Genomic DNA, 287024 nt, shown 5'->3' on the forward strand with positions numbered 1-287024 from the left:
TTTTACTTTTGTTTGAACAAGAAGCATCCCTTTTAAATGACAGAAATAATTTTCACAGATTCAAAAGCCCCAGGCAGAAGAGAACCGTGAATTTGACTTGACACGACCACATGGAAGCTGGATTTTGACGTCATCTGTAATCTGCCTGAGAGCTGGGTGGTGGAGCTTTTTCTTCACAAGAGAGAAGCTTATGCATTTGCTGTTAAAGACCCAAATGACCTTGTTCTCGCATGGGAATGCATTGGTTCTGACCACTCAGCAGTTCTGTGTCATTTTCCTCAAGACCGAGATGTGGCGTCATCAGAAAATATAGATGTACTGATGGAGAAAAACATGAGGGATTTGGAGAAGGCAGGAGAAAAGTCAATTGGATTTGCTCTTGAAATAGCCCTGCCGGTGTTTTCAGTGGAGGGGCGATAACCATGGATACATGGCTGCAGAATTGTCGTGAATGTGCTTGACCATTTCTGATCAGGTTTTATTGTTTAATTTATCAGCTCGTTTTTGTGTAGAAACATGGGTCAAGAACAAAGCGGTGCAGACAAGGAGGTAACCCTACAAAACATCCAGGAACTTTACCGCAAGTTTGCCAGTGAATGTCCAAGTGGAAATCTTCACTTACACGAATTCAAGAAAATCTTCGGAATCACTAGCAATTCCTCCGAGGCAGAATCCGCTTACATGGAAAATCTGTTTCGATCCTTTGATACTAATAAGGTAAGGTGTCTTGTGTTTGTGGCTGTTGTGAAATATAAATAATAATACTTTTTTATGCATTTTGTAAGCGCAAAATGTAACCATTTATATGTCTATATCGGCACATTGCGGTGTATGTGTGTGCTTGAGTCTGTTATTAATGGGCAAATACCAAAATTAACTTACCTACCACCAAACTCTCTGGTTTGTGACTTTATTTACCAACAATAAGCCAACAACATTATTTGGTATTTACTAACAATAAGCCCACAACATGATTTAACCACTGGTAAAAAACATTTTGATACTGGTTATACATATATATATATATGTATATATACATATATATATATAAAACGTAAAATGCAAAATGTTTGTGTTGTGGGAAAGTTCACTATCGTAAAGTTGCAGTCCAACAGGTGCCAACTGTCAGGGAGCAGAAAGGATCAGATCCATGAAAGCAGATTATTCTCTCTGAAAGAGCTGGGTCCTTAGTCTCCTCTTAGAGATTGAGAAAATCTCTGCAGATCAGAAGGTAACAAGTTTACTAGGAGAGTCTCAAAAAGATCTCTTCCACTGGCAGTGTCAGGAATGGGGCAGAGGCTAGATCTTACTGAGAAAGTCCAGGTGGCTAGAAAATGTGCAAGCAAGCATCAGTGGTTCAAACTAGTATTGTGCAACGTGGGAAAAATGCATATCACAAGTCCTCCTTCGATTTCAACCCATAGGACTATTCAATATGCAAAACATGTAAATATATATGCCTACACAAATACATAATATTTTGATCATTTTCTCATATTTTTTAAGACTTCAATTTCTTTGTTAGTGTAAAATGATTAATTTCTGCATTTTTTTTTTTCAATTAAGATCATTTACCTATTATTTTTCCCCTCCATGAGCTACCACCTTACTGTGGTGGAGGGGTTGGGAGTTGTCCCCGGTGAGAGGCGCCGGGCAGGGGCGGGCATAATGATTCCCCCCCAACTCGGCGCCTGTACGTTGGGGTTCAACCAGGTGGATAAGAGGGTAGCCTCCCTCTGCCTTCAGGTGGGGAGACGGGTTCTGACTGTTGTATGTGGCTATGTACCCAACAACAGTTCAGTTTACCCATCCATCTTGGGGTCCCTGGAGGGGCTGCTAGAGAGCACTCCTACCGCGGACTCCCTCATTCTACTGGGAGACTTCAACACTCATGTGGGCAACGACAGTGTGCCTTGGAAGGGCGTGATTGGGAGGAATGGCCCCCCAGATCTGAACCTGAGCGGTGTTTTGTTATTGGACTTCGATGCTTGTCACGGATTGTCCATAACAAACACCATGTTTAAGCATAAAGGTGGCCATTTGTGCATTTGGCAGCAACCCACCTTGAGCCACGTTCTTTGATCAGCCTTGTGGTCGTGTCGTCGACTTGCGACCACATGTCCTGGACTCTCGGGTAAAGAGAATGGTCAACTGATCACCACCTGGTGTTGAGCTGGTTCCGATAGCGGGGGAGGATACCGGTCAGATCTGGTAGACCCAAATGTAGCGTGCAGGGAACGTCTGGCAGAGTCCCCTGCCAGACAGAGTTTCAACTCCCAGCTCCAGCAGAGCTACAAACACATCCCTGGGGAGGCGGGGGACATTGAGTCCAAATGGGCCATGAGTTCAAACTCCTCAGCCTACCTGGTAAGGTCCATTCAGCAGTGCTGGAGAAGAGGAGTGCGAAACACAGTGTCGGGAAAGGGATGTTTTAGGAGCATCCTTCACTTTTATTGAAATGAGCAGTTCAACTTCTTGGCAGCTTCCTCAGGAATGTGCGGTGAAAAGTGCACTTATATCCAAACCACTGGAACAACCACTGGAAAAAATCCTCCTTTTTTTATCAGGGTAATAATCATTTTATTATGTGCCGCTACCCAAATCTTTAACTACATGCTTTCGACATGAATTCCAAGATATGTTTACCGCAATAGGTAATATGTCGTTATCGGCCTTTTCCAAGTCAATCATTAAGAGTGATGAAAACAGAATCAAAGTAATTATATCATTTGATGCACACTGGTCTCTGAGAATGACACTGTGGAAGAACCAGCCTCAATATGGCGGATGCATACATGGAAATCATTTCCATTATGTCTGGTTGACTTCTATCTTCATCTTCCTGTCACACACGAAAAACACCGCCATGTTCATTTGACACTTTGAGCAGACTCTAGGTTTGATGGTCAATGTGAATGTTGGCGATATGACAGGCTGGTGAAACATAATGGGTTAATCTGGCATCGGGTTGTTCCTCATTCCACATTTTGACCTAAGCCTATTTAACACAACCGCACAAGTTGATTATCCTACATTTGCCAGCTTCATTTGCCAACAAAGAGAATTATGAACACTTGCGTCTTTGCTTTCCCCAAACTTTCATATCACCACTACATTTTCATCGTCACCCGCAATCATACACTTAAACATCCTGAAGATCGAGCCAAAAAATTTTCATCCTAATCCTAATCACCTGCACTGTTAATCTACACTGCCAGCAGCGTAAACAATGTGCAAACTGCCAAGTACTGAGTGAGAATCAAGTCATTCAACTGGACTGTCGCCCAGTAACTTTCCCCAACAAGAAGGGGATGCTCTTTTCTGAAAATACGCCATCCAATCCATTAGTACAAAATTTATTGAAATGGCTTTGTTGGCATGATGTTACACTATTTATTGCCAAATCAAGGTTTATAACATCCCAGAGTTAAATAGTCATGTGAGAAGCTTGGTCGCAAATGGATTTTGGAGGGGGTTGAACTTGAGCCAAACTCAATGTCCTTCAAACGTGTTTAAAAACGAGGAAACCTAACTTATTTGAGCTTTTGCTTTTTTCATAAAACTTTTGCTTGGAAACAGTTGGCTGTTAAAACAGATGATTATTTAAAGAGATAATTTAACAACAGCAAACCAGACCCTCTGTGGAAAATGACAAAACATCAGAATAATTGCTAAAATAAATCAAAATGACCACCCGGAATTTTCTTTATATCTTTTATTTTTATTTTATAATGCAATCAAGATTACTGAAAAATTTGGATTAGGCACAATTTCCATTTCCGAAATATTTGAACAATGAGATGGATTTGTTATTTCTTTACATTTATTTCTCTTTGTATTTTGAGAGTTAAATTCTATTATACTTTTTTAATCCTTTTCTCTCTAGGGGAGCAGTTAGAATTTCAGTGTCTTGCTCAACAACACTTCGACACACTAGAACAAACATGCTAAACGCAACATCCACAGGCCATGAACAGCCTGCTGTGTGATTATCTTTGGCCCGCAGGATAATATTTAATAATTAGAGCTGGCCTGCCGATATGCTGCGAGCACCATTAATACTACAAATCACATAATGCACTACAAGTGCTGTGGCCATCAATCGAGTGCCCTCAAGCGCTAACCCAGGGGTGGGCAAACTACGGCCTGCGGGCCACTACCGGCCCATTGGTCTTTTTAATCCGGCCCGTCAAAAATTGGAACAGAATTCATACTTGATGTGAATGATTGGATCAATGAATGTGGGAGCTCAAACAGAAGATTATTTCATTTTTTGAGCTACTTGAGAACATTTGAGAATTTTCCTGAGTTGAATGACACAGATTGGCTTTGTGATTTAGTGGATATACTGTGGATATACAGTGGATATACTGACACACATGAATGAGCTGGATGTGAAGCTACAAGGGAAAAACTGGTTTGTTCATGAAATGCAAGCAAAGTTCAGAGCCTTCAAAACTAAGGTGATTTCATTTTTAAAGCAAATGTCAGACAACTTTGATACTGTTAACAAATGCGTTTTTGTTTTTTTATATGTATGTTTCATATCTTGTGGTGATCCGGCCCGTCTTTCAAATTCTAAAATTTGTCTCTCTGCATTCCTATGCTGTATACCAAATCTTCTTCACCTACTTCTTCATCCCTTCTATTGCTTGCACCATAATGCCCATTGAAGTCTGCATTAAGTACCACTCTCTAATCTCTGGGGACATTCGGCAACCCTTCATCTAGCTCATTCCAGGACTCCTCCTTTTCCTCAAACTTATATCCCACCTGCAGAGCATAGTGACTAACAACATTGAGCATCACACCTTCAATTTCCAGTTTCAGACTCATAAGTCTATCTGACATTCTTTTTCACCCCTAGAACATTCCTAACAAACTCCTCCTTCAATATAACTCCTTCTCCATTTCTCTTCTTGTCAGCACCATGATAGTACAACTTAAAGGTTAAGCTTCTACCCTTACCACCTTTCTACCTGGTCTCCTGGACACACAGTATATCCACTTTTCTTCTCGGCATCATGTCAACCAACTCTCTACCTTTTCCTGTCATAGTCCCAATATTCAAAGTCCCTACTCTTGGCCCCAGACTCTTGCCTTTCCTCTTCTCTCTCTGCTTCCAAACACACCTTCCGCCTCTCCTTCTTTGACTTATAGTGGCCCAGTTTCCGTTGGTACCCTGTATGTCATCAGTACCAATGACGGTCGTTGTTAGCCCGGGACTTGACTGATCCGGTATGATCTGGTTATTATGTTTGATTCCTGATCTTTGGTTTTGGCAAAAGTTTTACGGCGGATGTCCTTCCTGACACAACCCTTTGCATTTACTCGGCCTTGGGACTCCGGGCTTCATTTGACATTCATCCATAACACTTGTTATCAAGAAGATTTCCAATTGCCTGTTGCTAAATAGGTAGTATTCCTTTGGAATTAGCGTTTTTGTTAATACAAATTTTTTAAATATTCTAGCGTGATAGTAAATTTGAAATTCTAACGGTATTTTTCTACAGGATGGTAAAATAGACTTCCTGGAATATGTGGCAGCAGTTCACCTGGTTCTTCGAGGAAAACTCGAGGATAAATTAAGGTGGTCTTTCAAAGTTTATGACAGGGATGGAAATGGTTGCTTGGACCGACAAGAAGTGAAACACATCATCAAAGTAAGTATCATTTACATTGGCTTTATTAAGAAAGTTCATTTAGTCATTTAAATCTCTAAGGGGGATGGATTGGATACTTCTTTATGAACACATTATGCCAATTTAAAAACCTTAAAATAAGGCATCTTTAGGAAAAGGACTTCAGGACAAATGTGTTCAAATAATTTTTGATCAGTTGAGTAGCTGTGATTTCTCTCATACTTTGTCAATGTGAAATTACTGCTCAAAACCGGATCATCAAAATATGACATCAGGTGTTCGGGGACCTGTCCTGAGAGCCCCCAGAATGATTAAGACAAGATATAATAATAATAATAAAAATGTGAAGAAGAAGACAAATTTAGAGTTAAAACATTCCCTTTATTCAAACGCTGGGATCTGACAGGTATACATTCAACAAAAACAATGAAAGATACTAAGTATTTCTCTGTGTCAGGGGATCAACTCAGAATGACAACTTCAACTCACCATGGTTGTTTACAGAGCACAAAACGCCTCCAATCGGCCAAGTAGAAAATAATGTCCCCCAAGTTGCAATTAAAGAAAAAAAATCAAATTCCACTTAGGCGAATCGGTGCTTTTAAGACACTCACTGGACTCTCGTTCCCTTGATCGTGGGACTTCTTCTTCCAGCCAAATGGCTAATTTGGTAGATCCCAATTAAAAGGTCAACACAACTAACATCCTGTTGTCGGTCTACGAAAATCTTGGATCAAAAACAATTAATTGGAAGGTATATGTAACCCTCAAACCAAGGAATAACCCTTCAGGAAACTAAACAGTGGCGCCAGCCTGGGGCATTCAAAAAATAAATTTGGCAAGTAGTCAGGGCGTGAACAAAACAGCGTCCAGTCACCCCAAGCCCAAACTGCACCCCCCACGTGTCCGTGGCTATGGCGCCATGCAAAATCCTCCACTGGACGTCACCTGCCTTGTCTTTCCATTGGTGGCTTGCACAGGGCTCGCCAGCTCCTCTTCAAAAAAGGGGTTCGGTCGACAAAAATTGTCTGTAGTCTGAAACGCTTTCAAGCTTGGGGTTCCAAAGGTCAGCAGCAGGATGTCTGTCTGCTCCTACTCCCCAAGGATGGCAGGATGGTCAGCGATGGGAACAGCAGCACCATCATTTCGCTATCATTATCTAAGCGCTCTCTGATTCCTGCTTCTTGTGGGGACACGCAACGCATTTGTGGCCCACATCTCCACATTCAAAAACTCATCTGCCCTGAACTGGCATACACCACTTATGTGGGATCTCCATCATTCACCCAGAATGAGACCTCTGGGGTTTGTGGCGGTGCCTCCAAAAACATGAAGACCTGCCTCCTCAGGGACTGAAATAAACTACGAAAATTAAATTTGAAGTGCATATACGGAAAAAGGCGAGTGGAAAAATGGGCCAAATGGGCCAAAAAGACGCTTCCAATCTCCGCTCCCCTCTCGCACATCCGCACCGGAAAAAGACTTTAAAAGACCTAACAGTAATACATTTTCTAAAATAATTGTACCCCCTCAAAAAAAAGATGTAAAATGTGTGTGATGTACCGATACTGATCCTATTGTCAGCCAAAAATAGTTTATGATACATAAGATTATATAGTTTTAGCAACTGATCATGGCAACTGATTTCTAATAGGTTCATTGACAAATATGGAATAACACTTTGTATGATTCTATTTCTTTCTTAGATTATCTACAAGATCAAGAAACACAATGATCCAAGCACCTCTGCAAATGTTGATGATATCTGTGACCGAATATTTGACCTTGTTGACAAAAATAAAGACAGTAAGTTACAGCATGCAGAACACAACTGAAAAACGCCAATGTCTAAAGTTTAGCAATTTCTGGAAATTGAAACTATTAGATCTTGCTTGGTGAATCACTGTTTCTCTTGTTGCTTTTCCAGGTCAGATATCTCTTGAAGAATTTATTGAAGGAGCTGAAAAAGATCCCTGGTTGATGGATCAGCTCAAACTGGACATTGGACCTTGTGATTGGTTTATTGAGCAGCAGGAGAAACAATCGTAACCTACAGTATTAAAAAATAACATTGGGTGCTAAGTGAAGAGTTATTGAACTGTCATTCACAGAAACCCTTTTTTTTAAAAGGTGTGAGACTTTGTAATGTTTTGGGATCTGAGAGAATCGGAGATGAGAGACTTGTCAACACCAGACTGTTGGGATATCGCTCATTTTGGTGGGCTCTCCTTTTTTTGACAATCATCATCTACTACATGCGTGGACACAGGAGTGCAACGTGACAGAGAACCTGACAGCTTTTTGAAGAAAAGTTCTTCAAAAGTGCCAACGACTGACTCTTAATCCTCTTTTTTCTATGAAGATTCATGTTCCATCTATTATTGGACACTTGTTAATAAGTATGCGTATGCAGAACCTACTACTCCTATCATGTGATCCAATTTTGTTTGGTCTGTTTACAACACCAATTTGTACACTTTTTGTGTGTTACATTATAGCATGCATAGTAAATTCTCCTAGTTTTGATGTATTTCATGAATCCTATGACAATCTCTGAAGAAAATCTTTGAAAATAAAAAAAAATGTTTCCCAGACTCGGAGTTGGCAGCTGCCCCTGGAGGAGCTTGGAAAGTGGACCTGTCAATAATGATGGCGCTTGAATTGTAAATTAATTATTCTTTTTTGTAATCTAAGAAATTATGATTTCACACTTTCACACTAAAAATCTTCTGCGGCACAAAGCATCTGGGGCTGCAATCACAAGCCCCACTGTTGTGCTGTTCTTTGAACCAGCCCCCTTGCCCGTGTGCAGGCTAGTCATGAGAACATGTGTTTTCCCACATTTAACCTAAACTCCCAGGGTACAAATTACAGAGGAATAAAGTTCAATAATTAATAAATATTTGACAGTTTTGCTCACGCTATTTATTTATCACCACATTATATTGTTCAGAATATATATCATTTGTTTATGTATTATGTTAAAGGAGTAACACGGTGAATTGCTGCAGGGTGAATGCACTTGATGTGGTCCCTCCAACCACTTTACATTGATAAGAAGAAACATCTGTCAAAGCATTGCTGTACCTACCTTCAAATTTATCACATACCTTTTGTGAAATAAAGGGTTTTCCAGTCATCACCTGTAACCTTCCTGATTAGCCATTACTTTTGTATTTTGTTCTATCATTGTCTGAACAACAACCCCATGGGCAGGTGCTGGGAAGGTCATCAATACCATACTCTTAGGTAAAGAGCCTTAAAGGCCTAAGATTAGAAGGGATGCCTAAATCCATGCGGTGAGAGGTCTGTTGGGGTCTGTGTTAGGTTTATTAGTGGTCAACAGCAGGCTTTGAAGGCTGGCACTGTCTTAAATACTCTTAAGGGTATGGAATGTGAATTTAAGAGTTTTGATATTTCAATTTATTTGTCAATGTTACAAAAAACTGGTGCACCTGAAGGAGTAAGAAGAAAGTGTGGAGGTACAGTTCAATGGTAAGATGAAGCTCTTCATGGAAAATCATTTCATGGTTTGACTGAACATAGAAAAGATGAATCAAAGGTGTATTCAATTTCTAATTCATGTTATTGTTAAAGTCCATCATCTATCATCCCCAGTGCTGGCACAGGCTCCCTGTACAATCCAGAGTAGAATCTTAAATCTTTTGCATTACCTATAAAGCCCTAAATGGTGAAGTGCCCCAAATCCTAAAGAACTAACTAATTTTTCATATACTCTGTATATGTACATATATATATATATATGGAAAAACAGTACTGTTACTGTATTACTTTCCCTATGTTCTTTAGTTGCAAAATTATTTTAACAATTTTGACAATCAAAGCTAAATCTAAGTCACATGCAGTTTGGTGAGCACTTATTTCACAGCTTCATGACCTCCAACCTACTGGAAGGATTCAACAGGAAAATGCTCCTCATTATGGTTCAAGGTCTCCAGAAGCAGTCCCCAGAACTAATGAGCTTCTATTTCATTATCCAGATTCTAAGAGCTGCCGATATGGGCTTTTCATTTGTCTAAAATCCATAATCCTAGTGCTGTGCACAAAACAGACTGTCTTCACGCCGATATCCTAAATTATCCTATTTTTTAAAATGTTTTACTTTTCTTTACCGTGTAGCTCAGTGTCACTCATTGTAGATTTAAGGTATGCTGATATTTGGGAATACGGATATGACCCAATGTCAATTAATTCACTCTATAAGAAAAAAGAAAATTGGAAAATGAATACTTAGCATTTTACTTTCAAGCATTATCCACTCTTTCCTTAAACATCAACAGTCCTATGATTCATCTGTCACAACAAAGACAGAGGAATTGGAATAATTGGCAGTCAATCTCCTCATGCGCATTTCTGTTTTCTTACTAAGAGAAACAGAAGTGTTGAGCAAAATCTTCCAAAGATTCATTTTATTTCTGGGCCATTTATTTTCACACTAATTATAGTTGAATTCAACCTCTGAAACTACAAAGGCCTTTTAAAGACTGCAAAATTTAGCATTTTCAAATGTTCCACTTAAAGATTCCAGTCCCAGATTTTGTCCAGCCATCTTGAAATTAATGGCTGGAACATGAACCAGTGTGTAATCATCATTTTCCACTATTACCTAACAATGCATTATGAGGAGGGAGGATGTGTATACAAAACATATAACTTTCATGGAACAGCAGCTATTAGTGCAATTTAGTGGCCACTTCATTTTTCTTTTATTAATAAATTAGATCTTTATTATGTGTTATGAATTTCCCTGAGGATGAGAACCATCATCACACAAGCGTCAAACTTGGAGTCTGAACTCCAAATGATATAAGCTCAGTCTTGCGTCTGTGTACGCACACACATATATTAATAACAAAACAAAGAACTCAGATAATTTTTCATGAGAACCAAACTCAACAGCTACCAATACACTTTGAAGCAGTAAAACTTTTTGACACTTTTATTTGATGGAAAAACAATGTCAAAAGTACATGACTGAACATTTAGATGAGTGCTGGTTTGGCTATAACTGTCTTGTAAATAAAATCACAACATTTTTTCAAAGAATATTGCTCGGGTTCTTCAGTACTTATACATACTGAATCGATCCTTGGGTACTCTGTGCCTGCGGTACTGTTGGGGGATTATATGCGCCGTATTAGAAGGGAAAGGGGGTCAAAAGAAAGGCACACATGCCCTCTAGTGATCATATTTTATACACGCATGTTCACCAAAAATATGGTTGAAGGTAACTTCGTTTGGAAATGGAGTCTTTAAAGTAATAATGATACAAGCAGAGGGAAACAGACATCTTGCATCCTAAATCTCATATATCGATGACTGGAATGCAAAACCTCCTATCTGAAAAAAAAACAAACACTTTTTCCAGGAAATGAAAAAAGAGTTTCATTTAATTATAGTATGATCTCTGTTAAAGATATTCAAGAATATTCTATTGATCACAGACTATATTTCTATGTTATAATTTAAAAATACATAGCATGTGTTTTTTACCACTGTCAATGCAGATAAGTGTTTTTTTCCTATTTTTTCTGCTTCATTGTGTACATAGGAGTTTTGTCATGTGACATTTATGTCAAACGAAAGGGCGGGATTATCTTGCAGATAGACTGAAAATGTGGAGCCATCCCATTTTTCACCATTCAATGCAAAAACCCCAAATCGAAAAATTTGCAGATGGGAGGTTTTGCATTCCAGCCATCGATATGACAGAAATCAAACTCATAAATAGTGCCAAAATGATTGCAGATATATAAATATGGCTATTACTCAGGTCATACCCCATATAAAAGAACCCATCAGGTTATTGATTCTTCATTCTAAATCAACAAGGTTCCAAAATATCGAGACTTCGGTGCCATCAGGTTGTATCCATTTCGTTATTAGGACAAATGAAAAGAAGTTAGGTGACTGTATCAAGACTGTATTTTATTTATTGAGTTTTGTTAAGAGATAAGATGACAAAGGGCTATTGGTTGCTGGTGCATCAAGATGGGCATTTGCTGGAAATAACTAAGTTTACTCATACTGAGAACATGATATAATTTGTGAGCATTTATGACAAATACTGACACTTGTCAACAACCATGACACACTTCCCGACGCATAAATTACATGACTGTATGAAAGGTTTTTTTTTGTTGTTTTTTAAATTAAAATTAGCACAATTAATTATAAGTTTGATGACAATATCTGCAGGATATTGTCAGGAAAGGAACTAAACGCGAAATACCTGAAATAATGCAAGAAATTATTTAGAGTTACTGGAAAATGTCAAGGGAGATTTATTATAGAATTATAAATCAATTCAAATATTTAGATAATAATGTAAAAATAAACGTAAAAAGTCAATGAGTGTTTCCTGCACTGTAAATGGGAGTCTTTCAGCACCTGGTCAATACTAGGGCTTCAACCCACGCATCCGCCCACTTGTGACGTCACCACCGGCGAAGCTCGGGATACTGGGAGAGCCCGGATGAATCCAGCAGCGCCAGTGTCGCTCCATCAGTGCTAGAAGTGAGACACGGTAACCCGCGGGGTCTCTAAAATACGACTGGAATCTGAACGGAGCTCCGTAAGGCCGTCGACGGTGAGTTTATAACGCCATGTCGGCGACGTTGAAATCTCTGGAAATGTCGCAGCGCTCGTTCCTCGCCAGCGAATTATTCCAGAAGGAACTGCTAGCTTCGCCTGCTAGCTCAGGGGGGGAAACTGGAACAGAAAATGCCGCAGCCCGGCAGTCACAGTCGCATATTTTTCTCAATTCGTGGCCAATTCAAACAAACCCGACCGCCGGCGGGCACTTTTTGGTGGACCTCCATGCGTCGACGGAACTGTGAACAGGGTGTTTCTCCTTTTCCAAGGACCTGTCTGGCCGTAACGACCAAACCACACCACTACAGCTGTGTCACCATTGAGCCGCCGTGCCTTTTTCAACCTTTCCGGTATAAAATGGACCGCGTATCACTAATTGTACTTATACATTGATTTATTTACTTGGATTGCAAAAAATCCGTCGATCTTAGATGACAGGGTGCAGAACGTGCTACCTTGAGTCGAAGTCGCTACACGGAAATTGGGCCAGGATCACTCAGTTGTGTCAGCTGTACCCTTTTTAGCCAGAGATTTATCTATTTAATTTTTGATACTCTTCCACTTCAACGCCCCTCATTGTTGCTATTCACATCAACATCTGATCTGTAATATTACGCATTTCGAGGTATGTGTAGGAACCGCAAAATGGGTGTGGTTTTGAAATAGTCTTGTCAAAGAAACATGCACAGACACACACACACACACACACACACAAAGTTTGGATTAACTTCCTGGTCTCCTTCCTCGGAGGTGAACGGAGCCACGTCTCCCGCACGCTCGGATTGAACACAGATGCAAGTTGCCCACATTGTGCTGAGTCAGCAGTAAGAATTATAACAGGAAACTTTTGTTTTAAATTGCTGGGATCATAACCGGGAAATCCCTCGGTTAGTCGCAGCGTCCTTGTTACAATATAGAATAGTGATTGACCGCTATTCGCAGAATTTGGAAAATTTGGAATTTGAAAATCTTCAAATAGCGTTTGTGACGGTTGGGCATTTAACCACAAATGCAATGAATTATCTGTCGTGTGTAACAATGTTCCCGTTTGTGTAGAGCAGTGGCGATTATCCGTGTTATCAATTTGGCGTTTGGAAGAACAGTTATCCAGATGGATCTATTCATATATCCACCTGCTAGATCAGCCATGTTCTTCAATTCAAATTGAACTAAATGCCTTACTGTCAGAACAAGATATCTGTTATAATCAGAGTGTAATTTGTTAGCAGTGTAGATAAAATTATAAAAACTCTGTGTCACATCTCCATAATAGCCATGACCTCAAAGAAAATAAAAAACTAAACTCACTAACACATTTTTTTAAAAGGAATTATATAATTTAGTGCTTATTAGTCCAGAGTTTGGTTTTGAAGGACAGTTCCTGGGATCAAAACAAAAGCTATAGTTTCTGCTTTTGCAAAACAGGTCATTCTTTACAGTTTCTTATAGGTGTTTACATTTATTGAATTTATTTATAGAATTATTGATTTATTTATGTTATTTTTGTTGAATTGTCATTACTGTCACCAAAAAATCTAAAGGACTTAAAAGAATAACTGCGCTTATTTTACCTAAGTGCCTGAACTATGTCTCTCTTTGGTTCTTTGCCTTTTGAAAGGTGAGAAATTAATTACCTACTAGAATATCTGCAGATAGATATTCGCCTTCAAGCTGTTTATGTTTTTCTTAATATCTTTTAGTAGCACCAGTTAAGACAGGCTTTGATAATGGTTATTTTGCATAAGATTAGCCTGAAACTTAAACAGTTCTTAATGAACCTGATCCCTCCACCCCTGTGGATATCTGTGCTTTACGCTCATGGCTTTAATCCCCAGTGTGAAAGTATTTTTCTCTTTAAAACACAATCATCAGTCATAAAGATTCACTGCACAATTATGGACTTCCTCCTAAGAGAACATCTACAATCTTGCAGAGTGGTGCACAGAGGATGACTTCCTGCTCAACATTATCAAACTTCCCAGAAAATGGATGTTTACCCGGTCTAGATCAGTAGAGCAGGAGGGAGCATGTGAATAGTTTAACTGGAAGATAAGCTGCCATGATCATCGCAAATCTCCACCACAAGGAAAGTAATTGCAGTTGAGAAGTTAAGGTAAAATATTTTATAGGTACAGGGGTGAGATAGAAGGAACCCTCACTGGAAAACTTCCAGATTGGCAAGTGATGTTCAAGAGGACAGGAAAGCCCTGGAACAAGTGAAATAAATGCAATTGGTATCCACACAGCGAGGGGTAGTAGTAGCACTGAAGTGCCAACCCAGAGCCCAGACGCCCAGTACCTAATCGCTGAAATGATACTACCAAACTAGAGGAGCTATATTAAGTATAGAATAAAATGTGCCTTTAATTGTTCCACAATGATGAAATTCAGTTTTAATGACAAGAGGCTATAAAAACCTGCTAAAGCTAAACATTTGAATAAATATTGAAGTACATAAACCAGTTTTCATCAGAGACCACTTTTTCAGCTGCATAGATTGCAATAATGAGGAAAAAAAATACAGTTAAAATAAATAGGAATCGTGAGCAGAAATAGTATTTTCTTGATGATTTTCGACTCACCCATAGCTGATTGTGTCTCCAAGTGTTCAACTGTGAAAAATGTTAGAATGAGTCCTTCAGGGAATCAGGGCTTTAATCGTCTCACATTTACATTGTATTTCTGTTTATGATATCTATTTCAATGAAACAAAGCCTCCTGTCTTCAGTGTGTGAGGCTTTGGCACCCTAAACATGTGGAAGGCAGCAGCAGGACAGTCTGTCAATGTGGCTGTAAATGACGGAGGGGATGACTGGGAGACTGACCCTGACTTTGAGGTACATGCACACTGCAGGACTCTTTGTTTGAATCACTTTAAGTAAAATGAAGTGGCTCCACCATTGTCTTACCCTCAGTGCAAATGTCAAATGGCTTTCTAGAATGACGTGTCTGAGAAGGAGCAGCGCTGGGGTGCCAAGACGGTGGCTGGTTCCGGACATCAGGAACACATAAAGTGAGGATGGCGAGTATATGCTCCAGATTTAAAATGTAATGGAAACTGAAATGTGCCTGAAGGTTTTTTCTCCCTGGAATAGTATCCACCAGTTGCGCCAAACAGTGTCAACAGAGCACACCAGCTTAAAGGAGAAGGAGTTGGAGTCAATGCCAAAGGCCTCTCATGGATATGGAGGCAAATTCGGGGTGCAGCAGGACCGCATGGACAAGGTAAGGGAAGTACTGTTCGGTAACAATGACAAGACTTTGGAAAAATCAGTTTATAGTAGCTAATGTATCAGAATTGACTCAATGTAATTTGTTGAAGTGAGAAAGAGGGAAGCAGTTCATTGAGCATATCTTCATTGGAAGATGTTCTGGACCTTTGACCAGCAGATTGCTTTTCATCTGCGACTAAATACATGTTAAGCTGAGTCTGTTGGCCCTCTTCAACCTCTTAGATGTGATGACATCGACATTTGAGTTCTCCATTCTGACTTTACCGTTACTTGCTCTGCTCATCTTTATTTTATGTTCTTGTAAATGTTCAGATAGGAGATATTAAAATACATATGTGAGATAAAACCTCAGGTCGGAGGAAATTAAGTCCAGAGGAGCTGACTTTTCCGCAGGAACTGATATCAGCATATTTGCTTTAATCAAACAATGATTATTCAATAGTTGCGTAATAGCGTATTTTCTTCTCCCATAGGCCTTTTAAGTGACTAACAGATTCAAGTTCAGGGGTAAACAACCCAAGGTGCCGTAAAGGGACACTGATGTTTAAAAAGCCAAAAAATTGATATTGTGTCTTCTAAATTACGAATAACATCCTACAGTGTTTACAGACTCCCACTTTGAAGTCCTGCCTGCAGAGAGATAACCCTGAGCTTTTAACCCCCTTTCCGCCAACCCTACAGAAAATGATAATCATAGAAGAACAATGTTTAATTTTTGCATGTGCAAATGTATTTACTTTCATAACTGATTATTTTTGCTTACCTACATTTTTGATTTATTGTTAGAATTACCACAAATGGCACAGTATTGGGGAAACCTACCCATTCCTAGTAAACCTGTGGCTGAAACATTGAAAGCCATGAATTATAATATTGATAATGTACTACTACTATTATTATTGTTACATGAAGAAGGATGCATTCTTAATCCTGTCCAACAAAAGTTTTCCCCAGGTATAAAATGAAAAAATATATAAATATCACTTAGGCCTCAAACGTCAGTCTGCATTCTTATGTGAATGTTAAAACCTGTCTTGCGTCTCTGAATTAGAAGTCCATTCATTATGTTGTCTTAGAGGTTATTAGGGATTGTCCCTTATTTATGTACTAGTGATTCAACTCAACTGTAGTTCATGTGGGAAACAAGTATAGTAGCATATGCGGTATGGTATGTTGGGACTCTAGATTGAGAAAGTGCTCTCTGTGTTAGTGTGTATTGTTGTCTGTGATTTTTGGTGTTTCAGACCTCAATTTTTAGGAGAAAAGGTAGGTATACCAAAACCTAAGTTTGTTGCCTACCAATAATGGAAAAAAGAAGTACAAGTAGTTTCTACAGTGAGGTATTCTAAATTGCTGTTTTGCTATATCATATTAAGACTATTAAAACATTAATCACATAAAGACTACTGGGGTAGGTTAGGCAGTGTCTCGACTTGCAGTATTTTCGACTTGTGTGAATCATGCTTGTTTTAGATTTAGGACATATCTCACTGTCAACTGGCAGTTTAGTAGTATATCATATCCACAAATCACTCCGTTTCACAACCAAAATATTGAATCACCTACAGAAATCCATCAATTTTATCAGGGTCTATTCTTAGTATTGGTGAGCGGTCATGCACTTCTTTGATTTTCTCAGGACTACATTAATCTTACTTGATCTCTGAATCAATGAAGTGCGAAGCAGTTCCTCAACCACATACTCAAGTGCAAACCACAAAATTCATCTGCACAGTTTCCTCTTTCTTCTTCTTCTTCTTTCGGCTTTTCCCTTCAGGGGTCGCCACAGCGAGTCAACTTTCTCCATCCAACCCTATTCTCTGTATCCTCCTCTCTCACACCTACTACCTTCATATCTTCTCTCACTACGTCCATAAATCTTCTCTTTGGTCTTCCTCGAGACCTCTTGCCTGGCAGCTCCAATTCCAGCATCCATCTACCAATATATTCTCTATCCCTCCTCTGTACATGACCAAACCATCTCAGTCTGAACACAGTTTCCTCTTTAGAATTTAGAATTCAGTTTCCACATTTTAGAATAGTAGTTGCACACGTGATTTGACACAAATTGTTGACCATTTCAAGTTTATTGTGGATTTCTTCAACAGTTTGCTTATAGGGGTAAGGTAGGGTTGTAGTACTTTCCTGAACCTGCTGGGGCAGTTTTGCTCATATCAGCCTTCCTTGCAAAGCAGCTTTATATCCAAAACCATTTGTGTCTGAGCCATGTGGTCAGTGCAGCATGAATGTGATGATCAGGCAATGTTTACACCACACGGTGTATTTGTGTGAATCTGTGATGAGTCAGATGTCACCACTTCCAACCAGTGGCAGTCATTTTCAGCGTCATTGTTCTCCCTGTCCTCGTGACTGTTTTCCCTTCACTATCTATGGAATGTGTGCTGAGTCCTTGTTTTGTTTTTTAAAACTTCTCAGTGTTGTACTCAGGTGTTTGTCTTTGTCTGTCTGACAGTCTGCTGTGGGCCATGACTATCAGAGCAAGTTGTCCAAGCACTGCTCTCAGACGGACACTTCCAAGGGCTTTGGGGGGAAGTTCGGCGTGCAAGCCGACCGCGTTGACCAGGTATTTCCTTTGGCTTACGTCTTAATGTGATAACAACATTAACCATATTTTAAGGACAGCTCACAACTTGGTGACCGCAGTGTATATAACCTTTATATTGCACCATTCTTGTATCCAAATATCCATTTGAATTAACAGAAAGCAGGAATTAAATTCACAATATAGTCTAAGATACCTGAGAGCATCATCCACACATGGATTCATGGTTGGCTGTTGTTACATTGGCTATTTCAAACTTAACTTGGAAAAAATGTTCTCCCATCCCTCTTCATTCCAGTCTGCAGTTGGGTTTGAGTATGCTGGCAAAACAGAGAAACACGCTTCGCAGAAAGGTGAGGTTGTTTAGTTTCCAAACCCAGTCATTAGTACATTAGTAGATTCTTTACCATCTAGCTTTATTTTTCCTTCAGTCACCCCAGATAAATTGTTTATAGTCATTACTATTTTTTTTCAGGATACTTTTTCCTGCAACTGGTATATAACACTATATTCTTAGGCATGGAAATATCTCATTACTAATGGAAAGCAATTTTTTTATTATGATTATAATTACTGGTGTGTCTGTGTGTGTCTGTGTGTGTCTGTGTGTGTGCGCGCGCGCTCGCGTTTTTAATGCTGGTAGATCATTTTCACTTGGTAATTTTGAGAGCAGCGTGCAAGCCAAAAAAGTGTGGGCCCCAATGTGATAGGCTATTCGACCCAAGCAACAACCAGACAAAACACGGTCGAAAGGTCTGTGGCTGCAATGTGTGTTAAACAGTAGATCAGCAGTATGGGCGCACCAGCACTTTCAGGCTGCATCCCATGACTTCATTCTGTCACTGCCCATTGGTTGCATTCATGTGCACCACAGTCACCTGTGCATGAGCCCTGAGCCTTATCTCAGTTCCAATATTGCCTACCACCTTATCGCTAAACAACAGGAAAGGTTGCTTTTGTTCTTTGTGCTGTGCAGCGAGTTCACTGCATTTTAAGGAAATCTGTTTAAAACAGCATGAAGTGAAAATGTATAAGCAAATACTCTGAAATTAGGCTGCCTTATGACCAGTGCTGCTACGCTGCATCACTCTAACCTCCGACACTTGGCCCCCCCTCTGCTGTGTAGACTACTCCACCGGGTTCGGGGGGAGATATGGAGTGCAGGCAGATCGTGTCGACCAGAGCGCAGTGGGCTTCGATTACCAAGGCAAAACTGAGAAACACGAGTCTCAGAAAGGTATGTTTAGTTTCCCATTAACAAAGAGGGATGTGGGGAAAACATGGAGGGAAGATACAAACTAACAAACACACACCTCACCTTCATGACTGAGCACAGCTTCATATTTCATTCATTGAAGGTCATGCTCTCCTTCTGCCTGCTTTATAAAATGTTCAAAGACTTTTATACATTGTTAGTTTTTATATCCACTGTTACTCACCTTTATCAAATAATACTTACTTTTGTGTGTGTGTGTGTGTTGCTCTTTGTCTCAACTTTCTTTTTTAAAAGTGATTTGTGAATTTAATCTGTCTTGTCCCCATTTTGCTGCAACAATTCACAGATTATACCAAAGGCTTTGGAGGGAAATTTGGTGTTGAAAGTGACAAGGTGGACAAGAGTGCTGTGGGCTTTGAGTACCAGGGCAAGACAGAGAAGCACGAGTCTCAGAAAGGTTTGTATCATGACTCATTCATTCGCTACACTCGGATTGGGATTTAACACATTATTGACATTAGTCTAGTTTTAATGAATAAAATGATGAAAAGTGAGGTAGCAGCCCCCCTGCAGTCAATTATTTTAGCCCTGACTTTTTCTTATCACAATGGGGTTTTGAACCTTCAATGTATTCGCTTCACCTTGATTCTTTTCCATCTTGTAACTGGAGTTTGTGTATTTGCACAAAGGATTAATGTTTCCTCTCCTTGAGGATAGTAGCTGTGAACCTAAGAACAACTTTTGCAAGATATTGAAAATAAGTTAAACAAGGAAGTCTACTCTTGCAGTGTAGTTCTTTCCTTTTTTTCTTTAATGGTGTTGCTATACAAATCAAAATGTAATACTTCTCTTTAATGGGTGTCTATTTTAATATCTCATTGATTGCTGTCGGCTGTTATAGAGAAAAGACATAATTATCATATTTAATGAACTTTTGTTGCTCAGGTCTAGATTTAGTTGTTACGTTTGGCTGTATAGCAGTTTAAAAAAAAAAAAGAGAAATGGGCCAGGTGTTTTGTTTTCATTCTTGACAGGGAAAAGGCTGTTGTTTGTAATGCTCATGTCTTAAGAGCCTACTGTTTGTGCCCAGCCAAAGTTAATTCTTGAGATCTTTGACAAATAGTACTGTTAGTCAGTTTGGCCAGTGGAGCAATAGGACATTATCTATGGGATACTGGATTCTATATTTGTTTCCCGGCTTTTACTAACAGTTTTTAATTGTTAGAAATTGGTCTTGTTTGTGGTATTTGAAGCAAAAAACTAAGATTTCATAAGGGTATGTAATTAAAATTACATTATTTTACATTATTCTACAATGTTAAAATAATGTGCTTCTTTTCAGTTGAAAAAAATCATGTATAAAAATCAATGAAAATGTGGATGACTTGATCTGCTAATTAAATCTAAATTACTTCTATAATTATTGACCAGAGATTTAGCAAGAATTACCTTCATAATCTGATAGGTAGCACTAGATAGTAATTTGAAAATGACATTGCAGATAAAAAGTAAATGACTAAGAAATCATCTGAAAAAAGAAAGAAAAAGTCACATGAAAAGTAAAAGAAAACATTGCATCATTGACTACATATTTTGTTAATTACCTTTTTTTTTATGCCCTGAGGTCATGGGTTAGTCAGACTCACATAATAGTGCTGACATGTTTTGACTCTGCTCTGCCTGACATGTCTGACATGCCAGCAGAAGCTCTGTGTTTGGTTTAGCAGCTTCATCTCATGACCTAATCTTCATGTAAAGCGTGCAAGTGACCCTGCTGCCTCTGTAAGACCTAGTCTGATATCTGTCACATTCACCCATTAATGACTCTGAGATTTGCCTGTTGTCTGCAGTGTAACCCTTTGATCACAAAGTACTCCAGTATCTTTAATGTGACGGCATTGCCATTAATTTTGCCTCATCTCAAACAGAATGTTCAGTTTTGACCAACACTGTTAAGGAGAAATCCATTTATCTTGGACAGACCCCTTTCCAATATTTCCTCCACGAATACAGGAAAGTATTTTAAATCTATAAATATTAATATTAGGTACTTGTGTCGGTTAAAATAAAATTATCCTGTCTGACGGATATTACTTACCGGTAAAATGATAATTGTTAAATTCATGATAGAGCTTTATACTTGGATTGCATTGCATAATTAGGAATTATGCACAAACTTTAAAGAAAGGAAGAAAGTAATAGTCATTCATCCAGAGGATGCTGACTCACTGTGCTGTGTGTTTTCGCAGACTATGTAAAGGGTTTTGGAGGCAAGTTTGGTGTGCAGACAGATAGGCAGGATAAATCTGCCCTGGGATGGGACCACCAGGAGAAGCTGCAGCTCCACGAATCCCAAAAAGGTAATGATGATAATCTGGCTAGAGTTTTTATTTTTTGGGGGGAAATGTCAGTTTTACGTGGCACCACGGTCACATCATTGACAAATGATGAGGGGGAAACAAAGGTAACTTGCATCATCAAGGATTATTCAAAGCAGAACATTTTCTACATCTTGTATTACAACTAGAATGAAGAAACAGTCTGTCACTATCCCACTGCCCCACACCACCACCACCACCATCCTGTAAATTCTTATAGCACTTTTCATATTAGAAAAATATTAGTTAAACACATTTCATTTTCATAATTGATGAATGAACCGTAAAAACCCATTGGAGTGAAGCGTCCTCACTTGTACATTGCAGCTCTTATGTGGTCACATTGAAGTCCTCAAGAAGTCAATAGCTTCCTCTGTGTGGGGAAAATGAGGCTGTCACAGAGGAAGTGAAACCATAGCTTGGGATTCTGGCCAAATGACAGGCCTTTGGTTCACCTTTCATCACGATTATACAAACAGTCTGCACTTGAACTGGTCTAAGGGTGCAGTTTAGAGATTATTGAGGTTTAAAATGTATTTTCATTGTTCTCTCTGATGGAGGTTGGCCAGGACCAGAAATGAGGAGTTCCAAGAATCTTCTTTGCATTGCATCTCTTATTAACCTGCCATTTAAACATGCTCAAAGTTGTTTCTGTCTGTTACCCCCAGGAAAGCAGCTGCTCTGTCAATGTTAACAATAAAAATCTGGGGCCCCATTCTGAAATGATGCATTAAATCTATACTGGGAGTTCCTGTGAGCACAGAGGTGTATCTGCAATATTTATACTGAGGCGATTGATTGGAGGGGGTCTTCGAGTACCAGTGTCTTGAAGGGGCGCGCGCACGCGTGTGTGTGTGTGTCATCTTTGTCTCTGTGATCCACAGTCTGTATCTGTCCACGTGTGTGTTGTGTTGCAGACTATAAGCGTGGGTTTGGAGGGCAGTATGGGGTAGAGGTGGAGAGGCAGGACCAGTGTGCCCTGGGCTATGAGCACAAGGAGAACCTGGCCAAGCACGAGTCCCAGAAAGGCACAGATACTTCCTGAACACCACCTCCCATTTCAATCCTACCCTGCTCCCTCTCCCAACAAGACCTCTGCGCTTAGCTCAACGCTCTTGTCCTTGGCACCGCTGTCATCCTCCCCCTGTTCTTCAGCAGCAACTATCTTCTGTTTTGATAGACAAACATTGGGTTAGTTTATTGAATAATGTCAGAGTGTGACATTATATCGATAAATACATGGATTTTTTTTTTTTTCTTTTCCCAATTGTTGCCAAAATGTAACTCAATTATTTTCTAAAAAGTAATGGATATGCTGTAAAAGCTAACTGATAATATATCGAACAATTCACATATGTCCAACACACGTACAATTTCCTTGTCAAGTAAATCTTTAATATTGTTTAGGTTTATAATAACCCTTAAAGAAAATGTCCAGTAAGTATTTGTTTAACTATTTCTCATCATTAAAGCAAGTGCAATTAAATTGAACTTATTGCACAAAAGGCAGTTAATTGGTGTCAGACATGCACAGGTAATTTCAGGCCACTAAAAGTTGTGATTTATTTATTTATGTCCCAGATTCGCATTCCTTTCAAAAAAAGGCCCATTCCACCTGGCTTCCAAAGCGGAGCAGTGAGAGAAGACAAAAAAAAGATTTTCTTTTTGCATTCTATCTAAACATCTACAGTAAAAACTAAAAGTAAGAGTATAATCACAAAATCTGCCTCAGAAGCTCTTGCGCAATCCTTCCTGTTATAACGCACAATAGCCAGCTACAAACAGGCCTCAGTAAAACTAAGCAACCTCCAACAGTCAATTTATACCATATTTAGGCCTATCAAATATTCCCAATAATGAATGAGATTGATCTTAAACAGTTTTTATACCCCTCCCCATCCCTGGCAGAGTATGTCTTTGCCCCTTTGCCATGATGCTGTGTCCTAGCTTTTGCCTTCATCATCTGCATGATCGCAACACAGTCGTACAGCCGCACTGCATTTCCCCGCAGTACAACTGCCACCGCTCAAAACAGTGGCTGATTTTTTTTTTTTTTTTTTTTTTTAAGCTCCGACGCTGAGTGAAGATGGCTGCCTGACCCCTGCCAAGTGTTTGGCTTATGTTCACATTATTGGCTGTCACTGTCTTGGCAGTCTTTCTATTTCTCCTCCTTACAGGTTTGCATGAGTCCACCCGCTCATTATGTGACTCCAGCAGGTTTTTGTCTGCGAACAACCGCAGTCTGCTTGGTCTGAACTGTTAAGCACTGAGCCCTTCCTCCCCAAACTCCTGTGAGGGTTTGGGGAAGGGGCTAAATCAGTTCTATAGCCATATGTAGAATAAGTTCAGCTGTTGCTGACTGTGGTTGACCTAATCAGCTGAAAATAAAACACCAAAACACTATTTCCTTATTTTTGTTACCAGATTATTCCAAAGGATTCGGTGGGAAGTTTGGGGTTCAGAATGACCGGATGGATAAGGTAAGACTGGTACTCTTGCAAAATTGTTTAATATTTCATTAAGTTTTGAATTTAGACCTCAAGCCAATCTGAAAAGACTAATCTTTAACCTACTGTGCTAGATGGCAGTTTAACATTGAGATGTGAAACTGGTTTCAGAATAGTCTCAGCAAGAATAAAAAGGGGTTCAAATTATGGAAAATTTTGCATGTTTGTTAGGAAAACAACTGTGGTTCTTACAACCAGCTCTGAATGCTACCAAATGTGACTTTTTCAAATTTCAATTTACAATTTTCAATTTCAACATTACAACTTATTTGCTACGTGTTGGTATATTTCCCATTATAACATCAATTTAAAAAAAGAAAAACTACTATGAATCAATATAAATAAAATTACGTAAGTTAATCAATCAATTACATAGGTCTCTGGATGTAAGCCGATAACATGTCTTGATGTGCACACTAGTTTGGCTATAATGCCTTTGTTTACTCACATCCAACTCCTTGTTGACAGAGTGCAGGGACATTTGAGGAGGTGGAGAAACCAACCTCATCATACCAGAAAACCCGACCTGTGGAGGCTGGTGAGTGTCCATCACAGTGACATGTCCTGGAGCACTAACCTGAAGCCTGGGACATTACCTCATCTACATGCCGTTTCTCCTCCATCAGCTGGCAGCAGCACAGGCAGCATAAAGGCCCGCTTCGAAAACATCGCCAAGGAGAAGGAGGAGGAGAACCGGAAGAAAGCCGAAGAAGAGCGAGCACGTCGTCAGGCCAAGGAGAAGCGGGAACAAGAGGAGGCTCGGCGTAAAAATGAAGAGATGGCTAGGGAACCATATCCTGTGGCCACTGCCCCCAGCCCCACTCCACCAGTCCAGCCCTCTGCTGCCCCAACACACCGGGTGAGTGACTATCTCTGCTGGAAGAACCATTAGGCCACAGCTTCTGCTCTAATAACAGTTAAAAGGAAAGATGGACGCAGAATGAATCTTGAAGGTGAATTTTGCAAATGTGGATAGTGTTTTGTGTGTGTTTTTTTTTTTTTTTTTTTTTTTTTTTTTGACTGTCACAATACTGGGATACATTGGCTGTAATTCCTCCAACAAAACACTTCAATATACTGTACCTGCTGATTATAAATAATGAAGTTTTTAAAATTATATTTTTATATTTATAGAAATGTACTTTGTCCAATTCAAAATAATAAATTAATGAATGACTGAATTAGCAGCAGCAACAAATTTTAAACTGCTTAATAATATAATATACTGTTAAAAAAATACACAATAGAGTTTCCTGGGATGAATTAAAAGCTGTAAAATAAATCAAATATTTGTAGTAGTTTACTAATTGTCTGTCTACAAAACAGTGGTGAGACCAATGATTGCTCTATGATCTAGAAACATTGACGAAAAGACAAGAGGCAGAGCTGGAGGTTGCAGAGATTAAGATGTTGAGGTTTTGTTTGTGAGTGAAGAGGATGGTTAGGATCAGTAATGAGTCCATCAGAGGGACAGCACATGTAAGATGTTTTTGAGAGAAGGTCAGAGAAGCCAGACTGAGATGGTTCGGTCATGTACAGAGGAGGGTAGTGAATATATTGTTAGACGGATGGTGGAATTGAATCTGCCAGGCAGGAGGTCTCAAGGAAGACCAAAGAGAAGATTTATGGACCTAGTGAGAGAGGATATGAAGGTAGTCGGTGTGAGGATACAGAGAATAGGGTTAGATGGAGAGGGGTAATTCGCTGTGGTGACCCCTGAAGGGAAAAGCCGAAAGGAAAAGAAGCAGACTAATTGTTCTGATGTACTTTTAAAAGAATATTTTACTGTAGCTTGTCATATCGAATGTCTACATGCAGGCCTACCTCCTCCCCCACAGTCTTCGCAGCCTTACATGTATTTGCGTTTGCCTTGTTAGGAACCAGAGGAAGCTGCTGCCGAGGAGAATGGAGAGCAGCTGTACGAAGTGGAGCCACAGAACCAGGAAACACAAGAGCAGGAGGAGGATCTGTACCAGACCCCTGCTGAGACTGCAGAATGTAAAGGACTTTACTTTCTACACATATACTGACTATATTTTATTTTTTGCCTTGGAGTGAAAAAGCACACGTGTGGGTTTGTGGTGCTGGAAAATATTCATGGTAGCCATCTGTCATCTGATCCCCCCCCTCCTATTAAGAAAAAAAAGTATCAAACAAGTCGACCATCAAAATAACATACCTTGCTCTCTTACAGACGATCAGGAGTTCGACAAGGACTTCGGGGTGACAGCAGTGGCTCTGTATGATTACCAAGCAGGTGAGACTGACAGAACTGAACGCAGCAGGTGGATGTAGTCAGCTGACCAATTATCAATGCAGAAAACACCTGGAAAATTCTTATCTTGTTGAGGAAAACTGATTGAATTGATTGATTTATCTTGACAGACACCCGAAATGGTCTTTTTTGTTAATTTACTGTTCAGATTTTCATATTAGAGTTATTCCAACATGGCATCGCAACATGCAAAATCATATGATATAAATCAAAATTTAGTTGAATTTTGGAAAGGAATGTCTTTATTAGTCAAGAATTACTTTTAAAAGTGTCTCCAAATCACAATGACAAACAAATTCAAAGTAAACAAAAGAAATTCCACACTGTCAACTCCATCCATCCATCTTTTGACGCTTCTCCAAAGAAAGGTCGGGGGGGGCAACAGCCGAAGGAGGAAGGCCCTGACTTTCCTCTCCCCAACCACATGGTTCAGCTCCTCTGGGGGATGTTCCCAGACCGGCCTAGAAACGGTCTCTCCAGCGTGGCTTCCTCGTGTCCTCCTCCCAGATGGACATGCCCAGAATGCCTCCCCTGGGAGGAGTCCAGGAGACTTCCTAACCGTATGCCTGAGCCACCTCATCTGACTCCTCTCCATACGGAGGAGCAGCAACTCTCTGAGCTCCTCCCAGATGGCTGAACTTCTCACCCTATCTTGAAGGGATAGTCTGGCCACCCTGTGGAGAAAACTCATTTCGACTGCATTTCGGAGAGGAAGATCTGCATTTCGACTTGTATCCGCGATCTTGTTCATTCGGTCACTACCCGCAGCTTGTTACCATAGGTGAAGGTAGGAACGTAGACGCTTCATCGATCTCGTCGCTCTCCCGCTCCATCCGTCCCTCACTTGTGAGCAAGACCCTGAGATACTTGAACTCCTCCACATGGGGCAGAGACTGGGCACCACCTGTTTCTTTTTGAGCACCATGGTCCTAGCAGCCCTGACAGAGTCCAACTGTCACTGGAAATGAGTGTGATGTACAACCGGCAATGCGAACCATGCTCCGACTCCGATCATACAGGGACTGAACAGCCCGTATAATTGGGTTCAGTACCCCATATTCCCGGAGAACCCACAACAGGATTGCCCAAGGGACACGGTGGAATGCCCTCTCCTGATCCACAGGACACATAGATGGGTTGGGCAAACTCTCAGTCCTCCTCGATGACCCTTGTGAAGTTATTGAGCTGGTCCACTTTTCCATGACCAGGATGAAAACTACACTACACCCCCTGGTTCTGAGGTTGAATGACCCAGCAGATCTTCCTCTCCAGCACTGCTGAATAGACCTTACCTTACCAGGGAGGCTGAAGGGTGTGATGCCCCTGTAATTGGCGTACACCCTCCGATCCCCCTTTTTAACAAGGGGGATCACCACCCAACTCCTCCAGTCCAGAGGCAATGTTCCTGATGTCCACATAATGCTGCAGAGGCATGTCAACCAGGACAGCCCTACAACATCCAGAGCCTTGAGGAACCCAGGGCGGACCTAATCTACCCCCACTACTGAAGAGCTTTTTTGACTACTTCAGCAATTTCAGCCCCAGAAAGTGTTTGTCCACACCGGAGTCCCCTCGCTCAGCTTCCTCACTGGATGGCGTTTCAACAGAATTGAGGAGGTCTTGGAAATACTCCCTCCACTGATCTATATTATCCTGAGTTGAGCAGCACCCAGCTTCCACTGTACACAGTGTTGATGGAGTAATGGTTCCCCCTCCTGAGCTGGACCAGAATCTCCTCGATGCCCACCGGAAGTCGTTCTCCCCCAACTCCTCCAAGCTCGAGTTTTTGTCTCGGCAACCATCGAAGCCGTGTACCACTAGGCCTGTCTGTACCCTTCAGCTGCCTCTGCAACCCAGAAAGGCCCAATAGGACTCCTTCAGTTTGGTGACATCCCTCACAGCTGGGGTCCACCAGCGGGTACGAGGGTTGCCACCCCAACAGGCCCCGACTACCTTACAACCGCAAGTCCAGTCTGCCACTTCAACAATAGAATTATGGAACATGGCTCATTTGGACTCAATGTTCCCCAACCTCCCTCACAACGTGGTTGTAGTTCTACCGGTTCTTCTGGCAGGGGACTCCGCTCAATGTTCCCAACAGACCCTCATGTTACATTTGGGTCTGCCGGGTCTGACCCAGATCCTGCCCCACCATTGGAGCCAGCTCACCACCAGGTGGTGATCAGTTAACAGCTCTGCCCCTCTCTTCACGAAAGTGTCCAGGACATGCGCCGCAAGCCCAACGACACAAGGTCAATCTAAGATCTGTGGCCTAAAGTGCGTTGGTGCCAAGTGCACATATGGACACCTTTATGCCTATGGTGTTTGTTATGGACAATTCTGTTTATGAGCACAGAAGTCCAATCACAAAGCACAGCTCTGGTTCAGATCTGGGGCCCATTCCTCCCAATCAACCCCTCCTGAGTTTCACTGTCATATCCCACAAGAGCTTTAAAGTCTCCCAGTAGAACAGGAGAGTCCCCAGTAGGAGCGCTCTCTAGCAGTTTCTCAAGGGACTCCAAGAAGGTCGGGTAAACGGAATTGCTGTTTGGTGCATAGCCACAAAAAAACAGTCAGAACCCGTCCCCACACCTGAAGGCGGAGGGAGGCTACCCTCTTATCCACCGGCTTCAACCCCAACTGCAAGCACCAAGTTGGGGGGTAATCAATATGCCTACTCCTGCCCAGTGCCTCTAACCAGGGGCAACTCCAGAGTTTAAAAAAAAAAAAAAAAAAAAAGTCTGGCCCCTTTCAAGAGACCTGGTTCCATAACCCACTTTGTGTGTCGAGGCGAGTCACCATTGAGCCCCACCACTGGGCATCTGAGCAGGGGAAAACTGGGTCCAAATTCTTTCATCATCATGGGTGGTCTTCTGAGTCACGCTTTGTCTGGTCCCTCACCTGGAACTTGTTTGCCTTGGGTGACCATTTGATGGTAAATTGACAAAATCATTACCTGGGCATAACTTTGAAAATTAAGAACAATATTTGAAAGTTAGAGCTATCTGCTTATGCTTTGCAACCAAAATAAAAATCTATCTGCTTCCACATAGGAAGGTCTTCATGCGACTTACTCCCCTCTGGTCTGGACCCTGATTGATGCTCAAATGTGACATCTTTATGTTGTTCAGCAATGTGATAACCCCCTGCTGTCTATTACAAAGAATGCAGGTTCAGTGCACTTTTCCAGTCAGAGGCTTCAATCACTCATTCACTATCCTGTGGAATATCAGTCAGAAAGCAGTTGATTACAACAGATTCAGTGGATTCACTCACAAGAACAGGAAGGGTAACTTGAATCAACATGGTGCAACAAATAAAGATTTGTAGCAGAAAATGTTTGCAATTGTGAACATCATAGAAGTCACATTAAAGATTTTACATTAGGTTGGATGGATGGCTCAGACTTAATTGGGACATTTTAACAAATGGCCTTCACCCCCAATCTTTTTCTCCTTTCCAGCTGGAGACGACGAGATCTCCTTTGACCCTGATGAAATCATTACCAACATTGAGATGATCGACGAGGGCTGGTGGCGAGGTCGTTGCCGAGACACCTATGGGCTTTTCCCAGCCAATTATGTGGAGGTTCGACAACAGTGCAACCTGGATGATATTTGAATTGTATTCTACTAAATCTCTTCATATCATAGTGCTTCAACACTGTGGCAGACACGCTCAGGTCTTCTAACTGGCTTTCTGTTGCTCCTCCTTCCTACCCACCTCCTGCTCCGCCCCATTTTATTTTCCTTTTCCATGTGGAGAACAGACTCCACACCAAGGACATTTAGAGAAGACATTATACAGGCTTTGTTGGGCTCCTCTGCTACACCGCTTAAAACTGCAAGATGCAACTGAGGCCTCAGCAAATGGGTGAAGGTTCACCCTTTCAGCCCACCGCCACAAGTTGCATTTTGCAGTTTTTACATTAGTTTTCCAGACTTTGTCAAGAGTTCGGGTGCTGATAGACAGACATATTCACCAAAGACCAGTGACAGACACGTCCCAGGAAGCCAAGTGTCTGAAGCTCAGATTCCTATCTGTCCCTCCTCTGTGTAATTGATGGACAATTTACCGAAATGTATTGCCATCTCATTATTAATGACTTCTGGTAATTATCTTAATTGAAAGAAATGGTGTCTGAAAAAAAAAAAATCATCTATCTCTGAATTTTGACACATTCTTCACAAAAATGGCACTCCTTTTTTTGAATGATGCAGATAATTCTCCAGTCTCACCTCTTTATTGTTAAGACATCCAAATGCAGTAGGAATGTGTGTTGACATGATGGAAAATCATTTTGTTTTGCTTAAAAATGACACTTGAATTCTTCACACATTAAAGGGGCCAATAATGCCAGAAATGTCATACACATTTGAAATAACGGCTACTGAAAACACGACTGCTCATTCCTGGTGCATTGAATCCTGTAAGGAGAGATCATGAGAACCTGTTGACCTGAAAGCATTTTTATTTGTCACTGTTTGTTTTCCCCTCCTGCTGTGATCAGGACTTGTCGAACAGAGCAGCAGAAATCTATCAACTATTAAAAGAAATCATGGAACTAGATCGCACATTTGGCAGGCTGCTGCAGGTGGATAACAGTAGTGTAGCCTAAAAAGGTGTGTATGTGTGTGTGGCTGTTTGTGTGCAAGGGCTTCATTAATTTCATCTTTGGGGTTTTATAATAAGTGACCTTTTCAAATGCATTATTTTTATCTGTACTTCTGTTTGCTCAAGTCACATCGTTACCTGTTCCTTCTTTTTTTAGTTTCAATAAATAAACTATAAATTATTTATCGTTTGGCGCTTTATTTGAATTAAAAATGAAGTAAAGCTTTACATTTTTTCCAAAAAGCCCCCCCCCCGCATGTACAACATTGTGTGTGTGTGTAGACCCAAAGATGCACTTATTCAGACACAAATATACTGTACATACATACATACAGTGAATATATTTGTAGTGTTTCTGTCACTTGTTTTTTTTTAGTCTTTGCTTTACAGATATACATACTCATATGTTCACACATTTGCATTCTCAAGGAGATCTATATATATACATGTATATACACACATTCATTCTGTCTGCCTGCAAAGCCGCCTCCTGCTAAACACAGGAAAAACCAAGGAGCTTGTGGTGGATTTCCACAGGAACAGACACACCCTCACCACGGTGAACATATAGGTGACGGACATTGAGAGAGTCGTCTCTTTTAAGTACCTGGGTGTTCACCTGAGCAATAAATTGGACTGATCTCAACATTAATGCTCTATACAGGAAAGGTCAGACTATGTCTGCTGAGGAGACTAAGGTCCTTTGGAGTGCAGGGGGCTCTCCTGAAGACCTTTTTTGACACTGTAGTACCATCAGCTGTTTTCCTTGGAGTAGTCTGCTGGAGCAGCAGCCTATCAAGCCTATCAATGCCTGACAGGAAGAAGATTGAGTTCTGAGTGACACGGCATATATTGTGCACTGGGCAACCTTAGAGGTGTCTTTGTTTCCCTTTATTGCCCTATTTTAAGAAATGAAGATGGGCCTTTCCCCTAAACTAATTAGCACTTAGAGCAGATGGCAGCAATGCGGCTTCTGGGTCTATAAATAGCATTTTGTCTTACTGTTAGACATTTACCTGCTTTTCTGTTGGCCCCAACACCCTCATGCCCAAGATTTTGTTGTCAAAAAATAGAACAGTGGGCATCAAGTGTAGGGTTTTCCCAAGAAAAATGACCACTTCTTATTTGTTCGTTGAGGTTGATAAGAAACCTGTATGCTTGGTGTACAAGTTTTGGTGCTCAAGAAATGTAATCTTCGGTGCCACTATGAGACTCGCCATGGTGAGAAATACAACAAAATGCATGGAGAACTGAGAAAACAGAGGATAAATGAATCATATGTGGGTTGGGGAAACAGCAATCTGTTTTCACCCAGAGCTGACAGGTCAGTGATGCTGCCATGAAAGTCAACTACCTAATTGCTAGCAAAATAGCATTAGCATCAAAGCCATACACTAATGGGGAGTTCTTTGCATCTAAAGTTGCATGCTAAAGGCTGCAGAAATCGTGTGTCCTGAGAAATAACAAGCTTTTGCTAACATTAGCCTGATGAGGAATACCATGGCATACAGAAGTTCAGAACTATCGACAGATTTGGACAACCAATTCAAACGCAAAGTGCAGTCATTTGTAGCATTGTCTGTTGCAATTGATGAGAGCACAGATATCACAGATGTCGCACAACTGGCTATGTTCATTCGTGGAGTTGATGAGATTTTGAATGTCACAGAGGAGTTGCTTGAGGTGCTGCCTATGTTAGACACCACAACAGCCGAAGACATTTACCATGCTGTCGTTGGTGCGCTGGACAGGGGGACTGTCCCCTCGCTATCAGCCTGGCTCCAGCTGTCTACAGGTGCACCTTTAATGATCAGGTAGAAGACGGGCGTTGTGGCAAAATTCAAAGAGAAAGTACAAAGTCACAAATGGAGGCGGGTGGACATTTCAATGTATTTTGCATTGCGAGACATTGTGCAGTAAGTTGTTAAAAATGGATTGTGTCATGGAAGTGGTTGTCCGAACTGTTAGTTTCATATGATCCAGAAGCTTGAATCATTGTCAGTTTGATCATCTTCTCATGGTCTTCCATATGGCACTGATGTAAGGTGGTTAAGCCAAGGTGCTGTGCTAAAGTGCTTCTTCGATCTTCATAAGGACAGTAACGGTTCATGAAGAAAAAAGGTAAAGCTGTAATGGAATTACAATGCACACAATGGCTTCAGGACCTTGCATTTATGGTTGATATTACAGAGCATTTGAATGATCTGAACAGAATATTACAAGGGCGCAAAAAAATTGTCACACAGTATTATGAGAGCATACGAGTATTCAAATGAAAGCTCACATTATGGAAGAAACAGCTTGCAAGTGGTGACACTGTTCATTTTTCCTCATTTTTTTGTCTGAGAGGTGTATATGTATCTAGGCGTTAATGCTGAAATTAGACCATACAAAGACTGATTGAAGATTGCAGGATTGCTGTGGGAGTCTGAGAGATGATTTCAGGTCTTTCATGAACTCGAGACAGAATTTGTGTTTTTTCAATCACCATTCACAGTCGAAGTTTCTGATGTGCCCTCAGACATGAAACTTGAAATAATTAATTTGCAGTGCAATGTAGAATAGAAGAATAAATTTGCCGATGGGGGCTTGGAAACAAAGTTTTGTCAGTAATGAACAATAATGTAAAGCTGCGCACAAAGCTCACACATTAGCATTTAATTGACATTCTGAAATTGTCTGCCACTCAGGACACGATGCCTGATATTGATGCACTTGTAGAGGCTAAAAGATGCCAAGTTTCAATAGCAAATACTTAGCAGGGGTGAATCCTTTAAACTGCTACTTTAAACATTGTCTGCACTATGAAAAAAAAAAACAGCTGCAGCTAAATGAAAATTTCCTGTGGTAAATACTGTATAATTTGGTGTTTGGTTGAAAGGAATACATTTTCTAATGCATGCCATGCATGTAGTGTTTTATGTTTATATTTTACACATAAACAAGGCGAGTAACAAGTTTTCTTTCTTAATTGTAGGGCCAAAATAGCTGCTACTTAAGATTTAAATATGTGCAGAGTTCATTTAGGTTTTCAGCATTGGTTTCCAGATGTTTTTTCTTAGGAGTTTGATTTTTTTCCAAAACTATGACTGATGGCCTACAGGGAACCAATGGAGATTGAACTATTGCAGGTCAAAGAAGGAGAGGAGAAAGGCGTGTTTGGAAGCAGAGCGAGAAGAGGAAAGGCAAGAGCCCGGGACTGAGAGAAGGGAGTTTGAATATTGGGTCTATGACAGGAAAAGGTAAAGAGTTGGTTGACATGATGCCGAGAAGAAAAGTGGATATACTGCGTGTCCAGGAGACCAGGTAGAAAGGTAGTAAGGCTAGAAGCTTAGGAGCAGGCTTTAAGTTTTACTATCATAGTACTGACAAGAAGAGAAATGGAGTAGGAGTTATTTTAAAGGAGAAGTTTGTTAGGAATGTTCTGGAGCTGAAAAGAATGTCAGATAGACTTATGAGTCTCAAACAAATCAACGACTTCCAATCCAAACGGGAAATTGAAGGTGTGATGCTCAACGTTGTGAGTGGCTATGCCCCACAGATGGGATATGAGTTTTAGGAGAAGTTCTTGAATGAGCTGGATGAAGTGATGCAGAACATCCCCAGAGATGAAGGTGGTAATTGGAGACTCCAATGGGCATGATGGTGAAGGCAATAGAGGAGATGAAATGATGGGCAGATTTGATATACAGGATAGGAATGCAGAGGGACAGATGGTGGTAGATTTTGCAAAGAGGATGGAAATAGTTGTAGTGAACACTTTTTCCAGAAAAGACAGGAACATAGGGTAACTTATAAGAGCGGAGGTAGGAGCACACAGGGAGACTACATCTTTTATAGATGAGGTAATCTGAAAGTGACTGCAGTCACTGATCTCTTGTAGTGCAGGTGTTATAGGTGTAGTTGTAGGTGAGAGTGTAGCCAGACAACATAGGATGGTGGTTTGTAGGATGACTCTGGTGACAAGGAAGATCAAGACGACAAAAGCAGAGCAGAGGACAAAGTGGTGGAAGCTGAAAAGGGAGGAAGGTTGTATGGTTTTCAGGGAGGAGTTGAGAAAGGGTCTGGGTGGTCAGGGAGAGCATCCAGATGATTGGACAACTAGTGCCATCAAGGGGACAGGTAGCAGGGTACTTGGTGTGTCATCTGGAAGGAAAGAAGATAAGGAGACTTGGTGGTGGAATGAGGAAGTTCAGGAGTGTATACACAGAGAAAACGGTCAGCAAAGAAGAAGTGTGACACTGAGAGGACTGAAGAGAACAGACAGGAGTACAGAGAGATACAACGCAAGGTAAAGATTGAGGTAGCAAAAGCAAAACAAGGGGCGTACGATGACCTCTATGCTCGGTTGGACAGTAAGGAAGGAGAGAACAACTTATACAGGTTGGTGAAACAGAGAAAAAGATGGTAAGGAACAGGTCTGGGTGATTAAGGATAGAGGGAAATGTATTGACAGATGCTAGAAGAGTGCTGGGAAGATGGAAAGAGTACTTTGAAGAGCTGATGAATGTTGAAAATTAAAGTGAGGCAAGGGTTGAAGAGGTTACTATTCGAGACCACAAAGTAGCAGAGATTAGTAAAAATGAAGTGAGGAAGGCATTGAAGAGGATGAAGAACAGAAAGGCAGTTGGTCCTGATGATATACCTGTGGAGGTGTGGAAATGTTTAGGATAGCAGCGGTAGACTTTCTGACTACATTATTCAACAGGATCTTAGAAAGTGAGAAGATGCCTAAAGAATGGAGACAAAGTGTGATGGTGCCCATTTTTAATGATAAGGAGGATGTGCAGAATTGCGGCAACTATAGGGGGATAAAGTTGATGAGCCACACAATGAAGTTATGGGAAAGAATAGTGGAAACTAGACTGAGAGAAGAAGTCAGCATTTGTGAACAGGAGTTTGGCTTCATGCCTAAAAAGAGTATTACGGATGCAGTATACAGTATTCTTTGAGAACCCTAAGAGAGAAGGCCAGAGGGAGCTGCAATGTGTTTTTGTAGACCTAGAAAAAGCAAATGACAGGGTACCAAGAGAGGAACTCAGGTGGGGTGTGCTGTAGGGGTAACAGCAGCTGACAAGGCCACTGTGGAGGTAGAGCGCATTAAGGGGTTTATTTGACAATGAAGGTTAATGGGGAGCTGTGCTGGGGCAGGGTTGTCTCTTGGGAAAAGTCACAGGGGTCTCCAGAACTAGGAGCTGGACAGGGGTGACAGGAACCAGGCTGGCAAGGAGAGGTGTCAGGGGTCACAAGAACTGGTGAGAAAACACAAGACAAAGCGTGTCGGGGATAATGAACTAGCAAGGAATCAACCGACGATCTGACACCAAATGTGCTGGTAGCAGGTTTCCCTTATCCTTTGGTTGATGAAGCCTGATCAGCCACAGGAGTGCCATACACACTCCTGTGGCTCCATAGTAGTCCATACACACACACTACCTGAAACGTAAGGACTAGCAGGGATTCCACAGTAGTGCAATATTATATTTATTTCTTACAGTGAATTTTGGTTGCCATACAAGAAGTCTTGAGGATTTGAGGGGACGGGGGGAGAAAGAGTGCAGTTACAGGAAATTTCTCTCTTTTCATTTCAGTAATTAGTTGACTCTATGATGATTCAGCAGCACAAAATTACAGCAACATAGAAAACATGAACACAAGTCTTTTTTGCACAAATTACCGAAAACATCTTAGTCTCTATAAAGACTTAATTAAAGAATAAAATCTATTTATGAGAAAAAAAAATAGACAGAAAAAGAAATGCTGGACGATGATAAAGGTGAGAGGAGTGTTGAAAAGGGGAGTGGAGGTGGGTCAGTTAGCCATGCCTGTCCTGAACATGGCCTGGTGATGTGTCACTCCACGGTGAAGATTTTTAAAGATTCCTACATCTACTCAGCTCTACATTTCCACACAGAAAACTGTTGATCCATGTCCAGGAAACAACAGCCACCGCTAATATTTTTGGTGGATTTATGCATTTACACACACACACACACACACACACACACACACACACACACACACATATATGTGTATACACATATATGTGTGTGTTTCATTTAGTTTCCTACCAAGATGGCCTGCAGATATATTCTTTAAAATGTACAAGTTTTTTTTTTTTATATACTTTTTTTGTATTTTTTTTTACTGTTTTAACACAAATGCTGAACACTCTAGACTCTAGGGTTTTAGAAGATGAGAAGTCTAGTCAGGCAAATGGTGCTCAGAAGATACCTGGGTTTGTGGTCACTCGATTGGCCAAAATATCTGAAATCTACTGCAGTAGACTGTATCTAGGCAATACTTTATTAACCGAAACACAGACAAGTGATCGCATCATGATATGTAACTTTAAAATGGGAAAAGAAAACACAACCAAGGAGATTCATTCAGAATAAATATTGCTTCTTACATAAACCATAAGTCTAATAATATCCATTTTTATCTATATAATATTTCTGTATTTGGCAATCCACACGTCAGTGTTAAACAGCTTTTGTTCAGATAATACTCTATAAAACTTCATAGAACTCTATACAAATCTTTAAAAATACTGTGCTTTTCTACTCCTCCGACACGCTGCAGTTTGCTTGAAAACAAGTGACACGTTGGAGCAGGAACAGGGTTCTAGCAGCATGGTCCCGTGCCAGCCTCTGTACGGCTAATGTTCACAGAACACAGAGTGTTTGAATGTTTCATTTTCCTCCTTAGACGCTGCAACTACATGATGCCGGGGAGTGTGACATGAAACCAAAGAACTTCCAATAAAAACTGGATGTGGGTTTAGTGTCAAGCACATATCAGAGCACACTCTGAAAGAGCAAAACAAAAGTTCCACCTATATCAGAGCAAAGTGCAGCGGGGGAGCAGGAGCAGGGGGGGATCTCAGTTGTTTAAGGCATCCTCTGCAGGATGGTGGGGCAAGTGAAACCGCTGCTTTGGTCATCAGGTCAGCTCTGGCAAATATAAAGATACCTTCAAAGAATGTGTAATTTTTTTTTTTTTTACTCCTAACCTTTTTATAGATATACATATACTCAAATAAACATCTGTACTCATGTTAAACACTCTTATTTACACATTTCAGTGCAGGCTGGACATCTCCTTCTGAAGGGTCCCAACCATTGCTGACTAACACCTATTGTTCCTGCTTTATAAATGGTGATTTAATGTTATCTAGGGTGCTTATAACAAAGTGTAAAACACTGAGAAAATGGGACTTGGAGAAGCTTATAGTCCAGGTCACTCACCATTGGCTCATTTGCAAAACACATCATGTATATGCTCTGACTGAGATGTTGGTCAGCTGATTTTAGTGGTCGATATCGGCCTATATATGTCTGTATCATATATATATATATATATATATATATATATATATATGTTAGCTAATATGAAGCTTTGCAGATCGATATAGCAAAAATATCTAATCAGCTTTTTGTATCTGGGTCCACAGGTGGATTGAAATGATGTGTTCTTTTAATTTGTCTGACTAATTTATTACTTATTACTTATACTAATTTATTATTTATTACTAATTTATAATTGAATTTGTTATAAAAACGAAGTCTTTCAAATCTGAAGTGTTTTTCGGTCTTCGGGTGGATTTTGAGTCGACTTCATATGCAATTAAAATGTAATAAATGGAAATAAAATCTATTTTACTCTGAATATATCTTTTCGATTTTAAATGATCGTCTTGTGACATTAAATTCACACATTTTTGAAATCACGTCAGAGAGCAGGGAGGCATGTAGAGTAATGTAAATGCACTCTTCTGGTTCTGCTCTGAGCACTGCTTCACCCTGCCAGTTACTTATACAGGAAAAGGAGTCAGTCTGCCATGCGTTTTTCCCCCATGAAGAAGGACCACATTCTTCAAATACTATCGAAGGCTCACTGGAAGATATCATCTTCTCATAGACTTTCATGCTCAGAATCACTAGCCACAGCCGTCTGACCAGCTAGGATCTGATTCTGACTTCTGGTTCGGTTGTATCTAAAAAAATAAATAAAATAAAAAGAATAATTAGGAACTTGTGGTTAAAAATGTCCCCACTTAGGTTTAAATATGTCCTAACACTGCCAGTCATCTAATTTCTACTAACTTGTTGTTATGGAAAACCATCTAATAAGACTGTACCATAAGGGCACATGTATCCAAACAAGTTAATATGCTGATTTTGAGTAATAGGTAATAACAGTTGATGTGACTGATAGTCATTCACTAGCGATGTTTGTGTTTACAATTAATCAGTTATGAAGATGGAACTAATTCATCATGATCTGATAAACAAACATTTCATGCTCCTTGTATCAAATGCCTTCTATTAACAGTCAGTTGGGGTTAATATGTTAATAAAGGTCACAGAATCATAAATGTGTTTTTATTTGGAGCCCTGATAAATGTATGAAGTGTTACATAGGTCATGTGTCTATTAAGTTTACAGTACAAGTCACTGAGCGCATTGTTAACTGTTTAATTTTGCTGGTGAATAAGTCATTGGTTAGATTTGAAATTAGTAAATCTCTCCTTGGATAGAAAATGAATGATCCTGTGTTTTTCAGGGCAAATATACATTATTGAAGTATAAAAACATCCCATCAACCATCAATAAAGATCAACCCAATGTTTTCAAATGTTTAGTGAGAAGCTTTGTGTTCAGTGACTTCAGATATCAACTTCTGTATTAAGTTTAAGCACACTGCAAAATATGATACATTTAAATTTGTAAGCTAACATCACTGTTTTGGAATGAATATAAGTCACAGCAGTAAAATGTTAAATACCTGTAAAAATTCTTATTACTGCTAAATTGGATGTTAAATAGTGTTTGCTTGCTGTAAAGATATATGAGTATCACAATGTATTTACTGCCCGTTTCGCTTGGGCTCTTCAGTTACAACTCATCCATCACTGAGTTTGATAATGTTGAGTTGGGGGGTAAAATTTTCTTTTCTTGCTCTACAAATGTCACCGCTTTCACCTCGACTCTCTCCACTAACTTGCGGTATCAAACTGAAAAAAAAAAAATGACTATGCTGTTTAACATAGCAAAAAAAAACAAAAAAAAAAATCAAATCTCAGCTTCATGCATCCACCTTGGGGCTGTGGCTTTGCTTCAGTGGTGACCTGCTGATGGTGGAGAGGAGGGAGATTTGGCAGAATGAAGACAGCAAAGTGCACATGTAGAGAGGCGCTCTAGTTTCCTCTATATTGTGGATATGTGATGGATATATGGACACACACACACACGCAAACTCACACACACGCACACACACAGGGCTGGGCCTTATGGATATATCACATAAACATCATACACATTGAGAGGATTCCCCCTTGTATGAGGAGACAGTCAATACCACGACTTCATTTTTGGATTTTTTGGTCTTTAAAATATTTGAAATCTGAACCTATAAACATAAAACTTCTTCTTTTTCCATTTTGAAATGTTCATTTTCAGGAAGTTTGCTGATTTCCAGGCAAATTGTAATTTTGTGATTTTTCAGAGCTATCGTCTTGAATTGAACAGTCCTGATTCAAATTTCCAGAAGGGGATAAATAGAGGATAAATTATTTCAAAATTGTCAGCTTCTTGTGACTCTTTAGATGATTCCTTAGTTTGTTTGTAGTTTACCACACTTTTTTAAAGCAATAATTACTTTGTAATTAATACTTATGGCATTTTCCTAATATTTAAAAACAAATAATAAGGATTCATAAGGTGACCCTTGGTACAATAGAATTATAAAGTATTGATCTATATGTATATATGCGTTTATATTACCCAGCTCTCTCTCACTCACCCATACTCCAATGCATCCACACGCACACATGCACACACTGATGGTACCTTTTGGAGCATAAACTGATGCTATTTCTGGGTGAACATTTGTTCTGCTCCAAAACTTCAAGCTCAGATCTTGGTGTTGGTTTTCCCTGGATCATGAAGTGATGCCGATGGGATAAAGTTAGGTGGACAACCTTTGCTACACAGGTGCTGCTCCTGTTGTGACCGCCTCCTAACACTCTGGGGAGAAGAGGGCCATCACAGTAACAGTATGTGTATCCGCACTTTGGGTGCTTGTCTCGTATGGACGGTGTGTGTACGTGTGTGTGCGTGTGTGTGTGCCTGTGTGTGAGGTATGTGGACATATGATACGATTTTATATTCATTCAAACATGTCAGCTAATGTTCTTATTCGGACACAAACAAGTGGAAAACCATTAAATTAAATAGAACGAAATAGGAGTTTCTCTACAACCTTAGATGCACCCAGAAATATAACTCCAATAGGACTCTAGTGAAGAAATACTATTCTCTGAACAAACTCTAGCAAAGATAGAAAAGGAGCAACAACCAGCTCAGCTGGTTTCATGCACCCGCACTGGGGTGTATGGAAAAAGTCTTTAGTATTCCAAAGCAGTGGGTGAGCTTCAGTCTTTTAGTCAAATAAACTTCCAGACAAGTACTTTTCTCCAGTGTTTGAGGAAATAGTATTCCAGCATCTGTAGTTTCTGGACCGTTCTTCGTACTGGCCTCGCACAGATGTGACATAGCAGCTTTCCAGGAAGAGGTCAGACATGACCGGAGCGCTGAGATGAGGGCGGCGGTGGAGAATGAGAGAGGACAAAAACAGCAGGAGGCAGCATCAACTTGGACAAAACTTTCACCCTGTTGCACGGCTTGAGGTTATGTCAGATGAAGGTTGGTAAAACTGACGCGACCTCTCTCTCTCTCTCTCGCTTTCTCTCTCTCTCTCTCCCTCTCCTTGGCCCAAGCTCCATGCATCGCCACCCCGGCCTCTCTGGGCTTATCTGTCCTGCAGCAGCTTGAGGGCCCTTTCGATGTTCATGCGGTGGCCCACCCTTGTCACGCCAAGGTCTATCAGGTCCTCTTTCTGCAGCGAGGGCAGGTGGGCGCCCTCGATTTCATTGTCCAGGAAGGCGTCCCTGTGCTCCCCGAGGTTGAGGCTCTCCAGCCAATCGGCCACGTCGTGTTTGCTCCACAGCTCCATGGGCTTGGAGGCGAAAGGTTTCCCGGACGCTGCCACCGCCTGCATTAGCGTGAGGGGTGACGGCGAGCGCGAGCTCCCGCTGCCGCCACATGAGGAACTCAGGCTGTAGCCCCCGCCGCTGCCCATGGGTGGGGTGGGAAGGCCAAAGACGTCCGTGAGGGTGGGCGACACGGAGGGCGGCAGTGAGGAGCAGGGAGTGAGCGAGGATCCGGAGTCTGGGGGGCTGCAGGGGTGCGTCTGGGAAGGCAGACTACTTGGGGGCGTGGAGGCAAGGGCAGCAGCAGCCGCAGCATTGCTACGGATTCCTGAGTCTTCAATGGGGGGCCTGAGAGGGAAGAGAAGGTGACAGTTCAAATAAACCCGTCTGGGATCCTTCTTACAATTAAGTATCAGTTTGAGCTTTTAATATTTTGAACATAAACCATGAACCCCGCTCAGTGTTCTGATCCTGCCTAAGACTGAATATCCAATGAATGTCAATATATGTTAGTAAAGAAATAGCTCAGAATCAAAAGCAGTCCATAAATACAACACAGCGATGTGAGCAGAGTGTGGGGAAAAAAAAGAAAAAAAATGGAAAAGTTCCCTTAAGAATTTTGAAATGGCACATAAGATATGACCTCAGTTTATGTCTGAAGCTGTGACAAAAGATATTATTTTGTCTCACATGGAACGGACTGGTGTGATGCTGCTTCAACAACAGTAGATGGCGTTCAAGGCAGCAGCTGAAGGAGGAGAGGAGCGTGAAGGCAACTTCAATCTCCTCTGTCTTCCACTTTGAGATGAGTTATTGAACATTGGATGAATGGATGGAAACCCGCTGTTCTTTTCAGTGGATGGCTCAATAAGTGAGCAATTATCCAGTACATGTGACTGGTGTCTCAGCATTTAGCCATTAAAGGAAATGTGTTAATGTCTTTCCTCCCACAGAAGATGCTATAACCCATATTATGTTTGGGTCCTAATATTTAGGTCACTTGGAAAGAAAATAAAGTACACTATTTGCATAAGATTTTACTTTGATAGACATCACCGTGATTGCTCAGCAACTGAAACAGACTTGTCTTATATACAATAGGTGTATGTTATAAGGATTGTATTTGCCTCCCTGAGTGAAACAGGGTCACTGATTTGGTTATGGTGTTATTCTCTGAATACCGAGTCAATCATGGCTACCATTTCAACTAAAAGATGCAAAAATCCGCTAAGGGATTATGATACATTATTATTCGTGAAGTTTTAAATGACGCATCTCGCAGGGTCCCTGCGGTCGTACCTTGATCTGGTGACGTGGTCCTGTCAGGTGTCCATCATTGTTATTTCTTTTATGAATATGAAAGCTATTTTTTGTATCATATCATTTAGTACCACGTTAGTTTACTGTTACGTGAGCTACCGTTATTCCTGGAAGAGATCATTTGTGCTGAGCTCTTCCAACCCTAATATGCCTCACTGTCTGTCACTCTCTTGCTTTTTATCTCCCTGTTCTTCTCTCGCTCTCTCTTTCTACCCCGACCAGACCGAAGACTGCCTACAGTGTCTCCTCACCAAGGTCACCTAGTGCTTGCTCATGTTTATTGTACCTTGACTGAATATTACATTAATTGTAAGCTATATTTTTATATTTTATATTTTCAGAACAAAAGTATGGTTTGGTGACTGATGTGACACCCCAGGAAAATGATAAATCTCTTAGCTTACGTTGTGTTTACGGCCTCTGATCAGTCAAAATGTAGATGCACACCTTTCCCAGCAGCTCTAACATAGGCCGGGGCCTTCAGGTGCAGCATCAGCACACGGTGGTTCAGTCCACCCACTGATGTCTGACGGCAGGCTGCAGCGGGGGGGAGGTTGGCTTCTACATTTTTATAGGCTTTGCAACACAAGGGGAAGCTCAAACAATACAAGGGCGACTTTAATGTATCAAACTACTTCATCAGCAAAAACACAATTTTTTTTTTTATTTCATCTATCATAATTGAGATCAGCAAGATCAGCCTCCTGAGAACCAAGCTGTGCTTCTTTTATACACAAGCTGGAATCTACAGAATATAAAGCATTAAAGTAATCATCTTTGAACATAAAAAAACTTTTGTACACAACAGCGTCATCACAAAGGAACTATTTAACTATATAGTCCTATGGTCTTCTAATTGCAACTTTGTAACTAGCAGACATAAGTTATCCATATGGCTTCCAAACTCGCATTCACACCAAGAATAAATCCAAAGCATAAAACTAGATGAGTTTACCCCATCCTCACTGACTTTACTGTCTGGACCTGCTGCAGCAGTTTCACATCATTCAACAAGTTTCAAAGGGATGGTTGTTCTTTGTGTCATCTAGTGATATGTACTGTATGTACAATAAAAACAATAAATAACAGATCAGATGAAGTACAAAGTTTATAAATCCCAAAAAAGTATCACATAACATTGGGATAACTTTTATTAATTTTCAGTTTAAGGCATCATGATATTAAGATTTTTTTTTGCACTTGATTCCAAGCTAAAAATATCAAAGTATGTAATAATTTGCACCAAATGCAATATTTTCTTTTTAAGGAATTTATCATGCCATCCAGACAGCAGGGAAGCCATAAATTATCAAGAGATGGACCACCATTGTTACATCTGGAATTTTCATCCGCTTTGTAGCCAGAAAAAATGGAGAGTGCCATCAGTTTCCTTAAGGAGCCAGGAGCCAAATAGCTATTGTGAAATGTATTTTCTATTATAACTCACCTCTTCCCTGACAATTGACTGAATTTGAAAATGTTTATTCAGAGGAGTTTTCACCTTAAATTGCCAGATGAAACCAGATGATTCAATGTGAGCAAAATTAACTGGGAAATATATCTTTGAAATAAGATGGTCTTACAAAATGTCCTGAAAGGAAAACTACAGAATCCTGAGTGTTTGTGTAAAGGTGTTTTTATTCATTTATCTTTTTTTTTACCTGCAGCCCCAGACAGGAAGGATGTGATGGATGTGCTGAAATTTGCAGGAGTGACACACACATGCATACTGGCACTCACACACTGCACACTGCACACACAGAGATAGCCCGCGGCCACGTCACACACACATCACACACACAAAAAACACCACATGCACAATGATCACATCTTTCTTAGACTCCCGCCGAGGATTTTGTTCCATGTGGAGCTTCTGCCTAACAAATGGACCGAATAGTCAACATTGTGCTAATGCTGAATGACTGTAATGAGAATCCAGGCTAGACCAGACCTCCTAACTGTCAAACAGACTTTTCCCCAACATTTGGAAGATACTCTGTGTAGCCCAGATCTTTCGCTCCTTTACTTGTAACATATGGAACAGCCTCAGGGAAGTGAAGGGGACTAAGGGGGTCAAACTGCCAAAATGGAACTGGGCCATTCAAAGTGCCGCTTGCACCAAACTTGGCAACTTACTGGAAAATGCAAACGTTTCAGCAGCAGCTTTTCCACGGGGAGTCGTGTCGGGTGAATGGGATGGGATGGAATGGAGATGTTAGACATCGTGTGATTAAACAACATTTAAGGACACGCACATGTAAAAACACAGGTGGAGTACAGAAGCTGTGAAGAAGGGGAAGCACTGAAGAACATGACACATTTATGAACTGATGATTCTGTGCCATCTGTCTGCCTTCAGCTTTTACAGCAACTAACCATTTTTTAATCCTGTCTCCAGCTCCTTTCTGTTTTTTTTTTTTTTTTTTCAATGTAACAAGATGAACGGAACACCTGCAATCAGTGCAATCAGCCATGCCAAAACATACCGATCGGTATCTGTGTTCTGCCATCAATAAAACATTTTTGGGTACGGGAGCTAAAGTGATGTAAAGAGTGTGTAATTGCCTGTTCAACTAATTAGCATAGACTCGTTTAGCTCCTATGACCTTGTTACCATTTCTTGAAGTCATGAAAAGTCGCACGTCGCAAATGAGGAAGCTGATTTTCTCTTTAAGAGTGTAGCAGAATATTTAGGGTAATAGGAAAAAATACATACATTAAAAAAAAAATATTTCTTATTGGCACAAATACCGACAGGCAAGCCTCGCCTGTGTCGGCTGGAGACCAGGACCAATCCAAACAAAATTTATCACTGTGTTTGTCAACAGGATTGGGCAAAAAGGAAGAAAAAAAAAGGAAAGAAAGGGGTGATTTATCCAGAAAATTTGATAGGGGGGTTGAAGAAGAGGAATTCAGACTACCTTGAGGCAGATCTATCAGCAGGACCACGCATCAATGGACTGACTCATTTCACTTTGCTCTCGTAAAATATACTTTGCGATCCGATGAACAGCCGGATATGGGGAATATCATACCGACCACTACAAAACAACGAAGCATGCATGTCGTTTCCCCGACTAGGCTCCTGCATTAGGTTTTGATTATGTTCTCTATGAACAGACGTCTCCATTAGGTGTTTGGGCCGGAATACAAGTCGTGCCGATGCATACAGTTCTTAATTTGCCGTAGGTGATGGTGGTGGTGGGGGGCGGGGTGGGGGGTGAGGAAAGAGCTGCAGGTCTTGGACAGCAATGTTTTCTCCCTCTATTTTAATGTTCGGCATCGCCTCAGAGTGCATTAGTAGAGGTGAATCAGAGGTGAACTGCAAAGGGTGGTGCCAAGATACGGCCCCAACCTTCGTCCAGTGATTCAATAAATGGATGAATCATGCAGCAATGAGTGTATAAATTCACTACAGGGAACCTCCAGTGAATCTGCGTGCAGGATAACTTAACTCCCTGAGTACTGAGCCTTTTTAATGTGTTTCAGATAATTTGGATCTCCAAAAAATAAAAGCTTTAAGCCTAGCGCCTGTTTTTGAACCTAAACTAGTTTCTTTTTGTAACATTGATCTTCTTAGTTGGGAAAGATTTGTTGATTTTACAATATAACATCTACAAATAACTATTACCATATATTGCCCTTAATTATTGAACAAAACAGTAGTTGCAAAGGTACTTCATAATCAGCAGCTTTGTAAGTACATGAAAATGCTAACCCTCTTTCAACACAGCTTTAATGTAAGTATCAATCTAATTAAATAATGACTGTAAAACAACTAAAAAGCCACGTTTCATTGAGTGACATTTGCTTCTACCATGGCGAGGAGGCCCCCAAAGTATAAAAACGACAAATGAAGTAGAATGAAACAAAAAGAGAATCAAGATCAGAAGATGTTATATTCCCTGGCATGTACTTGCTGTCTCACAGCTTAAAAATATATTGTCAGTTCTACAGGACACTATCTTCTGCAACAACATCATTTTCTGAAAAACAGGAAATAGTAGCAATGTCCGTGCACAATTGGACACCTGAACAAGTTAAGGCCCCAGTGATTCGAATTGATCTGAGCAGACCAACAAGCATCAGTTTTGTTTGTAAAAGAGACAACTTCATACAGATAATTCGACTCCAATGCTGCTTTTGAGACTTTTCCCTCATGATGAGACTATACAGTCAAACCTAGGAATTTTGTCCGAGTCAAATCCTATATGTATCTCACTGATGCAAGGGGAGCCAATAAAGGAGGCATTTGCACTGCAATTAGTTAATATGCTGATTTGAAATTATATTCTTTGCTGTAATTCTTTTTTAGTAGCAGGTTATTTGTGTATTGTAGTGCTACAAAAACGCTAAATATTCCATACTGAGCACTGCATTTGGACATGACTTGATGGTAATGGTTTTTGCTTTTATGTGCACAGTTCATTTGGTGTTGTCTTAAATGAAAGAAATATAGGTAGCCCAGTGGTTAGTGCTTCCAAATTAGAGCGCGAAGGTCCCTGGTTTGATTCCCACTGGGGGGCCCCTTGTCTGGGTGGGTCTTATGTGTCTTCCCACCAGTCTAAAAACATGTGGTAGACCCTGGAGACCCCCAAAGTGAATGGTTGCATGTGATTGACTGGCCCCGATCATGAAGTTCCCAAGATTTAGTGTAATTTCTTTACCTTTTGAAACAAGAGCATCACCGAGACCTGGCCTCTTGACTTTCATTCATATTTCTTGTAGTTCCTCTCAAGGTTTAAGTCATGCCTACGTGGCTTTTACCTTTCAGTGACAGCCTCCAGTATTTATACAGCAATAACAAGTATAAAATACACATATCACACAATATTCGAAGATAATGAGGGCTAAGCAGGTACACCTTTGTATAGTTATGATGGGCTATTAAAGTAATGGGATTACTGGTCTTGAATCAATTTCGGTGCAGTTTAACAGAAATCCTCATTCACTTGAGATTCATGTGCGTAAATATATGTGAAAACCTGCAAAAAAACAAAGCAAACATCTGCAGGCTGATCTTCAAGCAACAACGGTGAGGATTAAGCATTCAGTATTAATGATCCTCCAGCACGCCTTGGCTTTTCTCGTAGTGAATATACAATAATTCTACTCTTTTGTGGCAGCTACAAATAGTTTAATTCAGCACGTCCATTATTGTTTCTTAACCATAAAGAGTGTAAAATAGTCAGACAGAATCTGGTAATTGATCTGCTGTCAGCAGTATGAGGGGGAAACATAAGTAGCTTGAAAGAACAAAAACATATTTTCATATTTGCAAAACTGTTTTCATTTACTTGAGTTCTACTATAAGCTATTTTTCATTTCCTATCATCGCTTATCACCTTCAACACGCACCAATCAAACGCACCAAGTTCCTGAGCATGTAAGAGGGAGGGGATTGTGTTATAAATGGTTGGGGATCCTCCCCTTGTCCAATCCACGTGTCACATGACTCCATTCTACTTTCAAGCACACACCAGCTCACACATGAAGGGTCACACTCATTGCCATGCTTGCCTTTATTTATAGAGAACTGGATGCACACACACACACACACACACACACACACATACTCACACACTGATGCAGTCTGACTCGGCTGTGCTGGGTTACATAACGGTGGCCCACTAAAGCAGTGGCACGTGACCTGCATGAGCTGATGTTGAACTCTGCTGAGGGTTACGCCCGCCAGCCTCCTGCTCCATCTCTCTTACACACAAACGCATGGATGTACCAACACGCACCCCTCCCCCGACTTGGGCTGACATCACCATGGGCCTCAAGGCCGCTTTCATGGGCTGGTTGCTTGGCAACCACTCCGTCCACAGGCACAACCGATGTACATTTAATCTGAGAGGCTAAGAGACAGGGATGAAAAAAAGAACACTGAGGAAAGACATAAATGTCCAATGGAGGAAAACTGATGTTACTGGTGCTGAAGACGATTGTGAGAGGGAGAGGAAGGGAGGGAAACAAATGAGATGGAGTGAGAAGAGAAAGAGCGAGGAAGGGCATGTGTGAATCTAGGTCATCCTCTGTGTGTCTATATTGCCATCTGTCTGACGCTCATGGAGGCAGGACCGCATCTACCCACTTCATACACCCAGTTCCTCAGTGGCTGTGTCCACACCCGACCCCAAGACCCTCTTGAGCACCGGGTTGATAGTCAGAGACCCCAGTGGTGTAACGGGGGATCAGTTCAAACTCCATCCAACACGCAAACGCCCCTGAGTGACAAACCAAAACGCTCCTGCTGAAGGATGCCGGTTCACCTGCGTCAGCAATCACAACGGTCAACATTTCACCGGACCCATTGGACCCTTTCTTTCTCTCTTCATCCCGCGGAAGGACTACTGTACTCGTGCGTCTAAGTTTGTGTGACACTGAAGCTCTTCAAATGAACAGTCATCTAGTGATTAGTGAGCAACAATCATACTTTCTTAAAATACACAATCAATATATTCTGCAAATATAGAGGGATCTCTTTGTACCTCTGTCTGTCTGCTTGGTGAGAATCTTAGCAGTAGTTTCGGTGATCTACCGTTTTGCTTTGCTGATCTAATAAACAGACCTCCGGCTGACTAAACCAAACTAAACGTAACAGATATCTGCCAACTGCCAAGGAAGTCGCAGATAAAAGTGTCACTTTAACAAGTGAAGTTACTGCCCCCTCCTCTCTGAACAGTGTTAGTCTTCACGTCTCCTTTTTCCCGTGGACATATTTCTCAGTTATTTGGTGTATTACTCCTCCTTATTGATATTTCTGCTCTTCTTACTGTTCTCTTTTTACTGTTGCAGAGGCAGCATTTATCATATTGTCCTGTCAGTTTTATGCAAAAGCGTCCTGTCTATCTTTCTCTCATCATCTTCAAGCGGCCTAACATTATTCTGAGTTTTGAGCTTCAGTGTTGTCCTTTCAGTTTCTGGTGTGTTCTTCCAAATAAACCTCAGTTCTTTTGGTTCTTGCTGCCTACTTGCCTCTCCCACACGTGCTGGAAGGACGTGTGCTGATGAGACTGCAGACCCACAAGCAGAGCTTTTTCTTCAGATACAAAAATGTAGTCATCAATAGATGTGTTATTGCAGTGGACTCACAATGCCATTGTTAAGGGTTCAAACAAATAAAGCTGGGTTTTCATTATTCCTTTCATATTAAAGCTTAGGCATCATTTCGTAAACTATCTCAGTTAAACTACCCTTTCAACGTAAACAATGAATCCTAAGATCCCAGATTTATCGGTTACGTTTGAGATAAATTCTGGTTCATTTGCAGGCATGGTCCTTGCCAAAATTACTTCATATTTTTCATATTCTCAGGTAAAAAAAATACCTCAGAGATTTTTACAGGCTTTTAAAGAAAACCAGTGAATATTATGGGTCAAGCAAAAAAAGTGAAACACACTGTGTCCACTTGTGGTCTGGGGGTCACAATACTTATCTGATGTAAAAAGATGAAATAAAATTAAAATTTAGCAGTCCTCATTGCAACTCGGCAGCGTGACTCATGCGGCTGAGACCAACAATTACAAGACAAAAATCCTGACAACACTCAGCTGATGTTACAGCACAAGGCTAAGGGAACCTCTTGAAAGTTTACGTAGCATCCAGTTTGAAGAGGTTACAGATTTTTGTAAATCTGTCAATCATAATTTTCATTTTAATTATTTGCTATAAAATGTGGCCAGTTGAAAAGAGTTGAAAAGACTTTTAGGTTGGTATGTATCTGACTGAGATTTTGGGCTTCATTAAGCGGTTCAAACAGAGTCCACAGTCAGTGAAAAGGGGGTCAAGAAAAATATATATTATATATAAAGATATATAATAAAAATATATGCCCGTGATCAAAAGAAAGAGAAAAGAAAAAACTGTCACTTTATTGGATTTACAGTAATTGTTTGTGATGTGAAATTAGATTTGGTACAATCTCCTCTTTAGATCAATTCCCGATTTGTAGACTTCAGAATGAAAACAGTGTGATAAAAAGCACTTGGTTCAATCTCTCAGCTCTGCTGTGATTACTGTGTTTTGTTTTAATTTGAATTTGATTTTTAAAAGCAGTGCTATGGTTTTGCTTTGAAAAAGTGCTCAATATTCATTGAGTTTACTTTGGTTTTGTACTTCGCTCGTACTGTGTAAAATCAGGTTGCTGCATAAACATATAGTGTTTTCATGATGTTTGTGTTGGAACTTCTTTGGGGACTTTGGGACTCAGGATGATACGTCTGCAGATGACTTGACCCTGTGCTCACTTTATATATATATATATATATATATATATATATATATGCATATATTATTTTCCAATATTTCAATTAATAGAAGATGTGTATGAGTATCTTTATTTTATTTATGTATTTATTCATATAGTGAATTAATATATACATATATAGTAAATATATATAGTATGTAGTTTGTAAATATATATATACTGATTTTTTTTTTTTCAATATATTTACTGATTTCTATATTTATATATTTACTGATTTCAAGAACCTATGATACACAGCAATTGTAGACAACTCTAAAAATCATGGTGTCTGCACATTCCGACAACTGGATCCCATATTTTCACTTCCTATATACAAGACCAATGGTGTAATTTAAATGAAATACAGATATTAACATTCTGAGAGTCAGACTTTCGTTGTTAAGCATCTTTAGAGCCCTTGTGTGTTGAAACCAGAGGGACTTTTTAAAGGTTAGAGACTAAAACTGCCAGAGTAGACGAAGTACTTCTCTTTATTTGCAAAAAACATTTACTAATTTGGGGACAAAGTGTTTACTTTTAAATAAAAAGCAACAGCCACATCAAGCAATGAATGTGTATTTTGGACTCCAGTACTCCAGTAAGCACTCCAGTAAGGCCATCTGAAGGGGGTGGACGGTCATGTGATTCATAATCAACAACTTGGTTATTAAAGCAATAACAATTATTATTTTGTTTTTATTTCCATTGTAGTTCAAATTTACATTCATACCCAATTATAAAGGTTAAGAATCTTAATAAAACTTACAAAGCTGCATAGTTGCATAGAATTATTGGACATAAATGGGATTAAAAACTAACATTTATTAGTGACCACAAAAAAAGACTACCATACTACATTTTTACCATCTACAAGTTTATTTTTTATAATCCAGAGAGCAGAGGTTCTGTGATTAAGACTTGTTTTCTGCATACGGGTACTTCTAAGTTAGCAGTTCTAAATTAATTTAAATTCTATTAATTTCATTTTTGCATTTGCAGTTCTTATGCTGATGACCATAAAAAACATAAATGCTGATGAGTTTACGTATGTTTTCCATTTTACCAATTTCATGCGTTGAATGGATTTTATTTTGCACGTGATTTATGACTTGACTTAGATATGACGGCATGAACAGATATATTATAAATCTATATATTTTTCCTGATCCCCAATTAATTCTTAATTCCTAATCTCCCTGGACATATGGTGACTTTGTTTACAAATGTTAAAAGGCTCCAAAAAGATTACCTTTAATTGATTAACTTGAAAAGCTAATTGACTCATCACCGGCACATTCAATCTCCATTTGGTCATTCAGTTTTTCTGCAAACTTTGTGTGCTGAACCTAAGAGCACACTAGAAAAGAAATTTAATATGTGGCCATCTGATCAACTGGCGACTGGTACAGGGTGAACCCTTCCTCATGCCCAATGACAGCTGGGATAGGCTCCATCCCCACAACCCTGAGTGCAGGAGAGCTGGTGCAGACAGCAAATGAATTAATGAGTGACAACCATTTAAATAAGTTATATAAACATAAATAACTAGCCTTTTCATATCTGCAAGTATACCAGCAAGTAGTCACTGATCAGGCATATCGTATCTTAGCAGAAATTCTGGAAAATCAGTGAAAATTTGTATTCCTGATACAGTTAAATACCGCCATGCCTTGCGGTAGCTACAGCTTCTGGTTGTGATGCCGTGTTTTCAGTGTAAAATCTCTCTGTATGGTTTTGTTTGGGAACTTTTAGCTCTATATTCATGTTACAAATATCTGGCATACTAAATAACTTCATAAATACATTCCCTGACTGAGTATAAGTTTTGCCTAGTTTAGAAGTTTAGACCATGGCAGGTTCACAGTTTCATTTCTTTCATCTGATGGCAGAGCCTAAGCCACATTTAAGAGGAGGAACTTTAAAAAAACAAAAATTTCCCAAGTATCTGCAGCTAGATGGCCGCTGTTTGTCCTGACTGGAACCTCATATTTCAAATCTGTTATGAGTAACACATTTTTTCTTGAAATCATAGCACCATCTTTGGTGAAAAAAAACTATTGCTTCAGGAAACGAAAGCTCAAGCATTGGTTCTAGGAAAACAGTTTACTTTGAGAGGCTGCCAGATGCGTCCACCTGAATTCTGAAGCGTAAGAAAACAATACTACAACCTCCTAACTCTTCAATGAACAAGTACAATAGCTAATAAAGCAATGTATTTTTTTAATCGTAATAGCACAAGGACAGACACTTAAGCTGTAAAACGTCACTGCTTAATCATTGTAAGATTAAACATAAGGCAATGGCAACAAAGCCACAAACCAGGCTGATTCACTATGCATTATTAATCATTTATTCTGTGCCAGCACATCTATATTAACATGAGGCCGTATTGAAATGAGCTCACACATCTAAAGAAACATTGAATAATGAAAGGATATGGTGGTAGCATTGGGCTCGTTCGGCAGTGACTGAAAATCAAGAATAAAGGAGTTACTGGTGATACCACTATATTATAGTTGATGTCACACCACAGGATTTTGGATCAAATTCCATTTATTTATTTCTATTTCACCGCACCATAAAACACTCCGATTAGTTTTGGTCAGCATGTTTCAAACGGTAGTGGTGTAGGCAAATGCAGTATGAATAATATGTAATGAGCAGTGAAAGCAGCAGTAGGTTTAAGCCAATGAGAAGATGATGGGGGTTGGTGAAAACTTAACTGTTGTCATATGCATGTGCTGAGGATAGACGGACAATGATGGAAGTATGAGTGCATGCTCTGATTTAATATTAGCAATAGTTTTAACAGACTGACTTTGCTTCCAGACAGGACCTCTTCGAAATACAAGGTTAATGTTGGAAAATATCCCATTTGAAGCCAAACCCTAACATTTTACCACATCTACAAGAACGATATTGCGAATGCATGACAGATTAATCTTCTGGGGACGACAAGTTAAGCATTTTGTTTTCCAGCTATTTATCCACCTCACTTCCTGTGATATTTCAGTAGATCTTCTTGAAACATTTGAAGGGAAGAATTAGTGTCCATAAACAAACAGACCAGAATCAAAAGACAGCTTCACAATTGGAATAAAAAAAATATATGTCCCAGGTGAGTTTGACCCCCTGGATGATCTGCAAATGAGTGTAAACCTGTTAGGTTCTCATTCTTTTTTAGAGTTTGTACATATCTCTCTATCTCTCTATCTCTCTATCTATCTATCTATCTATCTATCTATCTATCTATCTATCTATCTATCTATCTATCTATCTATCTATCTATCTATCTATCTATCTATCTATCTATCTAATAAAAGCAGTTTCCAGAATACACATGATGTTAATAAATATTAAGATGAGTGTGCAGGATCGATAATCTTTTCCCCTTGATTTGCCAACATCTTCAATGGCAGCACCCACAAGTATCATACTCTTCATGTTAACTCAGAAATGCTCACCATACCCCATTACTGACACTCTGAACCTTTATTTCAGAAATTTCTCAATGAATACAATTAAAATTGCAATTCCAAGTTAATAATCTCCCATGGATGATATATGCATGAATAAAGGCATGTAGCCAGTGAAAAATAAACTAAAGAATATTTTTCCATCTGTGATTAATATATTGTAAACATTCACCCAGGCCAATGACTCCAAAGCTAATACTATTAAACATAAAACCCAAGCTGATGAGGCTAAATACTGAAAAAAAAATGCATAGAGTGCTCTCTATTGAGATATAAATACTAAGAAAGCAGGTGATGAGACCTACCTGAGGATGGAGGACACAGAGGGGCATGAAGAAAGAGGAGATGAAGGAAGTACAGTAGACTGGAGAAAATGGAGATGAAAATGAAAATGTGTGAGTTAAAAATGAAAGTACAAGGTGTAAAGGTCAACAGACATGACTTTGAGCTGTAGATGATAGACGTGAGGACAATATGACAGTATGTGCTGCCAAGCCTGACATGACATGCGCAGTATCTGGGTGTCACAAAGTAAGCAACCAAGATAGACGTCATCTTGTTTATCTAGTAGACGGAAAAAGGAAAAAAAAAACAAAAACAAAACAAACAAAAAAACTATAAACTGAGCACCCCGTAGGATTAGACTCTTTCCATCTACTTTATGCACCTCTGATGAGCGATGGGAGTGCCCATACAAAATGCATGGAAGTAGTTAATTATTTATTGAGCTTTTTATTTCCCTCTTGTACGGGGAAGATGTGAGTTAAAAAAACCATGAGCTGAGCTGGTTCAGGTGCAGGGTCCATTAAAATGTCCCACTTACTGCAAATTTGAGTCTTGCATGTCCTGGATGACTGAAAACATCTTGGGGGTCTTGGGGAAGTCAAGCAATACTCACTGTTCCCCTCCATTCCTAGATAAACAATGTTCATTTTTCTTTTTAAAGCCAATAGGGACAATTTTGTTTTTGTCCTTTTGGCATTTTTCACCAAAAAAATAAAAATACAGAAAAAAATTATTTTTTGAAAAAAATAGATAAATGCTATATAGTGAGTTTATTACTGCACAACAGCACATTATATTATCCCTTCTATTCATAAAGTAACAGAGTATTCTGCCTAGTTAGAGGAGACGCAAATATAAGGCAGGCCATATCCAGCTCAAGGCCTGCTATGCTTTATGTTTTCTGAATATTGGAATTCTTCCTGGTTTACGAAACACCTTTGGACTTTTTGGAGGGGCAAAGCTTTAGACTTAAACAAAACCAAACTTTAAGGCTGTCTTCTGTTACTGGAGCTGGTGTTTTTCAACGATGGGCTATTGATCCCTTCTGCTTAAGTTAATATCCATAATATGTATGGCGGTAGGACACCTTTGTTAAAATACAGTTTCATTGAACAATTAAAATAGAAAAAATTTTAGAGACAGGAGAAAAAATAAGTCGATAGAAAAGGAAAGAGAGCAAAATGTGATACATGAGAATGGGTTAAATATATGTTGAGAACTACATCCAACACTGATGCAGCTCGTGACTGTTGGTTTACAGAATTTATAATCAATAAGCCTAGCATTCAAGATCAGAAAATAAAATCACAGGAGAGAGATATTTTGATGTGGGTCAATACTACAACATTCCTCTACAATGACAAAGTGACCTGCAGCCATTTGTCAGATTTATCCTTCTAAACCAAAACTTGGTGTAAGAGATGCAAATTGCTAGATATTTCCTCAAGTGCACATCAGACTCAAACAGAAAAAAATTGCCAGATTTCAAGATTTCATTTGAAATTGGTCTATAATATACAATAACTAATCGTTTTCACAATCACAAGTACAGAGTGTCACATCAACATCCAACATTTGTTTGATGCAGGACAATCTACCCAACCCCATCTGAATATGTGTCTGTATTCTTTGCCACACAAAGGTCAGCTATCACTCAGCCAATGGAGAAAGAATGTCTTGCACCAACACCAACCACAAGATTCTGTCTCATTCTTTAAGAACGATCCCTCCTGAGGAGAACATTTTAAAGCTGAGTATATCTGCCAGGAACTTTCAGGGATTTTAGGATATGTCCTACCAAACAGGCAAATTTCTTCATACTAAGCTTTATCTGTTCATATGTGCTGAGCTCATCACTATGAGGGAAGCAAATGTTTGCATTCCAAAATCTACTAATGATAAATGTTTATTTTATTATTCCTCATTGCCAAATATTGTTGCCTGAACACAACAAAGAACATAATTTTTGGTTTTAATGACTGGAACTATTTCTAGATGAATAAGAGCACGGTGTGGAGATTGAGTGCAGCTTCCTAAAGTCCAGTGTGACTAGAAGGTTGGGGAATCGCAAACCTATGCTGTGAAATTTGTGGCATGCAAGAAAGTTAGTATAAATAGATTGCCAGTGACTCCAAAAAAACAAATGCTATGAAGGCTTTTGTTTAAATCATTCTGCTCACAAAAGAAGTTGCTTTTCTGTTGACCCCCTGACCTTAAAGTGCAGAGGCCATACTCTAATAACACACCTTGTTATTTTAAGCCTTTAAGACAAGAATAACCACCGATCTATAAGACAGAAAGAAAAATAACTCTAAGACAAACAGAACAAGGATTGTATCAAGACATATTTACTGGTGAAAGCTGTTCAACCCAAACAAGCGCTTTGCTAGACGTCATGAGGAATAAGTGAGAAATATTTTCCTTGACTAAATGGCCACTACAACTAAGACATTCCTGACTTTGTAGGAGACACAAGACAATATGAAACCCCACAGAACCAAAAAACAAACCACAAACAAACCACAATCACAGGTTCACGCAAAGAATGAACTATTTCCCACCCACATGTCAGTGGTCCATGCTGTAGCATAACACAATACAATGCATGAATCACATTGAATTTAGCACCCGCAAACAAAAATCAGAGAAGAGAATAAGAAACAAAAAAAAAGTGGCAAGATCCAAGATTACTGTTGGTGAGATTAAGTTGGCAACGGGAATAAAAGTAGTAGACCTGTATGAATGTTTTTAGACAAAAAAAACATTTAGAAAAAGAAAACAGCTCTTTGCATACCTTGTTCCGAAGGACCCCCTGTTTCCTGTAGGGGAGTCTAGACTTTCTCCTGGCTTAGGTGGCCTATCACGATTCATGTGCTGCAGAATAGAGCTCAGCTCAGTGATAACGGTGTTCTTGGTGTCTGGAGTGGATGGTGGGCTGCTCAGCTCAGGTGGCTGATCACCCCACAACTTGGATGTCCGTTGTGTAGGAGTCCTAGGTGGTTCAGAGGATGAAGAGGGAGGAGGAGGAGCCTGAGCTGGTGGCCCAAAGGACTCCAGTGGCTCTTCAATGAGCGCATCATGATAAAGTGATGTTCTGTTGATGACGGCCTTGCCTTTGGGTTTGGGTGGCACAGGTGGCCGGTCCACGAGGAAAGCGTGTCCGTCCGCGGTGGCATAGAGGCTCTCCAGAGCGCTGTCACAGAAGCCTCCCTCCGAGGAGAGGGTGGAGATGCTGGACACGGTGCTGGTGGTTTCCATGTGCTGAGGGTCTCCACTGCTGCGGCTGTCTACCTCCTCAATGCCCGAGTCACCCACCCCTGACTCCGGGTCTGGGGGAGGAGGTGGATATGAGGGCGGCATGCTGTTGGTCACATGTTTATGTTGATTAGTGACAGGTGGCGGGGCATGGGCATGGTAAGGTGGTAGAGGATGTCCTCCGTTCCGTCTTTGCTGTTGAAGCATCTCTGCAATGGCGCTAGCCTGGTCATCAGGGATGTCAATGCTGTTTGCAAACTCAAGAGGTGGGGGGAGGGGCTCTGTGAAGTCAAAGTCCTCATCGATGTCTACTGAAGCCAAAGGAGGAGGGGGAATGCGGAAAGGTAGCTTTACTGGTTCGTCCATCGATTCACCTAAAGGAATGCTACGTCTTCGGGATGAGGCTGGCTGGGGAGCTGACAATATTGGAGCATTTCGAGGATCGGGTTGGTTTGGGTCCTTCAACTCCGAGGGTCTGTTGCTGTCCTGACCCTCTAAATCTGAGTTGTTCCCCTTGCTGCTAGCCTCTGTGCTAGTGTGGACCATCAAAAGCCCAGCTGACTTGGGTGTGTCTGATACATCCACTGTTGCACTTTTTCTCTCCTCTACTGCCTGATGCTGTTGTTCTTCCCGTGTCCCATCGGACTCATACTTCTGCTCAGTCATCTGCCTCCGCAGGCCACCTCGGCCGGGTCGTCCCATTGTGGCTGTTGAGATTGCAGCAAAACTCGTCTCTATCCCAGAACGTAGTTTGGTGTCAATGAACAGTGGCTGATTGAGGTCTGGTTTGTGGCTTGGCTGGATGGGGAGGGACTGAGCTTCGTGTTTAGGAGTTTGTTGAACCTGAGGAGGATTTTGTGGCTGATTCTGAGGATGATTTTGTTGCTCCTTCATGGCCCTGTCACGAGCTGCCAGGGCCAGGGCAAGTGGTGAATTAGGGTCCAAGGGTTTGCCAGTGACAGGATGAAGATAGGTGCCATTGGCCCTGTAGTGGCTCTTAGGGGGGGTGGCTGGCAGACTAACTGGACTGTCCAGGTTGGGGCACTGGCCTGTTCTGGTATTTAGAGGCTCACGAACAACTGTTGGCTCAGGAGTATTAAAATCAGTCATGTTGCCGCTACCTCCCCCAACAGGAGGTCCAAGCTGCACTGGGGGAGCCATGATCCTTCTGAGGCGTTCATCACAACTGAACATACCCTCATCGATTGACTTCGAGTGGCGAAGGCGAGGTGTCGGCGTCGGACCGCCTAGGTCATCATCACCTATATCTATTGACTGGAAAGCAATAGAGTTCTTTTTTGCTTCTAACCTCTTTTCTCTGTCCCGCACGGCCCCAGCAATAGCTGCTGCAAATGGGTTGCTTAGAGAAAGAGGGTCTTCTGGGCGTAAACCTCCACTGCCACCAACAGTAGGGGTGAGAGGTGGGTGTTCAGGTGTAGTGGGCTCAATCTCCATACTGCTACCCTGGCTGCTCTTGCCACTGCTGCTGGTGGAGGGCTCCTTGACAATGATGGTGGGTATTGGAATGGAAGAGCATGTGCGCTCCACAGGCGTAGTAGGCATGGAAACTGGACCAGAGGGGCTTGCTGGCATGTGACATGTTTTTTCTGGACTGTCCTCAACATTTGACTGCTTCACTAGCATTCCCTTTCTCCGAGCTGGTTTGGCAGGCACATACAATGTCTTATTGCCCACTTCGGAGTAAGGGTTCTCCGGCACGGGCGTGCGACCTCTAGTTCGCGTGCTCTCAAACTGCTCTGAACTCTGCCGGAAATAGCCACGCCTCAACGTACTAACATCCGTGGTTCGGCTAATGGTTGTTACTGCATTGGGTGAGTTTTGGATGAAGCTGGGTCGTGTGGTACTGTAATTCTTGGTTGTTGGACCCCCGGCTGAGTTGTAGGCAGGCGGTGAAGGGGGTGAAATGGCTGGGGGTGGAGGAATGTCCTCTGAGGTGTCAGGCATGGAGAGGCTCCTGGAGAACTTGAGCAGAGGAGGTGTGAGGAATCCCTGTTTGTCATCCTCTGATGAACCTTTGAGAAAATTAAATAATTAGTTTTTTGAGAATCTTATAGAAAAATACCTCCTTTTCATCTAATATTTGCTCTTATATAGCTTAAGATTTCAATTAATCGATGAAAGTGACTGCTATCTCACACTTCATGAATGACTGAAATGCAAAATAGGCCACATTGTGGATAAAAATGGTCAATTTAAAAAAATAAAAAATGTATGTCCTAAAAATTGAAAAATTACAGAGATTAAACGTGTGACTTAGAATTCAAATCTTAAGCTACCAAATAAGGCTTTTTTTTAAATAAAAATAATTATAGTCATATGTTAACTTTCATTTTCAGTTAATGTTTTTAAATCTTGTATAAAAGTAAAAGCACACCCATGATCCATTTCTTTACATGTCACACAGGTAAGAGCCATTCTAATAACCAAATTAACCAAAATGCATGCATTATTTTTATGAGAAAATAATAGTATTAGACACATACTGAAGGTCTTATAAGACAGAATTAGACATAGAGAACATAAATGTTTACTACTGGAGGTAATGAGATCTTTTTTTCTTTTCTATGTCTTTCAAATATTTTCTTGATCAAAACCCTAGCATGAACACAATCAACTTTTTGATCCTAATTCAAAGTCATTTATTTTACTTTGAGGGACGATTTTGTAATCAGGATGCACTTAGCTCAAATGTCAAGGGAGTCTGCTGGACAGAGTAACTTAGTTTAGAGTGTCCTTTCATTTTATGATTTTTTTCATCTATCCAACTTCTTGCACAGCCTCTTGGCTGCATTTATTTTGCTGGCATTTATCGAAAGAATGAGGCAAAAATTCCCATTCAAAATTTGTATCATCCAGTGCATCATAAATCCAAACCCATCTTTTTTGCATTTTTTTTGCAGCAACTGCATTCTTTTCTTCATGGCATTGACAGATGCGAAAATCAAAACTGTTATGACTCTGAGCCTACATGACATCCCTCAAGTTCAGCCTCGGGAATGAGGTTTCAGCACATGCTTAATGGCCTTGTATATTATCGCCTGGAAGCACACTTTGCTGACTTGATCACTCTAATTTATCTATAATTAGTTTTAATATTGTGAGAGCACACAGGGCAAGCCTTCTGAGCATTAATAGAATACAACAGTGAGCTAAATGCACAATTTACTTGACATGCAGTTCAGAAGCCAAGATGGCAACCATGCATCCTCTGAAAAGCACATATAATTTCCAACTTTCCATCATACCTATAGACTTTTGCTTCTTCATTGTGCCCTTCTCAGGTAATCCCAGGAAGGCCCCTGGCACAGTGGGTGGCACCACTGCAACTCCTTGGCGGTCATGATACATGGACTGCAAACCAGACATTTGTAAATAATTTGTTAATGACATGCCCATGAAAGAATATTGTTTTGCAGTAATCCACAGGGAGAAAAATGACAGCATAAAGGACATTGCCAAAGGAAGCCGAATAAATAGTAAATAATTTACGGTAAGACTTTTCCTTTTTTCAAGATATTAGTCAGATCTTAAATGTTTGCATCCTTGAGATTGTCAGTCAGGAGTTAAGATAGTTCTTTAATGATCTGTTGTTTAATGTTTGATGCCTCCAATATCAGTGTGTCTGACAATGTTTGCATGTCTGTGACTTTGTCAACAGTCTAAATGTGTGAATGTGATGACGTTTTAAGTGGTTATTTTACCAGCACATCCTCTGTGCTCCTAAATCAACCCCAACCTTGCACACGTACAGGTAATATCACATAGTGTTGGCATTACTGCTTGTGAGATACACATTTTAATTTGATTTGCAGAGTGAGGAAATAAAAACAAATCCCTTTAAATATTTAATATGTCAGTTTATCCAAATGTAATTTTCTGTCTTGTGTTGTGAACACCCTCTGTCTGGGGAAGACTGTCCAAGTATTTTGGTGAGCAGCATGGGTATTTTTCTAGTGAATACAGTCTGTTGACAAGCCCTCTAATCATTCCCAGCAAATGTATCTGGAAAACCTAGGGTAAAATAAATGACTCTTTGATAATTGATTTCAATAAAAGAACCATAAACCAAAAAGAACCAAAAAGAATTATAGATTTGCTGATGAAGTTCATGCTTGTCTGAGGAATGCTCAATAAAACAATGCTGCATTAATACACAAATAAAAAACAACTTCTGAAAATTTGTGACAACTTGGCATGGGAGCAGTAGTGAATAAAATATTCAGAGGATCAGGAAAAGCACTGAACTGCCATTATGGAACTGAGTCAATTACACCTATAATTGTATTTATTTCCAAAACTTACATTTTGCTAATTACCATATGAGAGGATGATCAACCTTAAGTGATTTATGATATATTAGCTCATCATTAAAATAGAGGGGTGTTGAGGAAAGTATAGTTCAGTAGAATCAAATAGATATAAAATGTTAACCAAAACAACATAGAATATTTCAAGAGAGCAACAGCGGTTCACCAGCTATTTCCACTCTCGGTGGAGAAATCTTTATCAGGTGCCTGAACCACCTCAACTCCTTTTGGCACCGAGGCGCAATGGCTTCTCCATCCCTTGGTTGTCTGTTCTCCAAAGTTCATCTCCAAGGTTGAGTGCTGCCCCCCCGCACTGATGAAACGCATTTTAGCTGCTGGTATCCAAGAACTTGTTTTTCCGGTCATGACCCAGAGTTAATGAGAGTTAGGGCATAAATGGCCACAAAATTGAGCGCTTTGCTTCCTGGCTCAGCACTTTCATCACCACAATAGACTGCTATGCATCACTGCGGATACTGTACTGATCCCTCTATCCATTTCACAGTCCATTCTATCCTCAGCCGGGGACAAAACTTTGAGATACATGAGATCCTCCACGCATTGCCTGTATTAATGGCACCTGATTGAACTGGTTATCAGAATAAAAGACACCTGTCCACAACCTTGAACAGTCACACTCCAAACCCCACTATGGCCAAGACCAAAGAGCTGTCAAAGGACACCAGAAACAAAATTGTAGACCTCCACCAGGCTGGGAAGACTGAATCTGCAATAGGTTAGCAACTTGGTGTGAAGAAATCAACTGTGGGAGCAATTATTAGAAAATGGAAGACATACAAGACCACTGATAATATCCCTGGGGCTCCATGCAAGATCTCACCCCTGTAGGGTCAAAATGATCACAAGAATGGTGAGCAAAAATCCCAGACCCGCAGAGAACTGGGACCAAAATAACAAAGGCTACCATCAGTAACACTACAATGCCAGGCATTCAAATCCTGCAGTGACAGATGTATCCCCCCTGCTTAAGCCAGTAAATGTCCAGGCCCATCTGAAGTTTGCTAGAGAGCATTTGGATGATCCAGAAGACGATTGGGAGAATGATGAAACCAAAATAGAACTTTTTGGTACAAACCCAACTTGTCGTGTTTGGAGGAGAAAGAATGCTGAGTTCCTTAACACCATACCTACTATGAAACATGGGGCTGGAAACATCATGCTTTGTGTCTGTTTTCCTGCGAAGGGACCAGGACGACTGATTCATGTAAAGGAAAGAATGAGCAGGGCCATGTATCATGAGATTTTGATTTAAAACCTCCTTCCATAAGGAAGGGTATTGAAGATGAATTGTGGCTGGATCTTTTAGCATGACAATGATCCCAAACACACCACCCAGGCAATGAAGGGGTGGCTTCGTAAGAAGCATTTCAAGGTCCTGTAATGGCCTTGCAGGTCTCCAGAACTTAACCCCATAGAAAATCTTTGGAGGGAGTTGAAAAATCTGTGTTGCCCAGCAACAGCCCCAAAACACCACTGCTCTAGAAGAGATCTGCATGGAGGAATGGGCCAAAATACCAGCAACAGTGTGAGAAAACCTTGTGGAGACTTACAGAAAACATTTGGCCTCTGTCATTGCCAACAAAGGGTATATAACAAAGTATTGAGATGAACGTTTGTTATTGACCAAATACTTATTTTCCACCATAATTTGCAAATAAATTCTTTAAAAATCAGACAATGTGAGTTTCTGAATTTTTTTTTCACATTCTGTCTGATAGTTAAAGTGTACCTATGTTGAAAATTACAGGCCTCTCTCATCTTGTTAAGTGGGAGAACTTGCAAAATTGGTAGCTGACTACTGCTTTTTTTTACCCCATTGACTATGAAACATGAATTGATGTTATGAGACTTACATTCATATCAGTAGGGGTAGCCAGGCAGCGACTGGATGGCCGTGGTTTAATTGTTGCGATCTTCATGTCAATGGGCGATGCTTTCTGGGCATGCGTCATCTCTTCAACCTTATCTGCAAGACACAGTCATCCATAATACATGATCAATATGGAAGTGGTGGAGCAGGGCTACAATTGCAAAGCCTAAACAAGTTTTTCATGGGCCAAACACAAGCCAGTCATTCACATTTCCCTCTGATCCCAGTTTGAGTTGCGGATGAAACTGCAACAGAAAACATAGAAACCCATTTGAGTGGGCTCAAGACATGGAATGTGTCGGCTGTGTCAAGCCTAAAAAGCCGTGCAAGCGCTTCCCAAGCAGCGGACTCAGTAGCGTCACCCAGCTCTCAAAGTTGGACCCTCAGTCTATGTCAAATGAGCATGATGGGAAGTCTGTCAAGTAAGCCGTGTTCTTTCTGCTTGACTTTTGAAGCTAGCAACATGGGAAAGGAATCAACGGCTAATTTGGCAGAGTTCAACTTCCCTCTTCCGCTACGATGCCATCAGATTCACCGATACTGCTCAGATTGGAGGCTACATGCTAGCCCTTTCTAGCTTCTGACTGGATCCCCTCCCTGGCTCCCTCTGCTGAGGATGGAGAAAGCTGTCATGCATTACGGGGTGTGATTACTTAGAGTGACTTGGAAAACAATCCTCTTCTTCTGCGCATCTACACACAGAGGAGAGGAGTGGAGAGGGGAGAGGGGGGAGGACAGTGGAGGAAACGAGCATCAGTGACCTTAAGTTCTTAACTACAGTTAGAATGAACGCTCTCACACACACTGAAAACAAAAATACAAAAAATAAAAAAAGATAAACATTCCCCAATTCTCCGATCTGGTTCCCTAGTTGGATTGCTGCTACAGCATATCACACAACGTACTACGCTGTTGCCCTGGAAACCCGTCTTCGACAGTGCATTTCTTGGAATGAACCTCCCTTTCCTCACAAATACACGCACGCACGCATGGAAGACATCCACACACCTGCAATGATACAGAAGGGGAGAAAAAAAAAGAAGGCACGGAGGAGGAAACATGACAGTGGACTTTTTTAGGTCACGTAAGATGAACAGACACTGATTTATTGAAACAGCACTGCAGTTTTGCTCCCATGCATAAATGTAATCATGTGCACTTTGCTTTGTGTGAAGTATTTTATAAATCCTCCAAAAGGGTTGAGCTGCTGTATCTCTCTTCATTTGATGCTTGAGATTCTTACAGAAAATAATAAAATGTGGTTGCTGTTGTCATAAATGAAGGTCCTGGCTGTTAGGAAGCATCCCATTTTCAAGATCTCATATTAGTGTTGTTCATGGACATATCCAACCAAGGCAATATCAAAAACTGAGTCAAGAAGAAGAAAATCTTTGCCCGTGACACAGGGAGTTTCTAAGCGACACCACTACATTAGATCATGCACACGCACACGCACACACACACACACACACACAAACACACACACACACACACACACACACACACACACACACACACACACACACACACACACACACACACATATATATATATATATACACAGACCATTTGATCACAGCTGTAATCAAAACACTTTTCCAGTCATGCAAATAGGCAACAGACATAATCACGCTCATTTTGACTGGAAGTCAGAGCTGGTCAGATGGGAAGTATTAAAAAAAAACAAAAAACAAAAACAAAAACAAAACAAACAAAATCCAACTGTTTCAGTCGGTGAGGTGGGAGTGGAGGGTGGGGGTTGGGCAGATTTCACATGCCTACTGGAACTTACCACCTTTCTTTTTCCTTAGCGTGGCTTGGAAGGAGGGGAGAGAAACACATTTTGTTTTGTCTTTAGAACACAAAAACATGATTTACCACCTCTCCCATAGAGGTTTTGCTTGGGTCGTTATTCAAAACACAACAAAAATAATAAATAGAGAAGTCAACAAAGTAAAACAGTTTCAATTTTGTGAATCTATGCACTTCAGCAAACCAAAGCAGGCAAAAATTGGTATTTCTGGCTATTTTCAAGTATTTGCTACATTTGGCTTTTTGCCGGTACAAATTAAATACTATACTAGATTATTTGCAACAAATTATATAATACAATTGCTCATTTAATGCTATGGCTGCACATATTAGAATGGAAATGCTTGTGTCAAATAAGCAAATCTAGAGAGAGAAATACGCTGACCATTGCTACTTTTCTGTCAGCATTTTTTTTTTTTTTTGACATGCAAGTGCGTTTGCTGGTTTCCTGCCCTGTCATTTATTCATTCACCCTTCACCTCCCCAAACGCACTCCGCAACCCTTTGACATGAAGCATACTGCTGTTATTACTGGTGATTAATCACCACCAGTGTGTTTGGCAAATTATACAATGTTCTTTACGACTCACTGATCGATTCTCTGGGCCGCAAATAATTGATGGAAAAATCAATTGCTGTGTTCTTGGATGATACATTTGGCCTGTTAAGCACTACATAAAGACATAACGCTCATCTAAATGTCCTGCCAACACAGAGTTGCAGGAGGAATCCAAAGACATTCAAATAGAACACGCTTATTATAGTGCTGACTGGAACCATTGACAAATCATCACAACATTTGTCTTTCGGAGACTCACTGAAGCCTGACTGAAACAGATTCTTTGCACAAAAACAAAGTTTATGACTATTTGTCATACCTTAGGTTAAAGTTCACATGTATGTCCTGCAACTAAGAGTATTAAAATAAGCCATTAGGCAAAATGGCTCAATCAGTGTTCTATTGATCATGCATTCAGTTATGTTTGAGCAGCATTCGAAATGCTGTCAAATGTAATTTCAAGTAGATGTCAATTTTTTACAGGAACAGCATTATAGGAAATATTGTATATGGATAATCAAATTTGAACCGAATGGAAGCCAGTTCAGCTCAGTATATTTTTTAGTTAATACTTGAAATAGTAATACTGGAAATTAGGTTTCATGTCAAACACCAATCGTGAACTGAAAACCAACATCAAAAACTCAAGACTTGAAAATATCACAGTATTTTGGATGTTATAATGTAAAAGCTAGGAATGTTGATTACTCAGTTACAATTTTGTGACGCGACAGAGCAAGTGAAACAGCATAAGGTCAACATCAATTACTGTTATACCCATAGACATCTTGACATTAATGCCAAAACCTAAAGTCAACAACATCTGCATCTAGCTCAGTGCCTGCTGATGATGCATTGATATCAAGAATTTAAAAATGATTGATTTGTGAGGTTCCTGATGGTGATGTATCTGTGAAAGGACAATATCCACTGATATTATTGACAGAGAAATATGTGAGTAGGGGTCCAGACTTTACACATCTATATGTTGGATTCAATGTCTTGGTGTGTTTTAGTAAAGATGAACACTGCTGTAAAAAAAGACCCTTCTGGTGGCATAATGATGAGCTGGGTTTCCTTTTCATGGAATAAAACTGTAGCCTTCGACAGGACACAATACCATGAAGAAATATGTTATTTTGAGTAAGATAATATAGTGCTGGTTCTTCTTCTACAATCGGGGTCATGCTATCACCACTCTCGCCTCCCATGCTCCTCTTGCATCTCCATCCTTTTCCTCCTTTTCTTCTGTTTCCCCTTCTTCTCCCTTTCACTTGAATCTGTTTGTTGCCTTTTTCTGAATCACTGGTGACACTGCACTTTCAACACAAAAACCCAGGCTCCTCTCAGCTTGGGCTCGCTCCGCGCACACACACACACACACACGCACGCACACACACACACACACACACACGCATACACACACGCAAATACACACACACACACACACACAAATAAAAGCAACAAATAAAGGGCAGTAACAGCAAATTCGTGTGACATTTCGGCTTTTTGCTGCTTATGGTTGCAGGCGTCCTTCATGCATAATAGCAAAGCGGGATAGGAGATGGCGGGATGGGGGGTAGTTTGAAGCGATCTAAATAAAAATATGATCAAACCATGGAAACTTTTTATTGCACAAGCTTCATTCGGCCACTACAAGCTGGCAGAGATTGCATTTGAGGCAAAACAGAGGGCAAAAGGTTTTGCAGCATTAACTGCTTACCTTTATCCACTATTGAGAGATTAATCAATGAATTTGAGCAGGAGAGAGGACAAATAGAGAGAGGTGGTTAAATATTGATTCTATGAGATCATCCTCAGGGGGTAAACAAGCATACAAGCCAGCTCTTACCTAGTTCCTCAAGTTCAGAGGTCATGGATTTGGAGCGCATGGACAGGGCTGTGGTGGGTGCTCTCTTTGGTGGAGGAGGAGCTGACCAAGTCAAAGAGAAAATATCATGTTCAAGTCATTGGAGAAATATTTTCATGTTATCCTGGGTTGGCCAGCCCATTAGAAAGTTGTAAACCGAATGAAACTACATTGAAGGGAAATATGCAGTTTACTGAATGCACCATCAGAACTGAGTGGAAGAGAGCACTACTTCAGCACCATGGACAGCTCACATCAAATGACCAATGGCCAGTCTGAGATTAAATTCAAGTTAAGTATAACTGCATTCACATCCTATGTAAAACCCTTGCATTTTTTAAACAGCAAAAAGAGGGGGTCTACTGTTGCAATTTTCTATTCCCACCCATCAGAGCCTTTGGTCGATTGTGGCTGTTATAAGTTGTAATGACGTGGTCTCATAAATTCATCGAACAGTTTCCGTCAAAGCTCTCTCTCCAAACATCTTTATCTGTTGTTTTAGTGGCTTCATATTGAACGAGTGACGAAATAATAACAAAAAAAAAAAAACATTTGCAGTAGGGCTGCTACTCATATTCCTAATTCCCATTGTTGTATATCCAAACTTTAGACTCATTTAATGGTTTAAGTCATGTCAGAAACATTCAAGACTGCTTAATTTTAGTCAGATAGACTTCAGAAAGCAGGAAAAACTAGCTATAGGGTGCATCTTTGCATTTCTGGGCAAAAAAAACAAAGCTGTTTGCTGTTAAATGCAACATCACCGCAGTAAAGGTAGAGGAAGAGGACAACACATCACTTCCAAGAATCATGGAATTGATGTGTAATAAATAAAATCAGGTTTCTCAATGTTGCATGAGGAAGGAGGGTGCTTTCTGCATATTCATGAAGCCTCATGGACACACAATGTGTTAGTCAACAAGGGAACGCCATAGGGAAATACTAAATAAAATACATAGTAGATCAAACATTTATATGGACAGTAATGTTAAAATATGTCACTTAGGTCACTATTAAGCTTTAAAGAACGTAAATGTAGTCTCTGAAAGATGACACACAGTCTGCCTATTCAAAATGAAAAATTGAGTTTTCTGAGAAATAATTCAGTCTGTGGCATTTATTCATTTTGCACACAGTGGCATCCAAATAGGAACTCCACCCAGTGTTTTATTCTTCTGTTTTATCTTGATTATAAGCTGATTTCAAACTTTAGATATATGTTGGCAATTTAATATGACTTACAATGACAATCCTCTGCAACATCTTTGCTATTTGATTTTGCTTCAAAATATCACAGTGCGGGATGGTAACAAGTCAGATTAATGTCCGATGAAAATGTAGTGTCCATATGTGAGACCCCATGGGACCAAGAGAATAAATTTCTGATACAGAAAAATTATTCTATAGTTAAGGATAGTTTAGGATAAAGAGCTCAGGTCTTCTGAGCGGTGAAAATATAATTTCATGGTTGCAGCCCTACCTTTTTTTCGGGCAGTGTCCTCCGGGTCCAGATTCCGACTCACGGTCACAACCTTGATTAGGAGCCGGTTTCCTCCCTGGCGGATCATGTTGACCACCTGTCTGTGGCCTACTTTCACCACATTCTCCTGGTTCACCTGCCAAACACATAGAAGGAAAAAAAGAATTGTTCAGTGAAATAATATGAACTATTTGCATGCTTTTCCATGAGAGCCACCATTGTTAAAAATCCCATTTGAATCAAATAGTCACAAATTACAACATTAGTCACATTTTTCACAATTTTAGTCACAATTTTAGTAAAATTACAACATTTTAATGTATCTTTTAAGAAAAAAGTATAAAGTAAACAAATAAAAATGCTGTGAGGCTCCAAGGTCAAAAGGATAAAAACGGCATAATAAACAGATGAATACAATAAATAGAAGACAAACATTGAAAGTGGGGAAATGTTAACCCCCTACTCCATAAAAAAGGGGGATGGGCTGGGTTGACAAAACAAAATATAGCATCATATCTTAGACATTACATGAAACACAAAAGTAGAATTTAATTACGACAATATCTTGGTACCTTCCAGTCCCTGAATATCAGAGGATTTTCCCAAATGTTTCTCAATCCGGATTTTCTCTGACATTTTTAACAGTGATTTTTAAGTGACTCATTCATGTTTAAGGGAGGAAATGCAGTTTGTTTTCAATGACAACCAGCGTCTTTGCGGTCAGAAAAACTCTTCAGCCACCAGTTAATAGTTTTAATGAAAGGTGACGTGGGTTCAGACAGCAGCGGATCACAGACAGCTCTTTTATGAAGACTGAACCCAGAGTGCAGCTGGAACTCCATACTCAATATTAGATTTTTGGTCTCATAAATAAACGCACACATTTCCCCATTCAAACACACATATCCGAGCCCACGTGGCTGGTTCTTAATCTCATTACTGCTTTACTGTCTAATTTAATAGAGGTCCTGTCGGACCGCTCCTGGTATCTGCTCCCTGCTGCGGTCCGCCCTCCTCTCCTCACCAAGACAAATAATGGGGGGGGTCAGATCAAGGCATGACAGGGAGAGAGAGAGAGAGAGAGAGACGCCTGGAGGGACAGCAAGGAATTATGGATGGAATGGGTTGAGAAAGGGAAAGTGGTGGATGATGTGGAGGACAAGGGAGGCAGGGAGAAGAGGGGGAAAAAAAAAAAACGAGTTGAGATGAAAAAAAAATTCTGCTGTCCGCAGGTTTAATCTCTGAAAGGCGGGTCAGATATTTTGGTAATTAGAGGGAAATGCGCCAACAGCTGTTTAGCTGTGACCTCGTGTTCCCTTAGTCTCACTCCAGCAGACACACTGAGGTTTGTTCAAACACTCCAGTTTACATGCAGGGGGAGCCTTACATAATCTACTCTGTCTTTCCATCAGATTATGTAACAACGATGGACACACTGTAAAACACGAACACGCACAGACTGACAAGAATATTTACTTCTGCCAAAAATGAATTCCTGTGGAGACTTAAGAGGGATCAGGATATCGTGATGGATATTCTGAAGCCATATCCAATACACAGAAAAGTTCTATCAAATTGCTGTTTATTTTTGAATTCAAAAATTCAAATGGTTTTGGTTAATGTATTAAGGTACTCATTTGAAGCAAGTTGACATTATTCTTTATACATTTTGGGAATAATTATTTTGAAAGATCCCAGCCAGCAAGTATGTATATATACTCCTTGTCTATCCTCCCATCAAATAAATACATAAAAGGTCTCCTTGTCCCAATCACTTGTGTTGATTCTAAAATAAATAAATTAATAATTGGATCCATCAAATTTCATCCTGTAATTTTAAAATAGCAGTTTTCCAGGGCAGAAGACAGGTGGCTGATGAGAGGAACACGTCTTTATATACACATCACTAATCTGTTACAAGACACTAAAGGGCTAGACATCCAGAATGAACAGGGGAAATATAAGGAACAAAGACGGGGGGTAAATTTCCCAACCAGCATAGCAGCAGAACCTTCAACATAAAGCAGGAAATTATGGATAGCAGGTTAAGAGGATCGGATCCTTAGCTTTGGGTGAGCAACCAGAGATGGTGTAGCACAGTGTGCCGCAGTGTTGTTGAGCATGACATTGAACCCATATTGGCTTCCCTGGCACAGATGGCATTAATAAAGAAGCACAGAAGCATTAATAAAGTATAAAATTATTATTATACAAAATTATTATTATACAAAATTATTAAGGTAGGAATTAAACCTTTTAGAAATAGGTCATATTTTCTGTATTCATTGGACGGAAGAATACAGTCATGCACGACATTGGCACTTGATTATTGAAGACATATTGTAGAAAACTCAAGCAAAGGGCCACATTAAGATCAAATCAGAGAAATCTGTAAGAGTATTAAATGAGCTAAACAACTGAAATAAACGGCTAAATGATCAGCACGCTGGACACTTTTCATTAGTGTGGCTTTTTCACAGATAAAGTGGGAGGAAGGAACGCTTCCTCTCCAACATTGATCCTCCGGTGGATCAAATTTAGCTACAACACAACCCGTTCAGCGTAGGAAGTAACAACAGGCATCTAGTTCACATCTCTGCAAACAAGGCCAAAGTGCCCCACTGACCCGAAATCTTACCATATATAACATCATCTGTCTATGTCGTTATTTAGTTTTGGTTATCTAACTTCACACTTACAGTCTCTTTTTTTCATTCTGTTCATTCTTATTCTTGATGTTGTTCCTGTTGTTCTCTCTGTTGGCCATTTATTAGTGGATATCTTTTGCTTTTTCCAATTGCCTTCTAATTGTCTGTCAATAATATTTATATTCATATTTATTGAGACTTATAAATGTTAAGCTGCTGTAATGGGATCAATAAGGTTTAATCTTATCTTATCTTATCTTATCTTATCTTATCTTATCTTATATATGCGTCTATGACAAACTCAGACTACATCGATGTCACTGTGGTAATAAATATCTAGAACAGCAGTCTGATACTCTTACATTGATATATTTCAATATGTGATGATAAATAGAAATCAAAAGATAAAAAAAAAAATACATGTACAAATATATCTATTTAGAGTCTGTCCCAGGCTTTTTGAGCCTCCTGAGTACAGCTTTCAACTCACGCAATTATTGTCACGACTGACATAAATCATGGTTAAATTTAATATTCTCAAAACTGTCATATAGTCTTACGATAATACTGATCATAGTATTGTGTATCACTCAGCATGTCACTCTTGGGTATCTGACGTTCTGCATTTCAGAACATAAGAATATCAATGTATCTTGGTAATGTGATATACACTTGTACAAAATTAATAACATACATTATATTGATAGTGAATTAATATTTCAAATATTGTGAATTAATCATCATAAATGTTATTATGTTTATTATTATTATTGTTGCAAGTCAAATAGTTTCCTGTGCAAAGAAAGTTGATTGGACAAATCGATGTGATGGCTGTCTGGTTCATGCAGACAATTAATGATGCTGATTAGTTCTACTTGTTGACTTGAATGGGAATGCCAGCGTTTAGGTGTTATGCATGAAGAATTACACAGCATGGCATGGTGGTTGAGTCCGGTGCAGGAGTCAGCAGTATTTTAGAAAAACAGTTGAAAAAGGCCATAAAGAGCTAAATTGCTGGGAGTTTTATGGTCTGTCATTAATAGTTTAATCAATAGTGCACACACGCGCACCCCTCCCAAAAAAAATTATAAATAAAGAAATAAAATATACAAACGCAAACACACAGTTTCAAAAACTCCCAGGAGGAAAGCAGACATCCAATAGCAAATGAATTTAAAATCCAGCCTTATGTCAGATGGAGCAGAAGGGCCAATTCAAAACCCATTATCGTTTTCATAATCATTGCGATGCTTCCACAACATTAAGCATCATCCAGCCCATTTAGCTAAACACAGGCCGCCCCAAGTCCATCCCATCATTCGGACTAACTCCTCCTACCATGTTCAGCCAATAATCTGATTAATCAATTCTAATCTGACCAATAAAAATGTTGGCTATGATGACACGCTGCTAATCCCCCAAGCCTGGTCAGGGGGGGCTTAAGCAGGCCTGCAGCCATATGAAGTACTAGGATTAAAACCACCGCCTCCTCAACATAGACACACGCTCACGCACACACAGATGAGTGAGTGTACCTGTTCATTTTCATATATACACTAAAGGAATGGCATTCAACTACTTGTGAAAAATAGAGCTGATCTACATCCTGGAATCTGTGTGTGTGTGTGGTAGTGTGTGCGCACGCATGCAGGCACGTGTCCTCCTTGTAGAAATCTAGAGTACATCAAAGCAGGCTCATTAAATACGAAAAATTACGGACTGAAAAATTAAAGTGTGTGTGAGTGTGTGTGCGTGTGTGAGTGTGTGTGTGTGTGTGTGTGTGTGTGTGTGTGTATCCCATGAAAAACATGGGAGAGAAATAGAAAGAGTTTTTTTTTATTACTGATTACTCAGTCCTACTTAAGAGTATCTTGACTCCGATCAATCAGACTGTAGTTGAGAGCCCATATAAGGTCACCCACCACACACACACACACACACACACACACACACACACACACACACACACATGCACACACACACTCACACACACACATACATACACATACACATTCACACACACACACACTGGAATCTAAATCTAACACAATCATATGGAAAGGTATTTGTAACAAAAGCACACCTTTTCATTCTTGAGTCTCTTTATAAAATAAACCCACACATGCACACGCACATACACACACGTCGGCTCACATATCATGTTCATGCTGCAGACAATCAGAAGTTTGAGTACTTCCTCCTGCAGATTACAATTTGTCTAGATTTGAGGTGAGAGTGATTATATTTAGTTTGACAAGGTGTAGGAATCCCAATGTTACAATTACTTTTACAATACAATTACAATACAATTACTTTGGATGCTAACCAAACTAAAAGTTTGATCTTTTGAAGTTTTATTTTCATTCATTTACCCCTTGCAATTTTTGGCACAACTGCTTTTGGACAGGGTTTCAACTTATTTCTAGATTTTATTTTTTTTTTCTTGGAACTCTAGAGCATTTTCATTGACAGTCGGGCTGGTCGGACAAGACAGGGACAAAGCTCTAAGTCTAATATTTCTTCTCTGCGGACGAGAAGAATCGTCATGATCAGAAAATGAACTTGATTGCCTTTTTTTTTGATGACACAAAGAGGAAAAGACTTTTCAGAACTTCAAAGACTGAAATATATATATGTATTACAATTAATAACTGAAGCACTATTCAATTACAATGTTTACTGCTCACTGAAAAAGACAGATGATTGACTCGGCATAGAGAAAATGCATTTTTATTTAAATCAATACAAAAATCTGACATCCGTAAGTAAAGCTTTAAGTTATCATAGGAAACTGCTCAATTATTTGGTTGTTTTTTTTAATCAATTGGAAGTTATAATAACTTATTTGTAATAAAGACCAGGGGACGCAGTTATAATGATCTACTTCATTTATCAAGACAAGTGGTCAATTAAGAAAAGGGGGCAAAAACAAACGGCAAGACAATTACTATCACATTATTAAGAAATACGAGAGGACATTTCTCAGCTAAATGCAGCACATTAATTACATGAATTTATGGCTTATCTGTTATAAATAGATATCCTGATAAAATAGATGCGTTGCCTACTACTTCCTGACATCACCATGACAGGCCAATCAGAACACTGTAACATTTCAAAGGTGTTTTTGAGTCCACTGGAACCTGTGATGAAAGTCTCCTCTCAAAATAACAAACACTGGTGCCTTTCAGACATCTGTGCTGCTGTGACATGCTGCCTCAGGAGAGACCCCCGCCCCATTATCCTGCTTAATGTTCGCTGACGCTCGAGAAAAAACACAGCTATTTGATCACATTTGTTGTTCTAATTGCCTCGTTCCTACAACAATAGCTTGACAAAATCTCCTGTATTGATGAACAACAGCATCGAACGTCATCTGCTGTCCTGGACTATTTGCAGAATCTCATTTTTCCTCACATTACCTTTCAGTCACAGTCACAAACCCTCAAGATCTAAAATCCCAGATTTAAAAACGGCTAAATCTAAATTACAGTGAATTATCCATGTTTTTGGATGTGTGTTTCAGCCTTCTGTAGGGGTTAAGTGGTTGTCACAAGCCTCTGGCATCTTTCTGGGGTAATTTAAACATTACAACACACCCAACAAATCACAGTTGTGGTCCCCTTAGAAAATGTTACTGCATTTATAACCTTAAGAATCCAGTTTAATTGGCCACTCTTTATCTAATCCCACAAAAACCTCAAATTTCTTATCTGGGTTGATGTGATTGCCTCTTTTAAATTGGTACATGCTTTTATTCAGAACAGCATAGTGTTGAAAGCAGCAAAAAGCCTACAAAGAAATAAAACAAACATCAATCAGTGGGCACAGTTCGAAATATAATTTCCCATTGTTTGAGTTTCTGTTGAAAAGTCTCCCTGCATCTCAACTGTTTGGTGGTGTATTCTCTTTTTTTAATTTATGAATTAAGTTAAAAAAAAGTACTGATGCTAGTCAACTCAATCAAAAAGAGAAATCTAAAAGGACATGATTTGATGGTAAAGTGTCCTTGACATGAGCAGTTAAACTGCAGGTTCAAATATATATATATATATATATATATATATATATAGTCTATATAGTTTATATCTGTGCAGAAAAGGAGGTGGACTAAAACCCCAGGTGACATGGAGTATATCAATGATAGATAAGAAATTGCACACCCTGAGGCGTTCACTTGTCACACAAGGTGCATCCTTATAACACAATTGAACAGGCCTTTTGAAGATGGACAATGGTGGTGCTGCTGTTGTCCGCTGCAGGTCTTTATATCTGCTGTTGATTCTCCCTTCTCGAGACAACAGGAAGAAAAAAAATCTCTTCTGCTTTAAAGAATCAGCTATGATTCTGTTCTGCGCCTTTGTGCTTGACTGATAGCTGATACAGACAGTCATAGATCTGTGGGAACATGGACTGGACTGAGGATCTTGATGGAAGCTGTCTGAGGGGTCCAGGAGCTGGCAGTGGATATGCACTGCACGGAGCCAGATTCACCGAAAATAGCCCATGAAGTGCGTGAGGTACAGATCATATGACCAGCGAAACCACGTTGGTACACACCCCCTTCACTGCCTTGTCCCTTCACTTCCCTCACCTGCATACTCCACTTCCACTACACTGTATCTCCAGCGCTCTGAAAGCTGCTTTAGCACTATGTACACACTGAGGCACAACATGTTCCCAGTTGCTAGGCAACCGTTGCTGTGTGATACCACTGGAGGTGGGACTGGTGCTGGGATTGTTATCAGTGTTTGGGTGGGTGGGTGGTGGATCATACCATTCATCATTAAATAAGGACTTTATTTGATGGCTTTATTTGGCCTTTTATCAATGGGCTACTTTGCCAAAATTTAAGGGTCGTTCGCATCTCCGTTCAGTGCGGCCATCTTAAAAGGTATCAGTAATTTCCGACAGCGTGCTGTGTTTAGGTTGCTATAAAAATAAACTCCCTGAGCATCGTGGGGTCCAGCATGCTGCTTTTTATGCGCTGTACCTATAAATGAATTATTTATAGAAAATGATGCTTCCACTCTGTTATTTTAAGCCTAAATGTCATGTGCTGTGGTGTGTGGTCTTTTGGGGGTTGGTATGTGCACAGCTGCATGTGATAAAATCCTGTTTGCTGAGACCCATGGTGTTAATGGGAATGGTGAGAAAATTTGATGACGATAATGATGACAGAGAGCTTTGTGCCCTCTTTTCACCTTTGCTGTGTAGAATCACCCACCTTCCTCTGCTACCCAAACATAAACCGGCTTTCTAATATTAGACAAACAGATGAGGAATTAACTCCAGCAGATTTGAAACTTCCAGTGAAGTCACTTCCTCACAAAGACGGTGGAGTTCTAACACTGTCAATAAGGAAATTTGGCAGGGAGAGAAATTATGCAACCTATATTTTTTTACAATATGTCAAAATTGCTGTCCATGTTGGCAGTCATGTGACTGGAATATCTCCATGCTCTGAGAAAAAGGAGATTGTTGCTGGGGTCTGAGGCAGGCAGGCACACAGAGTGACCATGACCACTATGTAATCTCATTTAACCCCAACAAATAGATGTAATCTCATAATGTTGATTTCACCAACAATTGGAACAAAAAACTAAATAAAATGTTAAGATGATATTGCACAAAGCAATGGTTAACTGTCAACATTGACTGATGATTGATATTGATGGTTGAGGCCTTTTTTCTATTTATTTTTTATTATGTTTCATTTTTTCCCAAACATCATGACATAGTTGAAATATTGTTAATTGCAATAAAAAAGAGTGCATAATAAGCTAGAATTTATCCAAAAATTTACTAAGAATTCACTGTATCCAAAAAGGCACAAATAGTAGCAAACTACAAAATATAATATAGTATACTTTAATGACATAGTACAACTGCAATTGCATAAGGCTGTTGGAATAATCATGAACATCTTTATGAAGAAAAATCATAGAAGACAAGGGGAAAATAGGCAATGAAATAAACCAAACATTCATGTGAGTTTGAGCTTGCAACAAGTGAATAGTTGCAGGTGTCTATGCACAATCAATAAACCAATCACTGAGAGGACAGCACACACACACAAATGCACACAAACATGCGCACACACATACACACATGGCCTGAACACCACTTCTTTCCATAATTCTGTGATTTAATGTACTTTATCAAAGTATGGTCTCATATCACCATAGATTCCACCTCTTTTTGGCTTTTCCTTGAAATTGTGTACTAGTTGCAATTTTCCTCTTTATCACACAAAGAATGACCAGCTTATGATGCAACAACTTTGTCTAGAAAAATAAAGGCAGGTGAGGGTCATGTTTAGGGGGCCCACTTGTCCAAACAGCAATTTTGATTTGATTTAACTGTGAATACAAACACTATACAAGTTCTAATCAATAAATCACCTCAGATCCACAAACAACCCCAATTTTCAGAGCAAATAATATCTCGCTATTCAATTTTCCTCGCAGATATGAAGATCCACCCCTCTCCTTTTTGGTGGAGAATCATTATATATAATAATGGACGGTCTGAAATAATTAGAGTGACTTTTGTGCTTTAGCACCCAATCAATACTGTTCCTAAACTAATATATTTATCACCACAAAACAATCATTAATCACAATCAGGACTATTTTTCTCAGCCCTAGTCTGTGAGTTTACTGATTTTAACCTGCTGCCCTTGGATCAAGAAGAACAACATCAGGAAAAATAAATAAATTAAAAGAAAGCACAATACTCTTTGTCAGTATCTCATGTTAGACACAGAAGTACATTCAGAATATTCTGGGGCCTTGATATTGCTGATACTGATTTACTGATACAACATGTGACATCTTCATCTTTTTGATGAATCAGACTACAATGTGTCTGTGTAGTTTATTATATCGGCCAATCACCTTTCCCACAAGCTAGGTAGTCAATCTTGTCGAATAAGCTCATTTTCACACAGCTGTAGGTTAGTTACAGAACCACTGTGGAGTATGATCAATGAACGTTGAGCGTTCTCCCCTGGAATAACTCGGTGAAACACAATTTCTAAATCACCCAAACAATATTCCTACGTCATTATCTGGCAGGCGCGTACACAGATATGCATTAGCAAAACTTTCAGTCCATCTCGGTCTATAATATCTGTCAAGCAATATATCAGGCCTTGTACAATTCACAATTCAATTGAGAACCTCCTCTGATGAAAATGTTAATTCATGTTAATAAAGACTGAGTCATTTGGTGATTTTATAGTTATATTTCACATGTATAGAAATATTGTTCAGTTGTAGTCTGAGGATGCAATGACTGATAAATCGGTAGGAAATGTAGGTTTAGTGTGACATGCTCTTTCTGAAAAAGACATGCAGCATCATGAAAAACATCATGAAAAGTATTTTACAACATCTATAGATATTGTATATTTTTACAGACTTTTAAATTATGAATATATTTTGAATTGGCAGTAATAAAAAAAACAATCTGAGCCTAGGGTGTGTGCATTCATCAGTTTAAAGCAAGGACAAACTTTACACAAAATGTCTTTGTAAATCGGAGACAGAAAATCATCTTGATCGGCAATGGAGCTGTGGCTAATCATTACACAGTTGGGGTGTTTGAACTTTTAAATTCCTGTCCCAATGCCAAGCGAGACCAGGGCTACCGGTTAGTTAGAAGATGAGAAAAGAGGCTAAGAAAAGGGGATATTAATATTTATACATGCAAGCAGGATTGGGTTTGATGATTAGTTCATTGAAGAAGGTAATGGCTACTTTTAAATGGCTCTGCTTTAAATTCTGCCAGATTTGTAGAAAGTTCTAGAAAATGGTTCAGGTTAGTTTATTAGATATGTGTTAATAATTTCCAATAGGCCACAATGCTGGGCCAAAGACTGGCTGTTTTTAGGAGCAATTGAAGACGGTAACAAACATCTGTTAAAAATACATATACACAGTATACTGCATGTATAAACATTTTTTAAGTTCATTTTATCATATCTTATACACCTATACAGTATCTAGTGATATATTATCAAACATGAAGCAAGGAAAAATATAAAGTAGTAGTAGTAGGGAAAAACAGAATTATACAAATATTGTAATTAGAGTGTTGGGTAGGTACTGCTTTATAAATATTTACATATTTGGCACAGAGTGTAAATCATATCTTTTATTTACTGAAGCCGCTGCACTCCATTCACATAAAGTGCTTTGGAGAAAGAAATTTTGACAACTAGCTGCGGTTCCTCACTGCACAATTCACAGTGGTGTATAGCTACAATCCCCGAAGAGACACAGAGTCTGGAATCTGACAGAAGGACATGGCCACAATCACACACATGCATGCACACACACACACACACACACACACACCTGGAGGCAACGGGAGGCAGATGTATTTGCATGTAACACTGGTCGTGCATGCATCTCTTGGCCAAAGGAAGTGTTATATAAAAGAGTAAGTGCTTTACTCCATCTGTGTTGACCTCCACAGCATTGTACACACACACACACACACACACACACACACACACACACACACACACACACACACACACACACACACACACACACATACATACACAAACACACACGGAAAGTCTTGTATTCATACACAGTCGAGGGAACTCATACAGAATGTTTACTCTTTATTCATTCAACTTTACACACAGATACATCTCATCGCATCTAATGGTTCCCAAAGTGTATTTCTGGCTGACTGTTGCTGATCCCACTGTGAACACTGTGTATAGTCCACTGAGTATGTTTGAGGATATAGCTGTTTTTTGTTGCTTTACCGAGCATGGAGGTGAAAAAGCGCACACAACAGCTGAACAACAACATCTGTTTCCTAAGTTGAACTCGAGCTCTTCAATGAGCTTGAAACTCAACCTCTTGAAATGTTCTGTTATAGCTACAGTTTTAAAGACAGCGAATAATAGCACAGTAGTGATATACCAAAGAGGAAAAATAAAGTGAAATAAGATAAGATAAAATAAAGCTGACAAATTACATTAACTGAAGTAAGCATGGTATTTTTAAAGGGTTTTGGGGGTGCTTCAAAAAGTGATCAGATAATAAAAGCTAAAATTCATTTACTGCAGTTTTGACAATGCATAAAACAACCCTACTCATTTGTTCCATTTGCAGATGGAAAAATTCCAGGTTAATGTGATTTAAATAAAATATCGCATAGATCCCACTGGGCTGAGGATTACAGCTAGTCCGATTAATCTTAAACAGCACTTAACTTTTTATTACTTTAAAAACTGAGATACATTAAATAGACTCTCACTGTAATTACAAGTACATCCTTCAGGGCATAAATTTAGAATGACTGATTTTTAGACTGATGTTTTGTCACATAATGAAGGAGAAAGTAGTCCTACTCTCCCTATCAGTACGATAACTTTGAAAGACAGAAATCTGGGATGAATTTCTAATTTGGTCGAGGAGCAATATCTGCTAGAACAAACACAGCAGTGATGCTTTTGACAATGCTTTTATCTAAAAAAGTTTACATTTGGCCAAGAAGATTGTTTCAATTTAATGTAGACTCAAACGATAATTATGATGGTGGTGGTGGTGGGGGGGGTCCCTTGAGTACTCCCTTCAATGTCATGAGGACTTCAATTCCAATTGAATTTTAGAATAAAGGTAATTCTGTTTTCTTAAACTTAATTCAAAGTCACAGACTTGATGTCAGGCAAATGCAATGGTTTCCATCTCAGCACGGGAATGTGGATGTGGATTTCTCATTGGATGTGATTGATTTCCTGCTCATAAAAATACCTGCAGAGCTGATGGCTTTCTTTTTTTCATCGGGGAAAAAGGGGTTCTAGCTGTTTTTGGTTTGAAAATTAAAATCTCTCATGTTTTCAAATCATAGTAATGTGGCAAATTGCGCTGCTAACACATGAACATAGGAGGGTTAGTGTGTGTTTAAATTCTTGTTTGATGATTTTTCACAGACAGGTAGGCTACTGTTTCCATAGTCTAGCATGTATTGAAAAAAAAGAAAAGGTAAAATCCCCAAATAGTGACATGATACTGGGAGCAATCACGTATGTTAAACTTAATCTTTAGCTTCATCAGGGAGGCTGCAAAGGACACCACATTAATATTACATGCCACGCATACAGGCTATGGATGGCTTCAGAGGTAGAGTGGCTCTAAAACCAGTCACCTATGATCTTGCTGCTGCCTGACCTTTAGCCTGTAAAGCAGCGCAAATGGGCGATTAAAACATCAATAATCTCCTTCATCACACAACATATGAGGTGGATCCCCTCATTGACTCCTCTTACTTACTCAAAGTCAACAAGCTGCATTGATATGAAACAGAGCAGTTATTGATGGGAATGATGACAAACACCCACTTAAACACAGTTTGGCAAATGACTGAAGTGCCTGCGTGCCCGTGCAAGAAGTGTATTCAGTATCTTTCTGCCATACTGCACGAGGCCATGAAAGATTGATGCTCATCCAGCCTTAAATGATGCATGCAAATGGGTAGGTTGTGCTAATGTACAGCAGAAGAGAGAAAGACATCTGCATGCATTGACACACATTCAAACAGAGGCTAACACACACACACACACACACACACACACACACTAACACAGATAGTCAGTTGCAAACATAACTATGGCAGCATGTAAATAAGATTTTATAATCATTTTTAATCTTCTTTTTAATTCTAACTTCCATGTCTTGTGTCTCTCATGAACCCCATGATCTGAACATCAATTCAGAATTCACCATCTTAAATCCTCCAAGATTAAACATGGATGAAGTGCATATCAGAAAAAAAAAAAGACGAAAAAACAGAAGGGAATAGGAGGAATGACACACACACACACGCACACACACAACATACACGCCACAAGGCCAGCTAACCACATTATATATAATTCTCTGAGAGACTGGCACACAAAGAGTAAAATTTCACCTGAATAGTTCAGGTTCATCTGCCAGAACTATAACGGCATTATGTACAGGAGCTAACTGGCTGCCATGGTAACTGCAATACTAGCACACAATGATGATACTTAAAGGGGGAAAAAGCTTATTAACAGACACGAACAGCACTGATGCCTGCTTAGGTCATCAAGAAAAGGAAACATATTTTTACTGTGATTATATGAATCACGAAAGTCTGCATCTCATGTCTGCATTGCTAGATCCTCCCACCAGCAGGGGACACCATTGGAGGGCAGGGAGATGGAAAACAGCCAGCAAGTGAAATGTCAGCACAGAGACATCAGTTATTACTGTACAATGATCGTGCAATGAAGAATGAACAGCTCTATTTGTAATGCTGTCAGCACATCAGGATATCTGGAATTCTGACACACACACACAAACGCACGCACACACACACACACAAACATATGCTGTGTTTACTATTTTTTATTTAATAGTCATCATGGACACATTGTCAACCTCATTACAGGGCTGAACAAAATCTAATTAACTTATAGACAAAGATTTTCATACTGTTTACAAAAACAAAATCAAAAACTGAAAACAAACAGTAACTGACAATATCTCCCAACTCCATTTAGCAATAGTCTGGTTGCTAAAATGGCACACCGGGGAAAAGTAAGTATTTACTTATTGACATCCAATCAGGTAATGTTTACATATAGCTTCCTGTTTAGTAAATCATGTATGGGGATACAGGACAAGGATAAAAGACGTGTGTGGGAAAAGATCCGCACTCATATTTATACTCAATAATAAATATTACAAAAAGCTAAAGCTTGGTAATTTATTGAATTTAATTTGGACTTGTTGTATCATGAAAAAAACCCAATATGAAATGTATGTTATTTAAAGAATATTACATCATCAGTGGAGGTTGCTAAGGATTTATATCTTTTATTAGCAGATTCCCATTGAAGCGTGCCGATGGATAATGATGTTTCACTTCCACAAAGGAATTATGACAGCAACTCGAACGCAGCTACAGCACTAATCCTCCACGCAAACATAAAGAGCAGAGTGATTGTAATCAATGATGATATTTTGCTCATTAAAGAATACGACCTGCAGCACAGACAGAAGAAGGCTAACTGGCTAGAGGCTGTGCAGCTGTTCCAGACATGCATTTCACAGGTTCGATGTCATGAAGAGGGAAGCCGGCGATTATTAAAGGGGTCAACGAGAATGTAAGATATAAGAGATGAGCAGCAAGCGAGCCGCAACTCAAGCAACACTGCAGATGAGGATAAAAGTTTGTTCTCCTCATTTGATGCTCCATTTAACAGAAAGACAAAATAAAGCCATTCCCAGAGCAATGCAGCTTACAGCCACACAGTTGTCATGGAGTCATAAGAACAGGGGGAAAAAAAGTACAAGCTCAAAATAGACAATGCGCTTTTCCTCTGACTGTTTTTTCTCTCCCTCTCCCTCTCCCTCTCCCTCTCCCTCTGTCTCTGTCTCTGTCTCTGTCTCTGTCTCTGTCTCCAGCAGCTGTGACATCATTATGCATGGTTACAGCAGTTACTAAGACTCCTGCAATAGTATTCAGCACCTGACATTTCCCACAGTAATCGCACTGTGTATAATTAATCTGAAACACTGCAGTCAGGGGCTTGCCTTACATTAACATCATATACTAAAGACATTTAATGATTTCAAGGCCTCGGATAAATGTACAATGTCACATCTGTGGACGTGAAGAGTAAGACGAATAAAGCATCAGTAATATCGTATCCACTGAGAAGTGTTTTCTAGGGATGTGCACTGACTTATTTTTCCATGTATTCTCCATGCTCAAGCAGCTCAATGGTAAATGTTCGGTAATGCTTACTACAGAATGATATTTGCGTATTGTTTTACACGGGAAGGGTAAATTAGCATTAATTTAGCATAAAATGGAAATTACCTCTGTTCTCATAAAAAAATAGAAATCCTATGGGCCCACAACAGTATTTGTGAGATTGCAAATGTGTTTTAAGGCAATTTTTTCTAATATCCTGCATCACAAGTGTGAAATACACACTTGGAGCTAAACAGAGGCGAGATACATCCTAATGGGAAAATATACAAATGAATTTGCAAACCAGTCCATCTGAATTATAGTCTTAAACAAAACAAAAATGCAACAAATATCTGATACCTTTCATACCCAGGAACCATTAAGTTCAACAAAAAGCTGCAAAGAAAGCAGCCCCCCATCCCAAAAAACCCTGTTTGTTCATTATTTGGGGGTGAAGTTCCCCTTTATGCTGGGCTTACTTCTGAAGACTAAAGACAAAAGATTAAAGATTTTAAAAAGACTTGAGTAAAACTATCAACTCTCAGCAGGTCATGTCTTTAGACTACTTTTAGTCTTAAACCTTAGTACAGTTTTGATATGCAGAGTCTTTGCTGAGACTACGATTTTGCAAAGTCTTTGGATCTAACATCTAAAGACCAACATGGAAACTCATGGAAAACTACAACTAGATTCTTTCAGCAATTTTTTGCCACCATGCAATGCTTTAACCAGGTATTTGAAGAGCCTCTGCTGTGTCAGTCCAACAATCAGAATTATTTTCTTAATAATATTGTGTTCCAAAGGGGCAATCAGAGGGCACAAGTGGTCGCAAAGCAACTTAGAGCAGATGAATCTATAAATATATTAAGCACAAATAATTATGTGAAAAAAAATAAAAATAAAATAAATAAATAAATAGATAATTTTAAAAAAAAAAAAATATATATATATATATATAAAATGAAGGTAAAATAAAAATTAGCTTAAAGTTATTTGAAGTAACTCCAACATAAAGAGGGCACCTTCAATTAAATATATTATCATTCTTCTTCTTATTATCATTATTACCACTTTTCTTTCTCCCCTTGGTCATGATGCGGTGGAGAGTTCTGCCCACCGCTCCACCATTTGCTCCGCTTTCTGGATGCTCAATAATTATCGGGATGTCCTTCTCCGTTTATCGTTCATTTATACCACAAGTAAATACAATCTCTGCCACCAATAGTCCTCTCGCGATTATTTACCATGTTTCCTTTTTTCTGGTTTTGTCAGCGCTCCTCTCTTGGTTTTTTATTTCAGTTTTACGGTGACGAAACATGTTTGATATTGTCGTAAGCCCTAAGACTAGAAAAATACAGAGCTACGACTGTGCTAAGACATAAGATTACCAGTTCACACTCAATGACCGAAATGATATAACACTGTGACTCTACTAAGGCTCTGCTATGACTCTTTAGATTTCCTTCTGACTTCCAGTTTTAAGACAGAAACAGGAAAATCGTAAGGTGTAAGCCTGGCATTAAGGATGAATCATCTCTATTCTCACCAGACACTTTGAGTAAGGCAACTGTAAAAAGCAAATTTGTCAATCTCTTGTATTTTTAATCATAAGCCAAAGATATCTATTGGAGAGTGTTAACACACAAACTTCTGCATCAAAATCCCTGAGCAGAGAAGATAAGAGGCAAAACTCCAACAACATCAATAACATCCAGCAAATTTTGTTACCAGGCAATGAATAAATATAGTTGTATTTTAGTGTAAATAAGTACAAAATTATGACTCTAAACAGAAGTGGCTTCTGAATCTTGAATTAGGTAGGTTAAAATACACCAATTTATTTGCATGAGGTCTCCCTCTGACATATTTCTCCAGCGAAATGTGAACATGGATAAATTTACTGAAGACAATCCTCTCAGCTTAGCAAACACATCAGTTTACCCATGATGCACTCAGTGCTCTGACATTAATAAACAGCCAAATCTTTCTGATGCAATATTTTCAAGCAGTACAACACAAGAATGAGCTTAGCATCATAAATGACAAACATTACCATTTGGGTTTAACATCAGGGTTGAATTAATCAAATACAACCGTAATTACAACCAAATGTCAAAGGCTACTTTTCTCCGTTTACACCCATTTACTACAATTTATGAAAAAGCATTAGCACTTGTCATCTTCCTAGAATCATACATGTTCTCTGGAAACGAAAAGTATCTCACCTCGATGAGGAAGTCCCCCGTCCTGAGCCCCGCCTGCCATGCCACCCCGCCCTCATCCACAGACTCCAGGTACTGCAGCGCAGGGAAGGCCGGGGTGGGAGTGAACTCCTCGATGGGTGTATCCGCTACACGGTGATAGGAACAAAGATGACAAAGGAAGACAATGAGACACTTGGCATGTCTAGGATGAGTGAACATTAAGCAAGCACTATATCTTCCCTTGTACATTTTAACTTGAAAGAATTGTAACTACAGCTAATTATGCAGCTTCACACATGAAATGTCTTACAACTGCGTGATAACATTCTCACTTTGTCTAATATTGATAATTGATTACCACCTGGAAGTGAGCTGGCACCGATGGTGGGGGAAGATGCCGGTCAGACCTGGCAGACCAAAACATAATGTGAGGTTCTGCTGGGAACATCTGGCAGAGTCCCCTGTCATGGGGAGTTTCAACTCCCATCCCCGGGCAGAACTACAACCACTTGCCAAGGGAAGCAGGGGCCATTGACAGAGCAACAACCCTTGAATCCGAACAGGTACCGGCAAGCGAAGTGACACGTGGCTTTGGTGGATTTATGTTGTAGATCAGTGGCAGGAAAACTTTCGAGACCTCCTCAATCCCTACATGTGGATCCTCTTTTAAAAAGGGGGATCGGAGGGTGTACTCCAACGATAAGGGGAGGATCACACTCCTCAGCCTCCTTGGTAAGGTCCATTCAGGAGTGCTGGAGAAGAGAGTCTGCCGGGTCATTGAACCTTGGATCCAGGAGGAGCAGTGTGGTTTTTGTCTTGGTCGTGGAACAGTGGACCAGCTCTATACCCTCAGCAGGGTCCTAAAAGGGGCATGGGAGTTTGCCCAACCAGTCTACATGTGTTTTGTGGATCTGGAGAAGGCATTCGACCAAAAGACGGGCAAGGTTTTCCAGGCATGTCCACCTGGGAGGTGGCCATGGGGAAGACCCAAGACATACTGGAAAGACTATGTCTCTAGGCTAGTCTGGGAATGCCCTGGGGTCTCCCTAGAGGAGCTGGACCATTCGGTGGGGTAGAGAGGTCTTAGCCTCGCTGCTTTGGCTGCTGCCCCTCGACCCAACTCTGAATAAGTGGATGGATGGATGGATGGATTAATATTAAGAACATTTAGTTATAGTTTCACTGATTTGTTCAGGTGTACAGCACTGTGTACCAGCTCATTTGAAAGTACTATTTAAATAAAGGTGGTGATGATGATGATGATGACGATGATGATGACGATGATGATGATGATGATGATGATGATGAGTATGGGTTAAAAATATCAAACTTGCAGGTTTTTTGTGCTATCATGGCAAAGTAAATTTTTTTCCCTTGTAAATTTGGTAGGGGAAATGGGGAAATTTCTATTGAAACAGTAGAAAGTGGACAGTCTAGTAGAGGTAGTTAAGTAATAAATATTTTAAGTTGAAACAATAGCATACAATAATACCAGACATTACAAAAAAAAAAAAGAAAAACATAAGCACTTTTGCAAAAAATATAAACTAGCAGCAGACAACAGCTGCTTACCAGCAAGCGTATGGATGAGTGGATATGTGAATCCATTATATATAGATAAAGACAATAATATCTTGACTGAACAATCATCCGTTTTTACCATGGAATATCAGCTAAATTTGGAAATACATAAGGTACAGCTTAGGAAAACAGGTTTTGGGTTGAAGCTATGAAAACCAGTATTGCAAACTTAATCCCCATGCCCCCCTGCAACAATGATTCAAGGGAGAATCCTTGCGTCTATCTGTGGTTACGGATGGATGAGACATAATCAGGAAGGAGTATTTTTCTTATCCCAGCAATGTTTTTGCCCTCTGACAGAGTGTCATGATGCTGGGGACCTTCTAAATTTGAATAGTAAAACATTGGGAAGGGGGGGATGCTTCCAAATCCATGTTTTGTTTTTTTTCGCAAACATTGATTTGGTTCGATTTTGTAGCAAATATTAACTTTTTAGTATGGTCATTCTCCTAAAACTGTAACAACACTATTTTCCAATAGTGTACAATTCTTTTGTGAACAATTTAATAAATAACTACATTTATAAGCTTTATTTATGCAGAAATGCATGTATTTGCGCATTTATTACACAATGGCCATGTATGAATAGATGTCATGTGATGTTCAGAACGACAAAAAAAAGTCTGTATAAAAAACAAAAACATAAAAAGTTATTTCAATGAACATTTCAAAAAAAAAAAAAAAAAAAGTTATGAAATTAACGAGATATCAAATTTAAGGGTGAATCTGCAGATTTCAACCTCTGTGAAAGGTCATAGCAGAAGAGGACATATCAAACGTCACTCACAGGAGTACTCACAGTACGGCAATCACACTGCCATTAACCCTCTCAGGCTCAAATTAAGTTGTAGTTGCAGGAAAAATCTGATATTTGGCTGTCGCAAATCTGCAACATCTGCCTGGAGAAGGTTGAATGTGCCCTATTGGTATTTTATTGTCAAATATTAAGTTTATGAATTTAATTTACAGCTGAGTTAATGTGTATCTGGATTTTCATTGCTGTAGCTGTTTGAGGTTCAGCTCAATTTAACAGCTTTATTCACTGGTGGTTGGTTTCGTGTCGAGTATGTAGTAAACATATTTTAAGAGCATCATATGTGAGATATTGGTATCTCAACCTTTCGTATTGCCGGAAAACAAGTAGCCTCCTGCCAGCTTTGTGACCATCCATTTTCCCGCTGATTAAAAAGAAGTCTTCAGTTGAAATAGCAACATTTTCTAACCCCATAATGGAACGATTTACCATTCAGTGTATCAGATATATCTGTAGCTGCACGGCTTTCGCCGGATAGAAATAAAATGAGATACTGTTATGTGAATAGTTTCTGTTATCTGTCAGACAAATTTACTCAAATTGAAATACCCAAGAAAACCTATAAGTCCCTCAGGTTTTGAGCATCAAAAACTGGCAGGAGGTTGGACTAAGACACAAATTTTCTCAAACAGTTGGTTTATTATAATTCTTTTTTCAATTGAAATACCCAAGAAAACCTATAAGTCCCTCAGGTTTTGAGCATCAAAAACTGGCAGGAGGTTGGACTAAGACACAAATTTTCTCAAACAGTTGGTTTATTATAATTCTTTTTTCAATTGGTTTCAGCCCAACATAAATGTTGCTTAATTCAGTCACACAACCAAGGAGCTACAGAGGGGATACTTCTGCCAAGGCAAGCCACAACTCATTTGTTATGTATACTACGCTGACTTGGAGCACATTACTTCAAACTTGAATAATCATGACATGGCTGGCTGTCACACATTGTACGTTAGCTTTGTCTCCCTAAAAGGTAAAGAAACACTAATGCGTTAAACCCTAAAACAGCATCAGGCATCCTGTAGTTTTTAGCCTCATTAACAGTGAGTTCATTCTTCATAGTTTGCCTCCTGGTATTCCTGGTCTCCCATAACACTCATTGGCAAAATCCAGCTGAGGAATCACGAGCAAATTGGGTCGTTTTGTCTGGACCTTTAAAATACTGCCTGCTTGTACGTGCACTTGGAATCCTGCTGTGAAGTTACTGGTCCACAGCATCCAAGCTGATTTTATGATCTTTGCAATGAAAATGCTTCACAGAAACCGTTAGCATACAGATAAAAACTTGACAAACACACAGTCAACTTCTTCTTAATAGGAACTGTACAAGGTGAGTGAAGATCACACTCACCGTGATGTCAGCTGCTGTGGTATATCAGTCAAGTTAGTTTGTCAACAACTGTGAAACCTCAGCTGTTGACATCCTCAGAGTGACATCACATTTACATGAAAAGACAAGATTCTGTAATGTCCTGCCGCCTGTTATCTGCGACTATTCTAGAATTTAGAAGTCTGTAAATTAACACTGACAAGGGCTATCTCCATGACAGAAAGGGGGAAACACGAGATGGACATGAGAGGAAAGAAAGGGAGGAACAAGGGCTGTGACACTATTCCCCTGCATATGTTTTTGAACCCTCAGGGTTCACAGAAACAGAGGAGGAAACAACGGGCCGCCAGGACAAATGAAACACCAGCTAAGCTTACGAAGAAGGAGGGCTACAGTGTATTAAGCCAGGAACAATATGAGGCTGAGTATCCTTCCCTCCAAAATGTGAGGCAGCAGAGCAGCAAAGAGGAGAGTCAACCTGCCACAGGACACAAGTGGCAGCAAAGTTCTGCCTCCGGTGGCCGTGATCCTGACCCAAAACCCGGTCAAAGGGTGCAAGCAAATGTTGACATTAATAAATGGGCCCAAAATTCTGAGCTTCATCCACATCAAATCAGACAGGAGAATCAAGAGCGGGTGTCTGAACTTTCTGAAGAGAACAAGTTCTTGCTCTGTGAAGGAGAACATTTTAAAGAACTGCCCACGGATAAAAAAGATGCAGACATCGAGCCCACCCAGGAGACGGAGGAAACTTCAAAACTAAAAAGTTTAATGTGGCAGAATCAAATGCCAACGCCTTTATTGGTCGAGGTAGTGGCAGATACAAAGGCGGACAATCAGGCACATGGTGTTAATCAGTGTGAGGATGAGTATCCATTACCACATGATGTCAAGGACCAGAGTAGCAAAAAAGAACCCCACCCATCCGCATCCACTGTGGGTATGGGAGCTGCCACAGATGCAACCAAACAGGTATCACATCTGGATCAGCAGCTGAGGGAGGTTGAGACAAGAACAAAGTGGCAGAAGAACAGCCACAACATTCCTCTGAAAGTACTTTTAAAAAATGAAGTCTATCACCAAAGTTGGAGAAGGAAACCCGGCTCTATTTCGACAGATGAGACACTAGTTAAAGTAATGAAGAAGGAGAACAATAAGGCACTCATTCTGGATGAGTATCCTTCCCTCCAAGATCTCAGGAAACAAAGTAGAGAAGAAGAAGCACAACTTCCCACAGCACAAATACTAAATTTAAAGATAGATGAGCGTATTTCTGCCACAGGTAACCATAGTACTGTTCCGAAACTGAACGATTGGATGCAGGTAGATACAGACCCGAGTAAACTGGTTCAGATTTCTGACCCACAGGCTCAAAAACCCACGGGGGAGATTCTGTCTGAAAAGAACGCCTGGTCTAATCATGAAGCACAGTTAAAACATCCACCTAAAGATAAACCAGAGACAGACATCCGGCTGTACCAGGACTTGGAAGACACCTCCACAATGAAGAAATCCCTGCTGTTAAATGAGATAGAGGATCCTCATCCTTTATCTGTTAAAACAGAAGAAAAACATGTAACCCCGATTGACAAGGGATATCAGGTAAGGGGCGATGAAAAGGATGAAGCTAAGGATTCTTCTCTCCACCATCTGGGGGATCAAAATAGGAAAGACGAGTCGCAGCCTGAGATGTTAGCAGTAGAGATAGGGGATGAAAAAACAGCACCAAAACATCTGTTTAAGTTAGATCAGCAATTGTCTGCCACAAGTACGTTTAGTCCAGGGTCAAAGCCCGATGATGGGATGCAGGTGAGCGGAAACCAAAACACATCACTCCAGACTTCTGAGCTTCAGCCACATCCCCTCATGGATATAATGGAGAAACAATTTCAACGACTCGCTAAAGATGGCAATGACATGAAGTTGGGACAGAAGAATTTGCTGGTCCATCTTGCCGGGGGGGACGGGGAGCTTACAAATGACAGTCAGGAGAGGCTTTTGGAAGAGTTTAGTCTATTTGAATTTATAGAAAGCATCAAGAGTAGCTCAGAGGAGATGGGAAAAAAGAACCAGCAGCAGATCCAAAAACTTGCTAAAGAAAGAGAGGTGCTGCTCTGTGAACTAGAACTGATTAAAAAGCAGCTTGACAAAACAGAGGCAGACATTAACAAACAAAAAGGTATCGCAGAGAGAGCTTTTCAAAAGACCGTTGAACTCGAAAACGCTCTGGAGGCCGAAAAGCTCAAATGTCAACTTATGGACACGAGCCTGACCCAGCAAATAGGGGAAACGATGAAAATCACAGCAGTGCTGGCCCAGGCAGAGAAGGAGCTGGAAGGCCAACGGGAGGAGAGGTCTTCTCTCTTGACCAAGCAGCAGGAGGAAACTGCCAGGCTGCTGACAGTGCTGGGCCAGGTCCACAACAAACTCTTACACGAGCGGCAGGAGCGGCTGAATCAAAGGACCCATCTCATGGAGAGTGTCAACAAAATCAGGAACAGTCTCATAGAAAGCCCACGGAAGAAAACCAAGTCCAGTATCGTCAGGTTTTTTTCATCTCTTTGTAGAGTTTTTTCCAAGCTCCAGGACAGCATCTAGCAGTAAATCTTGGATGAAGCTACTTTACTAAACTTTCTCAAAGCAGGCATTTTGACATGTGTTAGTCCACCCCTCCACGTTAGAATGAATATTCTGATAACCAGACACTGCTGTGACACTGATCACTGAGACTGCAGCGTTTGATTTTTATTTCAATGTAATGTGTAATGTTTTCCTTCACGCCAGAGCCCTAAATGGGATTTTACCTGTTGTCTTAAAATCACTCCACCTTAAAAGAGAGAGCTGGGGATAAATCGTCTCTTGGCCAAAAAGACTCCTTTCCATCTAAAGAGCAGAAGACTTTTGACCTTGGGAATATTCCGTTTGTCTTTCACAATGTATTTTCTTTTTAGAACAATGACTTCCCGGGAGTGCACACTGACCCTTATTCTGATTATTCTAGGATCTCTAAACACTGGAAATAAAACAGCATTGCCTTCTTAGAGCATTTTCACATGACAAAGCCCAGGAAACCCAGGAGTTGATTGTAACTATAGCAATTGCTCTTTTCCCTTAAATGTCCAAGCAAGCCGTGTCTGAGGGGAAAGTGGAAAACAGCACTGGTTGACAACTGAATGCAGCCATGCTTGGAATGAATACGACAGCCATAGAAGAACCTACTTAACATTTATGAAAGCAAAACTTGTAACAGAAGACCAACTAAAATCTAATGCATATTTTCATTATTTCATCAATGGAATATTTGATCACGAGTTGTCTGCTTTTTCTTTTTTATTACCAAACAACTGCAGCTAATTCAAGGAAAAGAAGAGGGCGCCAGCAAATCCACCGCAGGATGACTTTAAATTATCTTTTCAGGCTTTGCAGTCGTTTTTGGTGTTTGGTGTAAGATGAGCATATAAAGGTGTCATTACGTTGGCATGTACTCTTTTAATTCTTTCAGCACCACAGGCATAGTGCCAAGAGAGAGTCGATAAGGATTGCTGAAATGTTAAGTATTATTCCAGTTTTAATACAGTTATAATCTCATAACTTTAGAAACAAATGGCCCAATTATGCAACTCCAGAGCTTTCTTTCTCTTAACAAAAATTTGGGCAAACCATAACTCTGTGTAGAAAGTAATATAAATTATTTTGTTGTAACATGGCCAATTGCAGTATCCAACTCTCCAGAGCTGTGATTTTATTTTGATGAAAGTTTGTGTCAAAACATGCTATTAAAAGTGAAGCACTGTGGTGCTTTTACAGAGATGCAAGAAACACGCTTTTCAGGGAGAAAAAAATGTCATTATAAGTTTTGTTGCTTGTTTTTTCCATCGAAAATAAACAGAATTATCAGTTTGTTCATATACAGTCAAATTGCCATCATTACTAACATTATTATTATTATTGTTAGCTGTGTTATTTTTATTATTACCAATATATATCTATCTATATATAAAAGTTCCGGTTCTTTGGGCAGAACAACAAATACTGCTACACTGCAAGAGAAGACATGACTACCTGAGGACCAACACTGCACTGTCATTTAAATTTAAGCGAGATCCTTTATTTAAGACACTTAATTCAGCCATCCGAAAATCAAATGAACGACTAATGAACAAACGCAATTTGTTGTTAATGTCTCAGCTGTAAATGAACAACTAAATGAACAATACAATTGCTAATTAAGCTTAATCAAATAGTGTGACACTTTTAGTACGTCCTCTGTTAGCACAAAGGTTAGCACTGGGGATAATCATTCTGTGATGATGTGTGTGTAAAAGCTCAAAATCAGCATTTCTCCTGTCAGCACTGCGACTAATTTCCTGACCACTGTAGTTATGATCAGATAATCATCTCAGTGGTGTTGACCTCAAAGTAGAGTGTTCAGCCGCACCTGGATAGGAGGCGACCTTTGAAAATGTTAGTCACTGGTGCAAGTGTTTAGAATTAACTTCTCTCTCAGGTGGGTGGTCGGGTGTGCGGGGGTGATAAGAACAACAAATCTCTACCCGATTCAATTTTGACTGATAGATGGACGCTGACACTAAATAATAAAAAAAAGACAATGGAGTTAATATGCTTGAATTAGGTCGGGATATAATGAGTCCGGCTGCGTATTTTAATTTTTCAATGAGGTAAGGCACAATGGGGGAAAGCGTATGAATGTTATGTTTTTACAAAAACATTGCTGTTCTTTTTGATGCTGCTTGTTAGGACAGTTTATAGCAGAGTCAGAGAGACCACACTGTTACAAGAAAAGTTATAGTGACCCATTTGGGAGCCATGCTTTCGATTCAACTTGTCAGCAACCGCTTTCGAAGACAAGGCTCGTCACCAACAGAGCAGCTTGTTCTAACATCACCTCCCCATCAAAATCTCCTCATTTTATCAATGAAAGGAGGAAAGCATCAGGTTATCACTGTTAGTGGGATGGGCTGAACTTGAAACAAACAAGGTTTTTTATTGGCTGGGTGTCTGATGTGAGTTTTTGTTTATAACTTTGGTATGGTAGAGGTGATTTCATTTGAACAGCTCAAAAGTGACCATGCCCTAGGATAGGGAAATACAGCCATTTTTTTTTTATTTGTACGGCCAGGGGAGAGGGTTGTTTGCTATTTTAATTGCTTGCCTCCTCAAAAATTCAATTGTCTTCAAAGAGTGAAACAGCATAGGGTAGCTTGGTAATAGAGCTACAAGCTGAACTCTGAGCCAGTATTTCTGCATTTTACATATCTGACAGTGAAATTCAAATGTGCTGTAGCATATTTCAACACAACAAATACAACAAAAACATAAATAAATAGATTCATTATGCCTCATCTAACAGGCATCTTATGGTGTATTGAAACTAAATCATTTCCAATAAATATCCCAAATGTGCATGTCACATGCGCATATATCCCCCCCCCAAAACATGTATTTCCAAATACTTCCCTTATAATCCTCTGATTTGTTTTTCAGCTTCAGTTTACCATCTAGCCAGTGTTGTCCTATTCTGCCCGGCAGATGCTCATAGCCCTCCCTCATTCCTCTCACTCTCGGCGAGGTTAGGAAATATTGTGGAGGGGAAAAAAAAACAGCAGTGATAAGTGACACTTCCTATAACTCGTCGTCCTAGTGGAAGACGGAGTCTGAGGGCATGAACGTGCAGTTCAACAGGGCACCAATGTGTGGCTGAGATGAATGTGTTTCTTTAGGTATCTGCTTGTGAGAGTGACACAGAGAGGAAGAGGAGCAAAAAAAAAAAAAAATCAGGCAAACAAAAGAGAATGTAAGCTTATGTGACAGCTCTTGCATCACTGTGTGCGTGTGTGTGTTTGGTGTGTGCGTTCACCCCTGTGCAAGATAAGCTCGGCAGGGTCAGTCCCCTGGGGTGATAGCACTGTGTGTCAGAATGACTGGAACATTCCTCTTGTTTTTCAAGCAAAATTTCCCATTCCTCTCCTTTCACATCATTCCCTCACTCCATCTCTGCCTCCCCCCTTGTCTCTGTCAGCGAGGGGGGCGGGGGTCTCAAAAAATGGAAACATGAATATACTAAATTTACCTCTCAACAATATCCACGGTACAGACCAATCGAATGGCCCCGCATGGTTGTGGAATGCAACGTGGATTGTGACATGGCTAGAATCGTCATAGAAACCGATGCAGCAGCTCCAACTCACTATTTTTAGAGCCAAGCTCACAGCTTGATGAACTATCGTGCAGTCTGGAAAGGCCGGTTGCATCCAAACATTTCATGATGAGGAGGGGGGAAAGGTGAAGCTATTACACCCCCTGACCCATTTTTGAAATAATATTTGGGGTTGGGGGGGGATTCTGTTGGTGTCAACACTGACAGTCGAGAGAGCATCACCTGCATCTCTGATAAAATCACATGCTTTCACAGCATTCTTAGACACTTGGAAGTGTGTGTGTGCAGGTGTTTATTCATGCATATGAGCGGGGCTTGAAGGGAGGTCATAATAAAGTTACTTGTAATTGTTTGTGTGAGTCAGCTGAGGGGAGAGGTGAGGGGTCGTCCGAAAACGTTTGCACAGATCAAGACAATGTGCCAAGTTTTCTCTAAAACCAACCTGAATGACTAAAGGCGTTGCACAAAGAATGACTGAGGGCTTAAGGCAAAGACAAAATAGTAAAAAAAAAATAATAATAAAGCAGGAACTCTGCGATTCTTACCTTTTGCTCCCCGAAGAACGAAGCCAAATCCTTCATTTTCCTTCTTCTGAAGCACCACCGTCTTCTCCTCCACCACGCAGTCACTGTGGAGAAGATGCCGAGCAGAGCGCCCGTTAGCACAGCCCATCATCCGCAGCATGGCCACGGACGCCCTGCCCGAGTGGAGGTTCATGGTGTTGGAGGAGAGCTAGTCCGGCCAGGGCAGGGCAACCCCGACCCCACCCCACCACCACCACCACCACCACCGTTGCTGCTGCCGCCCCCTCCTCTTCCTCCTCCTCCTCCTCCTCCTCCTCCTGTGTCTGTCAAACGGTATGACAGCGGCCCCGGCAGCTCGGCGAAAGCATCTCCAGCAAAGTGACAACCGAAAGAGGTGGAGAAAAGGAATAATGGTTAAAAAAAAAAATGGAGGGTAGGGGGGCGACGATGAGAGATCCGCGCCTGCCTCCGTTCGTCCAGCGGCGGCTGCAGCCCCCTTCAAGCCGACCTCCGCCGTGGAGACGCGGGCTCTGGGGGCGCCGTTATCCCCGCTGCCGCCGCTGCCTCTGCTACCGCGCGGGAGGCTCCGGCCGGCGGTGTTGCCACTGCTGCCACCCGGTAGGGGAGAAGCCACATGAGGCTGCCGGTGTGAACGCCTAACGGTTCATGATGAAAACGCGGAGGAAGGCGGACACTCGCCGGTTCAGGGGGGGGAAAGGGGGGGCCGTCTCAGATCGGATTGACGTCTAGGTGCGATCTGCTCCGCAATGTGCTGTCACACAACTGGCAAGGAGAGTGTGTGTGTGGGGGGGGTATCTGCGTGTGTGTGCATGGCTGGGTGCGTGTTTGTGTGCGTGCATAAGAATTGCTCGATGCCGTCTCTGCTGACACCTCACTCAGCGGGCATGTCTGCGTCCTTGTGCTTTTCTCAAGTCCATCCAACCGTCCTTTCTTTCCAAAATAACAGTGTCCTTAAAATAAAACTTTCCCAGCCAACTGCGAGAAGGGGGATGGCCGTGAAAAAAACAATGTCACCTGGTGAATGAGGGGAGTCTTACTCCAGCATAGCATTATTCATTTCAAATGTGGCAAGTTAGAAATGAATGAACTGCCAATTTTCATGAGATGAATTTGCTGGCAGGCCCCTGAGCAGAAATAATCCCCCACTCAGCCTCTGCGTGTTTCATTTAGTTTATTTATAATCATAAGGAGCACCTCATTATTGCCCCGGCCATGTCCTACGCTGGAATTTAGGTTAAAGGACGGATTTGTTTTTGTGAACTTTTTTCAAGGAAAAGCATGATTAAGTATGTATAAAGGACACCATGCTTGGTTGGGAGTCCAAGACGCGCAATGAAAAATACACAGCACTGTTCAAATATATAGCTCAGAGTATAGATTTTGCCATATGTCCACTGCGTTTGTTATTACCATGTATCATCATCACCACTATTACATCCAGCAGTGTTGACAACTTGAAGTCTTTTCTTGCTTGCCATGTTTCATTTTCTGAGATTTCCGGCAGAGAAACAAGTTGGACATCAATATGTCCCGGTGGCCAACTGTCAGAGCCACACGCTGACACTAATAACAGGAATCCTTCAAAGTGAAGAAGCCAGGGTATTCAGATGGTTGCAACACGCTGGAATCAGAAATTTGGGAGACTGTTGGGAAGTAACTGCATTTATGGCTGTTTCCAATCACTTATAGCGTATTTTTTTTCGAGTAAGCGTTGAAAGCATAACTTAATGGGGCAATTAAATAGATCATGTGAAAGAGATATGAATATGTTATTGTAGTTTCTATAAACGCCTATCCATTGCTTGTTAACACATTTTGTGTTAATAATCAGAAATAGTAATATCATTTTTTGTTAGTTACAATACAGCCCTAAGCATTTGTGCTGAACAGATGAGAAGCACTCCAGAACAGTGTGCTATTCTTTTCTGTCCATTATCGCATTGCATTTTTTCATTGCAAACTAATTCAATTGAATAAATTTAAACCGCCTTAATTTCTTCACCTGACAGAAAACATGCCCTAAAGTGAAAACATTGCTGCCCCAAATATTTCAAAATACTTAAGTATCAGATTTCCTTAGTGTAACTAAAAATAAATAGAACAGCTGTTGCTGAATCCATTGTACCACTGGTGCTGGAGTTGTGTTTCGATGGAATCCTCCATATGGTGATGAAACCCCTCCACTACCCGTGAGGGTTGCCTGCTGATGTCTAACTTGTTGGACTCTGACATACTACTCCAACTATTCTACTTCTCTTCCTTTGTGATAATTTTTGAGATTATAACAAGCCTGAAATTGGGCATGGCCCATCCTTGTTTGTGCAGATTTAAGTTGTGATGCAGGGCTGCTGCTCAGAGACCTGGAGGTACAAGTTCAAGGCCAAGTTTGCTCCTCCGATTTTAATTGTTTTCAGTGAAGGTGCATCTTTCAGCTTATATCGGGGAAAGGAATTACACCGAATAGACATCGAGGAGGAGCAAGAGAAAAAGACAGAGATAGAAAGAGGGAGAGAGAGAGAGAGAGAGAGAGAGAGAGAGAGAGAGAGAGAGAGAGAGAGAGAGAGAGAGAGAGGTGCCATCCTAGCAACAGTTCCCTTAGCAACGTAATCTCTCAAGAGAGGAAGGAGGCCCGCACTGCTGACACACTGAAGGTTATCTGAGCATTCCTGCACACAACTCACTCTCTCACACACAAACACACACATACACACCACAACCTCTGGCCTAGAGTGCATGACCAATGGTAATCACACCTTGATCCCCTGAATCTGACATGGTGGCAGCTTCACTGGGTCAGTGCAGCGTAGCATGCAGAAACATGGCTGGCAGTTTATCAAAGGTGCCATCTTGTTCAACAAGTGATGACAGGGGGTCGACAGAATGAGACAGCTTTATCAAAACAAAGCGGAGGGAATGTGGGACCTGCTACTCTGCCAGCTCAGCACTGTGTGCATGCTGCCTCAATCTGGACTTCACTGTGGGAGGCTGAGGTGTATTTATAGTTAATAGATGATCTGGATGTCTAGGTGTGAAAACCTTTATCAGTTAGGATATGTGGCTTTAGGCCACATGGATCGAGCCCTGTAGTGCACAGGTGACGGATGATGACGCAGTACCATCAGTCAGTGTGAACAAGGGCTTGTATCCTCTGCATGCATCAGATCCTGCAGAAGCTCGCTCCTATGCATGCATTCATTTCTGCCATGTGACTCCCACAATGAATCCTCAGGCACCTGCATCATCAGCGTTTTCTCCAAGACCGCAGAGAGCTGAGGTATCATGTGCAAAAAAAAAAAAAAAGAAGCAACGAAAGAACATCTGGCTCTCCTCCCTCTGCACCTCACAGCTGCCTTGGTCAGCAAAGAAGACCTGTCTATCCAGCACGCAGAGTTCCAGAGCCATTGAAAAGCGCTATCGCGGTGCGAGGCATTATTTATTTATTGTTTAAAGTGATAGCTGTAAACACTTGGTTCTAACCAAGGCCTGGTTTATTTGGATACAAATCTTGTCAGAGAGTTGTAGTTAAGGATACTCGGAGGGGTTGTCTTGAAATTGGAGGGTTAATTGTTGTATTGCAGGTCGCTGCGGAGACTGTGTTGAACTTCTTGATGTCCTTGAGAATCTGAAACTGCTCCTTATGAGCAGGTTGGCATCTTGCATGGCAGCCATCTGGCCACGAATGAGGCAATATTTTAAAGCACTTGGAGCAATGATAAGTATGCATCTGGAAAAGAAAAGTGCTCTCACCCTAGCATTTCCCAGGTCTTGATATCAGAACATTAATGAGAAAAGGAAAAAGTTTCCTGGCTTAGTTGTCTAGGCTCAGATGGAGTTCTGTTAGAGCAGCAAACACCACTGACATCAGCATTGGCCAAGCGACTGTTAACAAAACCTTTAACGTTAACACATGTAAAATGGGAAAACAAACAAAACAAATGAGTATATATATTTTTTAGGAAGTTACTTATATTAACTGTTATGCAAATTGTGTTTGTTAAATGCATCCATGGCAACATGATTTAAAAATATTACATTGTCAGGTCAGTTAGGTGAGCTCCATGCTGTAAACGAAAGGGGGATGTCAGTGCTTGTCAAAGCAGATAAAGGTGTTGCTGCAAATGTCCTGGAATGTTCTGGAACATGGGCTTTACCTTGGTTAATCCAGAAGGTGATTATTCTCCAAGTGTGAGTCTAGCTGTGGCATTTTGGAGAGGAAACATCAAGTATCCAATCAGATGCATGAGATGCCCATATAGTAACAGATTTATACTATAATGCAACTGCTGTCATAATTGGGATCCTGCACCTTATCAGTGATGTTTGACTACTTCTTTACACAAAACTGGGTAACATTTCTATGGTGAAATTAAACAGTAGGTGTTTCCTGGTTAAAAAGAAAAAACAACAAATGTTTGGGATTGGAAAGGAGGCTGCTGGATGCTGATCATTAGATAACTTCTTGTCATAGTGAAGGTAACATTTTCCTGGGAAAATATTATCTGATTTCCAAAAAGGAGCACAAAATTAATGGTGTCATTGTTCAGTCTTTCTCGAGGTTAAAGTTTAATTTGGAGATTTCCCTTGGAGCTTCAGTGTCACATGGGTACACAATTCGCTTTCGCTCAGGAAGCCTCAGACACTGGCCCAGAGGTGGTTGACCTTGACCTATATTGGATAATTGATGGACAAAAAGAAACCTTCCAGCCTACTCATGAATCAATGAAGCCTGTGTGAAGGGCAGCCAGCAGGGTCATGATAGGGATGACATATTGCCACTTATTTAGCTATAAAATAATATACAGCTTATTGGATTTTTCCCTGTTAATATGACGATGAAACTATCATTATAATACAGATTTGATACTGTATATAATCTTTTGTTACTTACTCAATACATTATAAGGTGCAAAATATTAGCAAAAAGATAATGAATATTCTTTCTTTTTATGAATTGAAAAGGCATGAGCTAATATGGTAGAAAAAACAGCTAAGAGACACAGTGATCAAAATATAGATATACTGGATGTCAGATATGCAGTATCACCTTGCGCAGGAGGCTGTAAAAGCCATTAGTTGATGAAAGCTTTTGTTGTTCTGACAGGAAAATAAACATCAGTGACAATAACGAATGCTTTGAAGCACCTCCTAGGAACAAAAATAAGTTTGATTAACTAGGTAATTTATCTTCCTCACATATGATGACATCAGAATATCAGGATTAGAACAATTAAAGTAATCAAACTGTAGCAATGAAATGTTTAGGTGAGGCTCCTTAATCTCATAATCAAATACAGTTTGTATGTAAGGGGATATCCTATCTTATTTTTTTTACAATTTATGAATGAATCGTCAGCTGAGTCACACAGAGTGGGAGTTACTTGACTCACATAGAACCAGTCGTGTGACTTACAGAGGAGCATCATGTTAATCAAAGTGCAACCACCACTGGGGTCACGTGGGGAAAGTATCATGTGACGCAGGAAGTAGGCATCAAGGGCTGTGTCGGGACCAATTGTACACACTTTATAGTGCATGATATTTTGAGATGATCATCTTGGAGAGCTGTCAGAATGTATGGCAAGTATTATATGGTAAGTATAGTCGCTCACAGTATCCCATGAGTCATCACGAGAAGTAATGCTCATGGGTTGGTCTCACCAACGTACAAACCATCATTACACACCAGGGAAAGCTAATTTCGGTACATGAAAATAATGCAATGATCATCTGAGGTTATGGCAATAACTCTATAGGTCTGTAGTAAGGATTTTACAGCGTGCTGATGTGTGATGTCACATATGCAGAAATATGATAAAGCACATGACCAAACTTCTTATGCTCTCAATTGTAGCATAAATGTTCAGAGGATTAATGTCATGCACTCAGGAAGTGTCAAGTGACTCGCAGAAAACCTGATGCGGCTCAAACTAGTTGTATGACTATTACTTAAGGTGACCCCTCATATAATTTCTGAAAGTGGAACCTCACAAATTCCGAAGTTAACCTGAGCGAATTAAGCAAGTGAGGTGATTCAGTGTCCTGTTGCAACAATTGTCCCTTGCGAATGAAGAAGAACATATGCTGACTCCGCGTGGGGCAATATCAGTTTACCTCCATATGTAACGGGAAACACTGGCCCTTTAGTTTTTAGGTAGCCTTATGGTTATGTGACATGATGTGACACCAGTAGCTAACAGCACAGGATTCCTCGTTGTTCTTTTAAACTGCATTCACGCGGTAAACGCCGACAGGTAATCTTCTGTACAACTTAGCTGTGGCAGCGCTGGTGTGTTGTTGGTGTGTGGTGAACAGCCCTTTTGAGTTGGTTCCTGTTGCTGTGTAGTAAATAACACTTGCCATTGTTATCTGGCAACGTTTTGTGTCGAGTGAATTCCCAAAAAGGTTGCTTGTTTATGGTTGGGGTGAAGGTGTAATACTTAGTATTTCCTCTGGGGTGTTGCAGCCACAGCTGACCGGTTACACTTATTTTGCTTTCTTGTTAGGTTGTCCATCCTTGTCATCTCAATTTTTTTTTTGTTTGTTTTTTTGTTTTTTTTATAAAACCGACTTATTTCTGCACATAAGCCTTTTACTTCCTTCATTCATTTGACTGAATAGCTCAACCTGTGTAGTAGTCCTAGTGGCCTTTAAGTGGGTTACATATAATAATGACAATTATAAACCATGTATGGGTTGAAACAGAAGTACACGTCTACACAACCTGCTGCATGCCTGATGATACTGTGCTGACGACCTAGTGTGATCAAACACACGCTGAGCTAATTTATATTCATGTGCCTACAAGGACACTTGGCTCACCTGCATGACTGATTCATCTAAATAGGATTTGTTGGAGAATATATTCAGGGCTCCATGTACATCACAATATGTGAGCACACATACACAGACAGACAGACAGACAGATACACACACACACACACACACATACACACACACACACACACACACACACAGGCATGCATATATACATGCATTTCTGCATGCATGCATGCACACATCTATCTATCCCTCTAATGAAACTTGTCTCCAAGTGAATGTGACAGCAGAGAAGGAAGAGGGGAGTGAAGCAAAGCGACGTGGGATTCAACGTCAGATACCATTAGATAGGACTTTTCACTTAGCAAAAAGGAAAAGGTTGTATTCTATGCCCCCCCCCCACAGGTTTTTCCTCATTTCCCACTGCATACCCTGAATTCTATCCAAAGGCTGACAAATGATTGTAAACACAACATTAACATACTTAGAGATATGAGGAAATTTTAAAAAATAACTTGAATAAAACGTTTTGGAATAAAATCAACACAATAAATGAGTGAATGACGTGAGAAGACAAACTCACCTGGACGCGTCAAAGCTGTCATAGGAGCCCACAGTGTAGTGTCTGAACAGTTTGCGTCTATCTGCACGGTCTGCTCGGGAATCTAGAAGAATAAAAACAGCAGAGAGGCATCAATATTTACATCCCATTTGAGACCATTAACAGCAGCTCACAGCTCAATCACGGCGGTGTGTCGACCTGTGCTGCAGAACCTGAGCTGACCAGGATCCAGTACAACATCATGACAGCTTGTCAGACAAGCAGAAGTTACAGCTCTTCTCACAAGACAGGCGTAATAATTATATTTTGTAAAAGAAAAACGGGAAAAAGGTTTAATTCATTCATTGTCTATACCACTTATCCTACCCTTAGGGTGCCTTTGGGGTTCGCAGCTGTCTTTGGCTGAGAGGCAGGTCAAACCCTGGACCAGTTGGCAGTCAATTACAGGGCTTCCTCTCTCTAATGGTTAACTCAATCTAAACTACTTTGTTGGATTCTGATTTTCAAACAATTATGATTCTACCATCTAATTACAGTGTCATATGGAAGATGTGCAATTAAGATTATAAAGATGGTTCCCCAAGAAATTCTCAAAACCACTATGGATTCATATATAGAAGTGTATTTTACTGCGGAGCATCTTAGTCCGTCTCATCTATGTGGCCCATTCAGCAGTGTCCTTTCCTCCTCCCTTCACTCATTTCTTCGCATACTCTCTCACACCAGCTGTCACACTTTCACAGAAACTCCATCTCCTCTGATCCGGGCTTAAATCTTGTCATCTTTGCAGAAACATTCTTTTTTCTCCCTTCATTCTATGTCCACGGTGTCATGTTGGGGAAGGCAGGGTGATCAACCCACAATCAGAAATGAATTTGCATCAGAGAATCCAGCCCATATGTTGAAAAGACATAGGAGATAGAGAAATGTAGCCACACCACAGTCACGCTTCATGACATCTGCCTTGGCTCGGTGGTTTCTATGGTCACAGACCAGTAGTGATGGCACGCACTTTGTGAGTGCTTGTGTGCGCAGAACATGTAAGTGTATTGTGTAGAACAAAAAAAAATTGCATCTCTCTGTGCCTTTAGCTTGTCAGCTGCTGATACTGTAAGCGTGCGTGTGTGTGTGTGTGTGTGTGTGTGTGTGTGTATGGAGCGGCGCACGCTCTTGGGCATCTGACTCTTTCTGGGTTTCTTCCAAGTCCTTTTTTATCCGTCCTCACTTCCGCCACTCCTGTGTCACCTTACAGCGGGGGGGTGGGAGGAGCGAGAAAGAGACGGAGGAATTGACGCAACATGTTTCGCCAAATGGGAAGTCAATTCATTCTCTTCATCAGTGACCCAGCGGTGACTGATTGCTGGAATCCTCTACTTCTTATCCAGATGATTCAAACAAATAATATCAAAAATGCATTGCCAAAAGAGTTATTTCCTTCAAACATAAATCTAAGGTGAAAGTTTGTGAAAAAGCACATAAAGATGTCTTCAGTCTATTTAGCTGAATTCCAAAAACTCGATTGAGATGGTGAACACATAAAAATCAAGTGAGATCAATGAATGGGAAATGTCCTTTGAATTTGAACAAGCAAATGTATCATGGGAGTCAAGTGGCATAAGGTAGTGACATGTATACTCAAAAAATAAATTTAAAAGTATATGAAAAGTTAAGAATCAGTCACATTGGAGATGTTTATATCCTTTGGAACCTTTCCGAAGGACAGAGTTGATTCATTTTTCTGGCTATTTGTTTAAAATGTCCTTATAAAAAGGGATTCTTGCCAGCCTGCTGCATTTTGGCACACCTGCCTCAGTACACTGTGTCATATTCTTCCAAGAGTTTGAATGAAAGAAGTAAAGGCACTTCCTCCGATGCTGTGTTGAATGAAATAACTGACAAGGAGACTTACCGAGAGGGTGTAGAGAGCTTGAAAGACTTTGAATGTCTAAACCACGGAGCGATGGTAAAGCAAAGCCTCTCAGGGAACTTGACCTTATATCATCCAGCCTTTTTCCTAGTAAATCTCTGGGTACCACATTCCAACAGCTGCTGGAAGCAAATGCATTTGTTGTTGAATTAAAGGAGAGGATCACAGCAGTCTGTTTTTCTTTTCTTTATGTGGTACTGGTGCAGCATCAAAAATGCTTGTCTGCATCGGTGGATCGTTTTGCTTGGGCTGTGGGCTGTTACAATTTGACTCCCTTCAATGGAAAAAAAATATTACTCCTGCACTTGGATGTTACTAACTTTATTTAGCGGCGCATCATCTGGTATCATCCCGTCAGATCAGCTGCAGTATGTAATTACAAAACAATATTTTCTGAGCTTGTGAACAGCTGCTGCTGTCTGATAAGTAATTACAGCACAAGTTCCAGAAAATGCTGCTCTCCTACATCACTTTTGACATTTCATAATGTGTTTGTCCTGCCAGGGTTCTCCAGGAATCAGATGCTAAAGGAGACATGTTATTATGTCATTTAGAAATAAAACAAATAGATAAGAATAAAATGTATTATCAAATATCAAATATCTATTTCATTTGCTCATCATCTTAGCATGTGAACCATAGTGACCAGAGGATGAAAAGAAAGCTATAATTATTGATAAACCCACAGCACTGTTTGGTTAAATCTATTTTTGTTGCAATACCTTTAAAATGCACATTCTTGAAAAGCTAGAAAAAAACAGAAAAAATAACTTGAGCTTTAAAAACACTTAATTTTTCTTTTCCCGGTATAAAGATAAACTAAGATTAACCAGTATTCAAAATTAATAAATATAATATTATATTCATTTTATGTTCAAACAGATTTAATTCATTTCTGTTGAAAGGAACTTTAATCTTTCATCTTTCATTTGTGCCCCAACTAAAGCCTTATATTTATGACCTGTAAAGTTAGAGCTGACATTGTAAAATGGTCAAACAGTTGTCGGCTCAATTGCGTTGCAGTTTCATCGGTATAAATCTGCTGTGCTTGCTCTCTGGTCTTAGAGGCTGATGCCCCATGACATTATTTTATTTGAAAAACCTGCATGTGCACATGTGTGCGTGTGTGTGTGTGTGTGTGTGCGTGTGTGTGTGTGTGTGTGTGTGTGTACGTATGTGTATCCCTGTACGTGCAGGTTACTCACTACGGTTTTTCTTATGTAGCTGGTAGCTTCTGACAGACCCTCCAGGGTCCAATACTGAACCCTAACAAAGCATGTCTAAGCATGGCTTAATCCTGCTTCATCACATCTATTGAATTAGAGGGATGAGGAGGAAAAATTAGGAATGTCTCTGCATTTGTGTGAGTGTGTGTGAGTGTGTGATAATTTGCGCACTTCAAATTATTATTACACATTCATAATATCCGCATATTAATGTAGATCTTGCAGAGAACTGTTCACTCCCCCCTAATATTTACCTTGATTTCATCAGGAACTGCTGTGAGATTAAAGCTCACTGTAAAAAGAAACTGTTGTAGAGTCAACAAGACTCCAGCTTTAATCATCCAGCGAAGCTGGGTCAGTATTCTACTTGATTATCCCTCTTTCTGTGAGGAGGATTTCAGCGGATTTATATCTGTTAAAAAACATATAAAGGCTCACTGCTTAAGAGGCCTGCACTCTCAGTTATTCACAGAAACACAGAGCCATCGCATATTTGGAAATAGTGTCTGTCGCTTTTTGGCCCAGCTGCATTCTCGAAAGTTACTTTAATGCTACTGTCAAAACTCATTTGTCTAGCAATTTAAAAAAAAAAGAAAACAACATCCGGACATGAGCAACCAAGAGGCATGATTTACGAATGAATGGTTTCGGCTCAATACTCCGTCCATAAATTTCTTCTTCAGTCTTCCTCTAAGCCTCCTAAGTGGCAGTTCCAACTTCAACATCATTCTAACCTGATAATCACCTGATCATCCCTCCTTTGTACGTGTCCAAACCATCTAGGTCTGGCCTTTCTTATTTTATCTACAAAACATCTTGCGTGCCTTCCCTCTGATGAACTAATTCCTAATTCTATCCCCCCTCACTCCCAAAGAATACCTCAACATCATCTCTTCTACTTCCAGCTCTGCCTCCTGTCTTTTCCTTCGTGCAACTGTCTCTAAACCATAAAATGTCACCGGTCTCAGCACCCTCTTACAAACCTTTTCTTTCTTTAATTCTGGCTGATTATCCCTGACACTTTTCTCCCACCTGCCTGCACATGTTTCTCCAGTTTTTTTCTACACTCTCCGTTGCCCTAGATTATTGACCCTAAGTTCATAAAATCCTCCCTCTTTTTTATTTCTGCTCCCTGTAACCTCATCTTTCCTCCTGAGTCCCTCTCATTCATACAAATACGTTCTGTCTTGCTGCACCAAACCTCATCTCCTTTCCAGGACATAACTCCACCTCTAGATTTTTCGCCATCTGTTCCCTGCTCTCACTGCAGATGTCATCCGCAAACCTGAAAGTCCAGGGTGATTCCTGTCTAATCTTATCAGTCAGCCTGTCCATCACCATTGCAAACAAGAAGGGACACAGACATGATCCCCGATGCAGTCCCACCTCCACCTTGAACTTCTCTGTCACACCATAGACCAGGGGTGGGCAAACTACGGCCCGCGGGCCACATCCGTCTCGTTGGACTTTTTAATCTGGCCCGTCGAAGATTGGTACAGAATTCATACTTGATTGATTGATTGAATGAATGAATGATTGGATCAATGAATGCGGGAGCTCAAACATGAGATTATTTCGTTTTTAGAGCTACTTGAGAACACTTGAGAATTTTCCTGAGCTGAATGACACTGATTGGCACATGAATGAGCTGGACATGAAGCTATGAGAGAAAAACTGGTTTGTGCATGAAATGCAAGCAAACGTCAGAGCCTTCAAAAGCAAATTGGTTTTATTTTGAAAGCAAATGTCAGACGAGCCTGATATGGGCTGTTAATAAATGTTTTTTTTTATACGTATCGAATCTTGTGCTGACCCGGCCCATCTGTCAAATTTTAAAAGCCAAAAAGTTTGCCCACCCCTACCATAGACAGACCTCACCACTGTCTTACAAACAGAAATGGTGTAACCACACTGTCGTATTGGTGATAAAACCGTAAAGGTATATGAGGATTTCTCTTCTGTGGTGTGTGACAATAATGAACTGCACAATAATTGGAAAAAAAAAATAAAACCCCAACTTAATAAATGCGAATTACTTAAACTCAAGGGTTCTTTGGTGCGATAAATAGCATTGGCAATGACCAATAGAGTCTTTATAATTACATCTTCACTCTGAAGATTCAGGAGGCGACTGTAAAGCAAAGTATATAGTATGGAGTTTTCAATGGAGTCATCTTATGTTTCTGTAAAAGTGATAAGGCTCTTTCTTGCCGATTTAATAATAAACTATTTCGATAGCTTCATTGTACAAGTAGTGCAGATTTTCAGCCGAGCTGCCCTGCCCATTAAGTGGTTGCTCGCTGACTGCTGCCTTGTGCATGTCTTGCTATTTTCAATGGGACAATCTGGTTTCAGTTGCTAAGCACATTTAATCATGGTTAAATGTTCCAAGGATCTGAGGTCTGGGACCCTGAAGGCCTGCAGTCAGCTTCAACTTACTCTACGCTGCCTAAGTGGTAGCCATGAATGCATGGTAGCATTTAAAACTGTCCTTGATGTAATGAATGAGTGTGACCCAAGAGTTTTCTGACTCCACTCTTGAATGAGACTAAGCAAGACCAATGACCAATCAGTGCAAAGAAACACTCAGTGCAATAGTAAGTCAGTGTAACAAAAAGAATAACAGCGTGCTAAGACTCAGGTAAATGTAAAAAGATATCACACTGCTTTCAATTACAATCTGAATCTAATCAACACTGATTTTTAAAAGATTTTGCTATCGCCTTCACTCCACTTGGGATGCAGCAGCTATCTTGTTGTTATAAAATATCTTAGATGCTTTTAAGTTCATCAGTTGCTATTGGCCGTTCCTTTTATCAAAACCTGCCCCTTATGATGAAATAACTTGTGACTATCTGGAGGGTAAAATTCAGACTAAGTGAACATCTGGTGGTGGTGTTGGTGGTGTGTGTGTGTGCAATTTTTTTTTTTTTTTTTGTGTGTGTGTTTGTGTGAGATGCAGAAGGATCTGGGGATTGTATTTAAACTGAGATGGGTTTTTTAAACTTTTTGTTGCTATGGGATGTTAGAAAGAGTGTGAGAATTCAAGACCTGTTCTTAGCAATAGTATCAGGAGAATATTTGTAAAGCACGAGGTTTTTGGTATAGAAGAATTATTCCCACATATCAAAAAAGGTGTGACACATTGTAAAAAATACAACAGTTTTTTTCTAATTAGGGAAAAAGGTAAAAATGTATTGTCTATAATTTAAAATACACCCTTGCACATGTTAGACAGATAAAACTAGTATTTAGTTTGTTGATGTAGGGAACATGCTAAAAAAAACAAATAAAAGAATAACAAAATCCTAACGTAACGTTAATGACTATCCCAGAAAAAAACAATGATAATGAGCAAGGTTCTAGAGTGAACAGTGTCGAAGAAATGAGCAAACTTTGTGTCTCCACAATATCTGCAGTCAGTTCAATGGATTCTTTAAAAAGGAGACGGACAGGATCAGTTTACTGGTCTACGTCTCTCAACCAAATTCCATTAAATTTTCAACTTTTTTCTGCTCCTTTTCAACTGCTCTACCAGTTAGGTTTGTGATATGACAACCTAATCCCTCGTAATCATTTCTCATTTTATTTCTGTCAAACTAAAGAAAAGCCTTTGCAGTTCAGGTTCTCGACTGAAGATGTACTTCAGATAATCAAGAATACTGAGACACTATTGTTTTTAACTGTCTGTAAAAATGCATGGCTCAAGATGAGCGTCATGCAGCGTGGCATGTGGCTCACTCACTGCCTTTTAATGGGTCTCTGCAAGCATCCATTCTTTACTCCCATCCTCTGACAGGCCTTTGCAGGCTAACATGGGGGCTGTTTTGGTATGGCGTAGCGTGAGAGCTCCCTGTGCCAATGGCCTTGGGTAAGGCTTTTAAATAAGCCTCCCAAAAGGGGAGAGAGAAAAATTATCTGCCATATAATTGCTGACATACTCCTCAAGCAGGAAAGTCTGAGGGACTGGTTGGGTATGTAAAGTTTCATCAGGCATTGCTCTGCTTTATGATGTCAATAATTTATAACCGACAGAGAGAAGAATACAAGTGCGTGAAAAAGACCATAGAAAAGGGGTGTCAAACTCATTTTGGTCTAGGGGCCAGCTTAATTTATTGTCCAGGGGGGCCGACCAGTAAAATCATAGCGTAATTACCTAGAAGTAACACATTTTTCCTAAAGGAAAGGATAACGGGTAAATTATAAAAATCTTTGCATGTAATGAACTATACCTTTAAAAAATACATGACAAACAACTTGAGTTTAATGAAGAAAAGTATGTGCAATTTCAACAACACCATGCCTCAGTTCTGTCTTCTCAGTTCTCTATGCATTTTGTTGTATTTTTTTGCAATGGTGAGTCTCATAGTGTCATCGAAACTTTCTAAATCCTCACCAAGCATACAGGTCTCTTATTAACCTAAACATACAAATAAGAAGAGGTCAATTTTTCTTGGAAAACCCTACACTCAATGTCCACTTTTCTCTTTTTTGACAACGACATCTTGCTGATGAGGGTGTCGGACCAAAGGAAAAGCAAGTAAATTTTTGACAATAAGACAAAATGCTTTTTACAGACCTGGAAGACGCATTGATGCCATCTGCTGTAAGTTCACATAGCGTTGTGCCATGTTGCTAACCCTGACTAAAACATTGCGCCCCTAGCAGACAATATAGGAACAGCATTTTTAATTTAAAAAAGTGGTTCAAGATTTTTATGTATTTTTTTTCAAATTATAGATTTATTCCACGGGCTGGACTAGACCCCCTGGTGAACCGGTACCGGCCCGCGGGCCACACGTTTGACAGCCCAACCGTAGAGACAGAGTGTGGTAAGACTGGTCTTAACTAAAGCCTTTACAGAGATGCTGTGCTCACAGCCAGGACTCCGAAGGAACAAGGAGGAATAGGATGTTTATTGGGGATGCATCATGGCGTAATATGTTCATTAGCCTGCACCCAGAGGAAATCAGAGCACAGCTGAGTTAGCAGGACAATGCGGTGCTTAGCTCTGTGCACCCCACCCTGGGGAAATGGAAAGAGACAGCAAGACAGGCAGACAAGAGGGGCAGGGACACATGCAGCTCATGCAATGGAAAAATAGGGGCCACATGGCATTAGGCAGCCTTCGCATGCTAAAACATCTAGCTTTAGCCTTGGTTCTTTGTAAGCTACACCCCTCAATAATACACAGGCACAAAAATGCATTTTCCCGGAAGCAGGTGATGGCAGACTGTAGTGTCCTACATAAATCAATTTCCCACCTCCAACAGGCACCCAGCCCCAAGTGATTAAACTTACAGCTCCTCTCCTCGTTGGCCTTGGCTGGGATCTCCTCAACACAGTCGGCTGGAAACCAGCCCACCTGGCCGCGGGCGCTGCCCTCCCAGAAACCCCCTTCTCCGATGCTCAAAACTGGGCCATGGGAAGAGAGAAAAGGCGCATTCAATGCGACACTTGAATGAATACAGTGACCCTACAATACTGAGCAGACCGGAATGAGAAAGGATTTATTAATATGAATATCAGTAACCTTTAGACATTTAACCTTTAACCTGAATCTTTAGAGCCATTGCATATAAAGGATTTGCAATTCTAAATTATAATTGTGAGACACATACAGGCTATAATTCTATGTACTGATATTACTACCACAGTCCCTCAACACAAGGACATGGCGATGCAGTACAATTTCACTGAGTAATTCTGTTGTTTGGCCCTGATAAGCTTGAACCTCTCTGAGAAAGTGGTGAAAATGATCCACAGTTTTATTTTTTCCAATAAATCTTCAGGTTTTAGTGATTGCATTATATCATTATAAAATACACTTGGTAAATTGTGCTACTTTTAGGACACTGATTAATCTTGGCTTGTGCCTTTGAATTGGAAGTCGAGAGTGAAACTATTGTATTTGAACCATGTAGATGTTCATGTGCTTCAAAGGAAATCATAGTAATGTTGATTTTTTTATATGAACAAGTTTCAATGGTAGAGCATTTGCCACCCAGTGGATTTAAAGATGAATATACAGTTGTGTTCAAAATAATAGTAATGTTTTTTAAAATGTGAGTAAAGCTCAAAATCCTTATTTTTTATTTTCATTCATTGGGAACTCTGCATATTATATTTTACATTAAAACATGAAGAAAAAATTTTCAATATTTTAATTATTTTACAGAAAATTAAGGAAAAAATATATACTGGGCTGTTCAAAAAAATACCAGCGTCTGCATTTTTCATTACAAACTCAAATGTTTACTCAATGAACTGAAAAAAAAAAAAAACATTAAGATTTAGCATTCCTGTGAATCACTAAACTAATATTTTGTTGTATAACCACTGTTTTTGAGACCTGCTTCACATCTGTACTGGATGGAGTCAACCAACCTGTGAACAGGTATTCCTGGATGATTTGACAACCTTCCACAATTCCTCTGCATTTCTTGGTTTTACCTCAGAAACAGCATTTTTGATGTCACTCTACAAGTTTTCTATTGGATTAAGGTCCAGGAATTGGGCTGGCCACTCCATAACCTTTATTTTGTTGGTCTGGAACCAAGATGCTGCTCGCTTACTGGTGTGTTTGGGGTCGTCTTGTTGAAACACCCATTTCTAGGGCATTTCCTCTTCAGCACAAGGCAGCATGACCTCCTCAAGTATTTTGATATAAGCAAATTGATCCATGATCCCATGTATGCGATTAATAGGCCTGACACAATAGTAAGAGAAACTGACCTATATCGTAATGCTTGCTACAACATGCTTCACGGTCTTGCACTATTGCTTAAATTCAGTGTTTGGGGGTCGTCTGACAAATTGTCTGCAGCCCTTGGACCCAAAAAGAACAATCTTACTTTCATCAGTCCACAAAATGTTTCTCCATTTCTCTTAAGACAAGTTGATATGTTCTTTGGCAAATTGTATCCCCTTAGCACATCTTTTTTTTTTTTTTTTTTTTTTTTTTTTTTTAATAGTGGGACTTTGCGAGGGGTTCTTGCCAATAAATTAGTCTCACACAAGTGTCTTTTCCAAGGCAGTCTTCCGTTTTCTTCCACGTCTCTGTTTTGGCTTTCCATTTTAAAGCATTGGAGATCATTTTAGCTGAGCAGCCTATCATTTTCTGCACTTCCTTATATGTTTTCCCCTCTCCAATCAAAGCTTTTATTAAAGCATGTTGTTCTTTTGAACAATGTCTGGCATCTTTCTTAGGTTTTCAGAGAGAATTGCATGTACAATGTGTGCTGGTTTCTTCACATAATGAATTACCTCACTGATTGAACTCCACACTGCTATTATTTTGACCATGCCCTTTTCACTTAATTATTCAATTACGCAGACTCAGGAGCATTCATATCATGAATGTTGGGTCTGTTTCTCTGACTACTACACCTACTGGTAAATTATCTGCCATGTAATACTATGATTTATACAAAAACACAATGATCGATCTGATTAGTCATGTTGCACTGCTATTATTTTGAACACAACTGTATCTCAGTAACAACTTGACAGCACTTTTTATGCAATGTGCCTTCACTTTCAATGTAATGTTTTGACACAAATTTCTATTTCTGCACGCTTTACCTTTCAAAACAGTACATTTACCTAAAGCCTGTATGTAATCACACTCAACACAGATGCACTGGAACGAGATGTTCATTCAGAGCCGAGGGAGACATTTTCATCAGATGTCTTCATTTGCTTCCACTCTAGTTTTCAGACACCATTATGAAATGAAGGCAATGGATGAATCTGTGCCTTTTTTTGGTCTGTTTGTTTGTTTTTCTTGTCAGGAATTGTAGCACATCTTACGGACTGCGTCAAAAATACAGTTTGCTAATTGTAACTTGAATATTTGACCTTCAGTGAACAAAAAGGGTCCATGTTCTAATTACAGCTCAAGCAATAAATTGTCAGCAGACTTTACTGATCGATTCCGAGCCTTTAAAGACATGCAGCATATCAGATCAGTTTATTTTATCTACATTCCCAGCTGGAGCCCAACTGGATACCAGCACTGTTTAAATGGTGCTACTTTGTTGAGTGTGATTTTTAATGATGACAGCTGGTGTAATTGCCTCTTTTGAAGTTTTGTTGTTAACTAGCCAAAATAGTCTCTTTGAAAATGACCTGATACTAACACACAAAGAACCTGACAGTTTTGAAGCAGCAGCTAGTTGTTGTCAGTATCATGTAGCACATGTTAATGAAGCTAATAATAAAAATTGATCAGTAAAGCACCAATTGGAACACTGAATAATGAGTACTTGTGCTTCTGATACTTTAACAGACATTTCTATGCAGTTAATACTTGAAGTGACCCAATACTGAAGTAGATGGCATCAGATTTTGAATTAATATTTTCAGGTTTGTACAGTTTCAACAAGGGGAAGCCTTATAACAGTGTAACTGATCCTTTTTTGGAGAGAAAAGGTAATTATTATGTCTGTATTTTTGTATGCCTTACCTTTGACCCTGTCATTTTTATAGAGGTTGATCTCTCCCTCAGCCTGGGGGGTGTAAGGTCGAACAACCACAAAATGTCTCCCAGGGACGGCGCTGTACAGCTTCCTCCTGGTGCCTCCTGACTCGCCATGACTGCTGGGACTGACAAAGATGGAAACACCAAAATGAATAATCTAGTTTATATAATCTAAAGTAAAGTTCCAAAAAATAATCCTGAGGGCTATGGTAGAGGGGTAAAAGATGCTGGAGAGAATGTGTATAGCCACACACTCTCGAATGTAAATACAGTACAGGTTTTGCAACTTCTTGTGAATCAAAGTTGTCACATACTACCGAAGTTTGGAGTTAGTAATTTTGTACCTGCTTGTGCAGTGAGAATGATTATTTAAACCAACAATGTGGGGTCCAGCAGCAGACCCCTCACACTAAAGTTGACAAGATCCTTGCTTTCATGGTTTAAATCTGTATTAACACTTTTCAAGTTTACTATTGTAATTCAGTGTAAATAACAAGGTATGATGCCGTTCATAAGGAAAGAATAGGACAGAAGCACGCTGATGAATTCTGTGACTCCAGAAGACCAGACCTCGGCAGTACGCAGGTTCTCATGTAGACCTCCTCCTTTTCACAGGCTAATTAATTTTTAAAGAGAATGCTTACTTTCTAAGTAAATACTTATTTGGGTTCCACTGATCCCAAATAGCAAAGAGACATTAAAATGCATAACAAAAAACAGCTCAGGTCTCTGGATGTTCATCACAGACCCATAAAGGATTGCATCATATAAACATCTGTGTATTGTGATACTGATTCTTGGGACTTGATTCTTTTTCAGGTTACTAATTTGAAAATGAATGAGCAGGTTCAGAAAAAATAAAAATAAGAAAATACTTGGTTATAGTTTGGAAACATAGCAGTGCAGGCTCAAAGTAATGTTGTAGAAGTAAAAGAATTAAATAGGGACTTGACTGGACTTGACTTTGTTACTGCAGCATAATATTTAACACATATGTGTGGCAAGTCAATATTAAAATAGGGCAGAGTTATACACCTAATTTTAACTTGAACTCTAGTCCCCCATTGGTATTTTCACCCAGTGTTCATATTCATTTTGTACCTGAATTTTTGATAAGTTGGGATAACTGACAAAATGATAAGATGAGGTATACGTCCTACATGAATTAAAATCAGAGCAGTCAATTATTGTCAAGATTTTACTTCAAAATAAACAAACAGGATAAAGTCCATCTTGTCAACAAGTGCAGAGGTGCGGTGTATTTGTTAACGTATACGTTTTGCCTCATGTACTAGGTCTGACACCATTAACACCAGATGATCAATAAAAGGCGGTATTCTGGGACTGATGCTATGTAAAGTATACATGTGTGTATATGCACTCATTATGGATGAATAGTGTCATTATCTATGTTTTGGTATGAAAAGCCTATACATTTTTTTTGTATTAAGTGAGACATAACCTCAGACTGGCTGCTGTTTAAAGCATGATAATATAGTGCCACTTAGTGGACAACATTTACAACAACACTCGCAAACAAAGATGCAACGCAAACAGATGGGAAAATACAGAACTTATAAAGCCGTAGGATAAGTTCAAGCTCTCTAAGCCGAAGGAATGCTAATGCATAAAATATGTTCTATAAGACTAACGGAAAGCTGCAGGCCAAATGAACTCTGCCACACCTAGAAAATAATTGTGATCTCATATTTCATGTCTGACAAAATGTCATGAGAGCTAAGTAGCGTGTTCGAAAAAAAAAGTAATTGCCTATTTATCTACATGTCATTGTCCTGCATTTTAATTCATGAGCAACATCTATGAACGATTTGGGAAATTATGTCTAGTTTTGAGTCAATTAGGGGTCCATGCAATATAGAGATCCATTTACAGGCTCAGATTAAGCCTACGCCTGAAATGTCAATGAGGATATTCTTTTTAAAAACACTAAACTGCTCTCGATACAGTTTTAATATCTAAAAAAAGGAGGTGGTCCAAAAAAGTCAAACCACAATAAGTAATAAACATCTGCTATTAAATGAGGGAAAATGCTTTCGACAGTGTTGCAGTGCGTATAGGATAAACTTATAAACATGGAAGGCACTTGGCAAGTTTTCCTCCATTGGAGACACATGGAAAAAAAAATCACAGAAAACCAAAAATGTATATATTTGACTGATAGCCATACGTAATACAAGAAAAAATAGTACAAGTTATAAAACAAAAAACTGAGAGTCCATTTCAAGGAAGTCAGTAATTGCACAAACATTAGATTTGAACTTACCAAAGATTAGTAAGTAAAACATCAAAACTAGCTAGTAACTGCTGGAAAATCTAAGAGTAAATATGTTAGTTGCAGTAAAAAAAAGTTAAGATTTGAATACGTCTCTTGAACAAATATCTTTGGAAAAGTCCTGATTTTTTTTTTCTAAAAAACATGGGTTACTAGGTTAAAGTAAAACCATGCGTTTTGCACATTTAAGTAAAACAAAGCGGAGTAATTTAATGACGAATAAAGCAATGGGAAAACCAGAAGATAAGTGAGGAAATGGAGAGCAGGAGTGATAGAAGGAGAGAGAGTAAGTGGGTCACCTTGTCCTGTAAACTGCACTCCTCAAACCTTCGTGGGCCTTTGGGGAGCTAACCCCATTCAACAGCATGGCTGCTTGCACACTTTCCAAGGCTCAGCAATGGACTAAACTGCAAACCTGTGGCCGAGCGGTGAGAGCTGACATTGACTTTTGTCTTGCCGAATAATTTTAAAAAGCAAACGTTTGATTTATTGTGACAACCAAACTTAAATGACAGAACAATCGGGCTTTGACTTTGCATCACACCATGTCTTGGCCTCATTCATGCAGGAATAATTTTAGATATGAGCCCAGTATATTTTTGGCACTTGATAAGAATCTAAACTGTTCAGTTCAACCCTTTACTATCACGATACTTCTATTCCTCACTTTACAGATGCTTATCAAAATACTTATAATTTTGTCATTGACCCACGGTAATTAAGTCTAAAAACACAGTAATTTTAACCCGTTTTAAAACAACAAAACTCTTGAAAGAGTTGAACTTCTTCATACAGATGGCTGACATGCTACAAAAACACAAAGCCGTTTATGCGTGATCCCACCTCATTGACCCTTGGCAGAGATTTCCAATTCACATAATGGTGACATTCCCTGAGTTTCAACATTTGTTTCTACTCTTTTTTTTATTTATTTGTTCTCCTAAATTAAAATATGTCCCTGTCTTTATTTGTGGCTGCTAATTTATTCTCCACACATTGTGGTAAAAGCATTCTGTGAGCATGTCAAGCTGAAGACGTGGTGCAAAGCAGTACATGACAACACGCCATGCAAGCAACGAATAGCAAAGTACTCCTCTATTTTTGCAGCATTATGTAACTCATCTGCAGAGCCCCTAATTTTTTCTGGACCTATAGAGCAATAAATGTTGCTGTTAGCATGGTGATTTTACTTTTAATTTAATTAGTTTGTTCTATTGATGGCAACGCCGCAGTTTATTATAACAAATTAATGAAAGATTAGCCTTATTGGAGTTTTAACCGACACTCTTTCTGTAGCGCTTGTTGCAAACTCACCAGATCAGATTCCTCCAAAAGTAAAATTATTGAACTAGACAATTACATGTACCTGCACGTTTCATACTATTTCAAAGTAGGAGTAACATTATAGATTTATCGCTGTACATTTGAACTCCACTGGATTGCTATGCTAATGAGGTAGGTCATTATATTGGGTTGTCATGACAACCAGTTGGTATAATATGCAAATAGGCTTGTTTGTGGTCCGGCAGTCATGAGTACGAGACGTTGAAGATCAGAAATGATACAGTACAAAATGTAAATATATAAAAGGTAGCAAAGGTGTTTATTGAGGCTCCTACTACAGTCATGAATGTGTGAAGAGAATTGGATACAGAGTCAGTGGAATCTACCCAGTGATATGTAAAAATAAACTGAATTTACTTCTAGATGTAGTCCTATTGAAAAAGCAAGAAATTTATTTGTGGCCAACTTTAGGCTTAGCATTTCTGCTTATTTAAACTGCGGTAAACTGCTATGTCTCAGTTCACTTTTATTTTCTCCAACTCATATAGGACCAACTAGTTTAACCATCAAGACGAATCAGTGTTCTCTGTGTGAGACCGGATGACAGGAACACAAAGAAAGCAGGATAGGAAGTAATATTAAATAGTCAGCCAACTCCAGACTTATTCAAAAATCATCTATGAAGCCAGGCAGGGGTGTAGAAGATGTAGCGGGACATTGTTTTTGCTTCGTCATTTTTCCGAACTAAATGATGACAATCATTTGGAGCTTAAAATGAAACAACGCTGCGGATTGCTACTCTGAGGGGAAAAAAAAAAAAAAAAAAATTGTGCTGAGCAACTTGAGATTATTCAGGCTGATCCCAGCCTTCTACATCAGCAGGTACAGACTGAGATGGAAAAGATGGCATCCATGTTTCTTTGCGATTACTCAGGTGACTCTAAGGTGCTAATTAGACAGCGTTGATTAATGCCAGCTATGCATAATTTGCACTATTATTGGATGATCACTAGAGACAAGAGAGATTGAGCGATAGAGAGAAATGCTGAGGAGAGAAGATGTGAGGAGAAAAGACGGCAGCCAGTCACACGCATTTCCCGACTTTTCACCCACAAACACTATTCCGTATGAAAGAGAGGAAGAAAGGAAAAAAAAAAAAAAAACGTGACCCCATTTCCACATGTCCTCAGCCCAGAATTTGGATCCGGACCAGGATGTTCACGCAGGTAAAAAAAAACAGTACCCATAATCTGGATCTTTCCCAGCCATGTTGCCCACATTTGGAGGCGGTTTAGATCAGATAAAGATAGATGTTTGTCATCTGCCTGTGATTCCACATGAGGAGCAACTATTGGGAAATGTTTTTGATCCCAGAAAGAAATGGCATACATGCTATTTAATAGTTTGGCTTCCTTAAAGATTGGCCTGTATCTTTGTAGTGGGTCAATTCTTAGAAGCATATCTGTACTGTTATAAATATTATGAAAGGAATCAAATCTTGACAGAAATATATTTGGTTGCTATATTTAACCCCGGCTGTTGCTAATGCTCTACATGTCCTCTGTTGTTGCACATTTTCATAAAGACATTCATTTATGTTGTATCCTGTGACTCTATCTGATAGAATTTTCATGCTTTATTGACTTTGATGGTTTGTTCCTGGTTATCTGTGTTTTTTCGCACTGTAGAGGCCTGTTGTTTTTTTTTCCTTTATCGACAAAAACAAATCAAATAAACCCAGGCAATGTTGAGCTCATAGAGGACATTTTCTCTGCACAGTAATGTTATTTAATGTTGTTTTTTTTTCCCATATATTTTTGTTTTTCTTTCCTCTCTGTCCATGAGGAATTACAGTCTTCTCGCTCATGACTTTGTGATGGGATGAGATTCCATCGCTTCTGTCGTTGAAACTTAATGGCAGTATATAATTGGGCTGCTTAGCTGAGCTATTGAAAATCACATATGAGATGATGGGAAAAAGTTCCACTCCACTGCACCAATTACCCTTCCTACTTTTCTGTTGTTTTCTGGGTCATTTTATTATAACTGCATATCAACTGCTAGTAAAATATGCAATGACATGCATTTGCTTCTTTTTTTTATGTAATTTGTAAATTATTTCTAACAACTATTGCGATGACAACAATACAGTGGGCTTACTAAAGACAGGAATAGCTTTACGCTTTACTGTTAATGATTTTGACTTCAGGATTTTTATGGCAATGATGTTTGGACTGGTCTTGTGTGGTCTGACTCCGGACACATCTCATTTCTCACCTCAGCTAGCAGAGAATCTGTTGCCATGACACCCTGGGGCTGACTGACACCTGTCACTGTGCACTTGTTTGTCTGTGTGTGTATGCACACAATGTGGATGTGGGCTCACATGTGCCTGATTGTTGCATTCTAACAAATGACATGTCAAGTGGGAGCAAGGGATGCCACAGAGATTCTGTCGTGTGTGTGTGTGGGTGGACTCTGAATGGGGGAGGTTGGGTTTGGGAGAAAGAGTGAGTAAACACAGCTGAGACAAAGAAATGAGTTTGGGGGCTTTAAAGAGCAGCTGGAAGAGGAAGCCTGGAAGATCTTGTTCTAATAAGCAACATCATCTCACATTTGATTCGAGGCAAGTTGATTTCCAGTAAAATAGATTTTGAGCATGTGTTTAACATAAAATATAAATAAACATACAAAAAAAAAATCTAAATCTTATAAAAAATAACCTAAATTTAAAAATTCCCCGGGTTTCAAAAATGAGGATGCTTTTCCATCCATTGTCCCTTGAGAGCTACAAAATAGGTCTCGCTAAAAGTTTTATATGTCCTCCACAAAGGCATTGCGTCATTATACTCCAATTACTCGTTGAAGCAGTTAAAAAAAAGAACAATATTGAAGCAAATTTCATATAACATACAGCTGGACTTCATTGAAAGTTACGTCACTTACTCTATTAAAACAGGTTTTAACCTCTTTTGTTCTGACCAAACATGCAAAGTAAAGGTACAGTGATATTGAAACACTTATTTTCACTGAAGCAATGAGGGCTCTTACAGTGGAAACCACAAGTTTATTTATAATTTGTTTTTCTGATCAATACAGCATGACTACAGGATCAAAGCAGTTGTAATCAAGTCCTGGACACATCATGAGTGGTTCAGCTGTATATGCAGTAGGTTCACCCAGGGCGTATTGTATGTTGTAATTAATCTCAGCCTTCTTGGTGTTTGCAGTGGTTGAGCAATAGTCTGAACTTGCCTACTCAGCAGTTTTTAGAAAACTGTTTATTGTACTAAAAAATTGACTTGATTGTTGCTTTTTTTGTCAAGCTCATCACCCATCTAGATCATTTTGGTGTGAGTTGCAAAATGTTGTCAATGCTGCCAACCATCTTTCAAATACTATGGAGCTTGATAGCTGTTCTTTTCCCAAGCCAAAATAAATGAATAAACACCTTCAGACTGACACAAAGAGGAGACAGAGTGGAGAGGTGCATGCATTGAGTTATTTTTTCTTTAATTTCTTAGAAAAAGGATGCCCCAAGGACCATTGAAGCATTTAGTTCTTTTTTATTGACTGTCTTAACAAGCGTAACTTAAATTGTGTCACAAATTCCAAAATGGACCACTATAAATGCATTTGTCTGGCTGTGAAGGTTGTTTTTTTTTTTTTATTTTGTTTTTTTTTCATTACAGTAATTTTTTTCTCTCTTATTTGTTAAGGAAATTTTTAATCAATGGCTTGCATCTCTGAGATGCGGTGGAGGCTAAACTGCAATAAAGATACATGAGGGACAGCAAAGATCAAACTATATATGGCACCTCTCAATTCTATGCTGCATTAAAAAAATACACAAACACACACACTTTCTCTGTCTCCCCCCGTTTTTTTCTAAACCCTCCGTTTTTCTTCACGATGAAGTTTGTCGGAAGGCATGATAGCGATGTTCATGTCACTGCTGAAGCAAAGGCAACTGTCCTCCCCCGTTTTCTCGGCCCCTTCTTTCATCTCCTCTGTCACTTGTCTTCCTTTAGCTCCTTCCCCTCCACAGTTCTGCAAAACCCCTCATTCTGCTTTTATTCTCCCTTCTTGAGCAGCTCCCACCCTCTGACTACACTCCAGCTTATCCCAACATCTTCTATGTAATGTACAGTTTTTAACCTCCCTCTTAAACTCCGACTGCGTACAGAAGCCAAGCTACAGAGGGTAGTGTTGGAGAGTGCAGAGTGCTACCAAATGTGTCCATCTTCCAAGGAGGAGGAGGAGGAAGAGGTGGAGGGGGAGGAAGAGGAAGCAGAGGTAAAGGCCAGAGAGCAAGTGTCTTAATAGGGATTGACAGTAACATCTCTCCAAGATAAACACCTGTAACACCATAATCCTGTGCCTGGTTACATGCTCCCGCTCATGCCTCAGACAAGGCACTGAAACACATAGTTGGTGGCAGAAGTCCAGAGTCACGTAGGGGTGATGGCTACACACACATGCACAGTGTTAAAATGGGTTGTTTTAAAACACTCTGTGGGGCACATATAATACGTATACAAAAGTGCATGGATTTGCAAACATCTGTTGGCAGTCATAGCAATGGTTTCCTTAGCGACTATGGGAAGCCAGTCTTTGATGGCATGTTTTTCAAAGGACAGTGAGACAGCATGCATACTGTAAGCATTTCAGATTTGCAGAAACAGACCTGGAGCTTGAATTGAGGAGGTCAAAAAAGGAGAAAATTGTGTGTTCGGAAGTCACAAGACTTAGAGTAGGGACTTTGAATGTTTGGACGATGACAGGAAAAGCTAGGGAGCTGGTTTACATGATGTAGAGAAGGAAGGTGGATAAATGTGGATAAATAAGTGCAGGATTAAATACAGAGAAAGACGCTGGTAAAGAAGTGGGACATTGATAGGACTGAAGAGAGCGGACAGGAGTACAGGGAGATGCAGTGCACAGTAAAGGTAGGGGTACCTACCAGAAAAAGGGAGCATGATTACTTATATGCTAGGCTGGAAAGTAATGATGGACATAAGGATTTATACAGGTTGGCAAAACAGAGAGATAGAGATAGGAATGGTGTGCAGCAGGATTGAGCACGTGAGGACAAAAATGTATTGACAGATGCTAGAAGAGTGATGGAAAGATGGGAAGAATACTTTGGAGAGTTGATGAATGAGGAAACGAAACAAAGTGAAGGGTAGAGGAGGTGACTATTGTGGACCACGAAGTAACAGAGATTATTAAAGGTGAAATGAGGAGGGCGTTGAAGAGGATGAAGAGTGGAAAGGCAGTAGCTTTCATGATATACCCCTCTCGGAGAGGTAGCAGTAGAGTTTCTGGTTAGATTATTAACAGGAGATTAGATTTATTTTTATTTATTTATTTGGTTGGGACAGTGCATGTTAATGAACACACATGAGACATGCACGTAAACACACTACTCCGGATTGTAGCCATGGGCTAATTTGCATCCGTTGTCCCACAGTTGCGCTCACAAACACACTCTCATTCATCCGTACCTATTGTACATGTTTTAAAGGTAGGGCAATCGAGAGTAACCAGAGTACTACGCAGACACGGGTAGAACATGGAAACTCCACACAAAAGGGCCCCGTCAGGCCTGGGAATCGAACCCAGGACCTTCTAGCTGTGAAGCACAACACTAACCGGGCAAGGAACAGGTCGAAGAAAATCTCAAGGGAAAGAGGTATGCTTTTAAAAGGAGAGGAATGAAGGTTAGTCGCAGCAAGAACGTATACGTGGGTAAGTGAGAGGAACCCAAATGGAGCAGTGAGGCTACAGGGAGTAGAGATAAAGAAGTTTGAGGATTTTCAGTACTTAGGGTCAGTCAATGGAGAGTGTGGAAAAGTAGTGAGGAAATGAGTTCAGGCAGGTTGGAGCGGCTAGAGAAAAGTATCAGGGGTAATGTGTGATAAAACAGTAACAGCCAGATTGAAAGGACAAGCATACAAGACAGTTGTGAGGCCAGCAGTGTTGTATGATCTAGAGGCAGTGGCATTGAGGAAAGACAGAAGACCGAAGATAGTGAGGTTTTCTTTGGGGTTGAGGGATGAATAGGATCAGAATGAGTCTATTAGAGAGACATCACATGTTAGATGTTTTGAAGATAAGGTCAGAGATGCCAGGCTGTGATGGTTTGGTCACATACAGAGGAGGGATAGTGAATAAATTGGTAGAAGGATCTCCTGCCAGGCAGGAGGCATAGAGGAAGACCAAAGAGAAGATTTATTGATGTAGTAAAGGAAAAGAATAGGATGAGATGAAGAACATTTGATTCGCTGTGATGACCCCCACAGGGAAAAGCCAGAAGAAAGAGGACTGGGTTAACCTTAAGAATATCCTGTTTGGTCCAAGTAAACAAGAGCAGGAGTGAAAGGTGTTTTGGAATACTGTCCATATCACAATTTCTGTCTCTATAATGGGTCTAGATTAACCAGTGGCATTGTCAGGTGCAATACTATATGCAGTTTGAATATTAAATGTGCAAAAGTAGAAGCAGGTTGACATTAGATGAACACAAGAAAATGTGAAACATAAAGTTTCTACATTGACAACTCTGTCATCGGGCATAGCTTGTAATTTCACAGATATGGCCACTGATTTGCAACGAATGCATTCTCATTTACTTTAATGAATATCAAGAACCGTATTAGCTCAGGAAGTATAGCCAAAACTAATGAAATGATCCCTTTAAGAATAAGAATAAGAATAAGAATAAGAATAAGAATAAGAATAAGAATAAGAATAAGAATAAGAATAAGAATAAGAATAAGAATAAGAATAAGAATAAGAATAAGAATAAGAACAACTTTATTTCTCCCGAAGGAAACTGTTGTGCCAGAGTTTCAAGTAAAACATAACAATAATAAATAATAGTAGGAAATTGTAAAAAAACAGTAAAGAAAGGGGGAGAATAAGAAATACAAGGGTTTTAAGGCCTTAAGTACAAAGATTTATAGATTCCCTGCGGCTGAAGGAAGAGGAATTAAAAAGTCTGATAACCTCAGGTAGTGGGAAATTGAATATGTTGGATATATATAGGTCTACTACCTATTTGGAAACACCCACAAATTCAAAGTTATTAAATCAAGTTGGTTTTGAAAATATACAAAAGTGGGTTTTTAGTGTATAATGGTTTTGCAAAATTATTATTTCTGTTTGTTCTGATCACCGTCCAAGTACAATTGGAAAGCATCAAATGTGATCCAAAGTGGCCCAAGATTATTTGATCAAGTCCCAGTCTCCTTTATGAGGTACATGCGGAGGTAGCAGGGTACTATTCGATTTGTATGTGTGTTGCTTTGGAAACACAAATAGATATAAGAAACGATACATCTACATGCTAAAAATAGGTGACTTTTTGGATCCCATCCATCTTCATATAACATTTCTGGTGTTATTTACATCAGCTCTCTACCTTGTACAACATAATCTCTAAATATGCAGAAATGGTCAACAAGAATGAAGTGTAAGGGAAAGCTCACCTGGGCTGATGCTGGGAAGGCAGAGCTCGCCGTGCCTCCTCCCCCAGCCGGCTGAGGGAGGGTGACCGGCTCCGAGCCCCCCTTCCCATCGTCCGGACCACCACGTTGCCATTGGGGCTGCCACTGGGCATCTGCTGAAGCAGCTGGGGTGACAGGCTGCGATGTAATGCTGAGGAGCCAGGCTGCGAGTGACCCTGCGGGGGGGCCCTGTGGGAATGTGACTGGGCGTGTTGCTGCAAATGAGGGGCCCGGTTGCCAGGGGAAACGTGCTGCTGGTACTGACTGCCAGTTAAGTTGTTGTCACTGTTTGAGCGCAAGAGGACCCGTGGGGCTGATAACGAGGAGGGGGACTGGCCGTTTCCGCTACCAGATGATGGACCCCGGCGTCGTTTGGAGTAGGCTGGAGCCTCGCGGAAAGGCACTTCAGAAGAATGAGATGGAGAAGACATGTTAGTTCAAATGCATCCTTGCTTAAAGGACCTTAGTAACAAAACATCCCTCAAATTCAATTCTCCCTCAGAAACCTGTCACACTTGAGTCTCTAGAGTTGTGACAGAAAGTCTTATACCTGAAGAGCCGGCTGCACCGAGTGTAAAGGACGGAGTTGAATTTGAATTGTCCTTTTTAAAAATTAGTTGCTTAATTCAACTTTTAGTAAAAGTTGAAAAGTAATTTTCTTGATTTTTCTTCAATCAAGGGGGTTACTTCATACTTTGTCGGTGATTCTGTGGTAACTTTGTTTGGCTTTTCTTAAACTTGATTTATTTAGCAAGTTATTTTAATGCTGTTTAGGTTACCTGGAAAAATAAATTAAATTTACTGCTTTGTGGCCCATTTACTAGAACATTCACACACGACATTTAGCACAATCAAATGTCACTCATCCATTCAGATGGAAATTCTTCATCTGATATTCTTTTTCAGTGTTAGAGTATTTCTTTGCCCCCACCGAGAATCCTTCTCTCTCTTCACACTCACACAATTCGGTCTAACTATAAGCTGGGGGGACCTTAATAAATCTCGATCCTCCCCCGATAATATTTACTCAAATATAAGCTCTGAAGATCTGGATGCTGATGAGAGGCCCTGCAGGGGTAGCTGGCTATAGCAGGTGCTCAGCAGAGTAAAGACTTTTATTTAATCATTTAGAAAATGATATTGCTGAGCACTTCTGAACAGCAGGGCTCTGGCCAAGACCCATGAGGACCCAAGAGCTCAGGGGCCTGCCCTGACCTCGCAGTTTTTCACTGCTCTCATTTTTCACTGCTCCTTAGTCAATAGAAAGCAACCATTACTTGTATTACTTGTACATTACTTGTACAAGCCACAATATATAACGGGAACCCTGGAAGGACATTGCATTCGGCCGGACAGTTCAACCAGGAAATATTAGAAAAAAAAAAGATGATCAGACATAGGAATGTCTGGGTCATTTCCAGTTATCACAGATGTGAAAGGTTCCTCTCTAATGGTAGTCAAATGAGCCAAAAATGACAAACTGATTGCATTGACTCGTTCCAAGATTCCAAGTCCTGTTAAGCAATATGATCAATGAAAGAATCATTTTCTCTTGGCACACTACGCACTACACACTGCAACTATCCCACAAAAAACAGCTGGGAAAAAAGCTTTTCAAAGTTGAGAATTCTTGCAAGACACACTTCTGTAGGCACTTAATACAAACATGTCTTGCTGTCACTTTGAGCCCCACTGGAAAAGACTTCATTCAGTCTCATGGCATAGATCATGTATGCCGATAACTTGAAAATTCGCCTACTCACAGATATGATATAAAGACATATTCCAGGTACACTCTTTTTCATTTGCTAATATTCCATTATTCTCCCAATGTCAGGATGTTCCTTTCCATCCAGGTTTTTTTTAGGTTCGACACTTTAGAAGCTACCTTATTTCTGATCTTCTACCAAAATGCAATGCCACTATGTGCATTTTATAACTAGCATTTTAATCATAACGTTAACTAGTAAATTTATTTTTTTATTTGGTTTTTCTTTATCTCCTCCACAAACTACTTCAGTAAGCTTTGTTGTGTGTAAGTCAATGCAAAAATAAAGCTCATTTAAAATGACGCCATATGTTTGTATTATCTACAGCCGCCTCTTTGGAGCTTTAGATCATCCCAGGATGAAGCATCTGCAGCAACATGTGTCTTGACGTGATCACACACACACACACACACACACACACAAACACACACACACACAAACACACGCACACACTGACACTCCGTGCGCAGGGGACACAGTTCCGTTATTGACTATATTGAAATTTACAATAGTGTTTGCAGTTATTGTGAATATTCATTATCTCACCACAGCCTTGAATTTGAAGTCTTGCAAATATTTTGCCATTTTGCTATTCTTTAGATATAACCTTGTTATTTTTTGATGAACGTGTGACAATCTTGCATTTTCAGCAGAAATATAAAGCCTCTGTACAATAGCCTGATCCCTACCCATCATGTCTCTGCAACCCTAAAATGATTAAGGGCAAGACTTTCTAAAATAATGAGCTGCCTTTTCCTGATGCAGCTGTGAAACGGCTCCATGGGAGATACCGGCCTGTTTTAAATGATGATGACAGCAGGCCATCCCCTTTAATCACGTTTCCATCCACGTCAAATCTGATTTGTGACTGATGGCATGTTTTCAGAGAGGGCATTGTATTACACAGCTCGTGGCAGGGAACCCGTACTGAACCACAATGGCCACAGTGACATGTCTTGGCATTGTGCTGTATGTACAGCTCGAATGTATTATCGGTCAGCCATATTTATTTGGCATGTGCTTCAAAGACAAATGGGTATTCGTGGATATATATATATATTAAAACTTCAAATGATTATATTCTATATGCAATCTGTTCAGTTTGTTTTCTACACAATCTTTCATAAGACAGCATTCTAAATATTAAAAGTCTATTTGTAAAGGACAACACTTATCAAAATTCTGCAGACACTACACTAAGATAGCTTATAGTTACTGGGAAACATGGTATAATGCATTAAAACCAGCCTAACTGAAAAAATATTGGATTTCTGAGCAAATATCTATGCGGAGGGTCACAGATGTCATTCAAAATTTGCTAACAGTAGATGTGTACTTACAGCACACAGTATAGCGAAAAAGCTGTGAGTCAAATTTTAAATAGCACATTTGCAGGGGGCCGGTTAAAAGTCTGAGAAAAACATGAGGAGTGACTGAAAAACACGTTTTTCCATATATATAAATGTGTCATCCCCCATGCATTGAGGAAGATTCTGCTACCTTGATTTGACTCAGCATGTCTTCCACCGACACCACAAGGAGCAGAGGTGAGCGCACTGCTATTATTTGCAAATATACAAGGAGACTTTCCCAAAACTATGTGCTCTTTTTACATAAATGTCAGTGTAAGAGTATAAAGGAATTATTGAAATTGATCAGAAACAGAAAAATAGAAAATGGAAATAAAGCAAAAAAAAAATTCTCTTTCTTGTCCACATTTTTTTTCCTGTTAGGATTTATCATCACATTGATTTGTTTAAAATTGCAAGCAACAGCATTAAAATCTGTCAAACAATAATAATAAAAAGAAGAAAAAATAGATAACCTTACTTTAACTTTCATTATATATTGAGGTCTGATGATGACCACAACCTGAAAAATTGTTTTGATACAAGGTTACTGAACTGACTTACCTGTTGTAAACCCAGATTTTAACATTCTCAGAACACTCTACAGTGCAGTTTTTTTTCTGTCTTTGTTTTTTTTGGGAGGGGGGAAGGATGGGTTTAAGCCTTGAGGTCATGGGTCTTTTTACGTTACCAAGGAGTCAAACTTAATAATGCATTATTCGGTCGCAGAATAGAATAGAAGATTCCCTTAATCATCCCACAGTGGGGAGATTTCCAGCAGAGAGCCAAACTCAAAATTTCCTTCCGTCAATTAAGAGAAACACAGGAAGTGACTAATGCTGTAACCTCCATTTGATCGTTATTTAACATAAAATAGAAACGACAGTAAAAAAGCAAGCTATATGGATAAGAAGTAATAAATAGTGTTTCCGAGATATCCATAAATGCATCATGAGCACATCGTACCTTGATCCTTGCTTCATTTATTGAAACGCTCTATTCACCTTAACTACTGGACATTTTGGTCTGTGAAGATCTGGTCCAAAGCCACAGAGGAGGCATTGCAGGAGTGTTTCGATGTCCCCGACAGGAGCCTTTTTGAAAAGGACTTCGGTGATGACATCGAGGGCCTCTCCCATTGTATAACAGAGTACATCAAATTCTTTGAGGACAACACAGTCCCATCAAAAAAGGTCTGTTTTTTTCAATAACAACAAGCCATGGATCAACAAGGACCTCAAAGGCCTTCTTAACAAGAAGAGAGCCTTCCAGGCTAAAGACCACCAGACCATCAGGTGCCCAGAAGGAGCTGAGGAGGAAACTGAAGGAGGCAAAACTCAACTATAAAGAGAATGTTGAGTCCAAGATGGAGCAGAGTAAACCGGGAGGGGTTTGGAGGGAGGTGAGGAATGAGATGAGATGAGATAAGATGAGATGAGATGAGAACAACTTTATTTATCCCGAAGGAAATTGTTGTGCCAGAGTTTCAAGTAAAAATCATAACAGCAATAGATAATAGTAGAAAGGAGGAAGAATAAGAATACAATGAAATATGAATTGTCTTAACTGTTTACTGGAACTACAAAGATTGAAGATTCCCTGTGGCTGAGGGAAGAAATTGACTGAAGATGACAGGCGATGGGAATACCCCGCCTGGAGCCGAAGGTGGCCCTGATTTTGCTGAAAAGCTAAACCTTTTCTTCAATAGGTTTGAAACCCCAGTGAGCTCTGGGTTTCCATCACCCTACTCCTCACCCCCTCACACCTCTGCTGTTTGCTCTGCTCCCCCATCAACACCTTGCCTCACCCCACATCCCTATCTCCTGAAACCCGGACACAAACACAACCATGGAAACCATCCAGGGTGAAGAGGTGGAGATAATGTACCCCTACAAGTACCTTGAGGTCCACATTAATAACAAATTGGACTGGTCACACAACACAGATACACTCTACAGGAAGGGTCAGAGTAGGATGTTCTTCCTGATGAGACTGAGGTGGTTTGGTGTCTGTAGCAGGCTCCTCAAGACCTTCTACCACTGTATGGTAGCCAGTGCAGTGTTCTTCAGTATAGTGCATTGGTGAGGCGGTGTCAGGACTGGTGAGGTCAATAGGCTCAACAAGATAGTGAGGAAAGTCCGCTCAGTGGCGGGACTGAACCTGGACCATCTTCAATCGGTGGCGGTGTAGAGTGTGAAGGACAAACTAGGAGCTATCCTGGACAATCTTTCCCACCCCCTGCACGACAAGTTGTGGCTGATGGCCAGTAACTTCAGCCAACGGTTCATCCCACCCCGGTGCAGAACTAAACGCTTTACACGCTCCATTCTGCCCACGACCATCAGGCTATACGACCATAGTCTGGATGGTGCACAACTCTGACCGGCCTGAGGTGCACCTGTGCTGCTTCCACAATCTCACTACCTTACCACATTCACCTCACCAATTCACATACCACGCCCTAACTGTGGTCTTTCTTATCCTTGTTGGTCCCAGCCCGCGCACATCCTGCCTTTTTTCGCTTATTTATTTTATTCTTGTCATTGCTATTGTCACGTTATTTATATTGTCGTTTAGTTCTCGTTGTGTATTTTTCACCCTTATTGTTCATTTATGTTGTCCATTATTATCCCTGATGTTGTTGTTGTTGTTGTTACTGCTGCTGCTGTCTATTATTTGTGGATGTCTTGCTATCTTCTGTTTTATATATTCATATTCATTTTATTTTATTTTTTTTGAAATTGTAACTGTTACATTGCTATGACAAAGGAATTTCTCCTATAGAAATAAAGTTTATCTTATCTTATCTTATCTTACCTTACCTTACCTTACCTTACCTTACCTTGCCTTGCCTTGCCTTGCCTTGCCTTGCCTTGCCTTGCCTTGCCTTGCCTTGCCTTGCCTTGCCTTGCCTTGCCTTGCCTTGCCTTGCCTTGCCTTGCCTTGCCTTGCCTTGCCTTGCCTTGCCTTGCCTTGCCTTGCCTTGCCTTGCCTTGCCTTGCCTTGCCTTGCCTTGCCTTGCCTTGCCTTGCCTTGCCTTGCCTTGCCTTGCCTTACCGTATTTTACCTTATCTTATCTCATCCTACCAGGAAGACCATTTAAGATTTGTATCCATGCACCCTTGGTAGGATATAAAAATGTATGGAAATAGACCCCTGATGTCAGCTTGGAGAGGGAAAGTCAAACTCAATGCATTTGTGACCCTCTTTGGAGCTGGTGGCTCTAAAGATAGATTTATAGTTGACCCTTTGAGCTTCACCAAGTGTTATAGTGTGTCTTTGGAAACTAACTTGGAAAAAAGTTTGTGTTTCTTATGACAAGTTCCCAATGCCGGTAAATGCTAAAAAATGCAATACTGTACTTTACTGAGAAAAAAGGATTAAGGTTCCTTTTCAATACAAACAAATTCAAAAAGAACAGACTAAAATAAAAAAGGTCATTTTGTATATATAGTCAGCTTGATAGTGTCAGTCACATCCACAAGTGTTCTCAAGGCTGCACATCTCCTGCTACTCCCAGGGAAAGGAGAGAACTAGTACACTGTCTCAGCTTTGTAGTAAGGTAACAATTTTACAAGCTTGATCCATCCAAGCAGCCTGGCATTCAGCTGCCTCCCTAAAATATACAAGCGAATGTTAAAGGTGTCTGTGTGTTGACATGCTGCAGTGTATCTACTGTAAATTTCCAAGTGAGTGAAATACTGTAAATGTGACCTCCACAGAGTTTTATGTTTTTTGTTGTTTGGTTTTTTTTTTTCATTCAAATCTGTGACTTCTGATCTGATCATAAAGGTCCTTGTTGCTCTACTCTTATAACCTGAAACTGACCATGAGTGTGTTGAAAAAATGCGACTTTTGCCACAAGAATGGATGATATGCTAGAAAAAAAGGAATCTTCTAGCATGCTACAAAGCGGTATGCTATAGAACATGTTGGCATTTGGATTTGGCTGTTCCTTTCTTTTTCTTTCGAATTATATTCTAGATTATGATCTATATGTTTACTGGAATCCCAGCCATGCGGTTTGATATTAGGAAATAAGGTAGAGGGCCATATTATAAAGGCAGACATCTCTGAATCAAAAACCTGCACTCATAATATATATCCTAACAGCCATTACTCTTTATGCTGCACCTAGATTTTAGTTAAGAGAAGAGGAGGGTGTACTATCTAGCAATCTTCTTTGTTTCGTTGCGTTTTCCCCCCTCAGTGACGTCACCTATGTGAGTCACTATGTGTGCCCATCCCTCCCATTCTCTGGTGTTATTACACGTCTTGTCATTTTTTTTTTCTTGATCAGTCCATCACAGTCTAATCTCTTTTCCTAGTTGTGCAGGCCCCGACTCAAATAGAAAATCAATATAGGATATTAATGTTTCCTATACACAGCAACCAAGACAGCACACCAGGATTGATGTAAGATTGGTGGTCAGCCATGAGGCTCGCTCTCATTTTCTGCCCATCATTAGAATGACGATCAGGACAAGTTAACACCTCCGCTAGCCCTGCGCTACAATATCGGCCTCAACCAGTTACCGAGTTTGGCCTTGATTTCTCGGCGGACACATTCATCCATTACACTGCAAGATGACACGTCCTACAGCTGCCTTGGCCAGTGCTCCTTGCAACTCAAGCAGAAGCAGAAAATGGCCCGTAGCCATTTCAATAAGCAGACCCCTGATTATGAGCTGATTAATACACTGTGCTGAAATTGTGAGTTGCTCACTTCTGCCTCTCTCTTCTTTGCTGTCTACATCTGAAGGGGGGCTCCACTGAGTCATTATCATGTTCCCAAGCTAAAGTCTCAGACCTCTAGCTCTCTGCCTACAACTGACGTGTTGATGAGGGAAGGAGGTGATAACAGCTAATGAGGTGGCACATTAAGATGAGTGTGTGGCTACACAGTTAGAAACAGTGGTGCAGGAGTCCATTTTTGCCCCTCTAGGAAAGATATATATATACGATACAGCTTATGCCCCGCTGGGGTTAATTATTGGACCTGAAGGTCACTGTCTGTATTAGCAATATTGGACTGATAACATTGAAACCAGTGATGTCTTAGAATATTTAGCTTAAAGATCCTTCTGAAGGTCCTCAACTAGTTTAATGATCTCGTGCACCCATAGAAGCTGAAACATTCATATCTCTTCATATGATTCTCTGAGACAGTTTTCTTCTTTAGTCATATACTCATGTACCCCTTAGCACACTGGAGAATCCTGTTTTGATCATGATGTAAATTGAGAAAATTGAGTTACTGTCAGTCATTACTAACTCTTAATAAACACATTTTGAGCTAATGTCAGATTTTTTTTTCTCAAAATATTGACTAAAAAATAAGCAGGTTTTTGTGAAGTGCTAGCATGTTAATCCAAGTTCATTGAATAATTCAGTCAATAATGTAGCTGCTAAGACGACGTATTATAAAAGTAATGCCTTTTTGGAATAAAAATGTATATATATACTTTTTTTTTTCTCAAACAGCGATTGATATTACATTTGCAAATACTTTTTGTGTCTTTTTTTGCTTGTTCCTCCAATTTGTTTGCTCTACAGACTGACTCCACTGTCTATAAAAGCTTGATGAAAATAGCATATAATTGAACCAATATTTTTCTTTTATTTCTTTTTCAATCAAAAAACAATGCTATATAGATAACCTAAAAATTAGAGAATGAATGCGGGCAAATAAAAAAAAAAAATCATTCCAGATATGACATTTTGATCATTTATTGAAAGTATCCATTTTTTGTGGGCTCTGCAGCTTAGGCAGTTAACTTTATTTCAAAGTTTCATTTCTTGACCCCTGAAGGGACATTGTCCAAGTTAATAGTAGCAGACTGACCCCTTTTATGGCCATTACAAAAAGAAATCCTAATTTTTTTGTTTTCTTACCAAAATAGGGCTAAATAGACTTAATCCTAGATCATTGAAAAGTTCCCTTACAATCACAAACTGTTATAACTACAATGATAAAATGACAGCATTGCAGGTTTTATTTTGCCTAAAGTTGAAAATAATCATAGCTTCCTGCTCTCTTTTTCTCTGTGTCTTCATTCCACACAATCAGTCACACATATTAATTATTCGACAAGATGGTGGCAGGGCACTAATTTAAAACCACTGTCTTATGTAACACTGAAGCCATCAGTAGTATCTACATATGTAAAAGCTCCTGCCACACAGATGCTTTAGCAGTCAGTGAGCCTGAAAAAACACCAGACCAGGTTCTCCACATAGATATCAAATTTGTTTTACAACAATGCAGGTCAATAGAGATATAGCTAGCTAAAAGGCATCAGCGTCTGTGACTGGTCATTATTTGGGGCAGTGCTCTTTAGGGATAGCAGACTATATATATGATAAAATGAGATCTTGAGTCTAATATGACATAACGTTATCAATGTATTGCCGTATAAGCGGATTTGTTTTCCATTTCAGATCTTAAGGCGACCATTCACCAAGTAAAATTTGTCAGCATCTCGCAGTTTCTGGATACAGACAATAAGATAATGCACTATGATTTTAAATCATTAAAAAGATAAGTAAATAAAAACATATTGATGATATTTGACAACAATGTAATCAATTTACTGCAATGCTACATACACAAAGTGACCAGAAAGTGCAGGGATCAGTTCTGTCCCATGTATGATAAATCAATAAACAATTATTGTTCACTGAATAAACCAGTAACATTCCAAGTGAAACACAAAGCAAGCTTTTTTTTTTCTCTCTCTCACATGTGATTGTTTTTAAGGGAGCTGCAGAGACCGAGGCCAAAATGACGACACAGTGGTTCATAGACATACATCATAATGTTTACATTTAAGCATTTAAGCTGTATCAATTCACATGTATTTGGGGAGGCCATTTAAATGCCCATAACATGCATTAGCAGTCAACATGTTCTTAACAATACACACCCAGAAGACTATTTCGTAAGGGGCTCTTAAGATGTAAAATTTGTTGAATCCCAGCCATTGGAAAGGTGGTGTTAAATGAAATTGTTTTCATTCATTTACTCATACATTTATTGATTCATTATATATACACCGCTTATCCTGCATTCAGGGTCACATGCAGTGCTTGAGACTATTCCAGCAGTCATTGGGTGAAAGACGGGGTACATCCTGGACCAATGTACTCGATATTCTTTAAAAAAGATGGTTGGCAAAATGCATTTCTGTTTTTGAATTAACCTACTGGATTACCGTCTTGAACGTCTCTAAAATATCTTCCAATACTCAAACTAAAATGATCTGCAGGGTGGCTAGCTTCTTTGACCAGACATGCTTTTACTTGAAACTTTGCCAAAAAGTGCACTTTAAAGTGCTTTTGCAATTGAATTAAAAAGTCATCAGTATATATTTCTATGTTAGGACACTCTCCTACAATGCAACGTTTCACCTGGTGGCTGCAATGGCAGATGGATGAAATAGAGTGTGCTGCTGGTGGTGACGCAAAATGAAAATGATTCATACGTTACAGGAATCTTGCTTTACTCCTCACTATTTAGAGCTGATGTCCTTCATACTCACTCTCTCTCTCTCTCTCTCTTTCTATTTCGCTGTCTCAACGACACAAACGCACGCACATATTAATCACACACGCACACACACACACAAAGAGATAGCGACAGAGAGGAGAGCGTAAAAACAGGAAAAATAGAGAAATCATTTCATGTTTAGTTTCACGTTTTTAAGCTGCTGTGATGGAATTTGTCTTTTTTCTCCTCAGATATTCCAGCATTCAGAGTTGATTTGAGACAATAAGTTGTCCGAGTGCACAAAGTAAACATTCTAATGCAAGTGATTTTCACTGACTTCAAAAACACAATTTATAGTTGCATCAAAGCTGCAGAGGGAACCTTTTTGGGGTTGTTTTTCAAGGTATGTCATGAGACAGGTGATTTCATCCATCAAACATACAAGATGGAAAATGTCATCCTCAGACTTATTGTAAACATGTACGTTTTTAAATCTGAATATGAGGTTTTGCACCGGTGACATTAATCAAAATGCAATCAAACAATCTGGATCTCTCCCCACTTTGAAACGGGTGGGGGCTGAGGTGGCATCGTTCCTGCGCCTAAACGCTTCTGGGATCTTACTCCGAGCCTCCAACGGGGCTTCGTTGAGAAAACCGTCAGAGGATGATTCAGAGCCCGACCACAGAACCGGCTTCACACCCAGCAGATGGAAGAACTCTTTGGGTTCTGTATTAACCAGTGAGGAAGACGGCACGTAGTCACGTCCGTGGGTGTTCTCTCCTCCCCCCCCCGTGACCTGGAAACGGGTCCAAGGATGTTTTTTTTTTTTTTCTTGTGGTCCAACTATGGATAACCGGGCGGATTATTCTTATAACCCAAAAATTCTGACCGACCTGCACCCCGTCGGAAGCGGCACAAATCGCGGAAAACCTTGACGATTGACGAGGACGGTTGAGGAACGGTTCACTTTTCGAGATAAAGTGACCGGAAATTAGACCAACTTCGCCCCGTAAGTTGACAGCGACGACACCGAGAACTCCAAACGAAAAAAAAAGTATCGAAAAAGTCTTACCTTCCTTTTTTAAGGCATTAATAATCGACTTCATTTTCCACCGTCTGACGCTCCAGCTGCGGCCGCATCACACGACTTTCTGCGCCCGGGCTTTTTCCTTCTTTCAGGACCACGGACAGCGACTCCGCGGAGGAACAACACAGCCTTCCCGCGACCCCCTCCACACACACACACACACACACACACACACACACACACACACACACACACACACACACACACACGCGCACGCACGCACAAGAATTACCCCGCCCCTCACACACCTCCCTCTCTCCGTGTGCTCTCCTCTCATGAGGAACAGCCTAAGATGCAAAATTGGTTCTTTACTCCTTGTGGTATTCTTTACCCCATATAGTAATCCCTGCACTCCAAATAGTAATCCTCTCTCACAAGGAGAAGGTGTTACTCAAAAAAAACAAAACAAAGCAAAAACAAACAAACAAAAACTACACTGAGTAATCGTCTCTATGCCAAATAGGACTGTATTCCACGTAGTTATCTATTATTCTCAGGTCAAACCAATTGAAAGAAAATAGTTCTGACTGCTTCAAACAGTACATTCTTCTTTAAGTAGTATTCCATATTCAAGTAGGAAAAACGAACAAACAAAAACTACATTAATTAGTCCTCTCTATGCCAAATAGTACTGTATTCCAGGTAGTACTCTATTATTCTCAGGTCAAACCGATTGAAAGAAAATAGTACTGACTGCTTTAAGCGGTATATTCTTCTTTAAGTAGTACTCAATATTCAAGTAGGATTGTGTATCGAATTAGTACTCAATACTTCAGGCTGTATCTCTAAGTATCTCTAATGGAGTGCTTCCTATGAGGAGTAGCCTCCTAATAGCAACACTCCAATCAAAGTGGTGCAGTCTTCTACAAGCAGTACTAAATGTGATCTAAACAAAATAGCATTTTCTATGCAACACAGCACTCTCTTCTTGTGAATATATACTCTATTCTATATACCAGACAATGTCCCAAATACTGCCCTGTATAGGTAACAACATTGCTTTCACTTGGAGTAAGAGAAAATAAATTCTTGATAACGCTATTCACTCAAAATAGTATTCACGAACTGAAGTAGAAAGGGCACTTGCTACTGATAATGGAACTCTGTAACTATTCTATTCACCACTCATAAATTGAAAAAAATGCCCACATATGAGAATGCGAGAGTGAACAACTGCCTATCTATATGTGGCCCTAGAAATCAACCGCCGCCCGGTCCAGAGTGTACCCCGCCTCTTGGCCAATGACAGCTGGGATGGGCTCCAGCACCCTTGCGATTCTGCAGGAAACTGTAGATAACGGATGGATGGGTGGATATTCAGCACACCAGCTACTGATCTCATGACCCAAAAATATGCTCTCAATGTTAAGCAGTACCCCCTACTCAGATTCTACTTCCTACTCCATGTAGTACTCTTTGCAATAGGTAGTGCCCTATTCTCTTAGAACTACTCTACTCAAAGCAGTGTGGTAGACCCCCCACCAAGTAGTAGTTTCTATACCAAATACTTCTTTCCAGACACTAAAGTACTACACAAGTACCACTTGAATAGTATGATAGTTCTCCGAAATGGTTTCTTAAATTTAGCGAGTACTTTCGACTCCAGAGAAGGCAGTGCTTTTAAAGCAAGTTGTGCTCTTTACTTCATGTTTCACTGTTTTCTCCAAGTAACACACTGTACATCAAGAAGTGTTGTGTTTGCTTCTCACATCGCTAGTTTATACGCTCATCTCCAAATACCATTACCTCCCGTCATTAGCCTCAAAATGCAGTCACCGGTAACAATATTTTTAGTGCACGGAAGTACAATTTTCCTTTAGTATGTTGAGTCAGCTGATAAAGTGTATGTGGTACACATTCTGTCAGGTTGTATAACATGTCACTATATTTTGTAACATAATTGAACTGTGTTACAGTAATTTTACTCCAGTTTGGTGTCTCAGATTGTGTTACACTGTATTGGAAATTGATTTGGATGTTTATTACCGTGCAATACAATAGTTTTCTGATGCTAGATTTATTTATATATATATGTTTATGTATATTTTTTTCTAGAGTGTTCATGTTATACTTTGATACAGTGGATTAAATTAATATTAATATTTATAATATATATATATATATATATTATGATATATATATTAATAATATTAACTGATTGCTACAATTTTTTTTACATTGCTTGTATTATATCATGGACTTCTATAGTGTTGCAATTTCAGAACGTGATTTTTTTTTTTCCTATTAGTATAATTACATAGGAGAATTACGTATTCTCCCACTCCAGTGAATCACAAATTGTAAATATGCAGTTCCAGTGGAATTTGGAGTTTGCAGCATCAGAGGGACTCACCCTGGATAATCTTTCTTTCAAAGCAAGAGAGGGTACCAACCACAGGTTCTAAGACCTCAGATCACAAAGGGAGAATTTACTGGCCTTTAATTACCTTGGCCATGAAAGTTGCTCTCACAGCAGCTATAACAACAAAGCAAACTATATTTTGTCGAATCGATCTGGACATGAATCCAGGTGTGTATGAAGATTTGAATTAAAGATCTAATATAGCAGAAGCGATCAGAAGACTCTCCGAATTATGCCATCATTTCAGTCCACATTTCCTATACAATGTCATATATTCTCCAAGCTATTCTGCAAACCATAAGACAAGTAATTAAGTTGTTAGATTTAGCTGGTTTGTGTTTTTTTGCTGGTTTTTTTTTTTTCTACAAGAGAGTTACAAAGCTCTGTGTGGTGTAAAAAATGAAAGAAAAAAGAATAAATGGAAGATTAGTAAATGATCTTGGGGTCATGTGTTTCATCAGTATTAGGTGATAACTGCATTGGGTTTTTCATTAAAGTAGATGATTACTATAGATGATCAAGATACGGATCTGGTCAACCATGTACAATTTTCAATATTAGTTGTTAGGTTTGGAAATGTACAAACAATTTATGACAGTAAAATATATTTGTAGAATGAGAGTGAGCTTCGAACTGCCTGGCAGGACACGGAGAGAAAGACAAAAGAGGAGAGTTATGGATGAAGGACATGAAGTTGGTTGGTGTGAGAAAGGAGGAAGCAGAAAATAGGGTTAGATGGAGGCAGATTAATCACTGTGGTGACCGCTGAAGGGAACAGCCAGAAGGAAAAATAGAGATTCTGAGAATGAAGCTGATTTATTGTGGTTTGCTCTCAGAAAGTTACTCCACCTCCAGGCTTTGATACCTTTGACAGCAGGAGGGATGAGGGGGGACATGTTCGGGACAAATGACGGACCGGCAAGCAGCTTCTTCTCGAAACAAATCCTTGTTGTTGCTAAGCAACTCAGAAGGGGGAGGGGGACAGCGCCATACATCATTAAAGCTACACTTACACACCAGCGTTCACACCTGCTAGTTGTATGATGTTATGTTCCTCTCGCTCTCTCCCTCTGTGTACTTTCACGCTTCCACTTTGTGGGTTTCATGGTGCGCTGCTTGATTTCACAAGTGTCCTGCCTAATGACAGCTTAATAAAACAGCAATTTCTTTCTGCTCTCCCTCTTGTGACACGCTGATACTCATTCGTCCAAGATCTGACCCCACTAAGGAGCAAACACACCAGATGGCAACATGCAAAAAGCATATGTTGTCATAAACAATGCAATAATTCAGCAATGAGAGTGGCTCTGTTTCACATGCATCTCCATTGTGCATCTAACTTTTCATTTCAATAATATATATACATATATACACACATACACACGAACACACACGCACATATATATGTAAGAAAAAACAAACAAACTCCAATGTCTGTCATACTTTAGACATGTTTGCTCCTTTTTGTACATTTTTCAGCAGTATAACACTTCCATTGAAGTCAATTCTCAATTCTGTCAGTTATCAATATCATTTAGTTTCACTATTTTCCTCTTGCAATAATAGACTTTGACAGACAATAAGATATGCTGGTACAATGAAATCTGGTGACTTGATTCTAAAATTTGTGACTGAAAAACTGATTAAAAAGGGGGTATGTTCATTCACATATAGGTGCAGTTTCTGTTTAACTTTTAAACCCTGGCTTTTAAATTTAAAGGGAATACAGAACATTGTTTAGTTTTTTTTTCCAAAAATGAATAATAGTTTTGTGGATATTGACATTTTTGGGGTTATTTCTTATTTTTGACTTGGGAATTAATAACTGCAACACAATATATAGCACCACTGTACATTGATACACCCCTAATTAAACCACCAATTGCTCATCGCTTATAAGTCTTATCTTGTAGCAAATGAGCTCTTCCTGCAATTTCTTCGCATTCATTGGCTCATTTGGTCGAGGCTGTACATATTGTAAATTATGTATTTATCTATTTATCTATTTATTTGATTAGAAATCTGGCCTTGCCGTGGTGCCCCTCTAATTGAGTCTGTTGTGTGATCGACATGTTTGCATCTGATGATATGGTGCAATTTTTTTCAAACAACGATACTTTAAAACTTTTATTTCCTGACTGTGCTATTTGCAAAACATCGTGTGAGCACAAGACAGAGAGCTGGTAGCCACATGCTTTGAGGACCATGAAAAAAAAAAAAATCAGAAAATAAATTTAGATATGTAATAACTTGCACGTAAAAATGTTTATTTTTAGTATTTTTTAACTCATCTGAATTTATTTGAATTGCTGTAGACCCCGAGATTACAGTGGAATTTACATGAATTATTTGCAAAATTTAACTTATCTTAATATTACAGATGAATTCTAATGGAATCAAAAGACAGCCAGAAAGAATTAAAACCAGATCAATGGTGAGGAGTGAACATTTCACTATAATGGGATTCAAAGTACAATTTAAGTTGAATACCTGATGTGGTATCCCACACCTGACATCATTTTACATAAGAATAACTGAAAAAGGATTTGCCTAATGCTATAAGAATATCATTAAAAAATAAAATAAAAAGCAAAATTATAGAATGCGTAAATCATGGTTTGCCTGCAATTTTGCATTTTAAAATGCTTCTCTTTCCTGCTGGTCTTGTTTGCAAATAAAAATAAACCCTGGTGCATAAACATGTCTTCTGTCTACCCTGCATGACACTTCCTTAGCAAACAGGCAGATACCCTGCTGTGTGTCATCCAGCTCCCTATCCTCACTAGGCCATTTTATAGTAGTGCATTGTCTTTCAAAACAGTTTTAGGAAGGAAGAAAAAAACTACAGCATCTTTTAAAATGTAGATTCTGAGGCTAACTTGAAGTAGCTGGGTTTGTGAGGCTGCATGTATGCACCTGTGCTTTGGCATAAAGTGTGGGATTATCGCACTCTGTTTGATGTGCCCTTCTGTCTCTCATTCTTATTCAAGCTTAGTGCTGTATGAAAGGCTGAAAGAAAACTGATATTTCCTGTTCACAATCATCCATCATCCGTAATTCATGTGTGTCTTTTGGACTGACAGGGAGCTCTGATGAGCTAAAATAACATTATTCAGCTTGGTCTATCTGCGACACATTCTGGAGTTAACCACACTGCTGTTTTAACCTTGTAAAAGTTGAAGAATGTGAAGAAATACACAAAACATGATCAAATATCAAAATCCAGAAAGGATTCAACTGCTAGTGTTTTGAAATTGAATACACAAAACACTACTGAGAATTTGCTCCCCACAAGTGATGTAAAATACAGAAAATCACTATTTGCTATTTTTCTTCCCTTCCCTTTCATTGTCCCTGCAAACTTTCCATCAAAGCATTTTGATTGTGTTGTACAATATCTGGATGCAAAAGCTGTCACATTACAACCTAATTAGCATGTAACTGACCAGTTCAACCTTAAACAAATATGTGACAATAGGCTGTGATGCTACAACTTTGCTAATTGGTAAACAAAGTTTTATCATTGAGGGGAAAAAGGAAAAACCCTCCATCTTAGTTCATGTTCTAAACAACTTTAGAAACACAGTTTGGGACCTTCATTGGCTTATGTTGTGTTTTCTAATGACCCACCATTCTGGCTCCAATTAGAGATCCATGTGTAGATCCAGTATGGGAGAGCCTAAAAATATGTTTGTATGGCTGTAGTGACTCCATGCTCATTGAACATGTGATTCCGAGACATAACGCTATCTCTTGTGACAAAAACACCTGAGTGGACATCATCCATGTAGTCTTTTCACATGGGGGGTTAGACCCGAGAAATGTGAACCAGATACAGCATAAAATGATCCCACATTTTTAATCATTATCATATTGATAACTAGCTACTGATCCAGGGTGTATTCTGCCTCCCGCCCAGTGACAGTTGGTATCAGCTCCAGCATTCCCTGCGAATTTTAGAAAATGAATGAATGAATGACTGAATGAATGAATGAATGAATGAACACCAGGCATGACCTGTAGCAGCCGCTGGTGTTGTCTGTCTTTATCATTGTGTGTGCAATCACCACTAAACAGATCCAGGATACCTGTCTTGGAATTCATCAGAGTTGACATTAGAATTAAACACTTCATCCAGGATATCTCAACGTTTTTACTGAATTTTGGAAGATTTATTACTGAAGTGGACGCTCAAGCTACATAACACTGCCACCATCAGACTATAAAGTATGACCAAAGTGAAACACAAATCCCATCATAATGCAAACACTGACCCCGTTCATCACCGCAAAAATTTGACAACCCTTATACAGATGTGGACTACTATTAAATAGGGGGACTAAATGTGTATCTTTTTGGAAAGCTTTTAAAAATTAAACAAATATTCCAGCGGGTATTTAGTTGTAATGGCGCAATGGCAGAGAGAACAGTCTCACTTATTTAGTTCATTGGAGACATAATCAAAAACCGTCAAATGTTGACTTACGTTTTTTTGAGATCCCCATGTCTAACAATATGTAATTTGGGTAATAAAAGATTGATGTCTGACTTATAGTGGGATTTAAACAACAACTTTAATCCAGAAACCCCTAGCTGCCTATAATGCTGGAATTTCATATTCATTTGGTGGCTTGTCACATTTGTAGTCTGGTTTAGCTGCATTTTCATGGATTCAGTCGAAAAGCGAGGGTGGATTAGCACCTTGTCAGCATACGAAGGAATCACAGATATGTACTTGTGGTGATGTTGTACTGTGCAAGAATAATATCACTTTGCTTCTCCTTATTGATCTAGTCATTTGTAGAGCACGAAAATGCTGCTTTTTCTGAATATGCTATTAGAAAATTGTAAATATTGTTAAACACTTTTTGAGACATTCATTTATTTCCCAAGACGCTCTTGTCATGTACGTTTGGATTCTATTAATCCAAAAAGATTCCTCTCTGTGCAAGCTGTAAAAAAATCTAAATGATTTAAGCTCTGGATGATGGTGCTGTCTGTCACTGTAAGTCCCATCTCATTTTACCGTTCACCTCCTTGTCCACTAAAATCAAGTCTACCACCTGCCTAAATCCAAGCGAACAAAACTTCAGACCACACAGTGGTATTTTCACTGAAACAATTAATAGTGACTGTGTTGTTTTTCAGCACCAATAATAATTTTATGACAGAATTGAATATCTCTGGAGTATATCACACATATTCACTGCCTCTGTGTCTTTCAGGCAAAACCTATGTATCTCCCTCACTACATTGAGCGTATACCCATCTAAAAATGAAAGGGACCGTGAAGTGTGTTAAGATGATAATTAACTGGGTTCAAACACTTGAAAACAATGTACAATTGTTAGTCTCCTTTCTAAAAAGGAAAACCACCGAACAAATTAATTAAAAAAGGGAAATAGCTGATTGACTAAGTGTCCTGATTAAGTCTAATCACTGCCGACAGAACATGCCGATGATTGTAATGATATTACATTACATCACTTCTCATGAGTTTGATCTGCATTTTGTCTGGTTAGACTTTTACAGGGCTTCTGTTGACTGAGAAGTAAATCTGAGGGATTTGATTTAAATAATTCCTTCAGCAGTCACACCTTAAACATCTGCATATGCAAATTCATCCAACACCTACTGCGCTGTCTCTGCACATTAATGATTATGGCTGAGGCTCAGTTCCAACATTTTAATGTCTAAAGTCTGCAAGGCAAGTTTATTCTCATATTTCTTGGAAAGATATCTGGTATTTATTACTTCCTGACATACTGAGTAAGACCGCTCTGGGTGACTGTCTAGATTCCCATTCACTTTATCTCATTACCATTTTTATTAATACATGGAAACAGGAGGGGAAACACAACAAACTGATGTGAAAGCTTGATTAAAATTGTGCATTTCCAATGAGGTCTCGGTCAGAGCTGTGTTGTGCGACTATATGTGCCTGAATCAAAACTAGATTAATGAATAAAGTAGAATGGGAGAAAATATTGAGGCAGTTCTGCATGTCAATGCATCATGGCAAGAATAAAAATGTATTTTCACCAAAGTCAGATGTTTTAGTTTTTGTGCAAGCAGAAAAATAATAGTAGTAGAAAATACTACGAATAGGATACTACTTCTAAAAATAAAAATTCCTCTGGTTACTTTTTAATAGTTTTCAAAAACTTGGAATCCCAGAATTAAACATACAAATGGTTCATTAATTTCAGGATACAATCATAGAGGAATTACCAGCAAAGTCAGCAAAAGATGACCTTAAAGTGAAAAATAAATACAAGAAAACGATGAGATAATACAAAAAAAGGGACAAAAAAAGGAACTAAAAATTAGTTTGGAACAGGAGCAGAGCTGTGACATGTGGTGTGATTTTTGTGTGGTAAGATGTGGCAAGATGTGGTAAAATTTTTCAATTTTTCACAAGGATGAAAATTCTTGAGATTATATATATATATATATATATATATATATATGTGTGTGTGTGTGTGTGTGTGTGTGTGTGAATACACTTACATATGTACATACATACATACATATACAATAAGGAAATTACTTTCAACCACTCTGTAATAACATGACAGAAAAATTACCCTAAATTACCCTAATAATACACATCTTTCTCCTTTCTAAGTTATTAGTTTTTGTAAACACATATATATATATATACATATATGTGTGTATATATATGTGTATATATACACACACACACACACACACACACACACACACACACACACTACACACATTATATATATACATATATATATATACTGAGTGTGAGTGTGTGTGTGTGTGTGTGTGTGTGTGTGTGTGTGTGTGTGTGTGTGTGTGTGTGTGTGTGTCTGGACTGCAGCAGTTTCAAAGTTATGAAATTATAACCGTGTAAAAAGCAGGTCGGACAATGAAAGAATAAATTTATAAACCAAGTGGTGGTGATATAGTGGTGGTATTCTTCTTCAATACTTAGAATATACAAATCATATAAAAGTATCCAGATACTGTCAGCTACATCTAAGTCATTTGCCAGTATTGCTTTGAAAATCGCCTTCAACATAATGAAAAATACATGCAATGATGCAACAACAGCAGATTTTGTGCAGCTGAACTGTTACATCATTTGCACACGATGAGAGAGAGAAACTACGAGAGTCACTTACGAGCGCACACACACATACGCACGCATGCATGCAGACACGCATGCACGAGTAGACTTTATGTCACCACAGTTGGTCCATGATTAAGATGCCAAGCTGAGCAGTGTGTGTGTTAGTGAGATTAGATAGGAAGGGTGGGTCTAAGAGGTCAGCAGATGAGTTTATAACGGGAGAGGCTTGATGAGGGCACCCACCTCTGCAGAAGGCTGAACCCATGCTAAATAGTTGAAATTCCAGATGTAAAAATGTCTCATCCTAGAATCCACAGTATCATTGACCCAGAGGAGGTCCATTTCCTGGACCACCATTACCAAATCGCAACACTGGTGTTTCAGGGTATGACTGATATGAGCAGAAGGGGGAAAGTGGGAGTGTTTGGGCTGTGCCCATGTTGACAAGGCTGTTGATTTTTGGGAAGGGTGTTTCATTGGGCCATTGGAGGTGGCCTTCTGGTGGATGGCATCCATTATAGAGTGCAGCAATTGCAGGATTACATCCAAAGATTAGATTAGATTTTTCTCCCTCTCATCATCTCACCCAAACCCTCATCTTTTTCCTGGCCTCTTTTATATATTTATTTGTTTGTTCATCTTTTCTCATTTTCTCTCAGACCTTTAATCCTTGAGCTATATCTGCACTCCACAACCTGCTCTACAAGGCCATGTCAAGTAAGACTTTCTGTTCATTTCAATGGGCTGAAAATAATGGGTGTCTCTATATGCCAGGGCAGGTCTGGCTATTGATGTGCTAAATGGCAACAAACTGTATAATCAAACCATGTAATATCATAATATGGTGATATAAAAAAAAGTTGTCCTCATGTTTGGACAGCTAAAAGATTTTACTTTGTTCCATTTTCCCCCAGTCTGGTGTCATAAAGGTGCACTGTGGAGGTTGCATGAATAACTCCCAGAATACTGAAAAGAGTACTTCATAATTAGCATGCAATGGGAAATTGTTTTTCAATTTTTAATGCATATACTATTACATACTCAATACCAAAAAAGGCTTAGGACTGCACATGATTTAGACTAATCTCAAACTGTGCAAACTTAATACTTTAAAATTTTGATTATTTTCAGTTTTAATCCAAAAAATACAGCCAAAACTAAAAAGGTATTCCTGGGACGTCTTCGATTGCAAAACAGTGTTATAGCTGGTAGTCTGATTTCAGCAGGTTAAAAATCCCACATAAACATAAATATAAAAACACAGAGCTTAATCACAAAGTTTGCATGGTGTGCACGAAACTAAGCATCATGTGACACAAAAGAATCAGAATCAATTGCGAAATCAGTAAAAAAAAACACAAGATGATTCTTCATTTGGTCAAACCAAACAATCAGCCTCCAGCAGCTAAAGCATTGATTATTTCTTACTCTAATCAGTCCATTCTTATCCTGGTGTAAACATAAACTTCTATCCTTTAGGCAATGCTCTTTTAATCCCACGATAGGGATTTAGATGGATCAGACCATTGAGGATTTGTAATGTATCCCAGAGGACATTTTGAAATACACAATGGTTTGCCAGGGGGATGGAGGTGATGGAGAGATGGGACAATAAGTCTTTGCCACTCACCTATATCTGTCTCTTTGTGGTTCTTGATGAGTTCAGCAAGCTCGAAGTTTCCAGCTATAATAGCAACCTAGAGGAGAAAAAAAAACATAAAAAAATTAAGCCTTCTACACGCATGCACGGAAGCTCGCAAGCAAGCACAAATGCATGTGATCTCACATGGGCACCCACACAAACACACATGCACACACATACATACACACATACACGTGCACGCAAGTGCGAGCGCACGCGCACACACACAGACACACACGCGCACACAGGGGTGCACAGATACATTATGACAGCACAATAAAATGTCATAAGCAAACTTTCCTCTAAAAATGTTAACAAATCCAATAAAAACATTCTTTAATCACAATCAATACTTTTCATATCATTTAATGTATAGATGGTGAAAAACAAATTCTACTGGTATTATGAGTCAGGGAACCTTTTAAGTTTCAATTTCAATGGCTTTTATCATCTGTTGTCAAGAATCTGGTAATCTATGACACACACACACACACACACACACACACACACATACACACACACACACACACACACACACACACACACACACACACACACCACGTGTGCAAATCAAGATTCACTCAACACAGCTGACAACATCATGAACATGGAAGTCACATGTTCACGTGACAGGGAGAGATTAACACACTGATTAATGATGGGGTCTTAGACTTAAGAGAAGGTTAAAAGAAGACTCTGAAAGGAACAAAGGAGTTTGAGAGTCGCAAACGTATGAACCGAAGTAGAGGGATTTAATCACTTCTGGAAAAATCTATCATCCAGATGTAAAAGCCCTAATGCTTTAGTGTCAAGTCTTCTGATAAATTTGTATGTATTAATAGATGGATGGGTGGATGGCTACCTGTATGAGGCATTTCAGTCAATTTAAAGCAACAGATACAATCAAAGGCTTGTCTTGCACTGTGTTCCAATTGCACTGGTAAAAAATACAGCATATACAATTTTGTTCCAATGACATGTAAACGGTAAGGAAATAAGATGCACAAATAATTCCCTGCCACGTCTTAGAGGCATACAGCCCTCCCCCTCAAATAAAACTGACAGGATTCCACAGCTTATAACTGCCTGAGGGACTTACAGTACGCGCATGTTCACTCGACCTGCACAACTCTGAAAGGAATTAAATACCACCTTTTATTTCATTACACTGTGGTTTCCCCTTCATTTTTACAGCTTGTGAAGGAGTGACAACACACACTGAAGTTGGCAAGCCTGTGGAATGATATCTGATGCTATTAACTCAATAAATGATGGCTAATGTGACAAAGTACTAATACAACCGTTTATTCAGACAGGTGGTTTTTGACTGTTTATGAGGATAATTTGCAAGGAAACGTACAAGGGCATGCCTATACCTTTTCTCCAACACTCCTAAATTATAGTTTGGTCTCTACCCCATAATTCATTCTATGTATCATTGACACATTGTCTCCCAATGTATGCCATTTTTTCATTGCCCAGATGTGATGGCAAAATAACAGCAGTCAGGACAAGACAAAGAAGACATTGTTTCTTAAAAAGCTTGGTCTCTGCCAGTTTAATTAATTTATCCTTCATTAATCCTTTGTGAGGAAATTCATTGTCTGCAATTAACCCATCATGGATGAACCATGAGCAGTAGGCTGCCGTCCACCAGCACCAGGGGAGCAGTTAGTGGTTCAGTGTCTTGCTCAACAACACTTTGGCACACTAGGAGGAGCCGGAAATTGAAACAGGAACACGTGGTTTCGAAGGCAATTGGTCTACCTCTCGCGCCGCGCCACGCCACCCTCTAATAGTTGAAGGTAATGGTAGGAAAGCATGAGAGGATGTGGCCTCTATGTAACTGGTTGTATGCTAAATTTCTTCTTTACATAGAGGAATCGTTAATTGTTTCCCAACACCAAAAACAAAAAAAAGGATCGCCAAGTCCTATGCACATTGCACCCATCCGCATAATTGCACTTGCACTTTGATAAATTAGAACAGGGCCAAACAATCTGTGAGATTTGTTAACTTGAAAATCAAGGATAACTTATTTAAGCTATAATATATGTGAGCTTAATTTTCAGTGAGGCTAGTCTTCTGTCTTGCATACAATAGACCCATCTAAATTAAATCGGACACTGTCCCATAGATCCATGAGAAACTCTGACTCTTCTGTTATTCATGTTTTAGCAGAAATCCTGTTCTCATCCTCAGAGCTATCCTCAGTTCAAGTGTAGTCCATTCAAGAATAGAAGTGCCAGTAAAATACTCCATCATATGTAATGTATGTATATGATGTATATGTAAAAATACATATTAAGGTGTCATGTAGTCAATAGAGATTTTCTCTCTGCATTGAACAGGACAACAGCCATTGCACATGAAGTGGAGGTCTGCATTGGCTGAGCGAAATCTAGGCATTGCATGAGAGAAGTACTGATTATCTGTATAAACAAGGAGGGATTTAGCCTATTAACTGTATATAAATGAATTGTGGTGGAAAATAGTTTGAGTTCTGATCGATGATGATGTGTTACTTTTGTAAAATCGTTTTGTCTTTGTGTGTGTAAATTAGAACATGTAATTGTTTTATTTTTAATGTTGTCATGAACTCTGGCGGTTCTGACCATCAAAACATCTGCTTAAGGATGTTCTGAGGATGATCTTTTCATTAATACAAAACTGTTTGTCCTCTTTACAGCCACTAGGGAGCAGCAGAGGGATTTGCTTCCATGGGGGTGGAGAGGTTTTCTTCTCCATCAGTGACCCAGATCAAGCCGCTGTTACACTGCTGCTTCCAGTCACCTGTGCAGACGCAGGGCTTGTGGGGTGTAAAAGAGTTTGCATAGAGTGCACTGCAGGATCATTCAAGTAGAAATTGGGCTCATTATCCCTTATGTGTTCCTTACAAGTGTAAATATACACACAAACATGTATAAAATATTCAAGAGGAGAAAGAGAGGGATAGGAAATGGAGTGATAGAGAGCAGGCGTATTATCAAAGCTGCACTGACTTGAGTAGTAACAGTCAGCTACTTCCCTCGGCAGCTGACCTATTCTTCAACACTGCACTTCAAGAAAAGCACTTATGACTCTCTGATGATGTTGTTCTCTACTAGTAGAGAAGTTAAATTTTTCAGAGGGTTGCATTAATATACAATACAGTGACTCCAATATTCTCTAAGTTGAAAATAAATAAATAGAAAAATGAAATAAATAAGTAAGCAAATAAATAAGTAAGCAAATAAACAAATGATAGATAGATAGATAGATAGATAGATAGATAGATAGATAGATAGATAGATAGATAGATAGATAGATAGATAGATAGATAGATAGATAGATAGATAGATAGATAGATAGATAGATAGATAGATAGATAGATAGATAGATAGATAGATAGATAGATAGATAAAATCATTCAACTAAAATGCGAGTCAATAAATGGAAGCACAGGGATAGAAGATGATGTGATGCGTCTTGTGTGGGCGATGGAGGAGGGGATGCTGGCTGGATCGCCTACTCACACTGAGGATCTCCCAAAGCACACACTGCAATGTGTGACAAATCTCTGACAGGCTATTCTCTTAAGGAGGCCGCGGCTCCGGCACAGGCTTAGTTAGGATGAGGTCGAGAAAAACAGCAAAGCAAAGTGACGGATGAACTTGTCATCATCACTCAAACCTAAAACCAAAAGATGATAACCTCTGAAGGCTCGGAGGAGTCTAAATGTTTCACACCATTATATAGTATAAAATTAGTGGGAACATTTATTAGTGCCATTAGAATATAATTTGTGTGATGTAAAGCAATATCAACAAAATATGTGATCTGTTTATAACTTGAATAATCTCAGTAGGATTTCCACAAACATCATTTGGTGATATTCCTGGGTGTCCTTTTCTAAATCGGCTTTGCAGAAAATTCCTTTTACTATTCAAAAAAACGCCATTTACAACAGATTTAATCCAACAATCTTAAACAACTTTAGTTCTTTTAGAACCTTTCAATCTTCTTTCAATATGGTTGTTTTGAATCTTTTCTTTTGCACATTACATTGTATGAATTTTTCCACAGTCACATGGTCTCAAACTGCGTCATCTGTCTTTTCATCAGACTGAACTGTGCCAACCTCCACTGAAAGCGCAACGCAAATTAAATGTGATAGGTGGATTAATTTGATTTTCGAGTTTTCAGCCGAAATAGTGAAATGTCTTCTTTAGTGAGTGTTTGTTTAAACATTATACACTAATTATCTCTATAACTGCTCATTCGCATCTTAGGAAGTGGGTCCGTTCTCCACGGCATTCTCATTATGAGCGCCTCGGGTTATTTTGACAAACCGTTTTAACATAATCGCACTGGTCACTCAAGCATTTCTTTCAAGGCTCTAGGCAGAAGCTCATGATCATTTGCCCTGCTTTTCACAAAGACTGATTTGAATTTACTCCTTAAAAAGTAATAAAATAAAAGATAGCAATCAAACCAAAAAGGAAAATTGCACATTTACAAATACCACCAGAGGGCACTTCACAGATGTTTCAAAGTTGACTTGATTTAGAAAGAAATGACAAAATACCAGGGACCAATTAGGAACAGGAAACACAGTTACTATTTAAGATTCATTATAGTTCCACCACCCACCGTTACCACCACTGCCATCACCATCACCGCCCCCACAACCAGCTCTTCCTGTTCTCTTCTGGTTGTCATGGAGACAAATGGTTGTGTATGATACAGAAGATGTAAGGTTGTAGGGGTGTGTGAATGTGAGGCGTGGGGGTGGGGGGGAGATGAGGAGAACATTCAGCCAAAATACAAATCAAAACCAAGAAGGTGGATAAAGGCTGAGGAATAAGAGGACCAAAATCAATCATTAATAAAAGGCCAACAAAACACCAGCAGTTTCTTCTAATGCCAAAGAGGTTGATTTTTTGAAACTAGAATGTAACATAAGCTCAAAACCCTACATATTGAAGAGGCTGCTCACAGGGACAATCTGAGGATCTGTTCACTTATAATACTTAGACAAAGATTTTTTATATATTTTTTATATATTTTTTATATCCTGATGCTGCACTGTGCCATCAGTGTTTATGTTTGAATGTGATTACAGGTTGACACCTTGCATAACAGCCTCCTACTGTTGACCTTAATGGCAGAATGTTTTATTGAGCACGTTTAAAGGCTAATTAACCATGAATACTAACTAACAGCCAAATATACATTAAAAATATGCATTTTTCATGTAGTACAAATGTCTACGCTACTACTGAACCAAACATTGCAGGATAATTTGCTCCTGTACCTCAGTTCTACATTTAGTTACAGGTGTCTCAGTGTTGACAGCTTATCCAAACTTAAAAATACAAGGAGGGGGGCGACCCCTGGAGTAGAGAGATGCTCGTTTGGAAGACTATTGGAGAGAAAGGAAAAGCTGTCATTGTTTATTTAATATCTTGATAGTGTATGGTTTACAAATATCATTGTTTTTTCATATCATTTATTTGCAAAGTTGATCTTGACTTTTGTTGGTGCTTGCTGTGTAAACACAGAAAAGTGGCAACGCTGGAGGGGGTTCCCGCCAGCAGGCATGGTGAACAGTTGCTTACTCTGCAAGTGTGGCCTAGCCATTTGTATGTATGTACACACACACACACACACACACACACACACACACACACACAAACACACACAAACACACACACACACACACACACACACACACACATATATATATATAAAAATATAGAGAGATATGATGTACACATATATATAAACAAAGTATATATACACTTTGATGTCATCTTATGCTTTGACATCACTGGTGCTATGATGGGGGCTTGTTTTTTGTAGTGAGACAAATTGACACTCCTGTGGCACACTGGATGCCACGACATGTTGGTGGTAGTTGTAATTCATTGTTCTCAACGGAATAATGAGGCAGAAAGTGTAGCAGAGTGCAAAATATAATGCCTGACTTATGGTGTGTGCCAAGAGCGATGGCAAGAGGAAGTTAATGTGTGAGGGGCAAAGAGGACAGCATATAAAGGGGAAAGAGGGAAGCTGAAAATAGACAATGATTATAATGGACACAGGATAGAGAAATAATATTAGAAGAATGAGCAGAAGCGATATGAAGAACTTGATGGTGAAACTGCACCGGGGGAGAGGAAAGGTAAATTAAATCAGGTTTTGTTGAGAGGATGAAAAGTTTGAAGGTGCACAGAGGTCGGACCGGAGAGATGCAAATAAAAGTGGTACAGGAAAAGGACAGGATGTGAACAACTGTTAAATAAAGAAAATCAACTGTTATCTCTTTGAAAGCCCTCTTCACAGAGAAATGGCCACTTAGAGACAATGAAGGGAGTTTTATTGGCCCCATCTGAGCTGAAAGTCCCGTCTTTTTGTTAAATGTAACAATAGTCAACAACTAAAGCTGTGCACACGCACAGCCCCAGTTACACATGTGCACACACACACATAGCACAGCTGCAGAATTACATGTGCACACACACACACTTAGCACAGCTGACATATAATATTATCAAATGGCATATTCACACACCCACACAGTTTTCTCATTATGTTCATATTCAGCAGTACAATGTAAACTTGTCTCATTCAATCAATGCCTGTTAGCACTGCCCATCTGTGTCTCACAGGCATGTGATCGGTCTTAAATATGGATAAACTCTTCCAATCCTAAAATGTCCTAATAAGCAAAAGCCCAATATATGTGGATGACATGACAGCAGAGCCCTTAGTGCTCAGACATGAGGCTAAATTGCAATTCTGGTGAAAAGAATGCCAAAACGATTAACCATCTAGTCAGAAGAGAAACACATCTAGTCAAAAAAGGGAAAACAATCACCACATATTTTTTTCTTCTGCTTTATAAATTTACAACTAAATAATATACAACCAACTTATAAATATGCCCACATATTTTGTCTATTTTGGATGTCCTTGTCTATTGTGTATTGATGTCAGAAGAACTGATGCTTCAGTAGAGGGAATATGACAAAGACCGCCACCGCAACAGCGCAACTTCATCTTCTTTGAAAGAAAAACACTGAAAGCTATGGTGCAGATGTACTTCAGGGCAAACCATTGGGGATTCATGACTAATTCAGAAAACTAACCAGGGAAACTTTGCCATCAAATATTCCACAAGGAGAGGGGAAACACCTCTCTGCTCATCACAGATCTGAACAAGAAATTCAACGGTAATGACCTCATATTCTTTTAACAATTAGATTCCCTGTACACAAGCAGCTAGAAACATTAGTCAACAGAGGTTTCTACAGTCTTATGACAAGGAGCTTGAACCAAAATAACATCTGGGAATTGAACCAGAACCACACAGGGACCTATATAGCCCCAGGTCCACTTTCAATATTATTTTATACAATGATTATATTAACATTATGTATATTCAGAATTTTACTTTTAGTAAAAGATTGGGTCAAATAGGATTCCCCTACTAAATATAATTAAATCACTACAGTCACTGATTATAGTTTGGTGTGGGGCCCTAAGTTCCAATAAATAGCACTCCACTCTGTCATGCACATCTATGTAAAATTTTAGTGTGCAATCAATCTATTGCATGTATTTTGGTCAATGGGAGGAAACCAGAGAACCCAGAGAAAAAATCCCACACAAGGGAAACATGTGTACTCCAAACAGAAAGGCCTCAAGTGGAACAGAACCATCTCAAACATGAATGCCGCAGTAAATTATGATTGTTTCACACCAAAGCTTTTTCAAAGTTAACTCCTTTACCCCACAATACCAGTTATTAAGGAAAAGGTTGACAGTCTTGACCTCACTGGTGTTGAAAGGATTTGGGTTGATCTCAGAATCAACCAAGAACCAATACTAACAGGCAAATTTTGAATATCTGCAAATGGTATTCCACAATGGCAGAGACTGCTATACAAAATTATTATGTGTCTTTAAATATTCATTTAAATATGAATAATGCAAACATTCTTTTTGATGCACTAATCCATCTGTCTTCTATCAAACACATGATTTCCAGCACCTCCCTGAATGCGGGCCACTCAGAAAACAGGCATAAACTTGTTGGATTCAGCTCTTGGCTACATGTGTAGGTGGAGAGTGCAACAGTGATAAAGATAGTAAGAGCAAGAGAGCGAGTTTTTCCTCTCGAAAACAAGTGAGAGTCCACAGCATGTCTAGTGGATGCTTGTTGTTCAGCTCTGCTGTAGCTCCTGTCGGCAGAAGAACAGCTGCAATATTTCATCTTACAACAAATTTATGCTGCATATTTCTGCTGGGATGTGATGTCAAGAGAGATCCCTTGCTCTGGAAGTGAAACAACTTCCTGTGTCACTGGCATGAAATATCCTGTAATGCTTCAAATTTGTTCTTCTCGAAACGAGCCATCTAATGTTAAATAATCAATATGCTATTTTTCTATACTCATTCAAGAAATCAGCACATTATTTCTAACTTTGCAAGTGTTCCATTAGATGTTGAAGTTACACACCTGGGGGGGGGGGGGGATTTGAAAATTGTCATTAAAAATTGGAAGCTCTGTCATTCATTGAAATTCACTCAGATCAATTTATTTAATTTTATTAATTGATTGTCATGTCATCAGAGACATATACACACAAAAGAAAAAGCACCTTGAATAATGTGGTGCTGTTGTTGCACATGTTTCATTGGAATGTCTGTTGAAGTCAGCCAAATGACAGAATTGGAAAATATAGTCTTTCTCAATAATATCGTCTTTTTGGTGTTTGGACGCTATGGTTTGAAAAGTACCATCTATATCTTGAATACATACCTCAAGTGCATTAGTCACATCCACCTTCCTTAAGTGTTTTCTGGCCTTGAGATCTTGTGTGTGTGTGTGTGTGTGTGTGTGTGTGTGTGTGTGTGTGTGTGTGTGTGTGTGTGTGTGTGTGTGTGTGTGTGTCAAAGCTGTCACATCCTGTTCTATATGGATATGTGGAAAAGTGAAATCGTTCTATTACTCCATTCAGTTTTTTTTTTTTTTCATTCGGTTTAAATATAGCACAGCACAGTGCTGGATGAAGTATAAATGAACTATTTGTGGTGGGATATCTGGCTATACTTTTAAGTCGCAACGAGCTGTCGATGTGGTTAAAGAGACTTTTTGAATTCATTTCTTCTATGTGTTGTAGCTTTGAGCAGTTTGCTCTGCAAAGCAGGATGAGGATAGCCTTCAGGATAAAATCACAAAAAGCAATTATGAAAAAACACCAACAATTTACATTTCATCACAGGATGAAACACAACATCAGCTTCCAAAAGAAGGTCGGCAATCAAAAGCAAGGCCTTGTCTGAGTCCAGATTAAAAGTGACCTCTGCTAGAGTCCCTTTAAATGTGATCTTCCTTCTGTGTCTGTCGGCGTGCTCCAGCCCCAGACACGTGCCAGATCACAAACTAATTCCAGCCTGAAGTCAAATTGCGGAAATGTGTTCACTCTGTGATGACCTAGCTCAAAGAACCTGTCCAAGTGGAGTGTGTTGGAACTGTAGTAATGAAAACTTGTCCTTCTTCTCAACTGAACCCGTTCTGTCAATTCAACTGCAAGTTAGGACTGATAAAAAGGAGTTGATGCCATCCAATATGATACCATTTATAAGAGTTTCAGGGAGGTCAAAATCTGGAGCATGTCAACAAGAAAACAAAAATACATCCAAAAACAATTCTCCCTTGCCATAAACTTGTCAAAACTTGTCGAAAACCTGGAAACATTCACCAATATGAATTATGTAACTGAATATCATACATCAGAAATGAACTTTACGTCCATATGAAAATCCGTGTGTTAAAAACTGAAGATTAAAAACATTCAGTCAAACTGTTTACATGCCATTCAACCTATGGTGCAAACAACAGCATGCCCTCTTCTTGAAGTAGGAACTGTGAGGTCATGGTGGCTCCTTTGTTGCAATTAGATTTTATTCAAAGGATCATGCAGAGAGAAATTAAGTGGCACTTAACCTCAACAAGGAAGTGTGGGGGCGAATCTAGGCCACAGCTGATAACCTCCCAACACAGTTAGATGCCCCAGGTCTCACTAACACCCTGATGTGATCAGCTCTCAGCCTGCGCTCACTCTCTTTGTGACGTGATGCTACTAATGAAGCGCTCCGCTGGAGTGGCTGTGGAGGACAGTGGAGCACCCCGTGGGACTGCCTTTCATAGATGCCTGCCTGAATAAGGTTCTTTTGTAACTCAGGCGTAGGTTATGAGTCAATCATGCTGGCTAGGCAGCTCTTGCCGATGCTGGGTTATTTTCCTTCCCGGCATGGATGTGCTATTAATGCATACGGTCTTTAGCCATTTCAAACACTAACATGTGTATGTGTTCATGTGAAGCCAGCTTAAATAATTCATCATCTCCTTTCTATTTGTGTATCAGTCTGCTTTTCTTACCTTATCGACTCCAAAAGCACCATCGGCTTGTTTTAACTGTCTCTAAAACTCTGCTGTCACATACAAGGCAAATGAAAACATGGAGATGAAGTTTTCTTAAACTGATGTCACGACAAAAGTTGTATAAATAAATTAAAAGAAGAAAGTATGATCATTTTCAATGACGAGCCAGTTTTAACAGAACAGGCACAAAGTGTCAGCAATGTTCTTCTCCGGACATTGCTAAAATTAAACCAATCTAATGCTGCCCAGAAAGATACCAGAAACAATCCCTGACTGCAACTGACCTTGACCATTTTGCACTGTTGCTATGGTAACAAATGAAACCAAGAAAATGATCCACTACAGGGCATGTTTCCCTTACACTAATAGCTGAAACCCATTTTCTCAACAATCAATAAAATGCAAATAGTAGTGAGAATAGGTCTTTACTTTTCTTATTTTTTCATATACCTGAAATGGACTCTGGCTGTTGTAGTTCTTCACTTCTTTGTCAGCTCCACGGACCAGCAGCACTCTGGCACAGTTATCCTGCAGGAGGAAAAGAGAAGGAAAATAACAAAAAAAAAAAAAATACAGATGTATAGATAAAAAAAATCAGGTTGAAGTAAACCTCAGGATGTATATAAGACAATCACTGAGAGGTTTCTTTGACTCTCCTACTTTGGTCAGGAAAAAGGATGATAGGCTTCCGGTGACATTAAAGGAATTTCCAAAAACAAGTGGAGTGAGTGGAGCAAAAGCTGATCAAGAACATCCCAGCAAAGACAACTGAACATCTAGCACCTATATATCAGGAATGGTGCCTCACTCGCTGTTAAGTGTGCATCTATTGCTCCACTCAAAAGAAAGAGGGAGTGTGAGCGAGAGGAATAGAGAGACACAGAGAAAAGAACAGAGAGATGGTGAGTGCTGAGGGGTTTGAATCTGCTGCACAATTCGCCCACAAACTGCTCAACCACGCGTGTACTGCGCACACACATGAATATGAATACTTTTTTTAGATCCACAATAAGGTATTGAGAGTTAGAGAATTGCTTACAGCGACTGATGCACAGCCACAATGTGTATGATATGGTTGCCTTTGGAAAAAAAAAAAAACACATTTAAAATGGAATTTCAAGGAAAGTTGGGTTTCTGCACAGAGACCATATTTATAATTAAAAACATGTGACACATCTCATTATTGTGAATTAGGAAGTGTATTTAGGGTATTGGAGCATGGTATTTAGAGAGTCTTGGTTTAAATGGATTTTCCATTATGTTGAATTACTGTGTGGAAATATGTTATGTTTCTACACAGTGTAATGCAATGGTCTTATGCAACATTCAGCACAAGAATGTGTTCTGTTGAAGAGAAGTGGCAATTCAGGCATATGCATGACAGTATAATTTTCTAATAATAATATAAACCAGGTTGCAATTCCAATCCCTGAATGTGTCTCATTTGCTAAACTTTATTATTAAAGTGGCTGTTGATATTTCGTCACTTTTAGACACCGATGGAAGCAGCTGGAAATTGATCAACTATCTAATTACCTTAGTGTTTACGCTCCATCCTGGCATTAAAACCTCTACTCTATTGAAGACACGCTTCAGTTCATTTCAATCTCGATCATAGATTCCAGCCTGCAGCTAAAAATATACACCAGAGCACCAAATGTGGATTAATCTGGTGGCTGAAAACAGTTCCTGAACCAATCTACTATTTCTAAACAACGTTTGCACTAAAATTTGGGGGCTGGGCCACAGTTTCAGGAAAATAATTGCGGTTCCCCAATACATTTTTGAGAAAATAAAATATGTGTGGGGATCTGTTTTTCAAACTTTTGTCTGCAGAAAAAACTAATAGCCTTTGGTTGTTCCGTCTTTTTAAAATACTCTTTCAGCATTTCTCTACGAAACCAAGGGACAATGTTTCAAAAGTCACAAAATAAGTTTTTCTGTGGTACTGCTGCCCTTCCCTCCATCCTCCTTTTGGCGGTGCCCATGTATGATTGATTGCCTATGTGGATCAAGTTCTGCTCAGTTTTTTAGCTATTTAAGGTATTTTGTTGACAACAGGAATATGGATGAGGCCTCTTATTGTTGGTTGTCGCACTAATAGCCTGTAATCAATTTTTAGTGTGTAATGTAAATGTAAAGCAGCTATTAAAAGTGGCTTTGCCAGTTTTATAACATGATCTTCATCATGATTATGATCATGCAATAATAGTGAGCCCCTGTGGGAGAAAAGCTAATATCACAGTGTGCAGGCTCTGACACTGCCCTTTTGTTCCTGCTCCAGTTTACTGAAAGCGGAGTGTGGATCTACTATTTTGATAAAATGTCAGGGAAGGGTCGCAAAGATTTATAATACTTTGTGCAATTAGAGGGATGCTGTGACTCGACAACACAGTTACACCCGTGGGAATTCTCCAAGTCGCAATACCCCAGCAATGGCACGTCAAATATATGAACAAGATAAATAAGCTTTCCATGTAATATTCCCCATGAGAGTATAAAAAGCAGGGCCCTGAAGGGTGTATACAGAAAGAAAAAGCAACAGCATACAGAGTAGTTCGCCTGTAAAAAGCCTGCTAAAATGAATTGTGTTCAGGTATAATGGCTACACTCACACAAAACATGGCAGGAGGCAAGTCAGGTTTTGAAATATACGAACACTTTGGGTGTGTTTTACCTCAAGAAGTTGTACCTCTATTTTAAGTCACACAAATGACATGAAACCAAGCTAGTTTCTCTCTCTCAAAAAAAAAAACGATCATGTTACAGGTGAGTTCTAGCTGTTAAACTGTAAACGTTAAAACGTGCATCAAGATTATACTTCCAGTACATTGTAAATAAGAGTTGGACATGCACTAGATTATCAAAGTCGACACTAAGAACAATTATTTAATACTTTAGTCAGTGTTTGAGCCACATGAGAGTGCAGAGACACTCAAGAAACCAGCTTCACCACATGTTAATTTCTGCTCAGGTGTCATTTAAAAATGTTAAAAATATAATTTCAGTGTCAACAAAACAGTGTGACATCACACAGATGCTAGTTTGATGTCAAATACACAAATCTAATGAAATTAAAACTGTTGACAACAAACTTTTGACCAATATGAGTCATTACAGATTTGGCACCGCTAACTCTTGGTTCCATTTGTTACGTATGTATGTAATTTGAAAAAGAAAATAATTCAACCCATTTTTTATGTTTAAGAATGAGTCAGAAAATTGATCAATTATGCTGATCTAACCAACCCATTGTTTATTAAATAATGTCTTTTATCCATTCATGATTCTAGAATCATTTCTGCAAGCAAACAAACAAACAAACAAAAAAATCAGTTCCTGCTGTATCCAAGACAGTTTTTAATGAGGTGGAGCAGGAATCCTCATGTAAATGAGGGTAAAGGCTAATGTGAAGAAAAGCTATGTGAGAGTAAAAGGGGTCAAATCATAGTATTGTTGTTACAATCACGTAAGAGAATAGGGTTCATTCAGTAATTCAGTCATTACTTATGCCAACCTTCCTACACTCAGGGTCACAGGGGACTGCAGCCTCTCCCCGCTGTTATAAGGAAAGACGGGCGGGGTTTACCCTCAAACAGTTGCAGTCGATCGCAGGGCCGTATATCGAGACATACAACCATTTACTCTCCGATCCACACATTATATACAGGACTGTCTCAGAAAATTAGAATATTGTGATAAAGTTCTTTATCTTCTGTAATCCAATTACAAAAACAAAAATGTCATACATTCTGGATTCATTACAAATCAACTGAAATATTGCAAGCCTTTTATTATTTTAATATTGCTGATTATGGCTTACATCTTAAGAAAACTCAAAAATCCTATCTCAAAATATTGGAATATCATGAAAAAGTAATTTTTGTTTTTTTAATTGCATTACAGAAGATAAAGAACTTTATCACAATATTCTAATTTTCTGAGACAGTCCTGTAGACATATAACCATTAACACCCTCAATCACACATAATTTTGAAATGCAACCGTTTACTCTCTCATTCTTGTGCCATGTGGACATACATCTACTCACCCTCACATGCACACTTCACTGACACAGGCCATACACAGACCATATACAGATTATTACATTATACGTTAGTATACAGGATGTTTATTTAATTTAAAATTACTTTTTCATATTTAAGGCAATGTCTTCAAAGAAATTGGAACGTGTATCCGTCAGGAATCTGATGGATACAGATGGTAAGACGTTGACTTTGCAGTGAATATCTTACTGCAGAAATTATAGTCTAAATGCTATTTTCTTAGATGCACTCCCAACTAAAATGTGCAAACATCTTGCATCAATTTATATCCAGGCTCAAAAATGTTGCGATTTCCATCATGTTGTTAGGTTCATTCAATAATTATTCATTATTTTTTCCACTTTAATGTATGCAGTATATCGTATTAATTAATCCATCCATCCATCCATTGTCTACCGCTTATCCCACTCAGTGTCACGGGGGATGCTGGAGCTTATCCCAGCTGCCATCAGGCAGGAAGGTGGGTATACCCTGGACTGGTTGCCAGTCACTCGCATGGCCACATAGACAGAAATAGACAGCCATTTACTATCTCATCCGCACATCTGGGGATTTTTCCAATTTTTTTCAATTAACCTGCAGCATGTTTTTGGACTGTGGGAGGAACCAGAAGAACCTGGAGTAAACACAGGAGGAGAGCATACAAACTCCATAAAGAAAGATCTGCTTGCAACTGCGCCACTGTGCTGCCTCGTTTCAAATATTATTACCATTTTGTTATTATTTACCTATGTGCCTGTGTATGTGTATGTTTATATTGATCTGTATTTGACAAGAAGAATTTTGGCATATTATATTGCAAGAGATGCATGTTTTTTCATTTATGATACACAATTAAACATACACATGAGCACCACCCCGGCTGGAAACACACTCACCTGGTTGTACAGGGCACAGATGTGAAGCGCTGAGTTTCCTGAGGCATTCTGAGCGCTCATGTCCGCTCCGTAGAACAGCAGATGCTCCAGGTGCTGCACATGTCCATGGCGACAAGCCTGCTCACATATGAAAACAAACAAACGCGCACAAAGGCAAACAAACAATGATTTGTCGTTAAAGCAAACATTTTACTCTTCCTATAACGGTGGAAAAAGTTATTGCAGCAGCAGACTATTACCACTAGATGTCAGTGTGATGCAGGTGAGATTGCAAGTTTAGCAGACACAATACCCTCAATTTGAACCCATCCTACTGAAGATTGAAAAGCGTACCTGTGTGTGAGTGTGTGTGTGTGTGTGTGTGTGTACATGCACAGGTGGAACTTCAAAATATAATATAAAGCAGAGGTTGCAAACAAAATAGCTAAATAATTAGAGAAAATTGCTGCTGTTCTGCGGTTATTCTCCAATGCATTATGTTGCTGTCTGGGTTTGTTTGATAGATGCAAGTCAGCTGTTATTTTACAGATCTAGAGTTTTCTAAATGGAACACAAAAAGGAGTTTATAAATTACGGAAAAAATAAGCATAATCATGGCCAAATGAGAAACAGAATAATGAAAAAAAGTGTATTAGTGTGTTTGTGTATTATTGATTTCACAAAAAATTGTCATTTGTGTGGAAGCTTAAATAAAATTATGCTGTAGAGTGATGCCCAAAGTATTGGATATGTCACGTTGTTATACGGTTAAACATTTCATTAATGTTAATAGAGAGAAGTCAACCTGTTGACAGAGCATTGTGATGGAAATTATCCAGAATCATGTGGAGGTGATATTTAGTGAATTCCACAGAAACAAGGGTATAGCGTTGTCAAATTTTATTTGGGTCACCTATTTTTCTATCCCTCCGCTTCAATAATATTATAATGGAAAGAATCTTTTCAGGTAATAAAGATGAAGACCTGCCAAGACACAGTCAGTTGAATACTAGCTACTCTGATGACTTGTAGATAAACTACTATGACCTTTACACTCATTCAAGATATAAGTTTCAAAGCATTTATTGTCACATGTACAGTGTAGAAACATGTTTCCCTGTACAGTGAAAATCCTAGTTTGCTGTTTGCAGAGAATTGGAATATGTGCCGGTAGAAGAGTGTTTACATTATTGTAAATATGATTATAGATATGAACGTGAACATTGCAATAACACAGTGACAGTGCAATAAGACGTTGGAGTGCAGCTTGGTGTGCAACTCACAAAGTGCAGGTGGAAGGGTGAGGGCAATTTGAGGGGCAGTAGACTATACATGTTCAAGGAGAAGAATGAGTGTCAGCCGTTTCAGTGTTTGATGGCAGTCGGGTAGAATGATTTCTTCCTAATCATGTCGTTCTACATTTCACACTCCTGTACCTCCGGACGGAGGGTAGGAGTCCGTGAATCGTCCGTGTTGGGGGTGGGTGAGCCCCTTGGCGATGGGCGCCGCTCTCCTCTGGACTCTGTGGTTGTAGATGCTCTGGAGAGAAGCCAGTGGGGTCCTGGTGATCCTCTCTGCAGTTTTTACTACTCGCCGCCGGCGTTTGTGGTCCAGAGCAGTGGTGCTGCAGTACCACACAGAGATGCAACTCGTAAGGATGCTCTCAATAATGCAGCTGTAGAAGTTGCTGAGGATCATGCCAAACCTCCTTAGCCTCCTCAGGAAATACAGCCGCTGTTGAGCCCTCCTGACCGCCTGCGTGGCGTTAGGGGACCTTTAAGGGTATCTGAAGCTGCTCACCCTCTCAACCTCAAGACCTTGGAGGAACAGTAGCTGATGAGGTCTTCTCTCCTTCCTCATGTCCACTATCATCTCCTTGGTCTTATCCGTGTTGAGGGTTAGGTTGTTGTCATCACAACACTTCACCAGACTGGCTACCTCCATCCTGTAGGCCATTTCATCTCCGCTGATGATGCGTCCAATCACTGCAGTGTCGTTTGCAGACTTCAGAATAACGTTGTCCTCATGGGAGGCGACACAGTCCTGGGCGAACAGGGAGTAGAGGATGGGGCTGAGGACACATCCCTGAGGATTGCCCATATTCATGATGATGCTGGCTGAGGTCCTGTTACCTATCCTGACAGACTGGGGTCTGCCAGTCAGGAAGTAGGAGCCAGTCGCGTCACAAAGAATGGGGTGCAAGTCAAGAGTCAAGAATGTCAAGAGTGGACATTTTGTGTGTGATTTTGTGGGGTATGACCATGTTAAATGCGGAGCTGTAGTCCCCAAAGAGCATCCTGATGTAGGAATCTTTGTTTTCTAGGTGGGAGAGGGAGTAGTAGAGGGTGGTGGCTATAGCATATGAGGTGGACCCTTTCTGGCTGGTGTGCGACTTGCAGGGGATCTAGGGTCTCAGGGATGTCGTTCCGATTGTGGGCCAGCACCACTCTTTCAAAGCACTTCATGATGATCAGAGTGAGTGCTAATGCCCTGTGGTCATTCAGGCAGGTGGACTTCTCTTGGGGAGGGAGGCGGTGGTTGTGTTCTTGAAGCAGCTCTGGCTGAGGTAGAGGTTGAAGATGGCTCATCACTGACTTAAATACATACATATCATTTGATCTCCAGGAGTTTGGGGTACTGAGCCCTGTAATACAGGCTATTCGGTCCTTGTATTAGTGGGGCATGGTCCGTATTGTCGGTTTTAAGACAAATTTGTTTCCGTTGAGGGTTGGACTCAGCAAGGGCTGTCCTTTGTCACAAATTCTGTTCATAATTTCTAGGTGCAGCCAGGGCATTGAGGGGATCCAGTTTGATGACCTCAGGATTGGGTCTCTTGTGAATGTGAAGAAGTCCGGAAGGGGATTAGCACCTCCAAATTCGAGATGGGTGGAGTGCCCGTCTCCAGGTCGGGGAGGAGGTGGATGGATGGATGGATGGATGGATGGATGGATGGATGGATGGATGGATGGATGGATGGATGGATGGATGGATGGATGGATGGATGGATCCTTTGATCTTAAAAACACCATTCAGGTCCATATGTAAACTCCCAGTATCCTCTGCTGTCTTAAGAGATAAGGAAATGTCTGTAATGTATGTTAAATAGACTGTGAACATGGTGATTATGCCACACATCAGCAATTAAGCATGCTGACTGTATATTTAGCTCCAAGCACCACTGGTCCCACCTTTATTGCACTAGACCTGTGAGCAGGACAGTAAAGTCTTACAAATTAATTAACTAGACCACTGCAATTGACTCAGTCTTTTATCATTTTATCACTAAGTGACACAATTACAAATTTGCAGCTGAAATCCAGTGCTATCCTTAGGTTCACTGGGGAGAGATATTCGAATGAGCTGGCATAAACAATGCAGATTGAAGCTTTTTTTTTTTTCTGAGATAATTTCAAAAATTTTGACACACTAAGAAGAGCCGAGAATCGACTCTTCTTAGTGTGTCAGAGCGATGTTGAGCAAGTCACTGAACCCGTAACTGCTCCCCTGGCACTGGTAGACGGCAGCCTACTGCTCATGGTTCATCGATGACGGGTTAACTGCAGAGAACAAATTTCCCCATGGAGATTAATAAAGGGTGAATTATTATTGTTATTTTCAGACAATCATATAATGTTTAAAACCTGAACAATTATTTCAGGCATTCATTCTTGTGTTCACTCAGCAGCTTGACAGCTGATTGTTATCAGCAGTCTATTAGTCTGAAATGGGGCAGATGGGGGACAGCACAGATTTTGCAACTCAACAGTGAGAGATCTGAGCAATCTGATAAAGCTGATGGTCTGAATAAACACGCATACATGCACGGCTGTGCGGAGAAGCTCATTGTCTTTTTAGTGCTGCTGGGTGCTTTTCCTCAAATTGGCTATATTTTCTTCATTGGGCGACAGCTGTTCACACAGACCTTTCCAACCAGGGGAGGCTGCATCTCTGTGTGTATTTCACAAAGTGCCCCAATTTACCAGACACATGAAAGTCCTTGTGTAAACATGTGCACCTGGTAAACCTGGTGGTGTGTTTGTACATACCTGGTGAACTTCATGCCAGCCATTCTCATCCTGGCAGCAGACGGTGGTGTGGTGGTTCAAAAGAAGCTCACAGCAACCAGGGTCTCCGCCCACTACCACACTGTGATAGAGAGGAGTCAGACCACGGCTATCCTTGTAGTCTGGAGACGCTCCCAACTCCAGCAAGACCTACAGTAAAAGGTGTGTGTGAAAAAGAAAATTTGCATGTGATAACAAGTACTGGCAAAATGAACAGATATAATGCTACTTTTCAACATTTACTTTTACTTTGGCTCTTTTTAGGCTAAACCTTAGAACCTCAAAAGTATGACATAAATGGCATGTTAAAACTTATCAAAGTGCCTAAAGATGATAGATGTAGACATTGATGATACCTTGTTGAACATTTTGAAGCATTGTCCCCATTTCAACAGCGGAAGGTGTGTAACTCCTGTGATTCTTTAGCAGGGGTTAAAAAATGAGATAAAGAGTATTCAGAGTGCGGCTTTACCATGAGGGCGACCTGGTTCTTGGACCGGGCAGCTTTGTGGAGGGCTGTCATCCCGTCTTTGGCCCTGAAGTCCAGGTGAGCTCCTCCGTTCCTCAGCACCTTGATCAACTCTACCACATTATCCAGATGAGCTGCAAATGTCAGCGGGCTCTCTGGAAAAGTGAGATGTAAAAGGGAGGATTAATAGTTTTATAATATCTTTGGAACAAATGGCAGCTGAGGGTCAACATTATAAAAGGATTTTAACATTGTGGAAATGTCCTGCTAGTTGACGACTGATTCAGGAAAATGGTATCTTAGCAAAATTCTGTTTGTTTTTGAGACGGAGTCAACAGGAGGCTATTGATTCCAGGGGCCGACACTAAGTATGTGATGAAACAGTTTATTCGATTTGCTTCAATATCCTGGGCCTGCTTTATTTTATCATATCCATATTCAATTACATTTTATATCTTGTGCTCATTTAGACAATTGATGAAGAGTTTAGATAACCATCTGTAACAAATGCTCAAATCATCTCCTGAAAAAAACATAAATACATACATCACTGTCTTTCTACAAGGTCTAAATATCCACTTAGTCTTTCTCTCATTTCCCTTTTTTCTACAGGCACTCACATAAGGTAAATAAGTACATCTATACAGGACTGTCTCAGATAATTTGAATATTGTGATAAAGATCTTTATCTTCTGTAACGCAATTAAAAAAACTAAAATTACTTTTTCATTTTATTTGGATATTTTGAGATGGGATTTTTGAGTTTTCCTAAGATGTTAGCCCTAACCAGCAATATTGAAATAATGAAAGGCTTGCAATATTTCAGTTGATTTGTAATGAATCCAGAATGTATGATATTTTTGTTTTTGTAATTGGATTAAAGAAGATAAAGAACTTTATCACAATATTCTAATTTTCTGAGACAGTCCTGTATTACAATTGAGGTAGTTTCAATAATACTTTTCTAAAGTCAAAGGTACCTAAAGGAGGTATATTTTATAACCCTATTAATAGAAGTATGTTGTTTATAATTGACTGTCAAAAAAATATAAAAATAAAAATGAAGGGGCGGCACAGTGGCGCAGCGGTTAGCGCTTCGGCCTCGCAAAGGAAGACTCCGACATGGCGACCTTTCTGTTTGGAGTTTGCATGTTCTTCCTGTGTCTGCATGGGTTTCCTAGAACATGAAGCAGGCTAATCAGAAAAAAATGGGAAAATTGCCCCCGAATGAGCGAGTGACTGAGTGAATGGCATTTTCTGTCTTTGTATGTGGCCCTGCGATTGAGTGGTGACCAGGCCAGGCTGTACTCCGCCTCTCGCCTGATGATAGCCGCGATAGGCGTCAGCATCCCCCACGATGCTGAGTGCAGGATAAATGGCAGAAGATGGATGGATGAAATGAAAATAAATTAGATGAAAAAAACAGATATTTGTAGCCTTGTTATTCTATCTTATTCCCACTTCCCCTGAATAGAATTTTTACACTATATGAACATTGATTTAACAGTGATGTAAAAGAATGGCATCTGTCATTTCTTTCCTCAAACTTATTCATAGGTCCATGCTCACCTGAGACATGTCCTGATTTAATGCAAAGGTTCGGATGACTCAACAGATGGTATAGCATACTGTATTTAAACACCGTATCCTGAGAGGACAAACTCGAAGGGTAAGAAGAAAATATTTAGGTCAAAGTAGTATCTTCCCTCAATACAAAACAAAAAGATAAGTTAGTGAATTGACAGTGTGGTCTTGATCATACTGCAATAGCCCCATTCTTGAACATGTACACCCTGGCAGTAAAATTCTTAATCAGGGTGATTTCACCAGAAAGAAACACTGAATGAGCTGCATCCTGAATGGTCAGAGTAGTTAGAAAGCTCTATTCCACTCCTTAAAACAGCACCAAATAGTGCTGCCACCCCCACAGAGGGAGGGAATACACCAAACTACAGGTTGAACATTTAAAATGACCGATTTCTCCTTTTTTATTAAACAGGTCTCTTTTGTTCAATTGTAGAACCACTTAAAACAACCTTGTGCAATGGGCAGATTTTTTTTCTGCCAGTACAAATGTTCTCCTCTTCTGCTGTCTCTCCGTGCCTCTTTTCTACCTTGCCTCGGTGAGCTGTCAAATAGCTTATTGGCCATTGGTTTGAGCGTGGTAGTTACAAAATCACATTCAGTTATGCATGGAGCACATCGGTGAAATTCGACAACTGCATTCAACCCATCATGGGTGAACCATGAGAAGAAGGTAGCTGCTGAGCAGCGCCAGGGAAACTGTTGGTTTGTTAATCAACAACACTTTGACAAGCAAACACTGCGGGAATGGAACCAGGAATATTTGGTACTAAGGACGACTGCTGTATCCCCCGAGCCACGCTGCCCCCATAGAGTTACTACTGGCCCTAAAATGATGCACTGCACCATTTGCTTTTTGGAATTGTACACGTCTGATCCAAGAGATGGCTAAGAATATGCTGTTATTGCATGTTTTGCAAATCTGTCCTCTTATTGATTCTTCACAGAATAAATATCGAGAAAATTGAATCATTCAGGCATGACAGTGAATATTTTCAAGCTTATTGATATAAATGCTCAATTTGCTTGAGATATTTCATTTTTATCTATACTTTTGGAAGCACAGGAGGTATGCAGGGACCTCCTCGTTTGGACTTTCAAGAACGACAAAGTAGAGCTCCTCAAGGTGAGGCTGGTCATAATTGTTAATAACAAATTTTCAGTGACGCAGCAAATATTATGTTAATATATATTATAAAGTAGAATCGAAAAGTCTTTAAGGTTGTTCGATGGCACCATCATTGTATTGTATGATCTACTGTATATAACCAGCATTAATAATATCAGCATTAAACTCCAATGACCAAAAGACAGGAGGCAGAGCTAGAGGTCGCAGAGATGAAAATGCTAAGGTTCTCTTTGGGAGTGACCAGGATGGATAGGATCAGGAATGAGTCTATCAGGACGTCTCATGTTAAATGTTTTGGAGAGAAGGTCAGAGAAGCCGGACTAAGATGGTTCAGTCATATACAGAGGAGGGAGAGTGAATATATTTGTAGACGAATGCTGGAATTGGAGCTGCCAGGCAGGAGGTCTCGAGGAAGAACAAGGAGAAGCTATATGAACGTAGTGAGAGAGGAGGATACAGAGAATAGGGTTAGATGGAGCAGGTTGATTTGCTGCTGTGACACCGGAAGGGAAAAGCAAAAAGGAGGAGGAGGAGAGGAAGAAGAAGAAGAAGAAGAAGAAGAAGAAGAAGAAGAAGAAGAAGAAGAAGAAGAAGAAGAAGAAGAAGAAGAAGAAGAAGAAGAAGAAGAAGAAGAAGAAGAAGAAGAGTATCAGCAGTAATTGTCCTTGCAGTTTCCAAAAAGTAGGTGACCATCAGATGGTTTAGATATTCATTGTCTTTACACATCCCAGTGATGTTCCCCAGGGCTTGACTCTTGGTTAGAGAAAGCACATATTTCAATAAGCACAAAAGGAAAACATTTTTTTCTAATGATGCACATTTTTATGTCTGTCTTAATTTGTTTAGTTATTTTAATGATCAAGTAGAGGCTAATGATAATTGGGATTTGACAAAATCTCGATATGAAATCACTCCTGTGTTCATGCAGTCTGTCTGACGTGTATTACACATGTATTACATACCTTGGATGTTCTAGACAGACACAGTCTCCCTATATTCATACACTGGCTTCTGATTATCTTCATATCCAATTTTTCCATCCAGCCGCCAGCCCTACACTTTTACGAAAATATCTTAGGGTCCCTCCATCAAATATCAAACATTCAGATGGAAACTTGAGGATGTATTTGAAAGTGACCCTTCATTTAATAAACAAATAAGAGCTATCTGGTTATGTTTTTATAAGTTAACTCAAAATGAAGGAAAAAAAAGCCAAAAAACTTTTTTTGCAACCTGACAGGGCTGAAATCATCAATATCATTTTGGTCCCCTAATATTGTCTCTTGGTGTTCAGAGCTGGGCCAGCAATTTGACTTTGTGAAGTCATCTTTATTAAATCAGTCTGATGTGGATTTTTAAAATTTCAGCCGTGAAATTGTCTGCATCCACTTTTATGTGTGTGTATAAGTGATTACAGTCTATGCCAGTGAGAAAATAGAGAAAGCGGGAAATCGGTCAGATATGAATTAAATGAACCAAAACACTGAACATTCTTTCCAGTCTACCATTCTGATTGATTACACAAAATGTGATCTTGCAGCGCTTTGTAGTAACCTCACTTTGTCATAAGTTTCAAGCATGACTGAGAGATGCTTCTGTATAATATCTCCATACAACAGTTGCATGGGATAATCACAAAAACATAAAAGAAAAAAACAGATCTTGACCATCACAAATTATATAAACATCAAATAAACGGTCGGTGATTTTGCTCACAAGTGAAAGCATTCAGGAGTTGCACCTTGCCAATCAGTCAGCATTAATAATGGGCTCAGCATCGACTGTTTTATAACACACTCCTCGTCGATCTGACTGAAATTGCTCTCTAAAAAAATGACTATTCGGTCATTATCCACTCTCACCGACACTGCAAAACAATCCATCAATCCATATATGATTTCCAAAAAACTCATTCTACTAACTGGGCTTGACGAAGTGCTATGCTAGCCGTTTATGTAACATCTCTGATGCAAAGATATTTTCTGTATTAAGAATTGGCATATCGAAACACTTTCAGGCTGAACCTCATGAAAAGAGAGTGCTCCATCTCTTACATTGGAAAAGCAGAAGAGGAAAGGAATAATGTTTCACTATAGTGCTTTTACTGGCTTGGTTCTGCCGAGTGACTTATTCTTTGATGGAGCGAATAATGAGCCGTGAATTAGTAAACCACAAAGAAAGTATTTTTATTACATGTTGTTGATCACACGTAGAGCTGCTGCTGGACAGCTGGAATCAATAGTAGGAAGTAACTGGCCAAAGAGAGGTTTAATCAGCAGGCGGCCCTCTTCCCTCCTGGTAAGAGGCGTTCATTTAACAATAGCTTTCAGAGCCTTTTATGATAACCTCAATTCTCTGGTTAGTAATAATTTCTCCTCTCAGCCGGCACCTTTGTTTGCCTGAATAGACCTATTTTGCTGATCTCTGCGTCCACTCAATTCTCGCTGTGTTAAGGGCCCCTGCACCTCTGAGAAACCCTTGACAAAGCCATGAAATAGTCCAAAAAACAAACACAATTATCAGCCTTAATACTCAGGTGAAGATAATTGCACTTAACGGATTGTGGCCACCACATGACTGCAGTAAGCTTCTAATAAAAAAGAAAACACCCAATCATTTTTCAGATTTGGCTAATCCCATCTCAATGGGCTACAAAGTGGCAATAGTCATGGAGTGAGAGGAATTTCTTAGGGAACAATTGATTTGTAAGGTCTGTTTGTAGACAGATCATCCCCCCCATTCATCATCGCCTACATCCAGTACTGAGACGAAGCCTTGGAGGCTGGCAGTCAGTCCTATAGATCATTGTTTTATTTCTGCTAATGGTGTCTCTCTCGGGGTTGATATATTAGCCACTCGTGCTATTGATCCTATTATATCACCTGATTTTCATCAAACTACAGTGCAGAGCTGTACAGTGTTCACTCCAACCAAATTCAGATGCCCCAAAACGATTGATCCCAATCTCAAAGTGAATAATAGGTGCATGACTTAGATAGGGTCAAAATGTCTGTTGGCAAAAGAGGTCTATTAGAAATATCAAATATGATGAAGCAAGGGCTTAAAGCGAAAGTGCCAATACATGTTTTTGAGGACGATGTCAAAATGGAATGGAAATTCCATCACCATCCTTAGTTGGTTGAGGCATGGATGCACATCTGAGACAAATTTGGTACAGCAACGTGTGGTTCATCCCTGATTTTTGGTTCCTGATTTCATACCTCCACAATATTTTAATTCATGCCACATCTGGCTTGTTACTAAGGCTGAGTTTTTCCAAAAAGATCCACTGGTGCAGTTCTGTCATGGAGTCTGAGCTACTGAATCACTGCTGTTTCTGACTAGGTTGAAATGACTCGGACGCTCTGCTACTTTTTCAGAGACGTTTTAAGGGCTCACTTGAGGTTGATCAAGATTGTAGATGCACGGAAGGATGTCCTGGAAACCACCTCATCCCTTTCATTTATCAAAACTCAATGAACGCAACATTCTAAATGAGTTAAGGTTAATTATAAGTTAAATGTAACAAATAAGTTACTTCCTGCAGTTTTTGTTCACCTGCTCTATTTAATACCAGCTGTCAAAGTTATTAAAGTAAGTGTCAACTATGACACGAAAGCCAACAGCAAGGTAACTACTGTAAAATGAAAAGAGTAAATGAAAAAAGAAGCACAACTATACTGTGAAAAAAGTAAAGACTGCCCTTGTCAGTCAGAACAAAGGGCCATATTATCGCCGTTATGAGAGTGTGAACCCGATTACTACAAGATAATAATTTCCATATTTTTTGAATATTGTTTGAACTTCATGAATTTGTGATAAAGTATGCATTACTCCAGGAATGTGTATGGTCATATTCAGGAAAACAGGATCTCTATAGCCCTAAAGTTAAGCTTTTGTAGATCATCTCCTCCATGTACGTGATATGCTAGCTAACTAATCCAATTCAATTGTCTTTTCCTTGCATGTTGGGACAAAATGTTTGTTTGGTATTGATGCTCTGGAGGTATATGCAGCCTTACCCCCTGTCTCACTGTCATGGTAATTCGGATCGAAGCCTCTGTCCAACAGCTTTGACACTTTGTCCACCTGACTATGCTGGATGAGGTCCATGAACTTCCTCAGGTTAGCCTGCACAGCCAGAGAGGAAAGAGAGAGTTAATACAGTGAGAGGAAATAACAAATGGCGGTGGGTGTTAAAGAGAAAACCACAGGATAGCTGCTCAGAGCTGAACAAAGACTGAAATAGAACATGAGATAGATAAAGGTGTAGCAGGTCAAGCATTACTGACGATAAATTGTGAATGTGTTAAAGAAAGGGAAAAAGGCTTTTGGTACAAATGGAGGAATACCAGGCAGTATAAAAGGTGACTAAAAATCGGGAAGTCCAGGAATCAAGATGACAGGATCCACAGTGTGGTGTTTGTGGATGTGAATGGATGCTCTTTTCTCTTCGGTTTCCGTCTTCCTACTTTCCAGGCCGCATGATAAAAATAGATAAGAGAGCAGGTCCCCGAAGGAGAGGAGGAAATGAGGAAAGAAGAGATGGAGCAAGACGGTGAGGAAAATGGTTAGCAATAAAATAATAAATTGGAAAAACGAAGAGGAAATGGAGAAAAAGAGACTAGAAGGAAAGTAACTGTTCTATACAATATTTATTTCAAATAAACACTTCTTGAGCTGACCAGAGTAAACCTGAACTCATTAAACAAACACAAAAGCAAGAAAACAGTCAGGAAAAAAAAAAGAGTAGAAATCTATCTTTTAAAAAAAGTGATGTTGCAGATCATCTAATATTCAACAGCAACTGCTTCCAGTCATGTTGCCACAGCTTTGTAAGAGGTTTTTCTACTGGAGACATGGGAACTTGGAAACAGAGGAGGACCTCTTTACTTTGTTTGAAAACAGGCAATAACTTAAGGTACCATCTAAAACGAAGGGGAGGATGCTGAGATTCCTAAGATTTCAATACAAGTGAATTGTTGCAACTTCAACCAGCAACTGGCTAAGTGAAAAATGATATGATGCGATGAGGTGGGTGATTGCTGAAAGTCATTTAGCTCAATCTTAGAGGAAAAGCAGTATTTGCAATTTATTGATGAAATGGGAAACATATCATGATACAATCATGGCCAAAAGTTTTGAGAATGACACAACCATAGAAACATTTGGCAAAATACCTAAAAACCCTGAAGGAACTGACTTTGTGAAAGTGTCATTCTCAAAACTTTTGGCCATGACTGTACATTTGTGGCATCACAGAAGAACATGTGATTGGTGGGCTGCAGCACCAGTGTTTACCCTACAGACTCACACATTTAACCTTACTTTCAAAAATAAAAATGCAAATTGTGTAATTTGGATGTTGCATGCAAGAGTTGGTGTGCCCTGACGAGCATCTCCTTTGCCCAACGGCAGTTCAATTACCACAGTCTTGTTGGCAGAAGTCAGTCAAATCAAAACTCCTATCTGAAGGTACTCATTTGCAGAGCATTACTGCATGACAGCTTTAGTTCTGATACCAGCTTGTTCCTCATTGATGATCTAAAGATAGTGATGAACCGCATGTCAGTTGGTTCCTTGAAATATTGTTTGTGCCTTCAATATCCTACCTCCATTAGCTGAGAAGAAAATCTCTGCGCGCCCTCATTTCTACTATGAGTTAACCGTTTGCTAGCTGACTATGCATGAAATTGGTCAAAAAAGTCTTCCTTTTTTCAATAAATATCTAATTTTTTTATCCAGGATATTTTTTAAACCGCTCAGACATTACAAACTTGCAGACTGAAAGTCAAACAGTGAATTGACAAAAAAATAAAATATTTGGCCTTTACACAGGCATAATGAAAACTGACTCACTGCTGATCCTGTAGAAAACATCAGAACATGCACTGACTTTTTAAATGATTATGTCCCCAAGTCACACATTCCTATTTGATTAAACTGTGTGTGAGTAATGATAGAATTTTCATGAGGTAGTTTCACAGACAAAATCTGAGCAAACTTTATAGCAGTTTTTGATAAGGACACATGACCACTGAACAAAGCTTTGTGACAGACATGGAGCTCCCCCTTATGAGTCACCGCCAGTTCAATACCTGGAAATGTCAGAGGTTCATGCACATCATGGTACTGTTTTTCCATGCAATGCTTTATTTAAAACAGCTGATGTGCCGCCTGTGTGCTTGTGTCACTGACTGGAGATTTATAGCCTGTTGGTCTCTCCCTGTTTGTCTGTCTGTCTCTGCCGAAACAGGTTGTGAGGCGGGTGGCTGATTGGCTGCCTCAGAGTGAGCTTTAACCAACCACAGAGCACCAGACGGCATTGGCAAACAGGATTAGATGCAGAAGGCTGATCAAAACCGAAAAAAAAAAAAAAAATGACATCCTGAGCAAGCCTCCATCATAGAGGATTTACCACAGTACATTGTGAACATTTCTACACAGATATATTAATTGTACAGCTCCCACTTTTCTGTAAGTTTGAATATATTGCGTCATTGCCTACATTTCTTCTGGTCTTGTCTTGAGTCTGAATGCAGAATTAGAGCAGCTTTCAGACAGTTTCCCAGTGTGCGACTAACAGGAAGCTGCCAGAAACACTTTTGCTTTGGCTGTACTACAAGCTTACTGGAGCTACAGGCCTGGAGCTGAAGGAAAACCTTAAACAAACGCGCACGGCCCTTAAGCCTTCAGTTTAATGTTTATATTTACTGTGACTCCTATTGACTGGACAGTGTCGGAGCAATGGGGAGCTGGTGTGCAGCAAATGATGAACAGCATCTGAACTCACAGGATGTCAGAAATGTTGCATATCAGTCAATGATTTCCAATTATGGCATGGGAGCATTTACTTGATACCTTTGTGTTAAATTTATTTGAATCTGAAAACCTACTTAAAATATATTTTTCAACACTGCCAATGTTATGCTAGTCTTTTGGAAAGAAAATATCACTCACTTCTTACTTGCGTTTTAAATAGTGAACTCCTCTTAATTAATTTGGGATATAGTACTTCTTTAAAGTATATTAGGTAACCCATTGCATTCCCCTAGTACATGTCATACCACCATGTCACTTCTAAATGAGTGGAACTCCAAAAATGATGCAAAATGTGAATATTGTTACTTTCTGCGGGTCAGTTAGTAATCTGTACCTTGGTGTGAAGCTTGGCAATCTGCTTCTCGTCCAGATTAGGCTGCCTGTAGACCCTGCTCTTGTAGCGAAACTGTATAGGAGCAAGACAAAGGTAGACACTTATATATTTGAGATAGATACAAATACCTGGATGGAATACCAGTTCAATATGAGGTGCAATGAGATGCCTTTTTTATTTTATCGATGGCTTTAAACAATGATAACATATCTTGAGTTCTGTACACCATGAACTTACTTATGTTTACTTGGGCTTTCCCTTATATGTAAACCTTTGGTACCGTTTAAATATATGGACAGTGAATAAAAAATGTGCTCCTTATTATAGAAGAAGACTATGATACTGGTGATTACAATGTACAGATTTAACTCCAACTGGAGTTAGATCATCAGATCTAACAATGTAATGACCATTCTCTCTAAAATATTGGTATTAAGCTCCAAAGATCCACTGCTAGTCAAATTCTGCTTTGAAGTTTGAAATAAATGTGTTGGCCACATTTCAAAGTACAATATCTTCATTGTAAAGGTGTTCTGGTGAAAGAAAAAAGGAAACCCAATGGTAGGGCAGACTGGCGAGATATACAGATTCTCACAAATATCAAATAAATCCACAAAAGCCATCCAGGTGGGTTCAGGTGTCTCTCGGTATCTCAAACTGTTCAGGGCTAAAACTCAAAAATGAGGACACCAGAAACTAATCACTGCACTATACTCTAAATTTAAACTAATTGTTGTATTGTATTTGCCCGATTAATAATTTCTCTGACAATTGTTGCTCATTTCGTGAACCTTCTAAGAGGTTTAACGAAATATATTATTACTTTTCAACAGTAACGAATGCAGTCATATCCAAAAATAAGCATACACAAATAATAGCTGTAATGAAATATGCAACATCTTGCTTTTGAATTTTCACCCTCATAGTGTTAGAAGATGGTAAAAAGGGCTTTTTCCATGTAATGGCTTATTTCATCAGTCCAACAGCAAATTTTAAAGTGCCAACATATTCTATTAAACCAGTGTACCTCCAAGCAGGGGACCCCCTTGCTGATTGGCTGAGGGTACTCTCGAAGGATGCGCTCTTCATCCAGGAACTTGCCATCTCTCCCACTGCTGGCAGGCTGGAAAAGCCCGTAGTTGAGCACGTCCTTCAGGCTCTGGTTGAGCGTACACAGGATCCGCTGCTTAGCAACCCAGACTGTTGCATCCGGGTTGAACCGCATGCATTTCTGGTTAGGCACAGAGAGTGGAGGCAAGAGCAAAAAGTCATTAAGGAGGAGTGGAGTGTTAGAAATCAGTATAAATAAACAACATAAAAACTATTTTGACCGCTTGCTTTTGACTTACATTTGCAAATACGCTTGGATACAAGCCTAATTAGAGGATTTAAACAGGCTGACAAACACAATGGAATTCAAATCTATAGAGTCCAGACATTTCTGCATTGGTTCTTTAATAAGAAAAATCCTGTACCATTTATTACAAGTGGGCCAGGAATGTGACCATGCAGTGCTGCCAGACTTTTTCATTGTTTCAGATAATGCTACTGTACATGCTAAATAGGGTCACTTTTCTTGGTGGTAATGCAATTGACAGGACCCGTTGGCCCTTTTTTTTCCCAGTTCTAGCTTCCCCTCGGTGAAAGAAAACCTCACAATGCAGGATTTCTGGCCTCGTCTGAATCTGTAGGGATTACGGGTGACACTTTGTGGCATTCAGGCCGTGTGTGCTAGTGTTTACAGCTGGATGTGCTGTTCAGCTGGTGATAGCAGCCCCTTTGCGTGTGATAAAGGCTGAGGGGATGAGCAGTCTGTGAACTCTGTCTCACCGTAATCCCCTTGCCTGGTGTGGAGTGGGTAGAGAAGAAGGGGGAAGATGAAGGATTGAAAGTGTACAGGAACAGATGCCTGGCATCTGGCAAGGCTGCTTGGACTGATACTGTCCTTTTCTGCAGCTGCTTTATTACATTGGCAAATTTCCATCAGCTCCCATTATTGCAGTCTCCTCAGCCATTGCTAAACTGAAACAATGCAGATGAAGTTTTCAGGGGAAGTGGTTTTTATAGTCACAGCAATTAAGAACAAGTGGCTACTGCTTGGTCATCTTCACACAGATTCCATTATTCTCTTGGCTAAGGCTGTAATGATTGTGTGTGTGTGTCCTGGATTTGTGGTTTCTTGACTAAAGGATACTACAAAGTTTTGTTCTCTTTCTTTATGGATATAACAAAAACAGTCACCTCACATTTGTGCCCTTACATAATAGAAGTGCAAGGCTCATCGTTCTCACAATGTATTTGTTGAAGAAAGGACAATAGGCACTATATCACTGAGGTGTTACTCTTTTTGCGTGAAAAGGTTTGGAATCCATTTGTTTCTTATAGTGCCTTATACCACTCCCTTACCTTAAAGTATAATTCCATTGCCACACGCAAAGTTGTCGGTTTCTGCTTTCTGTGCAAGTTTGTCATAAAGCAAGTTAAGCAAAACTGAGGCAACCATTGCCATTCTAGTAAGATTAAAGCTCCTTCTAATGTTCTCAGGTCAATATTTGACAGGTTTTGACACATTGTTAAAGTTTATCACAGGGTTGCAGCCACTCATTAAGTCAAACATAGAAACAAACATCAGAAATAAATCTCCCATCCCCATTTGTAATTTACTATTTTATTCATAGAACATTTTGCTGTCTGCTTAAACTACATTTCAAACTTCTCCTGTAAAATATAAGATAATTCATAGTACATCTAAGCGTTATTGACCCTCAGCCCACATTCAAGTCTTTTCAGGTCCTGAAAATTAAATGTATGAATATCCCGATTTCTTGGTGGATACCAAGATTACAAATGCTTGTGAAAAACATACAAATAATAGATGTTTGTAATGTAATTATAAAATCATGGCTCTCATTTGGTCTTGCAGAAATCAGCATGTGATTTAAGTCTGTATTCTACATTACTATATACGTTATGTAACCCCAGTGAAAATAGGGCTACTAAAATGTAGTAATATAGGAATTACATATAGGCATCAATTAAAGATTTTTCATCACAGGTGATTCAGTTGTTTATTTCAACAAACTTACAGCAAAAACTGCAAGGTACTACGACTTGGTTCAACCAAAAACAAACTAAAATTTAAGGAAACAAGCAGTGAAATAGTGTGTCCAACATTTCTGGAATTTATGAATCTAATAAGTACGATGAACAATAAAAGGAGGAAGATAAGGCATTGAATGAGCCCAGCGCCTCCTTTTTTTCTAGATTTACTTCAGTCCAACATTCATGGTTTCGAAAGAGTGTCAGACAAATTTAAAAACCGAAATCCTCTTGTTAACTAGTTGTCTTTCTGAAGGAAATACATACTTATTTGATAATACTCAAATGGGAAAAATGGCAGCAGTGTGATGGATTCATTTTAAAGTGTTTGCTGTCTGTGCCATTACAAGATGAACATGTTGTAGACTCACTTCTGTTGTAGCTGTCAGTGAAGGTGAGGTAGTGGATCTCCCAAAACTCAAGCAACCAAAAAACTGCCAGGAAATTGATCACCAACCACTGACTGTCCGAGCAGCCGAGAACATCCGAGTCTTAAAAAAATAATTAACCGTTGTCTCCATTTGTCTTTTTCTGTGCAAATTCACAAATTCCATTTGTGTTTTGTTACATACCTTTGTACACACATGAAAAAGGTTTGGAGATAGTCTAAAAAATAGTTATGGAGCATAACTAATTGAAATAAATGCTAAAATAACCCCTAAAATAAAACACTGAAAGATATTTTTTTTATCTCTGCAATTTTTTTGGTTGATCCCTCTCTTCATTATCAAAGTATCACTTTATTGATTGTTCTTCATTAGTGTTCTATCTAACCTTAACCTCATTAACAAAATTATTTCTTAAAACTAAACAAATTTAAGTAATCTATTAAAGATAGTATTTAGCTAAGTGACTTTGATGGCCGTGGCATGCTGAGATGATGTCACTACTAAGCCAGCAAGTATGATAGAGAACCCAAACACATGACTCAAGGCACGTTTTAATAGAAGTATTTAATACAGTGCAAAGGGAAATGTCTCACAATGAGCAAGCATATAAAGATATCAAAAATAAATAAATCAACGGACTCTGATATCAATATTGGGCAAGGACAAACTCTATGCTGACGAGTATCAAGTAACCCTAATCTTTGTAGTTACAGTTAACAGTTAAGACAATTTATATTTCATTGTATTTCTTATTCTTCTTCCTTTCTACTATTATCTATTACAGTTATGTTTTTACTTGAAACTCTGGCACAACAATTTCCTTCGGGATAAATAAAGTTGTTCTCATCTCTCATCTCATCTCTCTAACTGATCCACTGGACTTGATTGTGGAACAGGAAAGACTATCAAGAGGGGACGGAAATGGGTGCAGGCGATTAAAACAATGAACAGCCATAACTGAATAGTATTCAAATATTCTTTACCCTTTACATTTCTTCTTCTGTGAAGTAGTTCATCAAATTTTAATTGCTGTGCTGTACCTGAGGTATTGGCTATATTTATAAATGAACATTATATGCTGATTTTTTTAGGCTGACTGCAAACAGCAATATTAGTAAGAACCTATAGATGTACAAGTAGGACATTATTACCATTTTTTATAACTTTTTAAATCTTTTATGGATATATTACTTGGCCAAACTAACATGGAAACCGCTTTTAAGATAGAATCCCATTTCCGCAGCGCACAGTTTAAATAAGACCTGGAACTGTGTTCATCTGAATTATTAAGGTTTCAAGTTAACAGTGTGACCTTGTCATGTGACCAGACTGCACTGCCGAGTTGTCTGTGATGGCTGTGAAATTGGCAGCATCCATGCACACATGTGACTTAGCTTAGCACACATGTAAACACACACACACACACACACACACACACACACACACAACACTAGAGGTGGAACTCCTGGATATATGATATTGGAGGGTTCTGGGTTTATCACAGGGTCACAGTGGTACCAGGAGGACTTGGCCTTGATGGATGGACGCATGCGCGCTGACGCACGTCAGTCACTTGTTCCCTTTCCTCCTCTTTTTTCTTTCAGTAAAATACAGCAGCCTGTGGTGTTTCTGACAATGTCCACAAATTCTAAACTTTATATTATCCATTTTAAAAATCCATTCACAATTTTTGTGAATTCTGTATTCAACAATACTATAATTGAACTATATTCTCGAACAAAATGGGGATTTGAGCCTTATTAAATACATTAAAGTTAGCACGCAATGAAATTATGCATTCAAGTTTGATGTTTAAGGGCACCCTTGGATTCATGACCTTTGCAATCCTGGATGTCCTGTTTTCCAACACAATTCTAAAATAGTGCAAGTGATTTAAAGTGGGAAGTATGTCTTTAAATTTCAGTAAATTGACAACACAAAGTAGTGCCAAAACTGTCAGTCGAGTTTGAAAATTAGATTAATTCATACTGCCAGCTATCACAATTGACACAGGTAAGCAGTGGATGAACTGAGGGACAATATGCCAGACAGGCATCAACTCTTTATCTTATATGTCTTGCAACAGGTCATGAAGAAGGCAGATTGCAAGTGGTCACCTTGTTTAAATATAATTTTATTTGTACTGGTTATAGAAAAGTTGTATTTGGAAATAAGAAACAAACCATTCAAAAAGTTCAAATAATATTCATATCATTTGCATGGTGATACAGTGGTTAGTCCTTCAGCTTCACAGAAAGACGGTGTCTGGTTCAACTCCGACAGGAATCTGTGTGGCCTTTCTTTGTAGTGTTTACATGTTCTCCCTATGTCTGCATGGGTTTCAAACAGGTTTCCTTCAGCCAAAACCACCATGCAGTTCATGGTGATGTGTGAATGAGCGAGTGAATGATAATATGTCTTTATGTACCACTATGATCAACTGGCGACCGGTCCACGATGTATTCAATGACAGTTGAGTTAGTCTACCTGAATGCATGATATGCAGTATTGATAACCAAGGGATATATGTATCTTTAAAATGTCAGATGATTTTCATAAGATTAAGATGTCATTTATCATTTGTGCTGTGTAAATATATATACTGCATATATATTTAGGCATTTGAATTGCCTGAAGCAGTATTGAGAAGCCCTTTACAAGCGTTTATATAAAAGTGGAACTTTAAGAAATGTAACTACTCACACTGGAAGGACTCAATCTCTATGCCCATATACATAACGTTATATATTATCATATATTTTGGAAAAATAGGTGTATAAATATCATGAAATTATTCTTTTCCTCACAGTTAACCCCCTCAACAGGAATGGAACCATAAAAAATTTGAAAATACAAATAATGAATAAAAGAAAAAATACTGCAGCAGCATTCTATCACCTCTCAGACTTGGGTTTCGGTTGCCTTTTTCCAACAGCTTGTAGTTGAGATTTCAAACTAAAGTGATATTCTCAAAGGTGGCAAGTAAATGCCAGATACATTTCCACATCAAACAGGAATTAAACAAAAAATGTGTTGATCCAACTGTATCAAACAAGGTTTGATAGCCTTTTTGTATCACGTTTTGCTTTTTGTATCAAGTGTATCAAACAAGATTTGATACATTTCATACAAAAAGCAATAAGCAAACATTTTGATACAATGAACAAATCATTTTATTATTTACTTATAACAAAATCTGTTGGATATTGTCTTTGAAGTGAGTTTGAAAATATGCTGAGATATTGATGAATATGTTAGAAAAAAAATGCAAAGAAGACATGACTTCAGTGAGAACATAAAAGGGCATACCAAGCCTTTGCTTTCATTTTCTCGGGTGAAGAAAACCCTTCTGGAAAAATGAAAAAAAAAAAAAAAGAACTAATAAATAAAAAAAGCTCTATTGGTTTTCTTATTCAAACCTTTGCCAGTCTTCTTTCAAAATGTCCTTACTACTTAAACAACCAAAAGATAAGAACCATAGAAATAATAGCTGAGTATGAAAAATTATACTCTGGTTCTTTATATTGCCAAAGTTCCAAAACAGGGTTTATGATCACAAGGTCATCAGTGATATTTCCCAAACTGCTCTTTTTCAAAATGTTCAATACATCCAGTCATTCTAGCTGTTTAATTTGAACCTGAAAAATATTTTCTGTTTATTTATTTATTTTTTTTACATTAAATCACTTTAAGGAAAGTGCTTTTTTGCATTCATAGTCTACATGTGTAAAAATAACTACATCCCATGGAATTTATTACTTGTTTTCACATAATGTAAAAGAAAGGAAAACTTCAGACTAACTTCATCTCCTTAAATCAAAGATGCATGTAAAAGTGGGTTTAATCAAACAAAATAGGGTGTAAATAACATTGAAATCAATGATACATTCAAAAGATGTCATAATAATCCAGGGAGGAGATACAACATAGGCTTTGGCAAGCAGTATCGCCCCCTTGATTAGAAATTACTGTTCGTAGGTGTTTTAATATATGTCCGTCTGTCTTTCAATGTCAGCTCAATTCAATTTCCAATGACACCTCTATGCAAAATTCATTGGACTGTAAGATGTGAAGGTTTCTTGAGTGTCCTGGCTGTTTCAAATCTCACTATGACATTTGGATGGGATACAGATCAAGACTCACTGCAAAATCCTCAATTTCTTCCTTCAGGTTTTATTTGTCATATACAGTACAGGTTAGCACAGTCAACAAATGCAACAAAATGTTTTGGATAAAATCACCTCAGGTCCTGGGGGTGGTATGAGGAAATTGTTCTCTCCTTGTCGGAGCATCAAAACAAGGTATTCTATATGACGGGTAACGCTACTGTCCACTATTCTGTCAAGGTGATTTCTTGGTTGATTCTTGATAGATACTAGATACTAGATTCCTTTGGGATAAATAAAGTTGTTCTTGTCTTATCTTATCTTATCTTATCTTATAGATTTGCTAATGTGCAAGAATCATTAATTTTTTGAAAGGGAATTGTAATATTCTGAGAGAATATGTTGATGTTTTAATGTTGATGCTATGTAAACTGTAATAAGCTGTATCAACCGACCGGTTACTTCATTCTGGAGAATGTTTGCAACCGATCTTTTCACCTGGAACAACGACAACTACATTGTTACTGTTGATTACTACAGCAGATACTTTGAGTTGGACAAACTGCGCAGAACCACTTAATCAACAGTCATACACAAACTCAAAGCATCCTTCCCAAGGCATGGTATTCCTGAAATTGTGATCTCAGACAACGGCCCGCAATATGCAAGCAAGGAGTTTGAGTCATTTGCAAATACCTGGGAGTTCAAACATGTAACTTCAAGTCCACAGTGCCCACAGAGCAATGGTCTTGCAGAGAAAGCTGTCCACATCGCCAAGACGCTTATGGAAAAGGCCAAAGTTGATCACAAGGATCTATACTTGAGCCTACTTGAGTACCGCAATACACCAGTTGACAATTTCAAATCACCAGCCCAGCTGCTGATGAGTCAATGCCTTGGCTCAATTCTTCCAAGCACCCATAATCAGCTCAAACCAAAAACCGTAAGTCAAAAGGCTAGAGCTTTTCGCCAAAGCTATCAGAAGAAGTATTATGATAGATCCTCAAAGCCACTCTCAGCTCTTCACCCATGACAGAGTATTCGCTTTCGGGACAATGGACACTGGAAACCACCTGTTGTTGTTAGTGCAGGAGACAGTGCCAGATCGTACCACATCCAAACACTAGACGGAGTTCAATACAGGAGAAATTGTTGCCACCTGATGGACTCTAAAGAAACCGTTCCCACTGGCGACCACTCTGAAGTTCAGCATGCACCTGAAGGGACTGACTGTAACTCAAAGTCACCACCAACTACTAACTACTATATTCGTTCTGGCCGTGAGGTCAAACCTAGAGTCATTTTAGATCTCTAACCTTTGTCTATGTTTATCCTAAGTTTTCAGTCTATTTGGGTATTTGTTTAATGTTGTATACAGGTCAAATTTACGATACTCTATTCTGTTCATTAGTCAGCTTTACCACAAAGATTTATTGTTTCTTTTTAAAGAAGGGGGATGTAAAATTCTGTGAGAATATGTTGATGCTTTAACGTTGATGCTATGTAAACTGTATTAAGCTGTAACAACCGACCCGTTACTTCATTCTGGAGAACGCTCTGCCATTAAATCACCCACCCGCTCGAACTGTCATACTGACCGTTATTGTACACATTGTACATTTCTCAAACCAAGAAACAGAACAGTTTTAGTTCAATATTTTGACAGATGACCTCATTTATCACTGAATATAACGTTTGGGAGTTGTCTCTAGGGCAACACTATACACCCAAAGCATTTACTTTTCATCACAATGTTTCATCGTTTCTATGAGGCTCTTTTTTTGTAAATTGGTCTTTGGCTCAAGCTAAACATATTAGCTGTTTCTGGGGTTTTCTTCAATTCCTCAGTCTGGGGCATGCGATTAGTGAAAACGTTTTATTCACGTCCATTGGTCTAATGTTTTTCTAGACATATAAGGCCCCTCCTTGTGGGTCTCCCATGCAGGTCAATTTCAAAGGCTCCAGGATGTTAGCTTTCAACTGACTGTATAATTGATGATGGGATTTGACTGATAATATCTAAGGCCTTCCAAAGTCTCCACTTCTTGCTATCTTAGCAGCCTTTTTGGTCTGAGACCCCTAAAGATCCTGCATAAGCAGCTCAAAAAATCTGTTTTGGATTTTCAGTCACTAACTTTACACAAAGAGACTCTTTCAACTTAAATGAGCATTGGTCTCCATACTTAACCTTTATCCTTAGTGTTTAATGTTCATACGTGTGTGTTCTTCATTTTTCTACTGTAACTGGTTATATGCCTTATAGAATTTGTGTTTATCAATATACACCATAGGGGAAATTCCTTTGTCACAGCAGCGCAACAGCTATAATGTCTAAACAAAGAAAAATAAATATGAATATAATTTGAAATACAAAGACAAATACAAATAGAAAGGCAGAAGACAGTAGATAGCAAGACATCCAATAGTAAATAGACAGCAGATAAATAGACACCAGACAACAACAACAACATCAGGGATAACAATGGGCAACATCAAGGAACAGTGACGGTGAAAAATACACAGCCAGAACAAATATACACAACAATATAAATAGAGTGACAGAAATAAATACCAATGAATAAAAAAAATAATCAAAAATAGGTAGGATGTGTGTGGAGTGGGACAAACAAGGACAAGATAGACAGCTGAGTTAGGACATGATGTGAATGGGTGAGTTAATGAATGAGGTAGGGAAGTGAGATTGTGGAATTGTGGAAGCAGCACAGGTGCACTCAGGCTGGTCAAAGTTGTGTCCTGTCCAGACTGCTGTTGTACAGTCTGATGGCTGTGGGCACTAAGGAGCGGTGTGTATATACATACACAACTATAATTTATATGTATGAATATATAAATCAAATAACATTTAAATGGACATAATGAGACAGGGGGTAAGATGGAGGGAGGGAGCTCAGGGGCATCAGGTGGCTGCTGACAGTGGCAGTCTGCCAAGTCGACACTGTGCCAACTTCCTGCTTCCCTCCCTTTCTTCTGCTGTCATACTTAGTTCTGCCAGCACACGATGAGGGAAGAAGCTCACTAACCCAGTGCACTGTCATGGACATCCATATAAAGCTATCTGGCAAATGTTCTCATTTCCCACCGAGACACACAGATCCCATATACATGCGCAAACATCAAATGAGGAACTTTTGGACAGAAATGTTCAAATGGACAAGCAGAAGCTCCAGTTGTTTCCCCCATGGGAAGGGAACAGCTTGTTCCAGCTCTTTGATGTTAACCCTTGTTGGGGTATGGCAGTCAATCACTGACAGCTATAGAATCAATGGGAATGCCAAAGTGAAGGGTATATACTGCCCAACGTGTGGCTTTCAACAACCAGCCATTCACCAAGATCTATACTGAACCACATTTAAGAAGGGACACCCACCCTTTTGTCGAAACAGCAGGCTGCTGCTAATGAATAGGTGGGTCGTCTTCTTATAAACACATTTACAGCACATAAACCATTCACAGATTCCACTTTATAGTTATTCATTGATAGATTTTAATCTTTGCATAAAAATGCAAGATGAAAAAAGTCATTTTATAGAGCTCCGGCTCCATCCAACACTGTGTGACTGAATCACGTTGTGCCAACACCCCAGCAAAATATTTTGTCCGACCTGCATTTTTTTCTGATCCCACCCAGTAAATGCAACATTATTGCTGTGCCCTTCTGAAATCTGGTATACACACTATATAAAACATCTGTGTGTTAATCAAATGCCCACTCATCTCATCAGAGGAAGAAGAGACACATGACTTCTGTCAAGCTAATCAAGCTAATTTAAACCAGAATCTTTTCAGCAAAATGGAAATGAGTGAACAATTAGTGTAAGTAGCCTATCTGGAAACCACAGGCCAGTTCTAACAGGTTGGAGAGGCTGATAAATAAAATGCATGATTAACCTGAATACATTCACTTACCCAGGTGAATTTCCCCATGTTATTCATACACAAATCAAAGCCCAACAGACATGTTACAAGACACACACACACATGCACATGCATAGACAAAGAGCAAATGAAATAAGCACTTTATACCTGGAAAAAGGGAGTGTGGGTAGATCTGTAAAGTAAGATTATTTTTATTCTGCTTTATTACATGGGTAAATGTCAATGCATGTTTATGCTATGTGGAACAGCCTGTGTTGGCTGAAAGTGATACCCCTCTAATAGCCATTATATCACGCAACATCAGTCAATACTGCAGCTAACAAAAAGGGAAGCCAAAACCCTAAAAAGCTGTGTAGAGGCTACTGACCATGTTACCATGGTTACATTAATATTATATATATATATATATATATATATATATATATATATATAAGAACATGCAAGTCAGGTGAAAACAGAGACTACCTTGCAGAGTAAATTGACCCGAGACTAAATGAACAAAGAATAATTAATACTGCATTCAAAAGCCATTACAGAATATTGGTGCATTTGAATCAGATGAAACCGCTAATCATATATGGGCAGCGTTCTGGTGAAAAAATACTATTTATGAATTTTGAGACTGAATACTGTTGAACCACTATTCTCATCAGCATGGTTAACATGTCGATTCTAGCTTCCATCTAAAGTGTCAGTTTCTACTATGTTTTGGCTAATTAACATTACAAAAAAAAAAAAAAGAAATTGAAAAAAACATTCATTTATAGCATTTCTGAAAATGTTCTTCCCGTATAGTTTGGATTTCACAGTGAGGTGCCTGTTTTACTTGTATCTATAGCATTACAGTCTCCATTGCAATTAAAAAAGTCAAACACCTTAAGAAGATTACAATAGTCTTTCCTTGATATTAAAAATAAAGCAATATTTTGCAGGTTTGATATGATGAGAGCAGCTTTTGTAAAGACTCCCATGTGGTGATTCTTCTGTCTCGTGTTTATGCTCACATTACACTTGATTAAAAAAATATACCTTCTGACACTAATCATAATGCTCGAGTGACAAGCCACATAGGGCCTGCAGCAGTTCCTTGTCTTCATTGACAACACGGTGTTATGATATTTTTTTTCTGATTCTAAAACCACAAAACAGCAGGCAGTCCATGTTGTCATACATTAACAGATTAATCTATCCACCAGATTCAAACAAGTGGGATTTTTAATTCATACGTAAATACCAAAAGACTAGAATAAGCAACAAACTCTGATTGACAAGAGCTCACCGTCTGCTGCAGGTCAGGGATGGCAATTCTGACGACCAGCGAGTTTGTGTGAATGTCATCCATGCGGGACTGCAATGGATCAGCAGTAGCCCTTATAGTTTCGTAGATGGTTTCTTCCCGGGAGCTGTCAGAGGCACAGTCTTCGGAGTAATCAGAAAAGCTCTGGGCCATCTCATCCTCACTGGATGTGGGGCTCCTGGGCATACTCATCAGGCCTGATGGATCCAGCTGCACCAGGCAAGAGAGGAATAGAAAAAATGCAAAAAACAATACCAGTTAACATTATTCTCAGAAATAATATTGATCTAAATCATGTCTTTAGTGTCTTTAGTGATGACAAATAACAAGTGAGACAAAATCCATTTCATTTCCATCATCTTCCATAATTCACCTGCCACAAATCTTTTCAAACACTTAAAATGAATCAGATAGCCTTAAATGAGAGGATGGAACATTAAAAAAAAAAATTGGCACGTCTTGCTTATGTCTGGTAGGTCTAAAATTTCAGGCTGTTTCAGGTTGGTTTCATTTCCTTCAAAGTTCAGGGCGATCCCTGATTTTTTTCCCTTTTCTTTTAATAATTCAGATAATATCAGGGTTAGACAGGATCATACACTATGTCAAACCACCCGTTAAATACGAAATGTCATTAAAAATTAGATAATTCCCATCACTCCCATTGAATGCCTTAAATGCCTGTCCCCCCAGTTTGTTATTTAATCTTTGCAGGCTGCATCACTGAACCCCCATAGGAGTTCATGTAACTGCATATTAGCACCAGAGGGTCTGCCTCATTAAGATTTACATGATATGAACGTAAAAGAGTCAAAATTGTACCTGAGAGAAAACGACTTCCATTCTAAGAATGAAGCAGTCGTAGTGACAGTAATCTATTAAGCTAAAGTGTCAATATGATTTATGGATCACAAAATGAACCACAAAGCCCATCAGTCACCTGGATAGAGTCAAGACAGTAGAAAACGTGAACTTCTAATTGAAGTCTTGGGCAGGGACACAATTCAGAATCTGGTATTAATTAAAAGGTCACGTGACCCCCTCCCCCCCATCTGATGCATTCCCAAAGGACTAGTAGTAGGCACATTCAACATTCTCTTAAGTCTACAGAGTTTGAATAAAATGTTCCATTTAATGTCCAAATTCTTTTCATTCAAGTTTAAACAACTCTGATAGCTGTCATTAAGATTATGTCAACTTTGCGCCACCCCTGAGATGATGAAAATGTAATTTTAAGCAGTGGTAAAAGACTTCACTTATTTGAAGTTTATTATCACACCCATTTTTTTTTACTCAACTGAGTTAATTAAAGCATTTGGTATTTATTTTCATTAATTTTGAGAAAATGGGATTATTTAGAGGGAAAATGGAATTGAATTCATAAAATTGATAAACTTACACTTAAACTTGAATTTATCATCAGTTTGCTTGCATACAATTTGCAACATTAGTTCACCTTGTTCTGATTTGATTTTTTTCATAAGAGAGGCCTGAAACAGATCAAAACTACAGTTTTATTTTATCTCTATTAATGCCACAGATTCTATCTGTGCCCCATGGGATGGCATTGGGTCATTACTATTGTGGGCCATTAAGGCAGCCCTTTGTATACTACCGGTCTCTTCTTGGACCTAGTCTACAGAGGGATTTGGCATATCTAGCATAATTATAAGTAAGCCAGTTCAATAAAACCACAGCAAAAACCGCATGTGCAATTGTGTTATGTTGTGAAACAGATTTTTGACTCCCAAAGATGATACAATTTAGTACTGATGAGGCTACAAGCACATTCATACAAACAGCACTGTGGGCACGAGATGAAGTACAGAGCCGCTGCCTTTTCTACTCACCCGGAGCAATAAATGCAAATGAGCTGCTCACTGTGTTTCCAAGAAACAACAAATTTGTTGTCATTGGGTTCTTTTTCCAATAAATTAGAACAACAGGAACCAATCCAAAAAAAAAAAAAAAAATTGTGAATGTATTGTATTTGTTCCTGTGAAAATAAGATATATAACAGGCAATAACAACTGTGGTGTGTTCCATTAAATGAAGTTGTAGCTTAGGTTGGGTGTTTTCTCTGAAAAGTGTCAGTATGTGCCATGGTCTTTTTTGTATTTTAGCTACATCCGGTCAAGGTAAGTGAAGAAGAAATATTCAAGTAAAAATAATTTCATTACTCAATTCCAAGCTTAGCTGTTTCATATGTAAATATTACAGTTAATTACTATACGAAGAGCGGCACAACAATTAAAGGGCCTGAATTTAACGTTAAGCAGCAAAGTACAATAAAAAGATCAGGAAGAAAGACAGTTCCTTTTTTTTAACCGGGAAAGTGAACTGCTTTGTAATGTTATTTAAAAAAAGCAGCAAACGTTTGAACATATTTGAATATGTGCCAATGTATAACAATATTTTGGCCATCTGACTTATATCATATGCCCCCCCCCACTGCACTCCTCATAAAAACTGACCTGTAGAGACCTAAATTAACATTAAAGTGTACATTATGACCTCCTGTGAAGCAACTGCGAAACAACAATGTAAACATTCCTTACCATCAGCTCTAATGGAGAAGGACTAATACATCACTGCCTTTGACCAGATTGTATTGTTTGATCATGTGTGCATGTGTTCATGTGTGTGTGTGTGCGTGCATGCATGCAGGAGTGCATGCGTGTGTCTACATAAGTTAAGATTCTTGTCAACACTCATTGCACTGTTTGCACTGGATATTTTTCCCCACATGAAATACATTGTAAAGGTCAACATTCCTCCGAGGTTTCAGTGATGTGGAATGGACAGTTTGTTTTCAAAGTGACTCTTACTCTTCAGATTTTCTGGATCGCTCTTTTATTGTGGGTGTTTTTCCATGGTTCATTACACCTCTAGGGGGAAATAAAAACTAATAATAGATACCATAAACTGGACAGCAGGAATTTGTCATGTCAATTTAAACAGAGAAAATCTTGTCTATCCATGACTATTTATCCTTGATTCCTCAATAGAGACACTATAGGTTGCATAACAGCTTTTCATAGTAGTCTATTCAATACGTAATAAATCATAAACACACACTGCTATCATGAATAATCATTCGTGAAAAAGAAGTTTTGACATAAAATCAATGCCATAATAATTCATCCTTTGTTAATCCCCATGGGAAAATGCTTTCTCTGGATTTGAGCCATTATTGATGAACCATGAGCAGTAGGCTGCCTTCCACCTGCACCAGGGGAGAAGTTAGGGGTTCAGTGTCTTGCTCAAGAACACTGTGACACACTTAGAGGAACTGGGAATCAAACCAGGAATGTTTGGTTTCAAAGAGGATTGCCCGACCTCCTGCGCCATGCCCCCCCCCCCCCCCCCCCCAACTGCTCTCATCAATGACCTTCCAGTAGCTGCATATTTAACCATGTTATTCCAACTTCTAACTTATTTCAACCTTGAGGGTGACCCTTTACTTCATCCTCGGCAGCTGAACTTTTTCGTGACTGCTGATAAGACTGTGTCAGTGTGTGAATGTGATCAATTTGTTACTGGAAAAAAAGATTGCAGCTCAGTATATCTACTTTGATGAAATAAGGTTTTTTCAAAAGATATCCTTCCCAAGTACAAATACTGGAGTCACCAGTACTCCATTGTCTTCTTGTCTTAACTTACAGCAGAGCACTTTGTTCTCTTGGTTTTTCATAGACCACATCCTCATTATTCAATGAGGTCCCCCAGGGGTCAGTGTATGGTTCTTTACTGTTCATCATTTACATGTTTCCTCTTGGACATAATTTGTCAACATGGCCTCAATTTCCACCAGAGTGCTGATGACACAGGATTTCAAAAACCTCAGACACTCAATCACCATCTGTCGCTGAAAAGAAATCAATGCCTGAATTACTTGCAATTACTTGAAGTCAAATGACAGGAAATTTGATGATATCCTCCTCAGTCACAATCAGCAAGGCTTCACATTTCAACCGAACCATTGTGGATCATCTCTATGGCTGAGACCAAGGGTCTAGAAGTAAATCTGATACCACCCTGTGTTTTAATGCCCACCTAAATAACAAAAGACTCACAGCCTAGCTTTCCTTATTGTAAGACTTCACTCACCTCTTTCGTAATGCTTTGCAAGCCCTCATCCATGTTATAGTTACATAAAAGCTTGACTACTGCATTGTAATACCCTTCCTTTTGCTTTACCCACACAGAGGTAGATAAACTACAGTTAGTCCAGAATCTTGCTGGCACAGATCTCTGCCATGCACCTTTGCAAAAATACTTCACTCATGTTCTTATGCAACTGCACTGGTTTCCTTGCTAAATACTTTCTTTACCTAAAAGTGTCATTGTTGTATTTCTCTAGGGGCACTCAATTTATCTAATCTGTCTGGTGTACACATTGTAAAGTGGGCTCACTTGAAAGGCACACATAAACAAAATATGGTACTCTTATTATAATTTTGGATTGATTTTCATCTACAAGGTTTATGTACGAGAAATGTATAATAAGATAACTGTTCAGGTATAACGGTGAAGCTAAATATAAAGCTTCTGTATTAAAGATATGAGACCTTTATTGCTCACACAAATTGGGGGCTTTTTCTCTCAAAAAAGCAACAAAGAACTCCCTCTTGTCATAAATAGTGATACTAAATAGTGATAATCAAAATGCTAATCAATTCACAGCAAGTTCTTTTTCTATAAAATTAAGGAGATATATCTGAGCGTGGTTTAATCCGCAGTAATGTGCATGGTCTGATCAGTCATAGTGTTCGTCATCTTCCTTGTACCCACTGTACCCATGTCCTTGTCACCTGTCTTCCTCTGGCATATTTAACGAAACTAAGAAAATTTCAAACAAGGTGGACTCTCTTGTCAGAAATAGCATGGGAAGATTAGCAGTAACTTGCTGCTTCCCTGCTGCTGGAGATTCACATCAGTGGTGTCAAACTCAAATTCACAGTGGGCCGACATTAAGCAGTGAAAGTCACGGGCCAAACACAATATTCATTGAAAAATAAACTGCAATGGATATGAAATGTTTAACCTTTTTTTATGGGAACAAACTTTAGTTTTGCTTAAACACAGAATCTGGAACAACCAAAACTTGATATTACAAACACATAAGAAATTAAATTTGACATAAAAGACACATCAGTGGTATTCATTTTTTATTGTTATCTTCTTATTCTTAAATAAATTAATAAATGAAGTATGTCTCTTCCTGTATCCTTTCAGGTTACTTTTTAAAGTAAATCTTTTTCGAAGCCAACAACAAAACACAACAAAAATCCAACATTTCAATTATTAACAGACCATGTCTTGCAGTAGAAAACGTGCATAAGAAACATATATTCAAGCTCAGTTTACTATACTCTGATTTGCTCGGCACATTGGTCTAAGCCAGATACCTGGCATCTTTTCTTAGACGCAAGTTCATCAATGTCTGAGGTCAGGCTCTGAACTGAGGAAATCCTCAGGACGGAGTGAAGGTGTCCATCAGTGAGTCGACCTCTGTGAGGTGTTTTGTTCACCTTCATCATTGAGAACAGTTGTTCACATAGATATGTGCTGCCCAACATTGAGATCATTTGAGCAGCTTGGGTGCGCAGTTGGGGATTTGTCGGCGAGGAAACATAGAAACCGCGCAGCACCAACAAGAGTCATATTTTGATTTGAGCATTTAATTACATTGCAATTCAGTTACCTCCATTTGGGGACAGGTTGGTGCGCTTTCCATGTGCATCGCAAAAGGGTTACTAAGCACTTCAAATCTCCCCTTCTGTGCCTCAAAGTCGGCAAGTGGCCGTTAAAACTCAGAATTGAGGTCGTTGATGAGTTTTTCAGCAAACTGTGCGCTAGGCAGCACGGTGGGAGAAATTTGCTCTAGCATGGTTTGGCAGCACGTTACAGCCACACTAGGGCTGCACAGAAGACAAACAGGTCTGTCCTTATATTCGAAAACAGATAATCTGCCTCCTGCCTGACTTGAAAGCTACTGTTGTCCATCTTTCGTTTGGCCATTTTTGTGGGTGAAATTAATTTGCCCAATGTGACTGTAGCATGGTTGTTAATGACTGTCAACAGAAAAAAGGTGCGCATGCAGGTTCGACTACACACCAACATACTAGCAAAGCATTGTTGGAATTGTAGTATTAGGGATAAATACCAGCTTTAATGCACATTTGATTTGATCTCACGGGCCAATTATAATTACACTGTAGGCCAAATTTGGCCCGCGGGCCTGAGTTTGACACACCTGCCAAAGAGTATTGCTGGCCTCGCCACTGCCTTATTAACCTTTCCTTTCATTCTGGCTGATAGTCTTCTATCGCATAGTACCCTTGAAACTTTTCTCCAAGCCTTCAATTGAAACTCTACTGCTCTATCTCCAAGATGATTCCATACCCCCATAGATATGTCATCAGGACCAAGTGACCAACTGGCTTTTCACTCTTCATCCTCTACAAAGGGATCCAAATTTTACTTTTACTGATCTCTGCTACTTTGTGGTCCACGATAGTCATCTCTGTCACTGTTCCCTCTTTGATTTCCTCATTTATCCGGTTTTCAAAGTACTCATTCCATCTTCAAATCACTTTTCTAGCATGTCAATACATTTCCCTCTATATCCTTAATCCCTGGGACCTGCTCTACGTCCTTTCCATCGATCTCTCTGTTTTGCAAACCTGTATCAATCATTCTCTCTGTTTTGCAAACCTGTATCAATAATTCTCTCCCTCCTTACTGTCCAACCAAGCATACAAGTCATTATACACCCTTTGTTTTTGCCTTCGCCACCTCTATCTTTACCTTACGCTGTATCTCCTGTCTGTTCTCTTCAGTGTCCCACTTCTTCTTCGCTATCCGCTTTCCCTGTATATACTCCTGCACTTCCTCATTCCACAGCCAGGTCTCCTAATCTTCTTTTCTTCCAAACAACACACTGAGTACTCTCCTAGCAATCTCCCTTATCACATTAGCTGCAGATGTCCAGTCATCTAGGAGCTCTCACTGACCACCCAGAGCCTGTTTCAACTCCTCCCTGAAAACCATGCAACACTCCTCCCTTTTCAGCTCACACCACTTTGTCCTGTGCTCTGTTCTCTTGATCTTCCTTGTCACCAGAGTCATCTTACAACATGCTGTCTGGCTACACTCTCACATACCAATACTTTGCAATCATTGATCTCTTTCAGATTACCTCGCCTAAACAAGATGTAGTGTAAGTCTACCTGCAGGCTACATATATATAAATACATGTATATATATGGATGGACAGACAGACAGACAGACAGACAGACAGACAAATAGACAGATAGACAGACAGACAAATAGACAGATAGACAGATAGACAGATAGATAGATAGAAAGAATACTTTTTATCAAAGCTTTTCATTTATTTATTCTCATTTTCATTATTATTCAGAATATTTTTGAATGATAAATAGATAGATAGATAGATATACTACTAGAAAGATAGATATACTACCTGTTAGACCACAATAGTTTATCCAACTGTAATGCAACACGTGATATGAGTGATTTAGAACAGATTTAAGGTGTTGCATTAATGTAAAACATGAATTTACATAGACACACATATGCATACACACACACACATACACACACACACACACACACACATATGCACACTTGCACACAAGTCAATGTCCTTGTTGTTTGAGATGTAGATTTATAATTAAGGAGGAACTGCATTGGCTTTCGTACAACAAATGTCTGTAGGCGCAGATGGAGGGCTCTATTTTTAGCACAGTACAATTCACCAAACAGGAAGTGAAAGTATCAATGTCAATGTTAACCAGACACAAATTTGTGATTTCACACCAAATCAATCACAAATGGTTATAAATGGAGTTTGTACTATTTTAGACATCATCTCATGAACTTCATACCTACCCAAGGTTGATATGATAGCAATTCTATATTTAAACCACAGAGAGTATTCCGCACAACTATACCCTCACAAAATACCTCTAACTAATGTTTTCACTTTGCAATATTTTCATCTATATAAGCAGGAATCTGTATCTAGGCCGGAGTAAAATAAAAAATTAAATTAAAAATTAAAATAAATTAAAATAAAAAATTTAATTAGGATAAAAATACAATAAAAATACAATAAATATTCTTGCTGACCTAAGATTTTCAAATGTTACCTTTTTTTCAGTATGTATTGATAGTTTGTGTGTGTTTGTTTTTGGATTTGGTTAGTTGCTGGATTTTAATTAATAAATGTGAGGGAGGGAGATGTGAGGGGGTACAATTTATTATCTTTCACTGAACATAAAACCGGAATGCTCTTGGTAACTGTTATAATTGTCAGTTTTTAGTTCATTAATTTTTTCAAATAGGTATTTTCATGCCTAAATACACAATGGGCCAGGCCATCTGTTCATGACATTATGTGAGAGGATTTACATTTCACTAATTTCCTTTAGATGAAAGGACAATTTAATTGATTGTTTGAGGGGAAGGTTGGTCACACCAAAAAAAAAAACATTCAAGAGACAAACTTCCACTATGTGAAAATCTTAAAACAGGGATTATATTATCAAATATGTATTTAGATGTGACAATGGAACTCAGAGGGAGAGATAGAAATGAAGAACACTGACTGCTGAGCACAAGTCGCAGATTATCAAATCAGTTGAAATGAAAACAGAGCACTCAAAGCTTGGATGGATTCAGTTGAGCATTGGTGGAAAAAAAATTCAGATCCATGCAAAAAGGAAGGGTCATGACAAAGAAAAGAAAGTGTTCACATTAAAGATGAGAGCAGTGCTAGTTGTAGGTCAAACTCAAGATAATAATCTCGTGTCACTGCTGTATAGGCTCCCATAAAAAGATGGCGTTGGTGGTAATAAGATATAACAAGTCCCCTCAGCTTCCTCATTCAGTCGTGCTTTGCTATTCAAAGTCTTTCAGCCCATTAGCAAATCATACTACTTCAGTCAGGGGTAGGAGAATATTAGCCAACAGACCTATTAAACGTCAACCGGCTGAGAGGTTTTTATAATGATACTTTCCTGTTAGGCGAATGAATCACTGAGGTGCAGTGAATTACGGCAAAAAGACCATTGAAAAAAGCTGCTGTCACATAAGCGCGGGCGGCAAAATTCCAAAGAACCCTGTGCCTTTTCAAGCACAGGTTGTAAATGAGCTTGCAGGAAAAAAGGTCACCCGTGAGATTGATACCAATGAAACACACACACTGACAGGAGTTACAAGTCGGACAGAGCAAGCTTTAACAAGTTATTGTCTCATCTGTGCATTTTCAGCCAGTCTCATCTCGATGTGAAAATAATCTCCAGACATCTGCTGGAGCTGTGTAAGTCACTTCTGAACACCAGTTCCACTAAAATCTCTTTCTATTTTAATTATCATCTAAGTTAAAATCAAAGGGCATTTACCAGAGAACCCCATGATTTAACTCAGATTTAAATTAAGTCAACTCCAATGTGCCTTCTCAACTTAAAATGTTCCAGAATGGTGAGAATCATATTTAACTGTTGAATCATATGAAAAAGAAACCTACACCCTTCATATGCTGTCTGCACCTCATATCTTTTCTGTCATTCTGTCTCTCTTTCAACTCCATTATCCCTCAGGTAGGAGAGGAAGTACTTATCTAGAAAAAGAAGGCTCGGTATATTTAACAATTTTACAAAGAATGGCTTCTAACCTAAGTGTTTTGTATATGTGTCAGTGTTACTTATTGGTTACTAAACCTGCTGTGCTCATACAGGAATAACTACCTACTGAGCTACATCCTCTTACATTATTTGACTGAAATTGTCCAGTAACATACAATGAGTAAGGGTATGCAAAAGATATAAAGCTATAAAAAAAACTGTGTCTATATTGATAATTTGACATGCATACATGTGTACAGCTTGTGTAAAATACAGGTAAAACATGATTTACTCTCTAGAGGTAACTAGAGCAGAGAGGAGGCTTATCTTATGGAGGCTGCAAAGGCCACAGATGACAGACGAGTGATGAGCTTGTTCCTTCCGAGGAGATAATCTCTTGTGTTCCGGGGTTTTTGTATCACAGGACTGACAGGCTAGGAAGACATTGTGAGTTTGATTGATGGTGTGTTTGTCTTTATTGTGTATGTGTGTGCGAACATGTGCTTTCATGTGTTTTCGCTCTTGTTGAAGATGGATCAATGATGGATGTCAGCAGTGACCGATTTTTTGACATAAGATCGATGCATATTTTTTATAATATAATGATGAAATTCCAGTGAAATGGAAGTGATAGGCTGAACTTTCCGAGCCAATTATACGTTATTCATCTATTTGTATGACTGCAGGGAGTAGCCTGACCCAAACCTGTCAATCTGTCGCAGGGAACCTAACTGCTCCTCACTTCACGAGTGTACAGTAAATACAGCCTGAAATCTGCTCTGTATTAGTTCATATTTTACTCTTGGACAAAATGATTTGCATTAGTCATATTGAATATTTCAATACAACTTTCTTCAGTGGAAAACCATTTTGTGACAAGAAAACCTTACCAGTAAATACCATGAGATGCCGGTCACTGGGGAGCGGAAAACTTCAAAAGGATGACATTTTGCAGCATGAACGATCACACAGTGGGGTATCTATTGAGGAGAAAATATGCATAATCGTTTGAAATTCCATTGTAACACCACAGAGCTCTCAGCTAATACAATTTTTGAGAAATATCCAATAAACTAGAGGTTCAGTTTTCTTTACTGAACCTGAAAACATTTTTTTGTCTATGTCTTTCTATTTTGAGATTTAGAGGATCTGTTGTTCATTTGAAATATCATAGAGCTCCGGATCAACCTTTCGAAAAAGCTCCAACGATCCAGCTACATATGAGATTTTCAATGTAAAAGGTCAAATAGCATTGTTCTTTCTTTTTTAGATTTAATTACAAAAATCAAAAAGCAACATGATTGCAAAAACACTGACAAAAAAATTTTACATTTGAAGTCTTCAGATGAACTAATTTTATTCAGAGAACTGGTAAACATAATTTCATACATAGGAAAAGATAAGATAATACTTTGTTGATCTCCCATTGAGGAAATTCCAATATATAGATTTATTAATGTCTATGATGGCTGTGTCAATCACACATGCCCCACTTGGAGGATAAATCTATTTAGAATATGAGCAGAAAAGTCAGACATTGACACGGTTTTACAATTTTTTGAATAAACGTTCGATGGAATTGCATAAAATTTTTGTGACACTTAAGACTTCATTAAAGAAAGATAAAGTCATACAGCTGTGGATAAATTTGTTCAGCCTTGTCTAAGCTAGGTCAGCAAGCTGAAAATTCCCAGACTACTCATGAACACAGATGCTTCCTCAAGACATGGCTCTGGAACAAGTCGCTGCTGTTGATTACATTAAATGTGTAACAGTGCTTCATTGCTTAAATAAAATCTTGGTGATAATTTTTTCATCTGCATTTCCAATACGACTGTATTATATATTTAAATATGCACTTCTTTAATGTTCACTCATTTTTTAATTTCCCATTTATGCAATTGTCTGCTCCTCTGTTTTTAGATGTGCTTCAAACTTTCAATTTATTCTACATATGTGCAGTGTGTCCATCGTGAATAACCAATGTTCCATTTAATAGAACACTACGCCATAATTACTATGCAAGCTGGCTTTCATGTGTCATTTCCCTTTGTTGTCAAATCCCGAGGTGGATGTGGTGTCACTTTTGTGTAAAGGTTACATTGGTAGCCGTCTAACCTTCAGAAAAATGCGTGAGGGCTAAAGTTCAATTGCTAAGCAACAGATGTGTGGGCAAAGGATCTGAAACAAATGAACACAAATTTCAATGACCTTCCAGTCCATAGTCTTGTACAAGTTATCCAGGAGATTTTTGTTCGATGAAAATTGGAGCATTGTAGGTCGAGAGATCTTTTTTTTACATTTTACTTTGAATATTTCCCAATAATCTCTACAGTTGCACAGATCAGGAGTTTCAACCTCAAATCCATAGTGGGACAAAATTTTGAAGATTGATACAAGTTGAGGACTGGTTTGATGTTTATGGAAAACTTAACTTGCAAGACTTTAATTTAGTGACAACAGCCCAAAAATAATTTATTTCAATGAAAAATCAAATGTTCTGTATGAGCAAGAGAACAAAAATTGCATAAATGAAACTGCATTATAAAGTGAAAAATGCATTGAAACTCAGTTTACTGCTCTGTGATGCTCACTAGTCTGAGATAGTTTCTACTCTTTCCCTACAGCCACACTCCTTCATCTTTAAACAACATACAGCTTTGGCCTTTACATCTCCAAAAGCAAACTTTGCCTCTAACCCGTTTTCAAATTCCACCTTTAATTTACCGATTATTGAAAGTTAACACGTGAGTGGCTTAAGCTCCTGATGAACGAGCAAGTCTTGGACCCGCCAGTGCATTGTGGGACTTGAAGTAGTATGGTGGGGCTCTCTATGTAATGGCAGGCCAGCTCTAATAGTTAGTAGATATTATAATGCGAGCCAAAGATAACCCACGAGCCTTGTGTGTTACACGTGTGCATTAGAAGGAAGCAGTCATGGTGGCTTAGCCTTAATGACGGAGTATTTACAGAATGTAGTAGTCACATATACAGCTTGTGTACAAGAGATATGTGGCTTGGTTTGTTGGTGTGAACTACAGTCAGGAAGTGGATGTGTTTACATTCTGTACAAGAAACAAGAAGTACAAGAAAATTACCCATTAGGAAAGATAATACCATAAAGGGTGTGTAGCGTGTACACAAAAATGACAGGTCATTAATGTAAATCCAGCCACATGACAAGAGGACCCCCTACCACGGGCCAGAGTGAGGTGGTGTGAAAGCAAGAAGTGCAATGATTTCTCCAAGGATAGTACCTACTTTTGTCCCCTTTCATCAGTACACCATGTCATCACTGTCACTAAGTACATGATGCCCTCCAATTCTTTCCCATCTGTCCTACACAATCAGAGAGGATGGAGCATTTTCCCTGCTGAGACCTGGGCAGAGAGAGGTCAACTGCAGAGATGAATGATAAACCAAGGAGAGAACCAGGTGGACAGAAAAAGGGCCGCATATTTTCCTGTAGGGGTGACTGAGCAATAGCATGTGGTATTAGACTTTGGTATTTAACATAGCAAAGGTACAGATTTTCAAATATCAAATTTTATTCTTCTTTTGACAGAATTTTGACTGAATAGTTATCTACTGTATACTAGAATGGTAATAAATAAATTGTAAAAAAAAGAACATTGTTACTTAAGACACTTTATAGTTTATTTGTATTTCTTATTCTCCTTTTATTTTTATTTTTTTTTACTGTTTATACAATTTCCTATTATTTATTATTGTTATATTTTTCTCATAACTCTGGCATAACAATTTCCATCGAGATAAATAAAGCTGTTCTTAATCTTATTCTTATTGCATTGGGTGTTAAGACTTTTTTTCACTGTAATCTTAGAATGACCTCTTATTTTGATAAAATAAGTAACTTTTAGATGGTGTAGTAATATCACATTTTGTGCCATTTCTTATTAAGATAGTTTTCTTCTCTTTTTTTAAATACATCTTGTCTTTGAAGGCAGACCTTGCCTGTAAGCATGAGAATCCGGCCACTGTCTACTCAGCTCCACAGAGATCAGGTGAGAGGATTTGATACATAAAATATCCTTAGTGTTACAGAATAACAGTATGTCTGTTTCCGTCAAACAACTGAAATTAGCACTGACCTACATTCAAGCGTTCAAAAAAAAAGTTGTTATAATCATAATAACAATAACAATGCTTTTTTGTTTTGTTTTCAAAAACTGGTCACCTTTCACTTTACTTGCAAAATCATGTTTACTGTAAATCTGTAGAAATAATTGTGAATGAAACCAGCATTTGCACACGTCACTGTAAATGTGGGATGATGATGCTAATCAGGCTTTTTTACGTAAATGTTATTTATATCTAGATTACAATAACATAACTCCAAAGGCAGAAAATTCTTCCTGTCGATGGTGAAAAGGAAATGGCCTGCCATTAACAAATGAGTCATAGCAAATTACATTATTCAGGCATCGGATTTAATGTGACCCGGGGGCAATTAGCATTTAAAGCTTTCCACCAGCAAAGGTTTCAATCGGAGAGTTTTTAGGAGTTTACATGATAAACCATACAAACCTTTAAATAAACCTGTCAGGGCACAGTAGTTAGCAATCTATAAAAATTCTAATGTACTGTTGTTAAAATATGTATCATCAGTAGATTCTGCAATTGTTTATTTTCATGGCTTATTTTTCAGAGATTCATTGTTGCCAACACATTATAAAAAAAATATTGAAAATCAAACCGCATTATTTACATGATTGATTAAAAAACACAGTATCTTCCTTTTTCTATTAAACTGTTGATTATGATATGCAGCGCATAATGTATTGTTGTGCAGACTGGTCGATTTAGATTTATGTTAGCCCAATCCTCTACTTATGAGTATTTCGGTTTGCACACGATGATGAAGGTCTGCCTGGTAAGATGAACAAAGCTATGTTCAGTAACCGTATTCTGTTCCACTGGTGATCTCTGCCCCTTGGGCTGTTTGTTCCATCTTGCTACGAGTGGTCAGAAGAGGAGTTGAAGTATTATTGTGAGTGTCAGCCAGTTGAATCCCCATCAGAATCCCGTCAACAAATCATCAAACCCACCTCCATCACTCTGTGCATCACCACGTGTGTTTGTCTGAAAATGAAGCCTGTCTCAGCCAACTGTGAGCGCAGTGTTGTCTTCTGACAAGGTCAGAGCTTGTCTTAAGTGCCAGTCTGATGCTTTCTGGGGGTGAAACACGGATTCTAACAGACGCAGAGACTCACACAAGTCGATATCTAACAATCACGCAACACCTCTCAGTCGCGTAAGATTACACCCCTTTTTATCTTGCTTTTTCTGCCCAACCACGCAATGAACAATGATGATAGCAACAGTGAATAAAGTCCCTGCCCATATATACTGTACATGTAAAGGATTACAGCTGATGAGCTGTCATGTCAATGAAACATCAGGATTTTTAACAGCTGACCAATGTAGAGGAATTTGTTTGGAGAAAAAATGTAAGCTTAATTTATTTTAACCAGGAAACAGAAGCTGCAAATAATATTATATATGTATGACACCACTGTTTGATTGCAAGCATTTAAATACATTGTTGCAATTACAGATAAGATTAATTACAATTATTGTATATGTTATAGATTGGAGTTAGATGGAGTAGGTTGATTCACTGTGGTGACCCAAGGAAGGAAAAGATGTACATATAAAAATATGCATTTGTTTTGTAGGCATAGTGTAATCACATATTTTCTGGCTTTACATTACAATTTTATGCCACCTATTTTTCACTGTTTAAAAACATAAATTTAAGGATGAGCAGGTCATTGAAGATCTTTGCTCAGGTCTCTCTCCTGGTTAAAGTTCTGTATCACTGCCCCACGTGTATATTTTAAGCCTTAGGTGCCGACCTTCAGCTTTGTTTATCAGTGTTTTTGTCCCAAAACATTGATGGGTTAATAGAGACACTCAGGACAAACCCTTCAAGCCATGGGTCTGGAGCAGTGATGATATATTGCATCTTCAAAAACAGCAGAAGGTGATTTGGCAGAATTTCAATTTAAATAAAATCCACAGCACTGCACTTTAGATTTTAGATATGGAGACTCAATTTTTCCTCTCAGATATAGAGATACTGCTGTATAATAAGGCTGTTAAAAATTAGGAAAGTGCCGAATATATAAAATGTTTAACCTTCGGCATCTTAAAATGAGAGAATGTTTTCTCAAAATTACTTTGTAGTGTCCCCCCAATTTAAAAGGCAACTCTTTGATATGACACACACTCATGCCTCCCAGTGGACTGCAGCGATGACAGGTCTGTTAGTGAGCTTCTAAAGAAGGTGAATGCAAAAAAAGGAACACAAGGACACAAACTGTTTGCTGCTTCTACTAAGATAAGCCCGGGTGCATGCCCATGTGCATCTATACAGTTGAAAAGAAGGGAGGGTAAAAGCAGAGGGAGAACAGCCTCTTCAGTGCGTAGTGAATAATTGCTGCGCAAGGTTAGGAGCAAGTGCCCAGTTTTACATGAAAGTGCACTCCGCTTCATATCTTCCCATCCACTAATATTTGGCATCTGTCGAGTTGCAAAGAATCTACGGTGACTAAAACTGAGTCAAATCAAAGATATTTTTGACGTCACTCTAAATTTTCCAGGCATGCTATGTGGTATGATGTTCAGTCTCCAGATAACGCAGTCCACTTACTTAAAAAGCATGGCCTTTTTAAGTAAGTGGACTGCGTCCTGGGTGAGAGTTAAATCATGGCTACTCAGCAGGGTGTAGGTTTGACGAGGAAAGAGGTGCCTACGAAGAAAAAGGTGCCTACGTGAGGTTGTTAATGGACAGCGAAAATATCCTAGAAGAGTATACAGCACATTTTCCCAGAAAACAAAAGGCTTTATATCACCTTTAAAGATGTCATGGTTTACATGATCTAGATACAATAAACATTGCACCTTGCTTTGTTTAAAAGTGAATCAACACATCCAATAGACATATTTGATTTTGTATTTGCGCACTAACCTATTAGTCAAAAGACAGTTATTTTGTAATCAGTAGTGAACTCCCTTTCATTGAGCTGCTGCTTTGATTGATTTTCTCTCTGGAGAAAACAATTTTTTTTAACTTTGACCTCATCGACTGCTGAACTTTCAAAGCATGTGATTGTGATGACATGTACTGTATGAGACCATAAGCAACAGATAGGGGAAAAAAACAGCTCTTTGTGCATAAAAACAGCTCTTTGTTCACTCATGATGAATGTGTCTTTTGCACATTCATCATGGAACAAAGTGAAGGGAATAAAATGACTTGTCGTTCTGAATTATGCATAGAATTCGACAGAGGAGCCGAGCGGCGACAATCACAGCTCAAAAACACAAGACAGGTTGTTGATGCTATGTTGATGATTAAACATGCTGTTCATTTAAATGCTAATAATCATAAACAGATAATTAAGGAACTTTTAAATTGAGGTCCTTGTTTCTTTAACACTCGAGTGAACATAAAACATAAAGCAGGATTTTCCTTCAATATCTTTCCATTGTTCAAGCTGCTAAAAAGCACACTGCAATTGAGAAACTGACCATATTCAAAAGCAGGATATGTGATCGCTAGTGGGCGATTCCCGTTTTCTATTTTCCAGACCAGAAATTATTCAATGGAGGGTCACAGCTTTGGTTTTTAACTCATTAATGAAAAATCATTTCCTCCACAGTGTTCCAGTATGTACTTATTTATTTCCAAAAAGCTCTTCATCAAAATGGCTTTTTTAATGAAGCTAATTTGAAAGTGTTTGTTCATTGTGAGATAGTCAATGCTATTCCAAAAGAGTCATAACCATCTCTTTTAAAACCAACCACAAGTTTGTATGCATCCACGTTATCACTGTAGTTACCATCTTTCGTTCTTTCCTAAATTAAATAGCTGAGAGTGAAGAACTTTGTGATTGAAACGCAGACTGACAGCAGTATTCACAAAGCCATTCATGCTCATCTGCACCATTCATTGTTTACTTTGGATCAGGAAGTGCTTGGCTCTATAAAGCATTTTTTTAATTCTAGTAAATAACTTTATTACCTCTGCCAGACTGGATATGTTGATCTATCTATTTTCTAGGTTCCGCTGGAGTATACAAAACTCGCAAGAAACTCTGCCTATACAGTAGGATGGTTTGTTGGCTTTGATAGAGACTTAGTGAAGTTATAATTGTCTTGATGTACATCTGGAATCTATAGGTATAGAGTCGAGCCATTGTCAAGTAATTCCTATCAACTCCTGCCATGTTCTAGGATTTATTGATGCTTTAGGGAGGGCTTCATGGGCCAGTGTCTTCCTGAGCAAGCCTCAGGGGGGAACGGGCCACTGTCTCCATGAGCCAGCCCCAAGCCCGGATAAATGCAGAGGGAATCCGGTGTAGACCTTTTACCAAAACCAAACATGTGAATCAAACCTAATACCAGATCATACTGGATCGGTCGAGACCCGGCTTAACAACGACTGCCGTTGGTACCGATGACCTACAGGAAACCAATGGAAACTGGGCCACTGTAGGTCGAAGAAGGAGAGGAGGAAGCCGTGTTCGGAAGCAGAGAAACATGAAAGGCAAGAGTATGGGATTGAGAGTTGAATATTGGGACTATGTTGGGAAAAGGTAGAGAGATGGTCGACATGATGTACCGAAGGAAACTGTGTGTCCACGAAAGCAGGTGGAAAGGTAGTAAGGCGAGAAGCTTAGGAGTAGGGTTTAAGTTGTACTATCATGGCACTGACAAGAAGAGAAATGGAGTAGGAGTTACCTTGAAGGAGGAGTTTGTTAGGAATGTTCTGGAGGTGAACAGAATATCAGATGACTTATGAGTCCGAAACTGGAAATTGAAGGTGTGATTCTGAATGTTGTTAGTAGCTTTACCCCTTAGATGGGTATACACTTGTATACTCACTTGGACAGTTAGGAGGGAGAGAATGATCTACAGGTTGGCGAAACAGAGAGATAAAGATTAGGTAGAGAAGGTTGATTCACTGTGGCGACCCCTGAAGGAGAGCAAATGTTTTTAACTTTTAAATGAGGGATGAAGGTGCACAAACACCAGTGACACTTTGGCATACCTGATATCTTGACTGAAACATTTCATGTAACACACACATATATTCAAATTTATAGTTAAAAAAGATTTCTAAGCATTTGCTCAAATAGCTGATAAAATTATAATAATTAATTAACAATAGATTGATGGAAAATATGTTCAATACTCAAGTATTATATCATTGCATCATTCAAACACGGGTAACAGACAGTGCCATGTGAACATGGGGATTCATTCAAATAGTAACAATCTGTCAATAAAATGATTTAAGCTATAATGAAGATACATTTTGACCCCAAATGTTTCTCTTTTGTCATGCTGTGGCCAAGTTCAATGAAAATTGCTCTGGCTGTGTTTGGGGAGGAAAACATGGATGTTACCACCCCATCCAAAACATGTTCCCCTGGTATGTAGACACAACAGGAATAAAAGGAGAGACCTGTCCAGTTTGTAAACATTCTAGATAATGAGACCTGGGAGTTGGAGGTGCTTGCTCCATGGCAAAGTTTTGCAATTAAATTGCTTCCTTTTTGGGTGCTGGGAGGACTTTAGTGAGGTGAGGTGTGTGTCTACTTTGTAAGGATGGAGGAGGGGTCTGAGCTGAAATTATTAGCTTGGAAATCAGACTTCATATAGTCAAAGACAAAGGCAGGACTGAGGGTGTTGGTGACAAAATAAAGATAAAAAAATCTGAACCAATAGGATGCATTTAAAAACCTCCAAGTACAAATACATTTTATAAAATCTTTTTATTTTAACCAGAATTCCATTCAGGTTAAACATTTAACGAAGCATGCAATGGAATACCCTCATTTATACACACGTGGCCCATTTCCGACAAAAGCTAACATCTCAGGCCACTATGTGGACAATGAATATTCATGAGAAACTATATGGCGCCACAGGGAGGAGAAAACAGCCCAACATGGCCTGAAATTGAGCTTTCAATTATTACACGTAGACAGAATTGTGTGTGCATTAAAATGGGCAGGAAGAAATCTTTTTTTCCTCAAGGTCACAGAGACATTTACAGCCTTTACTAATCATACTGCTTGACGATCTGTTTTACCACTAAGCGCAGTGGAATCCAATCCTAGAATTATAACTGCATCCTCCTTAAATTATGATTGAATATTACTTTTCTGAAAATGAAAATGTGACTGTATCCTAAGGGACCATTGGGGGGGTCATACAGCTGGAGGCTTCTCACTCTACTCTGTATGGTTTGCTTTAGATACAAGAGTCAGCTGAATGCCTGGAAGGTAAATATACACAAACTGCAGCAGTCATGCCCAGAGCGCTCCAAAGCAAACAGATGAGTCAAATCTCTCAAAAGAGCAAGGTTTATTTTATTCCTATCTTTTTTTCCACCTAGTCTCTGCTATGCTATCTAGATCACAAAATCCCTTGGCAATTGTTTGGCAGCAAGCTGTAGCTCTCCACGTTTGGTTATTGTTCAGTCGCACAGCTTTTACCACATGCCCACTCTTCTGACAAACCATGCTGGCCAACAATCTCAACAATAACAACTTTCCACCTCCTACAGTCATGGATAAAATATTAATGTTTTATAAAGCCAAACATCCTGCTACAGGATCATTATGACGGAAATCTATGCGAACACTGAGAGAACATGCAGACTTCACACAGAAAGACTCCTGTCAGAATTGAACCAGAAACCTGCTTGCTGTCAGGAAAAAGTGCTGCCAACTGCACCGCCTATATACATTTTATATTGATATATAAATGTAATTTTCACTGTGGCAACCCATTAATACACAATTCCCTTCCTCACTCATTCAGCCCTCTTGTCTAATAGACACAGGCAGTGGTCTGAAGTTGAACAAACCAAAGCTGCCATGAAATTTCACTTAAATCTTTGACAACTAAAGCTGGCGGAATGAGGGACTTACTCCAGCCAAGCACCCGAATGTGCTGCGCTTCGAGTTACACAAGACAGTAAAGACAGGAAAGCTGGTGAAAAGCAGACGACGTCAGTCGCACCTTTTTCCAACACTACCCTAAACAGCATGAGGAGGATAAGGAGAGAGGCGGAAAAGTCACATTGGCATTTAAAACTGCCAAAGTTAAGTTCCAGACGACGGAAAGGCTTCACAATCATCCACCAAAGATCATAATATTGCCTTGTAGTTGTGAGTATTGTTGCAGCTGAGTGTCCTGGTCTGGCTCACTGTGCTCAATTTTCAAATATGCAACAGTGTTGATGACACATGCTGTCCATGTTCAAGTGTTGTATTACCTCTGTACGTCAATCCCAACACAATATTTAACAATGTCTATTCTTTTCCGACAAAAAAATACAAATAAGCACAAAAAGACCGAAAGCAACTACCAGTCTTTCATGTCATTCATATATTAATTTAAACTTATGGTTATTTTTTTTTAAACAAATTAAAAATGGTTTCCTCTTGTAGCTTTTCAAGAAAAGAAATAACATGTATAATATAATATATAAAATTGTAACACATGAAAAAAAAAAATCATAGCTTATGTGTCACTATCACGCTCTATATGGGTAACCGTTGTAAAAATTGTGACCTCTACTGATTTTAACAAGTAAAAAAAAAAAGAATAAAAAAACTCTAATTTTGATGAATGAGACCCAAAGTGTACGCAACACTGGAGCTGGCAGCTTGTGGCTCAGCACGTCAGAATCAGCTGGAGAGACAGAGGGATCAATAAATGTGACCTCTGCTAGCCAGGAGCACCACAGCCCTGCACATTCATCATCCACAAACGCAATTGAAATTGCAAATGATTTTTTTTTTTTTTTTAAGGCAGAATATCTACTTTAAATGCCCCAAAAACAGTGCAGACACACATCCTTCCACAGCAGAGTGAGATGACACTTGGACTGACAACAGACAAGGCCATCCATCTTAGCTGACACATATCGACACCAGCCAAGCTCTATCTATCAAACTGTGACAGCGCCTCTCTGATGTGTTGTGTCCTATGAAATTTGGAGAGAAAAATAAATAAATTGACACATATTACATATTGACATCCCTTTTTACATGGTAACACCCTTCTACAAGAAAAGGGAACATTGGTAGAGTTGGAAAGAAATAAAACACAAAAGAGAAGAATAAGAGACGTTGCGGACACAAAATGTATGTGTGTGGCGCAGGCAAAAAGTAACTTCAGGGTAGTTGATATCATCAATACTGTATTTTGCCATATTAGTATGATATAATACTAACTTCACTCTGTCCTTGGGCAGTGCAGTGACAGAGTTCTTGTGTATTTTTTGACAGGATGCTTTCTTTCAACTCTCATATTAAGAGGTCGCCAGAGTCACCTTTTTCCATTTCAGAAAAGTGGCAAAGATCAGACCCGTTTTGTCACTAATGGACGCAGAGTTCTCCATTCATGCATTTGTGACAATGTGACTGGACTATTATCCAGAATGCAGCAGTCTCTGGTGTGACTGAAGCAAGTCAAATTGGACAAGTCATCCCAGTACTGGCCTCTCTCTCCACTGGCTTCCTGTTCAGGTGAGCAGACTTTTAGGTGTTACTTCTCACCTATACACTAGTCAATGCCATTGCACCATCTCATCTATCAGATTCGGTGCATTCATACGTGCCTGGAAGTATACCGCAAAATGGGCAAGAGGGCCTTTTCTTTTCATGCACTAATAGTGTGGGACAGTCTGCCTCTTGACATCAGACAGGCCTACTCTGCTGATGTCTTTCAAGCCGCTGTGGATGAGTCCTGGGCAGTGTTTGTGAGAGTGATTATCTACTTTATCTGCCTGACAGCAAGAAGGTTCCCAGTTCGAAACAGAAAATGGGCCATTCTGTGTGCAGTTCAGATTTTGTCTACATGGGTTTCTATCAGGGGCAGCATGGTGGCATAGTGGTTATTGCAGCATGAAGGACCCTGATTCCATTTCCACAATAGACCTTTCTGTGTGGAGTTTGCATGTTCCCCCTGTGTCTGTGTGGGAATTCCTCCGGGTCTCAGGATTCCTGCAGCAGTCCAAAAAACATGCAAACGTTAATTGTTAAAAATTGGGAAAATTGCCCTATTGTGTGAATGAGAGAATGAATAGTTGTCTGGCTGGCGATAGGGTACCCCGCAGTGTAAACCCTGCCTTTCACTAAATGACAGTTGGGATAGGCTCCCGTGACCCTGAGTGTAGGATAAGTGGCAGATAGATAGGCTTCTTCTAGGTTTTCAGGTTTCCTCTCGGTGCCCAAAAACATGTAGTATGGTTATTGGGAGCTTCATCCCCATCAATTATACTGCATATTTCTCACATTGTGTTTCCTATCGGGCATCCCTAACTTGTCGTTACAGCAGAAGAAAACGTAAAGCACACTACTTTCAGGAACAAACTTAGGGATTCAAGATTTTTTGTTGCATGTCAAATTTGAAAATGGGACTGATGTTCAGTAAACCAGGGGTTCCCTGGCAGTCCAAGAAAGAGGTGAGAGAATTTTTTGGTGCAAAATAAAGAGCAGAAAAAATAAAAGTAGAAAAATCTTAAATTGCAAGTAGGATGACCTAAATGACTATACATTCACAGACATCAAAGGGTAAACGGTACAACATAAATGTATCTGTTATCAGTCATATCAGTTCATAACGCTGATTATTTCTTTGACTTACCATCTTGGTACATAGTTGTACTTAAAAGGAACAGATGTTTAGAATTCGCCGTGAAGCGATGAAGCCTCACGGTCCAAAAGATCTGCCAGATGTAAATTAGAGATTTACATCTCTAATCTCGGCAAAACTCTTGTTATATGATGAACTCTATGCCACAGAGGTAATTTAATGTGTGATCTGATGCATTATACTCTTTTCAATTCTCTGTTTGCCTTTTGAATTGTCTTTTGCGGTGCTCAATGTAAATGATTTCAGTGATTACAACACTTGTTTGTACTACATTTCTGAGTGCCTGATCAGAGGCAGTTATTGCATACAGTCTGTTCTATCCAGCTGACTGGTGGAGAGATGTGCCATTAAATATTCAAACAATAACACTGAATCTACTTCTCCTTCTCCAGAGACAGAGGATCGGACAGTTAACATGTATATTGCATTACTTCCGGCTCCTTTAAAAGCATATACTTGTCCAACAAGATATGTGAGGCTGAATCAAACATCTCAACCAGCACAGGCTGTATTCCAGCTGGTAAAAATTCAAAATATATTACAGTTACTTCAATCAATTGAAGAAAAAATTACAATTAGGGTGATGGAAAATATGAGACCTGATTTTGTGAGGCCATCTGGTTACATTATTACTGTAGCAAATGCAAACTTTCAATCCCAACTGCATCTTAAAAGGGATTAGAAGACTGTGGATATTTTAGTTCTATTGCAAATCTGTTGATGGACTTTTCAAACCATCTGGGAGCCATTTCTGCTCTAACCGAGTTCCTAGAGTTGGGAGACGTTCAAACGCAAGCCGGTCTGGGGAGATTAGGCTGGAGGAGGGAGGCACACCAGTGCATTGAAAAATAAACCAGAGCTCTCCAAAATGAAATATTTTAGACATTTACAGACTGGAACTATGTTTTTGACATTGTAATTTAACATTTGCATGATGCACACATTGTTTAGTTTTTCAAACAAAGCGCATGTGACACCGATATATTGGTCTACATGTCAGTCTTTACATTTTCTTTGCTGACTTGTTTAGGGCACAGTCGGCAGAACTACAGCTTATCCCATCACACACAGCAGGACCACACCGCGGGAGGCTGGCATTTTACTTCATGAACACACACACACACACACACACACACACACACACACACACAGTCAAAAATGAGGGAGTGTAGAGCCAATGATGCTTCTAGTAAGAAGGCAAAGCAACTGAAATCCAGTCTTGTAACAGAGAATAAACCCTTGCATAAACGTCTAAATGTTTAACATAAATTATATCACTACGTTCTAAAAAAAAGATTACTATGACAATTTTTTTATCCATTGACAGATACAGAGCATTTTACAATTACATTCATTTCCGTCCTGACTTCAAAAAAAAGTTTAACATCAATCAAATAATGAATCAATTAAGTCTCAGCATCTTTCTTTACAATAAATCTGACATTCTGAGCATAAAATTGTCATTATTTTTAATTACCATTTTCAAGATTTTGATTGAATGTGGACTAAATCAGATATTCATGATAATGTTTGCACATCAAGCCACCCACTGTGGACCCTCATTCAGTCATTAATTTCAACAATTGTTATTTTTTCATTTTCTGCTATGTATGATAATAAACTCGTCTTACAGGATTATTTTGTCAATAAACAACTAAGATACTAAGTTGAAGATCAATAATTATCAGTGGCTTGTTGCTGCCTAAGGGAAAGTCAGTGTTTCATCAGAGAGAGACAGACATGGGCAACATATGGGAGGGTCTCCTACTCCCTTTGTGTGACATGAGCTGTGACAAACAAGATCTGTGCCTTTGGGCACGTCGACTCTCACACATGGGCAAGCAGCCATTGACATGTCCGTATGTGAAGTTACCAGAAACACACACACACACACACACACACACACACACACACACACACACACTTTCTAAGCAGTGAGTGACAGCCAATATAGAACCAGGTTGTCTGAATGGTGGATCCAATTTGGAGCTACTGAATGAGCAGCGAGGAGCCGTCCACCTCATTAGCTCTCTGATTTCGTCACAACTGCTCTTAGACATTTATCTGGACCTTGAATCTTCTTTCTACTTGTGTCATAATTGTCAAGAATCATTTTTTAAACAGGTTCAACTCGGATTAAAGAGGTGCCACTCAGGGACTCATTGCTACTTTTGAAAAGTGGTGTCTGCTGAGATGTGATTGGACTTTCTCAGTAAAGACCTGGTTTAAATGGGGAAAATATAGCTCAGGCCACTCAAAGCCCAGTTCTCAGGGTGGATCACAGATCCCAGTATCTCCTTCATATGGCAAACCACATCTTCTTCTTCTTCTTCTCATTTTGGCTTTTCCCCTAAGGGGTCCCCACAGTGAATCAACTTTCTCCATCTAACCCTATTCTCTGTATCCTCCTCTCTCACACCAGCTACTTTCATATCCTCTCTCACTATGGTCTTCCGAGACCTCCTGCCTAGCAGCTCCAACTCCAGCATCCATCTGCCAATATATTCACTATCCCTCCTCTGTAAATGACCAAACCATCTCAGTCTGGCTTCTCTGACCTTCCCCCCAAAACATCAAACATGTGCTGTTCTTCTGATAGACTCATTCCTTATCCTATCCATCCTGGTCACTCCCAAAGAGAACCTGAGCATCTTCATCTCTGCAACCTCTAGCTCTGCCTCTTCGTCATTGTAACTGTTTCTAGGCCATACAGCATCACTGGTCTCACCACTGTCTTGTACACCTTTCCTTTCATTCTGGCTGATAGTTTTCTATCGCATAGTACCCCTGACACTTTTCTCCACCCATTCCGACCTGCTGGAACCTGTGTCTTCATCTCTTTTCCACATTTGCCGTTGCTCCAGAATGTTGACCCCAAGTGGCTGAAATTCTCCACCTTCTTGATCTCCACTCCCTATTGCCTCACTGTTCCACCTTATTGCCTCTCATTCACACACATATACTCTGTCTTACTGCGACTAACCTTCATTCCTCTCCTTTCCAGCGCATACGTCCACCTCTCTTGATTTTCCTCAACCTGCTCTCTGCTCTGTTGCAGATCACAATGTAATCTGAAAACATCATGGTCACTGGAGATTCCAAACAAGAGGGAGCTCAGAACTGATCCCTCGTGAAATCCCACCTCCACCTTGAACTTCTCTGTTACCCCTACAGAACACCACACCACTGTCTCAAAGCTAGCATACATGTCCTAAACCAGTCTAACATACTTCTCTGTCACTCCAGATTTCCTCATACAATACCAGAGTTCCTCTCTTGGCACCCTGTCATATGCTTTTTCTACGTCTACAAAAACACAATGCAGCTCCCTCTGGCCTTCTCTATACTCATATATTAGCATTCTCAGCAGTTTGGCATGAAGCCATACTGCTGTTCACAAATGCTGACTTCTGCTCTCAGTCTAGTTTCCACTACTCTTTCCTATAACTTCATTGTACGGCTCATCAACTTTATCCCTCTATAATTGCCACAGTTCTGCACATCCCCCTTGTTCTTAAAAATGGGCGCCATCACACTTCGTCTCCATCCTTCAGGAATCCTCTCACTCTCTATGATCCTGTTGAATAATCTAGTCAGAATCTGTACCGCTGCCTCTCCTAGACACTTCGATAGCTCAACAGGTATATCATCAGGACACACTGCCTTTCCCCTTTTCATCCTCTTCAATGCCTTCTTCACTTCACTTTTACTAATCTCTGCTACTTTGTGGTCTGCAATGTCACCTCTTCTACCCTTGCCTCTCTTTCATGTTCCACATTCATCAGCTCTTCAAAGTACTCTTTCAAACGTCCCATCAGTCTTCTATCATCTTTCAATACTTTTCCCTCTCTATTCTTAATCTCCCAGACCTGTTATGGATCCTTTCCATCATTATCTCTCTGTTTCACCAACCTGTATAGATCATTCTCTCCCTCCTTACTTTCCAACCGAACATACAGGTCATTGTATGCCCTTTGTTTTGCCTTTGCTACCTCTATCTTTACCTCACGTTGGATCTCTCTGCACTCCTGTCTGTTTTCTTCAGTCCTCCATATGGCAAATCACATCAGATACACACATTTTGTTGACCATGTGTGTACATCCATGTGTGTGTACACCCACAAACACACACAAGTATATATACACATACATAAGCACAGGGCCCCTCCGTGAGCTGCCACCTTACTGTGGTGGACGGCTTTGCATGTCCCAGGAATCCTGGGAGCTATGTTGTCGGGGGCTTTATGCCCCTGGAAGGTTCATCAATGGCAAACAGGTCCCAGGTGAGGGACCAGACAAAGCGTGGCTCAGAGGACCTTGATGAAGAACACAAACTTTGGATCTACTTTTCCCTTGCCTGGACACGGGTCACCAGGGCCCCCCAATGGAGGTTTGGCGAGGCTTGATGGCTAGCGTCTGGTGGCCGGGCCTCACCCATGGGGCTCAGCTAGGCACAGCCTGAAGGATTGACAAGGGTCCGTCTTACCCTGGGTTCACAACCCACAGGGAGGGCCAAGGGTGTTGGGAGCCATATGAGCCGCGCAGTGGCCAGAGCGGGGGATCTAGGCGGTCCGATTCTTGGCTGCGGAAGCTTGCTCTTGGAATGTCACCTCCCTGGCGGGGAAGAAGACCGAGCTGGTGCGCAAGGCTGAGGGATTCTGACTAGATATAGTTGGACTCACCTAGACGCACAGCGTAGGGTCTGGAACCAGGCCTTTTAAGAGGAGGTGGACTCTTTTTTAACTCTGGAATTGCCTCCGGTGAGAGGCGCCGGGCCGATGTGGGCGTATTGATTGCCCCCCCGACTCGGCGCCTGTACATTGGGGTTTAACCCGGTGGATGAGAGGATAGCTTTCCTCCGCCTTCAGGTGGGGGGACGGGTTCTGACTGTTGTTTGTAACCCAACAACAGCTCAGTTTACCCACACTTCAACGCTCACATGGGCAACGACCTTGCGACTTGGGAGGGCAAGATTGGGAGTAACAGTCCCCCAACTCTGTGGACCTATGTGCTGGTCACGGATTGTCCATAACAAACACCATGTTAAGGCATAAAGGTGTCCATGCGGAGGTGCTGCCCCTCCGCATAGAGAGGAGTCAGATGAGGTGGCTCGGGCATCTGGTCAGGATGCCTCCTGGACACCTCCCAGGGGAGGTATTCCAGGTATGTCCATCTGCTTGGAGACTACAAGGAAACCCCAGGACAGCCTGGAAAGACTGTGTCTCCAGGCTGGCCTGGGAACGCCTTGAGGTCCCCCCCGGAGGAGCAGGACAATGTGGGGGGGGGCTCACTAAACTGGCTGCTGCCCCCATGACCTGACGCCGGATAAGTGGGGGAAGACAGATGGGTGGACATACGCAAGCACATATATAGACGTAGATATAGATATAATTATTTAGCCCTAAATAAATCTACCAACATATTCTAGCAAAAAGGAACCAGACAATCAGCCTTGATTCATAAGATCAGTCCCACAACCTACAACCAGCGAGTGGCTCCGCCTGCAACCCTGCGAGCCAGCCCCACCCCTCCCCCCACCAAACTGAGTGTAATTGTAAATGTCACTTATGTTATTTATTTATCATATAAATGAAGAGCGATTTTGTACAACAATTTGCACAAGTACAATTTTGTAAAGTAATTTACTTATATATCTATATACAAACACACACATACACACACACACTCACATCTATTTCTCCTTTTTTCTCTCTTTTTTCTGTTTCATTTTTTAAAAATTTTACTCTTGATGTTCACATGTTCACAACTTTGGTGCTGCTACCCCATGTGCCCCCCAATTGCCCCTCAGGGACAAATAAAGTTTTTCTGATTCTGATTCAGTTTAAATAAAGGCACCATTTAAGCCGTCCTCAATTGGCAAATCTCAAAACTGGCTTTGAGAACAACTGTCTGAGACAAAAGGGTCTGTGGGCAGAACAGGCTCTGTCTGCCACAGTGTCTCCATAATTCTCTCAAATGTGCCAGGCCTGAGCTTGAATACAGTGAAGACTGGGTGAATCAGAGCACCAGGCTGTGTTAGCAGACACAGAGTTCCTCAAACTAAATGAAAGACAGGGGTGTGTGTCCACGTTCCCTGACTAATATGACTGACTCAAATAACTGGGGGCCAAACAACAAAAAGATAATTTCAAGCCAGTTATTTGGCACATCAGGACCAGTACACCAGTCTCTATTGAAGTCAAAATCGCAGTCTGAATTTACTGACTTGTTTTAATCATATATATTTATGGGAATAAAATGTCGTGTTTTTATTTGGCCAATAAAATAAGTTAATTTTTGATTGATGATATTCTAAATATTGATATATCTGAATATTGATGAAGGACTGTTATTGCACCTGTATTTTTTGTTTATGTGTCAATATATACATTAGCCAAAACTCTTTCACACGTTTTTGGTTTTATTTTGATATGATTTACGTGTTCAGTTTTTTTAATTCTCCCAAACACAGTAGAAGACCACACAAAGAACACACAATAAGTCACTGAAAAAAATAGCTACAATTGCAGCCTAACCTTGTAAGGTTCCCTTTAGTCCCTTCACGTCCTCAAGGAGGGAGGGTCGCTTGTTCCGGACAATGTGTTAAATGAAGCAAAAGTACAGAGTGAACTCTATTAACCCAGAGCCCACTTCCTGTGTCTGGCCTTGGTAATTTCTGGGGGTCAAAAGTTCCCTGTCATCAAAAGATATGTCTCCTACTGCAGTGTTTGACTTCTCAGCTGAGATAGTTTTGTCTTCATGTTTCAACCTACTGGTGTCCACCAAAATGGGTCTCCATCTCACTGAAATTTCCTCCTCTATGACTCATCAGGATGAGCACTGTTGCATCCCCAAAGACAACCACCACCACCCCACTTCATTACACATTGCTCATGTCTCACTTGATGAGACAGAGTAAAGAGGGCAACACACAGCGGATTTCCTCCAAATTCAGAAGAGTCTAAATAGAGCATAATAGGCCATCCTCCCGTCCTGCTCTTCCTCAGTCAGTGACACTTCCTTCCCTGGAAGCAGATGTATGACAATTAATTAACAGACTGCACAGTGTATTATCATCAGTCATCCTCAGTCAGATCGTGTTGCATGTTTGATGGACTTAAGAAATCACAGACTGAGTTGTTGGATTTTGAATGAGTGAGCAAAGTGGGTTGGAAAAGTAATGTGCTAAAATATTCAGAGAAATAAAAGTTGTTGATAAACCAGTCCTTTTGGAATGATTGTGTACGAATAGTGTTTATGAAGGGTCTAAGCAAATCACACACAACCTATACATCGTGAATTTTAAACATCTCAAGCATAAGTAGTTAGGCCATATCAGAAGCTTTCAAATACAATCCGACAGAACATTGATTCAGTGGTTAATGCACAAAGCAAGAAGGTCCCTGGTTCAATTTTGACAGGGGGCCTGCCTGTATAGATCTTCATGTTCTCCCAGTCTGAATAATCAAGATGAGTCAATGAGTGAGTGAATGGCTGTATGTCTCAACTGGCTATGTAAATAATCAAATGGCTCCAGGGTGAACCGTGGCTCATGACCCTGAGTACAGGACAAGCGATATGGATAATGAATGAATAAAAAATTAAAAATTATGATACTCTCTTGCTCATTATTCAAAGTATTCCAAGCCACGACTACATTTTTCAGAAATGATTTGCTGTTTTGCTATTTGTACTTTCTTTCAGAATTTCATCATTTATTTAAACGTCATGAATAAAAAGTAAATTATTATAACTGATTTCTAAAAGTAAAAATGTTAATAGGCAAAGAATCGTCTTGATGTTGATGGAAAATATTTCTGTAAAAGTTTTGAAAAATAGATCACCTGATAATAAATTTAATGAAATAATGTGTCCATTAATTTAAACGATAGACAATATGCACAATCTGTAATTTCAGCAGGATAAGGTTACTATATCTTATACACACACACACACACACACACACACACACACACACACACACACACACACACACACACACACACACACACACACACACACACACACACACACACACAGATGTGATGTGCAAGAGGAGAGCAGCCAGCAGAGCAGCCTGCTCTCACCAAATTAACACATCACCAGAGGTAAGTTGTTTAATGCAAGCCACTGTTTCCATAAAGAAGTAATGAGGGACAGCATTTTAAAGAGACATGGGCTTGAGGATCCCCGATTGTAAAATTTCAAGATGTCACACTTGCAAAGCCAATATTTATCAACAAAACCTGCACTGGAGCCGTCTCTTTTGCTCGTTAGTCAGAAATTGATACTATATTGATATTATCTAAAGGAAAAGATATTTCTTTAGGGATATATCAATACCAAATTTCGAATTAAAATGCATATTTGAATCAAAGCAGTAACTTGAATATAATCTGTTGCCAAATACATTATGTGAACCAAACTAGTTACATTTTGGGTTTAGCACATGCATTCCAAGAATATTTGGCTTCAATGTAATCTTTTTTTTTGAGTAGTAGGGACAGAAAGTACCTATAGACAAAAATTACTGTCTGAACTCATCTCTGATTTTCAAGGAGAGGTACACATTTTTTAGCCAGCCGTGTTTTTTTATCGACACAGTTGTGCTGATTTTCTGTGGGTTGCATTTTCGTGGAGGGCCGCGATGTTCTGAGAAAACATGGACGACCTCCATGGTAACTGAGGGCAGTGGAAGTGGTTGTCCTTTGCAGTGCACGGTCGGAACAACGGAACAATAACACCTCAACGAGCCAGATCTTTTGTTTCACTGTGCAGACATGACCTCCACAGCATGGGCTCATTTTGGTTGGAGAAAGGAGAAAGAAATCAGACTGTAATTAAACCACATTAATTATGATGATCTAGATAAATTAGAACAATTTTCTCGATCAGAACCGTGAGTTGGTTGGAAGAAAGGGAAATGGCAGAGTCACAGAGCAACAAACCACATCTTTCTTCCAGTTTCTTCTGCTAGTAACTGGAAGTTTTTTAATCCTGGGGGAAGGACATCCAAACCCAATAAAACCATATAATTGGACGTGAAATTAAAAACACCCCTGAGTATAGGATGAGTCATTATATTCTTTTTTTTAAGTAAATCAGAAAAAGTTAAAATGTAGCCTCAGGGCAGCATGGGACGGTTTTCCCTGAGCAAGCCTCAGAGGGGCACGGGCCAGTGCCTTCCTGAGCTGGTCCTAAATATGGATAAATGCAGAGGGTTGCGTCAAGAAGGGCATCTGGCGTAAAACTTTTACCAGAACCAAACATGCGAATCAAATCTAATAAGCAGGTCATACTGAATCAGTCGAGACCCGGTATAACAACGACTGCCATTGATATCAATGACCAACAAGGTACCAATGGAAACTGGGCTACTGTAGGTCAAAGAAATAGATGAGGAAGCCGTGTTCGGAAGCACAGTGAGCAGAGGAAAGGCAAGAGTCTGGGACTGAGAGTAGGGACTTTGAATATTGGGACTATGACAAGAAATAGGGAGATGGTCAACATGATGCAGAGAAGGAAGGTGGATACACTGTGTGTCAAGGAAACCAGGTGGAAAGGTAGTAAGGCTAGAAGCTTAGGATTAAGCTTTTAGTTGCACTATCATGGTACTGAAAGGGAGAGAAGGAAGATCAATCGGACAAAGGCAGAGCAGAGGACAAGGTGGTGGAAGCTGAAAAGGGACGAGAGTTGTATGGTTTTCAGGGAGCAGTTGAGAAAGGCTCTGGGTGGTCAGGGAGAGCTTCCAGATGATTGGACGACTATAGCTAGTGTTATCAGGGAGACAGGTAAGAAAGTACTTGGTTTGTCATCCCGAAGGAGAATAGATAAGGAGACTTGGTGGTGGAATGAGGAAGTGCTGGAATATATACAGAGAAAGCGGTAGAATAGAAGTGAGACACTGAGAGGACGGAGGAGAACAGACATGAGTACAGAGAGTGATCCAACATAAGGTAAGGATAGAGGTAGCAAAGGCAAAACAAAGGGCGTGCAATGATTTGTACGCTGAGTTGGACAGTAAAGAGGGAGAGAATGATCTTCACAGGTTGGCGAAAAAGAGAGATAAAGATAGAAATGATGTACAACAGGTCCAGGTAATAAAGGATAGCAAGGGAAATGTATTGACAGATGCTAGAAAATACTTTGAAGAGCTGATGAATGAGGAAAATTATAGAGAGGCAAGAGTAGAAGAGGTGACTATTGTAGACCAGAAAGTAGTAGAGATTCGTAAAAGTGAAGTGAGGAAGGCATTGAAGAGGATGGAAAGAGTGGAAAGGCAGTTGGTCCAAATGATGTGCCTTTGGAGGTGTGGAAGTGCCTAAGAGAGGAAGCAGGAGAGTTTCTGACTAGATTATTCAACAGGATCTAAAAGAGTGAGAGAATACCTGAAGAATGGAGACAAACTGTGATGTGCCCATTTTTAAGAATAAGGGGATTGTGCAGAATTGCCACAACTATAGAGGAATAAAGTTGTTGAGCAATACTATCAAGTTATGGGAAAGAGGAGTGGAAACTAGACTGAGAGCAGAAGTCAGAATTTGTTAACAGCAGTATGGCTTCATGCCAAGAAAGAGTACTACAGATGCAGTATCTGCTTTGAGATGCTAATAGAAAAGTACAGGGGGGGGGGGGCTGCATTGTGTTTTTGCAGACCTAGAAAAAGCATATGACAGGGTGCCAAGAGAGGAACTGTAGGATTGTATGTGGAAATCTGGAGTGTCAAAGAAGTATGTTAGACTGGTACAGGACATGTATGCTAGCTGTGAGACAGTGGTGCAGTGTGCCGTAGGGGTAACAGAGAAGTTCAAAGTGGAGGTAAGACTCCATCAGGGATCAGCTCTGAGCCCCTCCCTGTTTGCAGTGGTGATGGTCTATGGCCTAGAAACAGTTACAATGCCAAACAGACAAGAGGCAGAGCTAGAGGTCACTGATATGAAGATGCTAAGGTTCCCTTTGGGAGTGACCAGGATGAATAGGATCAGGAATTAGTCTATCACAGGAACAGCACATGTCAGAGAGGCCAGACTCAGCTGGTTTGGTCATGCACAGAGGAGGGATCGTGAATATATTGGTTGATAAATGTTGCAATTGGAGATACCAGGCAGGAGGTCTCCAGAAAGACCAATGAGAAGATTTATGGATGTAGTGAGAGAGGATATGAAGGTAGTTGGTGTGAGAGGAAGATACAGAGAATGGGGGTAAGATGAAGAAGGTTGATTCGCTATGGCGACCCCTGAAGGGAAAAGTGGAAAGAAGAAGAAGAAGAAGAAGAAGAAGAAGAAGAAGAAGAAAGCAGAAAAAGTTAAGACAGGGAAAATTTTGTTGAACACATTTTTTCCCTCACAATCTTTAAGTACTGTATTTATCAGAATTACAGCGTTTTAAAGTCGACCTTTGGAACACTTAGTATCATGGCACGATGATGCCAGTTTTTCAAAACAAAATGTTCTTTTTGTGCAGTTACTTTGACCTTTGACTGTTCACATCCAACAAGAACAGTCTTGTGCTCAAGTAAAACATGACCACATTACAGGGACTTTTGTTGTCGGACAAGCAGGGGAAATGTGTCACACCAGTTAGCATTTTAACGAACTTTGCAGGGTAACAAAAGTAAGAAATAATTTTCCAATGCATGTCTGGAATCAGGCTGACACACAGAGAAATGTTTACTAACTGTAGACACCAACTTAATGAGATTCCTAGGTTAAACAAACAAAACATTTCTTCTAGCAAAGTGGTAATAACATCTACAGAGTGATTGTTTTCATCACGTCCAGGGTCAAGCAGCACCACCTGCCTCTCCCCCCCGAGCTGTCCAACAATCTCCAAGCTCAGCAAAGAAATCAACACCGCTTCAGTAATGATGAAGGCGATAAACCTTTCTCCTTTTGAGCGAGAGCCTGAGGCCTCCTCAGAGCCACCACTCAGCCATATCTCCAAACAGATAAGACTGAATCTTGCCCATATCACGCTCCACATTGCCTCGGTCACAAAATACAAACTGGGTCTCCATTACTGAAATGTCACACCTCATCCAATTTGTTAAGGTTTCTGGGACACCCAAGCCGATCTCATGCTGCCGTTTCTCTTATCAATTCGAGAGCATGGCTGCAAAAAAGGCAAGGGAAGCTGCTTTTGGTGTGTGTTGTAATAGCGGCGTATAACCGAATATTCTCTGTGTCCTTTGTTGTTAGTTCCCATCCCATTCCCCTTCTCTCATGTGCCCTTTGTTGTGAATTTGCTTCTCTTCTGCTTGAAACTGTGGTATTTTGAACGCAGACCAATCACGATTCATTCAGCAGGCTAAATAGAGGAGAGGGCGGGAGCCCATTAGATGAAAGCAATCATCAGGCTTTATCTCGGTGGCTGTTATGTACGTACAACTGCTGCCTGCAAATCTATTAAACAGCCATTTCAATTAGTTTCTTGGATGAGGCAGAAAATAGATGAAAAACGTGAATGTACTGCTAATGAACGGAATCAAAAAAAAAGAAATCATTGATAATATGCACAATTTGTCTCAGCGATGGGCAATAACTAGCAATTGTGCATATTGTGATAAATGATTGAATGCTGTGTTACATATAAATTGGAATAAATTCCATTTTTTTTTGGCTCCGGAACTATTACAGATACTGAGCAGCAATTTGGGCGAAAACTGAAGCAGGTGGATGAGCATTGCTGCAGAAATCTTTTCTGTGTCACTTTGATTGAAACCCTCGAAAAACAACATGTTGTTGTCAACATGATTATCACTGATGTCTTCAAGTGTAACTCCAATCTGCTTAAGGCACAGTATGCGATCCCTCATTCAATCAGTCCTATATTTCAACAGCACAATATAATCAAGATTCAAGAGTGATGTGACAACCGCCATGTTATAGGGGAAACATTTAGACAAAGCAGGTGGTTTCCCCTAACTTTTTCAGCCTTTTTTTGAACTCTAAGGAATAAAACATATTAACGCCCAGGAAGCATAATGGCACATGTGGCTGTATTAACCACTAGAAACTAGAGGCCTATTTTGTCTCATAGTAACGCTTCCATTCCAGGGGCCTCATTTATCAACTGTGTGTGTGTGTACAGAGGTGTGCGTGAGGAGTATGTACAAACATTTCCCAAGTTGAACTTCTTCTCAGTTACATACATAAACGTATGAACAACTTTCACAATGCACACACACAAAACTTAGTGGTAGAACAATGAAACTATAAATAGAATGCACACAGTCACACTGGTCAATGACATTAAACCTCACACATGTTCCTTTTTCCCTCTTGTGAATAAGATTTCTCAAGGACTAATTTATTAGACAATTTGACTAATTGGTGCAACACATTATAAAAGTCAGCATTGACAGAACAACCTAAAAATAACTTTAAATGCATGTGCCATGGCTTATATTGCACTACTAGGGCATTTGGAGAACTCCGTGCCTGGGAGGTTTTCAATGATAGTGCTGATCAATTGCATAGAGTGGCTTCTAGACAGGTACCGCTACCCTAAAAATTGCCGAGATTTTCAGCTACGACGTTGGAGCAAGACACAAAACGCACCAAAGCCATCCCAGTGCGCCTTCAGCTCCTGTCTACCCTGGGTTTTTTGGCAACCTGAACATTTCAGCAGGAGCATGGCGACATGTGCGGCATTTCAGTCAGCAGAATTAAATCGGCAGTGTTGGATGCAATCATTTCTTTTGACCCAACTTACATCCCGTTCCCATACAGCCATCACGGAAAAATAATTGGACCCATAAATTGCACCCTCATCACAATAAAAGCACAATCGGACAATGAATTCAGCTACGAGAACAGGAAAGCGTTTAATTCAAGTAATGCACAAATAATCTGCAGTCGACATATACTATATGGCCAACTGTATTCCTATTTGCTCACCCACCCAAATAATCGGAATAAGGTGTTCCAATCACTTCCATGGCCACAGGTATAAAAATTCAAGCACCTAGGCATGCAGACTGTTTTCACAAAAGTTTGTGAAAGAATAGGTCGCTTTCAGGAGCTCAGTGAATTCCAGCGTGGAACTGTGATAGGTTGCCACCTGTGCAACAAATCCAGTCATGAAATGTCTTCGCTCCTCAATATTCCACAGTCAACTGTCAGCTGGATCAAAAGAACATAGAAGGGTTTAGGAATGACAGCAACTCAGCAATGAAGTGAAGGGCCACGTAAACTGACGGAGCAGGGTCAGCAGATGCTGAGGTTGCCAACTTTATGCACAGTCAATCGCTACAGACCTCCAAACGTCATGTGGCCTACAGATTAGCTCACGAACAGTGCGCAGAGAGCTTCATAGAATGGGTTTCCAGGGCTGCGCAGCTGCATCCAACCCACACATCAGCAAGTGCAATGCAAAGCAGTGGATGCAGTAGTGTAAAGCACACCGTCACTGGACTCTAGAGCAGTGGAGACGCACTCTCTGGAGTGACGAATCGCGCTTCACCATCTGGCAATCTGATGGAAAAGTCTGAGTTTGGCAGTTGCCCGGAGAATGATACTTGTCTGACTGCATTGTGGCAAGTGTGAAGTTTGGTGGAGGGGGTATTATGGTGTGGGGTTGTTTTTCAGGAGCTAGCCTTGGCCCCTTAGTTCCACTGAAAGCAACACTGAAAGCTTCAGCATACCGAGACATTTTGGACAATTCCATGCTCCCAATTTTGTGGGAACAGTTTTGAGCTGGCCCCTTCCTTTTCCAACATAACTGTGCACCAGTGCCCAAAGCAAGATCCATAAAGACATGGATTAACAGAGGCTGGTGTGGATTAACTTGACTGGCCTGCACGGAGTCCTGACCTCAACCTGATAGCACACCTTTGGGATGAATTAGAGCAGACTGAGTGCTAGGCCTTCTCATCCAACATCAGCGTGTGACCTCACAAATTTGCCTGTGGAAGAATGGTCAAAAATTCCCATGAACACACTCCTGAACCTTGTGGACAGCCTCCCCAGAAGAGTTGAAGCGGTTATAGGTGCAAAAAATGGACCAACATCATATTGAACCCTTTGGATTAGGAATGGGATGTCACTTAAATTCATATGCGAGTCAAGGCAGGTGAGCGAGTACTTTTGGCCATATAGTGTATGTCTCTGATAAACATTGTTGCCCAGTGGCCTGGAGGAAAACGTAACTCATTAATTCTGCAGAACACCTCAGTGGATGTGTGCCTCAAAGCAAGAGTTGTTAAGGGTGGCCTCGCTGATTTGTGAGTTACTTTTTGAGCTTTGTATGGTTATCATAACATCTCTATAGGTGATCGGCTATGCCTGTCTAGCATGGGGCGGTACTTCAGTACAAGCCTGAAAAAGCCTGCCATACAATTTTGGCTCGCTCCGTGCTCCGTCACAACTTGCCATCAGATTGGCTGTTACTTGTCCTCTTCCAGGAGGACAATGACATTTTGCATCTGTGGGTCGTGACATTCTTTTTGGCAATGACTTTTATGTGAAACCATTTCTTTTTTATCTCTGACACTGCTTGCTCTTCTGATCCAACCAATTAACTGTGACCGTTACCTTTCCCACAGTGAATTATTTCTTTCGTTTGTCACACCTGCATTAAATTGTTAGAACTATTATGTAGATGGTTTCAACTTCCCCTACAAGAACCTCAATCTCTGTGTTGGTCAAATGGCTTTTCTTCACCCTCTTTGCCATGATTTTGATTTCAGAAAGGAAAAAGCCCATACTTGCCATCTTGGAGGGATTGTCGTGACCACATATGGTCAATTGGGGCCATTTCTGAATGAAAATGAGCGGCCTCTAGCATATCCTATATGTTGACCAGTGACATCCAAGATACGGCTCTAGCACCCCCCGGGCCCTGAGTGCAGGGCAAATGGTATGATCAGATAATCGCATAAATTTGAAATCCAAAAGAAATGTACAAAAAATAAAAGTAGTAATTCAAAAATGGAAGCATTTCGCTGTAGTTTAAAAGAAAATTACATTTACCTGTATTGATTTCTAAAAACTACTGTCATCCACTACAATCGATCTTGAAACAGGATCCACAGAGTCAAGTTGTGCTTCACACAGAGAAGGTTGAAGATACTAGTCTGGTCAGTGTGTGAGCAGGAACAAGCTGCATGTTTACATCCAAACACAGACACTTCTCACATCAATAATACTGCCTGGTTTACAATTTTGGGGTGAGAAGATGGCAGTTTATTTTGGAGGGCAGAGGAAACTTTCTCCTGTCAGATCAGCAGACAAAGACTCTGATCATTGATGGAGTATAAGTAATAACTCGCTGAAAGACATGAGTACTCTTGTTGTTATGAAGTGCTGAGTGCAGTAACAATTAAAACAATACAGCATTTGTGCACCGTTCACGGTCAACAGCACCTCAAATTAAACACAGTTTCAGCTCAAAGCAGAGAACCATATCTGACAGACGTCATCAAGCGCCAAGTCAGGAATGAATTCTGTCTTTTCTCCAACTCCGCCTCCTTTTTTAAACCAGGGAGATAATGAGTCATCCTGACTGGAGGCATAAATTGGAGCAGCACAGTTACCTGATCAATAACGCTCACCAGTGACACCAAGGGCCAAACAAACCAGGGGCAGAAATTTAGTGGACTTACATGCGTTTGGTGTAAATGCATGACTTTTCTGTGTGTGTGTGTTTCCCCAGGTTGCCAGACAGCAGAGCTTATTAGAGCTAATTGGCTTCTTTAAGGACTTTCAGCTCATTATCTGGACACTTCGAATGCTTCCAGCTTCATCAGGATCTGAGGTTCCATGTAGATAAGGGTTGTGTTAAACTTCTAGAATCCTCAGTGGCTTGTGGCTGAGTTTAGCCCACACATTTAACGTCTCAATTATTTAGGTTTGACTTTTTGTGTCCCTTGTTTGGTTATTAAGAGAACATAGAGCACATCAAGAAAAAGCTAAATGTTAGTATTTCTTTTCCAGATAAAATGTATTTACTTTGGAATGAATTGCCACCTATGAATCATAGTTTGAGAAAATAAAAGTCAAAATTCTCTAACGCCAGCCAAATAATTGTAAATATGCTCTGTTTCTTTACATTACTTGCCAGTTTGATAATATTTTGATATATGACATAGTCTGCATTGGAAAAGACTGACTATTTTTCCTGATGAACTGAGAATATTATAGGAAATTCATGGACATTTAACATGTTTGTAGATCAGGAACTCGGGTGGAACGGTGAGGCTACAGGGAGTGGAGATCAAGAAGCTGGAGGATTTCAGGTACTTAGGGTCAACAGTCCAGAGCAACGGAGAGTGCGGAAAAGAGGTGAAGAGACGGGTCCAAGCAGGTTGGAATGGGTGGAGAAAAGTGTCAGGGGTACTATGTGATAGAAGACTATCGGCCAGAATAAAAGGAAAGGTGTACAAGACAGTGGTGAGACCAGCGATGATGTTTGGACTAGAAACTGTTACAATGACCAAAAGACAGCAGGCAGAACTAGAGGTTGCAGAGATGAAGATGTTGAGGTTCTCTTTGGGAGTGACCAGGATGGATAGGATCAGGAATGAGTCTATCAGAGGGACGGCACATGTTCGATGTTTTGGAGAGAAGGTCAGAGAAGCCAGACTGAGATGGTTCGGTCATGTACAGAGAAGAGATAGTGAATATATTGGTAGACGGATGCTGGAATTGGAGCTGCCAGGCAAGAGGTCTCGAGGAAGACCAAAGAGAAGATTTATGGACGTAGTGAGAGAGGATATGAAGGTAGCTGGTGTGAGAGAGGAAGATACAGAGAATAGGGTTAGATGGAGAAAGTTGACTCGCTGTGGCGACCCCTAACGGGAAAAGCCGAAAGAAGAAGAAGAAGAAGAAGAAGTAGATCAATTTTCACCATGACAATTCTCCAGTTTGCTGTTAATTTGCTAAATAATAACCTGATTTTTAACCTGAATATTATCAAATAGACACATGCAGTACATTTGTAAAAAATCATGAAAAATAAAATGTCAAAGATTAATGTAGACATTGCAATTTGTTGCAAAGTAACATCTCTAACTGCTTGGTAAATGTTCATCTTTTACTGACATCAGGTGTTGTCATTCTACTGAATTTGGAAAAGAAAAACCTGAAACATTTAATTAAAATTTTTATTTTCCCATTTTGTTTTCATTTGTCAAATCTACTGGTCTCAGGCTAGTGTTGTTTCCAGCACTGGCAGACGGTCAGTCAGGGAGAGGATGAAAAGCAGAGTCAAAGAAAGGGTCCAAAAGTCAGCAAAGAGCTGGAAAAGCTAAACTTATTTGACAGATGAAAGGCTTCAAAGCATAAAGGGAGGAGGGAAGATAATCCAGCCACTAGGAGCGGAATAGACACAACTTTAATCTGCATTCCATCGTATTAGCAGCAGCAGCAGCAGTGAAAAACAACCTCAAACATGGAACACTGCAGTAAAACTTTTATTAGACACACAAGGGCAACATCCATCGAGTCTAATGTGCTGATATACATGCATTATATCTTCTTTTTTTTCATGTTGTGATTCATATCGCTTCTGTGGACAATATTTGAGTTCAGAGTTTTACGATTCATCCCTAAGTTTGCCTCGGGAGTGCACCATATGTCCAAAAAACAAGTGCTCTGAGAGGCATTTAGATCTAAAGTTTAAAACAATTGCGTTGAAAGCCTTTGACTTTTAACGGAAATCACCTTAAGCATTAAAGTCAAAACCAAAACACATTAGGGAGACCTTTCAAAATAAAGCAGGAAATAAAATGAGCGAAAATTGCTGTTGATGAAGCACAGATTGCAGTACAGACAATAGCATCTTTGTAGTGAAAAGTTAAGTAGAAATATTTCAGAAGGAAATATTCATCTATTCAGTCATTCATTCAATCGTTACCTTGCAGAAAGCCTAAACACATGGGGAGATCATTTAAATGCAAAAGCCACCTGTCACAATCAAACCAAGGATCCTCTTATTATGAGACAGAAACACTAACCTCTGCAGCACACTCGAAGAGATTACTTTGTTTTTTTTTTATTTAGCTTTAATATAGATAAAAGTGGTTTATTTGCATAACTATACAATTAATTCACTAAAAATTTTAAAGATCTTAATGCTCTGCATAAGATCACAGCTATATTGGAATAGTCACATACGAGCATATAAACTCAAAAAATCAGCAATTCAACATTAGAAAATGTAGTAGTCTGCTGACATGTTTTCAGCTCGTTGTTGCTGTGTTTATTTAATGTGTACTGCATCACAATTCATTTCTGTATCATTAACAGGGACACCCTGCACACTGAAGTACTGCTCTCTAACAGCATTAACTTTTTAAAGGTTGAGTTTTATAATTGTCATCATGTTTTTTTCAAGTAAATGAGTTATGTTGACTGTCAAATAGAGACAAAAATAAATATTAGATGATTAATTTTCTCCATATTGCCAAATAGACGGTTTACATGATTTTCTCTTGCAACCCTGATTGTTTAAATGAAGAGTGTAAATTTTGAGCTCTCTACACTTTGTATTTAAGTTTAATCTAGTATGGTTTGGATATTATCATTGTCAAAACAACACTACGACTCTTCAGCAGATTCCTACATTAAAGGGAGCAAGTAATAAAATTTAACATACGTTGCAGTTTTAGCAGGACTAAGAGAATGATAACATTGATTTTTAGGCATCAACACACATGCAGACTTATGCCTCTTACAAATCTTTTCAATACCTTTGTCAAACTCCACCATTTCAGTGAAATCATTCAACTCTTCAGACCGTCAGCACCTATCCCTCAGTATAGCTTTCAGAGTGTTTTTCTGGCAGGTAGTAATTTGATTTTTTTTTTTTTGTGTGTGTTGGACCAAGAAAACGCCAAAGTAAGAGAGGCATTTTTGCCTCATCATGCAGATATATAAGTGAGAAAATGATCACAAACCCCTTGTTATAATGCTACAGTAAAAAAGAAATGGGAATACATGTCTAGACTTGTATTCCCTCTCTTTATGGACCACAATGTTTTTCATAACCTGAAGTGTGCTTGATATGATATGAAACAGCCCTGAGGTCTTGGACCTCAGATGGAGCAAGTTTATTACGCAGTAATCAGCTTTTGACACGCTTGCACTGATGGCAGCCAAACAAATACAATATTCATCCACTTAACCCTTTTCTTCTTCTTTTCTTTCATGTGCCTTTACAAAAGAAAAGCTGTCAAATTAATTCCTCCACAGACGAAACTGTCAAAATACCACTTATATTCTCTATATTGTGTATCTTCAGCAAGAAAATGTTTCTTACCTCTGACTCTGATACAGTTTCCTGCTATTCTTTTAATTACATCACCTCATAAATATCACCTCATTATTTGTCCTGACATTGCCCGGATGCCTTTATTTTTCATTGTTTGACTTCACTTTGGTATTCAAGCCCCTTTGGAATTTCATCCTTAATCTCATGGATTTTGGGGGCTTTGGGAACTTGGTGGTATGTGAATGATCTCTGATACCTTGTTCCTCATTATGATCTTCTTGTTTGTGTCCAGTGCTAATCTAAGAAAGACTCAGGTGTTTGTTTATCTTGTTAGGAGCCCTTACTGTCTCTATGGAGGGCATTGTGTTGTTCCTAAACAAACATGGGCAGCAGATTTTCACTACAGCTGGATGGAGCAAAGTGGCTCCACACGGCCTTTTACTGAATTTGTGCCCCATGTGCCTGCTCACTGATGATCAGTAAAGGAACATATATACCATGAATTATTAATACGCTCTATATGTGGCTAAAGTAGGTCATTGCACGCCAGTGTGTACTATATTACCGCTTTTGCCTCCAGCTGCATACAGTGAATGGTAGAGAGGCGATATTTTCAATACCTAGCGAAAGTTTATTGTTGGCCTCTTTATCGAAATATATTGTTTGAGTTTTGAGACAAAATTTCTGCGATTTAAGTATGAATGAAACGTGACAAAGAAAGGAGTGTGTTTGACCAAGAAAACGAGAAAGGAGAGAGAGAGCGATGCGGCGTTCACCCTGGACTTTTGATCCAAGGACCACTTATTGAGACAAACCATCATTCACCCACTCATTTCCGCGTCTTGGAAATTTAGAATCTCTGTTTTTGGACTCTGGGAGGCAACTGGAGAACCCAGAGGAAACTCATGCAGACACAACATGGGAAGAACACGCAAACTCCAAAGAAAAGCTTCTGTGAGGCAGAAGCTATGGTGCCACTGTGCCACCCACATCACATAACAGACGATATATAATCACATCATATGTTTTTATGAATTTGTTGGAGGACACAGGTGTGGGTTTCTCTAAATACCTAGGGGGAATCAGCCAAAAACATTGAGAGGGTTGTGACTGTTCAAGTGTGAACTCTGTGTGTGAACTCTGTGTAAACTCAGTGATATAAAATGAACATCAAACACAAAGAAATACCTTAATCCTATTGGCTAGCAAGCAGTCATGAAATCCATTATAGTTATTCTGTAGCTGATGAGGCGCTAAACTGACATCTGTAGGTGATGAATTGGCTGTTAGACGAGACATTGGGACCATTTCCACTATGTCTGTTAATACGAACAGATTAGAGTCTAATCTGTTGAGCATTTGTCTAATCATTAGACAAATGCAAAGTCGTGAATTCCACTCCGGGATGAGAGTTTCTCTTACACTCTCTTTGGCAAGGTAACCAGCAGCACTTTGGACCCTGGGGACAGTGTGACCTTGCAGTTTATCTTCAAATCTCTTTTTGATTCATGCCCTGCCTGGATCTTATCTTTTTTCATTGTCAGATATACAAACATGGCTGGCAACTTTACTCACTCCACCACTTGAGACTCTCTACAACCCTCCCACTTTCCTGTGGTCCACGTTTTTTTTATCTCTAAGCAGTCATATTGTTATCTGCCTAACAGACTCTGCGTGCTCCATCTGGGTTTGTATAAAATTAGTCCCCGAGTTCAAAAGCATAAACAATGTGCTAACAATGTAACTGCTCGCTGCACATCCTATTGCAGCAGTTTGAGATAATGGTGTAAAATGCAGTGGAAAATAAAGGATAAAATTGGCATCAGCTCTGAGAAACAAGTCAAAGCTCTATCTCTTTACTGCTGCTGCTGGGAGACATGGGGAGACAAGGCAAGCGGAGAGAAGTGTCCAATCACTGCCAGGCATGACAACAGGGGACAATCAATGCAACCACATGAGACAAATGACATGATTTTTCAAGACTGAGAGATGAACAGTGAGAGCAGACTCGATACTGTGTGCACACATACAAACCCGCAGGTAAAAAACATGGCACCTCTGTGACAGGATTGTTGAGTGGTTGAAAGCAGTATAAAGACCCTAACAACATGGTGCTGCACTCAAAAGACTCAGACACTCCCTTTCATGGTCGGTACCTGCCATTTTATCCTGTTAAATACACCTTCACCCCTATTATTAACACATTTTTACTTATTCAAGTTATCACCAACAGTGACAGCTGGGTTGCAAAAAAAGTCAGATGAGGAATCTAGTAAAATTGTTATTTTTAGTCAGCTTAAGAAATAATATTTAAAACATTCTTCAGTTTCACATAGACGCCTCATAAACATGAGGAATCTAAACTTGAAACTATGATCGGAATAATATATAGTAGTTGATACTTGAACTTTAAAGCAGGTTTCGCCAAAAAAAAGTGATACAGATGATTGTTTTATCCAGTTTTTTTATTTTTAGTATTAGAAAAACTTGAAAGGATTTAATGGCTCTATGTTTTGCTTTATTTGAGAGAGATTGGTCTGCAATTTATGTTGAATTTTCATGTGGTAAACAAGTCATGAATCAAACAAGAGTTGATTTTCAGCAACCACAAGAGTTTGGTCATTTGTCCAAAGACATCAAAATTCATAATAAATCCAAGAGGCTTTGCAATTTTTCAATTTTCTACAATGTATTGGATATTTTATATACATAAATTTTCACATGCTGTCTAACACCAAGTATTAGACAGTCACGGAGAAATTATGTCATGCGTGATTAGTTTTATGGAACACTGGAATTTCCTGCTTCCAAATTAAAAATGAAAGAAGAATTTTAGCAAAACATCTGAATTTCATTCAAAATTGGATACGTTGATTTCTATTGCAAATATATGTAAATATAAATATGCATCTCAAGAATTTGATTCATGTCTTTCCAAATATAATGTTTAGTTTTTCTTTAACTGCTCCCACTTGTCACAATATGCCTGCGTGGCTGCACAATCACAAGGCGCCAACGAGAGTGGCAGCAAGTCTAAATAGCTACGTGTCTCTGTCTATTACGTTTGTCCATGCTGATTTCTTAGCTTTTTCCAAACATTTCAAACTTCTAATCTTGTTCAAGGAGTAATCTTATTCTTGTGATGGATATAAGTCTTTGCAACGCCCTGTCAGCAGCAAACTTGTATACACTAGGAATAAGCCAATTGCTCTATGCAAGTTTGCCAGAGCGGTTCACACAAACGTCCCAAAGGAGGTGTTTCGTTTCCGGGGCTGTAGATCTGGAGTCGATTAGAGAGCTAGGGGATGGGAAAAGAAGTGGAGATACAAGCCCTCTACTCCAGCAATCATGATGGTGAACGGGAATTCACTGATGAACAAGACAGATGAACAGGCTGCCCTGGTAAAGAATCAAAAGCTGTGCAGGAAATCGAGCCTGATTTGACTGATGGATACATGGCTAACTAGTAACTAGTAACCTTACTACATGCCGAGAGTTCTCGCATGCCATTGTTCTATGTGTTTACATCCTGTCACAAGCCCTCTCTGACAAAACCTGTGACGTCATCCACACAACTGTTGCAAAGTTACAAACACAACACGCGGATGCCTTTTTTGCCGTAATGGGTGATTTCAGTTATGTTACACATGTTTCCACCCTCACAAACTTTCACCAATTTGTAGACTGTGCAACAAGGAAAAACAGGACAATAGATCTCCTCAATGCAAATGCAAAGGATGCGAACAGTGCCACCCCCCTTCCTCCACTGGGTAACTCCGATCACAACCTCATTTACCTGCAACCATTGTACAAGCCAAGAGTACAAAAACTTCCAGTCACCACACGCGCCATCAGAGAATGGACACAAGAGGCAGAGGAGGCGCTGAGGGATTGCTTTGAGTCCACTAAATGGAGCGTATTTGGTGAGGGTCTGTGGTGGGCATGGAGCTGGAGACTCACTACAACAGCCGAGAGGACGACCTTGAGCATTGTGCTTTCTGCACTGGACAACGACCGCCACCCCCTGCACACCATCTTCACCAATCAGAGGACTGAGTTCAGCTACCGTCTCTGGTCCCTTTCCTGCAGGACAGAAAGGCTGCGGAGGTCCTTTGTCCCAAGGGCCAATCAGTTATTCAACAACACAAAGAAGGAGTTGAGCATTAAGGACTGGACTGCATGGACCCCCCCCAACTTGGATTACTGCAAGGCACCTTATCAGGACACTTTTCCTACCTTACTAGATTATTGGTATTATAATTTTATTTTTTCCTGCTAAGTGACCGGTTGTATGAATGCAGATGTGTGCAACATGTTTGATATCTGCATTATGTATTATGTGTATCTTAATTTCCTTCGGGATCATTACAGTATCTCCACTCTATTACTCAAGTACTCAATAATATATACATGTGGTGCAAAGGAATTACAATATATTAAATAGTTATATAGAGCTTTTATTTGATACATGCAATCCCATTAATTTTGATGGATATTCCAAGAGAAAAGGCTGGTTGAGGAGGCTTCCACTTTCAGAAATGATGAAACAAACCATTTGTTATGTATTGTAAACTTCCAGCAGAAAAAATTCTAGATGAAGATTAAAAGTCTTCCTCTCAGAAAAGCCCAATTGTTTTCTCAAAATTATCTTTGATCCGATACCTTTGGGAGTATTATTTCACAATTGTCTGACCTTCTCAAAGGACACCCAGCTATTGTCCAGCAAACCAGGGACTTAAATCTTCTGAATTCTTTCCACTATAACCACATTCTTTTCTCTTTCCTGACTGACAAATGCAATTGTACTTATTTTCAGTTAATTTTCCATTTAACCCTTTAAAAAACATACTTTTTTAAGGATACAATATCCTGGGCTTCAATATTTAGTGTATATGTTAAGATATACAGGCAGGGCTTGACCTAGAATTGAGTAAATGTATGATGTATGAGCTTCATTTACAGATTCAGAGTAGGTTCTCAGTTGAACCAGAAAGCAAAATGATCCTCTTGTACTTGTAACTGTTTGAGGAGAGAAGGAGGACAAGACAAAGACAAGTAAATAATTAAAAACCTGAAATGCAAGAGTCAGTCATTGGGGTAACATATGGATTTCTCATTAATCACAGTGAAACTCATGCAGTGGATGCAAAATAAAGATACTGGAGTATGTATTCTTGAAAATGCTCAAATATGCACTGAAATTACTATGTAATAGCTAAATGAATGTTTTCATCACTTCAAATATGCCTTCCTCAGAAGGCTTAGACTAAAACTGAAACAGATTTATTACCAATGACTTTCTGTGAGGGGATTAATTGGAATATTTCTTGTCTTATTACCAGACCTGAAGAGTAATCAGATAATCAAACATCTTTAAAACGAGTGACATTAATTGCTCCTTTTCTTTTAAACCCCCGAAAACTTCCTCACTGTGTTGCATAATATGTAAGCATCTCACTGGAGCCGTGATGAAAGCAATTCAAACTCTTTAAACTCGAACAACAACTTCATACTTATCGACTTCCACAGAGGACACACTGACTCTCTCAGTGGATCTGAGGGGATAAGGCACCATCATAGGAGACCCTCCAACTAAGACTGTATGCAGCCCTGCGTTTCAGCTTTTAGTCATATCCATATAACCGCCTGAACATACACAACTTTTTAACATGGATGGAAAAACAAAAACTGATACAGGCTTTACTATTTTACAGAGCATCCAAAATATTTTAGAAAGTAGACAAGATTCTGACAGCGAGAAGAGACAAGAGAAGTCCCTCTCTGCTTTGTGAAGGAGGACAGGGCTGCCTCTCACCCTCGTGTTAGCCTTATATCATTTAATGGAGGTTCTTAGTCATCAAACGGTAAATTCTTATCAGAATCTTCAACTGGACTTGATTGTCATTTCTAATAAAGAAAATCAAGTCCAGTTGCCATTACAAGAAGATTTTTACAAGAATTGATCAATAGCTTTTCAAAACCTCCAAACCTCCGTCCTTAATCACGGAGAGAGCTTAATCATAATTTAGATACTTTTTCAATAAGTGCTATGTTTCTACCACTTCTAGTTTTATAATTATTGTATGATCCTGGTGTTTGACCTTTTTTATTGTATATCATGCTACTCCTGCCCTTAAAAAGTCTCAGTTTTGGGATCAATAGACTATATTCTATCTACAGTCATGGTAATTTTATAAGGAACACACAATGTTTTCTTGCAAACACCCAGGGCTCAGTGTCATGCAGTGATGTCAAATGTTGATGTCACACAGGCATCACCCGACAGGGTTTGCTTGTGAGAACATCATGTGGAATGACATCATGATGCTGATTCTTATAAGCCAGGATTTACTCTGTGTACTCTGTCATGTCAACCCACATGCCACCCAGCAAACATAATTTAAAATGCTCATGTTCTGATGGGAATTTGGCAGATGAAATTCCATTAACAGAATGAATAAATTAAATATTGCCTCAGTGTCTTCATGTACTTCAAATGGCGGTGACTTATGCTGAGCTGATTGTTTGAGTTGAAGATGTTACATATTTAACAAGGTTGTATTTACCTAAATTAGTATGCAAGAGCTCAGACCAAAAAAGTTACTGGAGAGGAAAAGAAGCTTTGTTTGAAAATGTGACCATGAAAACAGAGTCTGCAGGGCAACCACAAGTTCCCATTTCTCAAGCAAACTGAAATATTGCGTATAATAATTTTGCTAATAATAATATTGCTATAATATTTCAAGCAATATTATTGCTAATAAAGAAGCAGTAGAAACTTGTTTCAAAGTAAGCAGACACCTGCGCAGCAGCGAGTGATTGGTCTGCATGCTAGTACTATTATGTAATATTTTTTAAAATGTATAAACTCCCTAAAAATATACACAGTGCAAATGGGCAATGTGGAAGGTATTTCAATTTACAAGTAACAAATATTCAGTTATGACATTTGAATAAAATGTATTGATATAAAACTATTTCATACCAAATATAATTATGTTACAAAAATGATGAAAGATACCCATTAATTTCATAATTTTTTTTTTAAATAATAGATATATTACGTATAGATAATAGATTCAATAAATATGCTTCAGTAAGTCAAATATATCTCCTTCAGTTATATATTTTAATTTCTAATTAACCTATACAATTGTTTAGTGAATTAAACACATTTTATATGTATAATGTGTTTTTTTTAACAGATCAATTTCACAGCATGATGTTTAATTCAAAACATCCTTACTGCCACAATTATTTAAAAACAGAAATCAAACAGTGCAAGTGAGAAAGTGTTATCTCAGTGTTAATACCACCTACAGTCATCCAATAACTGATACCTCTAAAACTTGGGTGTCTAACTAGAAATGGAATTGCAAACTGATAGGATCTTCATCAAATGAAAAAATAAATGTCAAATGTTTGCATTTCCCCCTAAATAAAAGGATGCTTAACTTAACAGAGGCCGTATCCTACAGTGTCAGTCATCAGGACAGCAGATGTATGTTTACCTCTTCTCAATACACCCTCCTCACAGCCAGCACTCGAGGAGGAAGTCGAAGTAGCGAGTATGAGTGCACACAGTGGGAGTCCTCCACATGATGGCTGGTGAGATGTAGCCCTTTAATCAGAGCAAACAAAAGCAAGGAGTACTCCAGATTTACTAACATTTGTTCCAAAAGAAAATTAACAGACAACATACAAGTATTTCAATCTGTTTACTGCAGGGGTCAATATAATCCTTTGTGATGTCTGTAACAAGAGATGATGGCAATGTCCAGGGGAGAAATACACACAACAGACATATGCAACACAAGCAGAGTATCTCAACAGGGAGTAGGAAATCTCCTCCAGAGGGTACCAAGAGGCTACTCTGCAAGGATCTCATGAAACAGGTAGTTCTCCATGGTGACCACACACTGACTTGAAAGCTTATGACCTATCTTTACTATTCTTTACTATTATCATTTCGAGATTATCTTCTTTTGGGATGTAAAAAAATTAAACTTGTTTTTAATACTTTTTGTGTGACCTCGGCAGACAAAATGATTTGTGATTGGAGAATCAAAAGCTTAAATTTAGTAGCAGGGGCTTCCCCATTCTGTTGGAAACAACACACAAAGATGCACACGGATGAAATCAAAACTCCTGAGAACAAGGCCGCTTGTTAGAGCTGAAAGCACCACGAAATCTGTGATACATCGGTGACACACATATCGGACTAAATTGTGTGGCTTAACATCAATTTATTATAAGAATGTGTAACAGTTACACCTTCGGCATAAAGAAACAGTAAACAATGTAGGCATAAAAGTCTTGTCTTTCTACGGCGTTGCATAACTACACTCCAAAATGGAAAACAGTAGATTAATATTAATGGTGAAAATATGATAGATGTGGTAAGGCATCAGATTATCATATCAGATTTTTTAATGGCGAACCTGAACATTTAATACTATTGAAGCGCGTAGGACAATGTCAAGCCTCACATCTAAAGTTGCTTAATGCTATTTCTGAAAATTCTATATCCCCATTAGTGCGTTGTAACTGTAATGAACAGTCATATGCGTAAATGTATACACATCATTATTGATTTCTTCTGTATAAATTTACCTGATTAAAGTTTATAACCACCTAAATATTCCATTACATTAAATTAAACTTTTGTGGGAAATGTTTTATCTATTATGTCTATTATCTATTACATTTTAAGAACTGTTTAATTATTTGATATCATTAGTACATCACTAGTCAAGACTTTTAAACTGAATTTATAATATATTTGAACAATTAGTGAATGACACTGTGAAAAGGAAACCAAGTAAAATAAAGTCACAACAACTAATCATGGTTCTAAATCCAATCAATGGGTTGATGTTGAACTAAAGCAGTTCCAGATTTGATCCTTTGTGCATTGGGATGATTTATGCAGACTACTTAATAATCTGACAGGTCAGAGCAACAACATGCACACTATAGCGCAACCACAATATCACATACAAATGTCTCACTAATGAGCCATCCTGACACCACCACCTTCTTTACATCTACCAATCACCTGCCAGAGAGCACACAGAAAAATAACACCTATCTTTATGTAGTGCCACTACATAAATCTATTAAACAAAAAAAAATAACATCATTCGTAAGGATTACAGCATGATATTGGGAAAATATCACAAAGCTATTAAGAACAAAAAAGTGCACTACAAAATACATATGTATGTATATAAATGGAGGAAAGTTTATACCTAGAAGTAAGTACATGTAGCCCTGTAAAGATCCAATGTCTCAACAACCTAATTCCATCATAGTGTTGGAAAATGAAAAACATGATCACATAGTCACATTTGTTCAATCGTGCCATAACCAAAGCCAGTCTGCAAGAGCCACAAGCTCCGGATTCCCCTGCCTTGTTTTCCCCTAGAAGATGTGAATTACAGCAGGAAAAGTCTACGACAAGACAGGAGAGCAGGAGGGCAGGGCAAAGGCATAAAATAAATACTGGGAGAGTGAAAGGAAAGGGGACTGTTATCTACTCTCCCTCTTTTTATTTGTTTGTTTGTCTATTGGTCTACCAAACCGTTTCAATATCTCGGTTCATGCAGCAATCCCTCTTTGAAAAACCCTTTCTGGACTGATAGTGAAAGTACTCTTGATGTCTTCAAGAATGACTTTCATCACTGCTGATTACAGGAATATAAAGCGCTCACTGTCTTTTTCTCTCACACGCACATAAGTGTGTGCAAACATGCGCACGCATCCACACACACAAACATACACACACATACACACCTCCTGCTTCCCCTCCCAGGGTCAGAGCAGAAATAAATGAGTAGAGGAAAAAGGCTGTCCTCTCTAGAGATTTCAGGGTGGATTGGTAACAGCCCAGATGGGCAGAACTCTAGTTCTCCAACATGTCCTCACCATCATTGAGGAGCAGACACATAACCTGATATTTTTTTTCATGGGTTTTTATGTTTTTAACATCGTATTGTTATTACCTTTGGCTGCATTCTTGTTTTTACTTTAATTGAAAACATGAACACTGCCTATACTACATACCTCTTCGTTCTGGTTCTTTTGTCTATGCCCCATTCACTTATACTAATATATCTTTATAATCTATTATATTATGCATTCATTGCCTTTATTTATCTACAATATTGTAGTTCTATGTAATCGATCTTTCAAAAACTACATTAAACAGTGCAGTGTGATAGCACAGTGGATACAGCTGCTTTTATTATCTCCCTCAAGTGGTATTGACTGTGTTTGTGAGAGGTGTTGACTTATTTCAAGTGTGGGCTGGAATGTATGATACTTTTAAACTGCATTAGATTATACAGTGAGGTCTCTTGACAATCCTGCCAATCCTAATCCATATAAATGAGATGAATCAAATCTGGTGGGGATCATGTCTGGTGTTGGGAATTGATTGGATTTTAGTGCTGCTACCGCTTTATCGATTCTGCTTCTCAGTTTAAGACCCCAGGTTGAATATGTTATTGATACAGAATCAATTTTCTGCATGGAAGAATGTAACCCAGCATAAATAATGACATATTCTGTATGCCGTTGATAGCAGAAGGAAGTAGACAAGCCATTTGTAGGATTGAGAGCATGATTCAACACAAAATCATGAAAATGGTATCTTTAAGGCTCATCGATTGAGGCCAAATACAAATCCCTTGAATCTACACCAATGGCATGGATCAGAACTGCTACTTCTGCTGCTCTCAGAACCCAAACATGCCCTGTGAGAAAAGGCAGAATGGATGCAAGGCTGGTATCAAACAGCAACTGAGGATTCATGCTTTTCAGCTAAAATGAGGCGTGCACACTCCCAACCCATCTCACTGAGGGGTGAATGGAATTTGGCAGCTGACCTTGGCTTGTGAGCTGAAGTTCCCCAGTGATAACACCACAACCTCCTGACAACCTGAATTCATCCCCTGGACCCAAAGAGTCATCAAGGCTGAGGCGACTGTCCCGTGGGAGGAGAGTACAGAAGCTGTAATAGGCATATGTGACTGCTCTGGACCCAGAATCTGTGTGAGGCTTTTACAACTTCCCAAGGGAAAGTGGCCTCGGATGCTACAGTGAGCCATCCATATACAGTATGTACACCTGGACTCAATCGCTATCACATATTTCAAGCAGAAGAAGGCTCTGTGGAAGATCTGGCAGAGGATGAAGGAAAAGGGAGTTTCTGGTTCTGGTGCTGCAGGATGGACAAGGTGTGGGGTAAGCAGAGCTCCTAAGACAGCTGGGGGCACCAAGGAGATGTTTCGGTCTTAAAGACATCAATGTAGGGCAGCTTCAGGCTGAAAACCCTGCAGCTGGCTGGAGGCAAACAGCAACAGCGGAGGATCCGTTTTGTCAGCTACAGTGCAGAGTGCAGCGCAGCAACCCAAATGTAGCCATTATAGGGGCCTTAGGCAGAAGAGTGCTCACCTGTTCAGTTTCATCACTGCATACACTTCTATTATATAATAAAAAACAAAATTTCATACTTACATGCAAAAAAAAAAAAATACGCACATGTTCCTGTGGGATTTAATTTATGTACTACGTTGCTACCTGAGAAGTTCTATGACCCACTGATGTGCTGCCTCTTCCATCACATTTATCCACGGCCATTCAGGGGAACAATCTAACCAATTATTGTCCAATTACAGTGAGCCTCCACTCTACCTCCTTTGCCACATTGCCTTGGGTAATATCGGGCCACACAACACAAACAAAAATGATTGCCCTTATTATACAGCAGTTATAAGAATGCAAAGCCTAGTAGGTATAGCTCAAATTTAAAATAGTTGAGCCTTACACATATAAGGATACAGAGTAACAAAATGCAGTTAGCATTTAATCAGAAGTGCAAAAAGCAGAATTGTATTCATACAGAATTTGCAATATTTGCAGATATATTCAGTAATTACAGAATAAGTGCATTTTTTACAGCTAGTGCAAGTAGAGATGGATAAGATATGAGCAGAATATGTGCAGCTAGTGCTAGGATAGTGGATAATTGTAATGTGCAGATTATGTACAAATAGGTAGTAATTAGTGTGATTAACAGATGCCAATATACAGCTGGAACTATAAATATAGATGTCTAAGTCACTCACTCTACAGAATGGATAATACAGAGATGTTATGTAAACAATTGTACAGAATATACAGAATTTTACATAATATACAAGTAAAAATAGTGTTACCAGATGAGCAGCTGCCAGATGCTATTGAAGAGAATATGTTATAACCAGTTATACAGCTATTATACAAATACAAACTATATGACTTTATGCCCTCTCTCTTGTTCTTGCTGATTTCCATTCACATTAGAAATCTATTTCAACCAGACCAGGATATGAGGTCTTGTTCTCCCTGCAATATTGGCACCTATTGCAAAGTGCAGAGTGAAATGTGAAGTACCAGGAACGTGGTTGTTATGGAAGATCAGAGATGCAAAGGAAATACTGGTGTCACAGTACTAATGTGCTGCAATGGACCAAACAAAGGAGCACAATAAAAATAGCAGCAGATACCAATCCAGCTATTCATGCCAGGTTTGGGTGTTTCAAGTTACTGGATTACTGCGTGCACATAGAAACAATCGTAGTCCAGGTCATTGCTTTCTTGTATTGCTTCTTGCCAGGGAGTTGGACGTGGAGTAAAAGAAATCAGCTGAGGAATATCTCCCTTGACCCCTGACCCCCTTCCACATTACCATCAGTACAGAAATCTATTTCCACATCATCGACTGAATAAGCTCAGCTGAGCATGAACCAGCCTCCATGGCATCTGGTAGTCAAGATTCTGCAACAGCTATACCAATGATACTGTGGGGGAAAAAAATAGGTTGGGTTCTTCTAATTGGTATATGCATCATTCACACACATGTGCATACACTCATACTGGGAGCAGGTGCAGGCTGCAAAACAGTCAATCATTAATTAGCTATCTTTGGGTAAAAGGGCAGTCTGTCCTCCTATAAGCTTATTTCTGACACTGAGGTAAATTAGTCGACATTAAATGCCACCCCTCTGTTGCGCGGATTTGATGCGAAGGATGAAAGAAGCTGTAGAGGAAATGACAGGGTTTGATCAAATCTTTTCATCTGAACCAAACTCGGTAATTTCAAACAAGAACACCTGTCAAAGACTTGTTCCAGTTGTTATTAAGGTCACATATGGTGATTTTGTTACACAGAAAAAAAAACAAGATCTGACAGAGACTATCATTAAGAGCAGTTATCGATTCTCTCTTCATGTCTCTTTAAATATATGATCCGAGGATTAACTGAGAATTTTTTTACCCCTCTTGATCTGAATCAAACCTGACAGCTGTTGGATGAAAGTATTTTAATCGTAAGAGAAATGCATTTGTTTTTACTTTCACAGCATTTACGGCAACTTCTGAGGAAAAGTGACGATGCGATAAAAATGTCATTTTTGAGATCAGCTCAAAGTAAGGTACTAAATCTGATTCATAAAAAAAGGGCAAAAGATTATTGGAGGATACCTATCAAAGGCAAGATCACTTACGTAATGCGATATTATTTATTGCTTTTTAAACATTTTTGCTCAACTTTTGCTCATTTGTGTATATAATTCTTCCAAATGTTTCCAGATTGAAAGCTACATCTGGATTGATACACTACAAGGAACTGATCAAAACTGGATTGTGTCAAAAATCAACACTCACATGTATCATTTAGTAATGACAAGATAAAGCAAAAAGGACACAAAATCAAAATATTACAGATTTGCTGCGAAATGTGATGATCTTTTGTTGTGAAAAAATGTGACATCGAGACCTGGTCACTGAAGAAAATCTAATATTCTTTTTTTAATTATTCCAAACTAAAAAATCTATAAAATACACTGTAAAAAAGAGCCATGAGTCCCCCAGAGAGACAAGAGATCTTGAGATTAATTTAAATCTATAAAAACTAATATAGGCTCTTTCATAGGATATGTGATTCATCATGCGAGTAAACTTCCAATTGAGAGCAATAAATGATAAAGTAAACTGCCTGAAAATCTCAAGGCAAAGAATGAATGCCTTTCGCCCAGCTGTCATTGGGCGAAAGGCAGGGAACACTCTGGACCGGTCACCAGTCAATTGCAGAGCAAAATAGAGACAAACAATCATTCACTCTCACATTCACACACAAGGGCAATTTGTGTCCCTCCTTTAATTTTACTTAAATAGAAACGAGATAAAAACCTCAAACACCTCTAGTGATGTTCACAGTGTGACACAGAAACCCGACACAGCCAGAGAGGACTCATAATGGAAGAGGCGTTGAGCTCTTAATTTGGCAGAATTTAATTTATATTACAACAGAGCCACTACACACACTCACACACACACACTCAAAGTAGCTTATAGACCACAATCACACAAAATGACAGTCTTCTTCCTTTCCTTTAGGCTCTGCCTTTCAGGGGTCACCCCAGTGAATCATCTACCTCCACCTAACCCTGCATCCTGCATTTTCTGTATCCTCTTTTCTTATCTCAATTAACTTCATGTCTTTCACTCCATCCATCAATCTTCTCTTTGGCTTCCTCCAGCCTAGCAATTCCAACCTCAGCATTTTTCTCCCAAAATATTTACTATCCTTCCTTTGTACATGTCCAAACCATTTCAGTCTGGCCTCTCCGACCTTATTGCCAAAATATCTAACGTGCGCTGTCTCTCTGACTCATTTCTGATCCTATCCATCCTCCTTCCAAATCCTCCCAATGTGAACCTCAACATCTTCATCTCTGCTGCCTCCAGCTCTAATCCTGTAATTAATGCCACTGTCTCTAAACCGTCCGGTACACCACTGGTCCCCAACCCCCAAACCGCGGACCGGTTTGAATCGTGCACACAGAAAATACCAGGAATCTTACTTGAAATATGGTTTTAACCCGGTAGGTAGTTCCCACATACCAAGCCCACTGCATAATATATGGCAACTGGCTCTTTAACAAGCCAATGAAGCCGTCAAAACTGCATCGCCACTTAGAGACAAAGCATTAAAGCATTAGAGACCCAGGATTACAAGACCTGGATGATTTTGAAAGTATTTTGAAAATAAAAAATTTCTTTAGAAACGTATTTGTGGCGTATCTTATTTTGAGGAAATGTTTATACATCACCATAGTGACCAGAGTCAGAGCAGTGGTCGAGTAGAGAGGAGAGGAGGAGAGCTTGTGAGTCTTAGCGTAATCACAAACATGCAGAAGCTGAAAGAAAAACAGCTCAATGTGAAATGTTATGAAATATTTGAACTGTTCATGAAAATAAAATTTTCTTTATAAATGTATGGCATATCTGAATCCCCCCCCCAGGGCTGCAGTGAAATTGTCAAGCATTGACCGGTCCGCGGTGGTATAAAGGTCGGGGATCACTGCTGTACACCTTTCCTTTCATTCTTATTGATAATCTTTTACCACACATTACCCCCAACACTTTTTTTCCACCGAATCCAACCTGCTTGAGCACATTTCTTCACCTCTTACCCAAACTCTCCATTGTTCTGGACTGTTGACCCTAAGCACTTAAAATACTCCATCTACTTTATCTCCACTGTCTGTAGCCTCACCATTCCAGTTGGATCCCTCTCATGTATTCTGTCTTGCTTTGGCTAAGCCTCATTCTTCCTCACACTGAATATTAGCGAAGAAACATGAGGTGTGAAAAAGGTAAAAAAGTAGTATCTGGAGCACCTTTTTTATGATAGACGCCTCCCTCCAGCCAGAGTAGCTATGACAGCAGCACAGCAACAAAATGTGTAACAGTGATATGAAGCCTCAGCTCATATTTGGGAGGCAGCTGTGATCTTCAACTTATTTCCTGTTTAACAAGCGAAGAACATCACGGTGTTTCATTGATGGGATGTGGTGGGACTGCTTTCATGGCCTACCATGCAAATTCATATAAAGAAACAGAAAATTGAAACATTAAAAAAAATACTTTCTCATTAATAGTGAACATATTGGTAGTTGGATAGTGAATATATTGGCAGACGGATGCTAGAAGCTGCCAGGCAGGGGGACCAAAGAGAAGATTTATGGATGCAGTGAGAGAGGATATGGAGGTAGTTGGTGTTAGAGAGGAGGATACAGAGACTAGGGTTAGATGGAGAGGGTTGATTCCCTGTGGCGACCCCTGAAGGGAAAAGCCAAATGGTGAAGAAGAAGAAATGATTCAAAGTGGCAGATCAGTTATCAAAATAGAATCAGAATCAGAAAAACTTTAGTTTCCCTTGGTTGCAATAACAGTTGGTGATTGCTATAAATGTCAAATCTTTGGACTGAATGTTGCAGCTCTGATCACCATAACAATCATCATTTTACCGAAATAATGTTGCAAAAAATGGTGGCAGGCTGATTGTTAAAGGTAAAAGTCTCATTTAAGACCTCTCCCAGTGCCAGATGTTATGACCATAATGCTTTTATAACTGCAGACATTTTAATCCATTCATTTGATCATTTAAACACGGCAATAGATTATTTTCATAATATATCCCAAATTACTTGCAAACCATCAACTCTTCCCTTTCATTAAGACTCATTTGGACTGAAAAACAGTGTCCATTCCTTTTTGCTGAGTACAAGGAGCCCTAAAAGGGGCTCAGAAATCCATCTCACTGTTGTCTGTGTTGGCATAGATGTTGATGTTGGCAGTGGAATAAAAAGTTATAGAAGACACAGGTAGTAATCTTTTCCTGAATGTATCAAATAATAAAGCAAGAATTAAGCGATGAGAATGAGGATTTGGCAAATAATTTTTCTGAAAGCAGGCCTGATGGAGGAAGTGTTGCAGATCTCAAGGACTTCGGGGCAAATAATTCCTTGACAGAAACGCATGGCAAAACAAAGGATTAGTAATGAATTATATTTAGGGCCTTGTTATGATTTAGTGATCCGGGTCTAATGGAGTTCTGGTAACATCTTACCAGATGTTTATCAACATGATCAAAGGAAGGCTGATAGCTTATTCTACTCATAATAAGTGAATCATTAAGGATTTATCAACCTTTGTGTACATTGTCCTTGCTTGAGATTGAAGGGAGAGCATCAAACATGACTGAGATGGAAAAAGGCTATAAATTGCCAATAATAAACTTGTTGCTGCTAATAGCAAAGCACAAATTAATCTTAATAAAGCTACAAACATAATGGGAAAAGTTTTAAAATTGTGACAAGCAAAACAGACACATGCATTGCTATGTTAAACAAATATAGTAGACTGCTTTGATTATGATTTCTAAATCTTTGGCATTGGAAAAAATATACTGCGATTGACTGTCAATCAGTCCAGGGTATACCTTGCCTCTCACCCGATGACAGCTGAGATAAACCTCCAGCATCCCCTGCAATGCTGACTGCAGGATAAGCGGTAGACGATGGATGGAGAGATATATGGATGGCAAAAATTATATCAAAAGTCCTTAGTACTTGGCAATTAATGTTTTTTCTTTAATAAACATAGATTAAAATCTAATATTAACAATTAAAATTTAAGGACCTCGAACACTCACAACTGAGATACATTAAAGAAACTTTGTTAAGAAGATTTTCACAATTCCAATGCCACATTAAAACGGGTCACACGACACAAGCTCTCAGCTTAACTAGTTTGGTTTTCATAATGTGCATCAACGCAGAGTTGTAGAAATAGCACCACCTACTGGTCACTTTAGGTGACTCATACGTGATAAATACCATCTGTTAACTAATTCCATCAAAATGTATCACCTTTACTGCTGTAAGGCATTGGGTTGCCATGACGTCATGCCTAGCAGAGTGCTAAAATCCAGAACCTATGAGTGTGTGGGGCTAGAGTGAGGGTCAGTGTTTGTGTGTGTGTGTGTGTGTGTGTGTGTGTGTGTGTGTATCCATAGCTCAATCGATAAATTATATATTCATTATAAGACACTATAGAAATATTAGCCTTGGCCCTCATAAATGCAGATACTCAAAACTAAATGCCAATCAAAATATCCATATTAGGAAACATCAAAAATGTGTGCAGTGACAGCGTGACAGGCAGAGAAAGATCAGTTAGTCAAAGTCAAGTCAATATAGTATATTTTAACATAAAAAATATAAATAAATAAATCAAAGGATGTAATAATCAGAGATTTAAATTAGTCATTCAACACGGAGACAGCTTTTAATAATAGTACCAATGGCAGTAATGAATGATTCGATGGATTATGAAGTTGAATAAATTAGTGTGTGTGTGTGTGTGTGTGTGTGTGTGTGTGTGTGTGTGTGTGTGTGTGTGTGTGTCCACTTAAAGCACCGGTCTCATTAGTCATACGAAATACAAATTAAGGCTGGATAACGATGAATGAAAATCAATAATGAAAATTCATGCCAACAGCTATACCTGAGCTACTTGTTTAATGGAAATAATTATCATGCTCTCTGCTTACAAGATACTGAAAAAGTAACTTTTCCACCACAATGTATTTCTTTTCACCCCTTTTTCATGCATCAAATATTTTGCTTTTCTATATGAGTGTGAATGTGAGGAACTCCGGTGGAACGGTGAGGATACAGGGAGTGGAGATCAAGAAGCTGGAGGATTTGAGGTACTTGGGGTCAACAGTCCAGAGTAACAGAAAGTGTGGAAAAGAGGTGAAGAGACAGGTTTAAGCAGGTTGGGATGGGTGGAGAAAAGTGTCAGAGGTGCTATGTGTTAGAAGACTATCAGCCACAATGAAAGGAAAGGTGTACAAGACAGTGGTGAGACCAGCGGTGCTGTGTAGACTAGAAACAGTTACAATGACCAAAAGACAGGAGGCAGAGCTAGAGGTTGCGGAGATGAAGACGTTGAGGTTCTCTTTGGGAGTGACCAGGATGGATAGGATCAAGAATGAGTTTATCAGAGGAACAGCACATGTTAGATGTTTTGGAGAGAAGGTCAAAGAAGCCAGACTGAGATGGTTCGGTCATGTACAGAGGAGGGATAGTGAATATATTGGTAGATGGATGCTAGAATTGGAGCTGCCAGGCAAGAGGTCTCAAGGAAGACCAACGAGAAGATTTATCGACAAAGTAAGAGAGGATATGAAGGTAGTTGGTGTGAGAGATGAGGATACAGAGAATAGGGTCAGATGGAGAAAGGGGATTCGCTGTGGCGAATACTGAAGGGAAAAGCCGAAAGAAGTAGAAGAAGAAGAAGAGATATTATGCTTTTCAAATATCATGCTTTTCAAATAGTTGGCAACTACTTTGAAAATTCTGCAAACTTTGGCAAGAATTTGGGGAGGTTTCATTCCATGCATTTAAGCAGATTCTCCATATTTCTAGATGTGGGTTCCATCATGCTGCCTTTGAGAATGAGTTTAAAATCCAATAAGTAAAAGGGGAAAAAAGAATCTGCATGTAGACAGATAAATTGTCAATGCAGTTGTCAATATTACTAACAACACAGTATCACAAACTACCAGGCATTTTTCTTTTTAATCGCACTATTGTGTTTCTCTTCCCTCCCTGATATGCATAGACACATGAGAGCCTGCTGACTGCTGCTTTAATTTTAATTGCAAGTTATCAGTCATTATAAAGGCTTATCATCTGCTATTAGCTTACAGCCAATAATATTGATGCGGGAATTAATCATGAGAGATCTGAATCCCTTTAGCTGATATCCATCCTCTAGCAGCAGGACACTTTGTTATCAAGATAACTGCTCAAATGAACCCAAGGTTCCACCCCAATCCCCCCCTCCCGAATGGATCTGAAATTAATCTCTCTCTCTTCTCTCTCTCTCTCACACACACACAAACACACACACACACAGTTCTTGAAATGTCAAACACAATGAAATCAGATTACCAGGACGACATTTACAAACCCTGCATCCAAAAGAAACAGTATTGACGGTGAAATGAAAACAGGACCAATCTCCATCTGTAATGAGGGAAATTTTTGAAAAATAAAAATAAAACGCTAACTTGTTTCAGATCGATTCTCCCTTCGTGACCGTTTCTAAGCTCTTTTGTTTATACACACTGAAATGGCCATATTGGTGTTACACCAACCAGATGTAGCTGGATTACTTTGACACTGTCATAGCTGACATTCCAGCTATTGCCTTTTCCAAACTCTTTCTGATGCCACAGAAGTTACGATCTACGTCACATTTCCAGATGCTCTCCCGACGTACCTCCGAAACAGTTCAACATAACGGAATACAGCTAACCATACGAAAACATGTGCATCTTTTCATGCTTCAAATTTCTATCATGACACCTAAACCCAAAATGTACCTTTTGATGCCAAATCCATTACGCTTGACCTAATTTCAATCATTAATTCATTCACAGTCCAGCAGCAGCTGAACTGTCCTTACCGACATTGGAAGACATTCTGACAGTTCCAGGAACTGGAATAATGCCACAAACACACAACAGCATTTTGGTACTGGAGTGTGTTCTAATCCATTCATTCATTCATTCATTCATTCATTCATTCATTCATTCATTCATTCATTGTGCTCATCGCGAGTTTTAGCTCAACCTGAACAAATAAACACCATCACTTGGCAACAGATTATTTTAAAATCCCACCCAAACTACAAATTCATTGTCTATTAAATTGAACTCAGTGGTTTGTTTCCCGGGGATCGGGATTAAAGTTAGCTTTTTTAAAAGCATTGAAAATGCAATAAATTAAGGGGAATTAATGATTCCTGCGAGGTGGAGTGGAGCCGTGGAGGAGGTGCCCACGGAGATAGATAAACTCAAAAGTCCTGCGGGGTGGAAAGGGGATACTGCATGTAAAAAGCGGAGATCCAGTGTTACCTTTAAGGTCGACTTGAATCCGATTACGGTAAACTGGTTCTAATTCCCAATCTTTTCGCGGTTCTCCCTCTCTCCGCGTTCCTGGTTTCGCCGGTTCCTAGTAACGCGACATACCTTCGGGCTCGCCGCGGACTGTGGAGCAGCGCTCTCTGGGGGAAACTTTGACTCTTAAGTGTCGTGGGGGGAGGGGCGAAATGGAGGCTCCGGGATCGGTGGCGGGCGGGAGAGACGGGGTGTGAACCTTATCCCGGTGAGATATTCGATATTGCGGGCGGCTGACAGACAGGAAGCGGCTCCGAGCAGCTTCTTCCGCGCACCGCTCGGAAACACAGCCGCGGGTTGGGGAGCGCGCGCTGAGGGGGAGTGGGCGTTATTGTGAGAAGGGCCAATGGGGAGCCGCGGATGAGACAGGTGTGCGTGAGCCGGCGGATGGAGTTCACCGTGCGTGTCGACCCGGGACGGTGGTGGTGGGGCTGGAACACCTCCGAAAGCTGAACTTAAACCGCAGGATATACTTATCGATTCACTTTATCGAACTGAGGGTAGGACAGCAGTTCCTTCCCTCGGTCCAAACGTTACATTGTTCAAAGGTGTAAAGGTGGGTGTTTACCAATGGCGGGGGGGGGGGGGGGGGGGGGGGGGGGCGTCGACGGCGCGTATTTAGAGTGGGGGTTCAATCAGATAAAGAAATAAAATTCTAACATTTCAGCAGTGAAAAATCGATTTTTAGATGCTCAACGCACCGCAGAGGCAGTTGTTAGCCCCTTATTCCTTTAATTTTATTCCTTGGTGTTTAGAGAAAATGGTTCGACCCCACCTCCACGCATGCGCATAACGTAGTGGACAGGTGCGACCATCAATAGCTTCAAGCAGACGTAGCTGTTCATTTCTATGTTTCTTCATAACTCTTCTTCTTTACAGCTTTTTGTGCGTCTAGATTAGTTATTTTACCTACTCAGGTCAGTGAATACCCCTAGAACGGGCGCAACTAAATTTTTTATCATTTTTTTTCTTGATTAAATATTTACGTGGGATGTGTCCGAAGCTGTGTGCTTCACACAGATCTTGCTTACGATCCCATTTTCGGTCGTAAACTGTGAAAGATAATTTTCAAAATTGAAATCAATACAAATGTAAGAGGTCTTCTATGTCACAGGAGGAACTGACCAACCTAGCTTTAGTAAGCGTTGAAAAAGAATTTATCAAAGTTGATGTATACATTGAATTAGTTCAGGTATTTCATGACAGAAGGCATCATTTTATATTAAAAGAAAATAAACCGTGTATTTTATGTTTCATCTCTGTTTTTATTTTCAAAGTGTTTTCCTCTCATATTTCTCAGTATCTTGGACCGTATACTTTGGGGTCTTTGAGGCACACAATTCAGATTTGCCCTGAGCCTCACAAGACCTCTGGTGTATTCATGTGTGGCCCAAAGGTTGTCAGGGGATAGGCCCCTGCATCCCACCCATGTCAAGGATAATGAATGAATGAATGAACATTCAAATGCTATCACTTCTCCCCACTTCTCCCCTTGGATGGAGATATTAGGACACAATCTTGTTTTATTTTGGTTTTTTTATGCTGCTGTTGAGATACCTCACAAGTGACTAAAACCTCCCCGATACAGTATGTGAGATATCTCTTTGTTGACCACCCAGGGTTCAACAATGGCATCGCCATGGCCATTGGCTTGGTTTCTTTGTCTGCATGTGATTTTAGGTTGTAGTTTTTAAAAGGTATCGAAGTAACCAATTCCTTTGTTACAGATTCTGACAGCAGAAGTCTTTGTCTGATCTAGCTGCGGGTTTCCTTTGCTGTGTCAAACTGTCCTGTCTCTGTGTTAAAGAGGCATACGCCTTTTTTGACACTTCAGTCTCTTACATACATCTGAGGTAGGGAGCAAATCTTTCCTGTCAAGACCTCTTTTACCCTCCAAGGGATCTGTTCCTTCCCATTGAAGCAAAAAAATTGCCTCTTCATCTCTCAAGTGAGATGTCAGTCTGACAAATGCTGCCACATCAGCACTGAGCTCTCTGGTTTTGTGACGATATTATCACATGATTAAACTATCTCAGGGCTAAATGGAGCAAATACGTATCCTCTCTAATCAATGGTTTTACTTAGCTTCGGCTAAAAATTTGGGCACAATGCCACTTTTTTAACAAAGCATCACTCACTGTGGCTGGGGCTCAGTTGGTACAAGGGGGTGCCCCTTTAATGGGAAGGTTAGTGATTTGTTCCCCAGCTCTTCTTGTCTGAATGCTAAAGTGTCTGCAGGTAAGACCTGGCCTGGTTAGTGCCTTGCATAGCTTTGCATAGCAGCTCAGCAGCCATTGGTGTGTGTGTGAATGGATGAATGCAATCTAGTGTAAAGCACTTTGAAACCACAGGGTGTGAAATTGCTAAATAAGGGGTCACCGCTTACCATAAACTCACGGTGTTTATACGTCCACTTTTATAGACTCACAAATACACATTTTAATAGGACTCACCACTTCTTTTAAACAGCTATATAGGCACATTTACACATGCAAATATACCTATTATACATATCTTCCACAATTATCTTAATTTGTTTTTGTTATCTCATCTGGTCTGCTGATCCCTCAAACTGCAAGATCACAGTAGCTCAGGCATCATCCACGCGTGTGTTAAGACTCCTGAATAAATTGAAACGACAGGGTTTGAGGTACATTTTCAAAATTTCCAAAAGCTTGAAATTACAAAATACTGTCACTCAGCCCAAAAACTTATTTTCCCCAAAGAACCACGGTAAGAAAGAATCAAGGGTCCACGAAATAATCCACGTTTTTTGAAAAGTTGTTCTGATTGCAAGTTTTGTTGAGTGGAGCAACCTGAACCACTTCTTACTCAACATTTCCAAGACGAGGGGGTTGTGGACTTCTGGAAGAATTGGAGGAGACAGGTACCAATTACTATCCAGGGTGAGGAGGTGGCGATAGTGGACTCCTACAAGTACCTTGGGGTTCACATTAACAACAAATAGGACTGGTCACAGAACACTGATGCACTCTACAGTAAGGGTCAGAGCAGGATGTTCTTCCTGAAGAGACTGAGGTAGTTTGGCGACTGTGGAGGGGTCCACAAGACCTTCTACCAGTCTATGGTAGCCAGCGCTGGTGGGGCGGTGCCAGGATTGGTGAAGTCAATATACTCAATAAGATAGTGAGGAAAGCTCGCTAGTTACTGGGACTGAAACTGGACCATTTTCAAATGGTGGCAGTGAGGAGGGTGAAGGACAAACTGGGAGCTATCCTGGACAATACCTCCCACCCCCTCCACGACGAGCTGTGGTAGATGGGAAGCTCCTTCAGCCAACAGTTCATCCCACCCTGGTGCAGAACTGAACCCTTCTGAATGCTCCTTTGTGCTCACGACCATCAGACTGTACAACAGCAGTCTGGACGGCAAGCAACTCTGACTGGCCTGAGGTGCATCTATACTGCTTCCACAATCTCACTACCTTACCTTATTCATTACCTCACCCGTTCACATGGCATGCCCTAATTCTGCTGTCTTTCTTACTTATCTTTGTTGTTCCCAGCCCGCACGGATCCCACTTCCTTTTGTTTATTTATTTTATTCTTGTCATTGCTGTTGGCACTCTATTTATATTTCATTTAGTTCTGGTTCCGTTTATGTTGTCCATTATTATCTCTGATGTTGTTGCTGTTGTTGTTGTTGTTGCTGCTGTCTATTTATTCGTGGGTGTCTTGCGATCTCCTGTCTTCTGTCTCTCCATTTATATCTATATTCCTATTCATTTTACTTCTTTATTTTTTGATATCATTGTTATGCTGCTGTACAAAGGAATGTCCCCTATGGGTATAATAAAGGTTATCTTATCTTATCTTATCTTATCTTATCTTATCTTATCTTGTCTTGTCTTGTCTTGTCTTGTCTTGTCTTGTCTTGTCTTGTCTTGTCTTGTCTTGTCTTGTCTTGTCTTATCTCATCTTATCTTAAGGCAATGCTCACCGAGTTCAACTAAGCTAGTTTCTCTAATGTTAGAGCAATACAATACAAATGAGGACATTTATCAAGAAACTAGGGAGCCACTGTACACAAATGTAAATCCAGATTGTGGTTCCAGTAAATCCACTATATCAGTGTGACACATTATCACATGAATACAGTGAACACTGTTAGCTTCAGGTGAAGCCGATGTCTAGTTCAGAAGCCCAGTTAAAAGACTGGAGGGGTTATAACTCCCTGTTGACACCCCAACCTGTCTTGATTTTCAGCCTCAAACCATTCAAGTGTTTGCCAGTGGAGAGTAGAAGGATAATATGGAGATGGGTGTTGTCAAGGTGGGAAATATCCACTTCTCATGCTCAGTATGTGTCAGAAAGTCAAGCCATTGGCTGCCATGTTTCCACCTACCGTAGATATTTGTGGTCCTGTTGTTCATTGAATGTAGATGGACCTGATCCAAGACTGAATCATCTAACTGCCCTTGGTTGGTCAGCCAACTGCCCTGCTACTAACCTCTCTTTCTCTCTTGCTTTGTCTCTCACCTTCACTTCTTCTATTGGAAGACCCAAAAATGCTGGAGAAGTGACTGAGTGCCCCCTGCAAATAAATAGTGATTACCATGACAACCAAGCTGGAATGGGATGATCATGGCAACAGTGGCAGGCAGCCAAATCAACAGCCTGGTTCTACCTCAGGGGCAAGCTAGAATGTATCTCCAGGTTTTGATACCATCGTAGGGTTTTAGTTTTACCTGAAATCAGTCCAAAAATTGGGAAGCTGGCTTAGTTCAAGCTTTACTTTACAAATGGCTCTCTATATGTCTTTGTAAGAATGAAATCTGTTGACTGTATGGTCCAACAGCGTTCAGTGCTACTGGATGAAAATTGCAAGGCAGAAACATTAACAACCTCTCTGCTGGCCAGAAGAGGAATGAGGTGAAATCGAGAGCATCATCTGCCTGAGGATGTCTGTCTCAATATTTGGAAAGCAATTTTTATCACAATGCAATGCAGGTGAAGCATGATTTTCACCACCTCCAGGTAAATTTGCCTTGTTCAAAAATAAACCTGTACTCAACATAATGACCTAAACTGCTGAACTATAGATAAGATGGGAAAGATTCACAGGAAACCAATGAAACCATAAACATAGCTGAAAGTCCTTGCTACTCCTCTGGTGGTCTGTAGTCATTTCTTGTTCTGATCATCTCTCCCAGCAGAACACATTTAATATACAGGCCAAATCTCCATTGCAATATCAAAATTGAAAAACTTTGAAGATATTGAAATTCCTGGATCTAATCTGAAGTTACCTTGCTTGTTTTCTCATCTTGTTTTCATGATGCCTGTCCTGATTCAGCTGTCTCTGGCACACTTGCTTATTTCCCTTTTACTTCTTTCCAAATCCCATTATACTCATTAACTGACACACACTTTATGAGTGATATAAAAGACTGGCACACGTCGTGTTTGAATATGTTTAATATTCCTTTACATTTAATTTTAACTTGAAATTTCCAATCCTTCTCTGTCATTGTGTATGAGAGTATCAACACCGCGAGAAGCTACTGAAGACAGTTGCAGTGTGTGTGTGTGTGTGTGTGTGTGTGTGTGTGTGTGTGTGTGTGTGTGCGCGCGCCCAGAAGCCATCTGGACCAGCTCTGTGGTATTTGCTGGAGCCAGCTGTATTGGTTCTACTGACGTTGGATGTGAATCAATTGTTCCTGCGATGGCTCATGACAAGCTGCACCTCAGTGATGGCTTAAGCCCATCACCTGTAGATCATAAAACTGTCGGAGCCTAAACAATCTCATCTGAATTCTTTTGGTACTCTTGCAAAAACCATTGTTGTTGTGGCTTGGTAGTCACTCATGTTCTCACACCTGGTGCAGAGATGCGTTTGTGATAGCTCAGATGTCTTTATCACCGACTGCAATGGTTGTCAATTACTCATCCAGCATCTGCACTGTTTAAATAGCATATGTGTGTGAACCCACCCGTGCACTGAGGGGTCTGTCGGTACTTAAATAGCATGTAGTCTGTGGATAGGGAGCACATACATTCCTATCTTGACCCAGAGCCAGAACTAACAAAAAAGTCAATGGTGCAGAATTACCACACTAATTCTCTCTCTGGATACTAGAGAGAGAGAGGGAGTGAGAGAGGAAGAGAGAGAGTAGCAGCATCAATAGTCACACTATTTGATGGAAACTGTCATAGTAATGAGGTGGAAACTGCCATAGTAATGAAGTAAATTCTACTCACAGCTCAAATACACAAATTTTGTTGCTGTTGACTGACATCAAAGCTGTCATTATTGACATAAATGATCAGAAAATATTGGTACCAGGGCCAAAGGATGAGATGTAGCAATCCATAGCATTTGGTTGCAAGGGGGAACATTGTAGCTAATAGCTTAAATTCTTCCCTCAAAGACAAATCAACTTCACACGTGCAACACATTTTTAGCTACAGCTACATATTCACTGTGCTCGCAGAGATAGAAAGCTAGAAATAAACAAGGTTTGGCAAATGACAATAATTTCACAGAAACTGTAACCACACAATTAGCAGCACTAATTTGGAGTTTGAGGGACAATATATGGAACATAATCACAGTATGACTTAAGGAAAATAAAACCAAAATTTTATCCATTCTGACTTTATTCAATTGAATATGAATTCTGAAAAAACTTTCAAAGCTACTTCCAAAAACGCATGTATTATTGATTGGAAAGAAACCAAGCTCCATTGAAGTCTGAAGGCCGATGAATTTGTACACAGAGAATTGCCTGAGACAACGACAAGCTTTTTCCAGGGTCTGAGGAAATAAGAGGACACGACTCAACAGACTGGATAGATGTAAGGATACAAAAAGGCAATTTAAAAACATTCACTCAAAGTCATCATGTCCTCCTATCAGGCATGAGGGTGGGATTGGAGGACAAGATTGCCATAACTCCCACCTGGTAACATTAAGAGAATTCCAGTTATTTCCCTGAGTAGATGAAGAATATAAACCATCTGAATTTTTTTTTTTTTGATTATCAGTTAAAGTTACAAATATGGCTGTATTTCCTCTTTTTTAACGTATATCAACAACGACAATTTCTGCATTTTTTTTTAGAGAATAGGGTTAGATGCGCGTTGATTCACTGTGGCAACCCCTGAAAGGAAAAGACGAAAGGAAAAGAAGAACAAGTTGTTTTTCAAACTATTTCTACATTTTTTTATGTAAAATCTTGAATTCGAATGAAATGATCCAAAATATAAACACATACATGTACCTGTATTCTAAAACAAATAGGTTGCCTGATTTCCCATATGCAGAATTCCATGGCCTCCTCCTCCCACATGTCACTTAGCATGGCTTTGAAAACTGTTTTCCGATCATTAGGATGGAAAACAGCCTAAAAGGTTAATGGCCCAACAGGTTAGCTGGTTAGGTTGATCCAGCTGTTCACAGCGGGTGGGGTGTTCTCAAGGAGTGTCTTCCAAGCCCCATTTTGTCCTGCAAATGTCATACACATCATCCTCTGACCTCTGAAAGACTCCTTAAAATCATCACCAGTCTCTGAGCTATGCCTGCAGGCTTTGCGATTTATGTATTTTATACACAACATTATGGACTGAGGCGGTGCAGTGGTTAGTGCTTTGGTCTATCAGCATATAGGACACTAGTTTGATTCCCACAGGGAGCCTCTATGTGGAGTCTGCATGTTCTCCTCCAACAGTCTAAATTCTCCTTGTTAAGCTCTTTGTGCACTGCTGTTATAAGGTTGACATTTTCAAACTCGCGAATGCGCACACACAAACAAAACACAGGGTAAGGTACTGTTTTCTGTCGACCGTCGGTGCACACACACACAATGATAAATACACACACAAATAGATTAATAAATAAATAAAAGCAATAAACAAAATATAGGGCGAGGAACTATTTTCTGCTTACCCAACCACACCCACTTTAACTGCCTCATAAAAAAGTGTGTGGATGATCTTGACTTGATTCTGTGGAAAAAAAAATGTTGCTGTTAAATCATTCAAAGTGGGAGTCTTCAGCTTTTCAGGAGAAAGTGCATTCATGCCAATCATACTAGAGAGAAGGCAGACATCAATATAACAGTTATCATTAATAAGCAAGAACCATCATTAAGATGATCTGGATCAATGGGTCAGGCAGCAGGAGCTATACTATAAGGTTTACATCCTATAATGCCATGATTTGACATTTTTGAGACCCTTAACTGTGTTCTATAAAAATAAAAATAAAAATAAAAATAAAAATAAAAATAAAAATAAAAATAAAAATAAAAATAAGAGAGCAACTGTACAGCAGTGCACAACACGGGTAAAATCTTAGTAAATTTTTGTGATGAAAATCGGGGAAACTCAGAAATCTTGACTCAGTTATTTAATGTTTAAATACTCTCATTGAACACTCTTTGCTTAAGTATAAAAAGATTATATATATATGTATACATACTGTATGTATTATATCATTTCAAATTATACACCCTGCATGAGCTGCCACCTAACCGTGGTGGAGGGGTTTGCGTGTCCCAGTGATCCTAGGAGCTATGTGGTCAGGGGCTTTATTGGGGGCCTCGAGGAGATTCTGGTCCACCATCCGGCAGCTCAAGAAGGGGAAGCAGTGCTCCGTCAACATTGTGTACAGTGGGAGCGGGGCGCTGCTGACCTCACCTCGGGACGTTGTAGATCGGTGTCAGGAATACTTCCGAGACCTCCTCAACCACATTAAAACACCTTGAAATAAGGACGCAGAGCCGGGGGATTCTGGAGGGGACACATCTTTTTCCGGGGCTGAAGTTGCTGAAGCAGTCAAAAAGGTCTTCGGTAATGGGGCCCTTTGGGGTGGATGAGGTCCGCCCGGGGTTCCTCAAGGCTCTGGATGCTGTAGGGCTGTCCTGGCTGACATGCCTCTGCCGCATTGCGTGGATGTTGGGGACAGTGCCGCTGGACTGGCAGACCGGGATGGTGATTCCCGTTCTTAAAAAGGGAGGACCAGAGGGTGTGCTCTAACCACAGAGGGATCACACTCCTCAGCCTCCCTGGCAAGGTCTATGCAGCGCTGGTTGAGAAGAGAGCCCGCTGGGTCATTGAACCTCAGATTCAGGAGGAACAGTATGTTTTTCGTCCTGGTCGTGGAACAGTGGACCGGCATGGTCGTCGAGGCAGCTTCGGAGTTTGCCCAACCAGTTTACATGTGGACTCAGAGAAGGAATTCGACCGTGTCCTGCAGGAGATCCCGTGGGAGGGTGCCAGGGTGTCAAGGAAATCTGGTTTGGTGGCCGAAGGATTGAGCCTCAGGTTTTTGCAGATGATGTGGTTCTGTTGGCTTCATCGGGCCATGATCTCCAGCTCTCACTGGAGCGGTTTGTGGCCGAAATTGAAGCAGGCGGGACTTGGATCAGCACCTCCAAATCCGAGACCATGGTGCTCAACCGGAAACGGGTGGAATGCCTACTCCGGGTCAGGGAAGAGGTTCTGCCCCAAGAGGAGGAATTCAAGTATCTTGGGGTCTTGTTCACAAGTGAGCGAAGGATTGAGTGGGAGATCAACAGGCGGATCTGTGTGCCGTGTGCAGCAATGCAGACTCTGTACCGGTCTGTCATGGTGAAGAGGGAGCTAAGCCAAAAAGAGAGGCTCTTAATTTACATGTCAATCTATGTTCCACCCTCACCTATGGTCACGAGCTGTGAGTAGTAACCGAAAGAACGAGATAGAGGATACAAGTAGCCAAAATGAGTTTTCTCCGTAGGGTGGCCAGGCTCTCCTTTGATAGGGCGAGAAGTTTGGTCATCCGGAAGGATCTCAGAGTAGAGCTGCTACTCCTCTGCATAGAGAGGAGCCAGATGAGGTGCCTCAGGCATCTGGTCAGGATGCCTCCTGGACGCCACTCGGAGGAGGTTTTCTGGGCATGTCCATCTGGGAGGAGACCACGGGGAAAACCCAGGACATGCTGGAGAGACTATGTCTCCAGGCTGGCCTGGGAACACGTTGGGGTTCCCCCCAGAGGAGCTGGACCATGTGGTGGGAAAAAGGGGGGTCTGGACCTCACTGCTCTGGCTGCTGCCCCAGCAACCTGACTCCAGATAAGCAGGGGAAGATGTCTAGATGGATGGATGGATATTTATTACACATGCATTCTAACAACCCTCTAACTACTGTTATGAAAGAAGTGCAAAATGTATGTCCATCCAAATAAAAGCCCAGCATAAGAGGATCTGTAGACTTCAATAATACATTTTAGGTTTTTGTTGACAAATTTATTGATCGATCCATTCATTAATTGAAAACTGCATGCAAATGTGGAAATTGTTTATTAGCAATCATGAAAGAAACCCCACTGAATGCTGAAAAGAGCCTTCTCAGTATTAAAACTTTTGTCCAATTATTAACTTAATTTAGACAAAGCTTTGTGCATTGAAAACATATTTTTCCTCCTGAAAGGCATTACCAAACAAACAGGCAAACAAACTAACAAAAAAGTGATAGCATGGAGATCTTATGGAAGTTACAGAGCTCCGCTAGTCCCAGAAAGCATAAAAATAAAAGGAAAGACATAAAAGAGCCGAAGCACTTGGCCAGACGCGTTTTAATAAAGTGCCCCGTCCGCGGCACAACCAGAATGAGGATGTCAGAGCCAAGGAGCAGAACATGAGATCAACAAACCACACTGAAATCCCCCACTTTGCTTCCCATCAGCCCAGATGCTTTTTTTGTGCTTAAAGACAATTCGCTGCTCATTATCCTGAGACGAAAGGGCAGAAATGAAACATTTCCTTTGTCGAACGTGGCGATAACGTCCCATTATTAGCAAGAGGCTCCTTCAGGGCAGAAAATAAGCAAGACCGTGCTGACTTAATCTGGGTAAAAAATGCAGTAATTAAAAGCAGGATCTCCACCCAGTGGGGCTCTGCCCTGCATTTTCTCTTTGAACCGGCTGATAAACAGAGTTTTTCTGGCTGCCTTCATATCTATGTAAATAAACAATTAAGATCTGGAATGCAAGATGAGGGAGATTTGCCTCTCTCTGCTGGGTTATATATACTGTAACATCTGTGGCCTCTGCCCTCTTCTCTCCATTATCTCGAGCCATTTTCTTTCTCTCACCACGTCACCACCCATCAACCCCCTACACACACTCAGAGAATGTGCAAGAAACAGAGAAATGTGGTCCACTGTAATACTGATGACAGTGTGTGTGAGTGTGTGTGTGGTGAGGGTTAATGTTTGTATAATGTGTCCATCTGTTCGTGCTTTTTAATGACTGGTTTCTTGATAAATTGTTAGTCAGCTGTGTAACACAACAAGATTATGAAGCCGGTCTTGATTGAATGACTTCATTGAATGATTAAATGGCTTTTTTTCCCCATAGCTTTTCCTTTTGCAGGATGATATACTGACCCCCTGCCAAGGATGCTATGGTGCATTTTCAAATATGTCTGTTAGTAAAAGGACATTAAAGAAAAAAAAAAGGGAGATTTTCATTAACTTGGCAAGGATACTATTAGATTACAGTCATTTAGCAGACGCTTCTATCCAAAGCGACTTACAAAAATTGCAATTCAATAACCGAAGATCCAAAGTACCAGTGGTCACTATTCAGAAGTCACCACTCTACCAAATAGCCATCTCAAAAACACTATACCTCTGAGCTGTGAAAATCCGTAGAAGATTTTCTAACAGTGTCCCTTACAGAAATGAAAAGATGTGCTGATGCAACACGAAGCTTAAAGATTGACATGTGAAAATTTAATTGTATTCCACCCTAAACACAAGAGGGTGCTGTAGGTCTCCCAGGCTCTATGGGTTAGTTTGTAATTGTTATATAATTTTTTTCCCACTGTGATGTGGATCACAGATTAATGCAGCCTCAGGGCGGCACTGCTTGGTGTCTCCCCGAGCCAGCCCAAAGCCCGGATAAATCAGGAAGGGCATCCGGGTTAAAACTTTTGCCAAAAGCAAACATGCAGATCAATTATAATAACCAGATCACACTGGCTCGGTCGAGGCCTGGGTTATTAACAACTGCCATTGGTACCGATGACCTACAGGAAACCAATGGAAACTGAGTTACTCTAGGTCAAAGAAGGAGAGGAGGAAGGCAAATTCAAAAACAGAGAGAGAAGAGGAAAGGCAAGAATCTGGGTCTGAGAGTAGGGACTTTGAATATTGGGACTATGACAGGAAAAGGAAGAGTTGGCAGACATGATGCAGAGAAGGAACGTGGATATACCGTGTGTCCAGGAGACCAGGAAGAAAGGTGGTCATACTAGAAGCTTTGGAGTATGCTTTAAGTTGTACTATCATGGTACTGACAAGAAGAGAAATGGAGTAGGAGTTATCTTGAAGAAGGAGTTTGTTAGGAACGCTCTGGTGGTAAAAAGAATGTCAGATGGACTTATGAGTCTGAAACTGGAAATTGAAGGTGTGATGCTCAGTGTTGTTAGTTGCTATGCCCTTCAATGGACATGTTGGTGAAGGCAATAGAGGTGATGAAGAAGTGATGGGCAGATTTGGTATACAGGATAGGAATGCAGAGGAATGCAGGAAATGAATGCAGAGGAATGCAGATGTTGGTAGATTTCGCAAAAAGGATGGAAATGGCTGTAGTGAACACTTTTTTCCAGAAAAATCAGATACATGGGGTAACTTATAAGAGCAGAGGTAGGAGAACGCAGGTAGACTACATCTTGTATAAATGAGGTAACCTGAAAGAGATCAGTGACTGCAAAGTAGTTCGTAGATGAGAGCATAGCCAAACAGCATAGGATGGTAGCTTGTTGGATGACTCTGGTGACAAGGAAGATCAAGAGGACAAAGGCAGAGCAGAGGACAAAGTGGTGGAAGCTGAAAAGGGAGGAGTGTTGTATGGTTTTCAGGGAAGTGTTCAGAAAGGTTCTGGGTGGTCAGGGAAAGCTTCCAGATGATTGAACAACAACAGCTAGTGTTATCAGGGAGACATCTAGGAGAGTACTTGGTGTGTCATCTGGGAGGAAAGTAGATACGGAGACTTGGTGGTGGAATGAAGAAGTGCAGGAGTATACACAGAGAGAAGAAGAAGTGGGACACTGAAAGGACTGAAGAGAGCAGACAGGAGGACAGAGAGATACAACATTAGGTAAAGATAGAGGTGGCGAAGGAAAAACAAAGGGCATACACTTGTATACTCGGTTGGACAGTAACAAGGGAGAGAATGATCTATACAGGTTGGCAAAACAGAGAGATAAAAATTAAAAGGATGTACAACAAGTACAGGTGATGAAGGATAGAGAGGGAAATTCTAGAAGAGTGATGGGAAGATGGAAAGAGTACTTTGAAAAGCTGATAGATGTGAAAAAGGAAAGAGAGACAAGGGTAGAAGAGGTGACTATTGTAGACCAGAAAGTAGCAGAGATTAGTACAAGTGAAGGGAGGAAGGCATTGAAGAGGATGAAGAGTGGAAAGGCAGTTGGTCCTGATGATATACCTGTGGAGGTGTTGAAGTGTCCAGGAGAGGCTGCGGTAGTTTCTGACTAGATTATTCAACAGGATCTTAGACAGTGAGAAGATGCCTGAAGAATGGAGACCAAGTGTGATGGTGCCCATTTTGAAGAACACTGGGGGATTTGCAGAATTGGAGCAACTATAGAGGGATAAAGTTGATGAACCAGTTATGGGAAAGAGTAGTGGAAACTAGACTGAGAGCAGAAGTCAGCATTTGTGAACAGCAGTATGGCTTCATGCCTAGACAGAGTACTACAGGTGCAGTATTTGCTTTGAGAATGCCAATAGAGAAGTACAGAGAAGGCCAGAGGGAGCTGCATTGTGTTTTTGTAGACCTAGAAAAATGATATGACAGGGTGCCAAGAGAGGAGCTCTGGTACTGTATGAGGAAATGTGGAGTGACAGAGAAGTATCTTGGACTGGTGCAGGACATGTATGCTAGCTGTGAGACAGTGATGTGGTGTGCGATATGGGTAACAGAGAAGTTCAAGGTGGAGGTGGGACTCCATCAGGGATTAGCTTTGACCCTCTTCTTGTTTTCAGTGGTGATGGACAGGCTGACAGATGAAGTTAGACAGGAATCTCCTTGGACCATGATGTTTGCAGATTACATTGTGATAAACAGTGAGGACAGAGAACAGGTTGAGGAAAATCAAGAGAGGTGGAGGTGGAAAGGTGTACAGGCCAGTGGTGAGACCAGCTGTGCTGTGTGGACTAGAAACAGTTACAATGACCAAAATACAAGAGGCGGAGCTAGAGGTCACAGAGATGAAGATGTTGAGGTTCTATTTGGGTGTGACCAGGATGGATAGGATCAGGAATGATTCTATCAGAGGAACAGCACATAAGATGTCTTGGAGAGAAGGTCAGAGAAGCCGGACTGAGATGGTTCAGTCATATACAGAGGAGGGATAGTGATTATAATGGTAGACGGATGCTGGCATTGGAGCTGTCAGGCACGAGGTCTTGAGGAAGACCAAAGAGATGATTTATGGACGTAGAGAGAGAAGATATGAAGGTAGCTGGTGTGAGAGAGGAGCATACAGAGAATAGGGTTAGATGGAGAAAGTTGATTCGCTGTGGCAACCCCTGAAGGGAAAAGCTGAAAGGAGAAGAAGAAGAAGAAGAAGAAGAGGAAGAAGAAGAAGAAGAAGAAGAAGAAGAAGAAGAAGAAGAAGAAGAAGAAGAAGAATGGGGCCATGGAGATATGGTCAACACATTAAAACATTTAATGGATTGTCACAATTTGATTGTCAATTGATTTTCTACTGATTTGGGGGAATCTTGTTTGGAGTTCTTTTTTGACTATGTGCTGTATTAAGTGTGATGTATGTTCAAAATCAGAATCAGAATCTTAGAAAATCAGAAAGTAAATTGATCGGAAAAAAAATCTATTAGAAATATGCCACAAATGTGGCAAATATTTGTAAAAAGTACAGATTCTATTTCATTCACAGGTATTCATTCATTCCAAGTTTTAAAACGAAACAATTTCTAAAATCTTATTAACATATGTACTGTAGTGTAATTGTACCATAATATCTCCTTTCCAGGCAACCCACTGGTCAGGAATGAACCATGATGAGACTTTTACAGACAATAACCGAACCAAGTAAGTGATTAAATATTTTACAAGAGTTAGGATCATAAGTTATTCAAAGTGTTCTCAGCCTTCCTTGCCGCTCCAAATTAGAGGAGCAATGTGGAGGAGAACTTCAAGAGGCTTAAGACTATCTTTGGCATAGAAAAAGGGTGGCTTGTCTTCTATTGAAAGACTACTGGAGTGGATAATGGGAGGACAATATTTTTGCTTGATTTCATTAGGGAAATTTCAGCATATTTGAAATCACAGGCTTCACCCTGTGGTGGTAGTTCACCATGGGGTAATTTATATGTCAACCAAACAGAGGCTGGTCATATGTTGGAGACAATGGAGATGTAGTAACTGTGCATCAAGAGTTTAGAATCAGCAGACTGTAAACACCGATTAGATGATGGGGAAAATGGGTCCAACATTGACTCTTGTCTTGAGTTTTTTTTGCTTGAAAGCAAAGCAGAGATGAGACGGATTTTTATGCTTGTTTTAATATTAAAGATATCCATTAGATTTGTTGTGTTTGGTTGCACACTTAAAAAAAAAAGTAAATCAGCTGAATTTATAGACATAGAACAACACTTGCAATGCGGTATTCAAATGGTTTGAGTGCAGAGAGTGGAACAATAACTGCAGCTACAGAAATTATGTGATTTTTTTTCTGTGGGTTTAATTTGTTTCCAGCCTTAATTGGAGCCACTTTTTCATGTCCTCATGGTAGTACAGTGGCTGGAGAGTTTGCCTGTATGTGTGAATGTTGGAATCTTAGAATCAAAAATTAATCAGAAATTAGGATTACTTTGTAAAAACATCTTCAATCGATAGTTTAATGAGACCATGGCTTGATTTCCTCAAGTTGAAATATGACTAAGAAGTCATCCAGTCTTATTCAGCCTCCCTATCATTATATTATATTTAATATAATTTCAAATGTCACGCACATGCATTGTTGCCCTTCAAACTTCGAATCAATTTGAAATGTGGATGCAGTTCAATATTGAAACCACCAAACCCTGACTGAGAAGGAGCACCAACTGCTTGTTGTTTTGTACTTCTGAGATTCAAAATAATATTTTGGTTCCAGCTCTGTTTTGGACTTTAAGCTCTGTTTTCTTGGACATCTTTTTTTTTCTCCTTCTTATCTTTTTCCAGAAAGAAAGATAATACATGGAAGTGCAGCACATTGACAAGGCACATCCTCCTCCAGGTTTGCTTTCACCAGAAGTCACATTTGATCAAACAAGCCTCTGGAATTGTTGACTACAACAGTGTGTTGTCCCTGGCGATCATTAAATTAAGCGATGTGAATGATGATAATTAGGATTACATTAGCTTAGTCTGTTTTTACCTCTGTATTTATCCATGTCTTACAAATCTGTAAAAATTGAAAATCATTTTTAAATGCACCAGACTTCAAACTCACTGTTGCACATTCACAGTGGTTTTAAGTTCCACTATTAGCATCTTTTTTTTCAGAGGTCTATCCAAAACCTGGTTTATTTTTTATGAATTTAATTTCTCAGGGAAAGATCCCCCACACAGATTCATGTAAACTACAAAACTTTGCGTCTTTAACAACTTTGTCAGAAAAAAAAGTTGTTCAGAACTGAATGTAAAATATTCAAAAAAATTACACATCATTTGAGTTAAAATTTGCATAAATCTTTTTGTTTGTTTCATTTTTCTTGTTGACCCTGATTGGACGTGTTTGGCTGTAAAGGGTTAATGTTTGACTCAAGTGAGCTTCATAAAATTGAGTTTATATAGATTTCTCATATTTGGACAGGGTTCAAATGCCACAGCCAGTAGTTTCGCTTTCTGTCTCCCCCTCTGAGCCATCAATCACAAAGTTTAGTTTTCCTCTGGTTGGCACTGTTACGTGCCCTCCATGACTTCAAATCCAAAATTCGGTTATATGAGACTGGAGGAAGGTTGCACTGTCAGAATTCACTGTTCAGATGATATATAGAAACCATTCTATTCCAGTGTAGGAGGGGTACTTATACAGAGCATACAACTGGCATATTTTTCCTTCAATGGTACTTATGAAATGCAACTGGTGCTTCAGGGTGAGCTATACATTAAAATTCTGTCTTAAATGTCACTTACAAGGAAGATTTGAATGTTAGGTTTCTTGCTGAAACACAGTTAGTGGCAAACATGGATTTTGTTACTGCCTTCTGAAGTGAAGAAGCAGGGGAAACATTATGTTAAAACAGCTACAGGAATTGAGTTACTATACAATATGTAACCAGAGGAATGAGATTTCACACAGGAAACAATTTCTGTAGACCCTGGAGCTTTTCCAAGTAATTTTCAACCAAGTAAGCGTAACAAGCTACAGTACAAGTAAAATTTAAAAATGAATAAAGTAAAATGAAATTATATATGTCCATCTCAATATTCATATTTATATGGACAAATACAATACATGTAAGAAAATATCTTAAAGTAAAAGACAAACTATGAATTACAGGGATGGGCTGTGGCTATAGACAGAAAACAAAATCAATCCAAAATTGCAAATCCAACCAGAACAAGCCTACAGATACTCATGAGAATGCTAAAGTTAAAAGTATTTTAATTCATAAAGTCTCATCAAAACCACATGGAATACCCCCGAACTCATTGCTAATAGTTCTTGACCTTCAAACAGAATCAAACTAATTCAATGACATAAACCACTTTTCTTTACGTTGAACGAAAATGGGACAATGTGGCATGCATTAGCCTGGGACAATGATGATCAGTACAAAGCAAATTGCAAATTTCCCATTGTCCTAATAAAACAAATTGTCATTTTCACGTGATATTTTGTGATATTATGCGATATCTCACAAGAGACTTAAGTATTTACCTACCACACAACTGGCTTCAGAGTACCACAATCTTAAGCCTCCATGATGTCCGTGTGAAAACAGGAAGTAGACCTGTTCAGCTTATTTTGTTCCTTTTGATTTTAACAAAAGCAGAAAGCAACAGTAAGGGTTTTTTTTTTGGTAGCAGCTAACATACTATCAAGCGGATAGAGCACTCATAAACGAAGTCTCCGCAGTAGAGTCTGTGATTACCACGCCAAGATGGCGGTGCATGTACAGCATTCCCTCACTCTCCCGTGCGTATGGTCATTAACGTTGTTCTTCGCGTATTACACGCTTTTTGTATTTGCCCCACATGCCTTTTGCACCAGATTACATGTACAGTTGACAAGATCTGCCAGACATCTACAGAAGCCAGCCTCACAACACCTTGGATTCTTTACAAACCAAGACAATCAAAGAGCTTGGACTGCTCCACCAAACCGCAGCCATGTCGGACTTGACCGCATTGTCTCAACTGGCAAGGAGGCTCTGCAAGCACTGTGAGAGGAAGCAGAAGAGGGGGAAGCGCGGGGGTATATGCGCTAGGCTAGTGGCTAAACCTACCTGACCATCCATCCTTCTTGCAAACGTACGATTCCTGGACAATAAAATGGCTCACGTAAGACTTCTGAGGACAGCGAATCAAAATGTGAGTAACTCTTTTGTGCTTGTCTTCACTGAAATGTGGCTAAATGACAACATCCCAACATGATAACTGGAGCGGTTAACATACTACCGAACGGTACAGTGGTGGAGTCTGTGTTTACATCCTTGACGTGTAGTACTGGGATGCTATGGTGGTATGCAAACACATTTCACACCTGGCAGAGTTTATGATCATTAAGTGCCGTCCTTTCTACCTGCCAAGAGAACTCCTAGTGATTCAGCTAGTTGCTGTTTACATCCCTCCCACCCCCAACAGCAGTGATAGGAATGTTGCACTTAGTGAGCTGTTCCAGGCTATCAGTGAGCAACACATAGCACACCAAGATGGATTCATCATCCATGTTGGAGGTTTAAACCCCGCTCACCTCAGTGCTTCACCAGCATGTTGATTTCTCAACAAGAGGAGACAACACCTTGCACTTAGTCTACATCACCCACAAAGGAGCATACAAGGCCTCCCCTCTCCCCAACCCTTCTCTTACCACACCACTTTTATGCTAACCCCCGGATTACAGATCGAAGGTGAGAGTCACCAGACCGGTTACGAAGCAGATATGGGTGTGGCCAGATGGTGCCTCCTCTCCTCTTAAGGACTGCTTCAACAAGACTGACAGGGAAATGTTCAAGCAGGCAGCCACCTACAATGACCACATGGATATTTTCAAATATTCAGATGCTGTCACTTGTTACATCCGCAAATGCATTGATGCATTGACCCACTCCAAAACCACACCAGAGCCAGGGATGAAACTGGCCTGAGAGCAGCGAGAGCCAACCTGGTGCATGGCATCAGGGAAGCCAAACGCAAATACACCAGCAAGATAACTCGCCAATTCAAACGCAGCAGAAATGTGCAGAGCCTGTGGCAGGCCCCCATATCCATCATGCACAACTTCTAGTGGGGCACCATAAGAGCATCTTGACCAGCTGTATCACAGTGCGGGGTGGGAGCTGCACGGACTACAACAAAAAAGCTCTGCAGCGCATTGTGAACACAGCTGAAAGGATCATCGGTGCTCGACTCCCCTCCCGTGAAGACTTACACACCACCCGCCTCACCCGTACAGCGCCTTCCAATGTAAGCGACGCCAGCAACCTCACACACAGCTTGTTCAGCCTCCTGCCTTCAGGGAGAAGGTATCAGAGCCTCCGGGCCCACTTCACCAGATTCACCAACAGCTTCATACAACAGGCTGTCAGGATGCTGAACTCTCTACCAACTATCCTGCTCCCTTTGGTCCGCCTCACCAAAAGATGCTGAAGTCTCTCTTCTTTTGTCACCCCCAAAACCCCACCCCGGCATGCCCTCCCATTACCCAGATGCAGAATTTCTCCCGCACTCTCTACTATATATATCAAAACGGTAGCACTTTTTTTTCTTTTTTTTGTGCACCACTGCGACCTTGCATTAAGAAAACATCATGCTGCTATTTCACCATATACTGTTATGGCACTATCTGCTAACCTTTTGCAAAAAAAACAAACAAAAAAAAAAACTCTGCTGCTACTCTCATGTCAAATATTAGCCTGTATCTGTGTGCACTTTATACTTCGTACTTCATTTTATGTTTACTGTTCACTGTAACTGCACTTTTCTGCTAATTTGCACCCTATTATTATTATTATGTCAATTTCATGACACCATGGGATTACGAGATACGTCTTCTCGATTCCACTGTATGTCCAGTACATGTGGAGAAATTGATGAGGAAGCCGACTTGGATTTTGACTTATATAGTGATGATGAAACAGAATAAAAAAACAAATTTTATTCAATATTTTAACTTATGAATACATTTAGGATTTTGATTTGAAAATAAGTCCTTATTTATTTGAAATTCATTTAATTCAATTATTTATAGATCAAAAAATGCCAAATTAAAACTGGTTGTAGCTTTCTCTTATTGAGATGCGATTGTGAGAGATGATGCCGTACTATTTACATCTGCATGATTCAGATTATCAAGACCGAGGGAAAAAAAGTAAACCCAATTTTATCCATAACACTCATGTTAAGTAAAAAAGCTAGGGCTTCGTTAATTGTAATGTTATGTTACAATAAAAAAATGGGAATGGAGGGTCGAAGTCAAAGACCTATGTTGCCTAATCATCATGTCCTGTATCTTTGGACAGGTAACGTTTTCTGAAATACATCTTTACAAAATCCCGATCGCTCATCGCTGCCATCAGCACATTCTTTGCTGACTTTGCTTGCTGAATTTCAATATCCGCACAGAAAGCACAGGGGAATTTAACTGGGCATGTTGTATTATGAACAGTCAAGGGAGTTGGGGGTCCTGAGCTAGTAAGATCAGCCAGGGAAGACCTTGTTGCTATGGTAACTAATGAACCATGTAAGTTAGCCTGCTAGATGCATAATGCTTATATTGACTACAAGGGGTTACTGTATAATTGGATGAAGTCTGCTTTTTTCGGGCACAAATATCTCAATATCATATGGATCATTTTGTCTTATCTACAGTATAGATTGATACAGTAATTGTTTTCAATCATGGTGAAAAATGCTATATAGAAATAAGCATTTATGAATTGTCAAGAAAGTGACAGCAATCAATGACAATAAATAATGTGAAATAAATTCTCATTAAAAATGCAATGAAAGGGTCTCAAATTAGATAAAGATGTCTGACCTGCATCAGTATAGAAATGCATTTTGGTTTAACTTTGCTATTTTTAGAAAAGTCTCAAGCATGAGTCCACAGTGGGAGGTGTTTTTGAAGTCACAGTCAGTTTGGTGGTCAAGCCTTGCTCATTTCACTGCCCGAGGCAACAAAGCATAGTCTGAAAGAGACCATTTTCTGTGCTGAAACACAATATTCGAATTAGTATAAATAGCTAGTTTCAGCAAAACCATTATATTTTATTTTCCCTGAGCTCTGACCCAAAAAGCCATGATTGGTGTTTTTTTTTGTTGTGACAAGTTATCCTGGACCCATTTCCAGAGGTGGCAAAATGGAAACTGAGGGGAGAAAAGTGCAAGAATGGACACGGTGGATTGCCACACACACACACACACACACACACACACACACACACACACACACACAAACACACACACAAACACACACATCTGCAATGTATGGGGAACCTCCAGCTTGCTGCCTCTCAGTCCACACATGCAGGAGACCTAATTGCAAAGTGGGACATTATATAGGGCACACTGGAAAAAATGGAAGCGCTAAATAGAAATAGAGGGCTAGTACGAGCTGTCCTGCAGTGCACAAACAACACACACACCAGATGTGAGTTTTTTTTACCCAAGACAGAGCCGTCTCAGTTTGGGTAGAGTACACATTCTGATGTAATTGTTAACTTTTCTGTTCTTCGTCTTGTTTCTTTCAGTCCCACTTCACTGGACATGTGTCTGATGTTCTTATTGCGCCAAATTACCAGGAAAAATAAAGTTTATAATGCTGGATTTTACCAGATAGGGTATCTATTTAATTTATTATCAATTTATAAAGAAAGAGATAGAGATACAAACTTCTTAACTTTAATCAGATAAAATGAAATCTCCCATCTAATCAAGATGGATGGAAGATAGTGGCCTTGTTTAGATTATCAAAAGGCTGTAGGCACAAAAGGCATGAGGTCTTAAAAGGCAGACGTATAAATAATTTTGACATTTAAGAAGTCCACCCCAGATCAAGACCAATTTACATAAACCACAGAATGCAAAACAAAGACAATACAATTAAGAGAATAAGAGTAATCATTCCTGAGCCCTTATGTTATTCCCCGAGTAGCAGCTGAAGCAGTGTAGTGTGACATGCTCTGACTAATTAATTGGCTGTGAAACCCAGTAACATCGAGGGACGGAGCAATGTGTTCATCTGCCTGAAAAGCCCCTGCTGATGTAAAATATCGGAGTATCAGGACGACCGGTTTGCGGAGGAGGTCACCTGATGTCATCAATCTTCTGGAATCAGGGGGATCATGGTGGGGTGACTGATGATTGCTTCCCCTCTGATTTATCTGAAAAGAGCATGCCTGCGTCCCCAAAGCTGGAAGAAAAAAAAATCATCGTCAGGAGGAGTACAAAATGATTTCCCTTCATGGAGTAAACCTTTGTGTGCTGTGAAATCATCACTCCTGAACTAAACTGAATTCCCTCCTGGAGTTTAAGTACCTGCCTGTTTTTTTTTCAGCGGTGGAACAAAAGCTTTTATCCGGGTATAAGAAAAATACTTCACAATAATAAGTCTCTGTAGCGCAGAGAATAGATTAAGCAAAAAATTAATTTTGAAAATAGTTGCATAATGAACTCATTTAGTACTTATTTCAAAAACAATACATCCATTTGCATTCCATTATGATTATAAGAAATATTAATATTTTATTATAGTTTCAATTGAAGGAATAATTCCTCTACTGACTGTTTTGGAAAACAACACTGCTGGATACCATGCAAGTCCCAGTTCATTGGTAGTAGCCAACGTTCACTTGCAATGCTGGATCAAAACCCTGGGAGTTGTTTATCAGCTGTAATTCCGCCTCCGTTTGAATTTTATCTTCAACCCATTTTCCAACTGTTCAAACGCAGATGCCTGAAGCTCCATGGATCTTTGGTATTTTCCCGCTGACTCCTCATTGAGCCAGCTGACTGGGTAGTGTAAAATGTCGCCAGGCTACACGGCGGTCCCAGCCACTTTCAGAATAGGCATGACCTCTGACTGCTCTGCATTCTGGGGACACTTATAACAGCTGTTTTCCCATTGGTATCCTGTATATATGCTTCTGTTTAGGCCTGATGATTCAGGACAGTACCCTCATGGCACATGGTGTGTGTACGTCCCTTCTCGTGGAATATCTCGCCCCTTCTTCTTTGACTTTTGCTTCTCCAGCCCTGATTTTACTTCACATCCTTTTCTTTGACGTTCTTGTTTGTTGAGAAATACAGAATCTTAAACCGTGGAATGGATCCATTGATCCATTGCTGAGGCAAGCAGGTGCAATTCAGCTCGAGTAAAGATTTCTTATGTCGATTGGGATGTTTAGCTGGAAGAAACATGAGCTCTGCTTCTGGCTGCTTGGTGCTTTTTTTGCCTGAGCGTGAAATGTATGGTTGAATTGGTCTTGAAACAAGCTTGGTTGATGAATAGGCTTGTTTTTTCTTTGGACTTGTTGGTGGAGCACGTTGACAAGTCTGACTGTTGCCGTTCGTACTGCTGACAGGTGTGCTGGGACTTCTTTCTTAGATTTTGTGTCGTGAAATCACATCTCTGGTTGTTTCTTGGCCACGGCTGATCTATGGCCTGGTCAGAGCAGCCATGTGAGAAACAAATAGACTTACACTCTAGTTTAAATTATTCAAATATTAATTTTTGATGACACCCAGAAGCACCAGACAATAAGGACCATCAGAGATTATTTGACCCCTGAAAATATGTGTCATATTCCCATAAAAATTTTACTGACATAGTGAATTATTCAAACTTAACAACTGGTCAAAAACAGTTTGAAAACCAATTGAATTCAATCTAATTTGAAAACACATTTTTAAAGCTTTTAAATGTTATATTTTGAGGTCAGATGAGTGGTGTGTGAGAAATAACCCTCATACAACAAAAAAAAGATTAAAAATTAGATTTTAAAAAAAGAATGAAAAGGAAAAACCTTGTAAAAAAATCATCAAAAATTACAGTTAAGCCAGAAAATAACCGGGAAATTTGAAGCTCTTCAAATGACAAGAAACATGTTTAACCATGTTAAGTAAGAGGAGCTGAATTTAGAGTTTAAATTTAGACCTTCATACTACATTGAAACCATCTTAGTTATTTTGCCAAGGTCATTTAAGAAGTACCTGCAGTGAAAGAGATTTCATATGAGGAGATACATGAAAAACAGGAAAACATCCTTGAGCCCAGACATCTGGAATCGCCGGATTTGGCTCAGAGTCTTCCATTTTAAATATTTTCTCTAGATCCTCACCTTCATCTGGGCTCACACCCTGCTGCTCGAGAATCCGTTTGAGGTACCTCGTGGCCCAGCATGCGGTAAACAATGCATCCTGCAGTGTAAAGATGGGCAAGAGGATAAAAGAGGATAAAAGAGGATAAAAGCGCGTAAATCGATAATAAGGCGTTGGAAGTCAAAGCGAAGCTATTCAGTTTTACCTGTGTTTTGGTGTAAATCCTGAAGCAGTCTTGCATGGTCCGGCTCACCAGCTCATCCATGATCTCACCCACCACATCTTCCGCTTCCTCCCGGATCAAAATATCCGTCCATTCGACCTGCGTCAAACAACAAGGGGGAGTTTCTTCATTTACAGGCTTCACCTCCTGAGATATGGATTCCTGCTTGGAGGACTTTTGTCGTCCTCGTCTGCTAGTTTTGGGCCTGACTGCTATGCGGGGCATGACAACTCAGAAACAATGCAAAACAGTAAACGCAATCCCCTAAAATGGCAGACAGGGTCCAAAAATGTGTTTATGATGCCTTACAGTCCCTTCTTAGGAGACTTTGATTAAATTAAATTTTGTCTTTATTCTGTTCTTGCACCACACAATTACAGGAATTATAAGTGATGGTTTCTGTAAAACCTTTTTAGAGACAGTGAAACAGCAGCAACTCTTCACGTGCAAACACACTTTTCATTTTGGGAGGACATTTACAGCAACAGATTTGTGGATTTTATACACATCACAATCTGCGGTTCAGCAGGTTAGCCCTATGTTTTCTCATCCCCAACACTTGGCACCTTGTCACATTACAGATTTCATAACCCCAAATATAGTATGAGGAGCGCCAGTGCAGCGCAGTGGTCTTAGGCGCTTGACTGCGTGTTGTGTGAAAACTTAGAAACTGTGAAACTGTGATGTTACTTCACACTTCGCAGTTAATGATGATACGCATAGCCCAATCTAGTCTGACATTCAGGCTTTTTTATACAGATTATTTTAGTGCCCACCGCTGTCTGACTTCACAGCTTCTTCCCTCTCATTGCCCTCATGACACACACACACGGACACACACACACACACACACACACACACACACACACACACACAAACACACAATTTAATTAACTAGTGCAGTGTCTGTTCAATAATATCACAGACAATGTGCTTTCCTTTCACAGTAAAAATGTATGTTTTTGTTATTCCTTTCGTGACTTGATATGAGGACAACTCATTTAATCTTTATTGCGCTGGAAACTTTATTCTTAACTTTTAATTGTTGTCCACCTTTACTGGTCACCAAGTGCCGACAAGCGACACCGACAAGTGTGAAAACACCATGGAATCACCCTGCGACGGAACTTTGGATATTAGAAGTTCAGTGTAATTACAACACATTTGCAAACAAGGCTTAGGAAATAAAAACTTCATCAAAAATTGCAGCCCAAATTTGAGGTTATAGTATGATAATAAGTGCATAATGAACTGTGTTCTGTGTGTTGATTATAGTACACACAGAAGAACATCACTGACGCTATCAGAGAGGAGGAGTGGAGGCAAATATTGCACTCAGAGAGCGCGGGGGAGGTTAAAAGTTTCAGTATCACGTTACCAATGATAAATGGTCTCCACTTATTCAGCTCTTCGACATCTAGCTGTTCCAAAGCGCTTCACACTAGATAACATTCACCCATTCACACATGTTCACATTTCAGAACAGGGGGTTTCATTTTCTTACTCAAAGATAATTCAGTATATTGATGGGAGGAGCCGAGGATCAAATATACTGCTCAAAAAAATAAAGGGAACACTTGAACAACACAATGTAACTCCAAGTCAATCACACTTCTGTGAAATCATAGTGTCCACTCAGGAAGCTGTTAACACAGATTCATTTTGACTTGTTTTAAGGACATTACATCAAAGTTGGATCAGCCTGGAGTTTGTTTTTACACTTTAATTTTGAGAGTGATTCCTAATCCAGACCTCCATGGGTTGATACAATTGATTTCCATTGATTATTTTTGTGTGATTTTGTTGTCAGCACATTCAACTGTGTAAAGACCAAAGTATTTCATAAGAATATTTCATTCATTTAGATCTAGGATGTGTTTTTTAAGTGTTCCCTTTATTTTTTTGAGCAGTACAGTTAACTTTGGGATTGTAGGGGTGTCGCTTTGCCAACTGTTTGATTATATTCATTTCACAGAAGCAGCAATGTTACAATGCGTTTCTGTTCAATTTGTTGCATTTACATTTTTATGGCCTGTTTGAAATACTCTGCATGCAGGTACAGTTGGGATGTTTCTGGCATACAGCAACATTTGTTCGGCCCAAATCTGTCCTCAGGTGGATTTTATCGTGTCCCATATTCAGTGTGTTTCAGGGAGACACGTGAAAGTGTCACAAGCTTGGCTCGCACACAACAGGGTCACATCTGGCTCGGAACATGTTCAGGATAAGACCCAAATGTAACGAATAAAACATGTAAGGATCTCAAGCTCAGTCTGATGGGATGATGAAACAATAAATATATGTGTGGGGATTAATATCTCCAGGGATGGGCTGCTAATAATTTAGCTCTCCTTCTAAAAACCTTTTTAAAAGGAAATTTTCTCTGTCCTCTCACTGGAGGAAGTATTTATTGGGGTTGCAGCTGGTTTCTGTCTTTATAATAGACTAATCTAATTATTATTCCATGAATAAATCAGTGACTAATAGGATGAAAACAGTCACTAAAGAACAACAGTAAATATTCAAAACATCAAGTGAATCCCTCAAAATGAACAAATAACGACTCTCCCATTTAGGAAAAGCAGAAATGGTGCTAGAAGTACTGAAAAACACTTGTTTTTCAAGCAATTAATTGTTTGTTCAGTACCGCGCTTACAAGAAAGAAAGAATATCAAAAGAGGAGCATAAAGACTGGATACAGGAATTTGAAAACCAAGGTGATATTGCAAATAAAATGAAGTCCAATAAAGTTATCGGTTGATAGCAAAGTCTGTCTTGAACAAGGTAAAGTAAAATTCTGTGCACATTCAGGTTGTTTGATGCGCAAAAAGTGCATACTTACTAATATTACAAGAGAGGGTGTAAAGAATGGGCCAATAATAAATAAAATATATAAGGATCACATGTTGTGCAATTCTACCCGAATGACTAATGATGGCAACTTGCGATAGAATGTGTTTGAAATATCGAAAAGAAAGTCCTGTACATTCATACCTGTGTGTTCCACATGGATGCACTGGGATGAAGATGCAAGGTCACGTGACCGGAGCCTGCTTTCCACTCTTCCCACCATCAAGCATGACGGTGCCCTTGTTCGGCACTCTATATCACTCTCCTTCATTTCAGTTCTGAAAGCACATTTATCATTGCAGAATCCCACGTTTTCACCTCTGCATCCTCCCCTCCAGGTTTCTCCCACTCCTCCGAAGTGGGTCAGCGGCAACCGAAGGACAGTTTTGGCTCTGGCAGACGAGAGAGAGGAGGTTTACCACTGAGATGCCTACTGTTTTTATTGGAACCAACTCTGTGTGCCTTCCTACAGTAGTTTACTTTATGTCAGTGTGAAGTGTAAAATTGTGCAGCTTTAGAATATAAATGTGGCAGTGAGTGACTCACTCCCGTCAGCATCTCCACAAAAGGAGCAGGTTGGACTTTGTGCTACTATACAGGAGAAAACATGATTATTCAGTGATGTAAGGCAAAGAAATGTAAGTGCCATGTGATTGAACGGCACCAACCTTCTTTAAGTTGAACAACGTTACACAGAGTTTTTTTTTGCACCCTCAACTAATAGCTCATCCCTCATGGGGACATTCTATTGTAAGATCCTTGCAAGAGCAGAGAAGGGGGATTTCATTTTCAGTGAAGGGCGGCTTATCAGCACTTCTCCAGTCTCTGTGACTGAAGAAAAAAGCAGGAACAAAAGAATAATCTACCTGGGCAGACAAAATTCTCCACTGTCATTCAGGATCACTGCACAAAATGTTTCAGAGTCATCCTGCGACGCTAAAGGTCAAAGTCACACATCACAC

General features: G+C 39.7%; 3 protein-coding genes across 5 annotated transcripts; 2 read left to right on the top strand and 1 right to left on the bottom strand.

Annotated features, from left to right (window-relative positions):
* The first annotated feature begins 237 nt into the window (after positions 1–237).
* LOC147235658 (guanylyl cyclase-activating protein 2-like) lies at positions 238–8712 on the top strand. The gene is made up of 4 exons (XM_086139570.1): positions 238–717; positions 5514–5663; positions 7349–7448; positions 7570–8712. The coding sequence occupies exons 1-4, from the start codon at positions 517–519 to the stop codon at positions 7689–7691; spliced, it is 573 nt and encodes a 190-aa protein (XP_085995696.1). The 5' UTR covers positions 238–516; the 3' UTR covers positions 7692–8712.
* Positions 8713–12124: 3412 nt separating this feature from the next.
* Positions 12125–31226, top strand: cttn (cortactin). Of its 3 annotated transcripts, none has more exons than XM_086143795.1 (16): positions 12125–12252; positions 14986–15094; positions 15197–15270; positions 15353–15482; positions 17964–18074; positions 18352–18406; positions 19180–19290; positions 19616–19726; positions 21519–21629; positions 22565–22675; positions 24072–24127; positions 24623–24692; positions 24781–25013; positions 26032–26152; positions 26349–26411; positions 29893–31226. In XM_086143795.1, the coding sequence occupies exons 2-16, from the start codon at positions 15011–15013 to the stop codon at positions 30048–30050; spliced, it is 1599 nt and encodes a 532-aa protein (XP_085999921.1). In that variant the 5' UTR covers positions 12125–12252; positions 14986–15010; the 3' UTR covers positions 30051–31226. The 3 variants fall into 3 exon arrangements, with proteins under 3 accessions (XP_085999921.1, XP_085999923.1, XP_085999922.1); XM_086143796.1 differs by having other exon boundaries at positions 12127–12252; positions 14972–15094; XM_086143797.1 differs by lacking the exon at positions 22565–22675.
* Positions 31227–36511: 5285 nt separating this feature from the next.
* On the bottom strand, positions 36512–187473 carry shank2b (SH3 and multiple ankyrin repeat domains 2b). The gene is made up of 25 exons (XM_086140296.1): positions 187440–187473; positions 184719–184838; positions 182598–182623; positions 182276–182479; positions 181249–181320; positions 178115–178223; positions 171383–171534; positions 170893–171060; positions 166868–166984; positions 162373–162450; positions 151476–151542; positions 129034–129087; positions 128667–128997; positions 117582–117721; positions 114416–114529; positions 105983–106064; positions 98623–98705; positions 88196–88320; positions 70567–70702; positions 69069–69149; positions 66638–66661; positions 64829–64941; positions 61893–61998; positions 58166–60659; positions 36512–42387 (listed from the first exon to the last, which is right to left on the bottom strand). The coding sequence occupies exons 1-25, from the start codon at positions 187471–187473 to the stop codon at positions 41859–41861; spliced, it is 5559 nt and encodes a 1852-aa protein (XP_085996422.1). The 3' UTR covers positions 36512–41858.
* Between the last annotated feature and the right edge of the window lie 99551 nt (positions 187474–287024).

Source organism: Fistularia commersonii, chromosome 3 (assembly GCF_037954325.1).
Source record: "Fistularia commersonii isolate RoL2024-O1a breed Wild chromosome 3, RoL_Fcom_v1.0, whole genome shotgun sequence".
In the NCBI taxonomy this organism is placed as follows: Eukaryota; Metazoa; Chordata; class Actinopteri; order Syngnathiformes; family Fistulariidae; genus Fistularia; species Fistularia commersonii.

Coding starts and splice junctions, on each gene's coding strand:
- LOC147235658 (XM_086139570.1), top strand. CDS start 517: ATGGGTCAAGAACAAAGCGGTGCAGACAAGGAGGTAACCCTACAAAAC. Junction 718..5,513: donor GATCCTTTGATACTAATAAG/GTAAGGTGTCTT, acceptor ATTTTTCTACAG/GATGGTAAAATAGACTTCCT. Junction 5,664..7,348: donor AAGTGAAACACATCATCAAA/GTAAGTATCATT, acceptor TTTCTTTCTTAG/ATTATCTACAAGATCAAGAA.
- cttn (XM_086143795.1), top strand. CDS start 15,011: ATGTGGAAGGCAGCAGCAGGACAGTCTGTCAATGTGGCTGTAAATGAC. Junction 24,693..24,780: donor AACCCGACCTGTGGAGGCTG/GTGAGTGTCCAT, acceptor CTCCTCCATCAG/CTGGCAGCAGCACAGGCAGC. Junction 25,014..26,031: donor CTGCTGCCCCAACACACCGG/GTGAGTGACTAT, acceptor TTGCCTTGTTAG/GAACCAGAGGAAGCTGCTGC.
- shank2b (XM_086140296.1), bottom strand. CDS start 187,473: ATGTATATGGGCATAGAGATTGAGTCCTTCCAGT. Junction 129,088..151,475: donor CCACAAAGAGACAGATATAG/GTGAGTGGCAAA, acceptor ATTCTTCTGAAG/TGCCTTTCCGCGAGGCTCCA. Junction 98,706..105,982: donor GACAGCTTTGACGCGTCCAG/GTGAGTTTGTCT, acceptor TCTTCTCCACAG/TGACTGCGTGGTGGAGGAGA.